The 274,611-nt window shown below is 44.7% G+C and overlaps 3 protein-coding genes and 3 long non-coding RNA genes across 14 annotated transcripts; 3 read left to right on the top strand and 3 right to left on the bottom strand.

Moving 5' to 3' along the window:
• Positions 1 to 43,612: 43,612 nt before the first annotated feature.
• On the bottom strand, positions 43,613 to 151,105 carry CAPN15 (calpain 15). Of its 6 annotated transcripts, none has more exons than XM_078381501.1 (13): positions 150,647 to 150,806; positions 113,113 to 113,432; positions 67,402 to 68,860; positions 64,474 to 64,682; positions 62,227 to 62,410; positions 59,832 to 60,055; positions 56,842 to 56,967; positions 56,579 to 56,731; positions 54,583 to 54,744; positions 53,246 to 53,487; positions 51,976 to 52,142; positions 50,518 to 50,696; positions 43,613 to 48,783 (listed from the first exon to the last, which is right to left on the bottom strand). In XM_078381501.1, exons 2-13 carry the CDS (start codon positions 113,286 to 113,288, stop codon positions 48,606 to 48,608), a joined length of 3,459 nt encoding a protein of 1,152 aa, XP_078237627.1. In that variant the 5' UTR covers positions 113,289 to 113,432; positions 150,647 to 150,806; the 3' UTR covers positions 43,613 to 48,605. The 6 variants fall into 6 exon arrangements, with proteins under 6 accessions (XP_078237627.1, XP_078237628.1, XP_078237630.1 ...); XM_078381502.1 differs by lacking the exon at positions 150,647 to 150,806 and adding an exon at positions 122,174 to 123,374; XM_078381504.1 differs by lacking the exons at positions 113,113 to 113,432; positions 150,647 to 150,806 and adding an exon at positions 150,992 to 151,105.
• On the top strand, positions 62,271 to 64,712 carry LOC140702535 (uncharacterized). Its single transcript, XR_012081739.2, has 2 exons — positions 62,271 to 63,479; positions 64,477 to 64,712. It is a non-coding gene; the product is annotated as an uncharacterized LOC140702535 (long non-coding RNA).
• LOC110089484 (uncharacterized) lies at positions 150,986 to 170,159 on the top strand. Of its 2 annotated transcripts, XR_002302232.3 has the most exons (5): positions 150,986 to 151,114; positions 153,077 to 153,154; positions 155,545 to 155,647; positions 157,469 to 157,578; positions 169,512 to 170,159. It is a non-coding gene; the product is annotated as an uncharacterized LOC110089484 (long non-coding RNA). The 2 variants fall into 2 exon arrangements; XR_002302233.3 differs by lacking the exon at positions 155,545 to 155,647.
• On the bottom strand, positions 169,675 to 264,740 carry RAB11FIP3 (RAB11 family interacting protein 3). 3 transcript variants are annotated; one of them, XM_072982608.2, is made up of 16 exons: positions 264,613 to 264,740; positions 262,874 to 264,316; positions 234,607 to 234,700; positions 223,343 to 223,437; positions 205,043 to 205,230; positions 197,186 to 197,362; positions 195,225 to 195,359; positions 190,219 to 190,254; positions 187,516 to 187,609; positions 184,618 to 184,721; positions 183,690 to 183,830; positions 181,261 to 181,342; positions 178,654 to 178,791; positions 177,921 to 178,076; positions 176,540 to 176,680; positions 169,675 to 172,736 (listed from the first exon to the last, which is right to left on the bottom strand). In XM_072982608.2, exons 2-16 carry the CDS (start codon positions 263,888 to 263,890, stop codon positions 172,623 to 172,625), a joined length of 2,712 nt encoding a protein of 903 aa, XP_072838709.2. In that variant the 5' UTR covers positions 263,891 to 264,316; positions 264,613 to 264,740; the 3' UTR covers positions 169,675 to 172,622. The 3 variants fall into 3 exon arrangements, with proteins under 3 accessions (XP_072838709.2, XP_072838711.2, XP_072838712.2); XM_072982610.2 differs by lacking the exon at positions 195,225 to 195,359 and having other exon boundaries at positions 264,613 to 264,738; XM_072982611.2 differs by lacking the exons at positions 190,219 to 190,254; positions 195,225 to 195,359 and having other exon boundaries at positions 264,613 to 264,738.
• On the top strand, positions 174,242 to 176,254 carry LOC144584724 (uncharacterized). The gene is given in 4 exon segments (XM_078381552.1): positions 174,242 to 174,267; positions 174,362 to 174,434; positions 174,804 to 175,948; positions 176,046 to 176,254. Coding segments are annotated over 4 exon segments (1,383 nt in total). The 3' UTR covers positions 176,185 to 176,254.
• A 2,319-nt stretch (positions 264,741 to 267,059) lies between the features above and the next one.
• Positions 267,060 to 270,101, bottom strand: LOC144584718 (uncharacterized). Its single transcript, XR_013539146.1, has 2 exons — positions 269,044 to 270,101; positions 267,060 to 268,160 (listed from the first exon to the last, which is right to left on the bottom strand). It is a non-coding gene; the product is annotated as an uncharacterized LOC144584718 (long non-coding RNA).
• Positions 270,102 to 274,611: the final 4,510 nt, after the last annotated feature.

The following is a 274,611-nucleotide window of genomic DNA, read 5'->3' as shown; positions in this document are numbered from 1 at the left end:
TCAGTGGATAATTATATCTGCGTGGGCTCAAAGCCTTCGCTCACAGTTAAACCTACAGGTCGTGAGAAAAAAAGAGCAAGACTGTCAGGCCCAATCACCCATCCCGAATCCGACAACCTTCTTTTGCTGGTGGGACCGTGTGTGCGGGTCTCTCTGTCTGTGCGATGTATCCGTTGGTGAGATACAGGAGAGTCTGAAGAAGTCGCCAAAAATGATCCCACAGTCAAATCCCTTCTTCCTTGGGAGCGTCTAGGCCCAGTCTTTGACCCAACTCTGCGAGGCACCGGAAGACAGGAGGGCCTGGCGTGCTCTGGTCCACGGGGTCACAGAGAGTCGGACACGACTGAACGACTAAACAATAACGAGGCCCAGTTTCCTTGGCTTGGCATCTTCCAGATATAAAAGGACAACCATTCCAGTCTTCCCCAGTCAGGGTGGCCAGCTGGCTGTGGAGGATAAGTCTTGTTGTCTAAACATATCTGGATGGTGTCAAGGTGAGGAAGGGGTATCACGGACTATTTCCAGATTTTAAAAAATGTGTTTTGTTTAAGATGAACTGATGGATTTTCGTTGCCTGGGTTCATCCAGGGCTCTTTAAGGCCTCTTTCCCCTCTCCTGTTTTAGCTCCCTCCATGGATCAGGGAGGTACCATTTTAGAACATATCGTTTATAGCAAAAAAAAAAAAAAAAAAAAAAGTCCCCAGGGTTTCCTTACCATGCTAAGTTTCCACTAACTTAACACACTAAGTTTCAGGTGGCTAGGTTTCATGATCGAGATGAAATGGTTTCATGATCTTAAAGATCATGGGTGGGTGGGAACGTGGTGTGGTGCTTGTCTCCAGGGATGCTCGCAAGTTCTTTGATCCAAGTCCCAAGTCTGAGTCTTTGGTACCAAGTCCCAAGTCCCTATTAAAAATAAGCTTTCTTCCCCAGTCAAGAGTCAAGTCTGAGTCACTGAAAAAAAAAACCTCTTAAGTCTGATTTGACAGCGAATCTTGCAACTTGAGAACTCATCCCTGGTCGTCTCCTTCCCAACTTGAAAAGCGAGGCAGGGGACATTATTAAATCTTGCCATCCTTCTTATTAATACCAGCCTGGAGTTAGCAGTAGGGTGGCTATGTACACGCTTGCCCAGATGAATGCATTTGTTCCCAACCTTGGGTGCCTAGATACTCTTGGACTGCAACTCCCAGAAGACCTTGCCAGAACTACTAGTGGTGAAGGCTTCTGGGAGTTTTAATTCAAGAACATCTAGGCACCCAAGTTTGGGAACTGTTGCTCTAAGGCATAAGCCACCACCTGAATTTTTAAGGCACGTATAACCCCATCCATTGACCCAACTCAACTTAACGAGTAAACAACATAACCCCATCCAGCGGAGGCTGACTCCCTCTTCCCTGATCTGCTATTTGACGGACCAAGAAACACCTGCATCTTGTCTGGATTAAGATTGGTTTCTTTTCCTTTTTAAAAAAATCCCCCTTTCCGCCTTGCCCAGTCCACACCTACCATTGGTTTAGAACCAGAACACTTCTCTTGGATGTAGATGGAAAGGAAAAATTGGGTGCCATCAGCCTACTAGGGGAACTGAACTCCAAATCACTGGACGAACGTTGAGCAATTTCCTATGGATGTTGAGCAGCTTGGGGGATGACACCGGTCTCTGAAGGAACCCACTGGCCAGTGGCCACTTTCTGACTTGGTCTCTTCAGAAGACAAGACCCCGAGAAGGAGACACTTCCCCGCCCAGTTCCTATTATAGCTCATCCGCCAAGATGTACAAAATATTTCTATTAACCAGCCGTCCCTGGCTGCTACTCTTTTTATTTCTCCCGGGACCCTTTTTGTAACCTGGGTACTTTGCCAAGGGAGGGACCTCGAGACTTAACAAGGAATGTCTATTCCTAAAGACGTTACCCTCAAAAGTTCTGTGTTAGAAGCTTCTTAAATCTTAGAAATAAAAGAGAGGCTGGGCTCAGCCCTGGTTAGGAAGGATTTACAGTAAACAGAACAGCAAATTTGCTCATTCTAAATGTGGAGGCATCGCTGTTGTATAGGAGCTTCCCCCCGCTTTGTATGATTTTTGTATCTGCTCCCAGACTATCACTAACGCTCTGCTTCCTGAGTGACAAGACCCAGCCAAAGTAAGAGCAGTGAACTTTCCGCAATTAAGCAATCTCGTTCTTGAAACTAACTGCTTCGGGGCAGATTGCAAATGCACCCGTGGCATCCCATAATGCTCATAAAGATCCTTCCCCTTCTCCCTCCTGTCCTCCAGGAAAAGCGCTGGTGCTCATCCATTGTCTTGGCCACGCATGATGATTAAAAAAGCATCAAAGTCAGTAAATATATGGTGGAGAAAGAAAAAAAAAAACAGAGTGGCTTGTGAATCTCTATAGGGAATTGGGAATCAGCAAGTGAGCCCAAGGGGTCACAACACAGATTGAAATGAAGCTGACTCGTGCCCGGATGCATTTATAGACAGCTCTCTGTAGAGTAGGATGCATGGCCGTTGTAAGGGAATCATAGAAATCATAGAAAAGTGAAGTTGGAAGGGGCCGACAAGGTCATCAAGTCCAACCCCCTGCTCAGTGCAGGAATACCATCAAAGCATATCTGCCGGGTGATGATCTAAGTTTTTCTTGCATGCCTCCAGTCTTGGAGCACTCACCAACTCCGGAGGCAACTGGTTCCCCTGGGAAAGGGGATTTGAAGGTAGACTATGTGGCAATATAGTCTACCAGGTGGTAAAGATGGAGACTTTTGCTTCTTTCTTCATTGCACAACAAAGTTCAGTCCTAATAACTATGGTTTGGTAGCCTTCTGTGGTTGCTGTTGTTCCATTCATAGCCACCGGCCATATTCTTATGGCCATGCTAAGCAAGGCCCTATATTAGGTGTGGTTTTGAAGCTTTGGGCATTAATTTGTGGTTCCAGAGAACTCCACGAAACAGAGTTTTGTTGCTCCCATTTCTGATCTGTTTCTTTCCTGTCCCATTTGTCTGCTCCTGTTTCAGGATGGGCAGAAGGGGGTAAAACACCAGGTTTAGGTATAATGACATTATACGAGTTGCAGCCATTCCTAAAGGAATTTGCAAAACCTCAGCCCATAATTTCTGGAAATTCTCGGAGAACAGAGTGAGTCCTTGAAGTCGGAAGAAATGTCATCCTCACCTTCAAAAAGAAGAGGGGGGGGAAATTCTGAGCAATTTTAAAGAATGTATTCCTATAGATGAGGTGTTTTTCAATGGGACTGGCTCTCTCATTAGGCAGAGTGAGGCAGTTGCCTAAGGCAGCAGTTGCCGAGAAAGAAACTAGGGATTTGAAAGTCGCTTACTCTCAATTTTGTCCTGTTTCACCAAATTGCATCCACATTTTCTTCTTGTTCGTGTTCTTATCCATTTGAGAGATTTTGTTTTTGTTTCCTGCAACGAAACATGTATGCCCTTTTTCTAATGTGTGTATTTGAATCAAACACACACATTTATTTTTTGCATTTTATCCCATGCACACATTCTCTTAAGTAAAGTGTGTGTTTGTGCAATTTTTCTTCAATTTTAGCCATTTGCATTTAAAATGTGTGCATCATTTTGTATGCACATTGTTTTTTTTCTGAAATGCTTTGCAAATGTGCAAGATCTCAAAGTGTGGGGTGGGGTGCAGTCACTACCATTAAGACAGCCAAGTCCTTTCCATCCCTTGAAGAAACCGATAGAAGCAGGGTCTGCAGCCGGTTCTTAAATCAGATCTTGCCCTTAGTGCACTGGAAGACGTTAATAAACTTCCAGATGGCAAATGTATTTGTTTAAATGTGTCTTGGTTATTGCATCCTGAAGTGATCCTACTACAACATCACAATCCCGAAATTCAACCAGGTAGTTAACAATGTAACTCTTAGCAGTTTATAATTAACGAGTCACTGCTTGGATTATTATACTCCACTTAAATTAAATCCCATCAGGAACAGTTTCAACTCCACATGTTGAGCAGTGTTCAAGAAGATAGGCATACGTGGTGGAATGGACGCAAACTCTTGAAACTACGGCTATCGTTTTTGTGTTAACTTTTTTTGGTTTGATTCATTGGTTCCTGCGTTGGTAAAGAAGGGAAAGTTAAGAACATGAGGATACTAGTTTCGCCAGTGCTGGTCATATTAATATGACTTACGGAGGCTGGTTCCTCTCTGTGGAGGAAAGGTCTCATAGCATATTTATCTGCAACGTCCAGATTGGCCTTTGGTACAAACAGAAAGGCAGGCTCTCCCAAGCTGGAATAATGAACTTAGTTCATCACAATCATGGAGAAGCACATTGCACACACACAAGACATAAGCAGCAATAACAGCTCGCCCAATTTGACAGCTGCAGAACCACAGGTTGGGAGTTTAATTCCACACTGGGCCTCCTTGAGAGGGGCTGGACTCAGTGATCCATAGGTGTCCCTTCCAGCTCTATAGCTCTAAGATGATGATGATTCGGGACTCAGTAGTCCTTTACAGAATTTTGAAATCAAGAAAGATCCTCATTCCTTTCTATGAATGTTGAGAGTCCTACTAACTTGTTACAAGTGAAACTTTTATCCTCCACAGCTCAAACATGATCAAACAGAACTATAAGTGTACAGTAGTGCTTCGCTAGACGATGATAATCCGTTCCACTGAAATCGCTGTCTAGCGAAAACATTGTCTAGCGAAAAGCAAATTGTCATCTAGCGAAAATCGGTTTGCGAAGCAGGGACCAAACATTGTCCAGAGAAATTCCCCCATAGGAATCACTGTTTTGCAAATCGCTATAGCGATCGCAAAAAGTCAATGTCTAGCGAAAAACTGTCATGCAGGGTAACTGTCTAGTGAGGCACCACTGTATGTTGGATTGATTAATCTCAGAACAATCTCCATGCAAAGAGGGTTTGGCTCTTGCTGCTTTAAAAAAATGTATTTATTCGCTAATAAAAATGATGTTGAACAAGATCCTTTGGATCGGCAGTTTCCTGTCCCTGTAAACTGATCTGTCTGAAGTTCTGCACCTTTTGGAATGACTGCGACATCCACACAGTATAGTAAGTACTCAGCACATGCCATGTGCTGGTCTTCAAATCCCGTCCCTCCGCCACATGCCAAGTTGTTAGAAGAAACGGGTAGAAGACTTACCTACTGGATGTCATTTCCCTTGATGAGTCATTGGGAAGGACAGAGCAGATAAGCAGGGAAGAGCAATATCGAACGTCCATTTTTAAACCCCGCAGTCATCCAGGCACCGTGTGGGTGGCGTGAAGGAAACAATTGGTTATTTGTGAGTTTCCCTAAAACCTTGCTTCAGGCATTTTGTGCTGTCACCAGTTGTAAACACCAAGCCTTTGCCCAGGCCAACAGAGGCGCGATCTCTGGCCAACGGACAATCTATGACAGCTACAGCTCAAATTGCAAGTACAAGACAAAAAGATTTCACCCGGGATAGAAACTGGGTGTACTTGTAACTTTGTGAAAGTGCTCTACTGGCAGGATCAGGGAAATGACAAATCAAGTGAATGCTGGTCTCTGAAAGTTTATGCCAGAAGAAATTGGCTAGTAAGATATTAAAAAGACATCTAGTTACGTATCTTAGAAGTGCAGAGCTGGGTGGGACCTTCTGAATCATCAAGTCCAACCTCTATCAAGGAGGCCCCATGGGGGGAATCAAATTCCCAAACACTGGCCCTGCGTCCAGAGGCCTTACACCTCTGAGCCTTGCAGGGAAGCGAATCTGAACTTCTTGTAAATGATTAGTTTCGATGGTTGTTGTGGGTTTTTCGGGCTCTTTGGCCGTGTTCTGAAGGTTGTTCTTCCTAACGTTCTGCTAGTCTCTGTGGCCAGCATCTTCAGAGGGCAGCACTTTGTGCTCTGGTGCAGTTTGTTTGGGAGTGGAGTATTTATGGCTGTGGGATCAGCTTTTGTCCTTTTCAGGAGATGGGTGATTATGGTGATCAGTATGTTTTTGTTGTGGGTGTATTGTTGTGATAAGGAGGAGAGATGATCTGTCACTGTGATTGATGAGTGTCATTGGCTGGTCTTTTGTGTGTAGTGATCACTGGTCCTTGTGGCTGGGTAGAGTTCATTGACCTTTTGCACGCTGTATTTTTCAGTGCTGGGAGCGAAGTTTTGTTTTTTAAACTTTCTTCTTTTTTGTTGAAGTTCTGCTGGTGTTTGTGGATTTCAATGGCTTCCCTGTGCAGTCTAACGTAATGATTACTTTTGACCTTGGGGCTAATTCCTATAGAAGAAGCTTAGAAAAAGCTCTCCGAGATGTTGATCCTCTAAAAATTAGGAAACATCCAGAAAAGAATTCATGGTTGTGGAAACAATATGAACAGGTGATACCTTCAATTTGTCATTCAGAATATAAAACAAAAACAAAACAAAAAAACCAGGGGGCTTTCAATGATGAATCATCTTCTTCAAAGCTGTTCATCAAGTTCTTGTGGGTAGTTCCAATTTATATGCAATCGGGCCCTCTCCCACTGTCACTTACTTGGCTTTAATTTGGTTTAAATTGACTGGTTTAAAAGGAATCCTTTGAGTTTCAAAAGCAGAGAAGGGGGCTTGGCTGTCCTCTGTATTAAGAGATGGGCCATAAATTCCAAACAGCTAGGTGAAGAGGGGCTAGAAAACAAGTTGCACACTGCACTGTCTCCATCTAAGAGATGAACCTGGGTTCAACATCATCAGCCCTGTGAATCTGCGACATTAATAACAGCATCTAAGTTGGAACGACCCGCAAGAACTTGATGCACAGCCTTGATGATCCATTGGCCAAAGCCTCCCTGTTTGTTTGTTTTTTAAATTTTTTGTTTTATATTCTTAATGGTCAATTAAAGGTGTCGCCTGTTCCTGTATTTCTAAAAATTAGGGGAGGCTTTTAAAAGTAACTTTCAAACGTTACCAGGAAATGTTGCACAAATACAGTGAAGGTGTAGCCACTTGTTGAATTACCTTTGAGATGCTACTTCGTTGCTCTCTCATTAATTCCATGACGTTATGTTGTTTCTGAGTTACGACAACCCTTTCCAGTATGGGGTACTCGGACATGGTTTCCCGTTCTCTTCTTCCGGGGGTGTCCTGGGACTTTGCAGCTTGCCCAAGGCTACACAGGCTCATTAGCTTTTTCCCCACCCGAAAAGCAGAATGGACTACACTATTTTTACATGATTTGTACCTAGTTGATGGGCCAACAAATATTCGCCAATGATCCTTCTTCATTCCAGAGAGAAGTGACAAGGGGGATGCCGCAAGGTTTTGCCCTAGGCCTGATGTTGTTCAGCATCTTTAGACATGGCTTGGATGAAGGAATAAGGTGGATTTGTAGCTAGCTGATAGGTCAAATTGAACGAGTGCTCACCAGTGGCTCCTCATCATTTTGAAGGTAAAAGATTACAAGGGTGTCAAAGTGTTCTCTCCTGAGTCTGGTGTTGGAGGGGGGTGTTCATCAAATTTGCAGATGGTACCCGACTGGAAGGAACAAGCTAATACAGTGGTGCCCCGCATAACGAGCGCTTCGTTTAACGACGAATCCGCATAGCAACGATTTTTTTGCGATCGTTTTTTTAAATAGTAAAAAATCGCTTTACGATGATCGGTAAGCTGTTTGGCTTACTGATTTTCACATAGCGATGTTTTTAGAACAGCTGACTGGCAGTTCCAAAATGGCCGCCGGGTTAAAAAAATAGCCACCCACTGTGTTTTCGCTGCCTGGTAAGCGAGGAAAGGGCGTGAAAACACTGTGGGTGGCCATTTTTTCCGGCGGCCATTTTGGAGCCGCTGATCAGCTGTTTTTAAAACATCGCTATGCAAAAATCGGTAAGCGAAACACCGATCATCGCAAAGTGATTTTTGGCCATCTTAAACATCGCAATGCGATCGCTTTTGCGATCGCAAAACCTCATCGCTATGCAGATTCGTTAAACGGGGCACTCGTTAAGCGAGGCACCACTGTACCAAGTCCGAGTCTTTGATACTAAGTCCCAAGTCCGAGTCTTTGGTACCAAGTCCCAAGTCCAAGTCTTTGATACTAAGTCCCAAGTCTGAGTCTTTGGTACCAAGTCCCAAGTCCGAGTCTTTGGTACCAATTAAAAACAAGCTTTTTTCATAGAAAAAATTAAAGGAGGGATGGGTGGGTTCCGAGTCACGAGTGAAGTCTGAGTCAAGTCACCAATGTGACTTAAGTCTGACTTGACAGTGAGTCCCATGACTCAATTCCCATCCCTGGTACCTGGACAGCAAAACTAAACAGCAGGCGTACAGCGTTCGACTACTCCAGAGGACAAGACCTAAAGGAATGGATTTAAATGACAAGAAAGGAGGCCCTTCTAGCTCTACAAGTCTATGGTAATTAAAGCTAATTCCTTCTCATTTCCAAGCGATGGTCTGGTTGCCTTTTAAATCCCCCACTGCCAGGGATATTGTGTGAAAGCCAAACAGCAGCGAAGGGACCTCCCTCCGTGGAGAGCCGCGTGGCTGCCGCCCCTCCCACCTCCCGGGAAGCCCTTGAGTGGGAGGGGGCTCTGCCCACTGCCTGCCTCCCCCACCTACCTGGAGGCAGCACTGCCCCAGCCCCTTTGCTAGGAAAGCTGCCGGATTTCAGCTATGGGGCATCCAGATGCCCTCCCCTAATCAAAGTGGCAAGGAAAACGCACAAGATCTCGAGGACCTCGGCCTCTTGGTCCTTTCGAACTCATTATCTCTCCTGCACCTGTGTAGCCTGGAGATGGATCTCCATTTTGCTCCTCCTGGCACTGGGCAGGCCATCTGGGGCCCTGGCAGGACTGTTCCTCATTAATGCTGTTTTCCCCCTGCGTTCTTCCCCTCCGCCACTAAATACCTATTTTCTTCCCCTACAATACACACACATGCACACACAGAGATCACTTTTCTCCATGACTGGCTTGGTGGACACCTCATTAGAAGGCTTCCCTGGCCACTTGTCTAGGTCCTCTCGGCCAGAGAGTGGCCTCGGGCTCTTAAATAACAAACGAGGCTCGCAGGATTCCTTGGGTTTCCACCACCTTAATTACAGCGTGTGGCACATTTTGTAAGGGACTCATGGATTGTTGTCTTGGCAGCACGCAAATGAAGGTACTCAGGGAAGCATCCTTAAAAGCATCCTCTTATGGGCAGGGTGCATGTATGTCAAATCATATAGGCAAGGGAGAGATTTAAAGATATCTCCCTGCCTCCCTCCTTCCCTCCCTTTTTCTTGGATAAGTCTTACGAGGAAACCAGCCCTGTAGCTGAACCCAACAGAAGATCCATGGCTTCGTTTGAAGACTAATTCTTCTCTCTTCAAGTCTTCATCAACTTTTGGGGATTCCTGTCCTGTAGGGTGGGGAATCTCACAGAGGCAGAAATTAACTCAACCAGCGTCCAAATTCTGTTCTCCGAGCTGCCTGGTATAGAATCACAGAACAACGGAGCTGGAAGGGGCCGATAAGGCCATCGAGTCCAACCGCTTGCTCAAGACAGGAATCCAAATCAAAAGATATTTGATACATACAGGGCTGTCTAAGATTTTAAAGTCTCCAACCCCGGAGCGCTCACCACTTCCTGAGCACATTGGTTCTGTTGTCGTACTGCTCTAACGGTCAGGAAGTTTTCTTGATATTCAACCCAAATCTGGCTTCCAGTAACTGTCCTTGAAGTCCACATGAGCAGCCTTGACTTCAACTCAATATCAGAGCAGAGTCCTGCCCCATAAGATGCGAATGCCGAGACAGAAAGGGGAATGAGTTTCGCAGGGCTTGCTCTCCCCCCCCGCCCCAAGATGATAGCATCTCTTGAAGATGCTGCTGCCAGGGTCTTGTCAGGGACCTGCGTTCCGGCTGGCCCTGCTTAGCCACGGAGTGACTCACTGACTCCTCACACGGGTTCTCCGGCTAAGGACTTAATCGAGTCATCCGCACCAGGGCCAGGATGCTGATGCGTTGTGACAGCTGCTCCACACACCTCCCTGAACGCAGCCGGCCCGCTCAGGGCGACGACCGGCCGGCCGGCCGGCGTGCTTGCTCCACATCCCAGAGAGCAGGGCGGGGGCTGGCGGAGGCATGCCGCCATTCCAGTCAGCTTTGAGCCGTTCCCCACCACCCTAAATGGGAAGGGGAACCATGAGCGCCGCCCTCTTTCTCCCACCTACGCCTCACGGCTGGGGACGGGCGATTGCTGGAGCCCTCAGCTGGTGCCGAGGTGACCTTTTGGCGTCCGCGGGGAAGCCATTTAATGGCTGTCGATTAAATTGGCCCCCTCAGCCTTCCCTCGCCCACCGCTTCCCTTGTCCTTTTTGAAGGCCTCACTTAAATGGCATTAATGAAAATGACAATCTGACAGGGAATGGTATTTTGGATTATTAGAGGCAATCCTGATCTTCCACTGAGCACTCAGGCTTGATTTCTTTCAAAATGGATTGATTTGTTCTCTTTGCAGTCCAGGGGACTCTCAAGAGCCTCCTCCAGCACCACAATTCAAAAGCATCAATTCTTCGGCGGTCTGCTTTCTTTATGGTCCAGCTCTCACTTCCGTACATCACTAGAGGAAAAACCATAGCTTTGACTATGCGGACCTTTGTCGGCAAGGTGATGTCTCTGCTTTTTAAGATGCTGTTGAGGTTTGTCATCGCTTTCCTCCCAAGAAGTAGGCGTCTTTTAATTTCGTGGCTGCTGTCACCATCTGCAGTGATCATGGAGCTCAAGAAAGTGAAATCTGCCACTGCCTCCATATCTTCCCCTTCTATTTGCCAGGAGGTGAGAGACCTGGGTGAACCCAAAGCCAAGGGGAGGTCCTCTGGGTCGCATGGAAGAAGGGAAGACCTCTGTGTCACATTAGTCTTGAAGACACCAACTCAACCCAGCGAAGCGGGGAGCCTGAGTGCTCTCCCTCACCGATACACCAAGTGACCTGGGAGGGTCGAAGCTCCTGTCTCACGAAGCGGAAAGCTTATCTAGAGGGCACAGCGCAGCTCCAGGAAAAAGATGTGCCCCAAGACCTTGAAGAGGTTCATGCTTTGCCTTTTCCACCTTGCACATCTCCTGGGTGGTTTAAATAGGAGGGTAAAGCAACAAACTCTACAGAAATTCAAAAGCAGTTGGGTTGGGGGGAAAAAAACATGCCCACCCACTATGGGAAGTCACAGAGTCCAGGATCAGCCATGGCATGCGAGATAAGCACGTAGAGAGGCCAAGGGTAACCATGCCCCATTCTCTTGGGCCTCTGTGGGCTTGCCAGGTCCCACATCACCATGCGGCGCTTCCTTCCCTGAGCGCTAGACCGTGTCCGGCTGTCTCTCGAAGGGGCCACTCCCGAGAAGGCCCTGCTTTTCAGGCTCGCCCGAAGATTGCTCGAGATCACACTTTGGAAAAGTGACTCAAGTTACTTTTCAAAATGACGTTTCTCAGAGCCCGGCCAACCTACTTGGGAGGGGGGCGAGTTTCCCCAAGCTTTGCCCAGGGCTGTGTGGGAAACTTTACATGACAGGGCTGTATCTCTCCACTGCTTCCATCAGGTAGACTCATGGCTGAGGCGCCAGCGGTATAAAAAGATGGACATGTCTTGTATGGGCAGAAGAGCACCTCTGAAAGGCATTGCTTGTGCAGTGGAGTCCATGTTCCCAGGACTCAACGGGCAGATCTTCTTCCCCGGCAGGACCAAGGTGCTCTTCTGCCGTCCCTTTGAGATCTCCCACGTCCCTGATCCCCAGAATAGCTGGTGGTGAGAAGGAAGGGTTTTTCTAGCAACAATGCATGGCTGTGAGCTCACCCTGCTGCAAGGCAAAATGGCTTGGTCTTGAATGGGGAGGTAAGGCTGTTAGCTTTACAAAAGACCTGTTCCTGGTGGAGATGAAAATGGCTAGGAAGGGTTTGCTGATACGGACCAGCCCAGGTACCTCCGTCTGTGGGGCTGATAGGATGAGAGTGGCTGCAACCCATCGTTGCATCTGTGATCCTATTTGAAAAAAAAAAAGGCCCAGAGGATCGGACAGCGCCATATCACCAGTTTGTCTCCTCCTCCTCTCTCTATTTCTCTTCTCTTCCCTTCCCTTCCCGCTGAACAGGATCTCCAGCTAGTCGGCTTGCCTGCCTGCCAATCCAAAGTGGCCGAGCAGTTAGTAATAATGATCACAACACAGAGATGAAAGGGACCATATGGCGAGAGGGAGGGAAAGAACTTGTATTTTTTCTGCCCCCTCCGGGCTCAGCCTTTATTGGGCTTGTCACAGTTGATTTGTGCTGCCTGACTGGTACGGCTGTATTCTCTGCAGAAAGAGCTGCTCCGTGAATCGTACTGCGCTTCAGACACATTCAAGAGGAAAATGCTGAGCACCTACTTCAGCACTGGCAGTTATCCCTGTGCCTCCGTCGTCGTGATGTGTGTGCACATGTGTACCGACTAAGTGGGTGTTAGATCAAATCAAGCCTGAAGTCTTTCTAGAACTAAGAAGGACTGAACTGAAGCTATTGTACTTTGAGTGTGTCATGAGAAGACAAAACTCACTGCGAAAGACAGTAAGGCTAGCAAAAGAGGAAGAACTAGAATGAGAGGAATTGACTCAATAAAGGAAACCACAGCCTTGAGTTTGCAAGGCTGTGAATGTCGGGACCTTTTGGAAGTCACTCATTCACAGCACATAACCACAACAGCGGAAACCCACACCCCATTTCCCCCATGATTTTCCAAGCAGCACCCACCAATAGCTATGCAATACAATAAAACCAAATATAGAAAATGCAACAGACATGCAGGTGAAAAGAGCAGAGCAGTACCATGAAAATAGACCCTGTTTGGGGACAAAATCCCCATTTTGCCACAAAAGTGAGAACATAGAAGAAAGAATTCAATTATAACAAGGGCAAAATAAAAGACCTTTTTCTAAACAAGATGAGTTTTGTTTAAACACAAAGAAGGGAGATTCTTTCCATATGGGAGCTGAGTTCCGGTGGTGAGCCAGAAGCAAAAATGGGCGATGCTGCAGACCTGACTTTTGTAACTCTGCTCAGCACACAACAAAGATATTTCTGTCCGGCGTTCTCTTATGCTGTTCATTAGCTTTGTGGCGGTGAGAAGATGCGGTGGATCAGGGAACAGGGATGTGGCCTCAGGAATGAATATATGAAGGAAAGACACGTTTTGCTGATCCTCCAGGATGAAAGAAAAGGGGTTTATAAACTCATTGTGGAGTTCACAATTGGGGTGTTGTTCTGAACTGCAGTGACATAAGTACTGAAAGTTTATTCAATGTATTCTTTCCTTATTCTTTCCTCGTTGTCCCATCCGGGAGACCGGAATGTAACACACTACAATGAGTGTGTACAAGAGGAAGGACAGATCCTGAAGCTGAGGCTCCAATACTTTGGCCACCTCATGAGAAGAGAAGACTCCCTGGGAAAGACCTTGATGTTGGGAAAATGTGAAGGCAAGAAGAGAAGAGGACAGCAGAGGATGAGATGGATGGACAATGTCATCGAAGCGACCAACATGAATTTGACCCAACTCCGGGAGGCCGTGGAAGACAGGAGGGCCTGGCGTGCTCTGGTCCATGGGGTCACGAAGAGTCGGAGATGACTTAACAACTAAACAACAAACAAGAATACAGGTCCTCTGGTATTTTAAGGGGTTTGGAGTTTTCAGTTCTTTAACTTGAAAACCAACAGAAATTGGTTTTGATGCTAAATGGTTCAACACGGATCTGTATACAGCTGGCTAGACTGAGGCATTGGATTGCCCGATTACCTGCATTTTCATAGATTCCATGTGTTATACTTTGATGGTTTATTGATTCTTCTTTATCCTGATCAGCTTTGGGGGGGATATGGAAGGAGCCTCCCTGAAGAATGCAAGGACTATGAACACATTTGGGTGTCCCCTGAGCAATGACCGCACCCCACAGGCTGGTCCTTTGAAATGGGAAACACCACCAAACTGCTTCCACCGCACATGGATGGATGATGGGGTGTGGAGACGGAGGCTGGAATGAACCTCAAAGCTTTTGCTTGAGAACAGCTCACATGGCCTCCCCATTTTGTTTCCATCTCAGATCCTCTTTGGTGCAAAACCTGCTTCGCTTCGAGCCTGTTGCCCTTGATCGGGCGCCCTCGAACGACCCTCCGTGCTTCTGGATTGCACAGGGCCAGGCTTCAAACACCACAGAGCAATGCATATTTTTTTTTCCAAAGAGGAAGGGAAAACAATCCAACAGGATCATCTCTTAAACTAAGCTGGGGAAATAAAAGAATCCATAAACAGCTTTGTCGGTGAGGCTATGGATGTGCGTTTCCTGCAGCCTGCACACACTCAGGAGACCGCTGCGCACGGCGCAACGCCAAGCCGATCAGTTCTCCATGCACTTTCCTCTTACTCAGATGCAGGGCCAACCCCTGGCTACAATCCCTCCCTTTCTTCTGCTTCTTGGCTTCACTCCTCTCTGGATGCCTGCCCGCCATGTAGGGAGCACAGGAAAACCTGCGGTGCTGGATAAAAGAGACAGGTAAAAGGCAGAAAGAGGGGAGCGACCAAAACTCCTAAAGCTTCCACCTCTATGCAGCTTGCTCAGGAGTGAGATCAGCCTCCTTCTGCTTGAATACGACTGGCTAAACAGCAAACAGCTGCCTAGCGCTACTGGGCTCCATCATTACGAGTAACAATTGGGCATTCAACGGGCCTCTTCAGTGTGACAATTTGCTTGCAATATCACATGCAAACACTGGGAGGAACTCACAAGCAGGCCCTTGTTTTTTGAGTCCTGCAGGATGGACTCTTCATCAGGGTGGGAGACAGTAGAGTTGGAGAGGTGCAGAACAACAATGCCAAGGACCTCTAAAGGTGGGTCCTTGCATTTCATGGAAGTTTCAAAATACAGCATGGTCGAGTTCTGAAGTTCTAGGTTTCAGCTCAGGTGATGTAGATCTCATTGTTCCGTAAGATCACCCACAAGGACTGCATGCATCAAATGAGGACTACCTTTTCTTCTAACCCACTGAGTCATTATTGCTGCACAAGAGTAAAGCAATAGATATTGTGTGAAAGAACAAATCAGCATTCCATAAGGCAACTGTAAAAATGGGGGTACCCCAAACAATAATTTATCACTTTGATACAGGACCTTGGATCAGTACCAGATTTGGCACAGATGTAACAAACAGACGGATCTTGCTCTGTACCAATTGTGAGAACATTTGAGCCAACAGTTTTCAAGTTATGATTTTTTTTTAAAGCAAAGCTGTTCATACTTGTTGAAACACACAGCTGCCACAGTGGATTTGTTGTTTAGGGGAGAAGTGGTTAACTGATGAAAAAAGGAGTCAGCTTCTCGGATTTTCCCTTGTGTGGTGTCCCTTTGTGATTGGTAGTGAGCCCAAGAGGGGATCCCATAAACCATCTTGACGGCTATCATTCAGGCAGCGTTCAAGGCTCCTATGTAAAGCGTTGACATCCTTTTCCTGCTGGCAATGCGGGCACAATATTGTACATGCAATATCAGACCATTCCCTGACTTTTTGAATCATGGGTCCAGAAGCACAATACCCCACATTCATAAACCTGAGGTCTTTTGAAGAATGGAATACCCTTAATTTGGCTGCAATTGACTGCATCTTCCTTGTAGGATTGTCTGGCAGTCATTCAAACAGAGGAATGACTCTGAAAAAGTCCACATGGCCATCGTAATGCATTTGGCTTAGGGCCTCAAGTTCCCCGTCAATATTGCACCCCTTAATATTATCCCGCCTTTATCTTCTAGAGCACAGTAGTTCTCAACCCTCTTGCCCTGGCATCCTGTCTAACCATACAACTGCAGCCAAACATCTAGTGTGTAAATGTAGTGCACAGCGTTTGCACATATCTGAATGTATTCCAGTATTGCATATTTAACTAGTGCAAAATGTAGACGTGCCTCTGTTTGGGAGCTTGTTCACCCCACTCTTCTCCCATGAGCCTCTGCAAAGCAAACATTTAGATCAGGGAAGGCGTAGATGGTTGCAAAAGTCTGGATCCTGCCATTTTCAGCAAATGGCCCAGAGCTCCAGATTTGCCTCCCCCTCCCCTACCCGTGGTCTAATAGCCAAAATCTGTCACCCTCAGGGGCATGATGCATTCCCCATCTGTCCAACCAGGCTTCTGCCTCGAGTCAACATTGTGGGTTATTACGGTTCTGATCGGAGTTTTAACTCCAGGGCTGAGTTTACTTGGTTGGACACTGGTCATCGGATTGTCAGTTTTCAAATATCATGAGCATGTGGCTGAAAATGGTTGTGATGGGTGCATTGAACTAAATGACGGATTCATTATGCAAAAACAAATCAAACCGAAGACGGCATTGGACCGATTCTACCCAGACGGATATATTTTACCTAATTGCAACAGTGAGTTTTAAACCGGCAAACTCCATTGCGGTGCCTTCTTCTTTATGAAGTGGCAGCGTTTGTCATTTTGAAGGGACCTCCCAGGACTGAATCCATTTGACATGGATCCAATATGGATCCATTGAATGAATGTCATTCACATAAATATTGACCAGCGGGAGAAGGATAAACTTGGAAAAGCAGGTGCCCATTTTGATTGCCTCTGTAACCAGCTTCCCCTTCTAAGGAGAGGCTAATAATGCAGGCAGCTTGGTAGGTCTATTTCAACAAACAAGGAGCAGGTCTTTTGCAAAGCTAATGGCTCTTAATTGCCCATTTGAGACCAAATCGCCCTCAAATATTTTGCATTAGTGCAGGGATAGCTTGTAATGATATACTGCTCCTGAAAAAAACACCGTTTCCTCTTCCCAGTAACTAGTCAGGATTGCCACTAGACTCAAGGCACAGAGGGAAGCCTGAGGCAGGAAACAGATGATGTCACAATCCATGTGACTGAAGTCATTCCAGGTCTGTGAGTCTTCACTCCATCATAACGCTAGTATTGGCTCATCATTCCGCAACTGATTCCGTGACAAAGGAGTCTTAGGCTGGACAAGAAACTCTTTGTGTCTTTCAGCTGACAGCCTCCAGGTTGGATTTGGCCAACAGCCTTTTAGCCTGGCTGAATTCTGGGATTTGTAGTCTTCGAAAAAAGCCTCTGAACTTTATGGAGGGCAGTCCAAAGTCAGACAAGCTCTCCTCTGTTGTCTAGTTGAAGCCTTGTTTAAAGAGGAAACACACTCTTCCCTTGAATTGCACAGATGTGAACAGCAGGAGTTTGGTTAGACATCGATTTTTTAAACCCCCCCCCCAATCAATCAATCAATAATCCAAGAAACAATTATGCAATGAACACAGTGCCTCTGGTCCACCCAGAACCCCAGAAGCTCAAAACTGGAGGCATCGAAGTGGCTTCTTGCTCCCAAACACAACATCTCTAATCCAGCCTCTGGATTAAGGGGGGTCATCATAACCTTTAAGGCTTATTACACACGGTACTGTACAGAAAGGATTGTCAACGAACCTCTGTTCTGGATGTCTGTGCTTCAATCAACTGTTAATGCTTTGTAGTTCCGGGGGGGGGGGGACATAAGAGTTACACATGGATTTTGAACTACTCGGGGGGGGGGTATCCGGCACCCCTAACTCTAGTGGTGTTGAAGGGAGACGTGTCTTGCGTGTCTCAGAGGCCTTGATGCTCCCCACCTGGACTGAGCACCTGGTGACAGCACACAAAGTGAACACACAGGTCAGCTGCTTGCACAGTCCTCCCCAGTTAGATGTATTCTACTTAAATTTCAGCAGTTATTTCCAAACACGAGTCTATACATGTACATTAGCACATGCAAATTACGTGCAAAACTTAAAGGTAAAGGTTCCCCTTGGCAATTTGTCCAGTCATGTCTGACTCTCGGGCACGGTGCTCATCCCCGTCTCCAAGTCGTAGAGCCAGCGTTTGTCCGTAGACAGTTTCCGTGGTCATGTGGCCAGTGTGACTAGACATGGAATGCTGTGACCTTCCCACTGAGGTGGTCCCTATTTATCCACTCGCATTTACATGCTTTCAAACTGCTAGATTGGCAGGAGCTGGGACAAGCGACGGGAGGGCACTCACTCCGTCGCGTGGATTCGATCTTACGACTGCAGGTCTTCTGATCTTGCAGCACAGAGGCTTCTGCGGTTTAACCCACAGTGCCACCACATCCCTTGTGCAAAACTTAGGTCCATCCATGCTAGTGAACGATCAGTGCCACCAGCGTGGAGGAAAGGGTTTCATCTTGGACCCAGTGTTTCTTTCTCCGACCCTGGAGGAATTAGCACTGCCGTGAAGAAGACCTACTTTTTTATTCAGTTTCATTCCAGGTTTATTTCTCAGCTTGCCCCTTGCATCCTCTGGCTGGTCACGCAGGGACCCGTTTCAAAAACTCAGCTGTGAATGCTCAACAAACTATACATATCTGATCAGTCTCTCTTTATACTAAGGCACAGACGACGGGCAAAGTTGCTCTCCCTCATTGTTTCGGTTATCAACCTACATGTACAGGAGAGAGATGATAATAATGCGGTCAAGTTGATTCTGGCTGATAGAGATGCTTTCTAGGTTTCCTTGGTACAGAATCCTCAGCAGTGGTTTGACCATCCCTTTGAGTGTCTGCAGCGTGCCCACACCTACACGGGCTAGCTCTACACGTTGGCCTCACTGTGGCGGATCAAACTCCTGATTTCTGGCTTTGCTGCCAGGTACTCCAGCTTGCTAAGTTTTCCAGCCAGGTATTGGGGAGATAAGATGGCCTTTGCAGGTACAGGGTGGGGAAGTTCTCTCTGGCATGTTCCTGGCTTACCAACGTCTGCAGGGAGCAGGGAAGAGACCCCCCCACAGGCCTCGGTCTCTACCGTCAGCAGAGGCTGAACCAGGATCTGTCGCCCTTGCAGGCAGAGCAACAGACAAATGAGGCAGAAAACCCCTTCAGGCAGCTCATCTCCTCTATGCCAGTAAATAATGTCACTAGCAACCTCTTTGTTGCCTTGCTATAACACTCCGACTCTGCTACCTAAGGCAGCTGGATCCCTTTGTCTAAGGATAGGGCCGGGCTGCCAGCAGCAGCCTGATTGGGCGGGCAGGGGGGGAGACCTTCACTAAATGGTAAGGAACGGGCTTTATATACAGGGCTGCAATATTGTGGGCCCGAAGACGGTTCTTCCCACATTAGAGCAGTATTGTGAGAAGGGGGCAAATAGCATGGAAAAGTTACTATTTTTTTGGAATACGGCTTCCAGAATGTACCAGTCCCTTGAAGGCCATTCCTGCTGGGAGATGCTGTGTGTCGTGCTCCAAAAATAGTTTTAGAAAAGGCAGCCGTGTTAGTCTGTGCTAGCATATCAGGCCAAAACCAATAGAAAAAAAAATAAAAAGAGAAAAACATTGTGGCACCTTAAAGATTAACTGCTATATTTTAATGTGAGCTTTCGTGGACAAGCCTGAGGAGGTGGACTTGTCCGCGAAAGCTTGCATTAAATTATAGCCATCATTAAGGTGCAACAACATTGTTGTCTTCTTCCTTTTTAATTTTTCTTTTGTTTGTGGCCAAAAAAATATTAACTTTGAGCAACAGCAGGTGATCCGGGAAGGTTAAGCACCCCGTTCTTGTTACCGATTTCTACCTTCCCAAAGATGGGGCTCTCTAGACTGAGTGGCCATCAACATTTAGCTTTCCAAGCCACGTTGGTTTTTAATCCCTGATTTGCCCCTCTTGTGTCTAAAAAGAGGGGTGGGTGGGGAGAACGCGGGCGTCGGGAAAGGCAGCGATAACGAGGCTGTGGGGAAGGCTGACATTCTTCCTTTTCGCCTCGCCTGCATGGAAGAGTTGAGCAGAAGCCAGTGGTATGGATGCCACACATTTTCTTGCGGCGCATTCTCTGTTTTTTCACTTGTGAAATATTTCTGTCAGAACCAGTTAATGTACAAATTAGCAGCGGTGGTCTCTCTCTTACGTCTTCTGACTCACTAATTTGACAGGGGCGGCGGGAGGGGAGGGCGCCTCGTTCTGTCCGTGGAGCAAAAAAAAACAAAACGAAAAACGAAAAACTCAACGATGGGCAAATTGTAGGTCAGGCAGCCCAAGCTTCTCCGTGAAGGACCCCCCTCAGGTCAATACTCCTGGAGAGGCCGGAAGGCAAGATGGGGAAGGGAGACGTTTTGTCAAGGTACAGGTGCCGGCATAAGGAAGAAGCAGCAGGACAGGCTTCGGAAGGAAAGGACCCCGTGCCCCGGAGGTGAGAGAGAAGTCCATTATAAGAGTGGAAAAGGAATTGCGGTTCCCCTTACCTTCCTAGCTGCTTCTTGGGTCAGCCTTGATTGAGCAGATTCAGCCCATCAGTGGTTGAAGAACTGAGTTAAAACATGCACCCCTTCATGGAATCGTGGCCGGCTCTACCATTGGGTATAGTGTGGTAGCCTCCACAGGCAACAGATCTGGAATATCATAAAGGAGCCGAGCAGGAAATTGTTCTTTGTTTGCTTTATTCAGGTAGGTAGGTAGGTAGGTAGGTAGGTAGGTAGGTAGGTAGGTAGGTAGGTAGGTAGGTAGGTAGGTAGGTAGGTAGGTAGGTAGGTAGGTAGGTAGGTAGGTAGGTAGGTAGGTGGTTGGGTTGGGTTGGGTTGGGTTGGGTTGGGTTGGGTTGGGTTGGGTTGGGTTATGGGTGGGTGGGTGAGTGGGTGGTTGGTTGGTTTGGTTGGTTGGTTGGTTGGTTTTATTATTCAAGAAATCAAATTCTCTCTCCCTGCCTGAACTATTAGACAGGCAAAGGACACCCGCCTTTTCCTTCCAGGGACCGGTTGCAAAAGGAAGGGCACGAAATGCCGCACAAGGAGGTAAGGACAATCGTGCAGCAAGCAGAAGTCATTGTGGAAACGATGACCCAACAAGCCTTATGCCTTGGGGGGGGGTATGTTTGTAAGAATTAAGCAATAATGCAGTTTCTGGAAAACAAGCTTTAGATGGGTTATTTGTGTCTTTTTGCTTAATCGTCGGAGCCTGTGTTTTGCTTCCCAAACTGAGACGGTACAAGTTTTGTGCAGAGTTATTTTGTGAAAATTGCAGAGATCCTAACGGGCAAGGGGGCGGGGAAGTCCTTCTTCTTTCACTCTCACGCTAGAGGCAAAAATAATAATCTTAGGGAGCTTAAAAATCCCTCACCAAAGTGTTTCAATTGTGTCGACGCCTAAAAGGATGAGTACCAAAAAAATTCACAATTCTTCTTGACATCTCTAGTCTCCAGTATATTTCGCCTCCGTAAAAGACTGGAGGGTGGAAACAGACATTAATAGATAGCCTAAAATTAAAATTAACATCTCGTTCATGTTAGACAACGGTGATTCAGACAGCCTTTCATGGTTGGGGGCGGAAATCAGCCTTCAAAGGAATTTTGGGCTGAAGTCCTTAAGCCATAAAACAAAGACAGGTGGGAGAGAGAACACGTCTTGTGACGCTTCCATGCCAATAGCCCTTAAGGATCTTCCTTTTCTGATCACAGGCTATCTATAACATCTGTTTCTGTTATAAATGTGGAAGAAGGCTGGAACGAAAGCCAGGAGGAAAAAGGGGAAATCTGCTCAGAGGTGAGATTGCTAAACATTAGGCAAAATGAAGCAAAGAAGGTATATCAAAGGAAATGGGAACAAGGTGGCCACTTACGTATTATAACAACAACAAAATACAACAAAAGGGAGTTTTGCACCCAATCTCCCTTATTTTGTATATTCAGTAGGATCCCTGTAGTTGTGGGGGATCGGTTCAAAGCTTCCACCTCCGTGGAAGCTGAAAAACGTGGATTATAGCAAACACTAGAATACAGTACAGTAATAGCAAACACTGTACAGAGCCTAGTCTCTGTCTCCATCTAGTGGCCAGTTCTGGTAACATCACCATTAGAAATATATACAGTATTTTGGGGATTTTTCTTTTAATATTTTTAATATTTTCAGACCGTGGATAACTGAATTATGCTAAGCCATGAAACTGGTGTGATGTGATAAATATCAGCTCCTACTTCTTAACTAAGGGCAATTGGTTACTGAGACTGGCGCTGTTGGAGGTACGCTGGCAGGCAAAATTAATAGAACTCGGGCCAGTGAAATCCATATGAGTAGAATAATAATATGTATCGCCATAGTGCAGAGGACCAGGATGAAGTGAGTTGTGTACCTACACAGTCTGTATCGGGAGATACCCTTCACACTCCTGGGTTCCCCCAACGGCTTCAGTTCATTGCCTTCCAACCGTACGTGGACCATAGATAGCTCTTCAAATTGAGCGATATGAAGCAATCTTAGCAGTTACTGTTGTTGTTGTTGTTGTTATGTGCCATCAAATCCCCCTTGTCCTATGGTGACCCCATGAATGAGCAATCCCCCAAAACGACCTGTCTTCAACAGCCTTTCTCAGCTCTTGCAAACCCAAGCTTGTGGATTTAGGAAGTCAGTCCATTTCACATTTGATCTTCCTCTTTTCCTGCTGCCTTCCACTTTTCCCAGCATTATTGTCTCTTTTCCGGAGAATCCTGCCTTCTCATGATGTGCCCAAAGTAGGACAGCCTCAGTTTCCACATTTTAGCCTCCGGAGCAGCAGCGAAGCATTAGACGCCAGCCCCATACACCCTGTTGCCACCTTGAAGGTGGACTCCTGGAGCCCACCTGAGCAGCTTATGGATGCGGAGAGGCGAGGCGATGCGTCTTGCTCTTCGCTTCACGCAGCCGACGTGGCAGGTTCCAGCACCAAGCCTGAAAAGCAAGGCTTCCAAGCTTGAAATCCTTCTGCAGGCAGGCAAAGAAGAACGATTATATCTGGAAAACCTTCATGTCTGTTCAAAGCCCCCAAGGTGGTTTAGCCTCCACTTAGCAACCCTGGGATTGCCAAGGAAGACCCAGGGGACGCTGGAGGCAGGAGCCGCTCGGAGAGTGTACGCGAAGCTCAAAAGACCAAGTGTCAGAAGGACGAGTCTCATTCAGAAGCAGCAACTCGGCCCCTGCCTCCTCTTCCTCCTTCCGTTTGATTCCCCCCATCGCAGTTGAAATGATCAGCCGTCCCCAGGCTGGCACATTTGGGCTTCCTAAGATGTTTTTTTCCCCGCACAAGCAGTTCAAACAAGAAGGGAACCCTGGGGAGTTCCGGCTGGCCTCCGTTGCCGGAATGCTTCCTTTGCTGGCCGGGATGAAGAATCCTCATATTAACAGAAGCCCAATCAGGGTAGACCAGACCTGAAGGAAATGGGGGTTGTGGAAACGGGAGCCCAATCTTGCGTTCTGGATTGGACTTCTTTATAGAGCCACTACTGGAAGATTTCCTAGGCTTTCCATCTGTCCCCCCCCCCCTCACCTTTTCCCTGGAATGGTGAAAAGTTGGACTACCTCAATTTTCTTTGTAGGCACTGAAAGCCATAAACGGGGCATTTTTTGTTGATTACGAATACGCCCTTTTTGCCTTGGGCTTCAGACACAAGCATAAGGTGACCCAGAGATCCTCCCTGAGACAGAGTCTGGTCAGCGGGATGGAGCCCGTTGTCCACCCCTTGAGCCCATGGGTCCCTTGTTGGCCTGAAAAAGTTCCTTTTTTTGCAGGCAACTTCTGAGGATTGCATTACCATTGGCCGTGGTGTGAGAAGAAATCTGTAAGACATTATTCCCCACCCCACAAGGAATTTTCCAAGCTCTGTTTAAAACTAGTATTATAAATATATTGATAAATCATCATCATTCGCCTTAGAACTGCAGAGCTGGAAGGGACCCTCTGGATCCTTGAGTCCAGGAGGCACCACGGGGGGATCGAACTCCCAACATCTGGTTCCGCAGCCAGAGGCCTAAACCACTGAGCTATCCAGGTCTAAGCAATATTGAGTGAGACGGAGCAGCCATCTGATTTGGGCTAAGACCGCTTGAGAGGCTTTGGAGCAGGGCTTGGGTGGCAGAGCACATCTTTTTCCATGCAGGAGATTCCCAACTTCCGGGAAGATGCAACCGTATAACTGTGTACCATCCAGTCAATATTGATTTAGGATGATTTTTCTCCAGGATGTTCTAGGCAAAGACTATGCCGCGGTGACTTATTGTCGTCGTATCTGAGAACTGCAGAGCTAGAAGGGACCCTATAGATCATCAAGTCTAGTTTTCAAGGAGGCCCCCATGGGGGAATTGAACTCCCAACCTCTGGCTCCACAGCGCAGATGATTAAACCACTGAGCTCTCCAGCACATATTCGGCTCATACAGTTTTTATCAGCTCTGTCACCTGGGCAGTGATGAGGCACGAGGGGCGTGCTCTTTTATCCCATCTGGCAAGTCTATGGTTCACCAGCCTGCATTTTTGCAGCCCTCGAAAGCCACCCTAACCCCCCACCCCAGTGAAAAATAACCCCTTCGCCTCAAGGAGTGGCTGTTTTCTGCTTAGTGTCTGGGGAGGTCCCCTCTTGGCCACCTACCCCACCTCAGGAAAATACCTTGGCATAGAAATGAGAAGGGCAGCCTGCAGGGAGATTCAGGGGTTAAGAATTTGGCCTCCAACCCACTGAGATTGCACCCGTGTGGTCGAGACAGGAATAGCCGTGACATGGTGCTGTCCTGGAGCCGGGAACTGAGAGGGCAAAGCAGAAATGGATTAGCAGAAATGGATTAGCATTCTCAAGAGTCCATGCCTCTGTGAATTTGGATCCTGTCCTGATTGGAGCTGGTTGTTACGTTGCTGTGAGTTATTCCTGCTGTGCTGCAAAGTGCTTTTGAGGCGGCCTGATCTTGAAAGGGCAATTAAGACCCATAAAGATTGCAAAAGGCCCGCTCCTGGAGGCAATGGAAAAAAATATCTAGGACCAGTTCGATGGCCATCAACACAGTTGCATGCAGGTGGGGGGTCCTCAGGTGGTATGGCTACGGGGGACTGTCATGATCGGGTGATGCATTTCAAAACCTGATGATACAGCTCCACCAAGAAACGTTTTGTGTCTGAAGGAGGATGCATATACACACAGACACATCCTCTAGAGACAATACCTCTTTAGAGGATGCTGAAAGGTCTTGCTAATCTCTCATTCCTCAGCCAAGGCAAGCTGTCAATGGAATTCCTCAGCCCACTTGAGGGTTTTCACCTCCAGTCCAAGAGTGAGACAACAGCTCTTACCACGTAATTTAAAGCGTTCGGGAGCAATAGATTTCCATGATGTTATTACCTGAACTGGCCACTAGATGGGGACAGAGACCATGCAATATATAGCGCTGGCTATTAAAACTGCGACCCGCGGTTGCCAGCATCCGCGGGAGGGCGTGAGACCCGATCCCCCGCGGATACGGGGGTCCTGCTGTATATCAATCGCGCACCGGGCTTCTTAGAAGAAAGATCTGAGGGCCGAAGCCGAACAAAACACTTTGCCAGGTTATGGGGAGGATTTCTGGCTCTTCCCGTCCCATATGTGGGGCAGGAGACCGAGACAGGCAGGAATTGCTGCCCTTCATTGGGGCATCCCTTCGCGGGAACCCCCCCTCGCCCTCCACCCTCCCCCCCTCGCAGCGGCACCCGAGTTCCTTGGCTTACCCCCACCGATCTCGGTTCCTTTTTTTTTGGACGACAACCCTCAGAAACCTGGGGCCAAGCTGCCTGGGGATTCTGGGAGTTGTAGTTCCAAAAAACAGGATGGAAAAAGACGACGGATGCGGTGTTTCGCAGAAAGCTTTGCCACGGTGCAGATTCTCCGGGCCAGGTAACCAGATCCCCCCCCCTCCCTGCTTTGGTCCCGCCTATGCCATCCATCCCAAGGCGGTCCTTTCCCATCGGGGCTCCTGGGGCGCGGCTCAGCCTGGATCCCGGCCACTGGATCCGGCCATCCCTGCTTTGCGCCCCTGGCCGGCCCTGCGCGCCCCCCAACCCCGGGACTGATCCTCTCCGGGGCAGGGACCCAGAGGTGCTGAGCGTTTAGCCGGCGCAACGAAGAGGCCGGCCAGGGAGCGAGCCGTCGAGCCCGCGCGTGCACGCGGGGTGTGCGTGTGCGCGCGCCCGGCCGCGTCGGCGGCGGCGGCCGCCTGGAGGTCCTGAGCCCGGCAGCCGCCCGCGCGTGATCCGTTGTGGCAGCTTCCCCGCCGCCCGGAGCCTGCCCGGAGCGAGCACCGCGGATGCCTTTAATTGCTTTCAGATTCGATAACCCGCCTCTTGACAGCCCCGGCCCCGCGCAGCTGCAGCCGCAGCAGCCCCAGCACCGCGGCCGGATTGGGCCCCTGGAAGAGGCCGAGGCGAGGCTCCCTTCTTCTCCCGGCTGCCACGATCGCACGTACCTCGGTGCCCCCCTTCCCGCTCCAAACGGCTCTAGTTCTTCATCGTCATCCTCTTAGAACTGCTGCACTAGAAGGGACCTTATAGATCATCCAGTCCAGCCCCTGTGCAAGAGACACAAGTGGGGAATCGAACTCCCAACCTCCGGCTCCGCAGCCAAGAGATTTCAACCCCTCAGCTATCCAGCAGCTGCCGGTCTCCTTTGAGAGTAAGATACCCTTCACTGGCCGGGAAAGTTTTCCCAGGCTTCTGGCCATGGAAAGGCTCTCCTTTTCACCATATTGCAGAGGAGCATAAAAGGGGAACCCTCTCCAAAGCCGCTGACCCTGGTTCCCATTGCTTTGACGGGGAGACCGACGGTGCTCAGAGGGCCAGAAAGGTATGCATCTGATCACAGTGGAAAGGGTCACCCTGCAGGGAGCGATCGCTCGTCAGTTGACCCTGCGGTCTGTACAGAAATCTCTCCGGCCTTATTTCTGGGCCAAAATGGTCCGGCTCCGACACAAACGATGGGCAGACTGGAGCAGTATTGTCCACGGGTCTTCTGACGGCTGGGAAAGAGCTCACACCAGAGCAGGCCCCACATGCAAGCCGTGGGGCTCAGACAGGAGCCACGGAACGCTCGGTTGTTCTCCCACTTTGGCCACCAAGATCTTTTTCTGTTTCATTTCCCAGAATCCTTCGTCATTGGTCATGCTTCAAGGGCCTTCTGGGAGTTGTAGTCTAAATATTGGGAGGCCCCAAACTTGGGGAAACAGAAACGCTGAGAAATCCGATTGCCAGACGGTGTTGTGGTTGCTTCGCCTTTGGCGGGCTTTCCAGAATATGCCTCGGCTCACACAGAATTTGTGAGATGAGTCATGCCACTGGACTTACAACAGGAAGCCTGGTGGCGCATAAGGGGTTGATGCTTGTGCCGTTCCTGCCCATTGGTGTGAAGTCACACCTGGCAAAGGGGCTGGATTGTTTTGGCTCCCTTTCTAGGAAAGTCAACCAAAAGCCTAGAGAGGCCTCAAGCTGTCCCTCTCCCAAGATGTTTGAGTATTGCCTTCCCTTTAAACTTAGCAGGTGGCCTGAAAGAAGGTATTCTCCCTTCCTCTTCCCACCCTCTCCCACACCTGTGACGTGGAGATGAGCAGGCAGGCTTGCCTTCCAAGCCAGGTCGCAAGAGTCACAGTGCAACTGCGTGCTTAAACCAGCCACTTTAAAGATGTGAACAGTGCCATCCTGCCCATTGTCCGTGGAGAGGTTGGTGCCATTGAATTCACTGGGATTTCCCCATGAGCAGATCCTGCAGGAGAGCAAAGCCAGACACAAATTAGAACACCACACATCTTATGGATTGCGTCCATTGCCTTCTGTGAAGAATCTATAAAGAATCATACACTCTGCAGAAGCTTACACCAAATAAAACAAGCTAGGGCCACAAAGGTCTTGGTGGGTTTCTTGCTACAGACTAAGGATGAAGAGTCAAGTTGTGGGACTCGCTGTCACGTTGGAAACAATTTGTCACTCAGTACCCACCCACCCCCTCCCTGTTTTTCAGGAGGTTTTTTTAAAAATAGGGACTTGGGACTTAGACTCAGACTTAGACTTGGGACTTGGACCCAAAGACGTGCCAACAGTGCTGCTCCAGACTGAACCCAAGCAGGGTAGTTGCCCGCAAGGAAATTCTTTTAAAATGCATGTCAATACATATAAATCAGGAAATGCAAATCAGGGCCATCCACTTTGATGCTGCCTCTTCGCTCTTGGAGGGGTAGGGGAACGCACCAGCGGCCGGTCCCCGTTCGATGAGCTCCCAACCAAGGGGGCCGAGAGAAGCATCCGAGGAGCTAGCCTTTAAGTGAAAAGGCTTGGAAGAGGCTCCAGAACCTTTCAAGAGCAGCTCAGCGGGGTTCTCTCCGAAGCACATACCCTGAAGGCCCATTAGCCGCTGCCTGCATTATTGACGAGAGAGTTGCCTCGTTGCAACCACCAGCGCCAGGTGGGCCTCGGGCAAAGCACTCGGCTGACTCCGCAAAGCCGTTACGACGGCAGCCTCCTGGCCAAAGTGGATGGCGGAGGTCTTCCAAGCCGGTCGAGCCTCGGAAGTGGGTGCAGAGCAGCCAAAGGCCCAGCTGGGGCCCAGTTCAGGAAAGAAAATCTCTTAACCAGGAACTACTGGAGAGCTCAATAGTGGAGGTCTCCGGCTGCAGAGCCAGAGGTTGGCAGTTCGATTCTCCCACTGGGCCTTCTTGACGGGAGCTGCTGGTGATGACTCCTAAGGGTCCCTTCTGTAGTCCTACAATTATGACACAACTCCCATCAACACCTGAAGGCCTTTTGTTCAGCTGGTCCCCCACCCCACCCCTCGCACAATGGATCCTGTTTCCTAGGGAGCGATGCTACACCAGTAGTCCTGAGTCCAATGTATTCGCAAAGGCTTTCACGGCCAGGATCTAATGGTTGTTGTGGGTTTTTCAGGCTCTTAGGCCGTGTTCAGTTTGAAACTCAACAAAACTTGGCTCACAGCTCTGAAAAATACAGTGTGCAAAAGGTCAACGAACTCTACCCAGCCACAAGGACCGGGGATCACTACGCACAAAAGACCAGCTAATGACACCCATCAATCACAGTGACACATAATCTCTCCTCCTTACCACAACAATACACCCACAACAAGACACACTAATCACCCATCTCCTGAAAAGGACAAAAGCCTATCTCACAGCCATAAATACTCCACTCCCAAGCCAACTACACCAGAGCACAGAGTGCTGTCCTCTGAAGATGCCGGCCACAGAGACTGGCGAGACGTTAGGAAGAACAACCTTCAGAAGACGGCCAAAGAGTCCAAAAAACCCACAACAACCATTAGTCCTGAGTCCATTTTGGATAAGTGCAGAGTTTTCCCCAGGTTAAAAGCACAAGTCAGAAGGTGAAGGAAAAATGTTGGATTTGCTAGTCTTCAAATTGGGAGCTTCCTGGATAGCTCAGTGAATTAGGCCTCTGGCTGCAGAGCTAGAGGTTGGGGGTTCAAATCCCAAATGTGCCTCGAGAGAGAAGAGCCAGCCTGGGCAGCCTTGGGCCAGCTCTATACAGCCCCAGGGTGTCCCCAGAAGAAAGGAATGGTGAACGATTTCTGAGTTTTCACTACCTGGAAAACCCTGAAAAGGGTCGCTGTAAGTCCAAATGGACTTGATAGTGTATGATTATTATTAGTCTTCAGATCACAAAGTGGAAGCGTTACGGTGCTTTTAGGATTTTTTTTTACCATTTTAAACATAATATTTGTCTGATTCTTTTAAAACATGCGTATACTTATTGTTTTTAGCATTTAAATATTGTCTTTTTTAATGACGTAAGCCGCCTTGGGCCCTTTTAAGGAGAAAGGAAGAGAGTAAAAATATTTTAAATAAATAAATTGTATGGCTATTTTATAGCAAACGTCTCTATTTTTTCAACAACTACTTTGCTTTCAAAATTATTACCAGGAAGGAAGTACGGTATTTGCTGGGGGAACAACGCGGGGAAAGTGATCAATAAACTGAGTGCTTTCTTTCTGGTGTCCCAGACAGAGCTTCAAAAAGAGGCTGATTTTTTTGTGTTGCTTTGAGAAGCTGGGATTTTTTAGAGTCATAACATATAAAAATGTCTTTTCCCAAGCCATGCTTTCAGGTAATTCTTAGCCCCGTTTTCTGAAAGTTGTCATATTGTCCAAGGGAACAACGTTGCCTCATTTTATTTTAAATTTTTTTTTGTGGGGAGTGGGTGGGTTGCAGAATGCCACAATTCAATCAAGCTGCTGATGGTGCTAAGTTTTGCTCCTGTTTGTCTGTCACAACAGAAACTTCCCTGACTTGGGAAGGATCAGACCATCAGCCAGTTCTGCGCAGGTATAGGTAGCTATAGTGCTAAGATCTGATAAAAGGTAAAGGTTCCCCTTGACAATTTTTGTCCAGTCGTGTCCGACTCTAGGGGGCGGTGCTCATCCCGCTCTTCAAGCCATAGAGCCAGCGTTTTGTCCGAAGACAATCTTTCCGTGGTCACATGGCCAGTGTGACTTAGACACGGAACGCCGTTTACCTTCCCACTGAGGTGGTCCCTGTTTATCTACTCGCATTTGCATGCTTTCGAACTGCTAGGTTGGCGGGAGCTGGGACAAGCAACGGGTGCTCATTCCGTTGCGTGGATTCGATCTTACGACTGCCAGATCTTCTGACCCTGCAGCACAGGCTTCTGCAGTTTAGCCCACAGCGCCACCACGTCCCCTAAGATCTGATAGCATTTTGCAAATACTTGAAAGGTTGTTATACAGAGGAAGGGACAGGATCTGTTCTCAATCACCCCAGAGTCCGGGACACGTCATCATGGGCTCAAACTACAGGAAACAAAAGTTAGGCTGAATATCAGGAAAAACTTCTTAACGGTTAGAGCAGTACGACAATGGAAACATGACTTCAGCAGGTGGTGAGCGCTCTAATGCTGGAGGCATTCAAGAGGAAATTGGACAACCCTCTGTCCGACCTGCTTTGATTTGGATTCCTGCCTTGGACTCAATTCCAACTCAATTATTCGATGATTCTGTGACTTCTGAGAGATTTCAAATGTATGACATGAAATATAAGGCAGAAGAAATGGTTGTCATTTAGTGCGGCAGAGTGGGGAGATTTTTGTGGCCATACTGGTTGAACGATTGTGCAACCATGTGACGCCATGACAATTTTTTTAAAGAAAGGAAACGTAGTACCCAGTTGCATCAATAGATCCACAGCGTCTAGACCAAGGAACATTATAGTACTACTCTATTCTGCTTTTCAAGATCTTACCTTGAAGGAATACTGTGTCGGATTCTGATGACTATAGGTTAAGAAGGACGTCAACGAGCTGGAATATCTCCAGGGAAAGGCGACTGGGCTGGTAAGAATTTCTGGAAACAAACCCATTTCATAAGGCAAAACACGAAGGTAAAATGCAGAAAGGAACAGGGTTATTTCTTATTCAGTTAAAACTGCAATATTTTAATTATTGCAAGAATGAATTGTTTATTCATAACCCACAACGTGTAGCAAGCCGCTTCTGGGCTTGGACTCTTTGACCTTGCCAACCTTTGTGAAGGTACACCGCCTCTGGATGTGGAGGCTCTATTTTCGGCCGTTTCTGTTCACTGTGAGCCCTTTGCACTTATATAATCCTGTTAAAAGGCCATCTCTGAGCTACTGGCTGTCGCCGCATCTGATGGCAGTTTGTTCCCATAAGTTAAGCAATTATGTGGCAGAGGCAGAACTGGGCGGAAGAAGGGAAACACACCAGGGCCAGTTCTGTGGGCAAAAGGGATAATTTATCTCCTCTTGAAGCCCGCGTCTCTCCCCCCCCCCACAGCCCCCGCCAGTCCAAAACCTGCCGGCTCCTCCTTCGCCCTCTGCCTCGGAGAAAGTGTCTGCCTGGTTCTTTCCCAGCCTCGGCTCTGTGTCTCTAGGCGCAGATTTGTGCTGTAAAATGCACAATATGTTCTATCTGCCCTTTGGGAGACATCAAATATTCACCAGCAGCTCCCATTTTAGTCAAAGCGAATCAGGCAGACCAAGCAAGCGAGCGGACGAGCGAGCGAGCGAATGAATGAACGGCCTGTTACACCCCGTACTCTCTCTCTTCTCCACCCCTCGCACTTTTCATACCGGGGCAAACGGTACCGACATCCTAGCTGTGGCCCCAAGAAAGGAGCCAGGAGGTGGAAGATGGGACCAGGGCTAAGCCCTTTGCCAGCCTCCGTGGGCTAAGGCATCACCCCAGGGCAGACACTGAAAGACCATCAGAACGCGCTTCTCTGTGCGTGTGGAAATTGGCAGACTCGCTTGTAAATAAGAGAATGCAAATTGGAATCATAAATTATTTGGAAGATCTAGGGGCGTTCGTAAAGATGAAACAATAACATTTTAAGAAGGCAAGCCTCTCATTCAGGAGTCAGGAATCTTTGGTCCTGGGGTCTGGGTGCGAATTGGATCCTCTGGAGTTCCAGGATGGCTACTCCCTCCTTCCTCATGGCACCATTTTTAATAGTTTCCTGACTTTTTAATACTCTCCCCAAACCATGCTCAGAGATTGAAATTCTCCTTCCGTTTCTTCACTAATATTATAATCATCACCACCACATGCCATCAAGTCAAGTCTGTCTTATGGTTATCCACTTCAGGGTTTTCTAGGTTGAGAATACACAGAAGCGCTTCACCTTTCCCTTCCACTAGGGGGCGCGGTGGGACTGTGCAGCTTGCCCAAGGCTACCCAGGCTGGCTCTATTCGAAGGCGACACAGTGGAGGAATCGAACTCTCAACCTCCAGCCTCCACAGCCAGATACAGTATGTAACTCACTAACTTATCCAGCCAATTCTGCTTCATGATATAAGCAAATAAACTTGTCCATGAAAACTTAACAAGTGAGCTGGGGAAATCCCGGGGCTGTGCAGCTGTCCCAGCGCCGCCCAGGCTGGCTCTTCTCCCAGGAGACACAGTGAACTCCCAACCTCTGGCTCTGTAGCCAGGTACCCAACTCACTAAGCTATCCAGCCGGTATACTCATTTCTAGTAAGAACTTTCACATAAGACACGGTGATATTTTGAGTCTTTGCTTCTTGTCTTTGGCGAGCTTTCTGGAACTTCCAGGCGTGGTGCGGAGCCTGAAAAAAGGCTCCCGATGCGTTTGGGATCTCACCTCCTTAACAGAAAAAGGCACCACGCAAGAAGGACAGGAGAAGCGTTGTAAGAAACGCTCCTTCTGCAGAGCAGCCCCCCCCTCTCAAATTCCCCGAGCCTTCTTTCTCTCCCCCTCCCGCCCCCGAAATTAACTCTCCATCTGTTCCTCTGAGGCTGAGGCTGATGGCTTCTGACAGGGCCTCCTGAACGCAAAGCTGTTTTGCCCAGAAAATCTATTACAAGTTGCTCTAAGACAGACAGAATTCGGCTCCTTCTGTCTCGCCGAGCTGGTCTCTCTAGGTGTCCACCCTAGGCAAAGCAGGGGAACGAGGCCCAGCATGGGCGAACATGCGTGGCTGCCTTTATTCAGCTGGAAAACTCAGCTGGGAGGGAGCCTAAGCTTGGCTGCCCTCCCTTGCAATTAGAGCATCTCTTCCCCCCCCCCATGAGTGGCTCAGGGCTCAACCCTGCAAAGGGTGCAAAGCACCCATCATTCAGCACTCTTCAAACCTCTCACGTTCTCTGGGGTGAACCTAACACACACTCGGCTCCTTTGAATGCCAAAATGAAGCTGATATTAATGGGCGCTCACTTTTTCTCTGGGTCTGTCCAGGGCAAACTCTGTAAAGTTACTTTTTGAATCTTCACTTCCAGACGTTGGCGTTGTTGCAAACGGTGCATGTCGCCCGTAGTAGGTGTGGCTAAGAATGACCTTTCAGGGTTGGGGTGATGGTCGATCTACCCAACACTAACTACTCCTTCCTTTCCTGCCACTGAGTTCAAAGACAGCCCCACCTCTCTGCTCTGAGCCTCTTTCCCTCTCTTTTGGCCTGTTAGAAGCAATGAGTCTGTTGAGCGTTTTGTGGTAAGTCAATCAGTCAGTCGCTCATGTTTTTAGTTTGCTGTCAACTTTTCAGTGTAAGTCAATGAAACGTCTTTATTCTTTCTCTTACCAGTGTCTCAGAGTGAGTTATTGAGACTGTAAGTGCCAGTTGATGAGAAAAAGAGATGTGCCCTCTGGGGAGTTTGAAGCTATTCTGCTCTATGAATTCCTACACTTCTGCTGTAAAGTTAATAGAATTTAATCAAAATTCAAAACTGTGCAACACCAGAATCCCTCAGCCCACCATGGCTGTTCTGGGGGTTGCAGTCCATCAAAGTAACTTCACCATGTTCTGCCTCGGCTTCTCTTATCCATCCTTCTGATTACTTTTGAAGATTCATATTCTGTGCTTCCATCCAAATTAAGATTTGGCTTAGAACATTTCAAATTTTCAAAAAGTTTTTTTTTAAAAAAAAAATTACAGATATAAAGAGTTACAGTGGTGCCTCGCAAGACGAACATCTCACGGGATGAAAAACCCACAAGACGATTGGTTTTTTTGTGATCACTATGGTGCCTCGCAAGACGGCTTCTGTTTTGGAGTGTAGGGAAGACCATATTTAGAAAATATAGGGAACGGGTGTGCCATCCCACTTACCTGTAATCTGGACTTTTCCAGTCCAGGAGGTGTGAGGACTTTTCAAGGAACAGCTGCCAGGTAGAGAGAGAGCACTAAATGCAAAAGCAAGTTTGGGCTCAGAGCTTAGAAAAGTTACTTTGGAGGAATACGACACTCAGAATCACTCAATCAAGGTTGGAGAAATCTAGAAATGGCTATCCAGTTTCCAGGCTCTGTATAGTAACAGCTCATTTCCTTTCCAGTGTCAAAATGGGGGGGGGCAGTAATGAGCCAGCCATACCATTAGGCAACATGAGACGATCACCACCACCCCCACCCGAGATAGCAGAGTTTGGACGTCATGGAACAGCAGCAAAGTGTCAATTATTTAGTGTCTTGAGAAAAGAAGACCGAGGGGAGAGAGGATATCTCTTTTCAAATGCTTGAAAGGCAGTCATCCAGAGGAGGGGCAGGATGTGTTCTCGATCCTCCCAGAGAGTAGGACATGTCATAATGGGGTCAAGTAACAGGAAGCCAGATTTAGGCGGAACATCATGAAAAACTTCCTAACTGTTAGAGCAGTACAAGAATGGAAACCATGACCTCAAAGGGAGGTGGTGAGCGCTTCAATGCTGGGGGCCTTCAGGAGAAAATTGGACCACCCTTCATCAGATCTACTTTGATTTGGATTCCTGCGCTGAGCCGGGGGGGGGGCCTTGGACTCCATGGTCCTATAGGCCCCTTCCAGTTCAATTATTCTACGATTCTACATTGCATGTCTACTCTACTAAGGCTAGAAGAGGGGAGCCTCAGGGATTTTCTGGCTCCTGTACCAAAGCAACGTAGCAAGCTTGGTGCCTCGCTCCGACAGCAAAACGTCTTGGGCAGCAGAGTTTGGAAAAGGTACTTTTTGGGACTACAGATCCAATCATCCCCCAGCCGGCAAGGCCAGCGGGCCCATCTATGGCAGCTCAGCAATTGTGAGAGCCGTAGTCCAAAACAAGTACCTTTTCCACGTATAAAACGCCCCCCCCACTTTTCTAATCCAAAATTAAGAAAAATAATTGGGACTTAGCAAGTGTAGGGGGAAAGGGATCAAAGCGCTGCAAGATCGCTTTGATCCCTGCTTTCCCCTCAACTTGTTTTTGCTCTCTCCTCAGCTTACTTCTGTGTATAAGATGAGCCTCAATTTTTAGTCTAAAGATTTTAGACAAACGTATAGTCTTATACACAGAAAAATATGGTAACTTTTCCAAGGGTTGCTTTGGAGACTTGCTACAGAGAGCAGCCATGCCATCTCATAGGACATGCTGAGCAAAGACTCTCCCTCCCGCCTTCCCTCTCTGCTCCCTGCACTCAGCACCAGATGGCCGGCAGAGGCACCCTCGGGCTTTGGTCAACAGGCTGCTAAACGGGACCCAGCACCGAGCAAGGAGGCGGGGCCTCTTTGCCTGGCCTGCTGTCGCCTCCACCCCGAGGACACCTCGGGCTTTCTTGGGCGACACTCTGTGCAAGCCGCCTGGAGGTGCAGGACAGGAGGTGAAAAACTCTTCCCATTTGCTACCAGCATCCCAGTCCTTCTCTATAAACCAAGTGGGCCAGCTGAGGTCTGCCAGCCTTTGACGAAGTCATATCTCGGCTTCTTGTCTGGTAGTATGTAGGAATGGCAGTCGGGGGAAAAAAAACTTTCACAATCTCTGGAGAGCAGATTTAAGTGTCTCGGTAATGCCTACTGGGCCAGGCTTCCTGCATCTGTAGAGGGCCTCCATGAAAATTAGATTTTCTGGACTTCTAAATTTTTTGTGTGGAACTACCTGGATCGCTTAATCATTTGGATGCCTCACCGGAAAAGCCAGAGGTTGGGAGTTCAATTCCCCACTGTGCCTCCTGGAAGAATAGCTGGACTAGGTGGCCTTGGAATAAAGTAGTTATTGTTCATTTTTATGGAGAGCAAGGTTGTCTGGCTCAGGACACTGCTATGCTTCTTTAGCTTTCTAGAAAGGAAGATAACTCTTGGGATGAGCAAAGCTGGCAGAGGAGAAAGTTTGGTTGCGAGTTGCCTTTGAAGCCTGGAAGGACAACCCTCGGACAGGCAGAGGGATTTTTGTCCTACAAAAAAAAGGAACATTTCTGAACATTGCAGACACCAGGGAGCAACAAAGTGAGACCAGGTGGCCCAGTGGTCTGACCTGGGAGATTATTTTGACCTGTCTTTCAAACGGCTTTCTTTGAGCACTGCTGCCACCTGCTGGTAGTCCCTGCAGCTCAAACGATTCACACACTTAAAAGTTTTCGCAGTGTTAGTAGGCAGACCTGAATCCGCAACCCTAGCCCGGCCTTTCGATTTTTCCTACAAACTTCCTATTACATTCTAATGGCATTCTAAGCCAAAGTCCTGGAAATCAGTGGCGTTCACAAACCCTGCAACCCCAAAAACCTTTCTCCTCCTGATTATCCCTCAAGCGTTCCTCAAATAGTGGTGAACTTTAGGTTGGGAACCAGTGTTTTCTGCTGCTGTTATTCCTCACTATTGCCAATTTACGGCAAATTCCCCCAAGATCCAGCAGAATTGTTTCTCGCTCGTGCCAACTTACTGCTAATTTTCCTGGAGATCTCCTGATCTGCTTTCTGTTCACCGCCAGTATGTGCTCCTTCTTCTGGATCATGACCCCTTAGTGGCGTTGAGTGAGGCTCTGGTCACATTGGGAGTTTGAATCAATGGCTGTTTGGTTTTTTTTAAAAAAAAATCAGATGCAAATCGTGTGGTATTTAAACCGGTGCCCGCTTTCCACGTGCACTGAACAGAGATTGATTTATTTCTGGTGATTTAAACCAGTTTTGGCATCTGCATTGTTGAAATAGACTCATTTCTTTAGCGTTTTAGGAGCACACTGTTATTAAAGGGTTTGATTTGATTTTTTTTTTTAAATTGTGATACATTGATCATTCGAGTGTCTATGGGGAGCCACCTGATGTTGTCATAGTCGCTAGAAACCATGCGGGAAAGACCCGAGATGTAACCTAGCCGATCAATGATGACAAAAAGAGAAGCAAGGGAAGGCTTCCAGCAGCTCCTGATTTACAGACCATCCTCCATGTCTAAGGGCACCCACTCTGAGCCCCCCTGTTTTCTGCTGCTCCACCGGCTCCCTCGTCGGCCGAATGGAGAGGACAGCGAAGGTGGCTGTAATGCCATTGTAATATTGAGGACGTGATGCTGCAATAAACATTTTAAGAAAGAATGTAGTAAAAAAAAAAGAAAAAGAAAAACAGCAGTGCCCCTGTGTGGCCACCCACAGTCCGCACAGGCAACAATTAAAACGACAGCAGCATTCACATCCACAAAACGGGATTGAATGGAATTGATTTTAGAAATAAGGTATGTTAAAAAGCTCCTACTGGCCACTTGAAGAAGGGAAGAAGAAAAAAACACTCGCTTGGCAGCCAATATAAATCGATGTCAGCCTTTTGTTGTGTAGATGAGAAAATCTAAATTGATGTAAATGACACTTAAATCATTGAATTATGAAGTGTGAAGGGGCCTATAAGGCCATTGAGTCAAGTCCCTTGCTCAATGCAGGAATCCAAATCAAAGCACCTCCCTCTGAGGTCATGGGCTCCATTGTCGTACTGCTCTAACAGTTAGGAAGTTTTTCCTGATATTCTGCCTAAATCTGGCTTCCTGTCGCTTGAGCCCTTTATTATGTGTCCTGCATTCTAGGATCATTGAGAAATGATTTTTATTGCCCATGGGAGTGCAGCCGGAGTGCTTGGAAAGAAGGAAGAGTTTTGCGATACCTTTGAAGAGCAAGGGGGGGCCCCAGCAAAATGTGGCCCTCCAGATGTTTGGACGACAACTCCCTGCTTTACAAAATATTTCACTCTAGTTGAAGTCACATGGCATACAATGAGCACATCCTTCCTCTTACTAGTCTTGGTACCAACTCCGAATGGTCAAGCAGGCAACGAGGCACTCTGGGTGGTTTTCCTATTATGGAATTCCTTTTTTTAAAGGGTGCCGAAATAAGACACCTTGTAATTTTTGCAAGACTTGTGAGTGTTCCTCGGTTGGGTGAAATTTAACCGCCACAGGTAAGTAGCACTGCAGAACTGTTAATTCCCTCCCTCTTCCTTTGAAGACTAAACGAGGTCAGCTTTTACACTAGGGAAGAGAACCTTTGGTCCTCCGGATGTTTTGGAAAATCTCCACAGTCCCATAACGCTGGCCACGCTGGCTGGGATTTCTGCAGTGCAAGAAAAGTCTAGAAGGCAGAAGCTCTCCCCTCCACCTACTGCTCTACTTCAAAGGGGAAAAAACAGGCACAAGGTTGACATCAGACATTGGAAAAAAAAACACAGTTAAATTGACATCTCATACTGAGCAAACAGGGCGCAGGTTAAACACAGATCAGAAAATATTGCATTTTGGAATGGCAAGTTTCCGCACCGTATTTGCTCTTGCACTTTTTGTCCTCATCTGGAATGACTTTTGATTTACTTTACTCAATAATATCTTTTTAAAATGGCATGAGCGCTGTTGGAGGGAGTAAGGTCTGTGCATAATTCATCTCTTGGATCAGATGGATAGGAATATTTTGGTATTAAAAACCTGGCGACAGAAAGAGAAAACCAGTGAAATTACAGCCTTTGGGGGACTCTCTTCTGAGGTTGCTGCTATTCTGTTCCAAACCTCCCGGATTCCGATCTGTGTCCTCTGGCTTGAAAGATGTGAACGGTTTCCTAGCCCACTGCAAGGGTCAGATTAGAATCCTATATCCTAAACTTTTTTTTTTGACTCTCCGCTCCCCGATACGATACTTTGGGTAAACAGGGGTGGGGGGAAGGGGGGAAGGCCAGCCAGAGTAATATAGTAAGACCCCACAGAATCAGTATCCGCTGATTCACTCATCTGCTGTGTGAATATTCTAAATACCCCTCCGAAATAAATATTTACTGCATATGCATTTCCAGGGTGTGTTTACCAGAACCGGCCACCAGATGGAGGCAGATACGATGCAACGTATAGCGCTGTACTCCAAAGTGAGTCTCATCGAAAACAGTGCAACATCTGAGCAGACAGGCCTATAAGATTTCTCTTTTAGGCTATGGATGATTAGTAACCTGCTTTTGTTTCCATCAGCTACTACTGCTAAGTGTGCTTACTACACCTATATTTTGAGTTCATTTACGCTTCAAACATCTGGAAGTTGAATCATGGCAACTGGACTACTTATGAGGTTGAAACATTTTGCTACTCCTCCAATTAGCTTCTTCAGTCTGAGGAGAGTTGGTAGGAGACCCCTGACAGATCCTCCAAGTTGGTTTCACTCCCCCCCCCAGTCTGAATAGGCTCGTTAGATGGACAAGGGGGGGGGTGAGGAGAGTGAAAATCCCACCTCTGTAGTCCTTCTCCACGCATTGTCATGGGTCATTAACAGTCATTAACAGTGGTCTTTGCGGTGTATGGTCCTGATCTTTCCTCCACTCCCATAAAGGTCAGAACCACACACTAGAAAGACCACTGTTAAGGACCGATGAGGATGGGTGGAGAAAGACTGTAGAAGTGGGATTACCCCTCTACTAATGGAATTAATCCGTATTGGAACGGTGGCTGCAGGTCGAAAAGTCTATAGGTTGAGTCTCCATTGACCTACAATGCATTGTGTGTTTAGTCGTTTAGTCGTGTCCGACTCTTCGTGACCCCATGGACCAGAGCACGCCAGGCCCTCCTGTCTTCTACTGCCTCCCGGAGTTGTGTCAGGTTCATGTTGGTTGCTTCGCAGACACTGTCCAGCCATCTCATCCTCGGTCGTCCCCTTCTCCTCTTGCCTTCACACTTTCCCAACATCAAAGTCTTTTCCAGGGAGTCTTTTCTTCTCATTAGATGGCCAAAGTATTGGAGCCTCAGCTTCAGGATCTGTCCTTCCAGGGAGCACTCAGGGTTGATTTCTTTCAAAATGGATAAGTTTGTTCTCCTTGCAGTCCAGGGGATTCTCAAGAGCCTCCTCCAGCACCACAATTCAAAGGCATCAATTCTTCGGCGGTCTGCTTTCTTTATGGTCCAGCTCTCACTTCCATACATCACGACAGGAAAAACCATAGCTCTGACTATTCGGACTTTTGTTGGCAAGGTGATGTCTCTGCTTTTCAAGATGCTGTCCAGATTTGTCATCGCTTTCCTCCCAAGAAGAAGGCGCCTTTTAATTTCAGGGCTGCTGTCTCCATCTGCAGTGATCATGGAGCCCAGGAAGATAAAATTTGACACTGCCTCCATATCTTCCCCTTCTATTTCCCAGGAGGTGATGGGACCAGTGGCCATGATCTTAGTTTTTTTGATGTTGAGTTTCAGACCGTTTTTTGCACTCTCCTCTTTCACTCTCATTACAAGGTTCTTTAATTCCTCCTCACTTTCTGCCATCAGAGTGGTATCATCTGCATATCGGAGGTTGTTGATATTTCTTCCGGCAATCTTAATTCCGGCTTGGGTTTCTTCCAGTCCAGCCTTCCGCATGATGTATTCTGCATATAAGTTAAATAAGCTGGGGGACAATATACAGCCTTGCCGTACTCCTTTCCCAATTTTGAACCACTCAGTTGTTCCATGACCAGTTCTAACTGTTGCTTCCTGTCCCACATATAGGTTTCTCAGGAGACAGATAAAGTGGTCAGGCACTCCCATTTCTTTAAGAACTTGCCATAGTTTGCTGTGGTCCACACAGTCAAAGGCTTTCACATAGTCAATGAAGCAGAAGTAGATATTTTTCTGGAACTCTCTGGCTTTCTCCATAATCCAGCGCAAGTTAGCAATTTGGTCTCGAGTTCCTCTGCCTCTTCGGAATCCAGCTTGTACTTCTGGGAGTTCTCGGTCCACATACTGCTGAAGCCTACCTTGTAGGATTTTGAGCATAACCTTGCTAGCGTGCGAAATGAGTGCAATTGTACGGTAGTTGGAGCATTCTTTGGCACTGCCTTTCTTTGGGATTGGGATGTAGACTGATCTTTTCCAATCCTCTGGCCACTGTTGAGTTTTCCAAACTTGCTGGCATATTGAATGTAGCACCTTAACAGCATCATCTTTCAAGATTTTAAATAGTTCAACTGGAATGCCATCACCTCCACTGGCCTTGTTGTTAGCCAGGCTTTCTAAGGCCCACTTGACTTCGCTCTCCAGGATGTCTGGCTCAAGGTCAGCAACTACCTTGTCTGGGTTGTCCAGGATATCCAAATCTTTCTGATATAATTCCTCTGTGTATTCTTGCCACCTCTTCTTGACGTCTTCTGCTTCTGTTAGGTCCCTCCCATTTTTGTCTTTTATCATGTTCATCTTTGCGCAAAATGTTCCTCTGATATGTCCAATTTTCCTGAACAGATCTCTGGTCTTTCCTTTTCTGTTATCTTCCTCTATTTCTTTGCATTGTTCATTTAAGAAGGCCCTCTTGTCTCTCCTTGCTATTCTTTGGAAGTCTGCATTCAATTTTCTGTAACTTTCCCTATCTCCCTTGCATTTTGCTTCCCTTCTCCTCTCTGCTATTTCTAAGGCCTCGTTGGACAGCCACTTTGCTTTCTTGCATTTCCTTTTCTTTGGGATGGTTTTCGTTGCTGCCTCCTGGACAATGTTACGAGCCTCTATCCAAAGTTCTTCAGGCACTCTGTCCACCAAATCTAGTTCCTTAAATCTGTTCTTTACTTCCACTGTGTATTCATAAGGGATTTGGTTTAGATTATACCTGAGTGGCCCAGTGGTTTTTCCTAATCTCTTCAGTCTAATGCATTGGAAACCAATTAATCCCATAATCGGCCGTTTTTGTTCCATTTTTGTTCCATCTTGGCTTTTTTCTGGTCTGTAGGTCGATTCTCCGGCTGCAAGTCGAACCTAAATTTTGCGGCCAGAGAAGTCTGTAACTCAAAAACTCTGTAAGTGGAGCCATCTGTAAGTTGAGGGTCCACTGTACTTGGATGGGTAGTAAAATGTTTCAACCTGATAAGGAATCCAGTTGCCATGACTTAACTTTGAGATAACCTCACCGGAAGGACTGAGAATCTTCACAGATATATTTACACTTTAAAGTAACAATCACAGGCTCTTTCCATGACATAGTCCATATGTAAGTCACCTTATAAAAATAATGTGTTGTCAAGTCAATTCCATCTTATGGTGACTTTTTCCAGGATTTCCTAGGTAATGAATACTCAGACGTGGATGAGCCAATCATTTTCTTAGCCTGACCCACTTCACAAGGTTATCAGGCAGTTAAAGTGGGGAGAAGAGACATTTCCACAGGAAAAACGACAAGCTATAATGCTATTAATGTGACTAATGAGTAAATAAACAACCCCACCAATTGGTAAAGTTGGCTTTTGCTACAAAACTGGGGAAAAAAATACAAATGCAAGAACAGAGGAGACCTTTGCAGGCCTCTAAAAATTGTCCTACAATCAAGCAAGCTTTTGTGAATGAACACCACTTCTTCAGGCTTGTAGCAGCAAGGAGAAGTGCAGGAAGCAGGATGGCTGCTATTTTAAATTTACACCTGAAGCAGCTGTGGATTGGGTATCACACTCCAGTTCTTCAGGCCATGCTTGTGTGCACACACATCCCCACCCCTTTGGCCTTTCTTTGAAATGGACATGTTCCTGTTTCACCAGTGACACACAGAAAGCCCAAGTTGTCCATCTTAGAACTGGGGTGATAATTTCGCAAACTCACTAGGTTTAGCCAACTGGGATCAGAGGAAAGTCAAAATAATATTATCTTGTGGTTGAAGTCCTGCTCCTCTGATGTTGGGAGTCCCTGTGTCTTCTCTTGTCGGTACGGGGTGGCAGCTACTTCTTGGTATCCTTGTAATTCCATTGAAATAAAGGCTCCCCTTTATTTCAACGGAATTACAAAGATATAATCTGAAAAGTTACATTAACGGAAATAGCAACGGGAGGATTCCATCTGTTATTAAGGATCCAGTTTATACTCTGTGCCGGATTTTGAACAAGGAATGAAAATACATGGTGGAAAATAGTTGAGGACAGTGTTTTGCAAGTCCTGTCCCCAGGGGGATGGGCGGGCAGATGGACAGGAAATGTAAAGTATCATTCCCACGCCCAACATGTTTTGGACTAGGATGGACTACAGTGCCCATTATCCTTCACTCAGAGGGCCATGCTGAGGATGGAATTGTAGTCATATCTGTAGGCCAGCACAGGGAGCGTATGAGGTCTTGTAGGCTGCCCGCCCTTCTTTCCAGCTGGATGTGGCAATAAATTATCAAGCTGAGCAAACAATTAAAAAACAAAACTTTTTTTAATTATTATTTGGTCCTTTGGAACCTGAGTTTGAAAACCGCCCAAGGGATAATTCTTATTTATACAGGGGTTTGATTACAGGTTTGATTTACAATTGATAAAATAACTTTTTTTTTTAAAGAGCTGGACAGTATTTACAGTGTTAAAAATTATTCACAGCTCAGCGAGAGAAAACAAAAAGACATGTTCCCCGCCCCCTACACACACACACATACCAAAAACAAACTGCAAAGGATAAAAATGATAGAAGACATAGTGGACAAAGTAAAAAATGAGCACAGAGGAAGAAATAGGTTCAGCGGCTGCCTCGCCCAGGGTGGCAGCACGGAAGGATGTAGACATGATTTTGGGGGGTAGTGGGGGGGGGTGGAGCGTTGATGAGATAAACCAGGAACGGAGAGAAACTCAGATTCCTGCCCATTGCTTCAGATGGAGTGGGATCAGATGGAACCTACACAAGGCGCAAGGGGGAGACAGGGTTGATTTATACTAGCATGACACAATGTTGGCACTGCTATCTCATCCCTGAAAGGTCTTGGCAATGCCACGTTAGCCCTCAGTTCAGGAGACTGTGCCTTTCTCCAGGGTCCCAATGCCAGCTTGGTCCCATTGCAAGTACCCAAGCCCACCAGCGCCTGCGTTTTGAGAGCAAGGGCTCGCCTGCACTATGGCTGTATTGGGTTTCACACCCATGTAAACTGCCATGGCTGTCACCTGCCCCAAACGTCCTCCAGCTTTTGAGTTCAGTGAGGGTGAGGCTCAGTTTCCCTTAGGAAGAAGGAACTGGATATGAAACCAGGCTTTGCTGAATCTAAAAAAAGTTCCTTTTTTTTGCATTACAACTCTCAGTTGACTGCCCTAGCCCATGGGTGACAAAACCTGGGATGTAGGAAGAGAAAGGAATCTTAAAACCAGTTCAAAAGTCCTCTAGTGAAGATACTCCCTGCAAGGCAGTCACTTGAAATGATACGACCGTGGCGCATTCAAATGACTCCCCTCACACTATGCACAATGAAAGGGCTGTGGAAACCTGTAGGACTAAGCTGTTGACAGCGCTTGATCCTTAATCATCACGCAAATGCACCCATCTAATGAAAAGATTCCCAGAAACTCTACTTCATCCCCAGACACTTGTCTACCGTAGAATTCCAGCACATTTCCCAGACATTGCAGCAGGAGGAAATTAGTGCAAATGGCTTGAGAGTTGGGCTGCCACCCGCCACTTTTTAGCCGGTCCCCTGTGCCTTCACTGGCAGAAATAAGTGAAACGGCTGTCTATCGCTGCCATCCTTGGGTTAAGGATCGCTTGCTGCAGAACTATGCAAGTACAGTAGGGCCCCCTTAACTGCAGGATCAGTATCCACTGATTCACTTATCCATGATCTCAAAATATTAAAAGAAAAATCTCCAAAATGTGTATTTCCAACAATGGTCACAGAACTGGCCACTAGAGGAAGCCAGAGGCTATGCTATGAATAGCGTTCACTGGAAAAAATACATTTCTACAATTATCAGAATTGGCCACTAGAAGAAGGCAGAGATCATGGTACAGTATGTATAGTGTTGGCTCTTAGAATTGATTTAGGCATTCCTTCAGTCCCGAGGGACTAGGGTAATGGCTCTGTATGGAGGACTTGGAACAGCGTCTAGTGTGGCCGAGAAGGCCAATTCGAGAGTGACCATCCCTTCCACACTGAAGACAAATACAATCTGCTCTTAGAACAGTGTTTGCTATTTGCGGTGTTCAGCATGCAGTGTTGGTAGGGCTTGGAAAACAATCTCCTGCAGATATGGGGGTCCTACTGTATTTATTTATTTATTTAACTTATATGCCGCCCACACTACCCGAAGGTCTCTAGGCGGCTTGCAACATATTGGGATTCCTCCGCCAGATGCATCGACAACTGAGCAGCTTCGCTCTTGCTTCACTCTTGCTTGACCCTTTGGGGGGGGGGGACACACATCAAAACTTGGCTTAAGGAAGAGAGAAAACAGTTCCTTTTGCCGATGCCATAAAGATAGCAACTGCAGATCTGAACCCTACAACTCTTTATATCCTTAAAAGTAAAGGAAGAAGCCCGGGCACAGTTATTCATAGTGTGCCGTTTGCATTTTTTTGGACTTCAGCTCCCAAGTTTCCATTCTGACAGATCTACGTCTACAGACACCTTAATGTGGCCCACCTGGAGAAAGGCCCAGGAAGGAAACCTTATGGTTCAGCTTCCTGTTGCAAGAAGACTTCCCAGCGATCAAGTAATGTAACTCTGAACCAGAATGAAAACAGAAACCTAGTGACACACAGTCCAGTTCCTAGTTCCCGAGGGAAACCTGCAGGATATTTTTATGGGCATCTAGGTACACTCCTCATTCACTGGCTCTATCCTATATATGGCAAACTTCCTTTAGAGAGCAGTCTGTAACCACAGAAGCTTAGTGAAAGGAGACTCAAATTTTCTACTCTGATGTTCGAAGCTACAATGGGCCCAAAAACATCTGCTCTGGGACATGCCACCAGTCAAGGCAGGCTACAGTTATTATGCTGTTTGTCCCTGAATACGGAAGGGAAGGGGTGAGTATAGGATACCACTTGGAAATTACAGTTTTGGACTATAACTCCCAGAATCTTCCTCCTGCCAACAAGGCCAATTGGAAGGTCCAATTAATAGTACAGTCCCTACAAAGCCCCACCTCAAGATGCTCCACATCACTATATGTAGTGGTCCACTCCTCTGTGGAGGCACTGGATGTACTGGTATGTACTGGTCCAGTCCTCCACTTGCCCCCAGGCACACAACATGAGCAGGTCACCCTGGAATGGATGGGAGTTCAAGCAAGTGATCCTCTGGACGGCCTGCTTGCCCCCTTTTTTTTTCTTAATGCCAGACTCTGACAGCCCCTTTGGAGCAACACAACGAAGGAAAGGAAGGGAGGAGGGACTATGGAAAGACTCCTCAGGTTTTCCAAGATACCTCCCTCTGACTCAAGAAGACCGGAGGAAGACACCATCCCTGATCCCCTGTGCCTGAGCCCACCATGTGGACTGAACACCCTGTCCTTGAATACCCTGTTAAATGGAGTCCTCGCTCCAGAGACGCTACCTTCAGCAGCCCTATATCTGGGCTGTGCGGTGGGGAGGACAAGAGCTGTGTCTTCCCAAAAGTTTGGCTAATCCCTTTTTAATGCTAGCTCACACAATCAGAGTCCTTTCTGTGGCTCTTCTGAGGGTGACAGTGAAAAAAAAAATACCCCCGCTTCCTACAGAGAGTCCAGGTGAGCCTCAAGGACTCCCTGTAACTCTACCCCCCCCCAACACACACACACCCTTCCCAGGATTGAAGCTCTTTTCCTGGCAGAAGATATACAGGTAGTTTTCAACCACAGCTTTGGGGAAAAAAACAACAACCTTTAACTACAATTCCCAGAATCCCCCTGACAGCACGTTTGTCCTCCCTGAGGAATACTGGGAGTTCCATTGTTGTTGTTTTTTTAAAAAGACCTTTTCCAAGCTCGGATGCCCACAAGACCTTTCCGGAGGCTGAGCATCACAGCGCAGAGCAGTTTGGTGGAGAACCAAAATGCCCTGACCATTGAAAGCCTGCAGGTTTGCCCAGCGGGTGGCTTTCCAGACGACATTCTGCTGGGGAAACGGAAGGCACAACGGGAGGTCAGCTGGCAGAAGGCACGCCTTCCTCCTGCAGCTTCACTCTTGCTTGACCCGACTATTTTGCTTCCAGGCCGTGGATGTCCAGGAAGAGCAAGGGGAAGGGTGGCAGCATCTCCAGGGTGACAGGGCTGCAGGAGGCACGGCTGGGACCAAACGCCCTGGCCCTTCCAAAAGATCCAGGCAGCCGCCATGCCTCCTCCTCCTCCTCCCATACCGCCAATCTCATCCTTGCAGACCTGCATTCTTCCCTGCACATCTCTTCTTACTGAATGTCCTTAACAATATACAGACTAACAGCTCCCTGTACGAAGTAAAGACATGACAGTGATCAATTTAAAGCCTTGGAGGGACAGAGAGAATGCCTTCAAGAAGAAGGCTCGGGGGGGGGGGAGTGCTCTTCTGATTTCTGCTGCTACACCGATTTCCCCTCCCGCTCCAAGCAAGCTGAGGCAACTGTTTCCTAGGGGGGCCCCCACGCCCCAACAAGAACCCAAGCATAGAAGGCAAGTCAAGGCTCTTGTCTTCTAATGCTACACATACATATACAACAGCAGATCCCACCGCTCATGCTCAGATCTGCCTTGCCAAAGAGTACAAAATGACATCAATAAAGGACCAACCCACATAACAATTTTCCCAGTTGGGGCCTCCCACTATCCGTCCGTGTTGCAAACTAGCTTGCGCACAGAGTCTTGGCCGGCTTCCCTGCCCGACAAGAACTCCTGGTCGCTTCACACGAGTAGTTCACTCCAAACCACTCCATTCAGTCGACTTCCCCCACTCCCCACCCCCACTACCCAGCCAGCCCCAAGTGCCAGGAGAAAGAGGAAGTCAGCACCCCTCCATCTGCCAATGGTGATATTGGAGGAAAGGGGGGTGGGTGGGTGTTTACCGATCCCTCAAGGGCACCAACTGCAGCACCCAGCCAACACAACAAAGGATATGGTGAGGCAGAGACACACACAGACACGTTGGCCAGAGGTATATTGGAGCCTTAGGATTTTTGGTGGCTGTGTCCCTCTCCAGGCTATGGAATTCCCTTGTTATCCTGACAGCAGCTCTGGATAAAGTGCATCATCTGTGGAGGGGGAGAATATGTGAGAGAGGACTGCAAGGGAGGGGGGAACCTGAGCAGCTCCCTGCTTGACCCCAGGGGACAGGAGGAAAGGCGCTTGATTTCAGACAGTCCATCCCTCCTCTTCAATCCTAACGGCTCAGTAACAAGGGCTTGGAAAGTGCCCGAGATAGATCGATGGGGCCAGAAAGAAGGCAGAAGCAGAAGAGCGGCAGCACAGGTGAGGCCCGTCGTCATAGTGGCCGAGGTCCATGAAGCCCTGCCACGTCCGGGGTCAGCTGTGGGTTATGGGTCCCCTTGGTCGGCATCCAGTCGTTTAGAAAGGCTTGCGTGGCTTTGCGGTGCGCCAGGCGGTGCGTGATGGAGAATCCGGCGTTGCCTTCCAACTGAGACAAAATGACCAGGACCTGCCTGGAGAAGGAAGGGTTAAAATCAAGGTGTTAGAAAGAGAGCACAAAAGAGAGAGAGAGACCCAAGAGGAAAAGCACCGCAGGGCTTTCTTGGTGGTGGCCCCCCAGCTGTAAAATCCATCTCCCTTGGTTAAGAGGCCCAGCTGTCCCCCAGAGTCTTGTCTTCCAGTGGCCAATTTAAAACATTTTTGTTTGTACAAGGCTTTGGAGAAGAAACAAGTTTTTGGTTTTGATTTTGCTGCTGCTTCTCTGTGCTTTTAAATTCCTCTGCTAATTAAGGATTTAAACAGTGTGTATATACACCCACTTCCCCTAAATGGCAGGGTTCTAAGCAACACGGTTTTGGATACGCATGGAATTGCTAGGATTCCTCTCCAGGAAGTGGCCCGAGAAAGGTAGGTTTGGGGCTCCTGCTGTGAGTGGCGTGGCGGCGCCCAGCCCAAGGATGGCGGCCCTGCCGGCCCCCCTCTCCTGGTATGATAGCTCCATGGGGTCGCGGGGGACAGTGGCGGGGCAGGCCGGGAGGCTGATGCGGATCGGGGAGATGTGAGTGTGTGCAATAGGTGTGTGAGAGAGGACTGTGCATGCTGTGTAGTTAAGGTTCTGGGGTGGGCATAAGAGTTATAGATGGATGTTGAACGACATGGAGGGGGGTGTCTGGTGCCCCTAACACCAGTGTTGCTGAAGGGAGATATGCACATGGACTCTTAGCTACCCTGAGCCCTTCTGAGGAAAAGGAGGGCAATCAATCAAAACAACGACGACAGGAAGAGGAGGAAGACAAGGGGGAGCTGCCTAGTTCCAACTGGACAACTGCCACTGCTGGCAGCTGGATGACCAAATAGCCCCTTGTATCCACAGACAGTGTCCTGGTTTTTCCACAGCCTTCTGAAGAGTGACCGTTCAGAAGGGATGGTGTAGTAGCAGGTTCCCCATATCTGCGTAGGTTGGATTAGAGGACTTCTGTGGTCCGTTCCAACTCTATGAGTCTCATGTCCAAACGACCATGATTCCAGTCCAGGAGAGAGTTGAGATTCCTGGTTTCTTCACTGTGATTAACAGAGTGGGAACGTTATACTTGAACAGCTTCATTTTGGGCAAACCAGGCTCCTGAGTCTCCTCTGAACAACAGCGCTGGCTGTGGAATCCTTCACCTTCATGATACTTCCTAGTATTCCAGTTTAGAAACTGTCCACACAGTTACCACACCAATATTCTGTGCCCTCAAAAGCGACTGACGCATCTGGATAAAAGCACAAGCATTTATCAAGGGGCGATTGACCAGCCGGCTCTAGGCAGTCTCCTCACAAGGAGGAGAACAGAGAGGCACAAACCCATTGACTGGCTACACCACAGAATGGTTATGTCAGCACTTGGAAGAAGATGGGTAAGCAGCCCCCTTTTTAAAAAAAGAACTCTGTAAGGAAAGTTAAACACAAAGTTAAGTAAGCCATACGCTCACCTGCATATGTTATCATTACGACGTCTCCATCTCCTTTCCCTGATCCTTTTTTTTTGGGGGGGGGGAGAGGGAAGAAGGACTTTCGACGTGCCAAGAGAGGAAAGGGGCCCTTCACCCTGCATATTACTGGACGGCTGGCAAAACCAGAGCCAGAGCCTTGGATTTGTCCATTCCCACGACGCATAGCATTTCCACAGCTCAAGCACATACTGGGAAATTAAACCACCCTGCCCCTGTTTGTCCTGCACGGCGAGGCCAGTCCCTACCCCTCACCTGTGCAGTGGTGGCACGCTGTCCTGTGTTTTCAAGCTGCCCCGCGTCGACACCACGTTGAAGCTGTCTGTACAATCACACTGGACATGCAGGTAAGATTTAGGATGCCGATTCTCCACCACTACAATGAGACCCGCCCAGCCATGGGTCAGGTAGTAACACGTCATTCCTTCACGCCCCTGCAGGAATAAACCAGGCCATCAGTCTTCTTTCTGAGTTAGTTAGGCCTCTGTGAACTCACAGCTTGTAAAAAATTATTTTGGGGAAGCATAGCTCCCAGTATTCCTCAACTAGCATGACCAGTGGTTCTACTGGTTGCAAGATTCTGGAGCTCTACTCCAAGAAAGGAACATCACCAAACTCTGAGAGAACTGTGTCCACTGTGGCCCTTATAGCAACAGAGGTAAAAAAAAGAAGGCCCTTCTAGACATCACAGGAGGAAGAAGGAAAGATGTTTGGAGAAGGCAAAGCCTTGCCCGCAATGAATAAGTCCTGTCCCACCAACGTTTTACAGTTTATACACACAAGAATCGAGGTGTTCTGGTAAGACAGGGATTGCCTAGGTTTTCAATAATCTCTTAAATAAAGCCCCTTCCTAAATGCTCCTGAGCAAACTTGGCAATCACAGGGTAACTCAATGGATTTTTTTATAGATCTGGAACTCATTAAAGAGTCAGAGATAAAGAGGTGGAGTAAATGGATGGTCCTCATCAGGAAGGATTCCCCCAAGGATCAATATTGGGACTGGTGCTTTACATGTTGGACAATGGATCATATTATTTATACAGACCCAACAGGGAGAGCAGTTTAATGGCTGCAAGTTGCTCCGGGTGAGATACAGAAGGTTGGAGCAGCCTGGAGTGCCAGGTCCCCTGTGCCAAGGGCTTGGTGCAGTGGGGTCTCCACTTAAGAACTTAATCCGTATTGGAAGGTGGTTCTCAAGTGGAAAAGTTCTTATGTAGAATCTGCATTTCCCATAGGAATGCACTGAAAACCATTTAATCCGTATCTGCTCTTTTCCGTCCATAGAAACTAATGGGAAGCTGCTATTCCGCCTTCTACCACTAGAGGGGGATTTTTTTCTTTTTTCCCCCGTAGGTCAGGGAACAGTGTTAAAAGCACTTCTGACGAAGCTAATTTTGAAGCAATGGACTGAAAACCAATTAATCCGTTCTGGCTGTTTTTTTTATGTAGAGGTGCGTTCGTACATTGAAGCATTAGTTCCCATAGGAACTAATGCACAGCTGGTTAATACGTACTCTACCACTAGGGGGAGAACTTTTTTTTAACCTAAGATGACCTCAGGTTAAAAAAAGAGCAGGAAAGTTTTTTTTTTCCTGTTCTTATCTGGATTTTTGTTCTCAAGTAGAAGCAAAATTTAGCAAATGGAGCTGTTCTTAAGTGGAATTGTTCTTAAGTAGGGACGTTCTTAAGTAGAGACCCCACTGTACTACTCACCTCATGCCGCTCACCCTTATTCTCCGTGAGGAGAATGATGGCATCAGCTAGCGTGGTTGACTGGGCCTCAATTTGTTCTACCATCACCAGACGAGAACTATAGATGGCTAAGATGTAGCTGGAGATGTCGGCAGCTTGGCACCCACTGCCAGTAGTAGGACTGGAGACTGGGAGAGATGAAATAGGCAAGGAAGGCAATGTCAGACCACAAGGCTCTGCTGGCAAGAAGTCCCTGCTCCGTCCCACCTTACTCATCCTGCCACCTAGTCTCTCCTTCTCTCACACACACTCAAAAACCCCACAACCCAGCACACAAACGGGTTCTCACTTATTGCAATACAGGCCCAAGATTCTGTGCAGGAAGGGCAACATTCAGAAGAACTATGCAAGGACCAAGTTTTGAAAAGTACTCAAAGGCCATTGAGACAAGCTCCCAGCTCCCTTTAGGCAAAAAAAAAAAAGGGGGGGGCATGAAAAACGTTCAAACTAGAAGCTTCAATAAATGAATTCAGTTCATTATCTAGTGCAGTGGTTCTTAACGTGGGCGATAATGCCCCCCAGGGGGTGATTTCATTTTTCAGGGGGGCGGTAAAAAGAAAAGGGGCGGCGTGGGGGCGCTGGAGCAAAAGGGGGCGGTAGGGGGGCGCTGGAGCAAGCCAAACCTGTGCAGATGGCTGCAGCCTTTTTACAGTGTGCATGAATATATATTTTCCTCCAATTTTAATTTAGTTTCAGACTTTTTGTCTTGAAATTTTTAGTTCCTGCATTTGTTTTTATGCCCTTTTTATATTGCTTTTTGCGTCTTAAAATTCACTTGCAACTAAATCATTAAATGTTACTTTTTGGGGGGCATTTCATTTTCTTGGAATTTAATTTTGTTTTCAGGGGTCATCGGATTTAAGTGTCTTAAATAAATAAATAAATAAATAAATAAATAAATAAATAAATAAATAAATAAATAAATAAATAAATAAATAAATAAATAAATAAATAAGATATCATCACCGTGGGGAGGGGGGCGATGATAACTTCCTCAATGGCTCAAGGGGGCGTTTCTTTCAAAAAGGTTAAGAACCACTGATCTAGTGGACAGTTTAGAAGGCCTTTTTATCTAATGAGAACAAGCTTAATTGAAAATTAAGGCCAAGCTTAAAGTGTATTCCGACAACACAGAAGATAGCTTTCTGTCATCTTTTTAACTTTTTTCCCCTCTTTTAAAATACAAGCTGTAAGCAAACAACAGCAGCATCTCCCCCTGAATTGCTGTTACCTTGGCCGGTGGAAGAGGAGGAGGTGGTGCCTGTCACCAAGGAGGTCCAGTGGTTGAAGGCACAGCACACCACAGCGTACTCGCCCGGCTCCAGCATCACATCACAGTTTACAAACTTCTTCACCGCTCGCTTGCTGTGGGCCATCAGGCGCCCCAGGCTCAGTTTGCTGCCATTGATGAAGGTGGCTCGGAAGACCATGATGCAAAGATCCAGCAGGTGGCTGTCCACGGTGTCTGAGCGCCTGCCAAGGTAGAGAAGGGGATGACTTTTTTCAGAGCTAGAGCATCAGCTCGGTGTGCAGAAGGGCCCAGGGTCCAGCTGGGGTTGTGGGGAAAACATGGGGAGCCGTGGCCAGTGAGTGCAGACCAAAGAGAGGCAATGGGGGGTGGTGGTACATAGGTATTTTGGATTCCAGCTCCCACAGTCTGAACATCAAGGATTATGGGAATTGTAGTCTAAACCAGGACGGATACAAATCAATGACATTGTTAAAACAAATTGATTTAAGTCACGATGTAAGTATTATTTTTATTTAAATTGTAAAAATAATCCAATATTTTTTATTTAAATTGCAATTTAAATCAAATCCACCCTGGTCCAAAATATCCACAGGACACCACATTGCCTAGCTCTGCTGCAGACAAAACAGAGACAGAGGAACCCATGGGTGGGTATCATGGCATTAAGCAGCTTCGTGTGTTCTTAAGCAGAGCTGGTCCAAGACACGTTGTTTAAAGCTTAAAAAAACCCCACACTGTGTCTCAGCCACCCAAGTGAAGCTGAACATGACCCAAAGAATCAAGCTATTTCGGCTCATGAGACAGAACATCTCAAAAGTACCTTTCCCCTTGGTCTGGTAAGGAAAAAACACACACAAAAAACAACAAATTAATTAGCTAACCAGTAATTTGTCACACAGGAATACATTAAAAAATGACACCCTAAATCTGGCTAAGGCAGACCGGAAAGTGGCTTTAATACGGAGGGAAGTCAACATACCCGGGCTCATCCACAGATTCTCTGTATTACAGTTCCCATCAGCCACACCAACAGGCCAAGGGTCAGGAATTACAGGAGTCACACTCCAAGACCTATTGTGGGCAGAGTGTCACCCACCCACTTGTGGAGACCGATTCTAGTAGTGCTGTCACAGCCATGGTGCGAAAGTGCTTGCCCCAATGGTGTATCTCGAACGTACGCAGCTGCCGCACAGGGTGTGGGGAGCCGGGTGAAAAAGAAGTCCTGAAGCAATGATGGCAACACCGTGCCCACGTGCAGGGCAAGGACGTTTGGGCGCCTTGGCACATACTCCACGGGACCTGACCAGAAACCTCACCTGCTGCCCTCTTGGAAAAGGGCAAACTCCAAGGTCGCACGCTCCAGCACGGTCAGCGAAGTGACGGTTATGGGGCCACTGGCCTTGTTTGGAAAGGCGCCCTGCACACGGACCTCGTGCCAGTCTGAATGGAGCTTGCAGATGTCCACTGAATCGAAATACCTGGCAAAGGAACAGACGGCCATCAGCCCCCAGAAGCAGCTGCGGCCGCGGTCACTGCAGTCCTGAGATTACACAGCAGCAGGGGACCCGAACAGAGCGGGGGCCCCACTGCTTCCTTCTGGGTTTGCAAAGAATCCCCTAAAATAAAAAAATCCCTTCTGACAGCAACTGTGCCAGATCCTGAGGAGGGAGAGCAGCTTTCTTGTGACCAAGATAAGGAGGGCTGCCATTCCTGGTGCTTAAAAAAACTATGCTGGCTATCTGTACAGTCTGACAGATCGGAAAGAGACGCACAGCCTGTGGAATATTAGACGGAAGTTAAAATTAACAGTTCCCATAAAGGTCAGGGGCTTGGGAGCACAGCTATTTTTACCAGCGTTTTTTTTTTTAAATTGAGAGAACAATGGCTCCTATGCCTGAATGGCACGTTGGCCAAAACACGGTATCTGAAGCGACGCTGCTTGTCACTAGTTACATCACCAGAAATGGACAACACCTGAGAAACCATATTGTCTATGTGAGCCTGAACAAGGACCCATGAGTACGGAAAAAAGAAAGAAATACAGAGGTAAAAGCACAGCAGGACCCCCTGTATCCACGGGGGATCAGTTCCAAAACTCCCACAGATGCTTGAAAATACAAATTATAGCAAACTCTATTCATAGCACCGTCTCTGGCTCTCTTTTGTGTCCAGTTCCGGTAACTCCATTTTTAGAAATATTTATTTCTAAGATATTTCTTTTAATATTTTCTGACCATGGATAAATGAATCAGTGGATACTGATCCCATGGAGAAACTAATGTGTTAATTGCTTGGCCCTTCAAAGCATCATGGCCTTGGAAGAAACAACCAGCAGGCTGTACTTCAAGACCCATCGCCGGGACTGCCTGCAAACCATGCTTAAAAACAACTCAGCAACATGCACATCTTCCCCATCTATTTTTCCCCTTCCTAGTACGAATCATAGTTTACTTGCATGTCTTGCATTAACTTAAACAATGGTTAATATTATGAGGTTCGCTGATAAAACATGGTTTACTGACAAACCAGAGACTGAAGACATTGCCTAAAATGGGCTTGCACCTTACCATTTGATACTGTGTTTGGCACTACAGTTATCAAACAGAGAATGTAAAAGTACGGTTGAAGACAGGAAGGGACTGACAACATATATTATTCAGGGTGGCACCCATTTTCATTTTAAGATATTTGACTGATTAATTTTGGACAAGCAGCAGCCTTTCTTTGTTTGGAATCAGGGGCTCTCAACTTTTGGTCCTCTGAATACTTAGGGTCTCAGTTCCCAAAAGCCCTAGCCAGCATATTCAAAGACAAAGGGCTTTGGGCCAAAGATTGAAAACCGCTGCTTGAAGTGCTACACATACATATTTAGATGCACACACTCCTTGTTTAAAATGGTATTTGCCTCCTGCAGGTCTACGCATTTATCTCCTTCCTACCTCTCTAGGCAAACCATTAGCTAACTAGCAATATCAATTGCTTAATAAAGCAGATCAGTCAAATAGCTGTTGCAGCCTTAGTCAAAAGAGATCTCAAAATATTCCAAAATGATAGTCACCGGAAATAAGCAAAATCATCATCATCATCATCAAAATTTCAAAAGCAGCAACATGATATTTGAAATTTGGACAAATTAGTCCTAGCCCAGTGCTTAAACACTAAATTATTATCTCAGCATCAGACCCAAGAGATGTTTTCAACCATCTGATCTTTCATTCGATATACTGTACACATCTAAATCCAAACCACTGAGGGGAGCAGCAAACTCAGAGATAAAGGGTGCCTCTGGCTTTATGCAACACATGCAGATACCTGATGAAGTCACTGTATTCCATCCAGAAGACACCTTCACTGCTCCCATGGGGCATTAATTCATGCCGCAGGTGTGTTGGCCAATGCGGCCATTCATCAGACCAGCCGCCGTTCCAAGAGAAGCGGCCCCAGGGGTTGCGAAGTCTCAACAGCCTGGAGGACAGAAGAACGAAGGAAGTCAGACCTGCTCTCAGAAGGGATTTAAGATTCTTACATGTTCCCTCCTCTTTTTTTTTAAGATGCAGATTGCTTGATATCCTTACCTGCATCCTTGAACATCGCGTACGTCCAAGATGGAGTACGCGTGTCGCGGACGAAGGCCCATGCTTTCATAAGCAGCATCGTCCACTTTCATGTTGCCGCCTCCGCAGGATGCGCCCATTAAAAAACTGAAGAGAGAAGGATGGGGAAGAAAGAAAAAAGAAGGATGGGAAGAGAGAAAGAGAAAAAAAGACAAAGATTTATATAGCATGGCTCAGCATCTGGAATCAACTGGAGGGAAGCAGTCTTGGGAGCTATGTATCTTATCTGAAGTATGTATTATGCCATTTTCCCCATGAGGTAAGGTGGATATTGACAAGAGAAATATAAAGGATACCAGGTACCAGTTTAATTAAGACATGTCTTTCCCTGAAACGCCAGTGTTGCAGAAGCAGGAGCCGTTTTGTGCTTCTTAGGACTGATCTATTATTACAGCAAAACAAGACAGCAAAATCCTGAAGTGAATGAGTGGAGTGTGCCACTTCCACCTTCTGCAGGAAAGGAATTGTGCCGTTTCCAAATGATCCCTTACTTGGTAAAACCCTTTACAATTAAAACACACGCGTAGGCAAATGAGTATCTCTGGGAGAAGGGTTCAAGTCCACTCCACTTCTTGACTGTGCTAGTTGTCTAGCTGCAGAAAGGACATACCTGTAACTATAATCCTGTGAGTTCACACAGGCGTCTTTGCAAAACTCATCAGAATGTCCCCAACCTTTGGTTCCCGGATGTTATTGAACTAAAACTCCCAGACGTCTTCACCACTAGCTGTGCTGGCCAGGATTCCTGGGAGTTGCAGTCTAAAAGCATGCTGCTTATATACTTCCTTGTCATGCTTAAAGTAGTCTCTGGGCGGCTTACCACCAAGGAATAATTTTGTGGTCTTGGCTCCTGCTAGTGCACAATTGGCTTGGGTGGTTGTGGCAGGTTCTGAGTGAGAGGTTCTAAGATGGACTGCTTTGGAAGCTGTTTTGAGAGCAGATATCGCTGGAATTGAGAACTGCTGAGATAGTGAACTGGGTGCTAGAGGTGATTTCGTCCACATTTTAAACAAGATTGCCAGTTCTTTAGCACAACGTTCATGAACTTGCAGCAATACTGGCAAGTCTGTGTTTGGGCTGCCCCTCATCAAGACGGTATAAGCACTTCAGATGTCCATCGGTGAGGGAGCTTTTATTGCCTCAGAAAACAAAATTTTTGACCATAAAAGGCAGGAAGAACTCATCACAACAAAGGCAGGAAAACCTCAAAACAAACAAGGGGTTGAACATGACAAAAAATAACAAGACGACAATGTCAGGTAAGAGTTTTGAAGACAATGAGAGAAATTTGTTCTAGCCAACATCCCTAGGGGTTTCCGCAGCAGCTGCTAAAGGGAACGGAGGGAGAACTGGTAGGCACACAGAGATGATACACGCTGGAGAAGCTAGCTGAATAGTCCTCTTTTCAGAGGACTGGAAACCAAGATCTAGGGGGAAAGACTTAAGAACTAGGCACGTTTAGCCTTGAGAAAAGAAGACTGAGGGGAGATATAAAATTTTTCATATCCTTGAAAAGTTGTCATACAAAGGAGGCACAAGATCTGTTCTCAATCATCCTAGAGTGCAGGACATGTAATAAAGGGACCAAGCGACAGGAAACCAGATTTAGGCTCAATATCAGAAAAACAACTTAACTGTTAGATCAGTACGACAATGGAATCAATGACCTTGGGAGAGGGTGGGTGCTCCAACACTGGAAACATTAAAGGGAAAACTAGACAACCATCTTTCCAATCTGCTTTGATTTGGATTCCGGCATTGAGCGGGTGTTGGACTTGATAGCCATATAGGCCCTTTCCAACTCAGTGATTCTATGATTCCTTCTCTCGTGAGCCATTTCAGTGCCACTGGGCCAACCAGGTATAATACATAGACATGGACAGACTACCTGAGTGGTAAGGCTTGCAGGATGAAAAAAAAAAGAGTGATGTTCATAACACTAAGAACTTGGGCCTGAGTTTTCTCATTTTTGCTTTCCCTACCCAACCCTCTTCTCCTTTTGTTTTCCGTCAATAATAAATGAATTAACAAGGGAAATTTACTGATCTGTTAAACAGACCTCAAAAATCTTTTACAAGTTAAGCTATTATTTCCTTTTTAGATTAGGGAGGGTACGGATTGTTCTGCCTTTTGTATTAGAATGTAAGCTGCTCTGAAAGCATCTCCAGCTGTTGAGCTCTGTATGTGTGTGTGTTATAAATACAGTAATTGGGGCTTTTTAGGTGAAAAAACTATAGTGGGGAGGCCATTATAAAACTGCAAATATGGTGTGGAAATAGCAGAGAGACATTTTTGTCCGCCTTTGATAATCCTGCAACCTTGCGTCACCAAATGTAAGTGACTGGCAGAAGATTCAGGATAAGCTAAAATCGTACATAACCAGAGACTGGAAAAATTACTTTGGATCACAACTCACAGTATTCCCCAACCAACAAAGCCAATGGGGAATTCTGCAAGTCCCGACAATGTGCAGATAACCCACAATTAATTTGTGGAGCTGACTGCCAGAAGATGCACTGACAGCCACGTGTTTGAGTAACTTTCCAATGGATCCAACAGACAGACGGAATGGATTGTTCTATCAGCAGCTCTTAGCAACAGACAGGTAGAGGGATCTTCTGAATCCCGGGTGCCTGAGCTACTCAAGAAGAAAGCCTTTTTCTCAGTTCCATGCTGCATCAAAACCAGTGCTGGGGAAAAACTGGGGGACAGGGAGAGACTACAACTCCTAAATCTCCTGGCTAGTTGATTCTGAGTGTTATGGACCCCCCAAAACAATACTTCCATGCTCAGGCCGGAATGCAAAGTGCCCAAGGGACATGCCATGTTGTGGACCGGCCCTCTAGCCTGCCCTCAGACGGAAGGGGAAAGCCGGCCCTTTCAAAACTCATGCTACGACTTTATGCTCCTCAAGGCTCAAGGGGGAAACCCTCCCTCCTGCCTCCTCTTACCCAGCCTCCTTAGAACTCAGCATTTTGGCCCAGATGAGGTCAGTGTCAATGGGCTCCTCGCGAGGGTTAGTGGAGCTGACCTGCAGCATCAGGCTCTCGCAGGGGGCGCCGGTTAGTGTGGCAAGGCCTTCTATAGCGCGCCCGGCCTGGAGGGCAAAGTACGAACCGTGGAGTTTGGCCAGGGCCTTCTCAATGAGAGCCACCCACAGCTGCTTCCTCTGAGCCTGGAAGAAAGGAAAGGAAGGAACACAAGACACAGTTTCAGAACAAGCCTTGTCAAGAGATGTCGTCATTTCTAATTGACTTCTTGCTTGTGTACTTGCATCTTATAGGGCACCGACAACTTAGCTTGCTGGCCACAGTTTAACAGAGCTTCAGAAGATCAAGGAGTGGCTTTTAGGCTCCCCCAGACAGCATAGCCAGGAGCTACGTAAGGCTGGAGAATTCCGGGAATTATATTCCAAAACATGCATTTTTTAAACTCTGCCTTTTTACAGCCAAGGCGTGTACCCCATCTGCAGTTAAAACCACATTTGGAAAAGTTACTTGTTTGGACTGCAACGAGTTGTACTGGCTGAGGGATTCTATGAGCTGTAGTCCAGAAAAAGCAACTTTCCTAAACTTCTGAGAATTGAGCACAGGTAATGTTCTTAGAAAAACTGGATTATGCAAGTGTATACATTGTGCAGCTCGAACCCATCTTCATGATATGTTCTCCCATGCTCATCAATTTTGTCCAGATTTGCTAGTCCAAAGAAGAATAGGGAAACTTAAGCCTTGTACCAGAACCCCTAAAAATCGTACTTGTCCATCACTCTGAAAATTCAGGAGACATTCACCCACACATTTACAAGCACATCTTCAAAGCTGTACAGATTATACTTTTTAAAAACAAAAACTGAAGTTACCATGAAATTGACTTATTTCCATAAGGGCATTCCATAAGGTTTTTCAGGCTCCTGTGGATTGGCAGCATAAAAATAGTTCTGTCCATGCTTTAAATCAGATAAGAGGAAGCACCGGCATGCCACATGTTTTGGACTTCATCTCCCAGAAATCCAAGCCAGAACAGCCAAAGGTTGTGAGAGCTCTAATCCAAAGCATCTTGAGACCCAAAGATTCTCCACTTCTGTTCTACACCAGCTACTAAGCTGGAGGTTGGACAGTTTTGTTTATAGGACACAGAGAAGAACATCTAGAAGAACCTGGGTGTGACTGCATTGGAGAGCCAAATCAAAACAATTCAGCTTTGCTGCAGTTTGATTCATACCCTGTATTACATCTGAAATTGCAAACAGTGCTCTCACAAAGGAGCTAAGGATTGATTCTGCAGTTCACCCTTCATAGTGGGTGCGATATCAGTTGCCCACAGTCCCTCCTTTTCTTTCCCAGCTTCCTCTGGTCCCACTTATGCTCATTCTTTTATAGTTCACTGTGAAGCAGCTTTCTCATTTAAAGTTTCACACTCTACTACATTTCTCAAAACTTTTCTATAGAAAAAGGTAACATGGAAAGGTACTTAACAGTCTTAACCGTACAGAACATCAAAAATTAGAACAGTGGTTTTGCAAAATACATCATAGTTCACACATCAGAATGATTTCCTAACAGGGATCACCACCACCTTCCTCTTCCCTCATTACTCTTTCCCCTTACTTTCAAGAGAAAAGAGTAACTAATAACTAACTAGTTTAAAAGCAGATGTGAAAAGGAATGAGGCAATTCCTGCATGCATTATTTGAAAGTAAGGGAAAAGAGTACGAGGTGGGAAGGTGAGAAGTGGTGATGATCCCAATTACGGAAACATTCTGACCTGTGAATTATGATGTATCCTGCAAAATTATTGTTCAAACTTTTGATGTTCTGTACTATTAGACTGTTAAGTTCTTTTCCATGCTATTTTTCTATAGAAAAGTTCTTGAATAATTTATTGGTCTGAGGCTTTAAATAAGAAAGTGACTTTACTGCAAACTGTAAAACGATTGGCAGAGGTGGGAACATCACGCCTCAACTACCTACATCACTGAAACATCACCTACAGACACACTCCCTATCTTACAAGAGTGTATCACAACCAAATCTACAGGAAAAAAACCTGTTCAAATCATTATGGCTTGAAAAAGTAGAAGCCCCCCCCCCCCGTAGCATGGGGGGGGGGGAAGCTGCTTTAGCAGCAAAAAGGGCTGTACCAATATGAATTAAGTCTTCATATCATGTGGTCAGTAGAAAATACCTTGAGTTCACCCATTTTATAAGTGGAAGAAACCCCTTAGTATTTAACCATCTAGCAGCACTCTCAGTTTGGTAGACATCTTCCTGTTTCTTGCATAACCCTCCTTCTGTAGTTTGCCCTGCTAGCATGGCAATTAATGGCCAAATCAAACTCTGTGCTAACCTGAGAGAAGAGGAGGTAGCCACATTCATCACAGGGCAGCATGTCATCTACCAGCACAGTGGTCCATGTGCCATCTTTGCAAAGCCGGACTTGGTAGGCTCCTTCAGAACATATGCTCCGTGTGATCATGACTCTTTCCACCAACTCAGGCCTTTCTGCCAACACAGCCAGAGCACTTAAGAACCTAAAAAGATGTGACATAAAACCAATTAATCCTGACAGGTTTCAGAAGAAGCCCCGAACTGTGAGACACTCAAGAAACTGGAGGGAGAAGGGCATTTAAGGCACGCTGGAAAATAGAGACAAATTTCTCACTGGTTTAGGGCAGTGGTGGGAACCGACCATCTTGGGTGGACAGCCTTTGTTTGCACCAACTTCACGCTGCCCTCTTCCAAATCTCCACACATGTTTCTGGAAGGGTGACCTATCTTTCCTATCCTTCCCCTCCAGGTGGGGGAGCAAGGAGCGACAGTGATGAAAGAAAGCAAGGAACGGCAGATAATGGAGAAAGAAAGAAAAATGGGTGCCATAGATGTAGAGACAGAGGTGTTGTCGGGCAGGTGGGAAGTGTCAGAAAGACACACACACACCCCGTATGTTGTTTTGGTGTTAAAAAAAATATTGAGAAATATTTTGAGCAGTATTTTAGACAACTGTTCTTTCTGCAGGCATGATTTTTCTCGGGTTTAGGAAACGGGAGCTCAGTTAGGGCATAAAAACGGCCTTGGTGGGAACTTGCAGATCATGGCTTGCATCACTGGGCTACAGAGACCCCCATGTAGTATGTGTAGAGGCATCGCTGCAGCCTCTCCTATTGAAGGCTTTTCTGTTTGGTCTTGCCTTCGCAGCTATCTCAGGTAGGAAAAAAAAATCTACATGTCATTTCAAATAGAACAAAACTCCTTCTTTCCTTTTTTTTCTGCTGGCAGGAAAAAAAAAAGGATAGGCTTTTCATGCCTAGCTGAAACCATATCCTATGGATGCCACCAGGCGGCAGCCTACGTCCATCCGTCAGCAGGAGGAAGAAAAGCTGAGCTGAGCAAGGCCTGGGAAAGGGGGACCAGGCAAAGCCAGGTGTGGAGGTGGTGGGAGAGCAGCTGGGAAGGAGGGCTCCACAGAACACAACAAAAGGCATCTGGAAATAAAAAAAAAATTACGGATATGGAACCAGCAAAATACCATTTGGAGAACGTGGGGAATGTCCTGGAAAAAAAGACATCTGGCTGACATTGAAACACGAGCAGGAAGGGAAGGTGAGCTGACCTCAGGTGAACTTTATCATCAATATTGGCCACATAGATCAAGGATAGACATGAACTATGCAGCATTCCAAACTCTGCCTGGAAACTGCCTGGAATTTCAGATCTTCAACTGAAGCCTTATTTTGGAAGTCCCGCCACCGTGAAGGAGCTAGTCAGGTAAATACATGAGAGCTTTCTCTTTAACAGCATCTTGATGGTGGAACTTTCTCCTGATTAAGCTGGCTCCAAGCCTGATGAATTTCTGCTGGGCAGAACAGACTGTATTGTTTTGTATGGCCTTTGGTATCCAGAACTGGTTTTTAAAGCTGAGTTTTAAAGTGTTTCTCATCTGCATTTTTAAAATGCTGGCTTCTAAAATTGGGTTTCAACATTGTCTTTTATCTGTTTTTAGAAGAATGGTTTAATATATTTTTTATGAATCATTGGGGGGGCTCTCAATTATTATTTTTAAGAAATACAGTGGTGCCTCGCTTACCAATGTTAATCGGTGCAGCAAAAATCGCTGCTAACCAAAAACATAGCTAAGCGATTTTTAAAAGCCCATAGGAATGCATTGAAACCCCTTCAATGCGTTCCTATGGGCAAAAAAACTCACCTTTAAGCGAAAATCCTCCATACGGTGGCCATTTCCGCTGCCCGGTATGCGAGGAATCCGTCCCTAAACACAGGGGGCAGCCATGTTTTTTTTCGGCGGCCATTTTGGAACCGCCGATCAGCTGTAGGAAAAAGATCGCTATGCGATAATCAGTAAGCGAAACAGCTTACTGATCATCGCAAAGCGATTTTTTACTATTTAAAACATCGCAATGTGATCGCTTTTTCGATCACAAATTCTTTGTCGCTAAGTGGTTTCATCGTTAAACGGGGTGCTCGTTAAGCAAGGCACCACTGTAAATGATGATACAATCTATTCTCCATCTGTTGAGAACAGGTATTAGTTCCGGCGAAAGCCACCAGGGGAAACCTGACTGCCATTGTTTCTTACCAGCAATTTCCTAGAAGCCCCTGTAGGATGTCCGAAGGCCGGGGGGTCCGGAAGACAGACCACTTGACTGAACGGTCCTTGAAGATGTTACAGTTGATTTCATGAGGCCTCAGCCACTGCTTCACTCGCTGCTGGACGCTATCTCCTTCAGGGAAGCCAACCGACTTGGGCCCAGGTGGGAAACTGTCATCTACAAAGTTGACCTTATTCTGCGGAGATAAAATTTTGTAAAAATTAAAGACTTCTGTGTTACTGTTTGCTTTCACTCCAAAATCAAGGTAACTGCTGCAGTCCTCAGACCTCTCTGTCTGGCAGGTCTTGTTACAGAGATGCTCACAAGGCCAACTCCTTAGAAAGTAGGTGTGGGAGGAAAGGTAGGCAAGACGTGATCTATGGGTCATATATGACCCCCCCCCCGGCTGTTTCCCCTGAAACCTGCAATCTTATTTGTTGTGATGCTTTCTTTGCTTTGAAAAAAAGCTCTCCTTTTAAAGACATCAGGTAGGGAACACAATTAACTCTCCAAATGGGCACTCCTAGCATGCCTTTTTTTGAAAGAGTAAGTACAACAAGGTGCCTCATGCTGAATCAGACCTTTGGTCCTTATTGTCCATTGTTATCAGCACTGATTGCTAGTAACAACTCTCTAGGATTTCCGGCTGGAGCATTCTTTCAACCCGACCAGAAGTTGCCTACTATTCCCCAGTCTTTTCCCATTTAAGTACTAGCCAGGCTCAGACCTGGATAGCTTCCAACACTAGATGACACTGGCTATATGGAGGGCAACACTACAGAAGATCTTCTACTGTGGACTAGTGGATAGAGGTTGGATTACAACTCAGAAGACCCCACCCCCACCCCCTCTGACCATAGAAATGCCAACATTTGGAAAGAAGGAACTATGCTTGCATAAAATGGGATCTGAAGAACAGTCATGTGAAAAAGGAAGCACAGCCTCCAGATCTAAGAGGATGCCAGGCTATATGTATGCACTATAGAAAACTTGGAAAACTCAAAAATACTGCCTGCCCATGTATCTACATGCGCGCGCACACATGCACAGAGCAGGCCTTTGACACTTGTCTTAGCGGTATGAGAACCACCTGCTATTTCTGTACCTCACTCCCTCTGAAGTCCAGCTCGATTAAATTTTATTCCGGAAGACTGGCTTGATGTGGCTTCAATCACCCACAGACTACTGGGAAATAAAACGGTGCTTGATCATTAAAGCCATGGTGTGGTTAGTTATTAATGAATGTTGGGAGGAGTCTTTTCCCAAGGCTGCCAAAAAGCGCCCTGGGAGGTGCCAGGCCCCAACTAATGATGTCAAGCTGAATTCCTGAGAGGTTTACCGATGCTGAGCACCTTTTCCTGCTGACTCCTTTATAAAGAGAGTCTAGAGCTTCTGCTGCTTCCCCTTCACCTGATACCTTCCTGCTGCTTTGTACAGCAACTCGCTTTAAACCCAGCCAGCGTGGCCAGTGAGCGAGACCAAGAGAAAGGGAGATCAAGACTGAAATACCTGCACAACGGTAATAGCAAAAACCTGACAAACTATCCTAGTAGGAAATGCTCCCTCAAAACATATTAATGATAATAAGAGTTGCAAGGTTTAATTGATGTATGAGTTAGCTTAAGCAATTAAATACTTTTTGATCCATTAAAAAGGAGTACTCCCAAATAATCAGTTAGCAATTTTAAAAGAACATAGAATATTAAGTACTTATCAAAACAACAAAGGGAAATCTTGAAAGTTGCATTCTCCCACGCTTGTAAAAGGAGGAAAGCTTCTCCCCAGAAAATGCCTGATGAGCTATCCCGACAATACCAAAACACAAAACAAGTCCTTTTCCCATTAATACCAAATGTTCGATGTGTTTTATGCACACTGTCAGCAACCACGTCTATGATGATCTTCCTTAAGATCACCTAATCATTTGGTAGCTAAGGTGTGGTGTAGAATATTGATTTATTGATTCATTCATTCAAGCTTATACCCCACCCATTTAGAAGACCATCCATTACACTGAGCAGCTTCCAAGAAAAGAATATTACTATACAACATAAATTAAGATAATGAGCATAAAAACAAAAACCGCTCATAAAACCAGTTGTGATTCATTGCTCTACATTGTTGTCACTATGCTGAGCCCAGGCTCAGTTCTAGCAGATAAAGCCACACCCTACAACCCAAAAAGCAGGAAAGCTAAGCATATTTGCTTTTCTTGAAGGATAGCCATGAAACAAGCACATATGCATTACATTAAAGTCATGCTCCCTTGGCCAGGGAGCGTTTCAAGTTTCCCTCTACAGTCTGTAAGTTTTCAAAGAGCTACCTTTTTGGACTAAAGGTAAAGGTAAAAGTTCCCCTTGACAATTTTTGTCCAGTCGTGTTCGACTTTGGGGGGCGGTGCTTATCCCCGTTTCCAAGCCACAGAGCCAGCGTTTTTGTCCGAAAACAATCTTCTGTGGTCACATGGCCAGTGTGACTTAGACATGGAACGCTGTTACCTTCCCACCGAGGTGGTCCCTATTTATCTACTTGCATTTGCATGCTTTCGAACCGCTAGGTTGTCGGGAGCTGGGACAAGTGACAGGCGCTCACTCCGTCACGTGGATTCGATCTTATGACTGCTTGGTCTTCTGACCCTGCAGCATAGGCTTCTGCGGTTTAGCCCATAGTGCCACCACGTCCCTTCCACCTTTTTGGACTACAACTCCCAAAATCCTCCGGCAGGGGGATTCTAGAAGCTACAGTTCAAAGAGTAGCTTTTCTAAGCTCTGGATGTCAGCAAGCAGGGCCACATATCTTTCTGTTCTCTTAGGGAACCGCAAGAAACTTGCTTCATGAAAATTAGAAGGACTCTTCGCCAGGTCTCAGGACTTCTTTGCAAAATGTGACGGCAGGCAGGCAACGCAAGAACTCACCTCTTGACAGAAGGAGACAATGTTTTCCCAGAGGGCCTTGGCTTCCCCCTCGTCGGTCTGACGGCGCTTCTCTGCGTGCATGCTCTCCCGGCGTCGGAGAGGTTTGGCGCCCTTGAGTTGCGACATGTACCCCTGAGGGGTGTGACAAGCTACACAGTGCTTGGCCTTGAGCTCATTGAGTAACGTACAAGCCGGGCAGGCCCACTGGCTGGGCCTCTCTGGCGTGGCTGGCGGCTGCGAGGGGAAAAGGCGGGCCACTTTGCGAGCGGAGGGGGCCTTGCACCCACAGGCTGCGCCCTTATCCGAGCCGCACTCGGAGCATTTGGAGGCTGACTCGCCGGGCAAGCCGTGTTCCTGGAAGCCGTGCAGCTTGGAGGAGCCGCAGGCCTTGCACTTTTGAGAGGCCGTGGGGTTCTTCAGCGTGCACTTGGAGCAGGACCAGGTGGTGAAGTCAGGGCTGGACGGGCCGCAGGGCGTGAACCGCACTGAGTCCCCTGTCAAGTCAATGGTGTCACTGCTTTTCTGGCTGTTGCAGGCCTCACACGGACCTGAACCTGAGGTGGTGAGGAGGGAGCAGGTGCTGCACTTCCACGGGGATGGGCTCACCTCCATCTCTTCCTCCAGGACGCTCAACCGCTTGGTGGCCATGAGTTCTTGGAAGCGAATGGCCTTCTGCACAGGGGTCGATGGAGAGGCAGGCAGGGAGGCCTCCAGAGCGGGCGGCTGAAGCTGTGGGGGCACCTCCCGGCGGCTGCGGGGAACCGGGTTGTTTTGGAGGCCCGGGGAGAAAAGGCTAAAACTTGGCATCTTCTGGTTGTCTTGCTCGACCGCCGTAGTGGTCCCTGGGTTGGCAGCCACGTGGCTCTCTGGGGTCTCTGTGGCCACAGTGGGCTGAGGGGTGGAGGGGGCTACGTGGAAGCCAGCAGGAGCAATAACTTCAGGGACGACCAGCGCCTCTGGGGGGATCTTGGGCAGGGAGAGCTTACGGGGCCCCCCGCAGGCAGAACAGGAGTTGGCCACAGGGGTGTTGTGGAGGGTGCAACGCTGGCAGGCCCAACCTTCTTCCAACCTGGCCTCTTCGGGACTTTTCCCCCCAGACTCCTCGCCAGAGCTCTCGGCCTTGGGCACCTCCTCCTTGCAGGTTCCTTTGGGCTCAATCAAGATGGCGGGCTTGGGCAACACCCCATTGATGATTGGCAGCGGGGAGCCTCCTGGCCCCGGCTCCGGGGTGAAGCCACACACCTCACAGGCCTCCTTGCCTAAGAAGTTCCGGAAGGTGCAGCGAGCGCAGGCCCATTTCTGTTCCTCAACGCTGAGGCGCAGGATGTGGTTGAGGTCAGGCTTCTGGCGGGGAGCTTCACAGATGGAGCATTGGCGCTGTCCCACTGGGTTCAGGAACGTGCAGCGGGTGCAGGACCACTCCCGCACAGCAGCCATAGAACTAGAAGAGTGGATGTGGCTGAAAGAGAGAAGAAAGGAAGAGGGGCTGTGACTTATATATAAGATAAAAAATTGGTTTGTGTGTGTGTGTGTGTGTGTGTGTGTATATACAGTGGTGCCTCGCATAGCGAACGCTTCGCTATGCGATGAAACCGCACAACGAGGGGTCCCGGGCCATCCCTGGAGCGTTCGCTCAGCGATGGCCCCTATGGGCTTTTTTCTCTATGCGATGATTGCGCGGACGCGATCAAAGCATAGCGAACAGCTGATCGGCGGTTCCAAAATGGCCACCACTAAAACAAAATGGCGACCACTGTTTTGCCTCGCTAACGAGGCATCCAAAATGGCCACCGCAATGGAGGAAACTCGCAGAACGGTGAGTTTTAAGTCCATAGGAATGTATTAAATCAGTTTTAATATGTTCCTATGGCCTTTTTTGTTTCACTTAACGATGGATTCGCTGAGCGAGGGTTAATCCGGAACGGATTAACCTCGCTAAGCGAGGCACCACTCTCTCTATATATATAAATATATATAAAATTGAAAACTACTAGCAGCAATTTTAACACTAAGCTACTGTAAGACAAGTGTTAATAACATTTTGCTAGGAACAGTTCCAGTAATTTATTCAGGTTTTTAAAAATGTATTAAAAGTGCCTGGCAATTGCTTTTCTACACACCATGGCTCCCCAAATGATGTATATACAACAGTTTGAAAACATTACTTAAAACAGATGGGACAGAAATTCTGTTGGTATCACACAGCATCAACCAGAAATCGCACAAGTGGCACACGCAAGCTCCCCAGCTGTCCTTCTGTATGCTTTGACATGCCTAGATTGTACAATTAGTTGTGCATTTGGTCACGCATCACAGCAAGTGAAAGATGGCCAGCAAAATGCAAAAAACCACTTGGGCCATTGCCCTTACATAGATGGTATTTTGCAGCAGAATTTTGGCCCCTGAAACCCATTTCTAACATAGACAGGGCATACAGAATTGCATGTTTCTGACAGCCAGCTAAAAGCTCACCGAGTTAATCAGATGCTCCATTAAAAGAGAAGTGAAGAAGTCCTATCCACTCACCTCCTCCCTTTTTTTATTTCCCTCAGCCATTCCTGATTTGTACATTGAAAGCAAGGCTATTAGATTACACACTGAAAGCTTTTCATATCACACCTGGCAAGTCTTAGATACAACAGTAATATTACCAATTATCTAAGTCAAGTTTTTCTCTTTGTTTCCCTAAACTTGGGCTCTTCTCTGTGTCCTGTGTGATGAAGTGCAACTAAGAAGAAACAACAAAAGGTTACAGAGACACTGTGCTCTCCTGGTCGTTTGAGAACCTTTCCTGTGTTCACTCCACGTTCTTTGATGCACTCAACAGATGAACACAGCAACAGCAGCTGGTCCAATTACATTCATCTAATTAAACTTTAATCATTAAAATATATCTAAACTCTAATCACAGTCAAACTGAAGGACCAGAGTCCACAACCTATACAACTGTAGTCTCCTGTGGCTTTTTTCCATCTAAGGGAAAGAGAGAGGGAGATGGAAAAACATACAATGAAGATAAGCTTCCTCCTCTAGCTTCTTCCCCTAGCTTGCTCCTCCAACTGCTTCACAATGCATAGAGTGAAGAGTACCAAGTAAAGAGCCAAGCAGCTTTCCTTAGGGATGCAGATTTTTAAAAGAGATTGGGGTGTGTGTGCGCACACACATTTTGTATCAGCAGAGAGCACCCTGGAGGCTTTGAAGGCTTGATTCTATTGGAATTCTCTATCCCGATGGTTCTCAGACTTGGGTCCCCAGATGCTCTTGGACTGCATTTCCCAGAAATCCTGGGTGGCACAGCAAGTGGTGAAGGATTCTGGGAATTGCAGTCCAAGAACATCTGGGGACCCCAGTTTGAGAACCATTGCTCTAAGCAAACCTCTGTGGAGGAAGCAGGGGGCAAGAGCAGACTTAACACGCTGCATGCTGACTCTGGACTGCATCATTCCCATCACTGACCTAGACAGTATTATATAGGTCAGGAGTTAACAACATACAGACCCTGAGGAACTCGCATGCAAATCTCAGTATTCCTGGACCACCACAGAATCCCATTAAAAAAAGGTTTTGGGGAAAAATACTTTAAAATTCCCTCATGTTCCCTAGAGAGTGTGGATCAATTTTTTCATGTTTTGAGGGAAGCCAAAGAATGCTTGGCTCCTCTTAGCTGCCACCCCACCTCCCAATTTTTTACTTTTTAAAAACCATTTGATCATTAAAAGGGCACAAGGAGGCTTTTTATGTTTTTTTTTAAATGTGTAAGAATGTTTGGGGGGATTCCAAAGGCCGTGCTCCAAAATCCAGGGACGGGCACAGATCCCTGAAGGCAGCCCTCCCTCCTCCCAACACACAAGAACGCCTGGCAAATTTAAATGCAGATTTCCTTACTGGAGCTTGGAAACAGTGGAAGCGGCTGATACAGAAACAGATCACTGAGTATAACAATCTCAGAACTGCCGGCACTGACTGACAGTAGCTCTCCAGGTTTTCATGCAAGTGTTTTTTAGCTGGTCATGGCTGCGATTGAACCCAAGACTTCCTATATGCATAGGATGAAATTTGCGACTGAGCCACAGCCTGGATGTTAAACAAGGAGGCGACACCAGTAACCACGCATCATTCCAGCTTTCTTATCAGGGTTCTTTCTACATCTAAACACACAGAAAACAAGTGAAGCAACCAAACAATACCAGAGAAGTCCCTCAAAGCAATGCAAACCCAGTCAGGACGAATGGCCGAATTGCTGCAACAAATGCACTATTGTAAGATGCAGTGGGTGACTGCGCCAGGGGGGGAACGACTCTTACACCACTCACTGCAGCCATGAACTAGAGATTTCAAAGACGCAGCAAACTAAGAGCCTCAGGGTGGAGATGGAATGGGGATCCCACAGCAGCCGAATGAATGTTTTGATTAGACTTGCTGAATGGAGGGGGTAGAAAAGAAATGGAAATTCTGGTTTTATCAGAGCTTGCAAAGCTTCTCCCTAGTGCAGAAGCACATGGGGTGGGTGGGTGGGGTGGAGCCAGCCGTGTTCTTGCATCACCTTACAAAGTCTCCTACTCCTTTCTTGGCATTGTTTACCTACCCCTCAATTTGTTTCACAATTCCCATTGACACTGTCCTCCTCTTCTCCTCCCTCAGCTGTTTCCTGGGGATTTCTCTCGCCTCCCCTCTCATCTCCAGCTGCCCAATTATTTCCAAGCCCTGGGATGCTGCAGTCCTAGTTACGATGACATTGCTGCACAGCCTGCCATGAGCACCCTGCCTGATGTTTGGTTAACAGCAGGGAAGGAAAATCAAGGGCCTCCCTCTGGCGAGGCACATTTTCTCACTGCCTGGGTTGCGAAAGGACAAACACTGCAGGCACTTCGCTTCCTTCCATCTGGGGCTGGCTAGCGTGCGGCCAGCAGGGCCAACGGATCAGCGAAGCCACAGAAGGCCGCTCAACGTAAGGATCATCAGCCACGTGGAAGACCTTCTCTCTACGTCTGCCTGCTGCTCTGGCATCAATTCACATGGCCAGCAGCAGCAGCAGAAAGGTATGTAAACTGTTTGTGGTGGTGGTGATGATGATGATGATACAAAATCTAGGACGGGAAGCCGGGAAGCACGTGCTACAAAATCCCAAATAGATCCTTCTTCAGGGGCCATCTACAAAATTGAAAACCTAACCCATACGACTGCTGCTCCTTCACACCTGTATTTACGTTCAGATTCACAACAACAAAAGAGCCCCTCGTCTGCCAGAATTATTGCAGGAAAATGTATCCTGCCAATTCTAATTGGCAACAGGCAATGGACATCAAATGATTTTTGTGAGTCACCTAATATTATACAACTGTTGTGACCAAAAGCATAAGGGATATTCTCAGAGTATACAAACAGACGGGCCTGTCTCAAGACAACTCTTGCAAATCTCCCAATTCTAATCATATATCCTTCCAATTCCTAGACTGTGCCCTATTAAAGTTATTCAGCATTATCCGGAACATTATATATTGAAAAGCAGAGCTTGGAAAATTAACTTTTCCAAGCGTTGGCAAGGGTCACGCCACTGATACTCCATTTCCATTTGGCAATTAGTGTTTGGCTTTGATTGCTGTGCTAATGATTGGTTTTAGGGCCAAACTGTCATTTAGCGAATGAAGCTGCCATCTGGTAAATGAGCAAATTATTGAAATCAGTAAGTCAGGATTACTCCTGGTTTGGTGAGATAACCAGGACATAATAACAATTACAACCTGATATGAAAGAAGAAAGTGCAAAAGCAGGACTAGAGTAAGATGAAAAATATCACGTCTACAGAAGAACTGTGCGACCGTGTTTTGACATAAAAGCTGAAGTTGTTGAAGATTTTTATACCATGATTTAATCATCAATATTTTAAATAAATTAATTAAATATATGGGGACTGCAGCCAAGAAATCAGAAGACTGACATTAGGAAGGGTAGTAATGAAGGAATCAGGAAATACTGTACCATCAAATGTAAGGATGTATAATTGGGGAACAAGGTCAAGATAGTCCACACTACAGTATTCCCAATTACCTCATACAGATTAAAGTCAGCCACTGAAGCATATCTAGCATATTTTCTGATTATTGCTGCATCCTTTGAAATCCCACATAAGGAAAAAAGGCAAAGTTATTTTGGGGGACTACAATTCCTAGAATTCACTAGTGAACAAGGCCACCGTCCAGTCTGGCTAAGGTATTCTAGGATCTATAGTCTCTAATTTATGCAAATACTTAGACCAGACAGCAAATCATAGACATACAAGATATTTATGTGTGCATGTTACCTGATGTTACCTTTTTTCAGACTTGCCAATTAGTCTAACCATTCATGACCCATTTGCAGTTTTTAGCCACAAAAGCAACTGCCACTATCTTTATGACCCTAATGGCCTGGCCCTTTTGATCTAATTCGTATAGGTAAGTATCCTGAATTGCTGTGTAACTGTCCTACTAAAAAATTAAGACAAATTTTACCCGTCAAAAGATATGGCATTCAGACTCTCCCAAGGTGGTCCTGATGTCAAGCTGGTGGCGAACCTCAGCAAATTAGAACTTGCAATTTCTCAGTCCACCAAAGAGTTAATGCGGGATCCTGACTCCATCTTATGCTGTTCACCAGTATAAGTAGATCACCCTCAGAAGCAGTTTATTTTTAGCCAGTTGTCTGCCAGCTTTTCCCAGAACTGACTCTTGGATGCAACAGATGAAGCAACCACCAAAACAGATGGCTTTAAGTAAGGTGTAGTTTAATTGCCTCCGAAGTCTCCACAGATCCCACACATTCAAAGGGCCCTCCTGGAGCTCACGTTTGCTGAATTTCCTAGAAAGCCAGATTCATGCTACCTTGTGCTGTGCTATACGTTTTCTTTATCACCAAGAATTTTCATAAGCAACTAAAGCTCTTTCTGCAGCCCTCAAAACCAATCCCCACACATCCAAGGTGAAGAGCACATTTTCTAGACGAAACACGAGTCCTTCTAACACCCTCGTTTAAGCTGAAGCCTGGCCTCCTGTGACCACCCTGCTAACTTCCTTGCACAGGAACTCAGAAAAACCAGTGTCTAAAAATATTGGACACAAAGGCAGCCAAACATTGCTGCTGAAAGATTTCCTGGAATTTGCGGGTTTCCAAATTTTCCTCCACTCTACCAAAGCTGTCGAGGTGACATTTCCTTCCATTTCAGAAATTGAACCTTAGCCTCTCCTACACCTCCCTGTTGGACTACTGTGAAGGAAAAGTCCTAATAGGCAAAAGGCACAGAACGGGGAATAAAAACACATGGCCACACATGGACTAAAATGACTCAGTACCAAAGAGCATCAATTTCATATTACAGAAATAGAGAGGAAGGATATTTTTGCTAAGATATGGGCCACTCAGACCTCTCCTCCCTCTTACTGAAGCTTCACTTTGCTTAAAATTTGACTAAACAAATGCTGTGAACCACAAGAGCTAAACAAACCTACCACTTTCACTGGCACTATACTTGTGTAACTCAGAGGATGGGGATAAACAACACAACAGTTTTTGTCCAACTACGGATACCTGACAGCCTCGTAATGCCAAGATGTTTGAATTATTATCAATTCTGCGCTGTGAATGATCATGTATACATTCACCTATTAAACCTAACTGCCATAATCTGTACCTGACGCAAAGCCCTCTTTATTTCTACCACTGCCCACTGAGCAGGAGTATTCACTTGCCCATTTCTAAATGGGACAGTCTCCAGCTTGCAAATCTACAAGTCAGAATATGCACAAAGCACACAGTATGCATAGCCCATGAACCACTGCATTCCATGATTCCAAACCGGATTCTACACGATATGTTTATATACCTGCCATTTTAAGGAATTACCTTTCATATATATACAGGACAGTTTGTCCCAACGGAGTGCCTTCCAGATGTTTTGGACATGATTTCCTATCAACCCCAGCCAGCATGGGCATTTCTCAAGATATCCTGAAGGCATCAGGTTTAGGGAAAGCGAAGACAGGCTTTGTGATTAAAAAAAAAAAAAAAACAAACACATGCTAGCTATGGGATTTTGAAAGTTGTAGGAGAAAAGACAAGTATTTCCCACATCTCATTTACTGGGTACCACAGCAGGGAACAGCAAAGTGGAGCCCAATGTGTTGCATACATCCACACACAACTCCTTCCCAATAAACAAGGCATCCAGATGTTGGGTGGACATAGTGGACTACTCTTTGGCTCTAATTCTTACCCTGAAAGATGGAGAGGCAGTCTTAGAAATCAACATGACAAATATCTCCAGTCTTTCAGGACAAGTTTTATTTCCTATTCTGTACTAACAACGGTACATCAGACTTACTGCTATAGAGATTTACCAGGTTAGGATTAGTTTAGCACTTGAGACCAACTAAGAAAACACACCAGCCAAGCTTATTTGTCTGTTTTGGATGCATGTGACAAACATAATTTGAATAGAAATTGGAATGGCTGACATCCACCAACAATGGGTAAATGTGTTGCATTTATTCCATAACATTTATATTCAGAGATGCTCGTCTACTGCTAATGTGAAAATTATGAGTCATTCCTTGATAAATTGCAAAGCCTAAAGAGATGCTATGAATTTGGGCTTATACGCATTTGCTCCATTTTTTCACATTACAGTACATTTTAATATTTATCCGAGGAAGCATGAGAGCTGGAGATCTGTCCTTTAATCCAAGTGTGAAAGAGAACGGAAATTCTAAACAGGAGAACACATACTGACAGCTACCCAGTCTAGCTCATTTGAATTATGGAAAAGATTTATTTATCTCCCAATACTTTCTAGCCTGCTTTTCTGCCTATGTCAGAGCTGGGCAGCTTTTGGTTTTCCAGCTGTCACTGGCATTTAATTCTAGTTACCACTGCCAATGTTGAGAGCAGGTCAGAATTACAAACCAACAACATCTGCAGGACCCCTAGTTGTCCATTCCTAAAAATGAAAGTGTGTAAAAAAAGAGTCCTAAAGAAATAAATTAAAACAGTACAAATAGCTAAAACAAATCTGAAAATGGAGTTGTGGCTTGGAGAGATTGGAACGAGACCACAAATGTAATGTATTTTATACACAAAACAACCAGCAGATTAGTAGTTCACAAACAGATGCTCTGGGACTACAAAGCCCAGAAAACTAAGATACCACAGTCAATGGTCCAGAACTTTGGGGAGCTGTAGAATAGGAACATCTGATGCTCCTACTCTGGCTCTCAGTAAGGGAACCATTTCAATAGGCCATTTCTTGAGTTCCTTGCAGAAAAAGTGCAATATAAATGTAACAAGCAAAACATTTTTTTAAAAAAACCAAAACAGAACTGGACCGAAAAAACTAAAGGGCCCAGGTTGAGAAAAAGTGGCCTATAAACAAGCCAAAATCCCAGTTACTCTTCTTCTTTAAGTGTGTTGATGGGAAAGTTTAACAAGTTAAAAACTGCAGTCCTAGGTCTATCATATGATAAGAATAGATGAATGATTGTTCAGTTTACTAGAGCAGGAGGGAATGTGACAGACAGATTGGGTAAGATAGCAAGTACTGTATCTACTACTTCAAAATTAAAAGCATTCATTCCTTGATAAGGTTCGCCATTGTCCCTTTGAATCTTTCTGATTTGGGCCATTTTAAACAAAAGGCAATTAAGTGAAAACAATCGACTGAGATCATGTGACATGGAGCTAAGACCATAAATACTAAAAAGCCATCTTAGGAGGAACCTCTTCAAAAGTACTCCTGCTGAGCTGGGAATTACTTACTGGATGATAACATAAAGGCCAATACAAAATCTAACATGTTATGGACTAAAATAGAAGCACTGGAAGGAGCAGGAGAATAGCCTAGAAAAAAGAACAAAGGAAGAGTGCAAGGAAGGAGACAGTGGCAGGATTGTACGAGAGCCTGAAGTGATAAACAGACTTAAGGACCAAGTTACCAGATAGGAAATGTCTGTCTTCCACCAAGCCCCAACCTCCCAAATTCACTGTGAAAGAAACTATTATTGCTTCCTCGAAAGCCAGATTTGAAAATTCCCTAAATAATCAATAAGAATTATAGAAAAAGAAGAAAGAAAAACATTTCCTGATAATATGGGCAGCCAACTTGCAGTATGGGTACTGCATGTAGCAAAAACAGCATGATTCTGTGGCCCTTCTGAAGATCAGTAGGTCCTCTGTGTTTGTCTATGGGACCATCAAACCCGCATTGTAGTACATTTCCTGGCTTAGCAGCGACAAAGGGGGCTGGAGTGGACTGGGTATAAGAACCTGCATACAAACAGCAACATGCATTTGACAGGTAGATGCATATGATTGGGTGTGGTGTGGAATTGGAAGCAAAAAAAAAAAACTATGGGTGGTGGCAATTACATGGAAGCAGAAATTCAGGCAAAATTATTATAAGTCATCATTCACAATTTTTTTTTACTATAACATCTACCATCTCTGATGGGTGGCCAGGCTGACTGGGGATGATGAGCGCTGTAATCTGAAACATGTGGAGTGCTCTACCTTGGGACAGACTTTCTTAACTTAAAGAATCATAATGTAGTGTGTGTACATATGCATGCACACATAAAAGTGTGTACCTATACATAGAATACAGCAACGTACAGCTGCTGTGGTATTTCTGGGCAACTAGCCAATTTATGTGAATACAGGCATTCATTACCCCCCCCCATTCCCCAGCTTCAGCATATTTTATTAAATGAAATGAATAAACAAAATTATGCTGACAAAATAATTACAAATGTCAGACTCAGAGAACATAATACCCATGGATCACCCTTGTCGTCCTCAAGCAAATACAGTCCAATCCTCAATGAATTCTCTACGCTACTCCTGCTGCTTTATCTTTGGAGATCTAGAAATTACGGAAATCTCCAGCCTCGTGTGTACATAAATTATTAGAAATTTGGAATACTGAAAAAAGATACAAGTTGATTCATTTTATTTATGGAAAAAACAATGAGAATCAATGGGTAGAATCCAAAGGCACCCTTCTACTCACGGAATGGCTGCATTACATTACACTTCGTGAGAAAAAAAAGTGAAAAGGAGGTAGGGGTGGGGAAGAGAACCACACTGATTTTCTGCCACAAACAACAGCTGGTGCAACATCCTGCACAAACCGGTCAATGAGAAGTATGATAAAAAATAACTACTGGACAACATGAACAGCGTTTAGCAGTTGAAAATAATTTATTTTTAAAGACACCATAGCCCTTGCTCCTTTGTGGAGGGCAAAAACTTCAGACTAACAACAGTGGAGAATGAAGGGTGTCATTTCAGTGTCCTCAGATTTCCCTAGCTCTCAAATCAATCTGGGCACATGTTGACTTCAAGGGAAGATGTAAGAATTAAGCCCCATGGGGCTTCGATGAGAGCAAATGTACTTAGGTATAAGCAGGGTGAGTTCATATTTCCTCTTATCCCCAAGCAACTTGATTTATACACCACAGCATGAGAGATTCTCCCTCTTGCAATAGTAAAAACACAAATAAAAATAAACAAAAAAGCCCCCAAACTTCAAAACACACAAAGCCCTTAAAGCCTATTGTCTAGCTTTGCTCTAGTGCAAAAAAATAAAAATCAATAGTTCTTGTTAACAAGGTATAAAGCTGGAATTCTCCGACTGACAATACATCCTAGGCAAATCCTCTTGCTTGGACAGAGGCTTCGAATGAAATCTCAGCATGCTTTGCCTTCAACAAGCAACTAAATCCTTCAGGCGGCCTCTATATTCTCAAGGCCTCTACCTATCTCACAAATGCAATTGGGATCAATGTTACTTAACTACAACAGCACAGCCCTAGACCGAGCATTTCAGGCGATGGTCTGCCCTATCTACTTACTGTGGGCTCTCTTGTTTAACCCGTTTTTTCGCTTCTCATGGGCTCAAGCATTCACAATTCCACTTGATTAACGCACCAGAGGTGAGCATCTCCTGCCCTCCTGGTAAAATGGACTCCCAGTTGTCAATGCTCACATTTTTTTCACAATTCTGAGCTCTGTCCATTATCTGTATCCCCACCTGATCATGGAGCCATCATACAATCTCATGCCTGAGGAAGTGGGCCTGATACATGAAAACTCACATTAAAATACAGCAATTACTCTTTAAGGTGCCACAAAGTCTTTGTCTCTTGTTTTTGTCTGATGTGCATGCACAGCTATTGTTTTGAAAACTACCACTTCATGTAACAATTTGTTTCTGATTTAGATAAAGATAAAGGTTCCCCTTGACAATTTGTCCAGTCGTGTCCAAGTCATCTCCTTTCCAACCCATAGAGCCAGCGTTTGTCCGAAGACAATCTTCCATGGTCACGTGGCCAACACAACTAGATATGAAATGCCATTACCTTCCCACCATGGTGGTACCTATTTATCTACTCGCATTTTGCATGCTTTCAATCCGCTAGGTTGGCGGGAGCTGAGACAAGCGACGGGGGCTCACTCCGTCACGTGGATTCGATCTTACGACTACTTGGTCTTCTGACCTTGCAGCACAGAGGCTTCTGCAGGTTAACCCGCAGTGCCACCACGTCCCCTACTGATTTAGATAGCAAGTCCTAATCATGCTTTGCCGATCTAGTTGTCACTACACACTATGGTTCACATTAAACAAGAACAATGAAAAGGACTTGAGTACAAGAAAAGATGTAGGATCGTGCTTTTGAGCTATGAAACCAAGAAATTGAGAATCTGAATCTCACCGCTGCCATGACCTCACTTAATCACTCCCAAACTCAGTCTCCCATCTTTAATATGGGAAACGAATACAGTATAACAGTACTGTAGTATACTTTACATCTAACTCATGCATATGAAGCATTTTCAATTATTTGAAGTACTAAACAATAGTGAAACACTTTTCACAATTATTTGAAGTACTAAACAATAGTGACACCTGAAGCAACTACTCATCAGCAGAATACCTACTTTTCATGCAACATCCAAGTACAGTTTTCAGATTGCGTTGGCATAAGCTCCTACCCAGAACACGAGACAACTGCTACCAGTCAGAGCAGATCTAACACGTTAGATGGACCACTGATTCTGGTTCAGTATAAGGTCAATTTCTGGTCTATGTGCCTATGATAATGGACTCAAGAGACTCACAGAACCATAGAACTGCAGAACTGGAAGCAACCTGGAAGTCAATGAATCAAATTCCTGTTAAACTATGGAGCAAAAAAACCCACAGGTTTTTGGAATGCTGATGGTTGTTGTGGGTTTTCCGGGCTGTTTGACCGCGTTCTTAAGGTTTTTCTTCCTAACCTTTTGCCAGTCTCTGTGGCCGGCATCTTTAGAGGACAGGAGTCAGAATTCTGTGCTTTTTGGAACACTATTTGAACTTAACTGATCCAGTATACACACATTTAGAAAAACTTATTGTATCTCCCACAAATTGAGATAGCCTCCCCTATAGAGTTTTAAGATATAGATTTTAACGGATTTCATTAACCAAACTTCACATAATAGGTTTTACAAGATGATAAGTCTGTTTTCTAACAATTGAGGGAAAACATATTTAAAAACTTCTCTCTGGAGAGGAAAACAAAGCTAATACAAATATGCTGCCTAAATGAAAGGAATTTCCAAAGTCATCTCTCTCAGGAACAACATATGTTTCTTTTAATCTAACCAAGTACATAATGGATCTCTTGCAGGGACTATGAACAACATTTACTACGGTTATTCACAAAAAGAATGTCAGGATGACTCCTGAACAGAAATTAGAAACATTTCTATTTCTTTCTTTCTTTCTTTGGATTACAGAAATGCTATGCTGGGATTAGGATTCTGAGGTTGTGGTGGAGGGGGAGCATTTCCAAGATGGGCTCCAACACCTCAACTATACAGCTGTACCTAAAGTGGGGCTACATTGAGCAAGAAACTATTGCAACACCTTTTAACAAGACTGAATCTTAGAGTGCTGCTGCTGATGTGAGACAGTACGAATTATGTGTAATTTGGAGACTGCAGAATACAGTGTCATCCTGGTGCAGGACTTTGATAGATACGTTCTTTTGAAGTGCAGAACTGATAACAGCCCTGACCTTATGTTCTTCTGACTGCAAGATGTAGGCTCTCCAAAATCATCACCAACCAAGATCAGGGATGCTCAGAAGATCCTCAAAACCTTGCTCTCCCCTCCACATTTTGGCTTCCCTCCCAGGACACTCAAATCACCTCTCTGCTCGCTAGCCCTGGTCAGCTTGTGATCGATCACTAACCTCCACACAACCTGTGGATCCTAGATCTTCACGGTGGTTCAGTTGAGGATCCCAGGAGATGTTTTCTTAAGTGGACCTCTCATGCTGGTACAGGAGCTGAGCTAGGCCACTTTTAAAAAGCTGTATTATGATGTCATCGGTCTGCTGTGACTGCCCTTAAAATCTGGGGTTTGCCTGTCTAAACCTTCTTCCTAGGGTTTTTCTTTGAAGTTAAAGCAAGAGGACATGAAACCAAGCTGCTCTTGGGATCCATCTTCACACATAGGGTCATGAATTCTCATCAAGTTTAAATACCAACATTCTCTCCTTGCCCTCCCCTTTTCATATTAAGATTGCCTAGTCATAACATCTTTGCTTGTTTCTCACTGTCTCCAGGGCAAGCAGAGAAGCTAAAAAGACTACACTACATTTTTCTGGTGCCCAACAACAGGCACACTAGTAATCAAAAGTTAGATCCATGCAGCACCATGACCAGCGAAAATTCAAGACATGTGCAACAAAAATCCACAGTAACCACAATATACTAGGCAGGAACGCCAACACAATACTGGAGAGTTGCAGTATTTCTATCTTTCTCTGCAAAGAAAGTAATCTACAAATAGCTGATTCTATAAGCTTGGTTGAGGCTAATTAGAGTTGGCAACAGTAATGTTCCCGGATCCGATGTTGTGCAACGGACAATTTAAAATACCTGGGATACAAACCCATCGGAACGACAATTCAAAATATTTTGAGCATATCAGGGAAGAGGAAGAAAGAAGTATAACAGCTTGGGATCAGGAACGTAGGTTCACATGCTCTTTCTTTGCACTCCAATTCCCATCTCCTTTTCCTGCTAACTAAGCTTAGTGGTAAGCCTTCTGAAACTATGATTTGCAAGGCAGTATTAGGAGGCAAAATATGGCTTGAGATAAGCTTAGTTTGCCCAGACTGACCATCATAACTTATGAGAGAGGCAAGCCGGAAGATGTGAGACTACTGTTAATATGATGGCTGAATAGTGCTCGTGAGCAAAGGAGAGCCATGCCTCCAACATGCACTTGTACTTCTTCCGAAGCTCGTTTCCTCTTTGGCTTTATTCCACATTTTATCAGCTGAACTGTCACAGCAGCCAAGAAACATTAAGAGATCACCAGCTTCAAGTCATGCTTTGATTTCTCACCCTTCCACATCCAAAAATGATTTCCATTGTTATCCAATATTAAAATGACAGCAAACAGACGGAAGGATCCAAGGTAGGATATGCCTGTAAGGCAAGTATTATTAGCGTACTCCAACAAGCAAAGGTGACCCAATCAGAAAAATCTAAACCACACAATACAGTTACCTACACCAATTCATTTAGAGTAAATGGAACGATATACAGAATAAAATCAAAACCCAAATGCAAGACTCTAACAAAGAAAAATTCGTATAAATTGTCTCAAATAAGGAGAGAAATCACAAGGGTATGTTCACTTGCCCGAATTTTCAACAACCTTTACAGTGGTAAGACACTGAGCTGTAGTCTACTGTTAGCTGTAGATGGTGAATTATGGAGTGTTTACTGGAGCATGGCAAAGGCATGTTTATGCTAAAAATTGACCTTTTACTTAGCAGCGATGAATGAGACAGTGCACAAGGCCTCTGTTCAAAGTTAGATGTGAAGGGTGGTGTGACTGGGCATGTGCTCAAGCTTTAAGATTAGAAAAAGGTCCTTGATGTTAAAATCATACCCTCTTTACCACAGGATTCAAGGAAGTCCTATAAAACACTCTATTCCAGATTAAGGAGCTCCCACTAAGGAGTTTGGCAAATTTTTGGCATTGTCTGAATGGGTAAATTTTTAAGGACAAATTTTAAGGAGGCAAATATGTTGAAACTGAGTTTGTCCCACTTTGGGCACATCATAAGAAGTCAGTATTCTCTGGAAAAGACAATAATGTTAGGAAAAGTGAAAGGCAGCAGGAAAAAGAGCAAGACCAAATCTGAGATCGATTGATTCCCTAAAGAAAGCCATGGCCATGAGTTTGCAAGAGCTGGGCAAGGGCAGTTGAGGACAGGACATTTTGGAGGTCACTCATGCATAGGGTTGCCATGAATCGGAAGTTGCCCATAGCAGCACATAACAGCAACATAACAAGGGATAGGAAGGCTGTGTTTCTCACATCGAAGAATAATGTTGTAACAACTGCAGGTGGGGTACTATGCTCTGCATGGAGGGCAATCTCTGCGCAAAAGCTGTTTTCCAGAGCTTAAATGGCGAATTCTGCAAGTTGCGGTGAAAACCGAAACCTCAAGATCAGGCTATTCAATGTGCATGCACAAAACAAATCCGCATGTGTTTTTCATGTGGTTTCCTGATAAAAGCAGAAATCTAGCAGCAACTAAACATCCGTCTCCAATTCTCACTCCTTTCTTGTGTTGGTTTTTCAATAAATGACCGGCCGGATTGGTGTTTGTTCCACCGTGGTGACATGGCAGCCCCACTGGTTTAACCTTTCTGACTATTCCTAAACTACCTTTAGAGCTGCAGATGCCTTGTTACAAATGGTTGCCTCAGCCCATTTCCAACCCTGACAAATCTGGCAGATGGTTTTCCTGGAGGGTTTGCTATGAGTTTGTTTTCTAGATTTTCTTTTAAATAATCTTTAGTGCAATGAATTGACATGCTTTTCATGCAAATGCCCCCAAGGCCGATCCTTGGCATTTCCAGATTAGGAAAGATGCTTTCCTGAGACTCTAGAATATGGCTACCACTCAGGAGATCAGCAGTGGGATACTATAGCCTTTCAGGTATTTTTTTCAGCTGCAATTTTATCATCTTTAGCTAATATGAGGGATTATGGGATGCGTAATTTAAAAATACCAAGAAAACGACAGTTGTCTTCTCCTGGTGCAGACTGTACTGAGCTAGATTTAAAGACTTCCTATACTCTCCTGTTTATTCTTATCACCACAGTATCCCAGATGGAACAGGCTGAAACAGGCAACTGACAAAAGCAGCTTATCTAAGGTTGATTACTGAGTCTGTGATGGAAGGCAGATCTGTACTATGGACTTCCTGGTTCACTGTTTGCCTCTCAGCTACCATACTCTCAGTAATAAACTGGCTTAGTCAATGTCAAATAAATCTGCAGCAGGAGGGAAAGCATAGTCTGCTATGTGTGCCCAGTGACACTTCTGTTTTCTTGCAGCCTCCAGTGGCATGTGATAAGCCCCCAAAGTGGTCTGCAGCACATGCGCAACGTATGGCTGTGATCTTTGCTGGGAGGCTGCTGGTGTTGTGTTGCCAATAGCTTGCTGGGCCATTACAAACAGAACATCTGCCACTGTTTGAAACCGCTCCAGTGCAAAATGAGCAGACTGCCTACCAATGGCTGCTCATCTTTAGATCAAGTGAAGCAGGGACAAAATAGCAGTTCTCAAAAGAATGTATGCAGGAAATTTTTCCAATAAGGGAACTAAAACATCGGGCAGATGGCTGTCCTTGCATTTATACAATATAGCAAGTGCTCAGCTAACTTGCTGCTTTAGTAATGATAGAAAACCAAGGTTCTGTACTGGAGAGATGGTCAGGTGAGAAACTATGCAAGCTGATTTGTAAGCACTGTCACACCAGAGCTTGCAGCAGGAAAAGAGGACTCTGAAAGGGAATGCAGCCGCCCCACGAGGATGCAAACATGTCTTCCTGTGACAAAAAAAAGCCAAACACCAAAGCAGACTGGTGAAATACTTTGCAAAGTGGCTGTATATAAAGCTCAGACAAAGCAATGCAGGCCAAGGGTAGTTGACTGGCCACAGCTACTAGAACCCTGTCCTTGCACTGTTTATACAAGTGCCTATTATTCTGATTTGATCTCAAAATAGTGCTGGAAAATAAGCCACCCTGGCATCAGCAGAAGATAAAATGAGCTAAGAGAAGCACTCCTGAGTATATGGCTTCTAACTACAGATGGCTCCCATACCTCTGGGGAAATATTATGGATCAGAAGCAGAGGCCATGCTTCGTATGCAGAAAGCCTCCAGTTCAACATTTGTCATCTAAACACGGCCATACGTAGTGAAGCCAGGAAGCTGCAGTGGGAAAAAATAGCTTAAAGCCTTGGAGAGGCACTTCCCCCTTGGTAGACACTATAGTCTCATGTTCTGCCTCTGTGGTCCCCACAGCATATAAAATAAAAACACCAAAAGTACGTAAAACTTTACCCACAAAGCTTGCAAGCGCTACATTTCTGACTACAATTTCTTCTAGCCAGCAGGATCGCTGGCACTGCTGGCTAGAGAGTCCTGGGGGTTATAGTCCAACAAGTAACTTTTCCAAGTCTGGTCTTTCTTTAAGGCACTGTCCAATTGCTCAGCTAAGCACTGTGGCACAAAACCAAGACTTACAAGTATTTGTCTACACTTCAGTGTCATGCAAAACTAGTACAGGTCACAGAATTTGGCTTCCTAAGTACTTCAGTTTTCACTAGCAAAACCTCCCATGTTTCTAGTCCTGATCGTTACAGAGATAAGCCTAGAATGTATGAAAACATTCAGCTGACCAAAATACTGAATTAGATTTCCAGTGACAGCTAACAAACTCCAGTGCACATTTGCTTAATTTGCATAATGAACCAGATGTTGTTGGAATACCGTGTCAGCATTCTTCATGATTTGCCATGCTGGCTATGGCTAATGAGAGGCAGAATTCATAAACCTTTGCTGCTCCTCATGGCAACCTTTACAAAGCTGCAAGGATGGAGAAACCCAGCAGAGTGAATAGCTGAACTTGGAAAAACTATTTCTTGGTAATTATTGGCAACACGAATCCCCCAGCCGGCATGGTGCTTCAGCACATGGAGCGGACTCATATCTACAGTTTCCTGTTTATGGATCCACCCTCAGCAGCTCCTCACATGAAGAAAAGCTGCACAAATCATATAAAATTGGCGAGAGGGGATGCAAAATTATGCAAGCCAGGAGAATTTATGCACATTTGCTTAATTCACATAATGAACCAAATGTGTATGAAAATGAGCGCTGGAACATAGGAAGGAGCCCTATGAGTATCTCAGTAGTGTTAACTTCCTCCTCTGCTTGCTTTAATGACAATCAAAATATTGTTGATTATTTTGAAGTGTGTGCGGGTGATTCTGCCCATCCTAGAGACAGGAAGTCACAATCCTTATCGGCTTTTGAGGGCTGAGGAAAAGAAAAAACAAAGAAAGGGAAAGACAATATCTGAGGGAATGAATAGCATCCAATCACCTTCAACAGCAGAATCCTGCTGAGCGCAACTACCTTCCAGGGAAAGTGGGAAACTTTAATACACCTAAGGCAGAATAAATGCTAATTAACGTCTCACTTTCTTCTTGATCCCATCTGGACACAATTAAAAAACAACAATAGAAACAAGCCATCCGGCTCCTTGCACCTACCAATTTTCTACCCTTGCATTTTCTCAAGTTCCAACAATTTAAGTATCCATACACACAAAAATCCCGGTTCACACAATTGTCCTCAAATTGCAATAAAAATAAGTTGCCAAATCAAGTCTCAGAGAGAAACAGCGATTCAGAGGTGGAAGTCCCGTACGACACAGCGATATGAGTGACTGAATTTTTGGCACAGAGACATAAGGGATCAGGCTGAAGAATGATCCACTCTCCGATGACCTGGAAAAACTAGAAAGGCTTCAAGATCAGGCTGTAATTTTATCTGAGGGCAGTGGTTATCATGTTGCACTAGAACCTGGGAAAGCCAGGTTCTTATCCCCACTCAGTCCTGAAACTCAATGGGTAACCTTGGGTGAACCAAACTATCTCTCAGAATAACACACCTCACAGAATTGTTGTGATGACAAAGCAGGAAAGAAAGAGAGCTACATGCACCATTTTGAGCTCCACTGGGGGCCATGTAGGATATAAATGTACGTAGGTTAAAAATAAACAGTCACCACTGTGTCCAATTCCTGACTCCATGTCCACCTACAGTTCTGCACTGAGACCATATTCTGATCTCACCTTCTGCATGTAAGTGCTTCGTGGTTCCCTTGAACTCTTTGCACTGTTGTCTAGAAAATTAACTTTCCAAGCTCAGTTCTGAACAAGTAGGATGTTTTTGCAGTCATAGCAAGAGATAATTCTTGTCTTCTTGAGGGTGGTGAGGTACAAAAAAAAGTGAGACCTCCATTACATAGGGCTTGAACTATGCAGTAATAGCTATTGAACTATGCAGCAGTAACTATGCAGTAATAACAGAAAAATACTTTTGTTTGAATCAATGGAAATTTCACAATCAACTGAAAAAGAGTTCCCATTCATCAGAACTCTCTGTCAGATCAGATATTAAAGAAAAATATGTTAAACATAAAACAGTGGGCTAACTTAGCTTATGGAAGACACACACACACACCGTTCCTTTAAATTATTACAAAATGTAGATGAAGGCTTATATTTTTACCCAACACATCTTTTTCTTTCTTCCCACCTCTCATGTTTTGACTTCTTGTTCATTTCTAGCCTCATGAAGGGTTTTGAAGAACTCAACAGGCTGTTCGTTTCTTCATAACTTTTAAAATTGGCCCCCCTACTGTTACTTTTGGACTGGCTTTTTTCTCCATGGGAAATGCACACCTTCCAGACTCTCCTTTTTCATCATGCCTCCTTCTGTAATACATTACCACCCCATCTTTATGAATGAAATTGCAATACCTGTTGACATGATGTGCTGCTTTTCCTCCCACACTCACCAGTCCCAAAGCTACGACTTCCCTCGGAGGACACTGGCAAAGAAAATTATCTCTCCTTTTCCCACCGCTCCGACCACTCAGATGTTTCTCACCCTGCAGTGTGCAGTCTGGGTGCAGCTAATGTCCTGGATAGATAGAACTGCTGGATAACTCAGTCGTTTAGTTATCTGGATGCAGGCTGGGAGTTTAATTCCCCACTGTGCCTCTTTGACAAGGGTTTGGCTTGATGAGCCATAGGGTCCCATCCAGTTCTGCAGTTCTAAGATGCTGATGCTGATTTTCTTAATAACTCCCCACCCTCCACATCTTCATTTGATTGAATTATGAAATAAATTAAATGGGTGTGAAAGCATGCATGCTGACCTGGGTCAGATGATGCTCATTCTTTTAATCTATTATAACACTGAAATATTGTAAAGTTTTAAAAAAGGGCATTACATTGACCCACACTGGCCACCAACCACATTGGAAGAGGCACCAATACAAACTGGAAGTAGGAATAGAGATGTTCCAACAAGGAAGGAAGGAAGAAAGGAAAAGGGAACACGGACTAATTTAAATAATTGATGATAGCCACAACCATGCCCAATTGCACTTCCTCTTACTGGCAAAAGCTTAGCAACACACAGTGGAAGAACTAGAAGTGCAATTTCAAAATGGATTCACTTGTTACACATTTTCCTGCTCCTTCAACTTCACTTTGAAAAGTGACAGAAGAACTACACACAGCTTCCACTCCTGTGAATAATGATGGCTCATGATAGCAAATGTCATGTGGCTCTTGTTAACATCACCATTCAACAGAGGGAATTGGTGTAAACCCTCTGTGTGGAGTCCCACTCTAATGTGCTTAAAAGGGTTTATTTGTGTGTTTTTTTCTGTTTTTGTTTTGTTTTGTTTTGTTTTGCAATGCAGTTCTCATTAAAACTATTTGCATCCATGGTAGAAATCCTGGCTACGAATTGTGAGTCAAAAAAATAATCCTTCTGGCCTCTTCACTGGTGCAAAACTAGCTGCTGTAGGCAATATGAGGCAGGGGTATGAGAACCTCTCCTATTATTTATTTTATTTAATACTTGTTTATTTGTTATATGAATATCTCATCTTTTCACCAATAAGTGAATAAGTATACGGTTTTCCTCCTGACTATTTTATACTCATTACAGTCTTGTGAAGTGAAGAGATTGAAAATGAGTGATCAAAGATTACTGAGTGGTCCAGTATCCAGATGAGATGGGGAGGAAAGACCGATGTACAAGGTGCACTTTCTCCCTTGGTGGGTTCTGTTCCAAGGAAAGAACCACACATTCCCCAGCTGCTCTCAGAGCTCCTTGGAAGATAGCTCCTATTTCACAAAACTAATATGGAAAAGCAAATGAAATTTAAAGTAACTGAACAGGTCAAGAGCTGTGCCTTCATTCCCCATCCAACTAATATCTCCAGGCAGCAGCACCCAAAACGAGTCCCAGATCATGAAAGACGGAAGCCAATTTTGCAAATCCAACATTAAAAGTGGCTAGAGATTGACGTGCAGTGAATATTGATGTGCAGTGCTGAATACTGAACACTTACCCTCCTTGATTCACAGATCTATTGTAATTTGTCCTGACTTCCACCACAATCTCCACAACACACTTTTAGTTCCCCTTTGTCTCAAATGGCAGTAAAGTCCCATGCACCAACCTCTACAATTCTTACTTTTTTTAAAAAAGCAACCTTACCATATATTTTAGTACTGTAATTAACGGAAGAGCATTTTCAAAGAGTGGAATGCTGAGCTGCTTCAGTGACTCCATGTGTTCAATTGGTCTATATTACCTCCTAGGAGCATGTTTTAGCCCTGTGGGCAATGGCTGAAGGCCGGGGGGGGGGGCTTTGATCTGTAAATGTCCCGCTGGAGGGTTTGGAGACCTTCCAATTCTCCAAACAAGTCAATCAGACATCATTTAGAAGAAATAGTTTTAAAATAGTTTAAAAGTAATCATTTTATTAGGGTGGAAACACACACACACAGTCGTAGTGGTGGTGGCGGCAGCAGAAACAAAAAAAATCTGACTTCATCAGAATCTTCCTTCAGACTGAAAGTTAAAAATGGTTTGGAAACTGAAAAGTTCGCTCAAATTTTTGCAACATTTTATTTGAACCTCATAAAGATAATAAGCTACTATTTGCTTTTCAAAATGAACAAAATGTGGCAGCACATGGGTGGCCAACCAGCAGTATCTTCAATGGCAGAAATTCTAACTATTGTAATGGTTAAATAAATGTCTAGAAAAAATAAGCTGTCTTTATCTGAAAATCATAGTTCTCTACCACCAAAGGGATCAGCTGCTGTTCCCCAGCAATATTCTATGTAGGCCTGGAGACTGAAAATTGGTTCTCAAGCCATGTCTTCAAGATCATCCGCTCAGCAGGAGTAGAATTAAGAGAAGAAAAAAGTAAGAAAGCAGGGAATGAATGAATGAATGAATGAATGAATGAATGGATGGATGGATGGATGGATGGATGGATGGATGGATGGATGGATGGATTAAAATATAAGATACTCTACAATTCTTCAAATCCCATCCACATTCAGCTCCAGCTTTGGCCAGCTGAACTCTCCAGCTGATTTTCTGCAGAAGTGAAAAACAGTTCTGTTTTACCCATGAAGGGCAAAGAAACTCCATGAACTCCACGGTTTTAAAAAAACACACGATTATTCTGCCTGGAAATGTGTTTAAACTACAATGCTCATACTGATGGGGGCAGGCTGTAGTTCAACACACATGGGGGGCACAAGTTTGGGAAAGAGTCCTATTAAATTTGGAAGTAAACTATTCCTGTTTTGTGTCATTTGCATATCTTAAATTACTGATTTTTTTTCGCCAATTTTCTCTCCTCCTTCATCTGAATCTAATCTGCCTTTCCATATGATGTGTTCTGCACAGAGACTGATCTGAAACATATTTTATGAAAGAAGAAAGCAACAAAGCACGACTGCAGTTGAACATTAAGATGACCAAAATCATGAGTACTGTACAGGAGAACTACACAGTTTTAATGCTGACAATGAGGAAATGAAATAGAGACTTTGTGTACCTTGGATTAATTATCAATCCAAACGGAAACTGCAGCCAAGAAATCAGAGGAAGATTGAGACTCAGAAAGGCAGTAATGAAGGAACTAGAAAAGTTAAGAATGTGTCACAGGAGATGAAGACCAAGATAATCAACATTCTTGTATTTCCAGTCACCATACATATATGGTTGTGAAAGCTGGACAGTAATGAAAGATGACGGGGGGAATGATTCATTCAAAATATGCTTGTGGATAACTTTGAGGATATGCTGGATGACCAGAAAGATGAACAAGTAAGTCCTAGAGCAAATCAAGCTGAAAGTTTCTCTACAGGCAAAAACGTCGAGTCTGAGGCTATCCTACTTTGGGCACATCATGAGAAGACAGGATTCTCTGGAAAAGACAATAATGCTGGGAAAATTGGAAGGCAGCAGGAAAAGAGGAAGACCAAATATGAGATGGACTGACAGAATTCAGTTTACAAGAGCTGATCAGGGCAGTTGAGGACAGGAGATTTTATAGATCACTGATTTATAGGGTCGCCATATGTCAGAGGCCACTCAACAACAACAACGATGTAAGGTAAATTAGGTGGAGAGACGATAACTGCCTCAAGATTATCCAGCAAGTTGCACAGCTGAGTGGGAATGTGAATTTGGACCCTCCATCTGGCAAAGAAGCCCAGTATAATGTAGTGGATAAAGGGACAGAAGAGGATTCTGGGGACCAGGGTTCAAATCCTTGCTCAGCTATGGAAACTCACTGGGGGAACAGAACTGGTAAAAGCATTCTTTAAATACCTCACTTATCTTGAAAGTCTTTTAAGTTGGGTTTCAATTTTAAGGCACACACCAACCAACCAATCTGGCAAGGAATTGTACTGCTAAAGGTAGAAGAGAGGCTCAAACACTTAAACTCTAGAGGTATGCTGGCAAGCAGAGACATTCCAGGAAACTTCTACTTAAGGTTTCAAGGTCAGAAATGTAACTAAGCAATTTTGTCTGGAGAACAGGAGCCACTACAAGTAGTCCACTACTGTCCCACACAGGTTATTTACACCAATCCACTGGGTTGGGCACTTTTCCACTCTCCTCTCTGCAGAATTCTTCCTCCCTTCCTCGGAAGATTTATGGATAGCCCTGAGAACTGCAGTTTATATCCTCCCTATTGCCAACAAAATGTCAGTTCCTAGCAGCTCCAGGAATGCCAAAGATATCAACAGTCAGTACTAAGAAGATGGACACACCCTCCACCCATTTGATTGAGGGATGCTAAAACCAAGAATCAAGCAAAGAGAAATGGAAATGCCACTTGGAAAAACTTGTTTTGGTCATCCTGGGCAGGAGGCCAGAAGTGCTGAAAAAGGAAGGCAGGTAAGTCCAATCTCTCCCACTGTTCACTAACTCATGAAATTTCATAAGTTATTCCTCAATGGAATGCAGCTTTATAGACAACAGTCATCCACTGCTCCCTTTCACCAGATTCGAAAACAGCATTTCTTCACCTCTTCAGACTCCAATAAGAGAAAAAAAATGCACCTCATCTCAAAAATTCACACAGTCACAAAGTCTTACAAGAGGAGTTCTCAGTTGTTCGCCTCTGGATGTTTTGGACATCCAGCTCCCACAACAACCAACAACTGGGCATTCTTTAAGTCCAAAACATCTAGACGGCTAGAAGTTGAGAAGAACCGCTGGACAAGGTGTTTTCAAAAACTGAAGCGGACATAAAGCAGTGTAACCACTTAAGAAATTATCCCCATAGAGGTTCAGAGACATGACTGACCAATTTTTTGTGTGTGATATGTTGTCAAGTCAATTCTCACCTATGGCAATCCTAGAAGGGTTTCTGAAGTATGTGGGATGGATATTTCGGGGTTCGTTTCATCAACACCATCTGCTTGAAAGTTTCTACGGCCAAGCATGGACATGAGCCTAGGTCTCCTTAACTCTAGTCCTAGACGACATTGACGTCAAAAAGGAGAGCAAAGGGCAGAGAACCACAGACCTTGGGTGCAGGCATGGCCCGCTGAGGCAAAAGCTATGTAACTAAGCTAAAAGACTCAAAAAATGAATCCACTAGGAAAACCTGGTTAAAATATACACAGATTTTTCTTCAAGAACGCTATAGCAAGAAAGGCAGCATATAAATATTTTAAATAAAAGCATGTATGCTTGCTTTTTCCCCACCCCCCTTGATCTGCTCGTTTTCTCATCACTATATTCCCAACCATTAGGAGACAGAACACATTGGAACCGCCTTGATTACTCAGCCTACTTTAATTCACCCTCACACCAGCTATTAACTACACATTTTTCTTCACTCTCTCCCCATTTGCTGGCTGCAGACAAGGCCAGCAATAAGGATTAAATGCAGTTCAAAACTTCTTGCAAACAAATCCTCCTCCTCTGTAATCTTGGCACAAGGCAGCACATGTGCGTGGTGTGAGAGGACGCTTGGAGCGAGGTGCTACAGGCCTACAGGTCACAGAAGAGGCAGTGAGGAGTTTAACACTATTCTAGACAGATCGGGTGCCGTCACTCACTGTGACCTTTCTGCCCCCAGTCCGTGTGCAAACAAAGGGTGTTGTTGCCAGCCTACAGGCAAACAAACTTGATTGCTGTGAACCAACTGTGTTTCCGAAACAGAGAAAGAGGAGTGAAAAGCAACCAAAACAGGTATTAAAATCACAATACTTAGGAATGGGAATAAACACCCTACTGAACATCTTGGTTCACAAATTATGCAGTCGATTTCACGCAGTTGGGGAAATCCCAGGAGTCAACAAACGTGGAGACCAATGGACGAGCCTTACCTTGGGAAGACCACCTTCATGATCATAGTTAGTCCCACACCTGAAACATTCCCAACTTATATTTTGCTTGCCCACGGCCAAAATCTAACTGGTTATTTATGCTGGTGTTAAGTGCGATTGAATAAATTGCAGCAGTGAATTGCCACTGGTTAAAGAATGATCACTTGTATTCCTTACTGTTTGCCAACAAACTATGTAAGTCACAACACATTTCTGCCAGTATCACTGTCATGCTGGATGAAGAATTCTGCGAGTTATGTAACTTTCCTGAGCTCTGAACCTATGTGTAATTTAAACCCCAATCTTTGCTTGTTACAGTTTTCCTGGACGTGGGAAAACCAATGTTTTCTTGCTTGCTGCCGTTTTTTTAAAGAGAATATTAAAATATCAAGAGAATGCCATTAAACTTCTACATACAGTGGTGCCTCACTTGACGGGGATAATCCATGCCGCTGAAATCGCTGTTAAGCGAAATCCTCGTCAAGCAAAATTAAAAAGCCCATTAGAATGCATTAGAAACTGGCTAATGCATTCTAATGGACGAAATACTTCATCGTAAAGCGAAGATCCTCCATAGGGCAGCCATTTTCCGGTGCCTGTCTTGCGAAAAATGCCTCCTAAAACAGCGGGGGGACATTTTGACAGCCGGCGCACGTTTTGAAAACCACCAATCAGCTGTTGAAAAAACATTGTTTAGCAAAAAATCGGTTCCCGAAGCAGGGAACCGATCATCGCTAAGCGAAAAAAAACCCATTCAAACATCGTTTTGTGATCGCTTTTGCGATCACAAAAACATCGTGAAGTGGATTCATCGTTAAATGGGGTAATCGTCAAGCGGGACACGACAGTACTATGCCATCTGCACCATTTCTGATAATTTGTATCTACAGGTGCTTCTATCACCTGTTTCTCAGCCATCAAATTTTCTCTTGGCAAAGCAGCACTCAAAAAAGAGCAAAGTGAACAGGAGCTTTATTCTGGATGAGACTATGTCAATATTTGAGGGAAAATAGTACTATCTCTACAGCTCTTGATAAATTCTTCTGTTCAAATAATCTTTAAAAAATTTGAGTAACGCCTCTATAATGGCATCATGCAACTGATTCAGTCTATTGTCTGTTATAGCCTCAAAACGTCACACAAGACTGCTGTGTCTCAGTAATTATTCTCCATTCTCTATTTTTTCACCTGAGAACAAATCAACAGTGATGGAACACTGTATATCTACCTTCAAATTCATTTTGTTCTCATCCAGTGAGTCAGGGTGGAATGGGGTGGTTGGAACAACTAAGTGCAGGGTGGCAGACAAACAATAGCTTAGTGAGTATGTGACAGAGAAGACAATTAAAGCTAAGATACACAAATTTTATGCTAGATTTTTAAAGCTTGGCTTTTAAAAAACAGGACAGTATATCAATTAAGGAGGCTTTTTATTAAATGTAAAATAGAGCTCTTGGGTATAGCATAGGCATCCTTCAGTCTCGAGAGACTATGGTAACATGCTCTGCATCGAGGAGTGTCCTCTCCAGAGCATGAAGCCCGGGTAAGGTAATATGGAGGATAGGCTGTTACCCAAGTAGCAGATCCCCCCTCTCCACATTACTGAAATGGTCCAATGGAAAGGCAAGAGCCAATACAACTGGTTCTGGCAATGTCGCAGGAGTTGGCAGAACGACACATGCTGCCTTCGGGACTCCAGCTCCGGATTTTGCCTTGAGGTTAACTCCTGAAGCCTTTTCCATGAGTGGATATAGCCACAAGGCAGTGGAGGTTTGAAATTGGAGTTTTCCTTCTCCTAGATGGGCTGCCTTCCATGGCTGACGAGCCCCACCTACCCGGCTCTTGGGTATAAAAAACAATAAAATAGGATTATACAAGACCGAGTTAATTCTCTGTTACAAGAACCATTATACACACATACAAGCCTCCATCCAGGACACAATGGCAGATGTGTGCTGCATCCTGCTGTTCTCTCCAGAAATGCAAACCCCCTGCTTTCCCATGTTAAAAATTTGTTCCAGAGGGCTAGAGCAGTGTTTTGGCACCATAAAGAGCTGCAGTGGTACAGCAAATGGAAGTCCCAATTATATGGTATTGGAATATCTGTGAAATCTCAGCCTGAGTTTGTTTTACATATAGACCTTCAGTTTGGATGGATGCTTCATTCTGAATTCTCAGATGAAATTCATTCCAAAATGCAGTTACTGTATTACATGTTCAAGTACGGTACCTTGGCAAGAGGAGAAACAGAAGAAGCTGCTGTGCATGTATACATGGCATCAGGCAGTAAGCCCCATCTAGCTGTTCACAGCATTGATTCTCAGTCAGTGGGGCAAACTTCCTGGAGTGTGCTATCTGGACTGTAGGTAAGCATTGCAGTTATAAATCATACTCAATATTATTCTTTTTAATTTGGAAAAAATGATGGGAGAACAATTACACCTATTCTATTTTTCTATATGAACGTGTTGCATCACCCTATGGCATACCTTATTGATCACATATAACAGTCTTTATCTCAGAGTTGCACTGTAATTAATGAAAACAAAAATAAAGATTAAAATATTTTTCCCCTAATATGCTTTGATTTGCTTTCAAATGCAACATTTTAATACAAAATAAAAATTATTGATGGAAGCACGTTTTGAGGGAAGGCATCAGATTTTCATGTTTCTCACAAGGGGGCATGGATCTTAAAAGGCTGAAAAACATTGGTCTACAGCCTGGCATCAGGTCTCCTGGATTTAACACTGAAACCTTCCTAAACCCTGCCTGGAGATACATGGGATTGGGCCTGGAATGTTTTGCATGCAAAGCAGGTACTTTACTACTGAATGACGGCCTTTCCTCTAGGAGAAGAAATTATGGAAAACAGCCAAACCTATATGAGAGTAGGTAGTAATGCAGGGCGGCAGCTGCTTTTATACTCTGAATCTTTCACAAACAACATCTACACATACGGCACTAACTAGGCCTTTGTTTTTGTATATGTACAATCTTTTATTACATTTTTACAGAGTGATTGTGAATCTTTGGGTCATTTGCCAGTTGTTAGAGTCTGCCAGTTCTGCACACAGGAAGAGTAGCAATGGGTGCAACACTCCATACTCTATTTAGAAGGAATTTCAATTTATTCATGGTCTTTTAGATATAATTTTTTACATACATTTGTAAATGTAGAACTCTATTCCCCATTTGAAAGGTCTGCATGCACTGTCTTTCCATTTTCAGACACCTCACAAAATTTCATCTACATTTTGATGAAGTCCTAGATGCTAACCATAACTCAGCCAGTTGTACGCTTCAGTCTCATTTCCCACTCTTGTGCAATTTGCTTAGCTGTTCGATATAAGATTCTCCCTTGGCAAGGAGCATTTCTGCAGACAGGCCTATGGAGTAGTCCACTGCTCAATATGAAAGCTTGCATGCATCAAAATTGCATTTTACATCCTGAACAAGAGGACTTCTGAGAGGAAATACTTTGCTCCCCAGTACCTCCAAGCAAATTCATATTCTGAGCCAATCATTCACAACCACTGGCAAAATAAGTGGGAGGTGGAAAAAAAGTATTTCATTGACCATAGTTTCATTTAAGTCTAGAGCTCTTAAGCCTGGGCTGTCTTTTTACCCCTTCAAACAGAATAGGGTAGGCAAAGTACAAAGGTGTTTTCGTATTTCCAAGCATCCCCTAATCCCCCACCTGCAACACAAGATTAAACTGCAACTCCTAAAAGCTGTCCCTGTATCCTTTAATATACCAGAATGTCCATTTTTAAAAACTGGAGTTCAGCTTCAAGCCACTTTTGGTCCCTCCCTTTTTTTTCTTAAATTCTAAAATACTTTTACAGTCTGGGCAGCTCCAGTGGGTCCCACAACAGAAAACTGACTCTTGTTTTGCCAAGCTGCACATTGCTGCTTTAGAGGCACACAAGCTTAGCCATTTGTGTGGTTTCACCTCTGTAGAAAACAATCAATAAAGGTTAGCTTTACAAGTCCGACCAAAGTTCCCAGGGAAGACGCAGTGAAAAAAATGCCACTGATTATTTTGTTGGCCACAGCTTAAGACTGTTTATGAAGCAGATGGCCTGCTTATTCAGACTTAATACAATATTACACTTTTTCAATTGATTTGTTATTCTGGCAGTAGCGAAGGGTTAGGCTGTCCACTCCTAGTCAGAACACAGTAGGCAGGCAACTAACTGCATAGCGCTCTGTGCCAAAGATAAATACACTAAAGCGACAGCAGCTGCCCTTCTGTTTTGGATCAGACAGTTGCTAGCAAACGTTGTCCTTCAATTTCAGGTAAACTGTCACCTTTTCCTTTGCTCTATGACACCTGAGAGCTTGTCTGGAACACCAGGACAGGTTGCCTGTTGTGTTCCCTTGGAACACGAAACGCCTAGCATGGAAAAAGGAAGAGGTTCAGATTTCCAGAGTGGTTAATAATGACTTCCATTCACTTGCTGATTTCAGCGCCTGCTGAATGAGAAACATTAATTTCTTTGGCAGAGGGCCAGCAGCATGCTGCTGTTATGGGTTACAGCTGGCATCTATAGTGAGGGGCCACAGATCAGTGGAAGAGAACACACTATGCATGCAAAAGGTCCCAGGTTCAACCCCCACAGCATCCCTACCAAGTAGGTTTGGAAAAACACCTACAGAAAACCCTAGAGAGCCACAGACCACGAGTGCAGACACCACTAAGTTTGAGGGAGCAATAGTATTGCTTGGTGTAATGCAGTTTTCTACATAGTAACTGCATGTAGCCACTTATGGAGAACTACAATAGAGAAGCTGCTAGCATGTTTTTTAAAGAACGCGCAGGTCCCCTGGGGCACCTCCGCAAGCATATTTTATAATTTAAAGGATCAGAAACAGTACAAAGTGGGGGAAAAGCTAACAAAAATCCCAGTCTGGAGGAGGAATGTAATAGTAATAATATCTGCTGCTGGCGTCCAGGACTTTCTTGTTCTGAAGGAATTTATGCAAACTGAATATAGAATCCAAGAAAGCTTATGTTAAGCAATGTAACAGCACTATTGTTAATTTCACTTTTCATTCCTTTCTCCTACTCTCTGTAGAAACCATCAGGATTCAGAAAGCTACTGCCAATGAGGTTCTCCCTCCTATTTGCCTCCACTATCCCGCAGGTCACGCTGTATGGAAAGCACACCCTCAGGCAAGACTGAAGATGTTCCCTGTGGAACCCACTCTCGTCTTGCCAGAAGGAGGGAAGAATATCAGCACTACCCTGTTTTTTTCCCATTCATCAGGAGTGTGGGAGTTGCATACATGGGGAGGGGGGGTGTCCACTAAGGGTGCATACTCAGACCTCAGAGAATGGTAATCATCCCACACAGGAACAACTGGTCACTGAGCCCTGTTCAAACCTAAGAGCTACTTCACAATAAATTTTGATGCCACATGCCACTGGTTTCCCAAAGCCCAAGAGGGAGATTCTCATTCACAAATCACACTATAGGAACACACAAGAAAGGCACTAGCACTACTTTACTCATAATGATGAGTAAAGTAACAGTCAAGTATATGTAAAATAATATTGCAGGGGACATACTGTGTTAAAATAACAACAGCCTTCTGGCACACTGCAGATCAATGCACTTTACTGGACATTTAAGCGTTGCAGATTATAGCCCTTTGTATTTGATGAAGTTGCTGTGCACAAGTTTCTGCCAACTTAACTGTGCTCTGCAGGCATAAAAGCTGCTACTCCTGGGTACACACATCTGTACCGACCTACTTTACTTTAGTCCTTCAAACACATCTCCGTCTAATGAATGCCTTTTTAATACTGACCATCTGTGTCCTTGGACCCACCCCATGAAGGAGGTCAGCCTTCTGCTTCTCTTCCTAAATTAGAATTGAGTCTCTGGACAAAAAATAAAATTATTTCACTACTGATTTACCTAGTATCTACTGAGGCCTTTACCACTGATGACTACATATAAGAGTTTCTCTCTGAGTGACAACGGCAGTTCAAGCAAGGGGCTATATGCAGAGGTTTAGCTACATTTCTTTGCATCCCCTTGTCTCTGACAGCCTACGGGACAAGCTACTCTCACATCTGCCCTTATTTAAAAAAAAACAGCATGAATACAGGAAAATTTGCTATGTGTATAGTGATGCTTTTGGAATGTTTGACAATATTGTACTAAGCCAAACAACTATTGGTTGACCAGACTCTTACAGATTTTTGCCCATGCTCATTATATGGCACCTATATTAGTGACTTGTGCTTGCTTTTCATAGCCTTTTGCAGCAGAGGTGGATAACGGTGGCAGCTCATGGACCTCTCCTTTCCTCCTGGCTATGTGTGCCATGCAAAACCATAAGTCATTGCAGGTCAACCTCCAATTTTAGAAAGATGTAATTTTTACTTAAAACAAGCCACACAAGGCCTATTTTTATCTATTTTTAAAAGGATAAATGAGTTCTCTTAAGGTTTCTGAGAGTGTGCTTCTTCTTTCTGACCATTTTACTTCATTTGGGATAGGGTGATCGTTGGAGCTTTGGAGAACATACAAACCAGCAAAGGGGTCATGTGGCCTGCATGTGGCCCACCACTACAGCTGTTCTGAAGAAAACACTGCTGCTATGCTGGTGCAGTCCCAGACTTCAACAAAACTGGTTTGACCTGAGCAAGAAACGGAAGGATGCAGTTACCTCCCCTGTTTCCCTGGAATGGGTAGAGCTCAGAGAAACCGTCCATGTAATTCTCTTATCAATATCCAGAAAAAGGGTGCACGCCAGCAAGACAGAAGGAAATTAAGCAGCCTTGGGATGGTCTTCAGCAAACCATTGGGCCACACACTTCACAAGCTTGTTTCCAGAGGTGTTACTGATCCACTATGTGTCAATTCAGCTTCTTTTTTAGAAAGCTTCCCTCTGGCGCACAATCAGTTTATTTTGTCCTGGTGCTGAAACAAGGAAGAGATAGGAAAGAGAGGGAACAGAGAGATGGCGGCAAGCAAAACGAAATCCCTGACCATTCATTTTAGCAAAGGCAGAATTTTAACTCCTTTCAAGGGATCACAACGGCTACGATGGCATGCTTATTCTCAAGATCAGCAGTTTTCAAATGGCTGGCCTTCAGGGCACCCTTTTCACAACTGCTGAACATTGATCACAGAGGAACACTTTCTCTGAAAGTATGTTAGGGTTTAGGAACCACCTTTAATTCACAGAAGACCCTGGTTAGGGTTATTGGGAGCCACCACTGCTTTGCCTGAACTGAGAATGTGCCTTTAAATATAGCTAATATTCCTATACAGCTGCACTATGGATGTCCTAAATGTACAGGTGGAGAGAGGGGCATGGTGAAAAATAAGGATTGTGAGGTCCTTCAGATTTTGCTGAAACATAACTCGTCTCTTCCTTCATCAACAGCTATCTGGTTAGAGCTGAAATGGATGCAGTCCAATGTGGGATTCATCCAGTCCTGCCTTTTGCAGGACTAAAATAATTACCCACTAATTGGAAAAGGTTTTTTTTTTTGGAAAATGACTTCCTGACACCCTGGGTTTGTGTTGACTGGGGAATTCTGGGACTTGTAGCCTCAAAAATGAACTTTTCTAAGTGATCTAAAGAAACAATCTGACCTCTCTGGTGAGAACAGGAGCCTGTAGACCTTTTCCTCCTCTTTGGATAAAGGGTCTTATAAAAAGTAGCAGGTACACTGCCAGGCAAGGATTTACAATATCACAGAGAAACTGCAGTGACCTGTGGCCAATTCGAGATACTTCAGTGGCTGTGATGTATACAGCTGGTGCCTCGCAGAATGAATAATAAGCAAATCTCGATTAAGTACACGAGCTCATGGTCTCAACTAAGCACTTGTTACATGGATAATATTATGCATGCAAAGCTTCTGAATGAGGGTGGGATAGAAATCTAAAGAAATCATTACAGAAGCCAACTGGAAAGCTTTGCAAGGTGCAGGAAAGATAAAAGATTGAATCATTCACTAGGCCAAATTAGCCTGTTTGCAATCCAATTAACTACCTTGGCCAGGGACCTCATGGAGCCTCAGAGCAATCAGGCCACCCAAGCCTGTATATTTAAGAAGCAAAAATTAATTTTGTTTTAATATTGTGCTGAATTGCCCATGCTCCAGAGAACTTTGTATGGTCTGTATGCCTGCAGAAATAAAAAGCACAACCAGCTCTATATCAGAAAGGATACTGCTTTTACAGAGGCTGTCGTTTCTGATTGATCAAGTCTGTTATTCCTTACAAATCATGAAGAATTTAGCAAGTGTAATGCACTTGAGTTGAGCATGCTGATACTCTTCAAAATTTCAATACAAAAGAGGGTCTTTTAAAAAACTTGTAATGAGAATTTTGCAAGGAAGCCTTGACCTTCTTGTACAATGTGTTGTGTGTGTGTGTGTGTGTGTTTGTTCAGCATTAAATATACAGAAGCTTGGAGGCCTGTTAAAAAGATGCATCACTGTGTGTAAAAAAGCATGAAAAAACAGAGAAGACTAAGCTGTTTCTTCAACTATCAGAAAAATCAACACTGCTTCTTTAAAGCTCACTCTCCAAGGTGCTCAGAACAACTGTTAGCTCTTCCACCACTAAGAAAAATAATTATGTGTCATTGATTCTGATTATGGCAGAATCAATTGATTATAATTTATGGCCTCCAAGAGTTTACAAGTCACTACTTCTGGTGGTGCTCTGGCAACATACAGCTCACCCTAGGGTGGACAGGTAGCAAGGTAGGTAACCCTATCAGCCATACCTGCTCCAGCTGACTTGGCTGGCCCTACTTTAGAAGAGACAGTGGTGATCCAAACTCCCAGTCCCTGGTTCCACAGCTAGATGCTCCAGTCCACTGAGATGCACCAGCTTCTACCTTTACCTCTGTCATATTCAGGCCTTGAAAAATGCACTTGTTCACTCATCTGTGATGAGTGAAAAATGCTGCTGGACAAGTCACAGCTCCCTCCCTGCCTGCCTCCTTCCCCTCTGCTTATCTCTCTCTCTGATCCTGCAGTCCTCCCCTCCCCCTCCCATTGCAAAAGGAAAACTGCCATCTTCTCGCAAGAAGAGAGTTTGAGTGGTACATAGAGATATAGCTCTGCAGGATAATGTAGAGTAGTCCCATGCTTCAGAATATGGAGATTCCCTGCTCCCAATTTCAACCGAACGAGGACACATCCTGGAGTGGGAGGGCACCGTGGCTCCTTAAGAGGCCAGGCGCTTTTGCATTCAGTTTTATTTTTGCTGGAGATGTTCAAAAGTAAGGCATTCAAAATACAAGCTTCATGACCCCACAGGCATGCAGGTAATAAAGCAACCCAAGTCTGAGGGTATAAATCAGTGATTCCCAATCCCAATAAATTGCAAGGTCTTGCTGACTGGTGAAATTTTTGACTGACTGGTGAGACATTCTAAAAATTTTCAAGCCCTGGTCATATTCCTACACAAGCACTATTGCTGTGATTGAGAAATCTACCATGGTTATGGCACTTCAGTCTGAAGTCATATGATACATTGAAATGGCAACTTCCTATACTCTTGGTCTAGTGCCACAGTCCAGGAATAGAAAGAAAGTACATATGGATCTACTCGTAAATCTCTTGAGTGGTCTTTAAGACATCAGCAAGGATGCCCAGCTTCCAATAACTGCAGCAGCAACAAAATGATCCCAATCAGTCCCACAAACAACAATGCTGAAATTAAGACTGCTCAGAATAATCAGCAGCTGGTTTTTGTCTGGGCAGAATGTGAGCTTCATCCAGTTCTGGTTCTCAAAATAAATTCTTGATTTCTTTAATGCTAAGCTGAACTAATTTTCTAACTGTACCAAGCTCTGAACACTGAGGATCTAGTAGCAAACCACTCTCAATATCCACCAACAATATATAGTTTAGCCATCAGGAAGACATGGTAAGGACTACATTATATTAATCATACGGTATTTCACTGCAGCTTTCTATACTCATGGACAAATGCTGAACAGAATAAAGAATAAATGGAGGCTTACTGGGAGAGGAATCAACACTGTTGTTACCTTTAATTGTTCAGAAATCTTCAAAGCAATGGTTTTCAGAATGATTTCCAGACAATATGGAGCTTTATTAGAAAGGATAGGTTGTGGCCCTCCAGTGATTGTTGGACTAAAGCTCTCACTATCCTTCTACACTTATTATGGCTTCTGAAGCTGATGGGATTTGTAGTCCAATAACATCTGGAAGATGGAAAGCTAGAAAACACACACACCTCCTTAGAAACATCTCAGGGATTTCTCACCAGAAAGGCAAGGAGCACTGAGGAAGCTTTTTATAAAAACAACATCCACAGATCACCTGTTATCTAGCTGGTTGTGTAACACACAGCTGGAGGGGATGGGATGCAGATACTTTGCAAGGTACGCTCACAGTTCATGGTGGACAACAAGCATTTCATTTGATGTTAAGAGCACCTTGACATCTACATTCCTGACACTGGTGCAGGCTGTTTTGTGATAGAAAATCTGAGTGGAATGAGTTCCCTCAAGACAGGGAAACTGAAAAACATGGCCATAGGACATTAAATGACCGGTTACTGACCCAAACCTGTCACCTAGGAGGTTAGGCTAAACAGTCTGTTTCTGCAGACATTACTACAGGGCAATAGCTCCGAGACACAATCATCTGTCTTTCCCGATAGTGATGAGGCCACAGGGAGCTCACCTTCACTCTAGTGTAAAAAGAACAATGTTCCCACTTCTGGCATTATTAGGGGTCAAGAAGGTGAAGCTGCCTGGCTGTTTGTTCCACATTTGAAACGTCAAACTACCAGTATTACTCATCACAGCCTGGATATATACTGTCAAACTTGATTCAGATCATCCTCCCTCCCCTTCATTTCTGTAACTATCTGCAGGAAGATACAAAAGCCATTTGCCAATTACCATGTATCTCAAGGGATTTGCAAGGATCTTCCCCCTGTACACTTTGCATCTTGGTCGGTTTTTCCCATCTGCAAACAGATTCACTTTAGCATTCAAAAGCTGGGTGGAAAACGTTCTTGACAGGCTCAACAACAGCACTTCCAGACTTGAAGCATGTACTGAGCTTCGTGCCATTTAAAACAAACGGATTAAAAACCGGATTGAGGGTGTAATACAATTTGCTCAAGGGAATAAGGCTACAGGCAAAGCACCTTTACCAAAGCCACACATTTACCAATCTGTGAAGAAAACTGGAAATAAGGTGACTGTTAAAAACCTAACAATAGAAAAGAAAGGCATGTATATCATTTCTTCTTCACACAAAACCACTCTTACTATCTGAAATGCTATTTTAAAAAGAACACAGGAAATCTTAAATTTGCAGTTTTAAAAAAAGAGGTTTCTAACTGTTACAGTCACAGTAACTTGAAAAGTGCAATTACTGAAGTTCAAAGACTGAGAAGATAAGAGATGTTCAGGTTCATTGCATTTGAGCCCCACTGTTCCCCCCCCTCCCAACATCCATTTATTTTGAATTTTTGTTGAGTTGCTAACCACAATGTTTTGCATCTGAGCATATCTATCACAAAACAAGACTAGAATAAAAGTATGGCTTCTTTTTCATCAAGAAAAATATTCTATATAATCTGTTACTTGAGGCACAGATTTTCAGCTTGTTTCTAGATTAGAACCAGACACATCACTGCATGCTCCAAGAAACAAGCAAGCAAGTAAACAAGCAAGTAAGCAAACCGCTAACTTTGGGGTTGTGCAGGTGTAAAACAGATAGTACTATCTTTCAGCTTTGAAACAACAGAGCGTCTTCTTTATAATCACAAATAGCCTACTTGAGAGATAGGCAACTTCTGTGGGCTCAACAACCCTTTTGTTCAGGTCTGATGAACAAGATGACTCTTCTATTGCAAATTAAGTTAAATGGGAACTAAGAAGACTTTTAAAAAAAATCTTCAAACAAGCAATTCTAGTCTCATGCCATGGGATGAGCTTCTAGCCTTATGGGATGAGCAGTTATCAGATCAGCAACACAATGTACCAACAGCAGGGACCTAAAACAATGACACATCCACGGTGCAGCAATAAGTATGCAAATTAGCTATTGCCCTTTAGCTCCCACATGGTTTCCAGTAAGGTCTCTCGGCTATAGCAAGATGACTCCACACAGATGGAAAAAGTATTCTTTCTTATCAATCTTTGTCTGGGAATCTCAGCACAACACTGGTCTAATGAATACTTGGGGAAACAATGGTTAGAAGTGCCTATTCCAGATTTACAGATTAACTCATAGGCTGGCATGAATGATAACGGATTCATTAGAATAGCTTTCTCCAGCCTCACATTGACTGCACAGTGATAAAACTTGCTTTCTATCACATAGAGATCTTTGAAAATCACATTCAAAGTCAGGTTAACAAAAGTAGGCAGAAGAAAAACACCTCTTGTTTATTTATTCCCCATTTAAAAGTAATCAAGAGTTTGTTGTATAACCTTTACATATGTGTACACAGATCAAGTAGTAGTATTTTCCGTCATCCTCGTAGTCTTGAAACACAGACTTAAATCATGCCTGGGGAATTATCTTCTTTCTCTTGCTTTAAACTGATGCTGTGTTTTAGAAAACACTAAATTTTGTTCAGAACGTGTGATGTTTTAGATAGTGCTACTGGAAAAACACCATTTTGCAGCTTTTGGGTTACTAGTTCTACTTTTGGAGAAGCACTCAACGAAGCTCACTGTTTAAACAGATACCACCAGATGCAAACTCTTTATCACCTGCAACTTTAAAAGGAAATTCTCTGCCTGACACAGTTTTCTGGTAAATCTCATACCACTCCCCTTGAGTTCTGTCATACACATCTCTATCCAACATGTATTTGGCTTTGCACATTCTAAAAATTACTCAACCTATACAATTTGAATTATATTTTTCATTTATCACTTGCTCCTATTTGTATGTGTGACATATTTTCTTTCCTTCTTTCAGAAAAAGAGGCTCTTGCAGTGCACGGAGAAACCATGACCAATCTCAAAATCCACAGTAAGTCTGTGTACTCTTGGGCAGGCTGCACCGCGTTACAACACACTCAGAAGAGAATGGTAAACCACTTCTGAATATTCTATACCTAGAAACCCCAGGAAAGGATCACCATATATCCAAATTGACTTGACAACATCTATGATGACGATGATAATGAATCTGCTCAGTGTACTTTTATGATAATGAATCTGCTCAGTGTACTTTTATGATAATGAATCTGCTCAGTGTACTTTTATGAAGCAGGGGGGGAAACTGTTCAGAAGTGTGAACCATAGGCAAACAGGTCTTTCTAACTACCTAAAACAGAGGAAAAACTGAAGAGTCACACAAGGATATGGCCAATTCAACTCACTGCCATATGATCTGATGAACTGAGTGCCAGGTACACAATGAAGTTTTGCTCACTGAGAAGCTGGATCTGAAAGTGCAAACTTCCAATGAGGTTATTGTATTTTTTTTATCTCCAGATGTTGATGGCTGAAGCAATACCAACCATTTTTGTGGCATCCTAAAGACTAACAGATTTTATTTGACATACACTTTTGTGGACTCACGTCATCATGTACCTGCAGCTGAAGACGTAGGGTAGGATACAGTCCACAGAAGGTTATGAGTCATGACAAAGAAAACGGACTACCTTTTAAGGTGCCAATTTTTTTTCAATTACATGTTTAGCTTGCCTTTCCACTAAAGGTATCAAAAGGATATTTACTAAATTCCTCTCATGCCTATTTCATCCTCACAACCAGCCTATCAGATAGGCTACAAAACTGTGGGGGGGGGGGAGGGTCCAACAACTTAGAACAAGTTTTTCTGTGCTCTCAGCTCAACCCTCTAAACGTCCACTGGTTTCTGCTTCCACCATTGCAGAACTGTTGTACAGATGCAGTATTCACTGCAGGTTTTTAAACAGAGCTTAGAGGGCCAGCTGTCAGGGACGCTTGAACTATGGATTTCCGGCTTTGGCAGGAGGGTGGACTTGACAGCCCTCGGGCTTTCCTCCAGCTCCATAATTCTACTATTCTATAAAAAGCTATAATTCAGAAACATTAAATTTCCTTGTGATTACCTGGTCTTGTCTTATGCAAATCAGATGCATCTAAAATTCAAATTCTATGAATAGTCATGTTTTAATAAGGTATCAACTAATAGTTTATGTTATTTTCACTCTCAGCACTCTATAACAATTGTCTACACTTTCTCCCAACCTTACCACTAGAAAACTATAAAACTATGATAGCTGCAAGATTATATAAAAAATTATTGCTACTCTCAAAGGCAAGCAGGTGACAATTTCAGTTGTAAACTGTAGCATCTCACAATGCATCACCTCACTAGGAAAGCTCTTTAAATGCACAATGCCAGATATATGGAACTGTTAACTAACAATATCAGTAAAATCAGACAGAATACATATACGTGGAATTGATCTTTTCTGACCTTGTGGACTTATATTATTCCTCAATCTCTCATGTACCAGAAGTTTAAAAATCTCAGATGAAGGGGGGGGAGGCATGGCAATCATAATAAAAGCTGTATAAACACAGAACCAGCAGTTCGGGGAAAACAACCAGCAAAGAAGAGAAAGGCAGGCACAAAAAAAGGCACGAAAACCCGTAAGCTCTAAGAACATCACTAGCTTCCACATCAGCAGCTAAAAGGGAACGTAGAGGGTCGGTCTCTTGCATGCCAATACATGCACACTGAGAGGGGGAGAAGGCTAACGGTCTTTCTTTTTAAGCTCTAGAATGTTCAAAACTTTCACACATGCACACTACAAAACCAATATGTATGATTCACAGAGGCCACAAAGAAGAACTAGCAGCTATATAAAATTCCTAGAGATTATGAAAAGTTTCTTTTAGTATTATAAACATCCCGTCACACAATGTTATTTAACTGCCCATGCTGCAATCATTGGAAAAAAAAAAGATGGAAAATTCAAACAAGATACGGTGACCATCAATTTATCATCTGAGTTTAAAAAAATTATATAAAATACTTAAAAGACTGTATACAAAATATTTAAAACATTAAAATATATCCTAGAATATAAACATATTAAACATTCTTTGAACATTAAAAATATGAGACCTTTTGGTGCCATATGACAACTTGGGGTACAAGCACAGTAGTACAAAGCCAGAGTTGTGACTGAAGTTGATGTGTCATGCCAAAACATCTCATTTCTAACATTTTAAGTATTTTTAATATGTTAAAATATTTTTAATCTGATGCCTCATTTGTTTCTTGCTTGGAGTATTGTTAAGTATACACATGACATTGCTGACATAGGAAATTCAAGGCCAAGCTGGAAAAGGCACATTGAATTAATCCATAGGATTAGTTCGCGGAAAGACTCCCCCAAGCCCATGGGCCCAAGAGGATGCAAGCAAGCGGCAAGTTCCCTGGGGTTTGCAGCAACAGGCAAGAGGAAAATCAAGGGATGCACACAAGCACACTCACAAAGCAAATGTTTTCCAAACCAAAGGCTTGGGGACAGCAGCAAGCTGCTCTTTTTCTAAAACAAAGATGGGCAGCAGCTTCCATTCAAGATAAAGATACAAAGGCATCCTGCAAGCAAAATATCTGTGAAAAGCAAGCATTAATCAAAGGCTCTAATATTTTTAGCACGTCACATGCCAGTTTTTAATAGCCAAGCCCCCCCCCCCCGCCAACACCTTAGGCAGTCCGTAAGTAAATGCTTTGACATACCTCTCAACCTGAAAAAAGACTAAATGTAGGACAGCAGCCCCCAAATGAGAAGGAAAATCTTAATTGCAGGGAAAAGTTATGGGATGAACAAGTATCTGTATTAATCAGCAGTTTGATTGGTAGGCTTCACAAAGGGCAAAATTATACATAAAAAACAAGAAATTGCTCTCTGGCCTATTTTTTGTCATAATTGCCCGTGAATCTGCTTTGCCAGGGACATTTTTCATAGGACGAGCACTTTAGAATTACTCAGATCCTGTGATCACCTTTAATTTAGGCCTGAGAGGAGGATCTATATCCTGGGAGTGGGTGGGTCTGCAGGATGTTCCCCTCCCTGATATTCTGACCCTTCCTAAGCATAATTTCCTATGTATCTCCCCTGAGAAGGCATGTTGCAGCCAGGGGATGCCACTGTTATCTCCAAACTAAGATAAAGCATGGGATTCTGTTGAGAAAATAGCAATCTTGAATGCATTAACACTGGATATCAGTGGAAGGGGGCTTTTACAGCCTAATGTGATTGTCCTTTGCCACTAACTTGATTGCTAAAGTTCAAATCCCCCATCTTCCTGTTTGCTTGCTTGCCTCCACTGTCTTTGTTGTTGACTGCCATCTTTTTTCCTCTGACCTCTTACCAAGCAACAAGCATGGAGGTCTCCCCATGTGCCAGAGATTCCATTCCTCCACTTTTTTTCCTTTTGACTGTAACTACAATTGTAAACTGTAAGTAAAGATACCCTTTTCTACTTTAAATGCTTCTAGAGTGATTTTATCATGCAAAGTACTCATTTGTGTGGAAATGAAACCAGGGGGCAGGTGGTGATGAAACGGAGATGACCTCTCCACATTTCTGAATCGTTGTTTCTTTTAACATCATACTCTGCCAGCTAAAAAGGTATAATAGATTCCACAATAGATCCCACTCTCAACATCCCACTCACAATCCTGGTGGAGAATATGAATGGAGCAGGGAGTAAGCTCTACGCTATCTCCGATCTCAGACAGCATCATCTAGCCTGCTGGCTTGGTCCAAGAGGCCGTTCAGCCCTCAGGACCAATCTATTTTACCATACTAATCTAAGCCTGTTCTCTAATCTGACATTACAACTGCCGTTTCTGGCTAAATCAGGGCTGTTAAGTGTCCATATCTGAATGTACAAGGAGAAGAGTGTTCTCCAGCACAAAGTCATTGAAGCCAAAATCTGGAGTTGGGCAGTAAGCTGAAGAATAAGATTGGAAATACAGGAGGCCAAAAAGGCTGCTCTGCCAACCGTACAAGAGGAGAGGGCTATAAATGGGAAGATTGACTTCATCAAAATGAATGAATTTCGTATTAGGAAAGCCATTAGTAAGGTGAGATTTTTCAAAGCATTCCATACAATGTGAAAGTTTAGGTTCTTGAAACAATTTAGTCACTAATACAATATTATTAACTCAATTGCCATCTTCACATTCAAGGGACTGGTTTTGGTTTAGTTGGAAATATAAAATGTTATGGATATGGGCCACTTCACAAAATATAGAATTTCCTTCCTCTCAATAGAAATACGGTGAATTTTCTTTTTAAGAGAAGGCATCTATTTTGGTCAGAGCCTGTGGAGACCTTGTTAAATGGATTGTTCATCAGAGCAATGTATATCATGGTATGCAAACTGTGTGAAGTACTGTACACAGCGGATATAGACTCTGTTATGGCTAATGGCTGAAATAAATAGACTGAAGCAAATCTAAACTAGCATTTATACAAGGCCTGACCAATTCAGAGACATGATGTTGGCTGCCAATCACTGTGGTTATTGTCGCATGTCCAGATTCTCTTATGCATCTGCTCAGAAATATTAACAGACACAATCTATAACAGCTCTTGAAGAAGAAGGAACTCTCATTCTCACAAAGGGAGGTTCACATATTTGAGTTTCTGACAGTCTTCCACTGGTGATATTACTATTCTTTTATAGTACTGCTCCACAGGAGATCACCAAGGAAGAAATGGGCCCCCAAAACAGCGCAACTAAAATGTACAGATAAGGGGTGGGAATTGAACTGTTCATTGGCTCCCTATGCTATTTCTGTGGCCCTGATAGTATAGTTGTAGTAGCAATTACAATCATTGCTATCATTAAAAATGGGAGAATCATCCTTCCAGGAGCATGGTTCTCCTTCAAACAAAAAAATATCTCATTTTAGCCCACCTCAAAACATTTTTGTGTTGGGGGGGCAGTAATCTGGAAATGACCGTCTGTTTACTTGTAGTACTGCTGGGAGGGAGGGATTTTTTCCCAACAAAATGGTTCCCAACCCTCCACAGTTGATAATCTCTAGTGTAGAGGCACAGGTAAAGTCTTGGCTGCATGGCTTTAGATCTTTATGCCTAGGCAGGGCATGTCTGAAACACATACCCTGTTTCCCCCCAAATAAGACCTAACATGAAAATAAGCCCTAGTATGATTTTTCAGGTGCTCATAATATAAGCCCTACTCCCAAAAATAAGCCCCAGTTAAGTGAAACCCCGCCTTCCATCATTGTGCAGCATTGTGCACCAACAAGAAGAAGATTACATGACTGTAAAACAAAACATCCCCTGAAAATATGCCCTAATGCGTTTTTTGGAGCAAAAATTAATATAAGACCCTGTCTTATTTTCGGGGAAACACAGTATTACATTGTATCCCCTTGAAAATTTGATACCAGCTCCTCAAAACAGCTGCTGGTGTCTAAGATTTCAAAATATTGTTCTGGCTTGAGAACTCACATTGAACTGCCAATCTTAATACTACATATATCAGAATGTATATGGGGCAGAATAAATTCAAATGTATATAACTAGGTATTATTGTTACTGTACTTTAATAGAGACAGAAATAGCTGTAAGGAAGTCTGGAAATATTTGTGCCATCTCTAATGTAGTATGGGGCAGAAGAAATTCAAATGTATACAACTGGGTATTATTGTTACTGTACTTTAATAAAGAGACAGAAGGAAGCTATAAGGAAGTCTGGAAATATTTGTGCCATCTTTAATGGAAGCATAGCTATATCCCAAAAGATCACAAAGTACAGTAATGCAGTTCTACATTTTGAGCAGAGCTGAGCGGTATACGATCAAATTCCTTCCCTTGCTTTCTTACCTTCGTGCCCGGTGATTCACGTGCTGATGCTGCCGTGTTATAAGGGCACTTTCCCAAACAGGGCCACTGTGGCTACTCCTATACCAACTTGCAGCCAGGTGCCCTGGATAGGTTGGGCCAGTGAAACCATGGTCCGACTCCGTCTCGGCGGCCAGCGATGAGGCTGAGCTGCCCATGGCTCGCCCCCCAACCCTCGCTGGGCCAAGATTTATCCTAGGTTAGGTCCAAGCCAGCGGCATGAGTAGTCGACCCGAAAGGGTGAAGAGTTGTAGCATGGATTGGTGTAAAAGTTCCCAACACCGGTGGAAAGGAGTCTGGTGCTGATTGTAAAAGAAAAGAAAAATACAAAACAAAAGGAAAGAGAGAGAGAAGAGGAGAGAAAAAAAGAAAGAAAGAAATAAGGAATGATGTATTTAAACCAATGAAGTGACATTTCCAAGAGCTTGTTTAAAAAAACAGAGATGGTGCCTGAGATTATGACCAACATATGCTTCATTCAGGATAAACCAGTCTATTCAAACTTCAATGTGTGGAATGAGGTAAGTAAAATGGAAGATGCTCTTTTGGATGTACAATGTAAATGGCCGATTCCTAAGTTCACGGGGCATCTTAATTAGTGCTTTCTTCAAGTTCAGCACTTCTACTTTGCGAAGAGCTTCATGTGGAAACAATGGAGCCCAACTGTTTTCAAAATGTGCTCTGGCAGCCCACTGATTTCTTAGAAATCTTATCAGAAGGTAACCCAGTGAGAAAACTAGTAACAGCAGACAGGTTGTCAATTGTTTTTAAACTGCCCTGAAATTCACAGCAGCAGGGAAGCAGCAGGTAAACTCAGGAAGCTTAAAAAGTTCCGCTTTTGGACCTACATGCCCCTGAATCCTCCACTCAGCACAATCTGCCGAGATTTGTGACTTCCTCCCCAAAAACTAATGGTCCCAAGCTCTGGGCAAGCTCCCGTTGGCCTGCCCATGTTCTGTGTAAACTGAATAAGCTTCCTATAACACCCAGGAGCACCCACGGCCAATGTATTGGGGTTTCTCAGCAGAAGTCAATAGGGAAAGAGCTACCATCTGAGGAGAAGAGAATAATTTGCAACCTTCAGTGGTCACTGTTCAGCTTAGGGTTACCAACCTTCCACAGCCACTTGGAAATATGCTAATGGCAAAGGGATTTAATATTCTCCCCAGGTGCCCTTCTACCTCCTCAAAACTGCAGTGCCATGCTGCAAAGTATCTGTACCATGACAAGGGGGAGGATTCCTCAAAGCAAAAGACTATCCTCTCCCTCTCATCCCCCGTTCTTCAGGAATTGATCTTTTCCTTCCCCACAATCACATTTTGCAGCAGCATTTCAAATACCCATGTCCGTATGTGCTGTTAGCTGTCTTGCTCAGCCATACAGTAAGCATGCTAAGCAGTACTACTGTAGCTCATCATTGTCTGAATCCTTAAAACAACATTGGAAATTGGACAGGTATGTGAAAATTGACACTTTTTTAAAAAAGCAGGAGTGGAAGCCTTTACTTGTCTGGATTTGTGTTGGAAAGAAAAAGATCAAGTGAGCAATTAGCACAGTAAAAGTAATGGGGGGTTTACCACTGTTGAGCTTATTCAAATTCCCATCAGGATTTACAAAAAGACAGAAATGATTGTGGGAAGAAATAAACTAGAGGGAGGAGAGAAAAGCATTCAAATACCACCTACTTCATATAGTAAAGGAGATGATATGGAGTGGACCATTTGATTGCCAGCTTTTAGTCAGTAATTTGTTTAATGTCACATGAGGATATGGCAGCAGCTAGTGCTTTAGTATGTTTGTGTACAATGAAACCAAAGGAAGACCCCTATGGTTTTTTTGCAGGGTTTATTTCTCTGGTTTGCTGGGTGAGCAAAAGTGACCTACTAGAGAGCATCAGCTACTACCAAGGTTTCCATGTCACAGTAACCAAAGGTGAACTGTGGCCTTCAGATGTTTTCAGAGCACAACTTTCATTACTGCCTAGGTTGGCTAAAAGTTATGAAATTGTAGGCCAAGAACATCTGAAGGACTACAGAAGCCCATCTCTGTGCTCAACAAACCGCAGACAAAAGCAGGAGTAATTAGGCAATATAGAGTACGCTAAAGTGCTCACATACACATTATGCCAGGACATATTCAGAACCTTGGCCTTCAATGACATGTAAACCAGGCCACTCAATCTTTTCCATACTAAGGCCACCCTCCAGATGTTCCCAAAAGACCTAAATAGATGGCAATCTCCAGAACTTCAGTTCCATACAACAAATGTCATTCCAATAGACAGGTACCACCACAATAAGCTGCATTAGCTGGACTTTCATATTGTTCTCCATAGCCTCTTTACAAAACAGGCAAAATCGATTACAGTGGTGCCCCGTATTATGATGACCTCACATGACAACGAAATCGCTTGACGACGACTTTTTTGTGATCACTATAGCAATCGCAAAATGATGGTTCCTATGGGGTTTTTTTTTTCGCTTAACGATGATTAGGTCCCTGCTTCGGGAACTGTTTTTTTTGCTGGACAACCATTTTCCCAGCTGATCGTCAGGTTTCTAAAATGGCCTCCCACTGTTTTCCGACCCTTGTTTCTGAAGACAGGCATTAAAAACAGGTGATTGGTGCTCACAAAATGGCTGACCTATGAATGATCTTCGCTGGATGAGCAGGTATTTTCCCCATTGGAATGCATTAACCGGTTTTCAATGCATTCCAATGTGTTTTTTCCACATGACAACGATTTCGCTGTACAGCGATTTTGACAGAATGGATTATCGTCGTCATGTGGGGCACCACTGTATTTCCTTTGAGGCTACTTTCCTTGCCCTCAGCCTTATGGACATGAGTACTACCTGCTCTCCACATGTTTAGAGGTGGAGGAGAGAATTAATGGAACTATGATGACTGGGGAATTCTGGGAGCTGTAATCCAAAATAGAAATCTATATCTCTCTAGTGTGGAGAGCATGTGATGACCAGCTTGTTCTCTTGACAAAACTCTATTAGCCTTTGTCCTGCTTCGTTCTGAACTCCAAGGCCAAACTTCCCTGTTGTTCCTTTTATCTCTTGGCTCCCTACTTTAGCATTCTAGTCCCCTAGAATGAGAAGAACATCTTTCTTTGGTGTCAGTTCTAGAAGGTGTTGTAAATCTTCATAAAATTTTTCAATTTCAGTCTCCTCAGCAATGGTGGTTGGTGCATAAACTTGGATTATTGTGATGTTGAAAGGTCTGCCTTGGATTCGCATTGACATCATTCTATCATTTTTGAGATTGTATCCCATTACAGCTTTTCCCACTCTTTTGTTGACTATGAAGGCTACTCCATTCCTTCTACGGGATTCTTGCCCACAATAGCAGATATGATAATCATCTGAGCTGAATTCGCCCGTTCCTGTCCATTTTAGTTCACTGATGCCCAGGATGTCAATGTTTATTCTTGCCATCTCCTGTTTGACCACCTCCAGTTTCCCAATGTTCATAGAGCACATCCTAGCTATTCTTGCTTATGTCCTCCCCCACCAATCATAGTACAAATTATGTGCTCATCTTCCGGGATACCAGGTAACTCTACATGAGGGAAATATATATTAAAATGTGTGTACAGTATATGTATACAGTACTTCCATTTTTAAAAGCCAGGAAATTCAATTCTTCAAAAAAGCCTCCATTTTACAAATGTGGGATATTGTGCTTCTGTGTTCGCAGTATCATGCCTGTGTTGCCAGCAGGAAAAGGATGCCAAGTGTTACACAGCAAAGGGCAGTATGAATGTTGACGCCACAAATAGCAGCAGACAAGACGGTCCACAGGATATCCTCTTGTGTTCACCACCCTTTTTCACCTTTGTCAAATAAACAACCATTGCTTTCTGTTTGGGCGAGAAGTGTTTAATTGATGAGAAAAAGAGGCAGCTTCTGGGATTTTCCCTTGTGAATGGTAGTGAGCACAAGAGGGTGTCCTGTAGTGTAGACCATCTTGACTGCTGCCATTGGTGTTGTCAACTATAAAAGTACAAAACATGCTACTACAGACATCTTCCAAGAAAGGAAATCAGAATCATTTGCTGCGCATGGAAATGTTCTGCAGGAGGAGGGAAAGCAAGCTTGCTTTAATGTTGCCCTGAAAAGCTTTAACGAAAGGAGAGCTGAGTGTAGGCGGAAAAGCTCTATAAATAGATGCAGGATAACCCAAGCTAAGCTGATACTCTCAAATACTGTTCAGTAACACAGAGCTGTTCAGTAATACAGGGTCACGTGTCTTAGGAAATGTGCTCTGTATGAACCTTTTTAAAGAAGTGTACAATCTCCAGGGTTGAAAACTGCATAGTCCAGAAGCTCACTAAATGTTTATCAGGCGTACCTCTCCGTCTAGAACTCATGGTATCCAAATGTCCCTAAACAGACAAGTAAAAATCAAAGGCACTATTGTAATAAAATCTATCCATTTTACATAGACATCCTTCAGTCTCGAGAGACTATGGTAACGTGCTCTGTATGGAGGACTTTGACGCTGTATGAAAAGCTGGCGTGTCCTCTCCAGAGCACGAAGCCTGGGTAAAATAATATGCAGGATAGGCTGTTACCCAAGCAGCAAATCCCCCCTCCCCACATCACTGAAATAGTCCAATCCATATTGATGCAATATCAACTAAAAGACCACAAAAACGGCCAGGTTTCCAAGATTATCTTATCTCTTCATGAGGCTTGCTGTTAAAAACAGTTGGGGAGAACTGATGAAAAGGCTGATCACACTAAATCACAATCCCTGCATATTCAGACTCTTAATGAAAAGGAGAAATTTGTGGCACAACTTGGAAACGTTTCCGGTATTCCTTATGCATTAACCTGAAATCAGGAAGATTAGCCAATTCATCTATTTTAAAATATTAAGGAAGCAAATTCATTGGCTACTAAATCATTAAATATCAAAATACTGCTTAGAACTACTGTATTGAAGTACAGCAATGAGAAATTCATACGTTTCACCCAAAAGTGGCCTAAAATAACTTACCCATCCGAAGACAAAAATTAAAATCCCAATAGAGTACAGTACTAAATTATTAAATATAATTATACATACAGTACCAATATTAGCTACAAATTAAGTACAGTTAAAAGCAAAATAAAAGCACAACAAAACAATAATTTTACTGCACTTCTCACTAATACTCATTTCTCAAAGGACATTCAGTTTGCAAACGTCTGCTTAAAACACAAGATTGCTGCCTGCTAGCAATAGGAAACTATTGATACATTGCTTTTTTAAAATTAACAAATTAGATTAAATAATTATTTCTTTAATCATTCAAAGCAGGCTCTAGCAAGCAACCAGATGTGAGATTTTCAGATAGCTTGATAAGCCTCCTAGGGGTGCTAGAAACAAGCAGGAAAAATGTTTGGTCATCTATTTTTGAAAAAAATATAAAGTCCTCCTGTTAAATACCTTGCTCCCTCTTTTGACTCATGCCCAAGAGGCAGATGTAGGTTAATACAGGGGGAAAAATTAAGATCCACGTTGACTCACAGCATGACTCAGTAAGCCCATGAGAAAGAAAAAGGCAAGAAAATTCCATTTTGCTTCACCGAGGGTAAATAAAAACAGTTGGGAATCATCTGCTTTTCTTGATTAGTGATTATTTCTCACAATCATGATCTGCCCATTCACCAAACAGCTCAGAAAGGCAAACGGGGGGGGGGGGGGTTGATTATCACACCTATCCTATGGGGTAGGCTTGGATGAGATTAAGTAGACCTTTGGTCTAGATGTGCGGGGTATAAATCTAATAAAATAAATAAATAAATGAGAAGGTGGGACAAAATTATCTGGTGAGTTTCATGGCAGAGGAGGATATGAACTCTGGTTCCCTTACTCCAAGTTTAACGATTTAATCAGTTCACCATATGGTTTCGCTCTATGCAGAAAGAAATGGAGAAAAAGTGAGGATTTGCTGCTGAAAATTCACTTAAACAGATGTAACTTGTCATGAAACTAGCAAGGAGAGGGTTAATTCATTCCCTGATGTTTTGAAAACCTGAACTTGGAAATTGCAATGCGCCGGATAGGAGCAGAGGGACATCTAGTTAGACAGACTTGCTGTGTCTGTGTACGGTTTCACAAATAACTGAAACAATGTTATGGGAATCAGTTTGTCTTGGACTGTCATGGTACTGAAATTAGGGACACCTATGATATCTGATTAAGTGTTCTTGCAAAGGTTGCCAATTAGCTCATTTGGAAAAGAGCACACTTTGATTGGTGCAAAGATTTTAACCATCCAGAGTGGATGAGGAGATATAAGAAGAGGCAGAAGAATGGTTCACTTAAGCAGCAACCCTGTACAGTTTCTGCTTGTCGCACTTGCTTCACCTTTCAGTATATAATCTAAGCCTGTTTTTCTACTGAACTCTGCACATGCGTTGGAAACATGCTGCTCATTAAGTATAGAACTAGATAGCTGTTATTGTTTTCTGTGGATCTAGCGCTTAACTGCCCAAGTTTCTGAATGAGTTTTGTTTGGGTTTTTACCACAGAACTGCTTTGCATCATTATTCTTTTAGAAGCTTAAAACCTACTTTAATCATCATCATCATCATCTGAGAACTGCAGAGCTGGAAGGAACCCTATGGATCATTGAGTCCAGCCCCTGTGAAGGAAGCACAGTGGGGAATTGAACTCCCAACCACAGCTTCACAACAAGATGCCTGAACCATTGAGCTATCCAGCAGTTTAAAACATGTATGCCTTTTTGTAATATCATTAATAAAAATAATAAAATTTTACAGCTGTTTTCACTCAGACAGATCAAGGAGTTGGTGGTACTAAGAAAAGTGCCTCGCACTCGGAAGTTTTGAGAACTTTGTGGATTTTTGCTATTTTCTATCTTACAAGGCTGGCTCACAGCCAGAAGTAAGTACCTGAAAGTTTCTGTCACTTCCTGGAGCACTGAAGGAGGAATTTGGCTCAATCAAGAGTGCTGGCAGAAGGCACTCACAAGAAGCTTCTCCCAATCACTAACAAACTAGACCCTCTTGGCAAATATCCACACCAGTTTAAGCAAAAGTAGAGTGGCTCAGTGGTCCCCCTGTATTGGCCCATAACCATCACAACTAATTTACTTTTCCTAACAACAGCTGTATTTGAATGACAGAAATGCAGAGCTGGAAGGAACCTCAAGGATCAAGTGCAGCCACTTCTCAGAGTAGGAAATCCACAGTGAAAGCAACTATAGAAACAATTACATAAGCATATCTTTTGCTTCCTTTTGTTGTTTTAATTGGTGGTTTTTATATGATATGTTTGTGACATATATACTTTACATTTTTAGCAGCATGTGTACATATATCTAAAAGCTACTGGTAATTCATTAGAAGATACATATTAAGAAACAGTCAGTATTTAATGCATTCGCGAAGGCTTTCACGGCCGGGATCTAATGGTTGTCAGTATTTAGTCTAGCATTTTTGCTGTTCTGTTTAGTTATACAGGAAATTTAAAAGCTCACTGGGGAATTATGATTATTAACACTTTGGGATACTCATGGTCCTTGAAAATGGCATATACCGTATTTTTCGCTCCATAAGACGCACCTTTCCATAAGAAGCACCCATTTTTTAGGAGAAGAAAACAGGAAAATATAATGTTTTCTTCGCTCCATAAGACGCACAGACTTTCTACCCCCCTGTTTTGTGGGAAAAAGTGCGTCTTATGGTGCGAAAAATACGGTATATAAAGATTTCCCTATGTTGAATAAATTGGGTAATGCATGTAACCGTATTATAAGGCTTAGCACACAAAGAATGCTGATGAACTGCAGGACCCCTTTTTTAAAAAAAATCAGTACAGAATATGTATTCACTGTTAGTCTCAGGATAAATCAGAACCAAGGGCTTGCTCAGGCAAAGAACCATTGATTACTAATAGTCAATCATTACTGTTTGTTCTTATTGGGACAACCAACTTCAAACCCTGGTTTTTATTAAGAGCGAATCCATGGTTGAAAGTGGTGTTATATTTAACCATGACTAAGGTTGTTGAAGAAAGCTTGCCCATGTCAATTGGAGATTAAGAGAGCTGTGCTGGATCTTCACCTACCCGGTAATCCAAACACCAGTTTCATGTAATCTTTAGCTACTTAGAAGGGAAAGGAGAGGTGCAAATGAGTAAATCCAACATCCTGAGATCTCAGCCACTGTTAACAGCCAGCCATATTATGGTCTGCATCAGTTCACATTCTTTCCATGTCTTTTCCCCAGCTATAAAACAGGAACAACTATGCCTTTGGTATAATACATACTTAAATAAGTAACAGCTAGAAAGATCTTTGGATAGTAAAGGAATAATAAAAACTGGCCACTCCCATCTTTTCCAAAGTACAGGGAACCTGTACCTTCTTGGCTATATAAGCTTAGGGGTGTGTTCATTTCAATGATGTTTTAATCACATTCCACTTTGTTCTAAAAGGAAAACCAACAGGTGAAGTGACGTGGGCTGTAAGTAATTATATGCCTGCCTCACTGCAGTATTTTGTGCTGATTTATTATTTGCACAGGGCTGTAAAGACAAAAAGCCCTCTAACAATGCTGCACATTATTCAGAGTCCTAGGTCCAGTGGTTTGTGAAATTTGTGGGGAACTGAGGAGAGGCCAAACAAAGCAAATAAGATTTGCTAAATAGGTACAAGCAGTAATGAGAATCACAGAAAACCCGTTCTCTCATTTTAATGGCATTAGAAAGTGTATGATGGGGGAAAGAATTAGCCTCCCCATGGAAATAAATAAATCACTACTTGAGTTAATCTAATTTAGGAGACCCAGTGCTACAGCAATAACAATGCAGAAAAAAAGGCAAATTGGAGATTTAACTAATAGAAACAAATAGTTAAGCACCTATTTTGCTTCCTTTTGTGATATTAATGCATAATTACTACATTTCAAGTGTTACAGTTAATTACGCCTGCAAGAGTGTTTCTAGAACAAACAATCTGAACTATTATGAAACAACTTACTCCCACTCTTCCTTTTTCTCCCACACAACTACTTACAACGGCAAGCAGACAGACAAGGATGTTCTCCAGTCCCATGCAAGGGGTTCTTCTTAATCTCAAAGAGCATCCACAAGGGGAAAGTCCCTTATCTCTGCAAAGAGTCCCTCTTCAGATCCACGCAGCAGCAGCTTCGTGACCACACAGACACACAATTAACTGTGAATAAATGTGCTGAAGAAAAAAAATGGAGCACACAGCAGATCTTATTCTTGCCCTTCTCTGTACTAGATCAGATTAAGAACACCCATGGGATAAAGAGGCTACTGAGGGTTTGCTTATCCCTGTAGCTTGCTAGACAAGATGTTCCCAAGTAAATCTAGAAGCATCTGCTTTTGACAATATGACACGGAGGCGGGGCATTCCACTGGTCTGAGGCAGTCCCAGTACAGTCCCATAAGCCTATAAGCCAGTCTTGACTGGCTCTCCTAGGGCAGAAGGTAGCCAGACCCAGAAGCCTACAACTGCATAGCAGAAACAGCAGAATTAGAGGACTAAGGTCTCCCATTTGAAGAGGGACAGACCAGGGTGGTTAAAAATCAATGATTTTTTTTAAAATCATCCCAAAAAATTGATGCATGATTGATGGTGCATCTCTGACGGTCTAAAGGCACCGTACATCTTCCGTAGGGCTGAGAGAGATTACAAGAGCTCGGCTCAGCTAGACAGTGTGTACTCAGCACCGGCGTTAATTCTTGGCACAGAGATCAAGGTGCATGTGCAGATCAACTTCCCTTCACTTGAAGCCACCACAGTGGAGCGCCTTATATTGCAAAGCAATGAAGTAGAAAACCATGTATTCGTATAAAATTAAAAAAATAATCAAAACAAATATATTAAAAACAGTAAAAACACTAAAAACACATTTAAAAGCAGCAAAGTACAAAAAAAGTCCATTAAAAAATCCTCTCAGACAGCCAGTTAATAAGGGAAAGCCAATCACTAAGTGCTGAACCCATCTTTGCTGTCCTTCTGCAAGCAAGAAAGATTTTATCTCCAGGCAGGCTTTCCTTAATGACTACCTGTCTGAGAGGGGCTTTTAAATGGATCATTGTGCCTTGTTGGTTTTAAATGTGTTTTTAGTGTTGTTGACTTTGTTTACTGTTTTAGTGTGGTGCTTGTTTGATTCTTTTGTAATACCCGTCTACTTAGTGTTTTTAGCTTTTAGCTTTAACTTCTATTCATGTAAACTGCCTTGGGTTCCTTTACGTGTACAAATAGTCTGACCTGGAAAAAGGCACCTCAGCTTCAAAAACGAGTCTGAGCTCTGGGACACATCCTGCTCCCTGTGGCTGTCAGAATGCAGAACACTGCAAGATTTGATAGAGAGAGGTCACAACTCTCACCAGCATCCCAAATAAATAATAACATATGTCCCTGATGGTAACATCTACATCAGACTGCACATTGAATATTTAAGGACAACCCCCATAAAAGGCTGCTGCAGCAGTCAATTTTCAAAATTACAGGACAATTTATTTCTGTAATTATTCACTTGGAATACTTAAATCCCAGTTTGTTACCCAGAAGATCTGCACAATATATAAACTCAGATTCGACATCAAGGGCACAAATTACATTGTGCCCCTATGATCAAGATCATTCAGGCAGCATTTCCTCTCATCATCTTTGGTCTTCACCAGCATCACCCTGTGCCCAATGCCTACTAGATAACAAAACTGCTAAGGGCCCTGGATGCAAGGCTGTGAATCCCATTACATCAAACTCATTCAGGACAGACAGGTCTTCCTTTATGGGTAATCGGTAATTTAGAGTTGACAGCTCTCACTGAGGTCCTCTGAGGCAAAAGCATAGGACCGAGATTTTGCTAAAACCATGACAGAAGCAGTTTTACTTTCCCATTCATAATAGCTATCTAGCAAAGTTGAGAAGTACCCCTTTCCCCTTTTCTATCTTTCCAAAGTTGAGGCTGACCTGAACCATTAGCAATGATCATGAAGAGGGTGGCTCAGGCACTGACTGCTCTGATGCCTTCTCCTTGTTCTTAGCTTCAGTTTTTTCGGTCTTGCAATCGGATTGAAGCAAATCCTGTAGTCTTCCAACCTACTGAAAAATGCTGCCTTGGTTGTTTCCCCTCAAAGCCTTTCCTCAGCACTAGAGGCATCTCAGTGACTGTTACTCATTCACCCCTGTTGGTCTCAGCAAGACACAAAGCAATGAGCTAATTTAGACGATACAGTATTGTAGTTTTCTCACCAGAAAGTACAACAGAACCAGAAGCCTAATTATCATCAGAGTGAGCCATCTATAAGTTGATGTTATGTGCCACCAAATATTTCCAACTTATGGCAACCCTACTAGGCTTTCCAAAGCATGTAAGATATTTAATGAGTGTTTTATTAGTGCTGTTCCTTCCCTGTCCCTCCCCCTCAGGTTTCCATGGCCCGGTGGCAATTTGGACCAAGGTCCCTTGAATCCCAGTCTGACACTTAATCCACTACGCTACACTAGGTGCTTGTCTCCTGTACTAGCTATGTCAATAATTTTAAATAAAACTGGATTGGGCTACCATATTTCAGAACAAGCAGGAAAAATCAATCATTTGTTGTACATGGATGACCTAAAACTATATCCAACACGTTCCAGAGATAGAATCATTGCTAAACACAGTGCAAATATTTAGTGAAGCTATCCAAGTGGAATTTGGAATTGACAAATGTGCAGCTCTGTCTAAACACCATGGCAAGATCCAAAAACTAGATGGAATAGAGGTTTTAAAATGGCGATATTATAAATCACTATCAAGTAATAAAAATTATAAATACCTTGGAATATTAGAAGCAGAAAACACAATGCACAGAAAAGTTAAAGAACTAACAGAACGGGAATATATTAAAAGACTGTGGAAAATCTTAAAATCAAAATTAAATGGGGGAAATACAATCAAAGCCATAACTCTATGGACAGTTCCAGTAATTAGATACCTAGCTAGAATAACAGATTGGACTCAAAACAAATTAGAACAATTGGATCAAGAAACACAGAAACTAATGAACATGTATCACACATTACATCCCAAAAGTGATGTGGACAGAATATATTTACCACAAAAATTGGAGGCTGTGGCTTACTGCAAATATAGCAGGTAGGAGAGGAAAAAAAATAAACCTAAATGATTATATCAGTACAAGCACAGAAATATGACTTAAGGTATTAAAAATGGATAATATTTTGAAAACAACTGAAAGAAAGGCTGAAAGAAACAACAATTTGAAAATAAATTAAACAGTTGGAAAAATAAACAACACCTGAAAAATACTGATGAAAAGCACGCTCATAACAGCAAATGTTGACTCTGCACAGAAAAAGATAAGACTGTGTCACACCTCATCTGTGAATGTGCAAAGACTGCACAAAAAGATTAGAAAGTTAGACATGATAGAGTGGCAAAATTAGTACCCTGGTCATTATGCAAAAAATATAACTTGCCAGCCTCCAAAAACCCATGGAAACATCAGGTAGAGAAGGTGTCAGAAAATAACGATGTCAAGATATTGTGGGATTTCCAGATCCAAACAGACAGACACCTTGAACATAACACATCAGATATTGTAGTAATAGAACAAAGAAATGTCTTCATCATTGACATTGCAATTCCAGGGGATGCCTGAGCTGAAAATAAAGAATTGGGAAAACTAACAAAGTACAGAGACCTGGCAATTGAAACAATTCGCTTCTGGAAGAAACACACTTCAGTAGTCCCCGTAGTTGTTGGGACTTTGGGAACAATATCAAGAAATTTCACCCAGTACTATAAGCAGTTACAGATCTCAAAAATCACACCATCAGTGCTGCAAAAAATTTGGCAACGTTAGGAAAAGCATACATATTGTGCCTATATTTAACAGATACCTAGGGTTTTGGTTGGAACTTGTATCTGTTATATAAAACCAGTCAATGTTTTTATAATTCTGACTGTGACTGGTATATTATAATAATAATAATAATAATAATAATAATAATAATAATAATAATAATAATAATAATAATAATAATAATAATAATAATAATAATAATAATAATAATAATAATAATAAGAATAAGAATAAGAATAAGAATAAGAATAAGAATAAGAATAAGAATAAGAATAAGAATAAGAATAAGAATAAGAATAAGAATAAGAATAAGAATAAGAATAAGAATAGAATTACAGGTCTGGAAGGGATTCTATGGATCATCAAGTCCAGTCCCTGTCAAAGTGACACAGTGGGGAATCGAACTCCAAATCACTAGATCCACAGACAAATAAGCACTGAAAGTCCAGATGTTACCCCAGATCTTGCCACTTAAGTATTTGTCAGAGGCTTGTCTCCAGGTGCCGGAGGGTAGCAGAATTACACCTACCAGGTAGCAACATGAAGGCACAGGGGAAAAAATATAGTTTTCTGATTTTGGTCATGGAATAATTAAATGGGATTGTTTCCCTCTATTTTTCCAGGCATCCACATCTCTCGGGAGAAGAATGCTGTTGATTTAAAAGCAAACTACAACCTGCTCAATGACTTTTAGGAGCCAAGTATTTTCCTGGACACCAAATGGCCATTTAATTTATGCTGCTATTTTTAATTCTATTAGCATTGCTTTTATTGTTATTTTTGTTGTTCATTCTTTTGCATGATGGTGTTATCTGTAATATACAACACTACTCTAATTAGGCTGCAAGGCAAACAGAAAAATATAGGGAGTATTTTTGAAAATAAAAATACAACTGCAATTGCTACATTAATTTCCAGGTGATATACTGAGAAAAGAGAAGGGAGCTAAACTTGCAATCTTAGCACACACAAAAATTCTAGATGCCCTGCCAATTGCTGGTAGCACTTAAGATTCTCTGAAGATCTGAACACTATAATCTCAAAAACAAGAGAGAAAATCCTTGAGATTGCCAGTTCCACATTAATACCACTAGCACTTTACAAACAATTCAGGAAAAGTGGAAATCATCTTCTATACAGAAAGAGTCACAAAAGAGAAGCACTTTGTATTCAAAACCCCAAGGTCAGTTAACATGTTTGTTGAAAAAGTAAGAGAAGTAGAGGTTTCAAGCACGTTGTAGGCAAATAAAAGGCACCCGTCACACAGAAGCTAAACTTCAGTTTCTACAAATTTGCTGAAACCAATACAAGGCACCACAATTAGAAGTTGCCAAGGATCCAGATATAAATTCTGCTCCCGCCACTCTGTCAAAACATGGATGGATACACAACCCTTGGAAGACTACAATACAGTACTCTCAAATGAGAAAAAGTGCCAGTAAAGTAACCCAGTTCCTCTGGACTGTACCAGGGCACACACAATGGTAATAAATATTACCCTTTGTTGCCATCAGCACACACAAAAAGCCACAATATGTAATACAATCTATCAGCCTCATAGGACAAATTAAAATCATTCCCAGTTGCACCTCTATCTGCAGAATTCCGGGACCCCTGAGACTCTGGCCTTCACTAGACAATAACCTAAGAGGGGAATCACTCTTTACTGCCGATACAATCTATACCAGAGACATGATTCCATAAAACACAACGGACACTAGAATCAAAGCTAAGTTATGCTGCACAACAGAATATATTAAATCACCATTCAAATTTTCAACCTTAAGAGGCAAAATTGGTTACTCTTGAATTTAAATTTAGTTTTAAAAGGAAGGATTATATAGGAGTCTCTCCTAATCTATCACCCTTCAAATGTGTCAGATTACAATTGCCTTCTCCCCACAACCCATCCAACCAGCTAATAAAATTGGTGACAGGTGCTGGCTAACTTAGCTAGGGAGATTGCCCTATAGATGTGGTATCTTTACAGAGCAACTCCTCCCCCATGCAGTATCAGAATTTATTTCCCTAAAAGGATGACCACGGAAGAGATCATAGTTCCTCATTTTTAGAACTGCCGAGAGAAGGCATTCCTTAGGCATTCTGTTCAATTTCTTAAGGACTACTGGGACATTAAAAGATCCTCTCGGTCCCACTGCCATTGCAGATGCATTTGACATAAAGAGGGTCTGATCTGAGGGCTGAGAGTTCACTAGCCCTTCTAGCTGATGTTATTGCAACTAGAAAGAGGGTTTTTAGAGAGAGGAGCTTTTTGGTTGTGGCCATGGGTTCAAACGGACGTTTGGTGAGTGCATTTAGGATGACTTGCAGAGACCATTGTGGGAGAATGGGTCGCTGAGGGGGGTCACGTATTGCAAAGACCCTTGAGGAACTTTTAAAGCATCGGTTGTGAGAACAGGCGAGCTGATTCAGAATTTGGAGGCCGGTGTGCAACAATTGCAGAAATAAAGACTTTTAGTGTGGAGTAGGATAAACCACGTTGAGAAAGATGTAAAAGAAAGGTGAGAAGGGTCTTCAAAGAGACTGGTACTGATATTAAGTTTTCGGAGGTGGCAAAGGAAGAGAATGATTTCCATTTTTGATTATAGAGAATCTGAGTTAAGGCTTCCTGGCTGTATCGAGGATAGCCTGTCTGGCGGGAGAATCCTCCACTTCGTAAGTTTGAGAGACATTAGATCCGGATGGTGGATTGTCCCTTTGTCTTGAGTCAGTAAGTGAGGCATGGTTGGGAGATTAAGATGGTCCGAGGAGATTTTCATTAGTTGGGTGGACCATGGTTGTCAGGGCCACTACGGAGTGATTAGAATGGCATTGGCGTGGGACTGACTGAATCTTATGATGGTCCGCTGAATAAGAGGGATTGGGAGGAAGAGATACAGGATGCTCTGATCATAAAGGCATATCTGAGTGAATGAGTGCCGGTTCCTGCTCTGGAGCAGTATAGGTGGCACTTTGAGTTGTGGGAAGTAGCAAAAACATCTATTGCTGGGGCTTCCCATCAGCTGCATAGCTGGTTGTAGATGGTGTCGTCTAGAGACCATTTGTGCATGGATCTGGTCATCCGGCTGAGGTGATCTACTAGTGAGTTGTCTTGGGTCGCTAGGTAAATTGCCACGAGAAAAACGTGGTGGGAGTGCACCACTCCCAGAGTCTTATTGCCAAATACAGGAGGGGGAGAGAATGGGTAACCCCATTTGTTGACGTAAAAATGTGCAGTCTGTGCCCAGTTGAATCGCCTGTCCAGAGATCAATGGTCGGAATGCTCAAAAGGCTTTGATTATTGCTAAAAGCTCTAAATGATTTGTGTGCAGTAGCTTTCCTTTTGAACTCCACAGGCCGTGAATCTTGCGACCCTGACAGTGTGCTCTCCATTCCGAAGGGCTGGCATCTGTTGTGACCTAAGCCGTTAGCTGAAGTGGAGCAAATGGTCGACCAACGAGAAGGTTCAAGTGGTAAATCCACCACGTAAGCTGATGGGAGACTTCTCTTGACATAACTAAGGGTTTGGAAGGGTGGTTCTCTATGGGGTCGAATAGAGAGAGGAACCATGATTGAAGAGAGTGCATTCTGAGATGTGCGTGCTGAATAACTGCCGTGGTGGATGCAATGAGCCTGAGGAGGTGTCGGACATGACGAGCTGAGACAGAGTGTAGAGGCTGAAATGGTCGGATGGCTTGTTTTAGTTTGTCTATCCTTTCTTGAGGCAGAAAGGCTCGTGACTGAGAGGAGTCTAACTGGGCTCCTATATATGTAGCAATTTGTGCTGGTTCAAGGCGCAATTTTGAAAAATTGACCTTGAGCCCAAGATCTGCTAAGAGGTTTAGTGTAAAGCGAGTATCTTTCAGTGTACTTTGGTAAGAATCTGAAATGAGCCAGTCGTTGATGTACAGGAAGACTGTGCTGCTGTGTAGAAGAAGGAAGGTGGCAACTGGGAGGAGACGCTTGGTAAAAGTTCTCGGTGCGGTAGAGAGTCCAAAAGGGAGAGCACAGAATTGGTAGGCAGTGTCATTGAAATGGACGTGTAGAAATTTGTGATGTCGGGGATGGATAGAGATATGGAATTATGCATCTTGTAAGTCTATGATGACGAACCAGTCTCCTTGAGAAAGAAGAGGGATAACGGATTCAAGGGTAGTCATTCTGAACCATCTGGGATGAATGTAATTGTTGAGTTTTCGGAGGTCGAGTATTGGGTGAAAAAAGTCTCCGTCTTTTTTCGGTACAGTGAAGTAACAGGAATAAAAGCCGTTGTGGATATTTGAGTGTGGAACTGGAAGGATGGCACCTTTCTGGAGGAGGAGAACTACGTCTTCATGTAGGACTGTGGAGAACGGTGTGGTCTTTATAAGAGTGAAAGGTGGCAGTTGATCAAACTCAATAAGGTATCCTTGATCGCTGATGTAGAGCACTCAATAGTCAGTGGTGATACTGGACCAAGAATCAAGAAACAGAGAAAGACGGGTCTGGAAGGTGCGGATCTCAGGCTCGAAGAAGTCAGGCATATGGCTTGTTCTTTTCCTGATGACGAAATGGCTGGTGTCGTTGTTGCTGTTGAGGTTGGGACCGAAAGTTAGGGCCCGAAGAGATGGATGGTGCAGAGTATGGCTGGTCGGAAGATTGCAATCCGTAGGGCTTATATTGTGGTTGGAAGGGCTGGTGGACAAATGGTTGTTTCCTCCATTGAGGGCGTTGATATCTGTAAGTTTGTTGAGTCGAGTAAGACTTCCCCGTTTTGCGAATCTTATGTAAGTTGTCCATGACTTCGTCCCTTTTGTAGTTAAAAAGACCAGCATCGTCAAAGGGTAGGTCTTCAATATGGGATATGGTGTCATCTGAGATTCCTGCAGATCGTAGCCAATCGTGTCAACGTAAGGCAATGGAAGGAGCCACTGCTTTGGATGCTACGTCCCCTGTTTGTCTGGAAGCTACACGTTGTTGTTTAGCTAAGTTGGAGGCTTCGAGATGGATATTTAAAGCATCTGATTTGGATTCTTCAGGGGCTGCCTGGAGAAAGGGGAGTGCACGGTTCCAAAGTTGGAGCTGATAAGCCCCCATGGCAGCTTGGTAATTCGCCACCGTCATGAGAAACAAGGTGAGCAAGTAAAGCCGTCTCTCTAAATTGTCAAGTTTTCACTGCTCTCTACTAGTCAGTGCCATGGAGCATTTGTTCCGGGCGTGGGATTGGTTTAACTCCACTACAATAGAGTTCGGAGTGGACGAGGTGTCAGTGCCGTGCGTCTTATAGTGGTTTTCTACTCTCCGAGAAATTTGGAGAGAGGATGGCGGCTTATCCCATGACTCCTTTACAAGATCTAGCATTGCAGGTATGAAAGCGAGACTTAAAGGGGGTACCTTATCTTGATTAATATCAAAAACTAGATATTGTTCTTGAGGTGGAGGCTCCTCTACTGCAAGCTCAAGGGACTTGGCCATTCTTAACATCAACTGACTGTAGGAGGTGAACTCCTCTGAAGGTGATGGTGGGTGATTTTCGGCCACATCTGAATTTGGTTGGAAGGTGACTCCTGCCCTGGGGGAGGGCATAAAAGAAACAGGAAGAAGGGGAAGGGGAAAGGAAGGGGGGAAGGGGAAGGAGTTGGAAAGAGGCAAAAACTTGGGAGAGTATAATAGGAAGATAAATGTATTGAATTCTAAAGTAGGATCAGCGCAAACTGAAAATGTGAAAAAAGAAAAAGCATGGAGGAAAAAAGCATCACTACCTAAATCCAATTAATTACTGGTCCCAACAGCCACAGTAGACTCAATAAACCAATGGGAATACTTACAGTATGTTAGTTTCACTGATTCAGTGGGTCTTCTCTAACAAAGATAACAATTTGATTTAGTCCTTTTTTCCCCAGGGAGAGGATTCAGAGAAACAGAAAGGGTAAGGCAGAAAAATATGCCTACATCCTGTAGCTGACACTACTATCCATAAAACTACATACAGATCTTTTGCTTAGAGCAGTGGTACTTAACCTTTTTGAAAGAAACGCCCCCTTGAGGCATTGAGGAAGTTATCATCACCCCCCCTCGCCATGGTGATGATATCTTATTAATATTAATTAATTAATTAATTAATTAATTAATTACACTTAAATCCAATGACCCCTGGAAAAAAATTCAATTCCAAGAAAATGAAATGCCCCCAAAAAGTAACATTTAATGATTTAGTTGCAAGCGAATTTTAAGACGCAAAAAGAAATATAAAAAGGGCATAAAAACAAACCGCAATGGAGGAACTAAAAATTTGAAGACAAAAACTCTGAAACTAAATTAAGGTTGGAGGAAAATATATATTCATGCACACTGTAAAAAGGCTGCAGCCATCTTCACAGGTTTGGCTTGTTCCAGCACCCCCTACCGCCCCCCTTCTGCTCCAGTGCCCCCATGCCGCCCCTTTTCGTTCTACTGCCCCCCTGAAAAATGAAATCGCCCCCTGGGGGGGCATTATCGCCCACGTTAAGAACCACTGGCTTAGAGGATGGTAACAACATCATTTTTTTCCCTGAATAACAAACATTTTTTTCTGACACTTAACAGGATCTCTGTCATTGGTAAAGGTCCTGGATGGCTCTAGCCAGTCATCATTCTAATAGCTTCCTTGGCTATTCACATACATAGCAAAGGTTGTTACACAAAATATGTGCTCAAGTGTCATCATGATATGTCACAACTCTTTTTTTTCTTGAGAGGCATTTATTTTATAATGACATTTTAAAAGGGGCCAAAACAAGGGGAAATTTTTTTAAAAGCATGACATTTTATTGTCAGTTCCAATACACTTTATTAAGCAGTTAACACTGTCTCTGTTCTTTAGAACACAGTTTCAGCTACTAAAATGCTTTTGCTGACATTTCTTTCCGTGGCACTGAAAAGTATTGCAACCTGTGTTTGTCTTTGATCTGTAAACATTAAGTGTAGGACTGTTTTTGTTTGCATAATAATATTCTACTCAAACTGACAAGCCCAAAACCAAGCAAGTATGCTCTGTGTTGTGATGCAGCTTAGCCTTGCCATGCTCCCTTCTGCAATAACAGCATGGTCTCCCTTCTCTACTACAACTGTGTGTTGATTGGGCAAGGCACAGACTTTTCCATCGGAGGCTGCGCCAGTCTGTTCAGAGCAACATTGTTGTTACTGCACATTCACGGCCAAGAGATAAACATGACTAAGAGCCAGGCACTGTCTCACTACAAGATTTGTTATATTGGCTGCTCATGATTCAGCATATAAGAATGGTTTCCAAGACTCTGTATACTGCAAGCACAGTCTGGGCAATAACATAAGCCATAGGGCTACCAAGTATCTGCACCTTCTATTTTTAATGTAATCTTATAATATCAGGGAGATATATATGTTTAATTGCCCTAAGTTTTTAATGTGGGAATTCCAAATAGATGTGGTAAGAGGGTAAGAATCCTCTGCCTTAGATAGGTGGCAAGAAGCACACCTTCGCATGTAATATGTACAGCTTCTGTTAAAAGTAGGGGTAGGCAATATCAGCAGCTCTGCTAACTGGGCCATTCTGAGAGTTGTAGTAAGAAGTAATTTATATAGAATCGAAGCATTGTCAAAAATCCCTGGTGATGTAATTCAAAACCAGAGACATTCCCCATTGATCTACTTTGTTATCACTCCTGGTCTAAATAAAGGAGACAGCTGGGACAGTAAAGTAGTTAAAAGTTGCTTCTTCTCACTAAGTGGGCAATCCTGTGATCAGTCTTTAGCACATTAGATTGCAGGTCAGGCACAAGTCACATGGCCAAACATCCCTGAATAGAGAAAATGGTTTGGGCTCCTAGGAAGCTAGCATGCATGGATAAAGCTAGAGTAGACCTTTTCACCCTGGCATGCCAGCATTCTACATGCAAGAAACATTTCTGAAAGTGTAAGAATTCAAGAGTCAGACTCTTGCAATTGGAAGTACTCCTGTCTCCAAAACAGAATTAATACCTCAGTAAGTAAAAGAAGACACAGATTAGGGATCAAAACTCTACTTAACCATGACATGGGTAGCTACAGGTCATCTACTATTTCTCAGCTTTGCCTACTTTACAGTTTGCTTGTAGGATGACAGTAGCATCTCACCTTTTGCTTCTTGAAGAAAGGGTAGGTTAAACTGTGATAAGCCTTGCAGAATGTTGTTTTAAAATTCAAATTGTTCTTGATTTTTATTTTGCTCTTTCACTAACTCTTTCACAAGAATAGAAGCTGAAGGTTGAGCTCACTAAATGCACTATTTTTACTCCCCACCAAAACTTGATAAATAAATGCTGTATCTATATAATAAGAGATGCAGAAACATTTCCAACAAAAAAGAATGAAATTTTAATTTTCACATACAGATTAGATTTGGGTTCCACTCTCTGCTCACATTCAGGTCAGGTGTATCGCTGATCACTATCCAGGGTATTAAACAGATTAGCAGCACAGTGTTGCTCTAAAGGGCAAACATGCTAATAAAAAGTACTGTATGTGTTAATAAAGCAGCTAATATTCAAATAGATAAGAGAAACCAATGTAAAAACATAACATGTGCCTTGTTCTATAGCGCAATGTTGCCAAACATTTTCTGTTTAAGAAGCTAATGTTGTTAACATGGAGGAAATAGCCTGAGGCATCAGCTATACAAACGGAGTCTGAATAGGAAAAAGCAGTCATCTTGTTCATAATATTAGTGAATTTATGGAACAGCAGCATAGCAAATGCATTTGAAAAAAATCAGACACACTACATGGAAAGTAACAATGTTGTTGAGATATAACGTAGCAGGATATAACAGTGAAAGGGGCTACAGTATATCGATTCAGATTATAGATGGCAGTTGACATTTTGGATGCCCTGTTTGTTTTTAAAAAGAGGCAAACAACCAACAACTTGCCTTTGCAAGTAATAAAGGAGTATTGCAAGGAGAAAACCATGGCCTTTGCCTTCTTTGCTTGTTTTCTTGTTCCGAGGACTTTTTAACGCAGAAAAGCATTCAAACATATAAGGTCCTACTCCTATAGTCTGAAGTGGTGCACTCCAAGCAAGAATACATCTGCTTTTCTTGTCTCACTGATGTATCTGAAGTATTTTAATGCTCCTTTTTAGGGCTATAACAGAAAATCTGGAATCTTTGGTTAAAAAAGAGGAGTAGAACTGTTAAGTCTAGGGGATATACGTACAAGGCAATCATAGCATGCTACATGAGATTCAAGGACTTCATCATCATCATAGAAATGCAGAGCTGGAAGGGACCCTATGGATCACTGAGTCCAGCTCATGTCAAAAAAGCAAACATAGTGGGGAGTCAAACTCTTAACCTCTGGCTCCGCAGCCAGATTCCTAAATTACTGAGCTATGCAGCAGCGGAAAATGAATAATTTTGTCATGTCTCCATTATAGCTTGAGCATCTAAACACTCTCTACATTCAGTGGTGAAGGCAGTCCGTCCATAAATGTGGATCAAAGCTACTTTGTTGTTGTTTAGTCATTTAGTTGCATCCGACTCTTTGTGATCCCACGGACCAGAGCATGCCAGGCCCTCCTCTCTTCCACTGCCTCCCGGAGTTGGGTCAGATTCAGGTTGGTAGCTTCAATGACACTGTCCAACCATCTCATCCTCTGACTACTCACTATTACTACTGCCAACTTTTTGGTGATAAGCCTCTCTGCTCTTAGAGCTAGACTAGTGCTTCAATGACAAACCTGCAGTTTGCTGCTAGGGCCGTATTTAGAGCTTTACTACTTAGAATCTGCCACAGTCTGGACGCTGCTGGCACAGCCTTTGAGAATCCAAGGTCATCTCTATCCTATAATGAGGTGATATAGCAGGACTCAATAAAGGCTGTATCTATTACTATTACTAATAGTGTCCTCTCGGGATTATAATTCACATATGTTCATGTATTTATGACAGTATATCCCACTCTTCCTTCAGGCTAACAGCAACACATAGAAATATGACCTGTTCCTGAACCAAGGGTCACTCATTCACTGATAGCATTGTTAGCAAAATGTTATTAGACTCCACTTTGGTATTCAGGGTTTTACTTTGGCTGCTGTGCTAACTTCTGAATTTGAGGGCAAATTTGTAATTTGACAAATAGCTAATGAAATCAAAGCCAAGGTAACCCTGGCACAAAGAACTCTTTAGCCTTCAAAGTTTATCAAGCCCTGCCATCTTCCAGAAATAATCCAGGATATTTTCATTTGGGATTTCCTGCTATTATATTTTTGTGTCCTTAAGACTATATTTGCTTTTTTCATCCACTATTGTTTACACCTGGATAAGTTTTTAAATGCTTTGTCATTCACAAGCTTAAGTCAAAATTCTGTGCAGATTTTTTTTAAGTTTGGGAAATGTAGTCAGGAAAAAAAATAAGTGAATAAATCTCAAGACTATAACACAGGTGCCGAGATTCCTCCAAAGCATTTTGCCCAGTAAAATATCACAAATAACAGTTATATCCTGAAAGACACGCATGTCTTACAATTACCTTAATAAACATATCAAGTTTGTGTGTAGCGTATTATTCACATTTTATAGCCAGAGAAGTGAAACTGGTTATATCTGAGCAGGAATTAGAAACCAGACCTTTCAGAGGTACCTACCAAACTACACCAGTTCAAAACCACATTAATATGCATTTCCACATTTTATATATAACGGTTTGACAGCATGTGATAAATTATTACTATTGCAAATAGGTCCTGTTTCTAGTTCCAGCATTTCAGTATTATTTGTCATATCTCTGCTCAAATCATTCACTGTGTCCTAATTTCCTATCCGTTGTCCTAGATTTGAGAGGGCTGGTGTCTCTGATGTGGCCTCAGGCTGACAGAGGTAGCATGAACATTGGGGGAAAGAAGCCGACGCTTTCAACAGAAACTAATACTGTATGTATTAGTTTACCATATGGGAGGAGCAAAAAGTGGTTTCTCCTCTGCCTCCTTTTCTCCCAACCACAAAGAAAACACTTGCCACTGATACGGTGAATATGTTAATAATTCTTCCCTACTTCCCCCAAAAGACAATGAAAGACAAGTTATGTTCTATGAACTGATACGATGACTCAAATGTCACTGTGGCAGCCAATATGAGTGTTGGGCCAGCCAATCCGTGCAAAGAGCTTTGATTTACCAGTTTTAAGCAGCTGGCTGTACAGAGGAAATAAATGTGATGTTGAGTTCTACTTGCAACCTGACTTCTCATTGGTTTCCACAGCTTGGGAGAAAGATTATTTGAGTGGTCTAATGCAAAGGAGCTCAGTAAACACTGAGGTGGCATTTACTGTTCCTAGCTAACTTTGCCTCTCCACTGCCATTATTGGATAAACAAATATTCCCACCCTTCGAAACTCCAAAATCTAAGTGGAAAAGATTGAGTGCTTGTTCATTTTGATCTTGTATGATTTTGAATAGGCTTGAACTCAAGGCTAGTCCTGGGAAAATGTGGGAACAAAGAAAAACAAAAGTGGGGAAAGCAGAGAATGATAATTTTTTTCAGTTATTGAAGGCAGACAGATAAAGAAAAAATGTTCCTTATTTTCCCTTGGCTTCAAAATTAACAGAAATGTTACATTTCTCCTTTAGGGAAACTTACTTTACACTGGTTTTACTTTCCAGAGCAGCAGGTGTCATTTTGCTCAGGATAATATTTATCTTCCACTGTAGCACATTTTCATACCTAGAGGCCTATGGTTGGAAGCTGGAAGCCTTTGCTCTTCATGCTACTATCTATTTGTGTCTTGCCTGCTTATCTCGGCTGTCATGGAAGCAAGCAGAGTCTTTCTGATATAACCTAGAGTTTTCTGAGAATAAGTCACAAGTGAATGGTGAACTAATGGAGTATGAGGGGGCCTGTTTCGTTTCATTTGCTGGAAAGGTAACTTGCTGCCTGTGAAGAGGAGCTGAAGAATCCATGTGACTTTGGCTTCTAGTATCAGGTTGCAGCTGTATGAAAATCCAGGACAGAAAATGAGATGTCTGTATCCAGATTCCTAGTTGGAAACCCATGTAGCTTATTTATAGTGCCACATATATAATCTATATAGTGTGTTAATTCCAGGGAACTGGTTAGTCAGTTCCCTTGCTGTTGTGGTCTGCCTTCCTACAAATAGGAGGTGACTTGTATAGCTTCATGGTTGCTCAAACCTCACTTGTTATTGGTGTTACTGTTTAATCTGTTTTAAGTATTTGTTATCTTTAATTGCCTTAGAACTTTACTTTCATGTTGCTACTTGTTGCAAGGAAACCTGATTTGGCAAGAAGAACCTATTACAACCTTTAACTGTTACTGGATGAAATGCCCTCCTGGAGACCTTATATGACCCCCTCCATTTTGTGATTATAAAAGTGATCATCATTCCAGAACGAAGCATGATATACCGGTAGCAACCAAGGAATGGGGAGAGCTGAGTTCAAATCCACTTGTGATTCTGAAGCTCACTGGCTGCCATTCAACAAATTATTCACTTGCCACTTAATTTACTTCACAGGTATAAGTATAAAATGGAGTGGAATTGGGAACAGTGCCTCCCTGAGCATCTTCTACGGAGGTTATGTAATAAATAAAAATATAATAAATGTAAATAAAAATTTAATAAATAAAAAATTACAGATGTAGTGGTTGTCTACTTGAGAGGTTTGACTAAACTTTGTTGCCCTACTATCTTTATACACTGATTCACAGTCAGATCATAGGTCATCTGCCTTGTGCTTTAGGATCCATAGTTACCAAACAGTGAACTCTTAAAGAAATGTAAGCTCAATAGCACGAGCAAACAAAGGAGGAAAAAAACAGAAAGATACCATGGAAGCACTCATTATCTCAAAGCGTGCAAGTATGTCCTATAATAAAATATCTTATTTATAACCACAGTTCTGAAATGCTCACTCACTTTTCATTCTTTGGGGCAGATTTCAATATTAAATTTGCTCTGACTGACCTAAGATCACTGGATAAACTTCATAATGCACCAGGGATCCAGAACTTGGTACTTCCTCTTCGTAGTTAAAGAAGCTAATCACTGCTTCAGACCATTTTTTTAGCCTTATTGGATTTCATTCTATAAAATCATCCCAACTTTTAAATAGTAGTCATGGTTCTGCTGCTACACATTGTATAAATGTGAAAAAGAACATGAGTTGTACAATACTAAAATCAATGTACAATGGCAGAGAGCAAATTTTGAAGTCCTGAAGCATTCTAAAACAGAGACAAAAAAGGCAGACTATGTTATACCAAAAACAGCTTTGTCTTTAATCACTAGTTTTGATAGCCACTGATGGCAAAGAACAGTATGAAGGTGTCTGAGCTGGCTTGTGAAGGATAAGACAAGTGTTCTGTCCTGCCTCTCTGGCAACCACTGAAACTAAGGAACCTACCAGCAAAGAGAAAGCCTCCTCTTTTGTGCCTATTACAGGAATGTGCCATAGAGTTCTCAAGCTAGTAAAATTTTCTCAGGATTTTGAAAAGCTTGTCAGTGGTAGGTATCAAGGTATCCTTCCATCCCAAGTAGCATCTTACACAGCTAAGGCTAAGGCACAGCCATTTCACATGGAACCATGTCTCAAAAGAACCAAATTTTAACAAAATGAGGCAGAGCAGAAGGCAAAGGGAGAGCATGTGCATACCAAACCTAGCAAGAGCAACAGCTCTTTCCTTCATCAATGGCCCACTAGATAGTTGGTTCTTTACTACACTGAGCAAGTCACTGTGCCACATTTTATACGAGACATGCCTTCTGTCTCACATAAGAATTCAGAAGGATAATGCATGACAGTAACATGGTTGGATTTTGATAAACACTTCTTTCCTTGAACAGCTAAAGGAGGAGGAGAGGTGCTAGAAGGAATTCACTGGTTCCCAAGGTGTGATATTAGTCTCGAATATATCTATAACCCTCCTGAAAAAGCCCATTTTTAGACATTTGCAGATACCGTACCACCTTTATTTCTCAATTTTTGATGCACTGGACTAGAGATGTAATATTTATACAAGAGAAGTGACAATTAAGAGTATCTAGATATAAGGTTTCAATTGTAAATTATCAAACATTATAATATGTTATCTCAATAAGGTGATGTGACCATATATTCTGGTTATAGAGCTGTTTTTAAATTTATTCTGCATTCATAACTTAGTTGAAAATTATACTGTACCTAGAAAAAAGGAATAAAAATAGTAAGAACTTTAAGTCCAGTCACAGATAGCTGTAATAAAATGACGCACCTAAAAAGTTGCAGAATTAGTCTGCCTCAAGTTAGAAAGAACTATTTTCAGCTTCCCCAACCAGTGTTTCCTTAATAAATACTGCTATACAATTTCAACTACAAATATCCGATTTCTTCCATGACTCGGCAAACTACATGTATTACAGGTCTGAACACACTCTCTGTCAGTGATATGTGTTTTTTCAACCTTATTTGCAATTAGCAAGTGGCAGACATTGTGAAGAACCCACACAAACAAGATACCTATCAATTCAGTTGTGCTATTGTTCTGGAGATGTGGGCAGACAAAAAGTGAAGAGATTGTTTTTTCCAAACTGTCTCTCCCTTCCTTAACTTCTGTCATTTTTATTTTGTAATTAACAATACTTAGCAGTTACATATGGATTCCTATCTTAACAGTTGTATGTACAGATTAGCTAGTTAATGTGTCACATAGCAGAGTATTTCTCAAGATTTACCTTTCTTATAAATTTTCTTTTATGAGGATGGCTAAATTCCATGGTAAAGCCTGTTATCTTTTGGAAAGAGAAGGTCAAGGCTAGCCTGATAATCAGATGGCAAAATTCTTGAGGGGGAAAAAGCAGTGTACCCCACAGACTTTATCTAGGATACTGCTCTTTAGACAAGGAGAAGCTTCAGAAAGTGTGCTTTCTAGAAACATGAGCTAAAGAGTGCATTAAACACCAACATTTCAAATTTCCAGTCAATCCCAGGTATAAATTCTCTAGGAGATTCTAAGCAAAGCATATGCATCATCTCTTAAGCCCTTAGCTCTCTATCTTCAGTGTAAAGTTAATACTCTACTTCACCAGGTTCTAAAAAGAAAAACACAAAAGAAAAATAATAAAAATGAAAGCATTAAAACACCAATGTCATTAAGATATTTAGTTAATCACCATCAGATATACTGTACTGACACACACACATTAATGCATTAAAAGGTCACTGGGCAATTTAAGCTATTTCATTTTTCTTCAAAGGAACTCAGAACATCACACATGAGGTTATGAAGCAATCATTCATTCATCAAGATCATTGCAGATTTCATTTTAGAGGCCAGGAGCTTTTAGAACATTTCCCAGGCCTAAATGTGTGGCATAAACAGAATTATACTCTGCAAGCAAGTTCATATGAGGGAAGTCTAAATTTGTCTGTAATTATCTCTGGATACTGTACACTGAGTTATGGCCTCACAAACCCACAGAATGTTACAGGTTCAGTCCCCTGCATCTTATGCTAAAGGACTACATGAAGAATGAAGAAGGTGTGCCTCAAAACTGTAAAAACTGCTTATTTTGTGACAGACTAGATGGAGCAGTGAGTGGTCTGTCCTTATATAAGCCAGCTTCATAGATTTAAAAATTTATAATTAGGTTAAATAATTATAAAGCACAAATAAAATTATTTCCATAAAATGATTCAGAACCATTTCAACATATGTGCAAAATAATTTGAAGATAATTTTTCAGATTCAAAAATGAATCATGGCCCCTCCACTTCTCTGTACTATGTCAAAAATAGAATAACCTTTTAACTCAGCTTAAAGTCATAAACCAAAACTGATAAAAATCAAGTAGCAGGGAGAAAAAACTGAGGGAACATTATTAAAAATATGTGATGTTTAAGAACTGGTAAAATCACAGTACGGCTTTGGCCAAATAAGACCGATTTCCAATCCCAGGACTATGGGTCGGTCACTGGATTTAAAGCAGACTGATAACCACCACCGAACTAGACATTGCCTTGTCTGTCCTTCTGATTACATCAACATGGATGTATTATGTTTGGCATTAAAGCTTGGCTTCTCTTTGAAACAGCAACCGCTTTGGACAAGATAAAACTCAAAGGCAGGGACTGAAATCCAGAGATTCCTTCTTACTACCCTGGATCCAACTCCACGCTACTCTTCCATTGATTTCAGAGGGTAGGAACTATGCTGCTCTAACAGTCCAACACCCAACAAGACAACTTAGCTATTCCTTGCAGTTACTCTCATGGGACAGGAAAGAACATCTCTGCATGTAGTGCCATTTCAATCAACCCAATGTTAAAATGAAAATAAACACTAATATTCCTGTTATTTGATTGTGTGTCATAATATCATTTCCAATTTATGGCATCCTTCTCAGGGTTTTCTAGGTACTGTATAAAGTATTGAGAAGGGCTTTACAAGTACCTTTTTCTGGGTGCTCTGTAAGACTGGGTAGCTTTCCCAAGGTCACACAGTGTGACTCTCCTCTCTAGAAATATAGTGCAGAAACAAACTCCCAGCTCCTGATTCCACAGCTAGGTGTTCCATCCCATTGATTGGGCCATAATATCCAGGAACCAGCCTCTCTGCGAGCCTAGTATGTGTAGTTAGTTTTCAAATACTTAACCTAAGCCAAGCACCACACACCACTGGGCAACACAGTGAAACATTGTTGAATTTCATTCAGAAAGCCAACCAAGAAGGCCAACACAACAAATGAAACTGCCCATTCCCAGACAAGCTGCTTTTTATTGCTGCTTGCATTCAAACTAGATGAAAAATGGCTCTCCAATAGTTAACAGCAGTAAATGAAAGACAAAATGTTGTTCACCAAAGGATCTCTCAGTAGGGCTAGATCCACTTCTGAAAGAGGACTATCCAGTGCTCCCCCACCAACCCCCATGGCAGCATCAGTAATGGCAGCTGGTAACTGGAAGATAACAAGAAAAAGGAGTACTGAGCTGGAGTACTGAGATACCATGCCAGCACATCACTGGAAGTCAAGTAGCATTAAAGAATTGGCCCAAGACTGAGGCAACACAGGTTCAAATCTCCACTCCGCTGTGTATCTCACTGAGTAAATTTAGGCAAATTATGATTTCTTTTAGACTAATCTCAGAGGTTTGTTGTGTTTATCAAAAGGGGGGTGGGGGTAACCATGTATCCAATCCTGAGTTCTTTGAAGGAAAGCTAAGATACATATGATGTAAAAGAGAGGAAGACACCTTCTTCCAATGCCATTTAGAAGACCACGCCGACCACAATACTGTATAACATTTCCATACTTTGGAATATATCTCAAGTTATGTATGACTTCCATTTACACGGAAGAGCATTTGTAACAGGAAAGGTACAGTACAACTAATGTAGGTCTTACATTCACATCAGGAGTCTGTTTAATCTTACATGGGAAAATGCCCTTTGATACTTGAGTCAAGCTCACATGGCTCTGGATGTATTCAATGACTCACTTGCTTGTTGATCAAAAACAATCTACAAAGGAAGTTGGGGAGAGTTGCTAAAAATCCTTTACCTCTAAAGGCCCAGTGGCCACTTCAAGCCCAATTCACTCTTCTTTGTGCTAAGTATTTAACTTACCTCCAAACAAATATTAGATCAGAATCCCTACTGTGTTCATTGGAGCTTGATCCCCAGTTAGGGCGACTGTTAAAGCAGGTCTTGTATAAGTGAGTTAACAGCACAAATGCAGGTTAAGATAATGATTTTTCATTATCTGAAATATTTTCTGCCTATTCAAAAACTATAGTTTTTGTACTTATATGTACATGTAAAGAAATCTGAGCAAAAAATAAAAGAAAAATGAATAACTTTGAGAACATTCTTCCTGTATTACTCCACAGGAAGACAGTGGTGTTTAAAGTATTAGTACAGCATCTGAAAAAAGATACTGGACTACTGACAGCAGCCAAGGCCAAAGCAGCAAGATAACATGAAAGAAAGAAAAATCCAGGTATACTATGTGTAGAGGGGTCAGAAAAGGAAACAGGTAGAATGACATAATAAACCATCTTCAAATCCTTTTAAGGCAAAATATAAAAGCATTTCACGTGCATCAGAACCCACTATACAAAATGCAAGCAAAGGTGCAAATAAGCAAAGCTTAAGGTCAGGTTTAAGATTCCCAAAGCAAACAAAACGACAGATAAAGAGGAGGTATGTTACTATAGCTTCTTCTGCATTCAACTGACACAAGTTCTTACGCCAATTAAGACCAGCACCAGCTCAACAGCACCCAGAGAATGTCTCAGTGCTACAGAAACCTTGTAACATTCTTTTAAAAGTTTAAAAGATGTGACTGACAGATGCCTTCACAGAGATCAAGGCAAATGGATTGGCTCATTTCGCCTTCACAACGTAAGAGATCATGCTTTGAACTGAGAACTTCACTCTGAACTTCAGGGGTGAGGCAACATCCATACATGGACCACATGTCAACCTGTCTCATAACAGTCCTGTGAAGCTGGATATGCAGCCATTCTCAACAGGAGACATATGGTTCCCTGGTGGGCCCTGGGACCTTTGAAGTGGGCAACAGACTGCAAGCAATTCTTCAGACATCACCTTATATGGTTTGGTATGCGACTTACACAATCCTGGTTTGGCCTATATTTATTTCATATTGTGCTTATGGCCATAGCCAAAACAAAACAAAACAAAAAAAGCTTGAGAATGGCTGTGCTAAATGACCAAGTGTCTACTGCCACTTAGCAGGCAACATCAGTGAGTGCAGACTTGAAAACATGTCAGTGTATTCAGCTATCAAGGACTGTCTACTACAGAACTCTGGCGTGAAATATATATATATATATTTTCTCTCTCGCTCTCTGCCCCTTTAGTGAATATACTACTATACTACTATAGGTGGTTTACAAATAAGACTCAGAAACCTCCACACCCCATAAAATAATACAATCAAGGGGAGAGAGGGAGGGAGAAAGGGAGGGAGGGAGGGAGGGAGGGAGGAAAGTAATGGTATCCAGGGATAAGTTATTAAAGGCAGTATTGTATAATTCCAACTTCACTAATTTCCTGAATAGCAAAAGGGAAGGAACCAGACATTCATGAACTGGAACCTTTTTCCAAAGACTGTACCTCAGTTGGAAGCTTATTCCAAATACATAAAGTTAGCCCTTTGGCACACTTACCAACAAAGGCAATGGAAACACCTCAAAATACACCGTTTTTAAGTGGATGGCAATACTGTACAATAACTCTGAGCACTCTGAATTCTTTTCTAACAGAAGCTCATATCAATATGCAACACAAAGACTTTATGTAGTTCTCAGAGCCATGTCCATAGTACTTCTAGCCTAAGAGAATCATATTCAGATCTCCTGGCATAATTTATAGAAAGCCATTATATGGAGCACAAGAGATACTTTAGTAGAGTGTGGCATGATTTTGGAAACTGGCTGACTGGGTTATGTCCCACACAGCTACATCATAGGCAGTTGACATTCAACCTTCATGTAGCAATAATCTGCAAAAATCAACCTTCACAATATTAACCAACGTTCCTTCTAATTTTCAACCAGCACTGAGCAGAAACTCCACCCAATGCGTGCAAATTTCCAACTGTAACTAGAACTAAATGAGTAGCAACACTAACTGTGAGTGTGTAGCATTAATACAACACTCTGCAGGCGCACATTTGTGGAGTTTAGAGGGAATGTTGTTAACAACAATCCAAAAGCAGAAATATATCTTTATGAGGAACAAAGGAATAACACAGAATATTGAGCAAAGTTTGAAGTTCATTGTTACTTGTCTTCTAATAAACCTAAGCAGGGTGGACTTGATTAAAATCAAGTCAATTTTAATCACAATTTAAAACATTATTTAAATCACTAGTTATTAAGACCCAATTTAAATTATGATTTTAAATGTAAAGACTCATTTTTGCTGGTAGTTATAATTTTTAATATTTGCAACCAGAAGATTTCCTATATAGAATAAATAACCTGTCAGATTAGCCAAATAGCTATATCAGAACTAATTTTAGTTTAATAGGTTAATCACTCATATTTGGAAAACTACTTAAATTGTTTTATTTAACTAAACCAATAACATTATATAGCTTATATATTCTTGTATTTGCTTAGACATCAATATTTATTAACTGAAGTAGTTAAACAAAATATATATTAGAAAAAACAAACAACTTCAAGCTATGTGCACAAAGACCCCAAGGTTTGTAAAGCTGCTCAGGTTTCACTTTCATTTTCACTGCTTGCCCCTCCCTCCTCCCACTTAGAGCCTGGTACACTGTACATGTATTTCACTCCAAACAATCTTCATACATAGTGTTTAAGGTAATATGTTCATTGTTCGTAGATAGATTTGCAAAACAACAATGGAATTAAAGTAATTTCCTGAACTTTTGTTTATTTTATACTATTTTTACTGTGAAAAAGTGCATGTTAGCTTGGATAACTTGGATTATTTGAATTAGTATACCAAAAATGTAAATACTGTACTGCATGAATATATAGCATGCTGCTACATAGTTAAGCTGTATTTCACACTGAATAATATTTGAACTACAATGTATCTTAAATAGAAACTATCTTTTGATAGAATGCTTCCTACAAAAACATTTCATTAAAATAAATTTGACTAAAATAAAAACATCCGATTTAAATTTTTAAAAATCTGATTTAAATAAAAAACTAATTAAAAATAATCTATTTGAATCCATCCTGAACCTAACACGCTATGGCTGCTTTTGGAGATTTCCTTCTGCTTTAAGGAACCATCAAGACTACCTGCCATTTCCCCTCAATAATGCAAAGAAATTAAGTGCTGTATTTTATTACAGCAAAGCCTCCCTCATCAAGCACTGGAGGAAAACATTTGAATATACACATGGCATGTCTCACTCAGTGCAAAGAAATAGCAATGCACATGCCTTTATGTTGAAAGAACTATACCAACGGTTTACATTAGTTGGAACCCTTGTTACACTAGAACAGCCTAACTCTGGTGAATGTTTAAATACACTATTATTGGACAGATAATCATGTTCAACAGTTTTAGTTATAAAAGAACTAAGCCATAATTTCTGTTTAAATGAATTGTAAAGATTTTAGGAAAGATAAGCAGCTTTCTGATGCAAGTCTGTTATTTGTGTACTGAGATTAGCATGTGAGACTATCAGTACAGACACTATAAACAAGCATAACATCCATCCACTAAAGAAGGCTCAGGCAGTCCCCTGTTCTTGAGACATTATGGACTATAATTCCCATAATCTTGACAAAGCTGTTTGGGTTTCTTGTCTAAAGGGCACCAGGTTCCCTCTCCCTGTTCCAAAACTGAAGCATAAAAAACAGGACAACAAGCAATCCACTTATTGTAGATGCTGAACTGGAAAACTAAGCCTCCATCATGCAACTAAAAACAATCAGCAGGATTTAGGACAGGGAACAAAGAAACCATATGTTTCATTTCTACTACTGTCTCTGAATCATTATTTGACCTTAGAGCAGTTCCCTTTGCTTCAAACCATTTCCTTAGTTTGTTTCCCTATCATACTGGCACCAATAATACTTCCTTGTTTCAAAACAAGATTTAGGAAGCTAAGTCCGTTCCTGTTTGAGAACTGCATAGCTTTTCAGAGGAAATGGAGCTTAGCTTTGCTATACTATAATTAAATGGCATTAAAAACTGGCACAGGAATTCACTGAAATGCTAACAGGCACATGATTTCCAATTTTAAATCATTCAGAAAGCACAAATATACAGTCACTAATTCCAACAGTCTTAAACAAGCAGACTTTTTTTAAAAAAAATCCCACATTGCTACAACCTGATTACACAGAAATATACTAACATTAGCCACAGACATCTTAGGCACAGGGAATTTTTAGATGAATAGTACTATGCTTGTAGCTTACTGCTTCCAAGTACATTTAATTAAGGGTTTTTCGTATCATTAAGAGATTCTGTTTTCCTGAAGAAACCTTTTTTCCTTTTTGGCTTTCATTCATATTTTCCTAGAACATATTCCACTCAGCATTATTTAGATGCAGCAAAGTACTGTATTTCTGAGGCAAGTGCTTCCTTCTCCTACTTTTCATCCATTCACCATTATAAACATCTCTAAAATCAATACTGTACAAGAAATTCAAGCTAAATGTGTTCAACAACAAAACACACTGCTACATATTCTTGCATCTCAAAATCTCTCTTTCTTCAGTTTGTCTGTTTGCAAGGTAGCCATATTAAAGTGAGAATATATGGAAGGTTACTCCAATATATGGCTGAATAACTCAGCGTGATGCTCTCAGCTGGTTTGGGCTACAGTGCCCATCTTCCTTGATTGCATCCACAATGGCTGGAACTGACTGGGATTGTAGTCCAAATGTCTGGAGGCCACCAACTCAAGGAAAGGGCACTGGATCTCTATCTGCTCTATCTGCTACTAAGAGATCCAATGAGCCAAGGGCATCAATACTCTCACTTCCTACAGATGCTTAGAAAAGCAATAAACAGTACGAAACTCTCTCATGGCATCTCAAAATCTCTCTGATACCACAAAGGAAGTCGCAGGCAGAGGAGTCAGAGGAACACATCCTCACCTCACATGTAACGTCAGGAAGGCTGGAAGCAGCTTGAGACAGTCCCTGCAAAGTACTTTTGCAGAGAAAATTGAGAACTAGGTATATAACAAGACTGAACTAGAAAGGACGCTGGATCTCTTGCGAGGTTAAAATCTTGTTCCGTAAAGCTCTGGATCAGCTCCTTCGAACTGACCCACACATGCTTCTCTTGTGGAGCTCACTGGTTAAGGGGCACTGGTGACGGATCTTTGGCTTGGCCTAAGATTTTACCCTGATCCCCAGTGCTGCCTGAACCATGGAAGAGGAATCCCAGAGAAGTTTGGCTGGTTTTCTCTTTGCTCGTTTTATACGGGCTCTCAAGACTATTCTAGGAGCCTCATGGCACAGTGGTAAAACTGCTGCACTGCAGCCAAAACTGTGCTCACGACCTAAGGTTCAATCCCAGGTAGCCAGCTCAAGGCTGACTCAGCCTTCTATCCTTCCGAGGTTGGTAAAATGAGTACCAAGCTTGCTGGGGGAGGGGGGCAATGTGTAGCCTGCATAATTAACTTGTAAACTGCCCAGAGAATGCTTTAAGTTCTGTGGGGCGGTATATAAGCAGCACGCTTTTCTTTTTGGCCAAGGGTGTTTTTCTGTAGTCTCAACTTTCAGCTGTGTGTCAATAGTTGGCAATATGTTATTATGATCTTTAAACTGCTATTTAATTTGTTTTAATGTATCCCAATCACCCTGCTACTGTTTCTGTTCTCCTTTGTAACCTGCCATGAACATGATTTTACCACTGAAAAGTATGATATATAAACACTCTCTAGGACCCACAAAGTAAACAGAAAAAAACAGTACTATCATGGCCACACCTACCTCTGAAAGTAATGCAGAGCACTGAGGCTCAGCTGCAGTAGTGGTGGTGTGATCAGCCCCAAATAGGAAAGTATAGTACATAAGGAGCAAAATCTGGGGTACAAGGGAGGTGTCTAAGGTGTTTCTATGTACTGTAAGAAAGAGTGAGAGATGGCTATTGTTCTTAAAATTACTTTTCCTCTTCCAAATGCCCTTCAAATATGTTGGACTACATCTCCCATGTTTCCTAACCAGACACTGTCATTCAGGACACTGATCTGGAAATAAATTGTTTTAAAATTTAAAAAAAATTGCCAGTCTTTCTTGTGTGAACATCTCTCTACATAATGGTGGTGTGGGGTATGCCCCTTTTGATGTTCTCTACTGTAATTTAGATAATCCCTCGCTGCTGCCTAGGACTCATTGGAGCTGCAAGCCAAAAACATCTGGAGGGCCACAATTACCCTCCACGGATATACATATTTCAGATCTCTGGTTGCAAAGTTAGAGGTTGGGAGTTCGATTCCCCTCTGTGCCTCCGTGACAGGGACTGGACTCAATGATCCACAAGGTCCCTTTCCAGCTCTGCCATTCTAAGTTTATTATTCTTATTATGTACAGATATATACAAGTACTGCTTCCAACCAGAGATGGCCTCCTCAACGCAAAGCGGAGTACACATACACACCAACACACCCTATATGTACCTATTGACAGACACACATCTTTCTACGCTCTGAGGGCTCTTCCAAGTTTGGGGGAGAGAAGTGACAGAGGTGACCATCACGCCTCGAAATACATCTTCAAGGGGGGGGGGTAGAAGTCACGGGTGGCAGCTCCCCCCCATCTCCTTCCCCCTCACGGATCCCTGAGCTCAGAGTTGACCCAACGGGTTAAGACTGAAGAGGAAGCAGCCGCTTTCCTCACGGACACCCCACCCTCACTAAAGAAGTAGGAAGGCTTATTTTCCACACACACACACAAAAGGGGCACTCGCGGCCTCCCCACATCATCCTTCCTCCCGGCAAGGCTCCCTTCCTCCCCTCAGAAGGGGCAGCACGAGCGCTCCTTCCCTTCCTTTCCCCACCCCCACCCCTCACCCGAGTCTGCCTTCCCTCAGCCCTTCCCGCGCGACGCCTCAGTACCAGTCCCTCACACACACACCGCACCGACCCCACCCCCACCCCCACCGCGAGGGGGTCGCGCGCCCGACACTGACCGTTGCTGAGGGACGCCCTGGCGGCGGCGGCGGCGGCGGTTGCCTGACTGACCGACCCGACCGGCTCGCGGTTGTGTCTCGCGCCTCAGCGCCGCCTCAGTACTTCTCTTCCCTCAGCTACACACACACACACACACACACACAGCCCGCCTTGGGCGGCCGAGTAACTTTGACCCCCCATCCACCCCGCCCGCCTCCCTCCCTCCCTCCCCGCCCCGGCTCCTCAGAAAAAAAGGTGTCCTTTCTCCTTCCTCTTTTATTTTTATTTATTTATTTTATTAACCTCAACCCCAGGCAGAACGCCGCTGCCGCCGCCCCCCCCTCACCTCACACACACACACACACCTCGCTCCTCCTCACAGAGTCCAGGAACCGGCCCCTTACGCCGCTTCCGTAGCGTAGCGGCCCATCCGAAGGCGAGGAGCGGACGCGGAGGTAAAAACGCCGGCGCCGTCGTGAATACCGGGGGTAAGACTACAAGCCCCAGAGGGCCTTGCGGAAGGGGGAAGGCGGGGTGAGGAAAGCGGATGTGGCGCTCCAGAAGCTTTAGTTTATTAGAGGGAGTTGTGGTCTTGCCGCGGGGGAAGTGTGTGTGTGGAGGGGGCGGAACGGCCCTCCCTCGGCCTCGGTGAAGCGGCTGATAAGAAGAGCCTGCGGGGACTGATTAGAGGAGGGGATGACGGAGATCACGTACCCTCCGGAGGAACAGCAGGCTTCGGACTACAATTCCCAGGGTCCCTTGCGCGCGCGCCCCATCTGGCCGGCAGCTGTGCGGCGGCTCACCTGGGACTCTATGGTGCGCCGCCTGGAGGAGCACGCGAGGCGGGATTCGGTGCGCTGATGCCCCATCAGCAGATTTATTTTTTTCCCCCTTGCAGGAGGAAGTCGAGCATTGATCCTTGGGGATCGCGTCTCGAATTACAGAAAAAGAGGGCGATCCCACAGAGGGGATCCCCAAGGATCAATGCTCGACTTCCTCCTGCAAGGGGGAAAAAAAATAAAATATATAATTTTATTTTTTGGGGAAAACTCATTTGCAAGCTTTCCCTTTGGTCTAACGAAGACCATGCAGTGTTTTCGTCTGGTGGTGTACTTGTACGTCTTGTTCCTGTTGCACCACCGTTTTCAAGTCCTGGCCCTTATTTGCCAGTACATCCAATCAAGGCTGTGGGAAGCTCGTGGACTGGGATAGATTCGTGTAACTCACCCCAGAATTTTAGGGACACTTCTGTGCCCCAGTCATGAGCTAGCACTGATAGAGGCTGAAGACACCACCTCTGTGACTCCACTTTCCTGTGTAGACAACGTTAATTACCTATATTTAACACTAGACACTAAAGTCTGTCTCTAGGGCTGCAATCATGTCCCATTTTACTGTATGAGCTACACATAAGTGTCCAGGGGAGTAGCTGCCTTAGCCTAGAGAGATAGCTGCAGGAGCTCTCTGCTTAATTGGAAGGAAAGCCTTTTTTTTCCCAAAGCCAGAATAACTGATCCGGAGGTTAAAAAGTAGTTGCAATGGCTCCAAGTCCAAGCGTGTTTACTTGAGAGTTAACACTATTATAGGCAAAACAAATATAGGTTGGGAATGTAGTGTAAAAATACACTTCTTTCAGAATTTGGATGTGTTGGACAAACCTGTGAAGTACATTGACATTCTGCATAACACCACATACATGCATAGAAATACAGTACTTGCTTTTCTGCCTCACCCCATTTCTGCCAACGACATATAGCCCAACTATCCCTAGAGGTGTAGCCATGTGCAGTCCGTCCCATGAGCAGCTTGTCAATTAGCAGCAATTAGCCGCATCAGGTAACCCAAGACGACTACAGACACCAATAGGATTCCAGCCAGTAAAATTTAAACTGAGTTACCCTCTTGTTACTCAAAACCTAACTCTTCGTGACCCCATGGACCAGAGAATGCCAGGCCCTCCTGTCTTCCACAGCCTCCCGGAGTTGGGTCAAATTCATGTTGGTCGCTTCAATGACACTGTCCAACCATCTCATCCTCTGTCATCCCCTTCTCCTCTTGCCTTCACACTTTCCCAACATCAGGGTCTTTTCCAGGGAGTCTTCTCCAAGGAGTCTTTTCTCTTCTCATGAGAGTAGGGTTTACACTTGAGTAAATCTGCATTGGTTTACAGTGTTGGCCAACTGCAGTCCTATGAACACTTTCCCTAGGAATCTTTTGTACCAATCATCAAAGATGCTGCCTTGGTGCATGTGCAGAGTGTAGACCTTAAATGCATGAGTGCAAACCTGGTAGCTTTGATTATTTGTCTTGTAGAACGAAGTAAAAATGGTTAAACCCACAGGTGATAAGGATGCCCTGGAAAAGATTTTTAGAACAGCTTTTGTATTAAGAGTGTGGCCCTCTTCTGTCCCATACAAGAAACCACATGAGAGGTTCCTTTTCTGTCCTAGGAAACAGAGTTTTGAGTGCCTAGAACTTTGGCTGGTCTCCATCTATAATGAAAAAGTAAGGACGGCCAATTATAAAAGGTAAGGGAAAGCAAATGAAGCATTTTTTTTTCTGGCAACATTTTGTTGTCCCCTAACTTTAACCACAATTTATTAACAACATAACTGGATTAGATTTGAGAGCTAACAGGTCCTTAAACTGTTAACCCTTTTTAAATAGCTTTGTCATCTTTCTGCGTATCTATGACTCCAGTTTAAAGACATGGAGCAGTTGTGTGTGAGACTCCAGAAAAAGCACAAGGCATCTTTCTTGCCAATCAGCCATACCACTGGTTCCTACTTCCTTAATTCTCAAGCAGCCAGGCAGTGCCCTTTCTGTGTCACATTCCAGGGAAGGGACAGGTTCATGAAAACAGACACCGCCAAATTTAGTGACCCCGAATGACAGATCTTCACTTTGGATCTATATTAATGAATGTTTTCTCACTATCCCGTCAAACTAAACTAATTGGAGGAAAACGTAGGTCTGCTCTATTGTCCCCAGTAAGTTTCCTGTGTGCAGTTCTAGGAGGAAATCATCTACACCTTGCTGTCTTCTCCTTTTAGTGTAAAAGGCTGCCTTTGTACCGGAGTTAACAAATGGGCATGGATGCAGCCTTGCCTGAGACTGACAGTGCGCATGAAATGATGTATTAATTTTTGATTAGGAAGGGACATGACGTAAAAGAAGCTCAGCAGGGGGAGCCTGAGAAAAAAATATTTGAGAAAGACTGGGCTCCCAAGCAAACCTGAATGCTGGCATTTCCCATCTTTAAAACCAAGCGGCAATTCTAGTTCCCTTGACAACATGTTGAGAAAACAAGTCAAACTTATTTCTGAAATCTTAAAATGTACAGCTTGTGAGAGAACGTTATTATCCTACGACTGCACAGCTTTATGCTGGTCCTCCGTGTTTGCAGGGAGCAGTTGGGTGTCATTAATTTTGGTTTTGCAATATCTAGCATTATGTGGCACCCAGTTTCTTCTTTTCACTCCAGGCAGTCCTTTGGTGCTCCTTAACCCAGAGGTAATTACAGCATCACAGCAATGAAGCATGAGTCTTATCCATGTGGTTTGGGCTGAAATAATCCAGCAGCGCTTGTACTTCAGAAAAATTTAATGAATAATCTTTTTAGCAGCAGAACTGCACCTTTAAGGGGTACAGATCTTCTCCGTAAACCTATTCTCCTGTCTGAAAAAAATTTGAAAAAGATAATATTTACTAGAATCCCACCCAACTTGGGCTATCTATCAACTGATGTCTTACAACTGCAGTCTGATCCAATATTAATTAGAATTATTGGGGGGGGGCAGAGTTTACCATCTACTTATTAAAGAAGATATGTTCTCCATATATTTCATACCATGTTGTTATTGTTGTATTCGATGTATGTAACACATTACAGAGTACTGAAGGACAGGTGCCTGCCCCAAGAAGCATACAATCTTAAATCTGAGGCAGGGGAAACAGGAAACAAAGTGAGGTTGACTGGGAAGGATTGTAACAGTGTTTCAATTAGACTGGTTATTTATGGCTTTGTCTGTCTAAGTTCTATGTTAAGAAAGGGAGAGCATGGAAGCTTCTAAGGCCAGCTGGTTTTGGGTTTCACAAAGCCAGGCCCTATCTATGCCTCATTTTGCTGCCTAAACCTCAAATACAGAAAGTAGGTTTCCAGACGCTCCCTGTTTGGCTTACCCTCACCTTTTGCTTAGGTGTTCAAGTCTGGTGCCGCCTGACATAGGTCCAGAGAAGGAGCAGCATGCAGCTGTTTGCTCAGCAGTGAATTAAGTATCAAGAGATTGATTATTCTACCTATCAGCTAAAGTGGCAAAACTGACTTGCCTTAATTAGACCAGGAGTCCCCCTTGTGTGAAATTAGAGAGGGAGGATGATCTGGACCTGGAAAATACGTTCTGTAACCTGGGGTCTGGTCCCTGCAATCAGAAACCTGATGGCTGCATCACCAGCTCAGCTGCAGTAGAGGTCCTACAGAGAAAAGGACATGCAATGTCTGCAGCATACCCAGCCACGGGCACACCTCTGGGAGACGTTCCTGCACATACACACACAGAGAGAGCCCATTACAACAGTGGCTGTGCTATTAAAGTCTCTACATCAATCATCTTCTCATTCTGTCAAACCATCCGACAGTTCAATAATCTAATTTTCTGAAGGGTCCTTAAAAAAAGAGTGAGAAGGAAGGAAATGCCCCATGTCTTCTCCTGTCTAGCATTACTGTATGTTCAGCCTGGGCATGACGCAGTGCTCCAAGGAACCCCTATTGAGAAGACCATGTTTTGCACGCACGCACACTAACACATACCCTTTCATCATATTCCAGTGGGAGCTTTGCGCATATCTAGGTTGACATTTGAGAAAAGGCATGTCTGTGTTACAGGACATCGAGTGGCTATTCTTATTTATTTTTCAGCCACCTGTCCCCAATTTCTGTCATCAGGAACAAACAAGAAAATGAAGTCATTTGCTGTTTGGGGGTTTGAAATAGTAAATGCCCTTACCTGAAAGTGCACAAGGTAAATGACTTTGCGAGGTTATTTGCTCAGCAGCGAAGCCAAAAGCAAAAGAAAATGACAAGCCAGACAGAAAAGAGGACTCCAGAATCACAACTGCGGAAGGCCATGGGATCCAGGCCACTGAGAAGTGCCGCATTGTTTGTAAACACCTGGGAAAGCAAGGCTGGGATATAGCCCATTTGATTCTCTTCCATGAAAACTGGTTGGGTCTAGCGGTGGCTGCAGCAGTTTTGCATCAACTGAACGGACACAAGAGGGAAATGTAGCGTGACCCTAGCATATGGCTGGGGATCTTTGAATTGGAATTTCATTAATTTGAATTTAATGAATTGTGATTTAAACTGACCTGGTCCCGACTAATGTGCAGATCAGAAGTCTGTTATCCTCTGGCTTTTGCAACTCTACATCGTTTTTTGGCTTGAAAAAAAATGTTTATTTTCTGGAATGTGTACTTCTAAGAAACCCGAGTTAGAAATATATTATTTTCAGGGAAACACAGGTATGTAGCAGTGTGGTTTCAATTGTAGGTGGGAATTGTGTGGCTTCCCTTTTTGCTGCGGAACCCGCCCTGCCCCACATTGTTTTGTTCCATACCAGGAGAATCACACCTCCACAATCCTGTAGGCACACAAATCTCTTCTAACTCTCTCTCTCTCTCTCTCTTATCCTCAACTAGAGAGAGAAAGAGAGTTTGGGAAAACAGAAAATGACCTTCCGGAAGCGACCTGAGGTTTGAGGCCGATTGTGAGTCCGGGTAGAAAATGGCCCCCAATTCCTCTGAGTTTGGTCTCTGCTTGGATGGATTCTACCACTTCATAAAAACAAAATCTACCCACTGTCTCTCATGAATGATATGATCAGCAGGTAAAAAAGAGCATCGGATGGAAGAAATCAAATTAGCAACCCATTTCTATTACCTGTTTTTTTTTTTTACAAAGTAGCATCTGATTCTACTTTAAAAACAAGGGTTGCTTCATTTATTAAACCACTAAAATCTCTCAAACGGGGAAGCATCTGAGTCTTGCAGGACTCTTCACCACGCTAGACATAAGAAAAGGGGGTAGGTACCCAGAAACATCCTAGAAATCATCATAGTCAGGTCTTGATGCCAGGCTTTCTTGCAAAACCCACCTGAGGCAACAGACCTGTTTCAGGGCCGACCCCAGGCAATGCGGATCTCATCACTCTCCTTCCCAGCCTTGGTGGTCAAAGGGCTGCCAGGCACATAACACTCCTGATTCTACCAATTATTCGGTAGCTTTTGGCAAGCACATTTAGGGTGTGGAATCTGCACACATGTAGAAAAATGAGTTGCACACTCTGTGGAAAGAACCATCCCTGCCTTTCCTGTGCCCTCACTGCATCGTCACACCTCTTCGTTGCCACACACAACCCCAGAACTCTTCAGTGACTGAAATATCGGGTCAAGCCAGAATCCTCCTCCTTTAGCAACGCGGGCGACAAACTCCTTCCCCTGTGAGATTTATAGACAGGACCGTATATTTTCGCCACAGAATGGAAATTTATCTGGTGTGCAATATAATCTTTATGATTAAAGTAGCCTGAAACCTGCCCCCTCCTTCTCTTGGACTTTGTGCCATCCTAGCCGCTGAAACTGGTTGTTAATACTTCTCTTGCTTACTCACCCAGAAACTCCTCAGTTTTGTAACACATGCTTTTGACCTGATTGGAGCAGAAACATGCAGGGATAAGGTGATGAATCAGAACAATCCTTCCCTTAGGTCTGCTGACTGTAGTTGAGATGTTGCCTTGCCCTATAACCGACATTTCTCAATTGTGCACTTATTATTTCCTCTCCAGAACGATGGCTGCCTTATTCTGGTCTGCAGTGAAAAACAAGCCTAAATCTGAAACTTCCAACAAGAACCAGGAATAGAATCCACTCCATCACATTACATGACCTGTAACAGGTATTTACACACACTAGGGGTAATAGAGGTGGTGGGGTGAGAAACTATAAATAGGGAGGTAAGGAAGGGGAATTAAAAGCACAAAGTATAGATGGTGACAATCAAATTAAAGCTTGAATATATGGAGAGGGGTGGACAGAGCTTAGCAAAGTTACTTTGGGGGCTTTTGGAGGGAGGATTCTGAAGACTGTAGCCCCAAGAACTATTTTTTCCAGGCCCTGAAAATAGACACAGTGTCCCTTCACCATGGCAGTGAGAAACAATAAAACAACCAACTTAGCAATGCTTTGTTGTTGTTTAGTTGTGTCTGACTCTTCATGACTCCATGGTCCAGAGCACGCCAGGCCCTCCTGTCTTCCACGGCCTCCCAGAGTTTGGTCAAATTGATGTTGGTCGCTTCAATGACATTGTCCAACCATCTCATCCTCTGTCGTCCCCTTCTCCTCCTGCCTTCACACTTTCCCAACATCAGGATCTTTTCCAGGGAGTCTTCTCTTCTCATGAGATGGCCAAAGTCTTGGAGCCTCAGTTCAGGATCTGTACTTCCAGTCAGGGTTGATTTCCTTCAGAATGGATTGGTTCTCTTTGCAGTCCAGGGGACTCTCAAGAGTCTCCTCCAGCACCACAGTTTAAAAGTTCATCTATTCTTCAGCAGTCATCCTTCTTTATGGTCCAGCTCTCACTTCTATACATCGCTATAGGAAAAACCATAGCTTTGACTATGCGTACCTTTGTCGGCAAGGTGATGTCTCTGCTTTTTAAGATGCTGTCTAGGTTTGTCATTGCTTTCCTCCCAAGAAGCAGGCGTCTTTTAATTTTGTGGTTGCTGTCACCATCTGCAGTGATCATGGAGCCTAAGAAACTAAAATCTGTCACTGTCTCCATATCTTCCCCTTCTATTTGCCAGGAAGTGACAGGACCAATGGCCATGATCTTAATTTGTTAGCAGTGCTGGGTTAATTTATATATATGTGCTGTGGGACACAAAACCATTGTCTCCATTCAGGCTCAGATGAACAGAAGTGAACTTTTGATGAACTGTAATTCAGTTGTTTCTCATTGCAGTCTCCCTCTGAAATTCCTTTTCATGCTCTCCTTTCTGCCCTTCCAAAGAAATTTCAGAGACCAATCCTTACATGGTCTAATTCTGAAACACAACTGAGTCTGTTCGCAAAGGGGTCGGCCAATGAGAAGCGGAGGAGTCACCAAAGACTCCTACCCTTTAAAGCTGAGAGCAGGAGAGAAGAGGAGATGCCATGGTTAATGGGGAAGGCATGCTCTACAGGTCTGACTGGCTTCAGTGTGGGATACAGGAGGAAAAGTGTTTTTGGAAGCATTTATGGCCCAAGTTGCTTAGGGCTTTCATACCGAAGCATTTCAAAATTATGCATTTCGGAAGAAATTGCTTTCCTGTCAATACCCTTGGAGAGTCTCCATTTCTATTCTGCATTTGTAATGAATGTTTAAAAGCATGACCATTTTAAGTCACGAGGGGAATTTCAAATTTCTATCAAGTAGCAGATTTTTAAGAAAATGGGAGCAAGCAGGGTGTGGGTGTGGGGAAGGAGATCTCCATTTAGATACTTTACTGTCAAATTCTACAAGGGGTGCTAATTACTGGTGCCATGATTGCAGGGGAAGGGAAGAGAGAGTAGAAGACTTGAGAGCAGAGAAGTTGAAAGAAAAAAAGAAGCAGACAAACTGGGACCAGAAATTACAAAGTACCAGACAGGCCCGGTGGCCTAACTACCATAACTCTTCCACCCCCCCGATATGGAAAAGACCAGTAACCAAGCAGTTCTCCGCATGTCTGTGTAACCAGTTCCATCACTTTCATCTCATCTCCCTCTGTCCTGTGAAGTCAGTGGCTTGGCTGCAATACCCCTCGGTCCCTTTCGTGCGCAATGGGCTGCAAACCATAGACAGAACTCAGAGGAGTTACCTATCCAGTCTCTGGCCATAGACGCAGCGTGGCTCTTGCCATCTTGTATGTACAGCATGCAGGGGCACAGTTGGCGCTATATGGATAAATCTGGACATGCAGGTGCTAATTATGAGAATTCCCATAGCCAGCCCCCCCCCCCGGTGAGTCCAAAAATGCAGGTAGCTGAATCAGTCCATATTAACAAACCAACAGCAGGACTTGTGTAAAGCTAATGGCTCTTAATGGCCCATATGAGACAAAACCACGCTCCAGTACTTTGCTTTACACCAAGAAAAGACTGCATACCGCTCCCGTGGAAGTCCATTCCCCTCCCCATAAATGTGAGGATAGCAGCTGAGAGGGGACAGGGAAGCCTGCGGAGCAGCATTGGATGATGTTATTGTCGCTGCTGCTTCAAAAGTCCTGGAGCTTTAACCCTATGAACCCTGACTCCACTACACCTGTATTTCTGGAGTTCTTGGCAATTCCGGGCAGAGAGTAAATGCAGTTTATAGGACAGGAGAGCTTCGGCTGAGCTTGGACTCAGCCCCAGTCTCCATCCTCTGCCAAAATAAATATTTAAAATGGGTGTGGAGCATTTTGGACCAACACTTCAACTTCCATCCCGTTAAGTTTCCCTGCGCTCATGCATTGCTCTGACAAAGTACCCCTCATGTTGCCGAACAGCGAGGCAGCAGCTGTAGAAAACGGATCTTTTTCACACCACATTGCCTTTCCCTGTCGTTGTGCAAAATGCGGATCCATTTGGCTTGCCTGCTGTCACAACAAAGTCCAATTAAGTAACAGCCAGAGCTGGAAGAAGACACTGAAGTGTAACTAGTTGCTTTTGAGGGGGTGTATCAATGGTGAAATGAGGTTGCATTTCAAAAGTAATTGGCAAGTACCAAAGTTCCTTTGTTGGTGAAATGAGCGGCATTTCATATTTCCACAGCTTCAAAAGTTACTTTTAAAGGGCTCTTTCAGAGACATTTTGCCAATAGGTTTTCCAGTTGGATGCTGCTCTCTTTCCAGTCCTAAATGATAGGGGAGGGGGTTGCTTTGTTTTTTCCTTTGCATTTTTGTAAATGTTTTCTAGAACAAATCTTAAAATTGATCATCCCCCCCGGGGGGGGGGGGGGTTGGCCTGCAGCATGAAGCACTAATAAAACAGAACACAGTGAAATTACTTTTGTGATCTGAGATGGCTTCTTCCAAAGCAATGACGGATGCAACCACTTCTTTCCCAAAAATTAGGTGCCAAACTCTGTGATAACAGCACAGCATGTGCTGCAGAAGTAGCTTCATCAAGAAAGAGCATTAGGAAGAGTCACAAACAATTAGGCAACCACCCCAGTTGTTATTAGATGCCACCAAGTGGTTTTACCATTGACACACATCCCCCGTGAGTTTCCATGGCAGAAACCCTACTATACAATCACCATGCAATTTACATGTTATCCAGTCTCCAAATCCATCGGCTGACTTATAAAGCCAGAAATGCCAACATTACAAACTTTGCATTTCCATATGAAAATTAAGCATTCCAATTAAATGAGAGATGATAGAAAACCAAGCCCTGTGAGGAAAGATACTGAAAGAACTGGCCATGCTTAGCCTTGAGGAAAGAAGACTGAAGGATGATATGATAGCGCTTTTCAAAGACTTGAAAGGCTGTCATCCCGTGGAGGGGCAGGATCTCTTCTCGATCGTCCCAGAGTGCAGGACATCCAATAATGGGCTCAAGTTACAGGAAGTTAGATGAATATCAGGAAAAACTTTCTAACTGTTGGAGAATGGAACCAATTATCTCGAGAGGTGGTGAGCGCTCCAACTCTGGAGGCATTCAAGAGAAAGTTAGACAACCACTTGGCAGATATCCTTTGATCTGGATTTCTGCCTTGAGCACAGGGTTGGACTTGATGGCCTTTTAGTCCCCTTCCAACTTAATTAGTCTATGGTTCTATGATTTCATTACAATAATTTTGAAAATCATAACCAATACCAAAGGGATATCTTTAAAAAGAGAAAAACAAAGCCTTTTCTAAAAACCTACATCACTCTACTTTTCCCTCTGCGACAAAGATGTTAAATTGCTAGGTTTCCCACCCATCTCCCGTTTAACTGGAAGGTTTCGCTTATGGAGATCCAGTTGGATTAGAAAGGACTGCCAAGCCATCTTGTCGCTAAGGACTCCACCTCCAACTTTCATCTCTGTGCATGTCCTGTGAGCAGGGCAGGCATCAGTGTTTGGGTAGTGGGATTCAGCCCCAGTGGCTCTGAACCCATGATCCCCTGAGCGGGAGAAAGGACAAGAAGATTCCTTTGTCTGCAGAGCAATAACACTAGTGCTGAATTCCAGAGCTATGAGGTACATAACCCAGTTTTGATATATCACTCAAATAGTCACATCTGGAACTTTTTCAAAATGATTTTCTGACTACACACAGAGTACCTTCTCTCTCAAACTCTGAGAAAAAGCCCAAGTTGAAGAAGACTCTTTTCAGGGGGAGCTTCATGGCATGTCCACATCAGTTGTATTCAAGACGACAAAGGAAAGTTTGGCAAAGTTACTTCTTGGGACTACAACAGCTTCAGTCCCACAGCCAGTGGAGATCAGAGAAAGCCCATACTGGCAGCGTGATGATGGGAACGGTACCCCCAAAAAAGATGTATTTTCAATTTCTAATTTAAGTGCACTGTTTTTGTTAATCAACTACATTGATAGGCAAAAGAGTCAAGGCCAGATTCCCTGTGAGGGGAAGATTTGAATATGTAAATGTAAAACCTGTACATTTTGACCTCTTGATTTCAAAGTCAATACAGATGTAATAGTCATCATTCACAAGGCAAAACCTCCATAAAGCCTTAAGCCCTTGCACTGTCCTTTATTTTGTCTTATTTTTAATGAATCATCATTAGGCAAAAGGGAGGGAGGAAACTTTTCTCCCACTGGCCCAAATTAATAAGGCAGTCCCTGCACCCCGGACCTTGTCACAGATGTGTCCCCCTGTCAGCCCTTATTCTGAAGACAGCCTCTTACATCTCAATTTTGTTATAAACACCACTTTGCAAAGCCGCAAGGGAAATTTGAGCAGTAATGAAGAGCTGCGGCTGGCACCAGGTGGATCCTGGAAAGCAGACAGGAGTTGGAAAGGGCTTGGGGAAAGGACTCGAGCGAAGCTGGCCAGAGAAAATGATGTCCTCGCATCATTTCTCCATCTAGCCCAGTTAGGAGCAGTGGGGTTCATCAAGGCCATGCGTGATGCAGGCATTATTATCAAACTATATCACCCCTGTGTTCACAGCAGAGCAGGCCCAGGGTTCGAGAAGTCGCACAGAGCTGAGGGCAGGCAGGCCTGTGGTCCATGGGGTGTTGCTGCAGGCATACCTTTAACAGCGCAGCGAAAGACAGACTCCTGGGGCACCTTTGATGATTAACTGTGGCAATAGCGAGGGATGTGTTCTAAGGGGAATGAGATACAAAGTGAGGGTAGGACGTAAGTGTGAGACAGACAGCTTTCTTTCATTCCTATCTGGGCACTCACAGTTTAAAACTATGGATGTATACGAAACACAGGTTAAACTAATAACAATTTAAAATGCGAAGATAATTAGACTACTTTTGACCAAAAGCAGGCCAGTTCAACAGCGTTATCTTGGCCATTTGTTAAATCATCTTTTGTATGTGTGGTGGGCATAAATTTGCATGCACATAAATGCTGCACTGATTGAAATCCTCCACAGTCACAGAAAATGTGTCCTGTATCCAAGTTGCGAGTATAATAAAAACACTGGGTTTGGCTAGGTGGTCAGATGGAATGGATTCATATTCAATATACATATTTAAAAGTCAGTCCCCAGTAGCCCTTGACACTATAACATAAAGCAGGAATCTGCCCGGGGGGGGGAGGGCTATGCCATCAAGAGCAGGGTTGGTTTTTCCGGGTCGTGAGCAGCTGACGTCCAGAAGCCCAGCCACTTTATTTTCTCCCAGGCAGAAGAAGGGTTGCCGGTTGTCCTACCTCTTCTAACTGGCAGGACGGCCGTATCCTGCACTTTCTAGCAATTCAGCAATGCCACCTACTGCCAGAACAGGAGAAGTGCTGGAAGCCTTTTCAGGTGAGAAAAGCAGGCACTTTGAATTCAGAGCAAATTTTGGAAAGTTTCTTTTTTTTTAAATCAACATCATCATCATCTTAGAACTGGAAGGAACCCTACGGTTCATTGAGTTCAGTCATTGTCAAAGAGGCACAGTGGGGGGATCGAACTCCCAGCCTCTAAGCTCTTGGGCTCTCCAGCAGTTCCAGTAATAATCTTAGAACAGCAGAGTTGGAAGGACCCCAAATGGATCATCAAATCCAGTGTTTATTCTCCTACATTATTTCTGTGCTACAAAACCTCAGATATACTCCTCCAAATATCAGCCAAATTTGCATCCTCCCTAATCTAAATTGAGACGGATTGATTCAATCAAGGAAGCCACATCCTTGAGTCTGCAGGGGCTGCGAACGAGGAGATTGGTTTTCACCCACTTTGTTTCCTGGTGAATGCCCAGCTCTGGCAGTGGGAGGGAGGCAGGGAGAGAAAGAAAACAGGAGAATGAATCCTGATGCATGAGTAGGAGCAAATAAGCCAATTTTGAGGCCAGGCAGAAAGAGAAGGCGCAGCAGGGCAAAGGCACTTGTGATTTGGGAGCAGGGGGTATTTTTCTGTCCTTCGACTGAGTTCGTAATGGAATTGGGTGGCTCGAGGGCACGTCTGAGTGAACACCCACCTGCCTCTGTATAAATATAAATGCTTGTCCATCTGTCTTGCCCCCCCCTCCCCGGCCCATCACTTCCTCTTACTGTACCTATCAAGCCGCTGGATCTGCTCATCTTCCTCTTCGTCTTCCGGACCAAAGGCCCTAATTGATGACATCTAACAAAGAGAGAGAAAGGGGAAAGGAGGGCCTTATTATAAATTACCTACAAAATTACAAGACCATAAAAATGTATTACAAGTATTTTGCCCTTTATTTCTATGATCATTAAACTGTAATATATAATGAAACTATAATACCGCTCACCATGATGCAGAATCAGTGGGATCCCCTGTGCTTGTTTTCCTGCAACTAGACGGTCCCATCTGGGGGGAAATGGGAGACAATGACACCCGAAGTGGGGTTTTTTGTGTGTCCAATCTACTGCGTAATCTTGTTTTGGTTGCTATCATAGTAGAAAACCCCACTTCACAAAGATAGGATGTTGGAAATTGAAGCAGGCTGCTTCAATATCTTGGGATATTCTGACTTTAGTTTAATCCAGAATGTATGGAGATTTGAAGTTGTCTCAAATATACTTTTAAGGCCACCGTCATTTGCAATCTCAAGCAGATGATCCTCTTCTAGCACGGATAAAGTTGATTCACCTGGCTTATTCTCAAATGGGTCATGGATCCATTCCTTCCCAGTTCTGGGGTCTTTTGCTGTTGGGAAGTAATTCTCAAACTCTTTCGAAAGCTGAGATTGATGCTCATGCGCCAGTTGGGAGACAGCAAGCCCTGGCTCACTCCCTTTCAAAATATCTGCTAATATTTGAAACATGTAAAAAAATAGTTCTGTAGCTGTTGTGTTGGTTGGTAACAAAAGTGCACATAACATATCCTCATGCACATCCTCCTGAAAAATATATTGCACAAAACAAGCATCGCTGCCTTGTTGTCATCATTGGTGAATTCATCCACCTGGAGTGCGTGTACCATGGTGACTCTTTAATTCTCTCTGACAACTGTGCCTGATTATCCTCTGCTCTTTCATCGGTTCATCTAGTTATGGTGCTGGCTGAAAGAGGAACACGTGCCACCTTTCGAACTTCAGCCTCTCCTAAAAGTTCACGGCCAGTGTCTTCGGCAGCGGGCAGGATCAACTCTTCGCCAATAGTGAAGGGCTTCTTCACTTTAGCAATGTGGTTAGTGACTAAGAATGATGTTTTCGGTGCAGACACATTTGATGAAGTAAATGGTGGCCATGAATAATTGCTTCTGTTCTTCGCATTCATGTTTGTTTTTTCTTTTCTTTTGAAAAACTCCAAAGGCTTGTCTTTTAATGGAGGGTGCCTGGGCTGTTTATCTCTAGCATGTAAGATCTCCTCCTAGATCAGCCTGTCTCAATCAGAGTTCCTCCAAAGCTTCCCAGGGGTTCCTTGTGCAAGGAACATTTCCGCCTCTCAGATGAGGTTTCCACACCAGTAACAAAGGAAATGGCGAGCAGGAGGTGAGCTGCAATGGAAGCTCCACCACCTGCTAGATCAGCCGCGGCATCAGAAGCTAATAGGAGGGCGCTGGCAGGAGGCGGAGCTTTGCTCACCTGCTCACCTGCTCATCTGTCCCAGCGGTCCGGTCTTTCCAAAGCCATGGACCGGCCCTGATCTGCAGCCTGGGGGTTGGGGACCCCTGCTATAATATACTCCCCAAACAACTAGCGTTAATGTCTTTACCTTTTCCTCACAAGATCCCATCTGGTTTCTCTTGAACTCCATACAGATCAAATCAGAATCGATTTACCCAATACTAAAAAGATTGCTCCGCATGGCACAGCTCTGCAGACAGTACCTGAAAAGGGGCAGATCCAGCATGCATGGCCTTCCTTTGGAGGATCTGGGAATCTTGCAGAGTAGGACGAGGATTGCAGGGCGGACTTCTCTGCTAGTGTTACCTAACTCCCACTGTTTCCACCACTCACATCTTCCTTCCAGTGCAGCTTGCTTTTATTTATTTATTTATTTATTGGACTTATATACCGCCCCATAGCGCTACAAGCACTCTCTGGGCGGTTTACAATTTTAATTATGCAGGCTACACATTGCCCCCCCAGCAAGCTGGGTACTCATTTTACCGACCTCGGAAGGATGGAAGGCTGAGTCAACCTTGAGCCGGCTACCTGGGATTTGAACCCCAGGTCGCGAGCACAGTTTTAGCTGCAGTACAGCGTTTTAACCACTGCGCCACGAGGCTCTTTTGTCACACTTGAGTCGGCCGGATCATCTCCCTTCATCCCAACAGGAGCTGGTATCCAGCAAAAACAGACCCCCGATTCCCTGAAGCTGGAATTCAGGATTCAACAACTATATTTCACGGATCACTCCACTAGTACAAGCCATCCCTCCTGCCTGAATGGCTAAACAACTTGAAAGGGAATCTCTCTGCCTGATGCCCCAGCTCCGCCAACAGCGGGCAGCTCCCACTTCTCCCTGCCCTTCCAGCTGCCATGGGCAGCATCTGCCCGTGGGAAGGAAAGAGCCTGGTTCCAGCCAAGGTGCGTGAAGATGGGGATGCTGAATGGGACAAAGTGGTCCTGGGAGGGAGACCCTGGCGGGATGCTGTGGCTCAATACAGCCAAGTCTACCTTGCATGGCGGACCTCCTCTCTGTCCTCCCAGGGATCTCCACCCCCTTTCCTTTTAACGTTTTGTGGTTCTGCTTCCGTCCATCCACTTGACCATCCTTTTTCTTCCTTTTACTGTCCTCTCTTTTTACCACCTTCTGGGTCGCATGTTTCACCACACTGGGATTTTAAAAAATACAATCAAAGCCATAAACACATGGGCGGTTCCAGTAATTAGATACCCAGCTGAAATAATAGATTGGACTCAAAATGAATTAGAAGAACTGGATGAAAAAACAAGGAAACTACTGAACATGCATCACACACTACATCCAAAAAGTGATGTGGACAGATTATATTTACCATGAAAAAAAATTGGAGGTGGTGGATTACTGGAAATACAGCAGATAGTAGAGGAGGGGGGGAGAAGCCTAAATGATTATATCAGAACAAGTAGAGAACAATTACTTAAGGCAGTGAAAATGGGGAAAATTTTGAAAAAAAGAAACAGAGACTCAACAGAAGAGACAACCATTTAAAAATAAATTATAGACAGCTCAAAAATAAACCAATACGTGGACAACATCTGAGAAATATTGATAGAAAGCATTATAATAATAAAACTTAAGCATGGCTGAAACTGGGGACCGCTGAAAAAGAAACCAAAGGCTTGATTTTTGCTGCATAAGAAAAGCACTCCAAACCAATGTGATGGAAGCGAAGATCCAAGGAATTAGGGCTAACAGCAAATGTCGACTCTGCCAAGAAAATAAAGAATTGGAAAAACTAACAAAGTACAGAGACCTGGCAATCAAAACATCTCGCCTCTGGAAGAAACACGCTTCAGTGGTCCCCGTAGTCATTGGGGGCTTTGGGAACAGTATCAAGAAACTTCACAGACCACTATAAGCAGCTGCAGATCTCAGAAATCACATCATCAGAGCTACAAAAAAAAATGGCAATATTAGGAACAGCATACATACTGTGCCGATATTTGAACAGACACTTAGCTTTTTGCTAAAAACTTGTATCTTGTTATATAATACCAGTCAATGTTTTTATAAGAGTGATTGACTGCGCCTGGTATTTTTGAATGCTGATGATGCTGATGCCTAATTGTTAAGCTTAGTAACATATTAACCCTTTCCCACAAACTTTCCCATCCCTGAACTGGGCAGCCCAACATCCACCATTCCCAGCTGAAAGAACACAATTTGCTAGCTCAGGAGGATCAGCTCCAGGTCTTCCTTTCAGGATCAGTCTCCACCGGGAAACAAGAGCTTGGAAATGTTACTTTTTTGGACTTCAACTCCCAGCAGATGACAATGGCTTCATAAGATGGATTCAGCCAATCGGAGCCTGTGTAGTGGAAACCACCATGACTGTGGGTGCAGGGAAAAGCGTATACAGTGGACCCTCTACTTACGGAATTAATCCGTATTGGAACGGTGGCTGCAGGTCGAAAAGTCTGTAGGTTGAATCTCCTTTGACCCACAATGCATTGAAAACCGATTAATCCCGCAACCGGCCGTTTTTGTTCCATTTTTTGTTCCATTTTGGCTTTTTTCTGGTCTGTAGGTCGATTCTCCGGCTGCAAGTCGAACCTAAATTTTGCGGCCAGAGAAGTCTGTAACTCGAAAAGTCCGTAGCTCGAAAAGTCTGTAAGTCAAGGGTCCACTGTATCTCTGCCTTGATTTCATGTGGATTCCCCAGATCCCATCTGTATTCTCCTCCACATTTCATCCTTGGCTATTAACTTTTTTTCCCTCTTGCCATACTGACCTTTATATACTTTTAAAAAGCATTTTTTAATTGGTGCATTTGCTTAGGCATGTTAGACACGCACCCGTATTTACATATTTTACTTAATGTGTTTTACCCCCTGATCAATACGTATCTGCAGTTCAATATTAACCTATTGAATAGAGACAGTGTGTTAATGTGTCATCAGTGTCACTGGAAAAATGTAAACTCAATACACGAAAAAGCACAATGTTCCATCATATACATGGACTCTGCATTTTCTCTGCTCTAAGCAAATAAAGTCTGTGATCATGTTCCTTTCTGTCCTGAGCCAAGGACATTCCTGATCCTGCGAACAGAAGATAAAGCTCATCACCATCCAGGCTAATGGCTAAGAAATGTATCATTCTAAGTAACACCTTGAGCTATGCTTCCTTGAAAGAGCCATGCCCTTATACTTTTGTTACTGGTCTTTGGTTTTCTATAAAAGCCTACCTGTACGTTATCACTTTGGATTCCATACTTCCACACTCATGCGTGGGTATGTTTTCTCTGATAGTGGAATAAACAGTCACTCTTATAAAGCATGCTGCTTATATATCGCCCCACAGTGCCTAAAACTCTCTTTGGGTGCTTGACGATGTAATTATACACACTCCCATGCCCCCAGTGAGCTAAGTAATTTAGCATCCTCGGAAGGATGGAAGGCTGAGTGAACCTCAAGCTGGCTGCCTGGGATTGAACCCCAGGTCATGAGCAGACTATTGACTGCAGTACTGCACTTTAACCACCGTGCCACCAGGCTCCTCAACCACCTCTTTATACCTCCAAAGTTAATTTTTCTAAAGTTAAAGGTCCCGACCACTGTCAAATTCAACATACCTCTTTTTTTCCCCCTTTCTAGGCAGGAACAAAGACTCGCGCCCCCAGCAAAGTCCCATTCCTGGTGGACTGCTGCTCACGGGCCCACAACAGCCTTGGTGGCCCTTTTTTCTTTAAAGACGCGCCATCCCTATTTCGAGAGGAGAGAACCCAGCACGCCCCAGCAAAGAACACAGAGGAGCCAGTTCTCCAGCAAAGAGACAGGAACAGGCTTTAATCAGACGAAGAATCAGTACACCCGTTAAGACAAATTCTGTTTGCCTCTTTTTTTTTGGAAATTCCTTCACATACCAGCAGGGAAGAACAGTTTTCCTCAGGAAATTAAAGCCGTGTGCAAGCCAGTGCTTCACTTTTTTGTTCTCGACGCACCCCCCCAACTCCTGTGACTATTTACATTACAGTACCTCTTTGTGATCAAACGGGGAGGCCAGGAGAGCAGTGCGCGTTTGTATCACAGACGTGTGTGCCCAAGTTGAGAAAGGCAGATCTGATTATTTATAGATTTGTACATTATACATACATATACTGTACATACATACATATATATATAGATTTGTTTTTGTGTGTGTGTATACACAGATACATTGCTCTCTTCTTTGAAGTATTAAAAAATTGATCAAGCCTTCAATCTATAAAAAATACCTAACTCTACAAGGTAGAAAACGAAAAACTTTCCCTCACCCAGTGTACACTGATTTACACCCCCCCGATTCCTCTTGAAAATGTACAGTACATGGATCCTTTCTCCAAGCTGGAGGGGCAGGGGAGAGGCAGGCAGAAGTGCTGAATTTAGAAGGATGTTATGGGTTTTGCCCAGTGAAAGAGCAGTTCCTTGCACGGGAATCCCTCTGTTTCTATTCCCTGCACTGGAAACCAACTTAGAAACGGCAAAAGCAGAAACCGATAAATTACAATTTAAAAAAATATATGTATTTCCAACCTAACTCTGGCCCCGGTGTTGCCCAACCCTCTTTTGTAAGATCAGACAAATGCCACCCATCTTAACCATCACTTCGGATCAGAGGTGTTCCATTTTGTGCATTTTCAATTTTTTAAAAAAGCTTGCCGAGGCTTCACGGTATATGAGGGGTCTTGGAACTCAACCACCTGGTGCTGCCAAGGAAGAGGGGAGGCGATCCTGCTTCTCTTTAATGACGAGGTGCACTGGCGCTTCCTGAAGGCATGAGAGAAGCTGTCATATTTCTTATGCTTAGATGTAGTGTGGTTGTTTCATAGGAGCTTCGAAAGGAAGGAAGGGAAAAGAGGTCCTTTCCTCACTTTAAGAGATAGAAGAGGCAGCCACAAGCAGCTCAGACGGCCTGCTCCCTGCCAGAATCAAAGCTTTCTTTGGAGTTCCAGTTACACCCTTTGGAGCTTCCTCCTCCTCATATAGCAGCAGGCGCCATCCAATATAGGTCTCCATGCCACTTTCCCTTTACCTAGTTGTGCCGTTAAGAAGAGAAGCCCCAGAAAAAGGGAGGGCTTACAACCAATCCTCAAGGCCAAGAAAAATCCCTCCAGTGGAAAAAGGGCACCTTTTAGTAAGGCGGAAAACAATATTTTCCCAAAAAATGTGGGATGGATGGGTGAGAAAACAGAAAAAAGAACCTAGTGATCTGGTTCTTTTTAGCCTGGTGATAGGGGGAGAAAAGCAGGAACAAGAAGCGTTGCTCACTTCCTTCTTAAACACATACAAATTCAGTGAGTGGTCCAATTATGCTAAGTACAGTATAATTCACCTTCCCCCCTTTTTTATGGTAGAGAGAAGCTTGACATTTAATTCTGACATTAATAGCACATAGTCAAGAGGGCCTTCTTCTACCATGTCAGCATCAATTCTGTCTTTAATTTCTCCCCTTGAGATCTACGGTCTCCAGTTGTCGTTGTTTTTTAATTAGGTCAGTATATTCGTCATTCCCACCCCAAAGTGACCCAAACAGGTGAGAAAATAAAAGACGTGCATTCAAGTAAGAAAAGGTGTGCAATGAAGGTGGAAGGAGTGGGTGGGCGGCTTTATCCAGTGGAGAGCAGCAGCGACGGGAACGGGGCACCGCTCGGCCTCCAGCACGAGAGTATCATTAGCTGAGCATCCCCACTCCCAAGCCGGGCCAGGCTGCCTTCCGCTCACACACCAGGGTGGACCAACTCCCACGGCCAGGCTGGGAAGGCTGCCACCGGCCACCATTGGCACCTCAACCCAATGATGTGTCACTGGTCCAATCCTTGGTCGTGTCGCCAAGAAGCTGCTTCTCCAGGAGCTGCTCACCCTCAGACCGCAACCCTAGTCGTGGCTTAATGGACAACACACAGATCAATTATTTCCTTTTTTTCCCCTTAAGGCAGCTGGCCAAACTAAAAAAGGGCTTAGGAAACACACAGCGCTGCAGGCACCAGAGGCCTCCAAACTGTCCTGCTGGGTGCAGACAAAATAAAATAAAAAAGTTTCCGCAAGCGCAAAGCTTCCAAACCAGGTAAGGACCAAAAGCTCCCATGGACAGAATAAGGGAGAAGTCCCAGCTCCCCCTTTCCTGCTTCTTTTGACACCTCTGAGAAAACGTGGAGAGCTTTAAGGAGGACAACCCACCTGGATTTTGGGGGAGAACTTTCAGAGAGAGAAGATAAAGCAAGGATGCATGAGCCAAGTGAGGCAGGGAACCCTTGCATAGATCTCTCTTCCCTTTATTACCCCATGGTGAGATCCAGATTCCCCTTTCCAGCCCGTTTCTGTATCGGTTCTGGGTGGGAAAGACCCTAAAGCTTATGGCAAGGAAATGGGTATCAAGAGGCCGCTCCGTCCCTGCCCCGGGCTGAGCTTTCACATCCACCCACCTATTCTTTCACACCTTGTCCTGTAGCTGGCATCCTTTTTTTTCCCTCCAGGCCCCCTTTACCCCAAACAAGCCAGGAATGCTCCAAAACCCATTGGAGAGAGAGAGCAGCCAGATTTGATGCCTGGTCCTTTCTTCCCTCCGGTCCAAGCAGGATCTGTCCCCCACCATCCAAGCCCAACGTGAGGCTTCCGGTGCCACCTTCTCCGTGGAGCGAAGACTTTGCCAGTGTCCTCCTCTGAGCAGCAAATCCATCACCCCCAGGTGGTGCCCTTAGGATTGCCAAGTCCGCAGCTCCCAGCCTCCTACTTGACTTCCAGGATGGACGGGTTGGTTTCCATGATGGCCACAATGATCCGGTCAATGTAGTCTTGGAGTCGGTAGTTGATTTCTTCTTGTTTCTGAATTGCCTCCATGAGCTGTTGGGTGAGGGAGAGAAGAGGGACGTTTTGAGACTAGAAGGCGACTCTTCTATGGCTAACTTTGCTCAAACACATGGAGACGATCAGTGATGGATTCTCAAATGTAGGAGCAAATGAGAGTCAAAGCTGGTACAGTGGTGCCTCGCACAACGAGTGCCTCACACAACGATAAATTCACACAACGATGGCTTTTCCTGTTTGAAACCTGTTTTAAATGCTTGGCATCGATAGTCCAGCTTGTGAAACGTATGCAAACTTAATTTGGTGTTGTTCTGAGGCGTCGTTAATTTTTGGTGAATTTTTTTTATTCTCCATTGAAAGCCACTGACTGTGGCTTTCAATGGAGAAAACAAAAAATCACCAAAAATTAACGAGGACTCAGAACAACACCAAATTAAGTTTGCATAGGTTTCAGGAGGTGGGCTAACAGTTGCAAGCATTTAAAACAGGTTTCAAACAGTTTAAGGCACTTTTACAGGAGCGAAAAGGGACTTCGCAAACCCATTCAAATGCATTGAGTCGGCTTTCATGGATTTCAATTGGGGAACCGCGTTTCCCTCAATGATGTTTCCTATGGGGATTTTCGCTTAAGGACGACAATCCGTTTCAATTGGAACAGATTAACCGGTTTTCAATGCATTCCTATGGGAAATGGTGTTTCACAGAACAATGTTTCACAGAACGGGTTTTTTTTTGGAACCAATTAACATTGTTGTGCGAGGCACCACTGTATTAAAGAAAACATACACTCCTCCCAGCAGAGGGATTTCCTCAAAGATCCAAGGCATTCATATACTAAGAGAGAGGCGAGGAATCAGAAATCAACCTCGTTAACTGAGCCTGTGTTTACCTCTCTCAGACCAATCTCTGAAACAAAGCATGCTAAATGCAAAACACGTAGCCAAAGACAATTACATGTGAGGACAGAGAGATGCCTTTCACCATGCAAGGAAAACATCCCAGTAAAAAGCATAATAAAAAACATGACAGGGTTCCATCCTCCAGTCATCTTAATTCCTTCTTAATGAAATAATAAAGCAATCATTCTAGAAACTGATGTTGTAACGCCAGGTGCCCGATAAAACTTAGCATGCATTTAAGTAACAGTGGTTAATATTTAAACAGATTAATCATCATAATAAGCACCTAGATATTTATCACTGATGAACAATGTTTTATATACATTTGGGGTTTAAAACAATGTAATGGAAGGCCTTACAGTTGTTGTTTTTTTTCCTAACAGCAGATCTATAACAACATAGGCCTCTGGCTCTTCAACCATAAACTGCTTCAATAAGAGCACTGCTGGGGGTAATGGGCTAAAAGTATCAAAATGAACGAATTTCACAAAAAGATCAGTGAGTCTGCAATTTCAACTGTGAAATGCTGGTTTGATGACAGAACAGAAAAACACAGATTGCCTGAGGAGAAATTTACTATAAGGGTTTCATTTTCTTTTATGCTAATCATAAGAGCAGTGTTTTTTTTCTACCCAAGATAGTATGCTAGGTTATAAAACGCCAATAAAGTAGGTCACACAAACCGAAAAGCTAGCTGGGTCATTTTTAAACACTTAGTATCCCTTGAACAGAGGAGAACTGTTTTGTTGCATAAAACCACAGCACTGTCCACTTAAATTGGGACCCTATGGGTCATCTAGTCTGGCCCTCTGCCAGTGCAGAAATACACAGCTTCTCCTTCTAACAGGCTCCCTCCTTCAGATGGTTCGGAGGAAGAAGAAAGAGATGCAGAGCTGGGTTCCCTCAGCATCCAGATCTCTCACTTTCTAACTGTGGATAGCACCTCTCAGTGTTAAGTGTTAACCATGCCTGAGGGACAGAAACAGGATCCCTGGGAGATCCCTTTGGGTGACTTTCCTGCGAGGTAGGAATAGCAGAAGCTCTCCCAAGAAATTTCTTCTAGAAACTCTCTGAAAAACGGTGCCTCTGATCTTCAACGTCACCAAGAAGCCCAGAAGGGGATACCCTTATGAAATGCTGGGAAAGGTCTCTGGAAAAAATCGCAGCCTTTTGCTCCCCACACCCTCCTCCAAGATGCCAACTGTTCTATCGTTCTATCGTTCTATCTATCTATCTATCTATCTATCTATCTATCTATCTATCTATCTATCTATCTATCTATCTATCTATCTATCTATCTATCTATCTATCTATCTATCGTTCTATCGTTCTATCGTTCTATCGTTCTATCGTTCTATCGTTCTATCTATCTATCTATCTATCTATCTATCTATCTATCTATCTATCTATCTATCTATCTATCTATCTATCTATCTATCTATCTATCTATCTATCTATCGTTCTATCGTTCTATCGTTCTATCGTTCTATCTATCTATCTATCGTTCTATCGTTCTATCGATCTATCGATCTATCGTTCTATCTATCGTTCTATCTATCTATCGTTCTATCGTTCTATCGTTCTATCTATCTATCGTTCTATCTATCTATCGTTCTATCGTTCTATCTATCTATCTATCTATCTATCTATCTATCTATCTATCTATCTATCTATCTATCTATCTATCTATCGTTCTATCGTTCTATCGTTCTATCGTTCTATCGTTCTATCGTTCTATCTATCGTTCTATCTATCGTTCTATCTATCGTTCTATCTATCTATCGTTCTATCTATCGTTCTATCGTTCTATCTATCTATCTATCTATCTATCTATCTATCTATCTATCTATCTATCTATCTATCTATCTATCTATCTATCTATCTATCTATCTATCTATCTATCTATCTATCTATCTATCTATCTATCTATAACTAATCCCTTTATCTCTCTCTCTCTCTCTCTATCGTTCTATCTATCGTTCTATCTATCGTTCTATCGTTCTATCTATCTATCTATCTATCTATCTATCTATCTGTCTATCTATCTATCTATCTATCTATCTATCTGTCTGTCTGTCTGTCTGTCTGTCTGTCTATCGTTCTATCGTTCTATCTATCGTTCTATCGTTCTATCTATCTATCGTTCTATCTATCTATCGTTCTATCTATCTATCGTTCTATCTATCGTTCTATCTATCGTTCTATCTATCTATCGTTCTATCTATCGTTCTATCTATCTATCTATCGTTCTATCTATCTATCGTTCTATCTATCTATCGTTCTATCTATCTATCGTTCTATCTATCTATCGTTCTATCTATCTATCTATCTATCTATCTATCTATCTATCTATCTGTCTGTCTGTCTGTCTGTCTGTCTGTCTGTCTGTCTGTCTGTCTGTCTGTCTGTCTGTCTGTCTGTCTGTCTGTCTATCTATCTATCTATCTATCTATCTATCTATCTATCTATCTATCTATCTATCTATCTATCTATCTATCTATTTATTTATTTATTTATTTAACTTATATGCCACCCACTCTACCCAAAGGTCTCTGGGCAGCTTACAACAATTAAAATACAACTAAAATAGATACTCTAAAAATTGCCATTAGGACCCACATTTGATATTATTTCAATTAAAAGCCTTCTGCTCTACCACAGTGACTCCTTCAATGGTCTAAACGCATGATCTCCAAGTTCTTCATACAAATCACATGACCTGGATCTGACAAGTTGAAATCTAATTTGCGTTAGTGGCAAGAGGCAAAAACTAACATTTCTCCAGAATCAAAATCAACACATTTTTAATATGAAAGCATTTCAGATTTCAGTTGTGCAACCTTCTCATTGCCCTCTGATTTCTTGTCCTAATCAGTTTAATTTCACTCTCCCAGTGGCTGAAAACAAAAGAACTTCCCGCAGGCTGTCCCACAACAGTACCTCATCTCTGGAAACCGAGCTGATTTCCGCTGCCAGCGATTCAGAGAAGGACGTGGAGAAGAGGTTTTTGGCACCTTGAATGCTGAGATTTATGATCTGTCCGTTCAGCTCATCGTTCTGCTCCTTCAGGTTTCGGTTGTCCTGTTTGAAAACGACACCCCCCAAACGTCAAGCCTGCCGTGGCCTCCGTCTCTTTCTACAAGGGCTTAAGAACCCAAGAAGCCACCTGACATTGAGTCCACCCTTCCGGCCTAGGATGCACCATCTGTTGTCTTAGCCGGAGGTCTTTTCACTGCCTTGCTGTTCAGGCTTTTTCCCCACTGGAGATCCAAAGGCTGAACCCAAACATGAAGCAAGGCTTCAAAAAGACATCATCCTTCTGAGACACACAGGACAAAGGAAAGCTTCCTTATACCAACTCCCCTGCTTGGTGCATTGAGCCTAGAGATAAGGAATCTCAGACTCTGGGACAGGATGTGGCCCTTCTGGGGTCCCATTCTGGGATTCCCCAGATAGCTAGGCCACCCCTTCCCTACAATGCCGTCATGCGGCGACTTCCCAGATAGTGTGTGGCTGTTTTCCCCCTTCCAAAACCTTTAAGCGGCTGTCCTCAGACAGTAAGGGCATTACACCAAGAAAGGCACTGGTATATTTGATCCCACCCTCCTGTCTTGCCCTGCCTGCGCCTGGGATATGACGTGCAAAAATTCGCCAGAGATTGAAATTGCCCAGATCTTGGGCCACAATTGGTTTCCACCCATTCCAACTGGGAGCAGCGCTCTCGGCTCCCGGGCAGAGATTACACCTTTCTCACTACTGGCTAGAAAAAAAAAAGACGAAAAAGAAGACGTGGCCAGAGATTAGGCCAGGGACCACCTACATGCAGGGCATAAGCCCTGCCCCTCAGTGACAGCCCTCTTCCTTAACCTCTGCCCCCAATCCGGACAGCAAGACTGGAAAGGTAGACCCCCCCTGTGTCCCCAAATCTCCCAAACACCACCGGCAGCAGAGTGGCTGTTCAGCCCGTGGTCAAGTTTGTTCTGCAGAGGCTTGCCTGCAATTGTTTGTCTCTCCTTCTGGTCCTTCAAGGTGGGACCGTCCCACCCCTTGCCCTATGACCTCCGCCTTTACTGATCCCGCCGCTGCCACCACCTCCCGGGTCTTGAAAGGGCCAGGAAGGAAAGAGAAAGGATCCCAAACAAGCCACAGGCTGGGCCTCCGAGGAAGGCTTGGCGTCCGGACCGACGGGGACTGCAGACAGCATTGCTGCAAGCCGAGAGTGGCCCCAGGCGCACCCTTCAGTCCAGGGATTCTTTAAGGAAGCTTTCCGTTCCCTGGCCCCTGCTCGAGGCACCGTTTTGGGCTGCCTGTTCCCACAGACCTGCTTGAGCCGCCTGATCTCCTGCTCCAGCTCCGTCTCCCGCGTCCGGCTGTTGTATTCCTGGAGGCCGACGCTGCTGCTCCGGCCCCGACGCTGCTCCGCCTCAAGCTTGAAGAGCTGCAGGTGTTCCAGCTGTTTCCGGAGATCCTCGATCAGCTACAAGGCAGGCAGGCAAGCAAACAAGCAGGATCACTGGAGGACCGGAAGACCACACGCTGCCCACCCGAGTCCCACCCGGCGGATCGGCCGCCACAAGCAAACGGACTTGGCCCTCGTGCATGTGGGGCGAAAGGCAGCCCCAGTGGGCCAAGAACCAGGTGGGAAGCATGATCCTGCCCCAGTCCCAGAGGATGTCAGAAATGGCCCCCTCGGTGGCAACACACAACCGTGCCCCCCCGGTGCCATTTAAACATTTTCCTAAAAAATCATTCTGTGGACTTTTCACGAAAGTCAGCTTTTTCTCTAATATGCATGTGTAAAATCTGAAATATAAACACCCCAATGAAATTAACTGCATCGTCAGAACACAGTAAGGAAACAGGCCCACAAGTGGTTTGCAGAAGTATTCCACTGGCTTGTTAAAATACGCTGAATTTTCTCTGGATAACGTCCACTTCTACACTGCCCACTAACCCAAGTCGTCTGGCCACACCCAGCCTATTCAAGTCAGCAGAGCGGTGGGACATTTGGGTGGCGCAGAAGGCTTTGGGGGGGGGCCCTGAAAGCCACTCACCTCCTGCGTGGATTCTTTGTCCTTCTGGAACTGATGTCTCTCCTGGTTCAGTTTGTCCCTCAGCTTCCTCTTGTTCTCCAGCTCCTCGTTGAGCTGCACCGTGAGATCTTCTATTTCATCCTGTAACTTGCGCTTCTCCTGAAAGGAAAGGGAGGAAAAGGATGAAAAGGGAGACTTTTCCTTCAGGCCCCCTGAGAGAGAAAGACAGCAGGAGGCTCCGTGGTGAAGCTGAGCGTGCTTTGCGTGGCAGGAGGCCCTGGCTCCCCAGCGCCGCTGCTTGCGTTGACAGGCGGGATCATCATGCTCCAAGCAGCTTCCGAGGGTGCTTTCTATACAGATGGCTCCTAGCCTTGCTGGTCAAAAGACGGTGCATGCAGCTCAACCACCTTTCCTATTACCCAGATTGCCGGGGGGGCGGGGGGGAGACAATAGAAGCAAGAAGCAGTTGGAAAACCACGTCAGTTGGGCCCCCTTCAAAATTCTGCAAACGACTGTTGTGCCACAGAAGCTTCCAAGCCCTCTTGACTCTGAGCCTTGGGAGCAGCACACAAGCCGAACGGCCAGATTGTCACAAGATGTCCCCTACTGTGATGTCCCCTACTCTGCTGTCAAGTCCCTTCCTATCTACGGTGGCCCCACACTGGCTTTCCCAGCATGTTAGGTGTCCAAAGAGCCGTTTCTCATTGCGCTCCCCCATTCCCAGTGAATTTCTACAGCCAACAGGGATCGGACCCCTGGTCTCCCGAGTCCGGGTCTGACCCTCTATCCACGAGGCCCCACGCTGTCTCTAAACCAAGCAATGGCAATAGGGTCCCTCAGATGGGACACAGATGCAAGATTCAAGATGGGGAGAGAGGAGCAAGAGCGGGGGGAGCTCATTTCTCTCGTGTTTTGTGCGTCCAGTCAGAGCCACAGTTGACACAAACCAGCCGGCATCAGGAACGGAGGGGCTGAGTTAGCTGCTCAGGACTTAAGAGGGAACACAGCACCTTAAACCTCTGAGGATGGAACAATTATGCACCCCATCTGCCATTTTCCACCCCCCACATGCATCCTTGTTGAACAGAGAGAGAGAGAGAGACCTCTTTCCAGGATGCTCCCTCTCCCACAAACCCCTTGTTTTAGCAAAGGCGGAAGGTTTCTTGCCCCACCTAAAGTGGATTCCCCCCCCATTGGAAATGTCACTCAGGAGGCCTTAGGTGGCTCCCTGGAGCTTCCTGGGCCTGGGAAAATATCCCCCCCCCCTCAATGGTCGCACCTCACCCACCAGGGCTCTGACTGACATCAGCCTCCAAAAACCTCTTCCGATCTTTCCACAGTTTCAGATAAATTTTAGATAGGATACTTTAAAAAAAAAATTTAAAAAAATATGCTATCAATCATTTCTCCCAAAATAAAGGGATAAAATTCTGTTCCAGGCACTAAAATACTCCTTTTTGTACAAAATCAAAATCTACAGATGGCATTGGTTCCCAATTATATTCTTAGCTATACGTGAAGTCCTCAAACATCATAAGGAAAGCACCCATACTAAAATAAGTATTTATGCTGTTTTTAAAGCCTTCTTCTTTTTTTTTCTTATCCACCCAGCCCAAGGCAGAGTCCCGAAGCAAAATTTGGCATCTTACATTTTACATGCCAGGCATCCCGCATCAAAAGGCCCCTCCATGGCATCTTGTTTTATAACCTTTGCCACTGCCATCGCTGTGAAACCAAACTCAGATCTCAAATCTCTTATTATTCACTCTTTACATTTGTACCTCGCCTTTCCTCTCAAGGCAACACACCTGGCCACCTTCCCCCGCCTTTATCTTCACAACAACCCTACAGGGTGAGAGACAGTGACTAGCCCAAGTCTCCGGTGCCCTAGCCCAACATTTTAACACCCTACTTTCTCTAATAACCCCCAGGAAGTTCACACTTCTACCTTAGCTTTCTGTTTGATCGCATGCATTAGAAATGGAAGAGACGGGGTTGGTCGTCATCATAGGACCAGAGTGAGAAATTCTTGACCTTCCAGGTGTTTTGCACTACAATTACCATCATCCCTTACCAATGGCCATTAAAGGGGGGAGGTTAATCAACCTTGTATGCCAGACATGTCGGCCGGGGTAGGGGAGGCTCCCGAGCCTTATCTTAAGGTAACCAAAAAGAGAAGACAACATTCCAGAGGCAGAGCAGAAGCGTGAAGTCTGCTCCATTCAATGGGGCTTCCTCTAGGAGGTAAATCAACTTTTGGCCAACAGCACAAAAAGAACAGGCAGGCCAGGTAAGCACACAGAGATGTTCAGCCTTGGGGACTGGAACGAGCCGGCAAGGAAAAGTATCACAGGCAGTGGTGGAGGACCACCTATAATGCTCAAGCAGGTGGGAGGCATGTCTGAAAAACACCAACAGGGACCCCGTCACATCTTTTAAAGGGCACGCTGGAAGAACAGAAAGGGATGGTGCTGAGTCACCATCAGATAATGAGCGCTGTGTCACTTGTAGGGCAGAACAGCGCCCTCTAGGGGCAGAGGGAATGTGTGCCGATGCTTCTGTTTTTAGACATGCCCGTGAATGTCACTGAGAAGCCGCTCTCTCCCGAAAAGAGGAGACGCCCCTCACCTCTTCCAGCCTCTCAATGTTGGCCTTCAGGCAAGGGACGCAGGAGCGGAGCTCACCGTTCTCATCATCCACTTGCTGCAACCTGCAGTTGGGAGAAACACAGGGGAGCATTTAGAAAGGCTGGGTTCTCATCCTCCCGCTCCCCCCACCAAAGGTGTTGCCAGGATGGTGCCCGCTTTAGGTGAACGGAAGCATAAGACAAGCTATAGGAAGATGTTGTCTACAGTGATGCAAACTGAGGAAGCCCTTTTGTAATGTACTGTAGCCGTTTGGTCTGTCTCTAAATCCCCAGTAATTTGTGCACCGTTTTTTTTTTTTTTGACACCACGACCCCCAACCCTGGGGATCTGTTAGGGTCCTAGGAACACATCCTTTGGGAAGAGAAGATTCTATGCCGTAGAATAGCTACCATCTCACCATGAGGACGCCATGAAAGGATGCAAGATGGCGCAGGTATACACCCCATAACACACACTCTCCTCGTGCTTATTGCACATACAAATATTTGCGGAATGATCATCCACTCAAGAAAGCATCCAAGACCCTGCTGGCAAATCTTGCATCATCACTCAGGAAGTGCCAATTTCTGCTATTCCATCTAAGTGTCTGTCTCGCCCCTTCCCTAAGGGCTCAGAAGGGACAAGGGTCAGAGAATCGCAGAGGGCCAACCGAAAGCAGGATCAGAGACGCTTTGGATTCCACAATCTATTTCAGCTCCTTGCACACAAGGGCATTCAAAGCTTGGCCCCTTAAGGATCAAAATCTGAAAGACACAATCTGAAGTGTTTCTGCAGCATTGGACTTGGAACCAAAAATGTATGTAAAATATCTGCCAACACCCAAGACAGAGAGTATGCAATTCTAAAAGCTGCACTGCCATATTCGGGTTTATAATGCCAGTTGCTGGGGAAGACTATATACTATGCAAATGACATGTGCCATACACCCCCTCAGGTGCTGGACTTTGCATTTATCTCTGTCAGGTTTCATTCTGTTGTTTTCAGCCCAGTACTCGAACTTAGCAAAATCTTTTCGAAATTTGTTTCATTCTTCCTGGGCATTAGCTATTCCACCCAATTTTGTGTCACCCATAAATGTTATAAGTATTTCCTGCACCTCCCCATCCAAGTTATTAATAAAAATGTCGAAGAGCACCAGGCACAGGACTGAGACTTGGGGTACCCCACTTGTTACCTCCTCCCCATTTGAGAAGAAGCCATTGATAATCACTCTATGAGTCCAATTTTGGAACCAACCAGTAGATATTTTACACACCCAGTTAGCTTCCAAATCAGAATATCAAGAGGCACTTGTCAAAAAGCTTTGCTGAAGTCAAGATATATTATGTCTATGGTATTCCCACTATCTACCAGGAAAGTTATCCTATCAAAAAAATGAAATAAGATTAGTCTGGCAGGATTTCTTCTTGTGTTGGCAACTGCATTGTTTTCAAGGTCCTTGCAGAGTGACTGCTTTATAATCTGGTCGAGAATTGTCCCTGGGATTTATGTCAGTCTGACTGGTCTGCAATACCGAGGTATCTCCTTTTTGCCTTTTCTGAAGACATGGAAACCGAGGAAGTGTTTAATTCACCAATATCCTAAAGTGCCTCTCTTCTTAAGCTGTTTCATGATAATGCCATTGTTCACAACAATGGCATGCCTTCGAAACAGACTAAAATGAAGTGATCCTGCCCACACACAAAGGTGCACCCCAAAGGTGCAGATAGTTCTCTTAGGGTGGGCTAGTTTGCTCCAGCAAAGACATCATCTGATCCCCATCTTTAGGAGCGAGCCAGCCCATCCCTGCAGTGGACCAAGCTGTGGGATAAACACCTGTGTACTCTCATCCATCCCTCTAATTCAGTGGTGTCGAACTGTGGCCCTCCAGATGTTCTTGGACTTCAACTCCCAGAAGCCTTCACCACCACCTCTGCTGGCCAGGATTTCTGGGAGTTGAAGGCCAAGAACATCTGGAGGGCCACAGTTCAACACCACTGCTTAATTCTTCAACTTTTAGCATGAACATTGGCAAAGAGTAAAGACGTTCCTCTTCTCTTGAGCCAAAAAATCCTCCATCTTAATGGCACAAGGCCAGAATTTTAATCCAGACTCTGTGTCTCCACCCCGTTGTTCCCATCTTCACAACGCCTGGTCTCTCCCTGCAGAACACCTTCAGCCTTGCAGGCACCACACCAAGGCTCACACCCCCCGCCTCGCGAACACGAGGAGGGTGTGCAGAAAAGTTTTGACTCAAGGCCTGAACCAAACCTTACGACGGCACTTCTTTGCACCCGGCCTGCGGTGGCCCAAGACATCCTGCGGCCTGGAGCAGCGGCCCTCCGAGGGGGCGCCCCCTTTCTGCCCGTTCCACCCCGTTTCCGAAGAGGTGCGAAGGGGGCCATCCAGCACGCGCTTCCCCACCCTTACCGGGCTTGCAGGTTCTCAATCTCTATGCTCTTTTCCCTCTCTATTTTGCCGAGCAGCTCCCTCTGCCTCCGGATTTCGTCCATGAGGATCTCGTCCGATTTCAGCTCCTGCTCTTTCAGCTGCTCCTCCAAGGCGTTTGCTCTGAGGAGACAAGGGCGAGGCAGAGGAGAGTGAGGAGACACGAAGGCCTCTCCCAGAAGGTGCAGCCCTTCGGAGGACAAAACTTTCCCCAAAGGAACAAAACCAACTCTGTCTCGGGGGGAGGGTGTTTATTTGGAACCACCGACTCTACGTTCATACAATGGAAACCAAGCTGTTGGGCCCTTCGTGAGCTCGACGCCCAGCCCCTTTTGGCCAACGCTGTGCAACAACCGTCTCGCCTGATGTCTTCTATGCCGAAGCATCTCCTGCGCTGAAATCCCACTTCCCCATCTTGGGCGGGCCATGTTCAGTGCTGCAAGAGAGACACCCTGGAATCTTCCCCTCTGCCTCTCTACGGGGCACCAAGGGAGAGGCTGGGTAGCCCTTCACTGGCAAGCAGTAATAGGGGCAGGGAAGGAATGCAATTCCTACCGCCGGAGGTTTGATGCACTTGCTCTCTTCCCCGCTTCTCCTTGCGCAAGGCCATGCCCAAGGTGCTTGATGTGCAAGGCATCAAAGGCAGACCGCACTCCCTTTCCCTAAGGGACGTGAAGTATAATTCACCAGGAAATCCAAATGAGGAAGCCAGCATCAGAAAGAGGGAGAAAGCGCGTGGGAGGAATCCCAGCCCGTTTCTCACCTGGCCGGTCTCCCTGACCCGCCAGCATTTCACCCGGGCCACGCAGCAGACCCAGTGGGCCACATTCTCCTTCGAATCCACAAGACCGGCTCTTAAAACCCTCCCCTTGTCCCGTGAAAGACTTCCACCCCCTCTTTCCCACTCTACCTGTGCACCAGCTGAAGGTTTTCTTGTTTCAACCGGCTGTGCTGCTCCCCGTTGGCGGCGGTGTCTTTTTCCAGCTCGATCACTCTTTTCTCGAGGAAGATCACCTACAGAAGTGGGAAACGACCACGACATTTAAGCACCAAAATACCCATCCTTCACACTGTTACGAGTGAGACACAAAGCTATCCGAGTGCTCAAATATCATATTATCTCCATTTTGTCACATCAAACGCACGTCTGATTCACCGATACATCTGCATCAGTGGCTCAGTCCTGACTGAGATATAAAAATAGATCTCTCCTTCTAGGTAATCCATTTAAGTCAACGCTCGGGATCTTAAATTAAAAATGCTGAAGACTCCAGATACTTGCAGATCTTTCATCTTTGCATGCTTCAGACTGAAAGGTTAGCTGCTTCTCTTTAAATTATTTCTTATTGTTTCTCATTTGCACACATTTAAGGTCCTGCTACACCCGTGCCAGAAAATGTATCTGGCAGAGCTTAGGAAAGCTACATGTTTGGGGCAGAGCTGGAATTTTTGGACTACAAACTTTGGAATTCTGGAACTTATAACTTTAAAAAGTGATTTTTCCAATCTCTCTACACACTTCTGAATATCTGGAAGTGGTGGGGGGGAAGAAGACTTATTATGGGAACGGACGCTTCGGAAAGGGTCCTCTTTTTGCCTACTGCCAAGCCTAGGACTGCTCAGGCCATCAGTCCTGCTGGTGAAACTGGTATAGAAAAGCAGGTGTTAAAAAACGAAAATACCTATTAAAGGATACTGGCTCATGCAACCCATGATGTAAGACAGGATGTTCTACAACTGAAAAATGCAAAAATTCGATGCACTTAAGCGAGCTGCCTTTAACAATGGCCAGTGTCCTCTCGATCTGTGTTTGCCCATGGCGGGAGACAGGAGTGTGCGCTTCTGCTCCCATCTAACTCTAAGGAGGTAAAATCCAAAAGTCTCTCGGGTGAACGTGCAGGGGGGGAAAGTCCGCCTCTAGTTCAACTTCTCCTGCGTGCAGACATCAGTACAGTTTGGACTTTCCCCGCTCACAGGAGCGGCAAACCACAAACGGCAGAAAAATGCAAACTGAAGCGAACCACGAGGAGAATCCTCTGAGCAAGGCGAACCTTTGTGGGTGCCGTCAACCTCATGACTTTTCCAAGCTCTGATTTGAACACGGGGGGGGGAGCCCTTAGGGGATGGACGGAGTGCAGTGGCGTGGGGCAAGGCATTTTATCTCCGCAGCAGTGGATTGTGAGTCTTGTGGCACCTTTAAAATCAACACATCAATACAAGGCAAGATGCAGTCCACAGATTTTGTGGACTGCATCTCGCTTCATTAGATGCAACAGCATTCTCTGAAATGCATGGTTCTCTCCTGAATCGTACGGCAGCCTCAGCCGGTGCCCTCAGGAGGTGTTAAGACAGCCGTTCCAATCACCTCCCCCCCCCCCACAAGACCCTTTTAGGGCCCATGTTAGCATTTTTCGGCTAAGAGGTGAGATTCTCTCCCCCAAAACTGGAAATATCAAGGAGGAAAAGCAAGGAAAAGCTCAGGAAAAGCAAGGAGGAGGAGGTAAAGAGTTTTTTTTTGGTCTCAGCAGCCACTAGAGGGCGGAAGGGGGCTTTTTCAGAAACATTAAGGATAATTGAAAACCAGGCTACGATCCGCAAGGCAGGCGTCGCCTCTAGTCTAGAAGTTGCCAACCAAGATCTCAAAGACGAAAGGATTCCTCACATTTACTAGTATTACTGCTGCCTAATTACAGCAAATTAGGTTGCTCAGACAAGTTCAAGCATTTGAGCCTTGGCATATTTGAAGAAGAGAAAAAGACTGTCACTCCCCAAAAGGGGTGTGTGTGCAGATTTGTGGGTTTTTTTTCATGGTACCCCCCGTTTGAGAATCCCAACATACTGCAGATGAAATGTGTTACAGAAGAACTGGGGTTCTTCAAGGGGTCATCTGTGGACTGGCACCAAGGTGTTCTCCTGCCTATTGTGTTCTGCGCAGGTAAGGGAAACCCCCTTGAGTTTGGGCTCACGGGAGACCACGATGCAGAATGCTGGATGCATGGATCCCTTAAAGGAACCCTTAAAGGCGACCGCTTTAATCAGTGACACGGCAGAAAACATCAGAGGAGGCTTTTCCTTTGCCCGCCATCCTCAGCCCCATTCACTGGTTAAAACGCAGCGTTTACATCTTGTGCTCTAGGCTTTGTCTCACTTTTGGACCAAGGAAGGAGGGGGAGGAAACCCTTTACGTTTTGGGATGGAAGTGTTCGAAGTGACACAATCCCCAAGTGAACACGCAGCCCCTCAACCGCCAGGGCGAGAAGGGTCCTTTCCCCCCCTTCAAAGTCAAGGGAAGGAGTGCTCGGGGATTCTAAACCAGACCCATCCAGAGGATCTTCTAACATGGGATGTTAGCTACAGGCTGAGACAACAGGATGGGCGTCACCCCTTTTTTTGGGGGGGGGGGGGAGAGAAAGAGCCTCAGAGTCTCTCCCTGCAGCCTCACAAAGTGGGTTTTGGAAAGGGTGTGTGTGTGATACTCTGAGAAAAAACCTCCAGGAGTCCAGTTTTCTGCAGGAGATTCCACTTGGATCAGGATCACGATTCCAGGAAAGAGGCACAGATGCATTATTGTGAAAGAAAACAAAGCAGCAGCGGCGGCAGATTTAAGAGCGGCTGTGTAAACAGATGACTTTGGTCATGTACAGAACTGGGAAAATGGCTTTTTGTGGGTAACAACTCCCAGGATCCACACCACGGCTACCCTGGGGATTCTGGACATTGTGGTCCAAACAGGGGACTTTTTCGAAGCTCTGCGTGTGTGCACTCTGGCCCGCGGGCATTCCCCCTCCCTTTAAAAAAAGGCCGCTACCTTATCCGTGATGTCCTCTTCCAGGCACTGGGTGCTGTTCCTGTAGGGCTCCTCCATGGCATCCATAGTCAGGGCGCTTGTCTGGTGGAGGTGCCTGCAATGGAGACAGAGCCACCCAATGCAAAGCAAGACCAGCATCAGAGAGAACATCGTGCAGGAGAAGAACCACACGCGTCAAGCGTCATGCTCGGCTCAGCCCTTCCGTAGACGATCCCATAACTGCACTCCTTTCCAGGCAGAAGCATCACTTAAAACCCTACTTTAGACCCTAAACTTTGTTTTTTTAAAAAAAGAAAGATACGTTGGCTGGACTGCGAAGTGGGCTCCCAGTAGACGTTGGTTCTCACCCGCCACCTTATTCCATGTCCCTTTAAGCCGGGCATCCGACCTGGCACCCTCGCCCAGTGGCAGACAGAGAACGTAGTACCAGGCATTTCACACCTGGATAATCACTTCTTTTGCTCTTTGGAACAGAGAAAGATAACAATCTGGCTTTTCTGCCACTTACTTTCTATTTGATCTTTGTGACGGGAAGAGATAACACACACTCCAGAGCGGAGGAAAAGAAGTGTGTGTCGGCGGGGCGGGGGGGGGGGAGAGGCAGGCTGGGAGGGGGAGAGAGCGAAATTGGGACTTGTGGCGTCTTTATTTCTCCCCTCCTCACCTCTCCGTCGTAGTCCAAAGGCCACCCATTTATGGCACAATGATCAAGACAGACAGTTATCAGCTGTTAACCAGTAATGATTTTAGCAGGGAGATGAGGAGGGGCATGATTCCACCCAAGGGGAAAAGTCACTGTTTTGTTTTTTTTTATTACCGCAAACATTTACAAATGAATGCATTGTAATGAGTGAATTGTAGCCTTTCGTCTAGAGCAATTTCTGGACCATCGTCTTCAGCCAGCGCATCCACTGGATGGCACAAACTATTCCAACAAAAGCTGGATTCGATGGTCAAAATTGTTCTATTGTTTGATATCAGGATTATACCGGTCATTATACCGGGATTACTGCTGGTGCTGAGGTTGCTTGCAAAGGTCTTACACCGAGTAAAGCTAGTTTAGGTGTAAATCTGCTGCAGTAGGTCATTCAAAAGGGTGAAGCATCATAATTTTGGGGGGGGGGACGGTGTGCCAATTCCTAGATGCCATCCCCTTCAGCCAGCATGGCCATTCATGATGGATGGGGGATGCTGGGAGTTGTAGTCTGCAAAAGTAACTTCCCCCAACTCTGCACAGAACTATGCTCTACCTTGGGGCTTTCTGGGTGACATCATCTCATTGCCCTTTAGGCTGTGTAGAAGAATGCACCTCCCAAAGAACTACAACTCCCAGAAAGCACCACGACAGTTTCCATTTTTGTACATTAACCACAGGGGCCCTGCTCTAGATGAGCAAAACAGAGGTATCTGTGGCAGTCCCTCTAGGTGTGGGTCTGTGGGCTGTAGGGGATTCTGGGAGTTGTAACTGAAAAAAAATGTACCTCGTCCAAGCTTTGTGGTTGGAGATATAAGGAGACCAATCGCACAGAGAACAAACTCTGGGAAACCTCCCCGAAGCTTTCCTACAGCCCAACCAGTGGACTCTGTGATTGCCGTCCATGGACAGCCTGGATGGTCACCAGGACTAGGAACTTAAGAGACAGAGTGAAAATGGGTGACTTGGGGGAAATATTGCACAGACAGAATGGCTAGCGCAGTACCACACTCATCTGCCAGCAGCCTTTGCTGCTGTACCCAAGGAAGTGGGATCTTTGCTTGGAAAGCAAACCTATGCAACGAAATTCCGGGCAGCCCCCAGCCCAGTGGGGGAGGGGAGTGTGCAAAGCCTGAAGTCATGTTATAGCTACAGCGTGACTATTTGTGCTGCCTGGCGTTAGCATGTGGTTGCCGCATTTCAGCAGCTGCCTGATTCTAGGGGAGCAGGGATGTTCCCCCTGCTTAAACGGATCCCTTCCCACGACACCCACTTGCGAGGGCCAGCCTGGAGGTCCACAAGAGGCAGGGCAAAAATAACAGAATAAATGGGTCTCCAACTCAATGGGTTGGCCAGGCGTCCTCCCGCCCGGCCTCCACCCACCCCTTGCAACCTAAGCAGGGCTTGGCTGCGTGTCATTCCAGTGCCCATGCTGATTCTGGCAGTCATCTCCAAAAAAAAGTAACTTTCCTGAACTCAGATCTTGAACCCCAACAGCCAGCCCGATTTGAGATCACCAGATGGTCCGAAGGTGGGGAGACATCACCAAGGACACCTTTTTGCTGCGCAACTTGTGCTTCGAATTGAGATGCAAAGCCACCCCACCCTGGACCTCCAAGGTCGAAACAGGAGACGCGGAAGGAAACCATCTCCCAGGTGAGGAGGACAGAAACGTCTGCCGTTGGAGAGAAGGCGGCCTTCAAGGCACAGAAACGGAAATAAAATCCCTCTTTAGAGGAATCGTCCCCTTCGATCCCGGACAAGGAGAAGACCATCAGACAAAAAGAACCCATTCGCTGGGTCCTAAAAGCGCTTAAGCTGAAAAAAACCAAAGAGTTGAACGCCTCCGCTTTTTGGAGTAAGGAAAAGAAGCAGCCACGGAAAAGACTGCGGTGGTTTTCCCCGCTGGGAAGCGCTCCCCAGCCCCAGACAGAGAGAGAACCCAAGCCAGGAAGAGGAGAAGGGCTTCCGAAAGCGAGAGGAGGGAAGTAAAAGAAGCGTCTGCATACCTGGCCACCTTCTTGCTGGAAAGCCTCTTGTTTGGACTGTAGAATGAACAACAGGAAAATTAAAGTCAGGAAAGATGACCCCGGGGGAGAGCAACAAGCCACACAGGAAGCAAGCCAAGGCAGAGCAACAAGGTCGTATCCTTTACAGTTAACAGCACAGCACAGAGCACACACACACAAAGAGAGAGAGAGAGAGAGAATACGGTACACTGCACCCCCTGCACATGCATGACGCTCCCTCCCGGTGTCAAAAGCCAGACAGAGACCACATTTTGCACAAGTCTGAATCACATCTGCCTGCCAGAACCGAGCGGATCAGAGATCCAGAGACTTCTAACGCTCCACAGGAGGTTCTTCTCTCGGCCTCCGCTCACCAGCTCTCTCCTGAAAGGAGATCCCTCGGCTAAGAATAGAACACGCGTCTGATGAGACTTTGGCCCGGGGCCGGGCCGTGCTCAACCCGACCGCGCAGCTTCTACCCAGAACGTTACCCCTCGAACGGAGAGGGCGTTATAAAAGTTACCGAGCCGGCCGGGCCGCTGGCGGAAAGGACCGGAGCAGGAAAGCGTGGCCGTTCTAACGGTCGAAGAGGCCGCGTGCCCCTGCAGACAACGCGGTGGCCTTTGCCTAAGCGCACCTGCAGGCCAGGGATTCTCGACCCATGAGATGCGCCCTGGGGCTCCTCGGGAGATTTCAGAGCAGGTGTCTGCAGCCGGAAAAACCATATTTCTTTTTATTCGGAAAAGGATCGTCTAAGTTCTTGGTTTCTTAGCAATGCAGCTCATTGCATCACGCCGAAAGGCACAGGAGTGGAACGCCTTTCTAAACGTACAGATGCTTACAGACATGGCTATAGCCACCCCAGGTCAAACTTCAAATAAAATCACTGAAGGGAGGCACGGGATTTTAACGTTTATCCAAAAGAAGGCCCGGGTTTTGGAGCTTCTATGGAGCATCTACATCCTCACACTCATATCCTGTTGCTGGTTTTGATTTGGGTTTAGATGCTGAAATGACGCTTCGTTCTGTGCTGCTAGTTTTATTTTCTCCTGTGTTTTGTTATATTGCCCCACTTACCTTGTTAACACCAACCAGAGGACCCTGGCTGGCGGGAGATTTAAAAGGGCAATCAACCCATCGAGAAGGCAAGAGAAAAGAGCCAAGGAGACAAGGGCGAAGGGTGGGCCACAATGCTCTGAACACACCTGATAGGGTGATTTTAATTATTTTTTTAAAAAAGAAAGAGGGGTTAGAAGTCTAGGTTTCTTTGGATGAGAGAAACTGCTAGAAAGTACCATTGGATCTCCAGGTAGGGCTAGGAAAGAATCATACCGGCAATCTCAAAAAAGTCAGGGCCAGTTGGAGTGGATAATACTGGGACAGAAGGAATAAAGGTCTGATCCAGTGAAAGGCAGCTTCATCAAATCCCTTTCAGGCTGGTACCTGAGACCAAGATTCCCCAGGTAACACCTGTTTCAACCTGTAAAGGCCAGCCCAGCAGACCTCCCCTACACATTATGTTTTAACACATAATTCTGGCCACTGTGTACAGGACTTTTATTGTTCTGCCAAGCCAGAAGTGACTTATAGCAGCTCTAATGGGGCTTTCAAGGCAAGTGAGATATTTAAGGAGTGGTTTTACCAACTCCACTCCCCCAGTGCATTTCCATGGCTCAGCGGAGATTCAAACCCAGATCTCCTCCCAGTTCGTGGGACTACACCCGCTATCCCACACCAGGTGCCCACACAGAGCTTTATAGAGAACCCCAAACGAAACAGGCAGATCCTTCCTTAGAATTTAAGATCTAAACGTCTGCTGGGGCAGAAGAAAGACTGGTGCACACCAAAAATTCAGTGTCAATACACAGGCTGTGTCATAGGCACACGGCCGGGACTGGCCACAGCTCCGTTAGGTCACCTTAGCAAGAAAACATTGTTTGCTGGTATGGGTGTGTGTGTTTTTAAAAGGCCACATTGGAGGTTGAGGGAAGGACACGTCTACCAGTGATAAGTGGGGGGAAAATAGCCGGTTCTAACTCAGGTCTAGTTTCTTCAAATGCCATCCATGTGGATTCTTCACCGAGGACTGCCTGGGCACACAATGGCAAGGCTCGGCTAACCTTGGGGAACCGCCTTTGTGAAGGTGATGATCATCTCTCTCTCTTTTTCAGGTCTGGGAATCCCAGCGCCTTTACTTCTATTCCAAAGTTTCTCCACCCTGGCTTTCAGTGGATCTCTCCGCAGATCACTTCCCAACCAAGCTTGCTCCTTACTCTTGGCTTCGGCTACGGACACTCTTCTCCAGTACAAGACGAGTGGAGGCAGAGCGTCAGGAATTTAAAAGGATGCTGTTCTTGCCGAGCCCCGACGGGCAGAGACCAGGTTTTGCCCTAGCGAGGCTGGTGATAAAGCATCTGGCCTCTGAAATTCTGCAGGCCTCTGGCTTTCTCCTTCGCTTCTTTCAGCTTGACTGCTTCTGTTCCTTCCGAGCCCACCAAGGCCATAATTAAATAAATAAATTTTAAAGACTCCAAATAGGCTCGGGGAGTGGGGAGGCACACAAGCTTCCTGGGGCTAGGCCACTATAGAAGGCAGGTCTAAGGGTCCCTGTCGGCCATAAAAAAAAGCTCATTGCACAAAAAGGAAGCCGTGTCACACAGAAGGGTTCTACTCTCATTTCCTTTCCAGTTTTCCGCTGCCATGCGCTTTCTTTTCAATGGTGACGATGCATTTCCCCCGAGCTGATCTTCATCACGGTCAGTCCACCTGGAGGACTATACCATGTCCCCCACCCCACCCCACCCGCTCCTCTTTCAATTATAAGTTTAAGAGGGCCTTCAAGATTATTTTTGAAGCTGGCCGGGTTTTCCTGTAACACTTTCCCTTTTGCAGCCGTGCGTTTTAACAATTTCAGAACCAGCTTATCAGGTTTTTAAGCATTCCCAGCTGAACTCACAGTGCAACTGGGGGGGTGTGTGTGTGTCTGAAAAGAATATTTGCACCGCCTGGATTCTTCCCCTCTGTAATTGTGATTTCCGCTTGCAAAGATTGACCAAAGTATGTTATGGGTTTGGGTTATCATGGAACCAAAATTGGCGGAAATACAGTACATCCCATGCTGAGAAAACGGAATTCTTGCGTTTATACCTCTTAGAGGAGGGCAGGGGCGGAGATGGGCTTCAGGCAACTTCCACCCACTTTAGTGGCTCCTGGACCCTCCAAAATGCTTCTCCCCCCCCCCCCCCACGCACACGCACCGCTAAACCTGAAAGCCTCTGGCACCGAGTGACGATATCTTCTCCGGTTTAATGACTGTGCGACCCATTCCGAGTGTTGTAATTAGCCTTTCAACTCACTTTATTGATCTCCTACGATCAGGACTTGCTTTATTTACCAAGAATCCGGTGCTCCGTTCCTGGTGGAAAAAGACACCAACAGCACCCCACCACCCCCCCCAACCCAACGTAGGGAGAGCCCCTGTCACTCCATACAGACAAGGTGGCAAGAATGAGGGGAATGGCCTCGGCCAAAGGCAAGACTACCGCTCAGCACCGGCATACGCAGGACAGTATGTGTGGAACTTCGAGAAGCTTCTGACTGAACAGACACGCACGAGGTTGCCCGAGAAAAGAGATCTGGAATGCTTCGCCTCCCGTTCTCCTCTCTTTCTTTGCAAAAGCTCCTCCACTCCTCCCTTCACCCTCCCCACCAGCATCCCGTTGGCTGTGCTAGCAAAGGGGTTGGGAGATGTGGGGGTCCTTCCAGGCGATGGAGGGGTGCGATTCCCACCAGCCCTCACCACTGGCTACGCGAGCAAGGGCTAATAGAAAGGGCAGCCCCACAGCATCTCCCTTGCCCCCTTTGCTGCGCTTATACCTCACCGTGAATGTTACTTCCTCTGAATTTCTCCTCCCAGCACTCAGATTCTGACCACTAGGGACTCTCGCTGGACCTCCCCGGGACACACACACACAACACAGTCTTTTAGCAGGTAACCCCCACCCAATCTCAGCAGCCCCAACATGGATCCTACGATACAGTGTGGGAACCAAGCAGCAAGAGGTGGTGCTTTCGCTTCGCACCGCCAAAGAACATGCAAAGGGGGGGGGCTTCTCAAAAAAACAGAGAGACGACATGCAAGCTAAAAAGGAAGGATTCTCACTTCCACTGTCCTTATAACCCCAGCCATGTAGTCCAGGAGAATTTCCAGTTTCGAAGAGTTTGAGAGTGTTTTCATCACAAGCAATGTTAAACACCCTTTGCTCTTCCCCAGCCGTCAAAAAAAAGTTCATAGTAATAGATTAATAGGATTTTGCCTGATATACAGTAATAGTAATCAGATTCTCTCTTAATGACCGGGCGTGCTCCTCCATCATCCAGGCAGAGGAATGTCATGGCACATCCAGGTCTTGAGCAACTCTTGAGAGCTGTAGCCCCCCAAAAAGTTACTTTTCCAAATGCTGGCGATCTTCCAGGCGAAATGCTCGTGGCTGTGATGCAGCCACTACCGTGGTGGGCGGCTGCCACTGGGCTGCGGCTGTCGTTCGTCCTAGCCAGCACCGTCAAAGGTGAGGGACGATGGGACCTGCCGTTGAACATCATCCGGAGGCCCACAACGGCTGGCCCCTGGAGAGAAAGGAACCACCGCGGCAGAGGTCCAATTCAACTGAGTTCAGAGACGAGGTGATCTGGCTTCATCCATGTCCCCAATATTAAATGGTTCAAGCACAGCATGTTGAGGTTAGCCCCAGGCCAAAGAGGCCATAAAGGCAGGCCCTAGATTCGAACTCAGAATCTGGCTAAACCTGGACTGCAAAGAACAACGGGCATGGACCCATCAGCAGCCTGAGGCCTTTCTCTTTTTTTGATCGGAACGCAAACCTGGGCTTTAACAAAAGTCAAAGAAAGTGCACCGACACGTGAAGGGCAGGCGTGAGGAATGAGAATCCTTCCTTTGCTAGGCGTCATGCGCTTCAACCAGAGGGGCCACGCCTCGAACCCGTTACCTATTCATTTCAAGATCGCTTAGCCGCGCAGAAAGGTCCTCGAGGCGGTTGACTTGTTTGTGGCACTGGGTGCAGTAAAACTCAAACGCCTCGTCAGTGATAATGCTGTGCAGTTTTGCGGCCAGTGGGTTGGCGCTAGAAAAATCAGAAGGGTCATTGGAGGAAGGGAAACGGGAGAGAAAACAGAACATGACGGGTTGAGCCCCGTTGCCCTTTGGGGCTTCCAGAAGTGAACGCAACGCCTCTGCCCCGTCGAGCAGTCAGTCTCCGAAGCAGGATCAGAACCGTCTGTAGAATCATCAGCTTCAATCATCTGTTTGGGATTTTCAGGAGGCCTTTTTAAAGAGTTCAATAATATCAAAGTGACATCACCACTCCGTGCCAATAAAACTGATTATGATTTGATGACCGATTAGACTATGATAGCTGGAGGGGGTGCCTGGAAAGTTTAATTTGGGGGGGGTTATAAATTCCCCTAGTCACTAAAGCCTTTGCTGGCTGGGATGTTCCAGGACTTACAGCCCCAACAGGATAAATTTTCCCAAGATGTAGACTGCAGAGACTCCTAGCTGCCTTTTTAAAAATGCTGATAAACTGGCAGCAAAAAAAGGGCGACGTTTGTTAGAGACGGGCGAGCGTTCTGCATTCGCTTTCACTGAAAGTGACTTCTGGAAGCCACAAAGTTTAATCACAGAAAAAAGGTTAATGGTGGAAAATCAGGAGTTTTAATTTAAAAAGGCATCCACAGAGAGGTAGACACAGGCGTGCACACAGAGGTGAGCTGGCAGGAAAGAGGGTAAGTGCAAACATCTGGAAGAAAAGTCAGTTAGACATCCTTAGTGCAATCCGGTCTCAAAAGAAGGGGATGCAGGCGCCCCGTGAAATACATGGAAGGGAACAACACGAGCCGGTGTATAAATAAAAGGTGTTTTTCCCTTTGGTGTCTAGCCAGCCCTTGGGATGTTGACCATTATGATACCAAACCAAACCAAAATAGTACCAAATTCCCCTTGCCCGCCCCAGGAAATTAAAGAGCTCCCCATATAAGTCTACAAAGATCTGCTTCATGATATAGGTTTCCAGCCTAACGATCCAAATATACAGTCCGGCTATTCTCTCCCCCCCCCCCCCCAAGTTCTTCTGTGGTTAGTTAAAAAGAGACGGAAGCAGTGGGAGAGAAAACCTCTGAGGCTTACAAACGAAAAGCGACGAAGACTTCACGAAAGCTTGGACATAATTTGCAAAGCATTAACTTGGTACACCTAATTTGTTAACATTTTTAGGCAAGGAAGGGTGTTTTTTTTTTTAAAAAATCAAATATCCAAATTATTGTTTTGGATTAATGATTCATATTCTCATTCCTTAAATTTGTTGCTGGTCATTTTTGGTCCCATGAATCTTTTCTTCTAAAATGTATCATTTTAACAAATTAATTAAATTGATCTCCCCCCCCCCCCGAGTGGGGCAGCAGTGTTTCGTCTGTTGCAGCAAAAATTAGAGGCCAAGAAGCTTCACTTGGGCACACGCTTCTGTGAAAGGCTGCTCACGTCCCAGGACGATGTATCTGAACCTTTGCTCATTTAATCAGTCAATGAATTTTACAATGTTTCTTAATTGTTTGCTAAATAATCCATCTTAAAAAAAAAAAACTAATGTTAAGCTGTTAATACTACTGTTTCCAAGCTGTGGTCTGGAACTCTTGATGTATGCCATGAATAAGGCAAGCCAATCACACAAGGAAGGCCCTGTGTCAATGGAATACAATCGAAGCGCCTGTCACAGACCATCTTCTACCTAATTTTTAGGAATCGGCTTGCAGACGTCCACAGTTACATGTGACAGATCCCTCCCGTACAGGAACGCAGGGCAGAGAAAAAGACAGGACATGCAAGAAGCCCACGCAGGTACAATCTACTTGTAGGGAGGCTCAAAGTTCAACGACACACATTTCATCCATTTACCTGGGAGAGAGGAAGGAGGAGCTGCTAAAGCCACTTTCTCCGTTGTACAAGCTGTCCGAGAAGAGGTCCCCCTCGTTCCCTTCGCCGTAGTCCTCAAAGTGCTCCTCCCCGCTAATGACTGTGACGATGGAGTGACCATTGACGTCCGAGGCCAAGGGCAGGTCGTGCGGGTGAGAGCTAGGGAAAGAAAGGAAGAGTCAGAAAATCAAAGAGATGGAGAAGGCCAGCACTCCAAACTCCCAAACCCAAACGATGGTCGTGACATCATCGTTAACGCGGCACGATTCCACCGCCTAACCGTTCTAGTGTCATGGATCGTCCGGTGCGGCAGGAGGCAATACATAGACGGGCTTGGTGCTTACAACTCAAGCTTGGAAAACCGCTTCTACAAAGGGCACACTCCTGCTTTTTTGGTTTCAGTAATTCATGGTGACTACTTGAAAACAAAAAAAAACAGTTGTTTGTCATGTCGTTGGTTAGGTTTCTGTTTACCGTCTGATGATAAGGAAGCAGCACAAAACCTGAGCACTTCCTTTCAACACGCCTCCAAAAACTCTCTTTGAAATCAACTGAGAACCAACTAACTACAAATGTTATTTGTTGTTACTGATAAAATAATTTTGTTCCCAGACATTTGCAAGGCTTCTGAAATGCAACTTTGTTACACCGTTTTTACCAAAACTGGAATGTGAGTAACTTCTTACAAGTACAATACAGTGGTGCCTCGCAAGACGATTGCCTCGGGGGACGAAAAACCCGCAAGACGATTGGTTTTAGCGATCCCTATGGTGCCTCGCAAGACGGTTTTTTTCTATGACCATGCTTCGCAAGACGAATAAATTTCATTCATCTTGCGAGGTTCCCTGGGTTTGATGATCCATAGGTTCCCTCGTCTTTGCAAACTTTGTATACTAGTATTATCACAAAAATGCAGTGCGGCGTTAAATAATGTAACTCGTTCAACTTCCACGCAAGGTTTCAGCAGCTCTTGAGCTTACATAATTTTTGGTTAAGTGGCTACTGATGTTGTTGCTGGTGAAGGATGTTCTCATAGAAGGCTGGAGGGTTTCCATTCACAAAGCGTACGTACGGCATGCAGGAGGCATCTCCCGTTTGGAAAGAGCCAGGGAGCAGCTGATGGCAGAAGCCTTTGCCAGAGACGCCCATCAAAAAAGTCAAAACCAGGCAGATGGACAAATAGGGTGTTCTTGTAGGAGCCAGTTTCCCATGGCCCAACCTTGGAAACCTCTTCAGACATGGCGAAGGCTTTGGGATTCCTCTCAGAGATGGTTCCAAAAGCCTTTTTTAAATTATTATTATTATTATTATTATTATTATTATTATTATTATTATTATTATTATTATTATTATTATTATTATTATTATTATTATTATTATTATTATTATTATTATTATTATTATTGAGATTTGCCTCCTTCTATCAAATCAGAACTCTCAGAATCTCAGTGGCCATGAGGACTAGGAAAATTCTGGGACTTTCCAACCCAAAAAAGGAACTTTTCCAAACTCCGGTGTGCTTTGCTAGTAGGCCCAAGCTTTTCCTGCTCCTTCTTCCAATTCAATGACAGCACCAGTCACAACTCCACTGTAAGGTCCTGAACTTGCAACTCAACTGGACCTTATTACATGGCTGGCAATAGAAGGGACCCAAGTTGTACTATGAATGGCAGAGATTAAACAAGACGTGGGTCACTTCTGGAGATCCAGGGCCTGCAGACATCTATCTCTGTCTACATTGACTCCGGAAGCCCCATCCAACTGCTTTCAAGCTGAAAAGCCCCCTTGCTCCCTCTAGTGGCCCAAAAAAAGTTTTTAAAAATTAATTTTTGGGGTGATGAGGCACAGAGTTAGCCCCTTGTTTCCTACAGAGGAGAAGGGGGATTTCTTCCAACAATTAATTTATTTGTTTTAATTGGCAAGGGGAACAGGGTGATGGAAGTGGACCCAAAAATGTTCCTGGGAGGCTGCATGCAGCCCTCATCTTGTTCTCCTTGCTGTAAAGGAAATAGGAATATATTCTACATGTTGGGCAGACCCTACTTTAGAGGAATGGTTCTGAAACTGGGCTCCCCAGATGTTCTTGGACTCCCAGAATCCTCCACCCCTTGCTGCGCTGGCCGGGATTTCTGGGAGTTGTAGTCCAAGAACGTCTGGGGACCCACGTTGGAGAACCGCTGGCTTTAGAGCAGTTGCCCTAGCACCAGACAACCATCAACGATCAAGTGTCACAGCAAAACCTCCAATCACTGGCTAAGCACCAGAAGAAAATATAGATAGTTAAAGAAGCCATGTAAGAGACAGTAAAGCCCAGTAAATATGAAGCAACAGTAAATATGGTCAGCCGTGCAATTCAACCCCCATATTAAACTGCTACTGCACTCAAGGTTACATAATCCTATTAAGGGCTCAGGCTGTTAAAGCACCGTAACCTGTCAGTGGCCTGGGCTCCTGGCTAATCCATAAACGCAAGCGTTTCGTTACAAGAGGCAAGCTTTGCTTCCAGGAGCAACCCAGTGATAAACATTTCACGTTGGGATTGCTTGTCTGCCATCTCAGCCTAGCTGAGAAGTTACTGGAAAGGTCTTGAATCCGTCGTATTTCCTTGCTTCCCTATCTGGCAAAATGGGGCCGAAGCTCACCCATTCGGTAGGGGCGCTTCCTGTACGTGCAAGGCAGAATCTTGAATGAGCTCCAAGACATGGTTGTTGTGGGTTTTTTGGGCTCTTTGGCTGTGTTCTGGAGGTTGTTCTTCCTAACGTTTTGCCAGTCTCTGTGGCCGGCATCTTCAGAGGACAGCACTCTGTGCTCTGGTGTAGTTGGCTTGGGAGTGGAGTATTTATGGCTGTGAGATGGGCTTTTGTCTTTTTCTGTAGATGGGTGATTAGTGTGTCTTGTTGTGGGTGTATTGTTGTGACAGACAACTCCAAGACAGTTCCAATCACGACACCAATGGCGCAGGGCTAGAGGAGATGCGGTGGCTTCGGATCTGTTTTTGGTGTTGATTTTATTTACCTTTTTTAGTGTGGCATTTGTGTCCTTATTTAAATATTTGTACAAATATGGTCTTTTAATGAGGTCAGCTGCGCTTGGTCCTTTTTAAGGAGAACGGTACGGTAAAATAGTTTTAAATAAGATTTTTCTGAAACAGAATAGACACGGACCACAAGCTGCACCACAAATTGAACATAATTTGTGGCACCGAGCTCTCAGTAATTCAAAAACAGGAAACTTAGAGCTATCGGCAATTCTAGGGGGGGTGAAAACGCCTGTGTTATTTTTGCTTAGACAGAACAAATTTGCTATCCTGGAAATCTGAGGAGTGAATCTGTGTTTCCAGTATTTTCCTGTCCTCTAAGTGCTGATTAAAGAAAAAAAATCCAATTAGCACGGAAATATAAAAGATAGCCACAGGCCAACAGGAAAAAGAAAAAAAGAAGAATACGAAACACAAACCCCCACAAATACTAATGAAAATCTTTTTTTACTGTGTATATTTTTTAGGAATTTCAAGGCTGCTTTCCAGGTATAGCAATAGTACCTAATTTTAATTTTTTAAAAATATTACAACAATTTGTGCAGTTGAACAACTGTTTCCTTTGAATCCAGCTGTTGTTGCAGAAAATTTTAGGGAAGAATTTTTATTGGATTGAATAAAGAGATCAGCTGTGAAACTGACAGACAACTGTAAATAATTTACCTCTTCATTTTTTCTTTTTGATCTAGAAAGGTGGTTGGAAAGACCTTTTGAGTTTAGCAAGGATCCTTCATTCTATACAAACAAGCTGGCCGCCTAAGTAGAATCAGAGAATAGTGGAGCTGAAATGGACCTCTAAGGCCATCAAAATCCTCCTGAAAGTTATCTGGAATCCATCTTTGGACATCAAAGAGAGGAAATGGGCAAAGGAAATATTGGAGGAGAGGGAATAGATGTTAAAAAACTAGCAAGTCTGAGAGAGGGAAGGAGGGAGGGAGGGAGAGGGAGACAAAGGTTCAAGCTCACAACAGAGAAAGTAAATCCCCGTCAAGGTCGAAGCACAGGGCATTATGAAAGGCGCACCGTTTCTATTTCTAAGTCCGATCCTTTTTGTCTGTGTGCAGAACCTCTGGGGCAAAACTGCATCCTCTATCAACAAACCCCATTTTCGAAATCTGAACTTGTCACTTAGCAAAAATGCAGGGGTGCCTTGGTCGAGGGAGTGGACGCATGTGTCCGAGAATGGCAAAGCGTGGAAATACTGGAGATTTTTTTTGGCCTGCCAGATGTTTTAAGACTCCCGGGAGCCTCAGCCAGCCTGACTAACGGCGAAGGGTTTCTGGGAGCCTGAAATCCCAACATCTGGAGGGTCACAGCTGGAGAGCCACTGCAGTAAATTAAAAGACTGACTTAGTCAGCCGGGCAAATCAATCCAGAAAAGCCACTCGCCTCCCAAATGTTTTTAACAAACTTGCAGGGAGAGGAAAGACAGAAAGTTTTCTCCCTCTTTCGACAGCTCCTGTTTCCCCAAAAATAAGACAGGGTCTTATATTAATTTTTGCTCCAAATAAAGCATTAGGGCTTATTTTTAGGGGATGTTTTTTTTCCATGTACAACAATCTACACTTATTCAAATACAGTCATCTCATCTTCTGATTGATGCACAAGGGTGGAGGGCAGGATTTTACTTAACTAGGGCTTATTTTTGGGGTAGGGCTTCTATTACGAGCATCCTGAAAAATCCTACTAGGGTTTAGGTCTTATTTTCAGGGAAACAGGGCATCTATATTCCCTGAAATATGCCTCCTGCAATATACTGGTACATATTGTATGTTTTTAAGACCATCCTTTATTTGGACAATACGGGGGAGGAAAAAAATCAGTTCTGACAATAGTATACAATTTGTTGTGCGCACGATAGGATTCACAATGGTACACTGGTCACTCCTCCGTCTGAATTATGCTGCAGAGTTCATTGCGTGCAGATGATGCCACTCTGCACCTCTAAGTTTTAGGGAGCTTTCCCCACTCAAATCCAACCATCTCCAGCACAGTTTTGGTTTCTGGACTTAGTGGCAGTGCAAGATTAAATGTGGGGAAGGGCCCCTGCTCCCCTGCCCCCCTCAATCCGAAATAGACCACCCCCACCCAACACCACTGAAGGGGGAGGGTGTGAAACTGGTAGGTTTATCGAAAAATACTACTATAGAGGGCAGGGCATACCAAGTATTTCAAGTTGAATAATGCAAGATCAAAGCAGAAGCCCGGAAAGTGACAGTCTTTAGACATGATTGGGCTGTCGGTCCCAAGGGTGGGACCTCCTTCACGCCTGGGCCCCCCGAATTCCATTTCCTAAACGTCTTCCGACTGCTTTGCAGCGGTGGGCGGGCGGCAAAAGGTCAACGGTGGGGCCAAACCTTCTCTCGATACTTTGGGATGAAGCTCTGCAAATTTAGCCCGCGGAGAAGCATTTCGCTCGTTTAGAAAGGGGAAATGAACATTCCCAAAGTGTCACAAAGAAGGGGTTCATCTGCGGCAACCAACGCAGCCAGATTCAGACACCCCCCCAGTTTCAGACCCCATGGGTTAACGTTCTCCTTCATCCAAACTCACGTCGCTCTCGCTCCCTCCCCACAACCCCAACATCCTCTCCAGTGCGCATGAGCATGCGCGCGCATGAAGTTTTAAGGCTTATAGGGGTGGCACCGCCATCTCCCTCCCAACAAAGCCACACTGCCCACCCACTCCCTGGCTGTCTGCAGGGATCAGAGCCATCGGGGCAGCCTTCTGGCAGAGCAAACGCTCCCCTCCCATCCCGTGTTTCTTCAGGACCCATGCGCCTGCTCCCTACAAGAGGTACCCACTCCCCCCCCCAAGAGATGCGCTTGTACCTACAGGCAGGAGAGGCCAAGGCACCCGGCCATGCTCCCAGGAGGCCGGGCCGGGCGGACGCAGGCTGGCATCCTCGTCAATTCTCTCCAAGAAAAAGGGGCCTCCGGCGGCCTCCCGACTCCCAAGCCGATTACCGACTGAGGGTTAGCAACCGGCTCTTTTCAGCAAAGAAAGCAGCGGGCCGGCTAATCCGGTCTCCCTGCCCCCACCCGTAATCGGCAGGGCCTCCGGATGCCGAGCCGTCTTTCCTCCAGCCCCACTTTGTAATCACAGCCCTTTCCCACTCCTTGGGAGGGGGGGGGGAACGGCTTTCATAGAAAAGAAAGACACATTTGGAGAGAATCAGTTCTATGCGACCTCCGAGTCTGGAGGCAACAAAGAGTTAATTTTTATTTATTTATTTATATTTAAGGGATATCCAATGTGCAAATTCGGTGGAAGTGTGGAATGGGTCAAAACCGCTCCTTAAATATCTCATTCACCTTAAAAGCCCTGTTAGGGTCGCTGAGAGTCAGTTCCAACTTGATCGCACATAAGCTAACATGTATATTTAAATGTTTGTATTGCAGCCCATATCGAGAGATTTCAGAGCAGGATACTGACAATCAAACTGAGTAAAGGTAAAGGTTCCCCTTGACAATTTTTGTCCAGTCGTGTTCGACTCTAGGAGGTGGTGCTCATCCCCGTTTCCAAGCCATAGAGCCAGCGTTTTGTCCGAAGACAATCTTCCGTGGTCACATGGCCAGTGCGACTTAGACACGGAACGCTGTTACCTTCCCACCGAGGTGGTCCCTATTTATCTACTTGCATTTGCATGCTTTCGAACCGCTAGGGACAAGCGACGGGCGCTCACTCCGTCACGTGGATTCGATCTTACAGCTGAAGATCTACAGCTCCTACAGCACAGAGGCTTCTGCGGTTTAACCCACAGCACCACCACGTCCCATAAACTGAGTAAGGTTTACTTAAATAATTATAGAACAATCGAAGCCCACAAGACGCTTGGTAAAAGACAAACTCGATCCTACAACGAAGCCAGTGCTGGCATTAGCCAGGCCTTCAAAATTCAGTATTCGAATACCAGCTGTTGGAAAGCAACCAGTGAAGAAGACCTATAGAGCTGTCCTATGGGTGCTTGTAAGTTTCTCCCAGATACAGTGGTGCCCCGCATAGCGAGGTTAATCCGTTCCGGATTAACCCTCGCTATGCGGAATCGTCTCTAAACGGGTAGGGAAAATGTATTGAAACGCATTAAACTTAGTTTAATGCGTTCCAATACCTTGCTTACTTACCCGTTCAGCGAGGATTCCCCTTGCCGGCAGCCATTTTCGTGCCCTCGCTAAGCGAGGGCAGGGCGTGAAAACGGCTGCCGGCAGCCATTTCTGGGCTTCCGGCTGCCGGCAGCCATTTCTGGGCTTCTGGCGGCCATTTTGGAGCCGCCAAACAGCTATTCGGCGGCTCTAAAATGGCCGCCGCAATACCCGATCTTCGCAATGCGGGTTTTCCCCATTGCGAAGATCGGGTATGTTTCCATATAGCGATCCCGAAAAAGGGATCGCTATACGGAAATATCGCTATACGGTGCACTCACTAAGCGAGGCACCACTGTATATCGGACTGGATAATGGAAAGGGGGGATTCAAGGCTAGACAGTATAGCAGGCGTACTCCACCCGCAGGCACGGCATCTGAAGAAGGACGCTTGGAAAAATAAAAACTCATTGGTCTTAAGACGGTTTGACTTTTCCTGGGTTCTCTTCCACTTAGACGGGCCCCTGGTCTGATCCAGTGGGATCCCTATGACCTCTGGGTGGAGAAGACCAACTGCTGGCCTCCTGTGATTCGGGATCCCAAGAGATAACATACCAAGGACCGTCATGATGCTCCAGTCCCTGCTTCAGTTCCAGCCCCGCGCTTCTCCCCTCCCCGGCCTTTCCACGCACCCGTCAGCAAGCGGGCCAAGGCACCTACCCGTGCTCCGGCTCCTCCATGGGGTCTGTGACCTCCGAATGTACCGTCGAGTCAATGGCGCTGTCCGTCTCCACGTCATCGTGCATCTCCTGGTGGACCAGGGTGCTGGTGTCCTCGTCGGTGAACGTTTCACACTCGCTGTAGGTGCTTTCCGAGCCCATGTACGCGCTGTCTGTCACCTCATTGGCCTGGTCCAAACAAGGGAAGAAAGAACTGTTTTAAGAGGTACGTCTACGATGTACAGTTTAGAAGCCTTGTGGCACGGTGGTTAAACTGCAGTATTGCAGTCAAGACCCTGCTCAGGACCTGAGTTCCAATCCTGGCTGACTCAGGGAACCATCTCAAGCCTGACTCAGCCTTCCATCCTTCAAAGGTCAGCAAGCAGATTAGCCGGTTCACTGTGGGTCGGGCAATGAGTAGCCTGCATAATTAAACTGTAAACCACCCAGAGAGTGCTACGGGGCGGTATAGAAGCAGCACAATTTACTTTGCTATTGTTTTGCTTTTAGAGGTTGCCAGCACGGCAAGCAGCACCGGTAGCGGCGAAGATGACGATCGTGTAATCATACTTCGGCCAATGCTGCACCTCCAATAGCATTAGAAAAACAGCATTTACGGGACCAAAGGTTGGTAACCACTGAAGCAGGAACCTGCTTGGTGAACTTAAACCCTGCTACCAGAGATGATTCACACTGTCATTTTATGAGTGCTGGCATATTTATATTTATGATTATTCCAGATGACTATGGATATTAACTGGTTCCCTACCTAGGTCTCAGCCCCCAAATTAAACATTCAAACACAATCCAGGCAGTGCAAGAGGAAGGCGGGTTCACAAAGCATCACAAGGAATTTAATTTTGTAGAATAAAGAGAGGAAGAAGGAGAGAGATGGACGGAGAGAGTATTGGTTTTCAACATGCACGAATGTCCAGCAATGGAGAAAAAGAATTCAAAGACTCTGGATACGAATCTATTCCTTCAATATTCATATCCTAAATAAAACCTCTGCATGGGGTTCTTCCAAAATCCCCATACTGATTCCAGGGATCAGTACAGTATTAGAAACTGCCACGTGTTTGAGCTGCAAAATGTGGGAGGGTTTTACAGATGTTCCCTTCCCGACTCGCACGGGAATAACGTCTAGGATGAGAAACTAACCACTTCAGCCTTCCTTTCCAAAGGGTGTTACAGAAGCAGGTGTGTGACTCCTGAAGGACACACCACTTTCTTCACCTCAGAAAATCAAGCCAATGACACATATGCTTCCTTATCACATACAGAGAAGCCAGTTATACAAACAGGATGGAGTTCTGCATTGCAAACAAAGCCAGGCGTAAGCATTTAGTGAAGGAGCCAACTTTTACAAGGTTGAGGCAACCTCCTAGAAGTGCTGGAACAAAAACAGGCAACGGGTGACTGATAACGTGACGCAAACAAACACAGAGGTTGGTTTTGAGTTCGAAATTCCAAAATCTATAGTAGGGCAAGATCCCATATTCATTCGGCCCACCACGAAGGTAGAAACAAGAGTCTAGGCTTTTGGAAAGGTGCTGGAAAAGGATGTGGCATTGGGGTGGGGGGGGGAGAAAACATTCTGATCTTGAGGTCTAGCGTCTTGAAATATAATGGAAGAAGGTTTGGTAGCCCTTCCTTTCTATTTTTTTTTCCTATCCCATTCCACTTATTTTTGTAATACGCTACCGGACAAACAGGTCTGACAGCATAGAGGCTGGCACACGCGTTTATGCACTTTTGCTTACCTCAGTCTAGATTTTGATACCTGAAGGATCCCTCTAGATTTGTATTTCGTACATGGATAATCTTTCAGCCTCTGATTTAGAAGCAAAAGTGGGCTGGATTCCACTAACACTCAGTTGCCTTAAAGGGTGCCAACTCTGCTGCCAGCTTAACTACATATTTATATAAAAAATATTTCAGACAGCCTTTTAAGGGAATCAGATCAGATGCTTGACCTTCCCAGGAGTCCTACAGAATTGTATAGACCTCGGGGCGAGGGACCATGTTCATAGCAACTGGCACATATCTCAGTTAAGGGTTAATTCTAGAATAAAATAAAACAATCACAGGCTATGTGATTGAATATCACAGAATATTAACATTCATCTGAGGATCAAGATGTAAGTTTTTCCATTGTTGGAATAATTTCAGGCAACTTGTCTATTTTGACAAGCTTTATTTATCTACACTGCTTCCATAGCCACAAAATAAGTCGGAACTTAAGTCAGAATAAGGTCTTCAAGGGTAGTCTTGTGTAGGGAGCAAAGCAGCAGTCCAGCTCTCCGATGATGAAAACATATGAGATGGTTGTTTGGCCCCAAGTACAAGAGTAAGGGCCAAAAGAGGGGCATAAAGCCAGACAGGTAGAAAAGTACTCTTACGATGCCCATGGCCTCTTCTAAACCTCCACTGTTGTTGTTGTTTAGTCATTTAGTCATGTCTGATCCTTCGTGACCCCATGGACCAGGGCACGCCAGGCCCTCCTGTCTTCCACGGCCTCCCAGAGTTGGGTCAAATTCATGTTGGTCACTTCAGTGACCCTGTCCAACCATCTCATCCTCGGTCGTCCCCTTCTCCTCTTGCCTTCACACTTTCCCAACATCAGGGTCTTTTCCAGGGAGTCTTCTCTTCTCATGAGATGGCCAAAGTACTGGAGACTCAGCTTCTGAATCTGTCCTTCCAGTGAACACTCAGGGTTGATTTCCTTCAAAATGGATAGGTATGTTCTCTGCAGCCCAGGGGACTCTCAAGCATCTCCTCCAGCACCACAATTCAAAAGCATCAGTTCTTCGGCGATCAGTCTTCGTTATGGTCCAGCTCTCACAAACCTCCATACATACCTCATATTTCTTAACCAGGGCCTAATTCCTCAAACCATTAATTCTACAGAGGTAGAGGAAAGAGTTAAAAATGATATAGACTAAGGATGTGAGCTATTTTCTTATTTTCAGCTATTTTCCAAAGTCTTCCCATACCAAAGACGCTTTGGCAATATTTCCCTTCACGCCAGCAAGATTCCCCAGCTTCCTGCAAATAAAAAATAATAATAATTCCCCCATTTTCCAATTCTCTCTCACACACACACATTTTTCCCTACCAAGAATAATTGGTAACCAAGCTCAACATTTTTCCCAGAAGATCCCGCACAAGAAACCAGCCATCACATCTAAAAATTCCAGGTGTTCTCAAAAATAAAACAAAACAAAACAAATAAATAAATGGTGAAACTTTTGAGAAAATGTCCTATGAGACTACTCAGGAGGAGGGGAAAAAAGCCCAACCTCACACAGAGAAATCCTCACTTTAGTTCTGCCACAAAAACCAAGATTCTGTTAGATTTTCATCCATAATATGTACCACTTTGAGCTCTTTGAGAAGGGATGAGATAAATATTTCCTAAATTCCTGTTGCAGCGTTCACTTTAAAAAAAAAGTAAGGCATTGTAGGGGTGATTTCTAAGCATGTCCCGTAAGCACTTTAAAATGCCTGATTCTCACCTTTGCCCTGACCTCTCCTGACAGCCCCAGGAAGGACCCGATGGTTTCCACAGCGGCTGTTTGAAGCCCTTTCATAGATTCTTTTGCTACGGAAGTTTGTTTTTGTATTTCCAACAAGACTGACCTCAGCACATTTTCTCCTCTGCCGATAAATCCTTTTGTACAAGTTGCCCTGGGATGGTCAGCCAATGAATCCTGGATCGGGCAGAGGAAGGATGAAGCGGCGAGATTTCTGCAGAGGCCACTAAACCGGCGCGCCCAGCCAGAAAAGCGAGCGGCCGCCTCCATAAATAAGCAAAGAAAAGGCTCACAAACATAGGTGGTTGGCTTTTCTTCAAATAAAATAAAAATTTTAAAAAAATCAGCCCAGGTTTCTACAGTTTGTTTTACACACAGCTTTGGAAAAGTTCCTTTTTTTGGAGGGTCAGGGAACCACAGTTCCCAGAATCCTCTGGCCAAGTCATGTAAGAGAAAATCCAAAGAGCAGTCTTTGTAGAACATCTGGAAAAGTTACATTTCAGACCCGCCTTTCTCCTGATAAGGCAGCTTACGGTATTCAAAGGAACAGAACGAAAAACATAATAAGTTAAAACAAAACATTGAACGGCATGCTAATTAAAATGCAATCGAATAACTGATAGCAATTAAACATTAAAAACTCTACAAAGTTCTACTTCTTCGAAAACCATTTTTCCAACTCTTGCACAATCTAGCAAATACACCAAGGAGCCTCTTTAAGAGATGTAAAAATCTGCCTTGTTTTCATGACGTCCTACAAAATCCTAACAGCATTCTCATCCTGGCTTATTTTGATATTGTCAGAAATTTTCAATTCTCTCATGTAAATCTGAGCATCCCTCCCCACCAACATGCCTACATGATTTTAGAAAAGTTCACTTATTTTTCAATTGTGCATATATTTCTGTGAATTCTTTTTTTTCTCCCTTGCCAAGCTGCATTATAACCCACAGAAATGTACAGGTGTCGGGGGGGGGGGGAGATACACTGCATCCTACCACCAGTCCAAGGAGAAACAAAATGGATTATTTTCATTGGGAGACAGATGAACCCAATCATGTTCTTCCCTTGTCACTAGCCACTTCAAAACTCTTGAGTCACAGGTCTTCCAGAAAAGGCTTTTATCCTGTGACAGAATAAAGTCTACAACATTTCATTGGGTGGGTGTAATAGTTTCCAAGTAATGGTCACTTTTTTCAAAAACCTCTAAGGAGCAAAAGTCAAGAGTAGCCGGACAAGGTATTTTAATTTGTAGTGCTACTAGGAGAACTTGACTGGGTCCTCATCCTTATGGTACCGATCTGTGAACACATGAGTCAAAAAAATATGATAGAATCGTAGAATCATTGTAGGGTTGGAAGGGACCTTAGAGGTCTTCTAGTCCAACCCCCTGCCCAGGGTAGAAGACCTCACACTATCCCGGACCTCATACCATCTTGGGTGGATGGCTGTCCAATCTTTTCTTGAAAACCTCCAGTGATGGGGCACCCACAACATCGGGAGGCAAGCTGTTCCACTGCTTAATGGTTCTCACCATCAGGAAATTCCTCATTTCCAGGGTGGGTCTCCCTCTGAGGAGTTTCCACCCCTTGGTTCTTGTCCTACCCTCAGGCGCAATGGAGAATAAATCGATGCCCTCTTCCCTGTGGCAGAAGATATTGGAAGGCTGCTATCATGTCTCCCCTCCATCTACTCTTCATTAAGTTAAACAGACCTAGTTCTTTTAGTCGTTCTTCATAGGATTTAGCCTCCGGTCCCCTTATCATCTCCGTTGCTCTTCTCTGCACCCCACACACAGTACTGTGTGTTTACAAATCCACCCGGAATTATATGCATTTAAAAGAGACATTTCCTTAAGGAAAACCTTCAGGGGAGGAAAAAGAATGTTAAACATGCTCATGATCGTATTTAAACACTAAAGGAGATTTTGATCACATGCCATCTATGTAATACCTAGTTTGACCTTGCCACGACATATGGCCGAAATCTCACCCACCCAATATCCGCGTAGAAATGTGTAGAAACTTGTTGATATATCAGACAAGAGTAGGCGAATACAGTATATAGATTCTACTACGTATACAAAACTGAATTTTATAGTATCTTCCTATTTATTTCTTCCTCTCTTGTGCCATTTTTCCAGATTGTAACCTCTTTGGGGCAGGAAATTATCTTCTCATTTTTTTTAATAAATCGCCATGTACAATGTACATAGATATTTCTGTAAAAAAATCAAAATGCTGAGGATTAAAGTTAATACACCTTTTTTAAAAAAAAATTGAAAGAATTGTATTATTCCTTCTTGGAACCATTGCTTGGCTTTTTCAAAGATGGGCCAAGAAAACACCAAGCCCCCAAACACAACATTTTTTCGGCCGATTAGTAAAAGTTACTCATTAAACTAAAAAGTAATTTTGTTACTAGGCACTGCATTGTTTTGCCAAAATAATGTCATTATGTCCTCTTTACTGCTCCCCCAAACAGTGTAGGTAACACTGGGTGGGTTACCTCTAAGCGCCAGCAAAACAACAAGTATTTAAAATATTTCTGTACTGCCTTTCTACAAAGAAGGAAAAGCCAACTTGACTTAATAAAGGACTAGAATAAGCAAATTTAGTGGGGAATGTGCAGTTTAGAATGGATGTTTTAAAAATTATCAACCTTCTTCCCTGATAATTCCCTAAATATTAACAGACGTCTATGATGAAGAAAAGGTGGAAACGCAGGCAGAAGGAAAAAAGAAATGTACAATTATTAAGCCAGAACTCAATGCTGTATATTTATTGGATTTATTATTATTTATTTTAAATATTTTTTTTACCTCGCCTTTTTTTCCTTAAAAGGACCCAAGGAGGTTTACATCATTAAAAAAAACTATATTTAATATTAAAAACAGTAAGTATACAGATAAGAATCTATGGCTGTCTGGCAATCTTCCCCTAAGCATTCGACACTGTAACATTTTGACGCAGTTCCACTTGTTCGTCCATGTTCCGAAAGGTGTATGTGGTGGCTGCGCCAGAATGTCGCTGTGGGGCAGTTGCTCACTGCTTTTGCAAAAATGCAATAAATCCAGGTCAACACACACACACACACAAACGGCTCCAGAAAAGGTTAGTGAACAGGACAATTTTGCAGGCATTTCCCAGGACAGAAGGTCAGATGAACATTCTGATGACATTCTTTCCAGACTACACCGGCTTAGAAAAGCAGAACAGAGAGAGTCCACATCTGAATCTGTGCAAAGGTATGAAGAAAGGGGGGAACGACACACACTTCTGGCTCAAGCCTGTGATGCTTCTTTGCCCAAATCACGCCAGCTCGTCGATGAAGGGGGAAAGAAGCAGATTTGGATCAACAGGAATTATTTTGGGTTTCTAGCCACCTTGCACCTCCCCACACGTTGGACTACAACTCCCATCAAGGTGAATCTCTTATAAGGTAGAGAAGAGCTTTTAATCACTGCATTTGTGTCAGCCTGCTTCTACACTAGGATGTACGTTACCACTAGAGATGGGGGTTACCGTATTTTTCGCACCATAAGACGCGCTTTTTTCCCCCAAAAGAACATTGGGGGAAAAGTATATGCGTCTTATGGAGAGAAATTTCCAGATTATTTTTTTCCAGTTTTCTTTGCTTAAAAATTTGGTGCATCTTATGGAGAGGTGCATCTTAGGGAGCGAAAAACACAGTATTTGTCTTTGTATACAAATATCCCCATCTGTAGTTACCACCCAAACTGCTGTTTGTTCAACAACCACTGTTAAAAAAAAACTAGGCTCAATGTTTGCATTTCTTGGGTTTCAGTTCTCCGCCCTCCCGAGCATGTGTACACATATCTGCCCCCATAGCAATCCTGCAGGCATCCTAATTAAGAAGGCTCATATCCACAAAAGCTTAAGACAACTATCTTTAAGGTGCCACTAGACTCTCTGGTGGTTATTTTTAGACAAAAGATGGAGCTTTGTGATGGGAGACTGCAGTTGAAACACTAGGGATGATACAAATTATTTCTCTATCTTATTTTTTCCATCATAGGAAGAGTGATTCCATTCCAGATGCTCTGGAGGTGAACTGTACAGCCTAAGGAAGTGGGAAATTAGCCCACGAGAGCTTGCAATTTGTGTGACTTTTTTTTTTTAGTGGTTCAATAAAGGGAATACTCGCCTCTTCGCATTTGTGTAATTCTGAACCGCACTGCCTTTTCCTAGTTCTCTATGCCCAGCCTTAAGTAGCCATCAGGAAGCCTTTTCTAGCCACACGGCAGAAACTGTTCGATTTTGGCATCTCGGTGTTCCAGCCTCATCAACCGCTCTGTCTCCTTGCACATCCTCAACAGGGTCACAGTTCAACCCTTCCTCCCTTCTCCTTGCTGCAGTGCCAACGCTGGGCATCTGCCCATCTGAAATCCCTTGTTTACGCATAAACTGGAAGATCCTTTTCAAACACAAATCAACCCAGGAACTCACACTGGAAAAAAAAAGCTCAAGGTCCCCCTTGCACACCATTCAAAAGCAAAGGATGGGTGACGCCTTGATTAGATCACTCAAATCTCACAAACAGACCAGCTTTTGAGTTTTGGGGATTTTACTTTAAATAACAAAGTCTGGCCTGAAGATCTAGCTGTGATGATGAGGGTGCCTTTTCTGATTTTTCTCCCCCCCCCCCGAACACCTGTTCTGTAATGCCAGGTAAAAACTCTTGCAAGACTCAAAAGCTTTCTGGTGTGCAAGATTTTAGTGGTCTAACGAACATCCACCTTTTTTTTTTAAATTATTAGTTATATTTCCATCATGGCCCCTTTAAAATCAGCTCAAGGCAGTGATCACGTGTTCCTCCTCTGTTAATCTTACTACAGTGGTGCCTTGCTAGACGATGATAATCTGTTCCACTGAAATCATTGTTTAGCGAAATCATTGTCTAGCGAAAAGCATTTCCCCATTGGAATGCATTGAAACCTGTTTAATGCGTTCCAATGGGGAAGAATCGTTGTTGTCTAGCGAAGATCGGCCATAGGAAAGCCACTTTGCGAACCGCCGGTCAGCTGTTTAAATCACTGTCTTGCGAAGCTTAGGTCCCAAAAACATCTGTTTTGCTAGCGCGGAGGGAGCTGTCAAAATCGTCGTCTAGCGAAAATCAGTTTGCGAAGCAGGGACCAAACATTGTCCAGTGAAATTCCCCCATAGGAATCACTGTTTTGCGAATCGCTATAGTGATCACAAAAAGTCAATGTCTAGTGAAAAAACTGTCATGCGGGGTAACTGTCTAGCGAGGCACCATTGTACTTTGCAACCGATATAAAGACCTGGCTTGAATGGGCGGGAGGAAGACACTCGTATTGAGTGGTCTGAGACCACCCAGAGAGTTTCGTGGCTCAGGGCAGCTCCCAAATTATAGTCCAATACTCTAAACCAGTGGTCCCCAATCTTGGGCCTCCAGATGTTCTTGGACTTCAACTCCCAGAAATCCTGGCCAGCACAGCTAATGGCAAAGGCTTTGAAGATCCTTGTACTGTGGTGGTTAAACTGCAGTATTGCAGCCAAAACTCTGCTCAAGACCTGGATTCAACTCCAGGTCACTGGCTCAAGGTTCACTCAGCCTTCCAAGGTCAGTAAACCTAGGACCCAGCACACTGGGGGGGACATTATGTAGCCTGCACCATAAAATTATAAACCACCCAAGGAGCGCTCCAAGAATGTTATCTGAGGCCCATAGTTGAGAGCCACTGCCTAATGGAAAAGGGACCAGGTTTGCTCAGTGCAACAGATGGCAGCTTCCAAAGTCTGTCGGTGGGGAGGGAGTATTTTTCGGAAAACTGGACCACCCTTTGTCTGATCTGCTTTGATTTGGGGCTCCTGCCTTGAGCAGGCGGTTGGATCTGATGGCCTTAGAGCCCCCCCCCTTCCAACTTCATGATTCTAGGATTCTTCTGTATAACTACAACTCCCCAAATCCCCTAAAACAGCATAGAATCCACAAAGTCTAAAAGAGGAAGCGTCTCAACGCTCGAGAAAGCAGAAGCAATATAAAATTCCAGGGGATTCCCGTTGATGAATTCAAAAGAGCTGTGTAAACTGCGTGTACAGGAAGAAGAAGGAGGAGGAGGAGGAGGAGGAGAAGGAGGAGGAGGAGGAGGAGGAGGAGGAGGAGGAGGAGGAGGAGAAGAAGAAGAAGAAGAAGAAGAAGAAGAAGAAGAAGAAGAAGAAGAAGAAGAAGAAGAAGAAGAAGAAGAAGAAGAAGAAGACGACGACGACAGGCTGGCAACGTTCAGGTTATAACATTTTTTTAAAGGAAGCCAAACTGTGACTTGCTACTCACGCTCATCATTACAATTCAGAGAACGTGGTCCCGGCTTTTCCCAATAAAAAAGGCAAATTTTGAGTTATGTCAAAAGTGCAGGGAACGTCCCTCCCTAGGGCACTTACGGAACATCCAGAGTGAAAGAACGAAACATTTAGAGTAACTCCAGGGAGCAGCAAACAGATCCGTCAGCTTGGGCAGGGGCTGAATATTTCCAAAGCACACAGCCATTATAGCACTCAACTCGACAGGATCCACAATGCACCCATCCTGCAGCCCCTGAAAGCCTACGATTCACATTCCCACACCTGTCCAACCCACCTTTCCCCCCCCGAACTGCCAGACCCGATTTTTAACTTCGCAGGCGTTGTACCTGGGGCAAGAGAAACCTATTACCATGATACACACACACGCGCACACACCCGGGAATGCGCCAATCCAAATATTAGCAAGTGGACGGATATGACTCCGAGGCTGGTTTCGAGACTTGGAAGGTGGGACTCGGAGACAGGTAAGCACCCATCACCAATGCAACCAAATGTCCACCAAAAAAACACAAACAAACCCTTACCGGTTGCACGAGAGAGTTGCAAGGCAGACAGGAACTGGATCCGTCCCACTGGGCTCCAGCGGGTGCTTTAAGCCAGGAGAGGAGGCAAATTAGAAAGGAAAGTCCATCTCCGGATAGGCTAGTTAAAGAAATACACACTCGCACGCACCCAGCCTTCTTATGGGACGGGAGAGGAGGAAGGGACGGATCAGGAAGTGCAACTGAGCAAACCAACCTCAGCTCTCACAACAAGAGTGCCTTTTGTTCTTGACAACAGGCTGCAAGCTGTACCTCCTCACATTTCCCTGTCATTTCACCGGCATGGCTGAGTTCCCGAACCTAAACAGAAGCATTTGACACTTTTTTTTGGGGGGGGAGCAAAAGCTGAAAGGGAGAAAACCTCTCTGCCACTCGAGAACTTCTGCGATGTCGGGTGCCACCCTCTCTGTTTTCTAAAGAAATGATTTATTAGCGAGGCACAATAAGATTCTACAGAGTCTGGAAGTAACTCAGCAGAAAAAATGAGCTGCTTCCTATTCATTTATTTTTCCAATGGCTGCTCGAACAAAGTTATATCACAATTGGAATGTAATAAGGCATAATCTTTCCTTTTGCATTGAAGCTTCATTTCAGGCTGTAACATTCGGATGTTTTTTTTTTAACTAACCAAAACATAACTACCATGTTTCCCTCAAAATAAGACAGGGTCTTATATTAATTTATTACTCCAAAAATGCATGAGGGCTTATTTTCAGGGGATGTTTTAATTTTTTCCCCCCATGGACAACAATCTACATTTATTCAAATACAGTCATGTCATCTTCTTCTGGTTCCTGCACAAGGGTGGAGAGCGGGGTTTCACTTCACTGGGGCTTATTTTGGGGGTAGGGCTTATATTATGAGCATCCTGAAAAAATCGTAGTAGGGCTTATTTTCAGATTGGGTCTTATTTTGGGGGGAAATAGGGTAAAAAACACAAATAAAAACTGAAGTATTGCGATGGAACGCAAAAAACCAACAGGTTTATTGCAGCGTGAGTTTTTGCTGCTTACGGCCCACTGTCTGAGGAAGTGGATAATAATCCATAAAAGCTCTGACTGAAATTATCCTTTGGAAATCAGTTACTTTTAAGATGGGGGGAAAAAAGTTACTTTCTAAAAACAGCATCTATGATGGTAACTAGTTACTTGGAGGTGGTGGCCTTTGAACTACAACTATAAATCGTTGTTTTTAAGAAGCAACTTTCAGCTTCATCGCAATATTATTAGCTTCTGGAATTGATCTGCCTTTTTCATTTCAACCATCCACTTCCTTGACGCAAAGCTAGTCAAGTCATTTTGATGCTCGTGGCAGAAAATTGCATCAGCATCGGTCCTCACTCCCAGCAAAGAAAAAAAAAACAGTAACTAATTAAAGTACTAGCAGTTTGCTGCCTTTTGATAAGACAGAAGACCTGCCAGCCGAGGTGACCCACTTCAGTCCAATGAATGGTAGGGCCGGCTCCATAACAATTCCCATGCATGACGATTGCACCAAGAAGCCTCAGCTCACAACATGCTTTGCACACAGCATAGACCAGGATCAATCCCGTGCCGTCTTTGGTTAGAAAGGTGCCTGACAGACCAATGATCAGAGCCACTGTATGGCATAGAAAGACACTCCACACCTGAAGGAACTCACAAGCTAGCCCTGACAAACTGTAACGCAAGGGGATGACCTTCTGCCCAGTCAAGAGCTTGACTATTATGGGTTACCTGTGTCTACAACTCCACCCTATCCTAAAGAGCTCAGCTCTCTGTACAGGCATCTCTCAGAAACCCAGAATTATTTTTGAACTACAACTTCCAGAATTCCCTAGTCTGCATGAAAGGCATTCTGGGGAAACGAATCTCAATATAACTCCTCTCCAAATTCTGGCTTCTCCCATCCCGTTTTATCCACACAAGGGCCCTGGGCAAGTCTGATCATCCACACGTGGTCCAAGGTTAGCTGAAAAGATTCGTCCTGTTTTGTTGACTGTTCGTTGCTCCCAACAACCCCTAGCCTGCCGGATGCAACGCTAGCCAAGGTTTTACGGTGAACGGTTGTTTGTGCTTCTTTAAAGTGGGAGGGAAAGTTGCAGAGTGTTGGCAGGGGGGATCCTAGATTAAGGATTGGACACAACAGCCCCTTTGGGTGAAAACCCAAGCAGATCAAGATTTTAAAACAATGTGTGATAAAAGGTGTTTTACAGCAACACCTGACGCCAGGATTCACCCAAGTTTCGTAAATACAGGAAACAACTGGGGTCTGGGGAGGGCGAAACAACCCAAATAGCTTTGTGTTCTCCTTGGAGCCCCCAAGCTATATGTTTCTTTTCTTTGCTTAAAAAAATCAAGTGCCAAAGGATGAGATTCCCCACTACTCTATGCAGTGTTCTGGCTGATCATATGCCCAACCTGTGGTGGAAACCTTTTCAGAAAAGGCTCCACATGCTTTAAAGGGCAAAAGGACAACGTCTGGACTTTGCTTGCTTTCTAGAACACTTCAGCTCTTGTGACTTATTCAAAAACAAATGTTTGACTTCGTAAACTCTGCTCCCAAACATACGCCATGCATACTACCTGGTTAAGTAAAACCAAAAACTCCTTGAACAGATAAGGACAGGCTGAACAAGGGGCAAGTGGGGGGGGGCGCCTCTTACTACAAGGATCCTCAGGGTTGGAATGTTAGGGGAAAACAATATCCCAGCTGGAATTCTTTGACAGACAGCACGCATGTCGAGTTTGCTGTTCCGTACCTGGCATGCAAAGCGTCACCATCCATGTATGTTACATGGGCTGGTCAGCAGAGGGCAGCATTGGCAGCTCAAATAATAGACAAACCTGGTTGCTCCCCCCCAAAAAAAACCCAGTATAAACCCAAGAGAACGGAGCTTTCTTGCGCGCATGGAGCGCATACGGGAAGGCCAGGCCTCAGAGCCATCAACAAGGTGTGGCCTCCCCAGCAAAGTTGGCCATTTAGGGCCTGGCACTTGCTTTCTGCTAAGCTCCGTCCACCTGGCTCAAGCATCGGGATGCTCAGCATTTAAGGCGCCATGCGCCACCTTCACCCACCCAGTCACCTTGATTTCTTGATTTCCTCTTGCAAGAGGCTCTCCAGCTTCCTCCCTCCCTTTGGGGAACACCGGCACCCACTATAAGGAATATTCTTCCCCCTAATACGAGACACGATCCTGTCCATCATGTTTTCATCTTACGAGATCTGGTACAGTTTGATGCACCAGGCATTATGTTCTTATCATGCAGGAAGATACAGAACGTTGATTTTATGTGCTGCTTCCCACTGCCTGTTGCCGTTCTTACTATCCATTATGTTAAAAAAAAATTCCATTTACAAAAGCCCTTTGTAAATAACCAAGGTCAATACAATTGACATTTGCATTTAGTTCCGGTTAGTACTGTTTACAAACAGAAGGAATGTTTTTTTTAAACATTTTTAGCCTTTTAATTGGCGTAAATGAGAATCTCTGAGAGGACTGGCTTTCTTACAAAGCACAACCAGCAGCCTTCACCACCAAGATTTTGCTCCCCAAAGCAGAACGGAGAATTTAAGGGTGCTACCAACCCCCCCTAGGGACCACCAAGCCAGCCAGATTATTTTGATACAATAAAATCCTTGGAGCGTCCCTCAACCACATCTCCAGTAGTAAAATTATCACAGTGAATTTTTTTAAAAAACAACACCTAAGCATTTGCTTTCAATTCACGACAAGGCAGATCCGTTGCCCAAGGCCTTACTGAGTGGACACACCTTCCATCTGAGAAGCAAGCAGGCTTCTCGGAAACGTTGTGGTACCCGAAGAAGGAGAGTCTTCCAAAGTTATTTGGGAACCCGTTGGGGCACAACCATAAACATTGAGCACTACAACTCTTGTGCAACTCTTCAAGCCAATATGCCAACTTAGGGTGGTGCAGTTTATTCCATGCAAAACAGGCAGGCGTAGCACTCCACAAAGGAATCTGACCTAGAAGATAACTTCCTCTCCATCCCATAAAATATGACAGCTTTTAATTCCTGATTGGATCCTGCTTTCTATTTTTATCCAAGCCAACATTCTATGCCTCGCAGCAGGTACGTATAACAACAACTCAACCCAAACCCAACGTCAATCTTAGATAGCCCCAGTTAGATTTCTCCTTCCTACGCCGCTCTTAAACTCACATAAGACAGAACGGACCTATAATGCACAGATATGCCAGTTTGGACAGGTCTAAATCCTGGGGGATTCTGGAAACTGTCGCTTAAAGATGTATTCAGATTTCTCTGCTGTTATCAGCCAGGATGCTGTAGGAGAGGAATTCTTAAGCTCCTTTGTTGTTGTTGTTTAGTCGTTAAGTCCTGTCCGACTCTTCGTGACCCTATGGCCCAGAGCACGCCAGGCCATCCTGTCTTCCACTGCTTCCCGGAGTTGGGTCAAACTATAAATCCCAAGATTACATGCGGCACAGCCATGACAGGTAAAGTGGGATCACACGGTGACAACAGCACAGCACAAAAACAGTCAGAATTTTAAAAACGGTTTGTATCAGTTTTTAAAAGCACATTTTATAAAGCCACTTGGAGAAGGGAAATCTTCACCAGCAACTCTCCTCAAAGAGCAACGGAGTGGCCGTACGCCTTATTTAACCAAGGGCAGTCCTTCCCCCTTTTATTTCGAGCTGGGCTGCCTCTGACTTCAGCACCACAGATTTAATGTCACGCCACACCACCAGCTTACATCAGGCATGTTACCAACATGAGCGTTACATCATTGGAGCACAGCTGAAAGGCTTTGAGACATTCATTCTGTTGTGGAAACACAATTATTAATACGTGCCCACAAGAAAAGGGCGGAAAGTCTCTGCACCGCAGGCAGGACCAAAACTGACACTAGAGCAAAAGTTCAGAAAAGTTTTTTTTTTCAACTCACAGCTCCCCAAACTACCTATCATCCATTCTGCAAACTGAATCCGAACTCTCTCCCCCCCCTCCAAGATAGCTAGCTTTGGTATTTTCCTTTCGTGTTTTTCTAAATCTATGGGTTGGATTGGTATTTTCAGGCCCCCTTCCCTTTTTCTCTGAGATTCCATTCTTTGTCTTTCTCCTCTTCTGTTCTGATTAGAGATAGGTAGATAGATAGATGCTTCTATATCAAAGTTCAGGAGTCTTTCCCTCTGCACGACTCGTAAATGGGTTTCCCTAACCAAGAAAGAATAATTTTCTTCCCTCCTGACTTAATAGAAAAGTCCAGAGAATTTATTTCCTTTAGTAGGTGAAAACCAGCCAGCAGACCTTTGCATTTTGCCAATACAGCCATCAAATGTCTACTTTATTCAGAAACATGAAGAATTCGCTTTGGTGCACCAATGTTATAAAACACATATACATAGTCTTAGAGTGGTCACAGTCCACAATGTTTTTCAACTCCAGTATCCCAGAGGACCCACTTCTATACCACTCCTGCTCAAATGCATGCAGGGAGCTATTTCTCAGTCCGTTTTCAGTCTGAGAATATTCCAAAGACACTGTTGACCATCTGTTTGATATTTGGCTGCCAAGTTCAAAAGCAGGTCAAAAGATTATTTACAAACAATTCAATTTCCCCCACCCACCCACCCCCATCTGGTAGTCCAGGCCACTCAGTCTAAGCCTTCAGAGTCTATAGAGTCTCTTAAGAAAAATTTAACAAATCAATGTTTACTAAGAAAGAAAGAGAGAAAGAAAGAGAGAGAGAAAATGAATGAACGAAGAATGAAAGAATGAATGAATGAAAGAAAGAAAGAAAGAAAGAAAGAAAGAAAGAAAGAAAGAAAAGAAAATTAAGTACCGTATTTTTCGCACTATAAGACACACTTTTTCCCCCACAAAACAGGGAGATGGAAAGTCTGTGTGTCTTATGGAGCGAAGAAAACAGATTATTTTTTTCTGTTTTCTTCTCCTAAAAATTTGGTGCGTCTTATGGAGAGGTGCGTCTTATGAAGCGAAAAATACGGTAAGTAAGTAAGTAAGTAAGTAAGTAAGTAAGTAAGTAAGTAAGTAAGTAAGTAAGTAAGTAAGTAAGTAAGCAAGCAAGCAAGTAAGTAAGTAAGTAAGTAAAGGCAACCAGACCCCAATTCTGTATCAAGTAAAAGCAGAATGGATCCAGCTGGTCAATTCTGAGCAGTGGAAATAAATAAATAAATATATATGTCTCTGCCCAGTCCAGCACAGATGCACGACTCTTTGTGAAATCAAGCATTCTTAAGAAATTTAATGTGGCGGCAAACACAGCGGGAGAGAGGAAGAAACGCCTCCACAGAACGGCAGAGCATGGCACGGCCCCTGGGCAACCGTGCCAAAAATATCCCCACACAAATTAAGAATATAGTTGTTGTTTTTTTAAAATGTGAGTAAGTCCCACCCCATTGTTTCTTGCTGCTGAGCCTGCTTTGTGGATACAGCCAGTTCATTCTTCGTACTAGGGCTTCGCTTCCCTCTCTTTTTCAGGAGCTCTGCTTTTGTGACATTCATAGCCTTAAACAACACCACACTGATGCTTCAGAAAGCAAAAAAGAAGGCTTGGCAGCATCTGGACGACCAGGTCTAAGCAGGGTGGATAAAAACCAACGATTTTCTAAGAAAATCAATGATTTTTTTAAAAAAAAATTAAATTGATTTAAATTGTGATTTAAATCATGATTTAATTTTTTTAAAATTGATTTTTTAAAGTTTGAATTGTTTTTTAAAAAAATCAATTTAAAAAAAATATTAAATTGTGATTTGAACCAAATCCACCCGGGATCTAAACTTCATAATACGGGGCATGCATGACCTTTAGCCACTTGCCCCAAACTGCTTTCATACCTTTAGACCAGTCGGAAGACAAACCCAGACAATTGAAATTCCCTAACGATTCCCATCATGTCTGAACCACGAAAAACAGTCAATGGTTGCCGAACAAGCCAGGACTCAACAAACTGTGATTTTAAACTATGGCTTCCAAATCTTGGCTTGTTCAGAAAATACTAACCGTCCTTTGCAACCTGGCCACAAGAAGAAATGATGATTAACTGCATCCTTCTGGCTTGATTTGCCCTTTTCACAAAGGGGGAAGCGCAGCGGAAGCCAAAGGACCGCATGGGGATGGGTTCAGCTTGCACCTATCCTGGCTTACTCAGAGCCAGCAGCTCTTCTAAGGAAGCACGGAGAGCTTCAGGGTTTGGCCCCCGATGGCACGATTCTCCTTCTGGGAGTTACAGGCCGTATATCTGCAGCTTCGAAGCTCTGACTCAGAGCTACAGAAAGTCAATCCTTCCTGGAGTACTGAGCTGGGAAATGGTAATACAGTGGTGCCTCGCACAGCGAGGTTAATCCGTTCCGGATTAACCCTCGCTGTGTGAAACATCGCTGTACGGAAAGAAAAAAGCCATTGGAATGCATTAAACTTAGTTTAATGCGTTCCAATCGGCTGATTTACTCACCGTACAGCGATGTTCCTCTATGGCCGGCAGCCATTTTCGCGCCCTCCCCTCGCTTAACGAGGGCGCAAAAACGCTGCGCGCGGCCATTTTGGGGCTTCTGACGGCCATTTTGAAGCCGCGGAACAGCTGATCGGCGGGTCGCAAAGCGAAGGTCGGTAAGCGAACCACTTACCGACCTTCGCTCTGCGATTTTCGCCCATTGGGGCCGTCGCTCTGCGATCGCATTAGCGATCGAAAAAAACGTCCCCGTAGAGCGAATTCATCGCTCTACGGGGCGCTCGTTGTGCGAGGCACCACTGTATTAAGACTGGGGGTTGGGGGAAGGAACAGACCTTAAGGTGGGAGAGGACCACAATCAGGTGAAATCAAGCCTGGAAGGGGCAAACCAGTTGGCCACCTCTGCTTTCTCTGGCCATTGTCCTGCTCACACTTACCTCAAAGGCAACGAAGTCATCAAACTCATCAGGACAGGCAGAAGGCGGCTCCTCGTGGGCATACGTCATAGCACAGAGCTGATGTTCAGGATCGGCTGCAAAAACATGAAAAATGGAAACGCTGTATTACAGAGGGGAATGCCACAGGTCCAGCTCTGCACATCACTGAGTCCCAAGCAAGGGGGCAGGAGATTGGCCAGGAGAAAGACACGGAAGCCTGCATTCACCGGACGTTCTGCAGAAGGTTTCCTGTCCTCAAGGTCAGTCAGATACTTGGGCTTTCACGAAAACTCCAATATATAAGGAGTGGTTTTACCCATGCCACCCCCACCTCACAGGGGGGTTCTATGGCCAGGTGGGGATTCAAACCCAGGTCTCCTGAGTCTTGGTCCATCACTCAACCCACCACACCACACTGGGCATCTTGCCCGTAATCCAGGATGTTGGAAATAACCGGCCATTAATCTTTGTGCCCGGCGTCACTTTGTGCTGGCATTGTATCTCTACGCATCGGCGGGAGGAAGTCTGGGTCTGGTATAACTTGGCTCTCTCCTGCCTCATTTTTAGACTCTGCACAGAGCTGAGCGACAGAGAAGTTCTGCTGGCAGATTCCGCCGCTGGCAGATTTCCAAGATCAACCAGCGGAAGTGGGTTCTGCCAGCGGACGGGAAGATCGGTTGCCACCAGCCTCTGCCAGCAAAAGAAGGATCCGCCTTTTGAAACCCTGTTCCCACCGGCTGATCTTGGGAGTTAAGACCACACCGTCTTGTGGCGAGATGCTCTTAAGTCCCCGTTTTAGAAAAAGGAAGGCCGTAACATGAAAGACAAACACACATCAGATTTGCACCGTGTACTGAAAGCTGAAAATGTGCTTGACTTATTGACCCAGCGTTGCTTTACTAGCGAGTGAGATTTTATTTGGCTGTACTGTATTTCTTTTTCATTCATAATTTTCTGAATAAAGCTAGCATTAAAAAAATTAATAAATTCAAATGCCGGGAAAAGCAAAATGGATAGATTTGCATGATGGCTACTAGTAGTGATGCTTTGAAAATTGTGCATTTAACCATGCTGTGCTGAATTAGTCGCCACTGCTTTTTCTTGAAAGGCTCCTCATCTTTAACAGCTGTAAGGCCAGCACAGATAACAGCCAAATTTTTGAAATGTACCTAGTACTGAAAGTGGCGAATCTCGAATATATCAACATTCACAAGTGTCTCCATACTTTTTCAGGAAAGACTGGAATGTAGGAGCAGAACTGCTGGATAACCTCAGTGGTTTAAGTGTTTGGCTGTGAAGCCAGAATTTGGGAGTTTGATTCCTCCACGGTGCCTCCTGGACAGAGGCTAGACTGGATGATCTCATGGGGTCCCTTCCAGTTCTGCAGTTCTAAGATGATGATTATTATATAAACTGTGTGATTCATCCATTTATAGCTGTCGCTTACACCTCACCCACATGCTCCCAAACATACCCAATTAGTTATTTTGATGCTTTTGGATTCTCAAGACAGTAAAATATTCTAGCTCTCCCACCCACATGCTGCCCACTTGAGGTTTGGGACCCTCTCCATTCACCACTGATGAGATTTGGTGTCCAAAACATCTGGACGGCATCAAGTAGGGAAGGCTAAAAATCCACACAGGCACCTTTGGAAATGAATATCCCAGCAGTTGCAACAAAAAGAATTTAAAGCCTAAGTGCCAAGAAATATTGAAGCTTTGCATTTTGAAAAATGCTTGGATTCAAAAAAACCCAAGCATGGGTCCCCTACCTTTTTCTAAAGCTTTGTTGGGTATTTTAAAAAACAGAAAGAAGAATCTTAAAGTCTTAAAGCCTTGCTCTTGAATTTTAAGACCGTAACTCGTTACTGAAACTCAATGACATTGCATCGTTTTCCCTCCAGAAATCCAATAGTAGCTTTAGATGGAAGTAGTAAGTAGGGAAGTGGATTCAAATTAAAGAAATCGTTTTCACTTGCAGTATATTCTTTGAACATTTTGTCTACTTCCCACCCTGCAATACTCACACTCTCTCATCAAATTCATTTTAATTCTGCCCAGATCTGGCCTCCCCGGCCGCAAGAATATAAATCAATTCATTGCACAGTTTTCCAGCTAAAAAAAGCAACACAAGGGCAGAAAAGGTCACGGTGAGAAAAAAAAATCAAACCCTGCCTTTTTGAAGGTTGTGCTTTTCACCTGAGCCACTCACTGCCTCCCTCCCTTGCAAAGAGGCGAAACGATTCTATCAGAATCGGTCCTCTGCAGGTGACGTCGAACACATGGGCATCTTGACAAATTAGATCTCTTAACCAGGATGCATGACGGCTGAGGGTAATATCGTAAGTCATCCTGAAAAATGAGCCTGGATCCGCTCTTCAGCTGGTAGCGCAGCATCATCGTAAGGCTGGCCGGCCCTTTTCACACACCTCAGTGGTATTCTCCCTGGTAGATTCAGAGCTGCTAATTCTGCATCCTGCAGCCGTACAGGATGGCAACAGTTCCCCTACAGGGGGGATTTGCCATTGTCTGCTGTGAATCATGACAACACATCCCCACATGCTCCTTTTAAACAGGAATACATTGAGGTTCTGCATTTCTGATGTACATTTTGCCCCAGGAACGGGATAAAAAAAAAAATCTGTTGCAATTTTTAGTAGGGACTATAGATGTGTGTGTGTGTGTGTGTGTGTGTGTGTGTGTGTGTGTGTGTGTGTGTGTGTGTGTGTGTGTGTGTGTGTGAGAGAGAGAGAGAGAGAGAGAGAGAGAGAGAGAGACTCTATTGCTTCCACTTTTTTCTTGCATTTACAGTGGTGCCTCGCTAGACAGTTACCCTGCATGACAGTTTTTTCGCTAGACATTGACTTTTTGCGATCGCTATAGCGATTTGCAAAACAATGATTCCTATGGGGGAATTTCGCTGGACAATGTTTGGTCCCTGCTTTGCAAAGCGATTTTCGCTAGATGACAATTTGCTTTTCACTAGACAATGATTTCACTAAACAGCGATTTCAGTGGAACGGATTACCATCGTCTAGCGAGGCACCACTGTAATCTTTTTTTTTTCTGTCCCTGAATAAAAACAACCTTCTTCGCCATTGGCACTTGCCAAATTCAACATAAACAGTTATTTCCACCTTGTGGTATCTTCATGCCATACAGGTATTATAGAAGAGAAATTTCCCAGGGGAATAAAGGCAGCCTCCAGCCTCATTTAGTTGGTACCACAAGCCTGGCTGAATTTACAGGCATTCAGACCCTGTATTTGAAGTTTTCATCCAGGCTGGACTGGAGGGAACCCAAACCGGAATTAAGATTGCTGGAAGGAATATCAACAACCTCAGATATGCAAACAATACCACTCTGATGGCAGAAAGTGAGGAGGAATTAAAGAGCCTCTTAATGAGGGTCAAAGAGGAGAGTGCAAAAAACGGTCTGAAGCTTAACATAAAAAAAAGCTAAGATCATGGCCACTGGTCCCATCACCCCCTGGCAAATAGAAGGGGAAGATATGGAGGCAGTGCCAGATTTTACTTTCTTGGGCTCCATGATCACTGCAGATGGTGACAGCAGCCACGAAATTAAAAGACGCCTGCTTCTTGGGAGGAAAGCGATGACAAACCTAGACAGCATCTTAAAAACCAGAGACCTCAGCTTGCCGACAAAAGTCTGCACTGTCAAAGCTATGGTTCTTCCAGTAGCAATGTGGGGAAGGGAGAGCTGGACCATAAATAAGGACGACGGTGGAAGAATTGATGCTTTCCCCCCCACTGTTCCTCTTTGACAGAGGTTGGACTTGATGATCTGTAGGGTCGCAGATGAGGTGTGGTACAGTTTCATCTTCTTTCTTGGCAGAGTTGAAATCTGCTCTTAGCACTGATTCCTTGGATCTTAGCTTTCTTTACGTTGGTTTGGAGTGCTTGTTCTCGTGCAGCAAAAATCAAGCCTTCGGTTTCTTTTCTTAAGGGTCCCCAGTTCTAACCACACTGATGATGAATCATTGTCATGCCTTCCATCAATGTTTCACTGCCTTAAGTAATTTTTCTCTACTTGTACTAATATAATCATTTAGGGTTTGTTTTTCCTCCTCTACTACCTGTTAATCCACAGCCTCTGATTCTTCATGGTAAATATAATCTGTCCACGTCACTTTTCGGATGCGGTACGTGATCCATGCTCATCAGTTTCTGTGTTTTTCAATCCAATTCTTCCAATTCATTTGAGTCCAATCTATTATTCCAGCTGGGTATCTAATTGCTCGAACTGCCCAAGTGTTTATGGCTTTGATTGTATTTCCCCCATTTAATGTTGATTGTAAGATTTACCGCAGTGTTTTGATATATTCCCTTCCTGTCCATTCTTTAACTTTTGAGTGCACAATACACGACGTTATCTGGTTCTAATATTCCAAGGTATTTATAATTTTCATCACTTGAGAGTGATTTTAGAATATTGCCATTTAAAAAAAAATTCTATTCTATCTAGTTTTTGGACCTTGCCACGATGTATAGACAGAGTTGCACATTTGTCAATTCCAACTTTCATTTGGAGATCTTCACTAAATATTTGCACTGTGTTTAGCCATGATTCTATCTCTGTGGAACTTTTTGCATATCATCATCATCATCATCATCATCATCATCATCATCATCATCATCATCTTCTTCTTCTTCTTCTTCTTCTTCTTCTTCTTATTATTATTATTATTATTATTATTATTATTATTTCTTATTATTATTATTATTATTATTATTATTATTATTATTATTATTATTATTATTATTATTATTATTATTATTATTATTATTATTGATGATGATGATAATGATGACGACGATGTCATCATCATCATCACTGAAACAGACACACACCCCTCCCAATTCTCATGGCATCCTTGGAGCTATTACAAAGAGACAGCAGGGATCCGGGCGCCCTGCCAAACCCCTCGGTTCTCCAGCATGATTAACAGCAAACGGCAGACAAGCTCAACGTGGGTCGCATTACCCCCCCAACTCATTATCGCACCCCTCTCTTGGCCCAAACGGGGACAGCGCATTGTGTACACTTGATGTTGCCATGGAGACCTCGCCAGCTCGTCCCTCCAATACAATAGGTGGCGTTAAGCTCTTCTGAATTCCTGTCCATAAAAGCATGAAGCTCCCCCTTTTCCCTTCAAAACGAATCTTTGCCGCTCATTAGTGATACAAACCCATAAAAGTCTCCCGTTTTCGCACAATGAGCCACATGTTCTGTCAAACCAGGTCAAGGGAGATCTTGCTGCGCCCAGGAATGAGAGCAGAAGCATCCTATTGCCACTGATGCATGACATGCGTGAGGTGCTTTGAGACCCAGCCCTACATTTTCAGCCCAATCAACCTCACAGGTTTGTTGTGAGAATGGAGCAGGGGAGAAGAGATCCATAGAAGACAGATATAAATGTGAACCATGATCATAAGGATTCCCAGACACTTCTGGAAAAACACAACGACCGAAAGCCAATGACAGGAGTACCCCACTTAGCACTTTTGCATGCGTTCCAAGAAACTGAACAAGCACTAAAAACATTGTGGCTTATGCAAGGAGTTCCAGAGGCACAGTCACCCCTGTTGTGGTGGAAGGAATTCATGCCACATCTCCCAGAGCCCCAGTCTACCTCCGTTAGATAGACTGGGCCCCAAGTCAGGTGCCACAAAATGGCCACCCAAGCATGTGCGCTAGAGTGAAACAGCGCTATACAGAGCCACCTTATGCAAGCTATTTAAAGCACTTAAACGTCTGCCGCGGGAAACCGCTCTTATCAGGGCATGCCAGGGCTTGGGAATCCTAGATGCACTTCCGCCGTTTTGCTCTGTTTTGTATCAGAAAATAAATTCCACATCCCTTTTCTTCTAAGCGGGTGGGCGAGGGAATATACTTTATGAGAAGTTATTATAAAGAGACGAGGCAAGCGAACCAAGCGCTGATCAGCCTCTTCGCCCAGTCCGGCTTCTTTCATATCATAATGGTCTACGACAATAGATGCTTTCAGGGGCATTAAATTGTCTGGAGCGCATTACTACCCATGGCGCCTGGAAGCCACCCAACCCAAGCAGGTTTGTACAAGGCGCTCACGAGTCTGGGCAGGAAGGCCAGTTGTTATTCCAACAGACCACAGGGCTGAAGAGGAAAGCCTTGTGCTGTCACCATATGGCACCAAATGGCACCTGCCTTACCACCGCCCTATAGATCAGGGATGGGTCATGTGTTCCCCATAGGCTGCATGCAGCCCCAATAACCCCTCGTAAGAAAGGAGGGCAAAATAACTTATACAGGCCAATCACATCCATCACATGCTTTTGGGGGGAGGCACAAGAACATGGGTGGGTGTTCTAAAGAGGGGGGTAGATGGATGAATTGTGGTCTCCAGACACCCAGCAGCTACCTGCCCTGCTACAGGAAAAAAATAATAAGCAGCCATTAGAGAGTGGATGAATTTTTCTCTCCCTTGCAAATTTAATTGTTTCCTTCAGTTCTTTTTGGTTAAAGCTTAGAAGTATCCGAATTAGTATGAATGCATTTAATGCTAAGTTGTTGTTTCAAAATTAATTTGCTGGCACAAAATCTTTAGGAGGCTTTATTAGCATATAATATTTCTTAATTTGCTGTTTAATTTGCTACATCATTAAATCAAAAGGGGTCATGTAAAAGAAGTAAAAAAATCGCCCAGTAACAAATTGAAAACAGAAGATACAACGCCAAAATAAGGTCACTGGCATTTCATTATCATTTTTTTAAAAAAATCGTTACTGAAAAATGCAATGAACTGGGAAAACCAACGTGTTTTAATTAATTCTTTCCAAATGTAAGAGCTTGGGAGGAGGTAAAAACTGAAGCAGCACCCCTAGCAAGAACACAGAGCAGCCATTATAGCTGCGATTAGATTAGCGGAGGCTGGTCTTTGATAAGCACGTCTCTTTGCAGGGAGACATAGATATTTAAAAAATTAAAATTAAAAATTAAAAAATGCCAAACTAGTAGAAAAGTGTGCAAGCGTCCGTTCAGCATTGGTTCCCAACCTTGGGGTCACCCAGATGTTCTCGGACTGCAATTCCCAGAAACCTACCACTACCACAGCTGGTGTGAAGGGTTCTGGGAAATGAAGTCTAAGAACACTTGGGTGACCCAAGGGGAGGGGTGGAAACGAGGGCCAGTCATCATATCTTCCTGCCTCAATCAAGGTGCAAGGTGGGGATTATCAGGGCTGCTGTAGGAACAGCTGAGCTAACGGGAAACCCCCTGAGATACGTGTATATATCTGCCTACGTGTGTATGTGTATACGTGTGTGTGTGTGTGTGTGTGTGTGTGTGTAAGAGTATACAAAGTCAGGTGGACAAAACGTGGTCCTCCAGATGTTGTGCGACTACGTCTCCCATCATGCTTCACCCTTTGCCATGCTGGCTAAGGCTCATGGGAACGGCAGTCCAGCAATATCGGGGAACGGCACTGTCCCCATTCCATGACCAAGCATTACGGGGGAAGGCAAACGTAGGAATTACGTCCTTGGAACTGAACACGTTCAGATGCCTAAGCTGCCTTGTGCTCTTAAGAGCAGGATACGTCTCAGTAAATTATTATCGTCATATAGCATCACCCAGAAACCATCAAACTTAGCTTTTCTCCCATAAATATGTCAAGTTAATGTAAGCAGAGTAGCAGAGAGAAAAGAGGGGATGATAAAAAAGTGGAAGGAAAAAGATATCCCCCCCCCCCGCCCGCCACGTTTCACCCTGAAGGCTTTGGTGTCAAAGGAACAACCTCCCAGCTGCACATCCGAGTAGTTTTCTGCCATCCTCGTGTTGGGATTCTAAAGATTAAGAAGAGCTGACAGCTCTGTTACAAACTTCCTTCCCGCTTCTCCCTTCACAAAAACTAGGTCAACATGCTGGACGATCCGCCTGGTTGGTTTGGGCCAGGCATGTATTCCGCTAAACTAGCAGAAATTAGACTACAGTGGTGCCTCGCTTAACGATGTTAATTCGTTTCAGCAAAATCGCTGTAGAGCGAAAACATCATAAAGCGAAAATTAAAAACCCACTGAAACGCATTAAAACCCGGTTAATGCATTCCAATGGGCTAAAAACTCACTGTCCAGCGAAGATGCTCCACACGGGGTCCATTTTCTGTGCCTGTCTAGCAAGGAATCCGTCCTGAAAAACAGTGGGGGGGCATTTTCTTCAGCTGGAGGCCATTTTGGAACCCGACAATCAGCTGTTCGCTGATCGTCATAATGCGAAAAATCGGTTCCTGAAGCAGGGAACTGATCATCGCACAGCGGATTTTGCCCATAGGAAGCATCATTTTGCGATCGCTTTTGCAATCACAAAAAAGGCATCGTTAAGCGGATTCGACGTTATATGGGGCGATCATAAAGCGAGGCACGACTGTACTAGTGAAAGCAGGCATAAACTGAACATAACATGAAATATACCAGCAAGATCAGAGCTCTGGAAAAGTTATTTTTGGGGGGGACATAAATCCCTATTACCAGCAAAAGATACGAGTCTACTTTCACAGTCAAAGGGATCCTCATTAGAGATGGGCACATACCGGAAAACCGGTGGTTCGTGATGGTGCATGGTTAACCATGGACCCCCGGAAAAACTAATGGTTCTTTTTTCTGATTTGTGTCCACCTTCTGCTGCCTTCTCTGCCTCCTCTGCCGCCTGCCCAACCACAGGTCCCATCGCCTCCCTACCTGGTCTCATTGCTGCCCCCTCCCCACACTCCAGAGTGGGGGATGACAGTGCTAGATTCTTTTTTGCTTTTCTAAAGCTTCCTTCCCAAGACAGATCCCTCTGCAAATATTTAGACACCGATTGCACACCAAATCCTGATCTGCACATGGCTGGTGGCAGAAGACTGCAAATAATCTCATCCTGTTGAACTGCCTTCCAAAGCTTCAAGTCCTGTATTGCTAAAACGCTCACCAAGCTGAAGCAGCCTCCTGTCTTTAAAGCAGGATAGTCCAGAGTCACAGCAAGACGTGAAAAATGGGTGCATTCCACAGTTCTATACAACACGGAACATAACGCATTACTGGGAATAAATTCAGCTTCCTTCGAATCTCAGATATACTTTTTCAAAACACAATTCAAGTTTCTAGTCCTCAACAGCTGCAAGGATCTGCTTGAAAGTGCATAATTGCTATGTGTTTTAGTTACTTTTCTAGGTTTTGAGTTTTCCTGGTGAGTCTTCAGGCTCTGACACCCTTCAATCTCTCCGTATATTCAGCAAAAACGGGAACTATGCAAATCCATAAAAACAGCACAATTTGATTTTCAACAGAAAGTGACATTATGCAAGCCAAGGGAACTTTCATAACCTATCTACTACCCAGAATTTGAAAGTCTGTTGTACAGATTGTATGGTTTTTAGAATGAGAGGGTTCTATTCCCTGAATGTACCCTCTTGATTGTCTGGGGTTATTTATTCATTTTATTGTTGTTTACCCTACCCCCCCTTCCTTAAAAAGGAACCAAGGCAGCCTACATCATTAAAATATAATATTAAAGCTAACCACAGTGAGTATGCAAATATTTAAAAGGATCAAACAAATACCAGATTTAAAAAAAAACATGACACTAAAACTCACACAGGGCTACAGAAGATGTGCAAACTGAAATTATATCTCGCCATGAGAAGGCTAAGCCATGTTTAATAACCAAGATTCACTTTCAGAGGAGAGAGAACATCATCCTCTTTGTTGTTAAAGGTGCTGCAGCAAAGCACAGAGACGTGCATGCACACAGTGTCTTGAAAAAGAATAATTTCAGCTCATTTGTACTCTCAATTTTACTGTTACTGCATTTTTCCTGGGTTTCTCTGGCTCCAGCCCAGTAAACAATTCAACGCGTCTGCTCTACTTACAGTCACTTACAGGCAAGGCGAATTTTCTTAACTGGCACAGGTTTTAAGCTAATTCAAAGAGAGAGGCAGAACTCAAAGCAAAGCATCCATAGAATTCTCATCCTCATCACCACCAAAAAGAAATCGTAGAAGTATTAGCTATCCAGACTATTTCATACAAACTCTATCAGCCTTGTAAAGTGATTACCGCCAGAGCACAACTTGGAAATAACTAGTTACAACAAACATAATTCACCTATAACTAGTTACTTTGGGGACTCGCAAGCAAAATAACTCGTAGGTACAAAGTTACTTCCTTGGTATAACAAGTAACGCCAAAGTTACATCAGTGTGATGGTATTTAAACATGATACTTCCAAAAGCTGCTTTCCAAAGGCATTCTGATGTCTTTCTAGAAGTTTCTGACACATTTTTTTTTCAGATTTTATGCCACTCCCTTTATCAATTGTAACTGATGTACAAAATATATTGTAGGTTCGGGCTTTGGCATATTTACAAACATGCAAAGGTGCAATATCAAATGTCATCACCAGAGGAAACCTTGTATATTTCTAGCCAGCTGGTAATAACAAGGCAATGGAAATATAATACACAACACGCTACGTCACTTGTGCACTCTAAGCAATCTGGCGGCCAGGAAGTAATAAGTAGTTCAATAAGTTCCCTTGCGCAGAGGAGCAAACAGATCCGTAATTCCATTTGGGGTGCTTGCTAAGTAACACCAGGGTGAGTGACTGTCTTCTACCTAAGCAACTGAGATGGAAGAAACGCGCAAATATTCTTCTGTCTCCAATTCAAAAGCAGTAGAGCCCATCCATTGTTAGAATACGTCATTTCCCCCCCACACACAGCTGCATGGGAAAAGGGGGTGAAGGAAGTTCAGCGCTACGGCACTTCCCAGCACTAATAATACGCTAATGCACTTCAGCGCTAATGCAGCAGAAGAACGCAGAAACAACAGTGAAGAAAGCAATTGCAAGTATAGAGAAAGAAAGAGAAGAAGAAGAAGAAGAAGAAGCAGAAGCAGAAGCAGAAGCAGAAGCAGAAGCAGAAGCAGAAGAAGAAGAAGAAGAAGAAGAAGAAGAAGAAGAAGAAGAAGAAGAAGAAGAAGAAGAAGAAGAAGAAGAAGAAGAAGAAGAAGAAGAAATGCTCCATCTGGAAAGCCTCCTTATCTCTATTCATCTGTTTTTAAAAAAGACATCAAGGAAGGGACCTGGAATATCTCTAGGGTAGAAATCACACAAGGCAGGAGACGCCTCCGTGTAAAAGGTTCAGAAAGAACTGGAAGAACTCTTCTCAAAGTTTTTGGCTCATTGGTTCTCTTTTTGATCAAGATGCATAAAAAATAAACCAACCTCCATTTCTGATAGCCGAGATTCCTCGATAGAAGTCTTCAAAGCTGATGACACCGAGGCCAGCAGGATCCAGGAACTTGGTCAGATCTTTCACCTGCAAGCACAAAGCAGATCATTTTTAACGTTTATACAGCTAGAATGAGAGCTCGGAAAGGGTGCGCTTTTTTTGGACTACAACTCCCAAAATCCCCTAGCTGGGGCAGCCAGAAATTCCTTTGAGCTCTGGCTGGAATAGAGTCTTTTACATCATACTTTTGAAAGGCCAAGCCAACATATTTTGCTGATTGAGAACATCCTCCCCCAAAAATAAAGATATATAGCACACAAGGTCAGCCAACAGATTTTGACACCCAAGGCAGAAAATCCCACACAAGCTCCTACTAAAGAAAATTAAATTAAAAGGCAATTCCTGCTCCTACTGCAACAGCTCAAAGCAGCTGTTTCACTTTGCCCAAAGATAGGGCCATCCCTGAAAGTGAACTCTGGACAAAGGCGGATCACAATAGATTTTCTTTTAGTTATCACTCTTCTCTGCTTTGCTCTGACTTCACCTGAAACAGTGTCCAGTTCTCGCCACCTCATCCTGCAACAGTTTGTTGCAGTGCGTTTCTATAAACCTCCAAAAATCCACCTCTGTCTCTTCAGGAAAGTTCACTGAAAACCTCGGGATTCTCAAAAGTTAAGACGACTGATTACAAGCTTCAGCAGATTCTAAGTGTTGAAACCACCTAGAGAGAGGGGTTTCTTGTCTGTCACTCAAGGATCGTCCGCAACATCCTATCAAGACCGGCTATAGCAGTGGTCCCCAACCTTGGGCCTCCAGATGTTCTTGGACTTCAACTCCCAGAAATCCTGGCCAGCAGAGGTGGGGGTGAAGGCTTCTGGGAGATGTAGTCCAAGAACATCTGGAGGCCCAAAGTTGGGGACCACTGATCTATAGAGTCCCTTCCAGCATTGAAGTTCTGATCATGATGATGATTCCCAGAAGGTGTCCATCACTGGAAGGTTATCAACTGGACGGTGGTGGACACAGAACTCACATTTCCGGAAATCTGCAACCAAGTCTTTGTATTCCCGCTTCATCCCATTCAGATTCGGTCCGAGATTTCCTACCCTCGTAACGTATCATCTTCCATTTCGCAACTACAGTCTCTCTGCGCTCAAAGTCACATGGTCAAGTAACACTGGATTACAACTCCCATCATCCAACCCTGATCAACTGGCATCTGAGGATTATGGGAGTTGTAATCCACCATCTAGGGATCTAACCTGCGAAAAGCCACTTTAAACCATTTTCTTCACCTCAGCAGCCTCCACGCTCACAAAGGCCTCAAAACATCAGGACCTTAAGAGCCAGGATGCTGGAAAATGTGCTTCAAAAATATATATGTGTGTGGGGGGGGGTCTCCATTCCCCCCTCCCCTCCTCCCAGCGATTGTCTAAAAACCATGCCTTTATTTCTGGGTGGTCTGTTTCCATTTCCCTGTTGTTATTAGATGGAATTATCTGTTTCAAATCCTTATTCCAGGAATTCTCCATGGAGGCAGCTTAAAAAATGTTGATTTTTCTTTTAAGTGGCCTCCATGGATGCTACAGCCCAGATCTCACCTCCTGATCAGAGTTTTGGCTCAGCTCGAAATAAACGTAAGGAGTGGGGCTGATCTATATTTACAGACCACAAAAACCTCACTTGCACCAGCTCAGCATGTTATTCATCAGTTCAGTGACGGTGAGCAAATGTCTCCAGCGCTCACAGAAGGTGACTAATTTTAACCCAAAGCTGTCAGTTGTCACTTCCTTTGTATGGCTTTTAGAACATGTGGAATTTGAAATGTCAACAGGTAATGTAAACCACAGAACTCATTAAGCTGATGCCGAGAGACCTTCTGCTGCTCTGGCATTCTACGATGGAAAGTTTTGATTGAAAAACACACAGCACCAAAAAACAGGAAATTGATTTCGGGTTTCCAGAACACAACGCTATATAAGCAACAACAAAAATACCACATTATGCTCATTTGTCCTCAAAACGGTTAAAAGCCAAAGGTGCTAAGGTGTTAGAATCCATGAGATGCCATTATCTCCATGACACATGCACTGTTGCAGAGTTTTCAATTTTTGGTAAAATTCCTCTGGCTATGCAATCCAAATACAGAGACTCAAGAGAAGAATAGCTTCAAGTGCCCCCAGATACTCCACCCCTTTCTCGTTAACTGGCACTTAAAGTCTCAATAACTCACTCTGAGACATTTGTAGGAGAAAGAATTTTTGTTTTAATTCTTTACTTAGAGGTGCTTGAGATTACAGATTTATGCAAGCGGCTTTCTTTACTGAACATATACCTAGCAAACAACTGGTCAGATCAACAGCAAACAAACAACGGCCACCAACAAATTAAAGAGAGGGAAAAAGCACTCAGCAGACAGATGGGGATCTCTTTGATATCAAAGTCTGGAAGGAATGGTTGATGAGTGCTGGACAGACAGACAATCAATCTAAGCCAGATAGTTCTGAAAACGAGGACAGGCCAGAAAAAAATGAATGAATGAATGAATGAATGAATGAATGAATGAATGAATGAATGAGATACATCCTAAGGGGCCTCCTTTAACAATACACATTGTATACAATGAAAACCATTTCCCAAAGGGGAGGCAAATCCATGCCAGCCCTTCTGTGCCAGATTTTAAATGAGATTTTATTTAGATAATGTACTTATGCACTCAAAAAGCAGGCCAACTAGCAAGCTTAATATCTTGCAGGTACGCTGCCGGCGCCCATATGGCAGCACATCCCATAATCGGATCGCGTAAAGCTTATACAGGCTTGATACTAAATCGTTTTTCCCTTAGGAAGGAAAATTCACTGCTTTGGCATCACCAGTTGCCTAAGACAGCAGGCGTCATCATAATCCAAAAAAAGACTATAAGACAAAGACAGGAGAAAGTCTATGAAAGGGACCCTTATCCTACAGATGGGCCGGCCCTACCTTTGGGCAAGGGGAGGCTTAATCCTCTTCCTCTTTTTAAACTCCTTAGGCAAAAAGGTTTTCTTTCACTGTCATCTTCTCCATGTGCCACAGCTGCTTGACAGCACATCCCTCTCCTCGGCTCAAGATTTCTTGCAGGCATCTTCTCATAGCCCCACAGGCATAGGAAGGGCAATAGCTCATGGGTCCAGTTATGGGGGGACCCCCCCAAAAATGGTCCCCAACCTGAAAGCAAAGCGCTGGACCTTGTATGGGACAACGGACATCCCTGGAACTGGCCAGGAGTAACTATTTTCCCTTCTAACTGGAGATGGGCACGACCCGAATCACCAACCAGAAAAACCGACGAATCGGGCTGGTCTGTGGTTCGGTTAGCAGCCTTGTTTGGGGATCCAAAGAGCCAAACTTTCCCCCCCCCCTCAGCGTTTTGTTTTGCTTGGGCAAAATGGATGCCCACCTCCTTCCCACTGCACTCATCGCCTCCTCCACCATTGCTGCTGCCATCTTGTGGGCCTGGGTACCCATTTTACCGACCTCGGAAGGACAGAAGGCTGAGTCAACCTTGAGCCGGCGACCTGGGATTTGAACCCCGGGTCGTGAGCACAGTTTTGGCTGTAGAACAGCGGTTTAACCACTGCACCACAAGGGAATGGCTGGTTTAGACTGTCTTGCAGCGTATTCCAAAACCCGATAGGTGGGTTACCTGCACCAGGTGTGGGGAAACTTGTTCTCCCTGAGCTTGGGAAATCCTGGGCTGACTAGGGGATTCTGGGAGGTGTAGTCTAGACCCTCCAGACACAGGACAATGTCCATCGTCCCTGGTCACGCTGCCTCCTCTGATGAAAGCTGATATCAGGTACGCCTCTTGGGGGGGACGTCACATGTTCCCCTCTTCCAGCCTACACCAGCTCCCTGCACCTTCAGCCAGGTAAGTCTTCCCCATCACTTACTGACCCGAGGCGCCCGGGACCAAAGCTGCCATCGTCCGCTTGCTCAACTGAGGCTCTGCGTTCAAGTTTCCTTTCCTCCCCGTGTCCCTACCGCTCACCAAGCAGCTTGCCAACAATGAATCATAAGAGTTCGTAATCTGAAAAGCAAAAGAGATTCTGTTTGCACATCATCTTACTCATTTTGGCTCCACTGGAGGGTTTTTTCCCCATGACATCAAAACGACAGAATCTCCCCACAAATTCAGGCGTGTGCACATCTGGAATCTTTGAGCCACTAATGAAACCGCGCCAGGGGTGCGTCCGCAAAGATGTAAGAAGCCAAAATCCGTGGGAACGCTGGCTCGGCATGCGCGAGCCGCCCGCTGGATTGCTCCCGCTTGCAGCAGAAGCTACTAGACAAAACAACAGGGTTGCACTCCGAGGTTGGCCTCCTGTGTCACCCGGCGGCTGGCGCTTTTGCTGTTTTCTCCTTTGTTCGTTTCAAAAACAAAACCCAGAGGAACTTGTTCTTCCCCTGACAGCAAACAGACCATGGAAGCCAAACTCTGCTTGCTTCAAAAGGAGGCCTCGTGCAAACGCGCCCATTAAAATGAGGATCACAATTGCTTCCTTGATTTCAAACAATTTCGCACGGAAGCCTGTTCTGAATTTTAAAATTCAGCACAGCTGGCGTCAAAGACGCAGAACAACTGGCTCAGTTCTCCAAGCTTCAAAGGCAAACCCTTACTGCCTTCCTGCAAGATTAATATCATCAAGCGGCTAGCTCAGGATCCATTATTTCTCGGTAGTTAGATTAGAATACAGACCTTACTGTTGAAAAAGAGATCAGTCTGCTTATGAAATCTGTCAAGCCATAAGTACAGAGATATCACCCACCCTTTACATGCTTGCTATTGTCAGAATGTGCTGTCAAGTCACCTTCGATTCACAGAGACCCTATGAAGGAGTGATCTTCCAAATATCCTGTCCTCAGCAGCCCTGCTCAGCTGTTGTAGACTCAAACTTGTGGCTTCCTTAGGCAGTCAGTCCATCTCATATTGGGTCTTCCTCTTTTCCTGCTGCTTTCAACCTTTCCCAGCACGATGGTCATTTCCAGAGATGGTCATTTCCACGAGATGGTCATTTCTCGTGATGCGCCCAAAGTAGAACAGCCTCACTTTCAACATTTTTCCCCCAGATGTTGTTCAGGCTTGATTTGCTCTAGGACCCATCTGCTTGTCTTTCTAGCACCCAAGGGCATCCCCAAAGCTCTCTCCCAGCACCATATTTCAAATGAGTCATTTCCCCCTTGCCAGCTTTCTTTGCATGCTTATAGTACATCTATTACTCTTTATGATACAACACACCTTTATTGTTCTTGTTATAAAAGACTAAACCCAGCTCTCTGTCCAGAAACTTATTGTAAGATTCCAAATAATACAGAAATGACCAACCAGTTGAATATTCTAATCCACAAAGAGGTTAAGCTCCTATTGACTCGTCATCAGTTTTAAATGTAAACAATATGCCTTTAACGTAGGTATCTTAGAGGAGATATTTTAATCCTCACAAGGATGAAATAACATCATTGGATAGTCTTTGTTTATTCGCACCGCACCATCCCAAAACGAGAAATTTAGTTGGCCCATTTCTGAGCTGTTGTATTCTTATAGGGTGGGTGGGTGGGGGGAAATGCATCTGCTCACCCAGGACGTATTTTATAGGAACTGACAGAATGAGATGATAATAAACTGAAACACCAAGGCTAGGAAAGTGCATTCTGATTCAGCAAATAACGGGTTTGCAATCGCTCCCTCCATGAGGAGAAAGGATGGCCGTTGAATATTTTGTTGTTGAATATATTGTTTCCGTTCCAGACCAACAAACCGTTCGGGACCGACTTCGGTGAAAGGGATGGTTCGGCAGCACCGCTCGAGAAGCGACCGATCCAGGAGGAGGGATTTCTTACCACGAGCCCTCCTCCTCCTCATGAGGAAGGCGCCATAGCAACCACAGCTTAAGTCATCCTGTACATTGAGAAGCCAGACCACCCACTCTCCATTAACCAGCCTAATGAGGACACACGTCAATTCACACACCACCACACTGCTTCCCGCCCAGAGCGCATTTCTGATCTATTGCATTTATAGCCAATTAATCAATCGTTAAAAATGCCCTCCAGAGGCCCTATCCGTTTACAGCAGTCGGCCAAGGAGGCGAAGGGCAGTGGCAGAGCCCCAGATTCCAAAAACAGGCTCGTTGTCTTGCCGTTGGGTAGCGGAAGAGTAGAGCAACGCAGGTTTTCAGGAGAAAATGTGCATTCCAGAGAGGTTTGCTTTACTCGGTCGAAGCTTTGCCCAGCACTGCAAGCGAAGCTGCCGCATGCTGGCTGAAATCCCTGGTGCTTAGCAGAGCCATGTCGGCCCATTGAACCAACGGGGATTTTGGGGAAGTCAACTCCTCGGTCAGTTCCACTGATGGAGCCTACTCTAAACGTGACTTACCATGCTAAAGCAAGCCACAACTAGAGTAGGCCCACTTGAATCAAAGCAACGTACACAGGAGCTGACTCACCAAATCCCCACGGATTCGGTGGGGAGGATCCGATACTCTAGTTGCAACTTGCGACTCTAAGCAGGGAGAGATCTCTTAAAGAAGGAGTGCCGGAACCAAGGAAATTAGCAAGAAGAGGTGGCTGGTGATGGTTTGAGGTTTGGTTGTGGGGTGAGGTGAGGAGGTAGTGCTCTGCTTGGGAGACGTCCCTGCGTGCCACAGGTGGCACGCGTGCCATAGGTTCGCCATCACTGGCACAGAGGGTCTACGTTAAGCATAGATGGGTCACAGCACTGGTTCTCACTGTACCCCAGGATTATGAGCAGGTGGTACTGTGACAAAGTGCTTCTTTTAAGTCAGTGGTCCCCAACCTTGGGCCTCCAGATGTTCTTGGACTTCAACTCTCAGAAATTGGGGGGAGCAATTGGGAAGACACTGAGATGTAAAAAAAACAAATAACTGTAAGCAGATCATGTAACACGATGTTTGACAAGCACAAATTAAATGCAGATAGAGTGAAAAAGTAATAAAATGTATTTTTAAGAGAGAGAGAGAGAAACCTGACCCGAGAGAGGGAAGAAAGGCAGACCGGTGGCATACATCTGAAAGCCGAAGCCTTGGAAATAGAGCAAACATCCTCTTTTCCTGAAATCCTGAGTTTCACCGCAGGGATTTGGCTTCACACTTGAGAAAGCTACGATGCGGTTTCTTGTCAGGGCCCCCGTCCTTCTCGAACAGGAAGGAAAGGCTGGAACGTGAGCCAGAGTACATAAGAGATGGTGGCCACCGCCTCTCATGAAAACAGACTCCGCTATACAGGACTTGCACTGTGAGAGCTTCAGATGGGCTTCTTTATCACCAGGTCCAGAGCCAGGAACGGACTACCATTTTGGACTCCGCTCCCCAGAATTGTCCACCAGCGGGGCCAATCTTTTCGCTAGACAATGATTTCGCTAAACAGCGATTTCAGTGGAAGGGATTATCATCGTCTAGCGAGGCACCACTGTACATTCTTCTGTTCTGACATAAGATCAAGAGCTAAGGGGTGGTTTTGGACAACAACTGCGAGAATTCCCCAGGGAGCACAGTTTTCTGGGAGTTTTAGCCAAAAAAACCCATAAAAATCCGCACACCTTTAATACCAAGATTCCTGGAACCGTCATCCAGAAAAAGGCCACTTTTCTAAGCTCCAGCTGTGCCTTCGAAAAGGCAGAGGGAGGCCAAAGTCTGCCTTGAGTCGTTAAGTACTGTTTAACTCAGCTCAGTTGCATTCATAATAAGCAAATTCTTGAAGAGGCAAACTCTGGAATTCACACTGCCTGACTGCTCCTAATTGCAACTGCTGGAGCTAAACAAACCAGGTTTGTTAAACGCCAATCTCTGGTTTGCTTCTCTCCAACTAACGATCCAGAGAAAGAAGCTGGGGTTTGTTTAATCCTCAAGCAGGTCAGGATGGAAAGAAGTCAGACACGTGTCGCTCTAATTGCCGGTCTCCCTAATTCCTAAACGGGTCTAATGGGAGGTCCTCCAAACTTACTATGTTGTCATTATGTGCCATTAAATTGTCTCCAACTTATGGTGATCTTATGAATAAACGATCTCCAAAAATCTCCTGTCCTCAACCAACCTGCTAGACTCTTGCAAACTCAAGCCTGTGGCTTCTTTTAGGGAATCAATCCATCTCACATTTGATCTCCCTCTTTTCCTACTGCCTTCCTCTTTTCCCAGCATTATTGGCTTTTCCAGAGACTTTGGTTTAGGGATTTAATGAATCCCTGGGTTTAGGGATTTAAAGATAAGCACTTACCCACAAACAGGAGAGAAAACTTCAGGAGACACACGCAACAAAATCAGTGCTTCAGATTAAAACAACAGAAAGTCCAAGGCCACTTTCTAAGATCAACAAAATTAGTCTTAAAGGTGTTCAAAAGGCAGGGTTTGGATTTCACAGAAACAATGCCTGCTTTACACAGGGAGCATTTCATCCCGCCCAAAACCCAGGTGGGCTCAGAGGAGCTGAAGTCTGATACGACACATAAACTGCTCTGCATCACAGCTCGTTTGGCAGTGGGGGGAGCTGAGAAAGGCGTCTATTCTTTATAGAAATCACCAGAAATCTTGCAAGCTGAGTGGAATCTTTGGAGAGGTCGTGGGGACAAAATCCAGAGGGTTTGCTGAGGTTCAGATCTCAAATATTACACTGAAAGAGAGGAAGGTGTGTTCGCTTACCACGCTAAACGAAAAACATTCTGGGTCCCTTAACCTCAAAAGCCACAAATGCCAAAACAAGGCGCTCGGAATGAATGGGTGCGCCCTGACACGAAATATATTAATCTTCCAGAGAGCTGGAAAGTTGAACCGTGATCAACCTTTCCATCGCATAAGACTCCCCTTGTCCGCCCGTTTCCTGCAAGGAAAGGAACAAGATGAAAATAGCAGTGGGGGGGGGGAATCCAATGATGCTTAAGGTTGGCTGAAGGATATATACATTGACTGACTTTGTGGAGCTGAACGTATGAATGGAGTCCACTGAAAAACACTACATGTCAGGGAATAGGAAAAGATAAATAAATTCTACAATATTTGTTCTTAAAAAAAAAACACGAGAAATTAGGATCCATTTGTATGGATAAGTCATTGCTTGATGCTGCAAACTGTTTTAAATATACCACAGGCTACATATAGATTAATACAAATACCAGGAGGACATGAACACAGGTCCCTCGATTCATAATCCTAAATTTCACACAACACGGACGCTGCTCATCCTGTCACGTGACGTTTGGCACTGAATGAAGAAGCCAGGATTGGAAATTTTACAGTTCTGGACTACAACTCCCAGAATCCACACACACACACACACACACACACACCTGGCATAGCCACGGGCCTGCTGGGGGCTGATAAATTGTTGAAGCAAGGGTCTTAACTCTTCCGAGTTATGTCTAAGATGCCTCCCTCGGACCACAGAGCAGGATGGATCCATGGGCTGACCTGAATCCTAACATTCCTGTCGTTCCTCTCAGTGAGGCCTCGGTAGGTAAGCCTATGACGAAGCGACTCGAGACATGATCTACCTGAAGAGCAATCACAAGGAAGAGCCCAATGCAACCACCTCAAGATGCGGCCAGCCACTCTGAGGATAAGCAGAGAGACTTGATGTATTCGCAAAGGCTTTCACGGCCGGGATCTAATGGTTGTTGTGGGTTTTTCGAGCTCTTTGGCCGCGTTCTGAAGGTTGTTCTTCCTAACGTTTCGCCAGTCTCTGTGGCCGGCACCTTCAGAGGACAGCACTCTGTGCTCTGGTGTAGTTGGCTTGGGAGTGGAGTATTCATGGCTGTGAGATGGGCTTTGTCCTTTGAAGGTGCTGGCCACAGAGACTGGCGAAACGTTAGGAAGAACAACCTTCAGAACACGGCCAAAGAGCCCGAAAAACCCACAACAATCAGAGAGACTTGAGTATTCCATATTAAGGAAACAGCTGTCATGTAATCACTACCGCTGAGAAAAGGTATTTTATGAGCTGTCTAATACCAATGGGAAAATCAGCCAGGGCTGCTCATCAGCAGGAGAGGTGGAAAGCGCCTGGGGTGTGTTGGGCCCAAGTGGATGGAAGAATTTTTTTAAAAAAAACAACTCTGTTCTCTGGAGATCTACGCCTGCCGAAGCTGTGCAAGCTACTTTCTCCAGCCTCGTACAGTAGCAGACAGCCAAACTGTTCCCGGCCCAAGGAGGACAAGAAGGAACTGCATCTCTCACATTTCACATCCACATTATGACCGTCTGGTCTTACAGAACACTTGGCAAGAGAGCGGCAGTGAGTCAGACAAAAGCCACGGTTGCGCTTCTTCTTCCTCCCTCTTTTCGGTCTTCTGACTGATCTTCCCACACTACTACGGCAAGACATTTGCTAAATTTAAACCATCTTTATAGCAAGGGAAAGCAGGCCGATAGGGTTTTCCCCTCCTCTAAGCCACTGAGGCTGAAATCCAATAATAAGTGGCAACTAGACCCACTGAATCAATAGAACTTACGATGGGGCTGACTCACCAAATACCTACTGATCCAATGGGCCTACTCTGGTTGCAACTAACTGCTGGATTTCATCCAGTGACTTCAGAGAGGAAGGAAGGAAGGAAGGAAGGAAGGAAGGAAGGAAGGAAGGAAGGAAGGAAGGAAGGAAGGAAGGAAGGAAGGAAGGAAGGAAGAGATGAGATCAAGAGAAGCTAAACTACCCTCTCCTTTTCCCCCCTCAAAAAATATTCAGATAGGCTTTTGCTGTTGAAGGTATGCAACTTTTTCATAAACAGATGTTATCTTTCATCTAAGTTTATGTTTTCATCAATTGATTCAGCCTTCGTGAATACATTGATTCAATCTCATTTGCCTCTTGTTAGGGCTACCCATCATTCCTTGTGGACAGAATGATGGACTAAGACTCTGGAGAACAGGGTTCAAATCCCCACTCAGCCATTGGGGGGGGGGGTAGGGAGCTGGTCAAACCACTCTACTCTAAGTCGGTTCCGATTTGACAACACGTAACACAGAGAATACATACATTTAATAACCAAAATTTGGAAGGCAAAATTTGTGATAGGCTTTCAGCTAAAATGGCCAGAATCTTTATCGACTAATTACCCTTGCAGAGGTGCAATGGCATAAATCACAGTGACAAACTGCTACTAGTTGGATCTTGTGCCAACTCTTGTAAGTGGTGCACAGTGAGCAACATAAATTCCCCAATGTCGCTTACATCACTGCACTTATGCCTGCATAGCTAATCAATAGGATTCTATCCTGTAGGTGTACCTATCATATGCTAATAATAACACGTAACATCAAAGACTTTAAAAAAAGGAAACCTTATTTTTGAATCTGGTTTCCCCAGCTCAAGTACACCCACCGACGGAATGGGACCTTCACAATGAATCAACCCTAATATAAGCCCGCTTGTCCGATGGTTCTACTTCAGTTGCAATCAACCATTGGGGCCAACCCTTTGTCTTGGTTTTTATAAAACAGGATTTACAGAACTTAACATTTCCATTTTTGGAGTGAACAGATCCAAAAGTAGACCAAGGGAAAAAAAAACATCAAACAAGGAACAGAGAAAATTACGGAGTAAAAGGAACAAAGATGTTAGGTTATGCAAGGCAGGAGTTTTGCCAAAATTATCAGCCCCCTTCCGTAGCCAAGTTTCTTTTCAGTGATGACATCTTCCCCTCCTCTACCCACCGCCCATAATTCCTCTGAAAGGAAAATAGGCACACACACACACAAGAACACACAGACAAAAAGCCAAACAGCCAAAGGTGATAATTTGCCTACAGGGAACATAAAAGCAGAGATAACGGTAGACACAACGTACAGGGACTGAGATTAGACATTAACAAAGAAAGCTATGTTCAGGATTTCTTGGCGAGCAAACTATCTTTTTGTGTGTGTGCGGCGCAAGAGTTTCAAAAGCCACTACCATTCACTGCAATCCATCACATCAACATTGCTCTAGGAGATTGCTCATTGGCCTGGATCCAATGTGTAACCCACCCACCCCCAGTTCAGTAGACCCACCAAAGCAATGCAATTTACTCAAGTGTCCATCTAACTTTCAGCAACAGATGGTCCGGGGCTGGTTAAGATGGCAGAGCCAATAGGATTGAGAATGGCTATTTGTGTGTTCATTTTTCATCACACAACCCTGCAAACTTCAGGTATTCTCAGCTACTGTTCTGTTCTTAAGGGAAACGGGCAGGCTGGGCTGAGGCTGAACATCACGGATGGTTGTGTCCGGGCAAATCAAGCCATTTAAGAAAGCCAACGCTGGCATAAGCAAATGTATGTGTTCCCTGACCTTAAAAAAATCAGATTGTTTTCAGAAAGTTGTCAAGGAAAGTGGAGAGAGAGAGACAGCTTGATTTCCTCGCCCACCGACTCGGCTGCAGTCGGCGTGGAAGCCCCACCATCTGATTTGCGAGCGAGCCCTCCTGCTTAGGAGAAACAACCTTGATCGCTTGGGATATTCTATAGATGGTCCAGCCAGGTGGCACAGCACAGAATGGCTTCAGGGGGAGGAATAAGAAGAGTTGGGGGTCCAGGACCAGTTTCATTTATTATTTTTTATTAGCGTTTTTATCACCTTTTCCTAAGGAGGTCGTAGAAGAGTAAGCGCTTTCTCCTTCCAATGTCCTGCCTCTTCGAAGTAGGCCAGGCAGATGGCAAATGACTAGCTCAAGGTCATCCAGGGAATTCCATGCTTCATGGACCGGGAAAATCCTGAAAAGTCAGAATTGATCTGACAGCAAATGATGATGATGATGATACCGCTCTAGTGTTTTCATTGGCTGCTTTGATCAGTGTCACCTCCTTCCACATCGGGTGCCAAGACATTAATACCAAGAATCGCAAAACGCTTTCGTCTTGTGAGTTTTTCGTTGCGCGAGGCATTCGTCTTGCGAGGCATCATTAGTACGCAAACTCCTCTGCCTTCTCTAATGTCAAACAACTGGTTTCATGCATAGCAGGTCCACCCCTCAAAAAAGGGAAGGAGAAAGACAAAGCTGTTGGGTGCGCCCAATGGCAATCCATCTGCTGGTGTGTTAGAACCACACAAAGGACGTTTGTGTTCTCTGTCACTGCCTGACATTGCTTAAAGGTAAACAAAATGCAGGATTGTGTGGTGTGCTACAATGCGCACCAGCTGGTATCCTGTGTTGCCTGTTAACAGTGCCCATGCCAAGGGATTCACCAAGCAAATTCCAAGACTGGTTAACGAGCACCGAGCTTCACCTGCTTGCCTTCAAGATTCTAGTCCTCAAGGTTTCAACAAAACAGCTCAGAAGAACACAGGCAGTGTCTGGTGTGAGTTCACTAGCAATGGGCAGGCTTTTCAGAGAAGACTAATCATCTTGCATCCCTTCCATTTCTTACCCTTTGGGGGAATCTTCCTTTTCTTACACTTCTGCTACTCCGTGAGTGTATGCGTTGCACGGGGAACCAAGAGTGCCCATTTTCAGAGGCACGCACCCCTGCTCTCTTCTTGTAAATATCCCCCCCGGAGTGCAGAAGCAACGCCGCCCATCGGTTCCCCCAGGCTGAGCCGCTCGAGGCCCCCACCAGCCCCGAACAGAAGTCATCTTTGTTCTAAAAAGCCAGGCCGAGCTGCGCTGGAAAGTTTCATTAACTTTGCTGCCCTTTCAAGCCAAGGTTTTCACTGCCTCGGATAACACAATGGGGCTGTTGACTTTACAGAAGGAAGGGCGGGGGGGGGGTGTAAAGGGGGCAGGAGGAAATCAGTTCCAGCTCTCCCGACTGAAACTGGGCGAACGACTGTTCTGGCTGAACGACAACCACTTGCTTGGGTTTCGGCACGGTGTCCTCCTGAGCCCCCGCAGAGAGAAATTCTTGGGAGTCATCCGCTCTGTTTTGCAATGCATGCATAAGAAACAAAATCTCGCAGGTAGGATGGTTAACAGTGAAGCGAGATCAGCAGAGATCCAGGTCTGTTCCTTGTCAGCCGAGTGACGAGTAACCACCCATCTCATGCACTCGGGCGAAAAACAAACCTGGAAGCTGTTGGGGCAGAGCAAAAGAGGACCCCATGCAAGCTCTTGGCCCCCCCTGCCCCCTCTTTCCCCATAAACACATGTGATTTCGGGCTGTTTCCCCCCTTACTGCCACCCCCACCCCATTGGAGGGAGGTCAGGCTGAAAGAAAAGGACCAACTGGGTGCAAAAGCTGTGTGAATTTGAGCCGGGCACTCTCTGCCTGCCTGGCCTACCTCGTAAGGTGGCTGTTAAGAGTAGGAGCGATGTCATGGAGGGAAGAAATCCGTGCACCGTCTGAATTCCTCGGAAGACAGGCAAAAGGTAAATGAAATAAATAAAATATAGAAGAACCCGTGGGCAGAAGAGGGGAAGAGGGACATTATAAGGAAAAGGAAAACACAAACAGTCTTGCAAAGATACTGAGCTGGACCGACTATATTAAAATCTCCGGTGCATAAACCACTGCTTATTTTATTTATTTACAGTGGTGCCTCGCTTAACGAGCGCCTCGCTGAGCGATGAAATCGCTTAACGAGGCGCTCTGGGCCATCGCTGGAGCATTCGCTCAGCGATGGCCCCTATGGCAATTTTTCGCTTTGTGATATTCTCTAAGTGATTCGCTTAGCGAATATCGCATAACGAAGCCGGGGAGAACAGCTGATCGGCGGTTCCAAAATGGCCGCCGGAAGGTCCGCGCCGCATTTTCGCGCCCTGCCCTCGCTTACCAAGGGCGCGAAAATGGCGGCGCTATGGACGAGCCTCGCACAGCGGTGAGTTTTCAAGCCATAGGAACGCATTGAACAAAGTTCAATGCGTTTCTATGGCTTTTTTTATTCCCGCACAGCAATGTTTCGCTATAGCGAAGGTTAATCCGGAACGGATTAACCTCGCTATGCGAGGCACCACTGTATTTAGAATATTTTGACCCTGACTTTTTCCTTTAAAAGGACCCAAGGTGGGACTAACTACGTCCAAGTTCTTTAAAAACCAAGATCTTAACTGGGGTGGGCAACACACAACCTCTAGCCCCCCCCCACATGCAGCCCCCAGCCATTTTTAAACTAATGTTGACCCAACCCAGTAAGTACCCTTCTGCCCGTTAAGGAGTGTGAGGGGCAATTTTGCCATTTTTTAACAGGCTCCATACCCCAAGGTGTGTTTTTTTTAAAATTTCTCACTAGAAGGCGCAAGACGGAAGTCAGTTTAAAATAAATCACAGAAAGAAAATACGGAGCGCCATGATGGGAATGGGCCTCCACGATCCAGGGAACGATGTAACTGAAAAAGATGCCTCTTACAAGAACATCTTATAAACCTCTTAAGTCTGTGCGAGGCCAGTGTCCTTTGGCCCTACAGATATTTGGCCCTAAAAGCAGGGGCCACCCTGGCTTTTTAAAAGTAATTCGTCCCATGAAAAACTTCTCATCACATCAGCTGCACAATGACCAAATATCTAGTTAAGAGTTACCCTGTATTTTTCCGTGTATAAGACGCCCCCCCCCCCACTTTTCTAATCCAAAATTAAGAAATCTAAGTGGGGCTTAGCAAGTGCAGGGGGAAAGGGATCAAAGCGCTGCAGGATCGCTTTGATCCCTGCTTTCCCCTCCACTTGTCTTTGTTCTCTCCACAGCTTACTTCCATGTATATGGCGACCCTCAATTTTTACTTTAAAGATTTTAGACAAAAGTATAGTCTTATACACAGAAAAATACGGTAATTCATCTCGTAAATCAGGCTTACCAACCATTAAACACGTTTACTTACTGTTCAATAAGGACTGTTTTGTTTATGCAAAATTTATACAATAGCAACAAGGCCGGTGACGAGGCTGGGGGGGGGGGGAATTGACCATCCCACAGAATGCAGTTCAGAAGAATTCTACTCACAAAAAAAAAGAAGTATAATTCTTTTAAGCAACCCAAAGTGCTCCAAAGTTAGAAATAAATACCAACAAAAGTAATAATTCAACTAGCAGTTTGAAAACTCTAGCTTCAAATTCACCTTAGGACTGATTGCCTAGCAAACTTTTGCCACGACATTTTGGGATATACATTTATCGTTTTTTCTGCCCTGCTCACAAGTTACTGGTGTGCGCCTAAAGAAGGGATTTTTAAATCCAAGAAAGCTTGCATTAAATGTTTGATTATTTTTTTAGCCGTCTAACACAGGTCTATTGCTTTTTTTTTCACGTTTGCATTGTGTAATAAAAGCGCGGTTATTACACAATGCAAATCTGAAAAAAATGCAATAGACCTGTGTTAGACCGCTAAAAAAAAAAAATCAAACGTTGAATGCAAGCTTTCATGGATTAAAAATCCCTTCTTCAGGGATATATATACAATTTTATTTACTCCAGAGTAAAATCACAGTAAGATCCTGGCCAATAAATTCTTGGTAACTTTTCTCGAAACTGTGTATCCCACTCAGCCATCCACTAGCAGGTGAAAAGTACTGTAGGAAGAAGAGGAACGCCTGCCTCCCTTAAGTTTGGTCTGTGTCTTTTTTTCCTCTCCTGCTGCCAGCGGGGTAGGGCATTTGGCAGGCGCCAGCTACATTCTTTTGAAGCACACAGAGCTCAGGGAATTTCCTGAGAGACGCAGTGGAATCAGCCAAACAGCTCACTTGGTGCCACGCCGAAACTGCGTGCCTCGGCCTCCCTGGGGCCAACAGACCGAAACCAAGGGGGGGGGGGCGCGAGGTCTCTCTGCTGGGCCCAGCAAGCTGCTTGGGTGACGCTCTGTTGATCCGCAAGATGTTCTCCAAGCCAAGAATCAAAGGATACAAACCCATTCCTTGGCAAGACCATTAAGCACAAAAATCTTATACACCAGCACTTTCCAACCCTACACCTCCAAAATGGGTCAGACTGCAACTCTCCTCCTCTAGAACTGTGGTCCCCAACCTTATTTATTTATTTGATCTGATTTGATTTGCATCCCACCAATCTGGTCTACACGACCACTCTAGGTGGCTCCAGATGTTCTCCAGATGTTCTTCGACTACATCTCCCAGAAGCCTTCAACCACCACCTCTTTTGGCCAGGATTTCTGGAAGCTGAAGTCCAAGAACATCTGGAGGCCCGAGGCTGGGGACCACTGCTCTAGAGGATGCTGGCTGGGGATGATGGGAGTTTGGGGGCCACCACATCTAGAAGGCATTGGGCTCCAGAAGGCATCACCTTGCCTGACTCCCACGATCGTCTCTTTCCCAGAGGGCTGAAGGTTCTTTCACTGACATAAGGCAGTCAAGATGTCCTTGGCCAACTGGAACGCTGAGACGGGAAATGGAGACTCAAGTGTCCAAGGATTTGAGGACTAAATCTAATCTAACGAACTTGGACTCACAACATTACCGTCATTGTTGCTACCAAATAGCAGCAGGCAGCCAACTTAAACTAACTGGAAGGCAGTACTGAGCCCTAAATGAACCTCACTAGATAGAATGTTGGACTGGAACTCAGAAGACCTGGATTCGAATCCCTGCTTGGCCATGCAAACTCAGCAGAGGTGGAATTAGTAAAACCACTCCTTAAATATCTCACTGGAAAGCTCTATTAGGGTTACTATAAGTTGCTCCTAATGACAGCACGCAAGACCCAACAGAACATAAAGGCAAGGAATGGACAAATAAAATAAACATTTGGTAAGACTTTTTTTAACAACAATTCATATTAAACTCTGCAGGGATCTACAGATCTGTCTATGTAGCTGGAAGTCCACTGTCTTATAATTTCATTTTTGTGGGTTTGGAGGTTGGGATTCCTGCCTCTTGTTCTCAGCAGACTTAAAAGCCTAAGTCAAACAACTAATGCAGACTGTCACGGAAGCAGGTTTTAAGTCAGAACTGAAAAGGGAGGGGTGTGGGTTGGGGAGGGAGGGGGGGAAGAGAAAGATAAGATCTCTTCTGCATGAGACAAGCTGGTAAGGGAGTGGGCAGCGAAGTGTGAAAAAGCTTGTGTTCCTAAGAACAGCATTATCTGGCCAAAACCACTATCACAAAATCAGAGAAGCCAACCTAGAGAAACCAAACCAGACCAGACGAGGGAGGGGGGGAAATCCATAACATACGCTTTAAAATCCAGTGGAGGATAGGTCGGGAGGGGAGAGGAAAAGGCAAAGCCATGGAGAGACTGAACAAGGGAGAAGCACATAAATATTTGAAGGATTTCTTTTTCTCCAGGTAGACTATAGGAAAGATGATACACCATTGAGAACAGGAGCATGCAATATAAGGAGAGCAATGGAGGAGGGCCAGCAATGATACAGAGAAATCAAGGAGGGAGTCCAGTTAGGAGGCACACTATGGTAAGTGCGTAGCGACATTACAGTTTCTACTATTAATGTTTTGGCATGAAGGATTGAGACTGTAAGTGCCAGTTGCTGAAGGAAAGAGGTGGTCTTCTCTGGGGGAAACTTGACGCTACAGTGGTGCCTCGCAAGACGAGCGCCCCGTTTAACGACAAAATCGCATCACGACGAACTTTTTGCGATCGCAAAAGCGATTGCTTTACGATGGTTTCAATGGGGGAATTTCGCTTTCAATGGGGGAGTCTCACAAAATGGCTATTTTCGGCCAGCTGATCGGCGGTTTCAAAATGGCAGCCGGGTAAAAAAAATGGCTCCCCGCTCTTTTCTGGGATGGATTCCTTGCTGCACGGGCAGCGAAAATGGCAGCGCTATGGAGGATCTTCGCTGGACGGTGAGTTTCAAGCCCATAGGAATGCATTAATCGGGTTTTAATGCGTTTCTATGGGCTTTTTTATTTCGCATTATGACGTTTTGGTTCTACAGCGATTTTGCTGGAACAAATTAACGTCGTAATGCAAGGCACCATTGTATTCTGCTCTGTGAATCCCTGCATTTCTCCCACAGAGCTAAATGGATTTAACCAGAAATCCAAACCTCTGGCAAGAGGTTTAAGGGAGATTGCTCCCACCAAAGCAAACCTCTCCAGCTGGATCAGACACAACCCCTCCGTGCTGTCTGATGTTAATCTCATGAAAGGTATGGCATTCAGAACACAGTCTTAGCGAGTGGTCTCTTTTTACCTGTGTCTATCGGCTGGAAATAGCATTGCATTAAGCCACCTTTAGCTCTTTGACCTTCCATCCACCTCTAACACAGGCTTATAGGGCTGACTGTATTATTGTGTGGCTTTGGAAAATACCCGTTGTGTTAAGTATGTTGGACAACACGCATCTGTGCATCCTCTGTAGTAAACAAGAGGTAAATTGTTTCCCAAGCGATAATTCTTAGGCTGCTGAAAAGTGTACCAGTGAGGAGACGAGGGAAAACCCTTGCCGTTGACAGAAGTTAGAACAAATCTTGAGAAACCCCTTCGTGTGCGAGGGCAGGAGGATATTTAAAGCAGTCCGATTAAGGGCCACAGAAAACTCTTCATCAAGGCAAGGGAACAGAATATTTTAGAAAAGGGTGTAACTGGCAGGATAACAACTTGAAAAGGAGCACTTTGTGCTGAAAATAGGTGTCACCTGTACCACACGCCATGCAATCAAGGGCCTAATTCTTTCAATCACGACTGATTTTCAGGTGGGAAATTGAGAATTCTGGGGATCGTAGTCCGGAAAACCCCGATCGGCACACCTCTTGTGTTAAATGACAGGAAGTTTAACCGGATAACGGCAGATTTATCCCGCACAGAAGGATTAGCACAATCTGCAGTGCGCTGGATAGTTTTGGAGAGCTGAGAGAAAATAATTCCTTGTTTCTCTCGCTTTGAAACTGAGAGGAGCCAGCAGAAGAAACTGAGAGCTGAAAACCCAATTTTGCCGGGCTTTCAAACGTCACCGCCTGTTTTCCCGAGGTGATAGAGCTGCAGAGCCGTGGCTGCCTATACAAAAGTTCAGTCACTAGGTTTTCTTTTCCATTTTCCATTTACAGATTTCTAGATGGACTTTAAAAGGAATCGCTCATCCCTACCAGAAGCCCCAATACATTTTCCTCCTGTATTTTGAATACATAGCATTTCATAGAACAAATCTTTAAGCAGCTTATGTTAAAATAAAACTCCGCAAGGCAGCCAGTTGAGACGTCCTGGGAGGGGTCGTTCCAAAAAGGAACTTTATCAACATCTGTAACGAAATGCACATGGAGCCACTATATTTAAAGCCATTTAAAACATTTCAGAATCATAATAAATAATTTAAGCACGGCAACAGCCCATTAAAAAACACACACACACAAATTGTTCCCATCATTATCATCCAGAAAAAGGCATTCTGCTGAAATACAGTACGCTACCAAATACAGTATCCGCAATTCACTTATCTGCCGCCTGAATATGTTGTATACAGTATTTCCCAGAAATATGCATTTTCAGGGTGTATTTACCCAAATTGGCCACTAGAGAGAGGCAGAGACCTTGCAATGGACAGCGTTTGATACTTCTGCATTTTTTGGTATCCACAGGGGTGGGCTTGGATACCGACCTCCCCCCATGGATGCTGCAGTCCTACTGCACACTTTCTGCTTCCCAAATCACATGGGGGGAAGTATTCTGGATGCCAGATGGCACTTCCAGGAAGGCTCACCTTGGTCATGTCACCTATACACAGTCTAGTCCTGGAGGAACAACTAGTGAATGCCACACTGAAGCTCTCGGAAAGCTTCTTGTGTAGAAGTTGTAGGCTGCTAGTTACCAAGGTCCCAGATTGGACGGTGTACCAACTGCTTTTTCCACTGCCTCTGGCGGATTTTTTATTTTCCTAAACAATCCTCTGATTCGGTGATTCTACTTCCTCCTGATCTATTTTTAAATTACTGTCCTCTTAGCCGTCCTTCAAGCGATGCAAAGTTAAAAGTGGGCCAGGGTGCCTGCCGTTTTTTTGACTGGGGAGTGTCAACAAAATACAGCGACCGGGGGGGGGGGGGGATGTCGTTTGGCAACTGACTTTTCCATTAAGTAAACAGAGTTTTAAATAAAACAAGGCAAGCCTTTGTTTTAGATTCACAACAACAAAAAGCAGCGCAGAAAAGCAGATACAGTTCTTTTAGAAGAGGTGCGACGTGTGCCTATCGGACGGCATTCCACTTGAGCACTCCAGCTGCTATTTCTGATGCAAGGGCAGGCCCATGCAGACTCTGTAACAGTAGTCTAATTATAAGGAATCTCAAAGGCACGACCATCGGGTCCTGTCCCCAGGTTCAAACCTGCCGCATGGGAAAAACTCAGGCTCCAACTTGGAAGTGGATGAGCCAAATGTTCCAATCCTACCCACAAATTCCTCAGTACATCATGAAGGATATAATCTAACGTTCTCTCCTTAATACTAATTCTCCGTGTGCAGAGTTTTAAAATACAGTAGTACCTCGCAAGACAATTACCCCTCAAAACGATTAATCCGCATGACGACGACATTTTGCAACCGCCATTTTGCTTCGCAAAACAGTGATTTCTATGGGGGAATTTCGCTGAACAACGATTTGGTCCGTGTTTCGGGGACCATTTATTCGCAAGACGACGATTTAAAACAGCTAATTGGCAGCTTGATCTTTGCAAAACGGGTGATTTCGGACCCGTTTTTCGCAAGACAGTGATTAAAAACAGCTGATTGGCACTCGCAAAATGGCTGCCCTATAGGCGATCTTCACAAAACGACAAGGTATTTTCCCCAATGGAACGCATTAAACGGGTTTCAATGCATTCCAATGGGGAAATGGTTTTTGCATGGCGATGATTTCGCTAAGCAGCGATTTTCACGGAACTGATTATCATCGTCATGCGGGGCACCACTGTACAGTATAGGAAGACACACCCCTGCACTCTAAAATGGCTCATTCCAGGCAGGCCTATACCGTGAGAGAACTCATGCATATGTGTTCAGCATTCAAATATCCCAACAGAATATTTGAATGCTGAACAGCTTCCAATATTCACCCCGCGAGCGGCCCCATTGAAGGTGTTCATTCCCCTTATTAACGAAAGTGGGACTTGTCACAAGGAGCAGCTCTTGCTGGCCAGCTGCATCCTCTCCAGTCCATTCTGATCCAACCACAACAGACACTCGCCATCCCAAATCATCAACGCGCCGCTCTGGGAAGTCCTTCATCTAAAGGTGTCTGGGCGGTGCTTCTGAAAACGGCGGGGTTCTCCCTAAACCTACTCATTCCTGGGGCATGGTTCGTACGGTTTGGCTACGTCTGTAATGGAAATCCCTCTCTGAGGACTGGGAGTAAATGGAATGAGGACATGATGAGCATTCTGCATATACACAGAGCAAACATGAAGCCAGATGTAAGCCTGGTGCATACATTCTGCTGCTTTCCTGGAGCATTTTCAACCCCCCTGTGTTCACCTGTGTTACACCTGGCATAAAGTATGGAAGGGCGTCGTTGGTTTGAAAGTCTCCACCACAGCCCTACTTAGTGGCCCTGGCCAAGTCACCCTAAAACCTCTCCTCTTCTCCTCTCCATCATCTGCAATGTTATTGACCGCATGATGTGGCTGATGCCAAGATGACCAAGACCATGTAGGTACAGCCCCCAAAAATGCCCTGTATGAACACCAAGTACGGTTCTTAATAGTTCAGATAATGCCATCCCTGCAATAGGGGTGACATTTAATGATGTAAAAAGGGTCTCTCTCTCTCTGTGAAAGAACAAGAACTGCCATAAGATTTTAATCCATGCAAAGCAATTCCATCTAAGCCAATGTTTACGCTGAACCACTCCGTACGCTGTGTGTAATAGCGCTATGTATATACACTCGCATGTGACTTAAGGCAAAAGGCCTTTGACACCTTGCCTTTGAGACATCACTCTCGTTTTGTTACATCACATCAGTACACACACATCCTCTTTATTCGGATCGGAATCCCATTTCCGACATCTAACTAGAGAGATGGGTCTACTGCTAGGATGCTGAAGGTGCAGGACATCGGATTCTGCTTTTAAAAAGACCAATTCTCAAAACCCGAAGCCACCCCAGTAGAGTTTGCGCTTCTAGCAAAACTCAATGGAGAGCAAAGGAGAGAAGGCACAGGGGCGTGCAGGGAAGCCGCTAACGTTGGCGGGCCCCAAGACTGCTCCAGAGAGACACAGATATGATCCACAGGATCCCTTCTAGCTCTGCAGCTATAGGATGATTATTATTGTTATTATTAATAGTCTCAAAGAGAAGAGGTCAAAGACCGTTCGGCTCAAGTCATGTGTTATTATTATTATTATCTTACATTGCTGCTCCTCTGTTTGACTCCTCTTCTGCCTGTAATTTATACAAGCCTGTTTGGGTACCTGGAGAATAGATTACATAATCAGGCACACAGCCAGAAATGTGATCGCCTTCCTCCTTTTATCCCCACGAAAAGCTTCAAGATGGCCTTCTGGAGGCTCCTGGGTTTCTTGTTTCATCTCACCACAGCCCGGTGAAGGAGGTCACATGAGAAGCCAGAGATGGGTGGAGGTCATCAAGGGAGCGTCACCTCCTGAGTAAAGATACTGCTGTCAAGAGGCTAAACCACAGGATGATGTGAGCTGTAGCCCAACAACACAACACAAGGGCACAAGGCTTCTGGAACTGGCAATGGTGTGCCATAAAAACCTTTTGAGAGGAATGTATGGATTTTGAAAATATCATCAGGCTGACAGGATGGCTTGAGGTCGCGACACGCATGGCCATCATCAGAAGGTCAAACAAGATCCTATCTCAAAAGCATGGGATCAACTCTGCTCTTTTCCCAGACCGAGCAGGAACGGGATGAGGGTGCTGGTTACAGGGGAAAATTGCTAGCGGGCCAGAGGGGCTAACCTGACCAGCAGCCCCGTGACCTTCCCTTCTTGCCTCTCTCTAGTCTGTTTTTCATCATCCTGACTCTGTGTGCAGTTTAAAGAGTGGGGATGGGCAGCGTCAGAAAACCAGGGGCCAAGAGTCTACTGCCAGAACCCACCGAGGCCACATTAACCATGCAAAGCATCATCATCATCATCTTAGAACTGCAGTGCTGGAAGAGACCCTATGGATCATCAAATCCTGCTCCATCAAGGAAGCACCCGGGGGGGGGGATCGAACTCCCAACCGCTGGCTCCACAGCCAGAGACTTAAACCACTGAGCTATCCACCAGCAAGTGCAGAAAGAAAGAAAGAAAGAAAGAAAGAAAGAAAGAAAGAAAGAAAGAAAGAAAGAAAGAAAGAAAGACAGAAAGACAGACAGACAGACAGACAGACAGACAGACAGACAGACAGACAGACAGACAGACAGACAGACAGAAAGAAAGAAAGAAAGAAAGAAAGAAAGAAAGAAAGAAAGAAAGAAAGAAAGAAAGAAAGAAAGAAAGAACGAACGAACGAACGAACGAACGACAGGCAGGCAGGCAGGCAGGCAGGCAGGCAGGCAGGCAGGCAGGCAGGCAGGCAGGCAGGCAGGCAGGCAGGCAAGGAAGGAAGGAAGGAAAGAAAGAAAGAAAGAAAGAAAGAAAGAAAGAAAGAAAGAAAGAAAGAAAGAAAGAAAGAACCCCAATGTAGCTACTGATAATTTCATTTTTGTGGGTTTGAGTTTAGGATTCCTACATCTTGTTCTACTGCAAAGCCACCTTACGTGCAGGCTTCCAGAACTGGAAAATGACTCTCTTTTTATGCCTCCCCCACCCACCCCCACCCCCTGAAGGGGCATCTAGGAGCTGCACGCCCACGCCTGTTTAGATGCGCTGGATGAAAAGGGCAGTGGGAGGTATTTGAAAGGGAGAGTCAATAAGCAGAGGAATGTTAAGCACCCTCTCCTACCTGCAAGGGAGTTTCTAAAAATACTTCCCATTAATGTGGGGAAAGAGAGGAGGAGAGAAAGAGAGAGAGAGAGATTGGAGGTTGGGAGCCCCCATACCATTGCGACCAGAACGAGGCGGGTTCAGACTCCAGGAGCATGTGATGAAATGTGAGTCTACGGGTCAACTATTTCCTTGGCTACCAGAGAAGGACAGTGATGGCCTCCATGAGCGACTCACTCTTAGATGGATTGTGTTTATGCTTTACTGCTCTGACTGGGACTTTAGTAATTACTGCTTGCGTTTACCATTTCTCCGAGTGGTATCGGTTTATTCCTCTTTAGGATTTGCATCCTTATTGGTTTTAGCTTTAATATTGTCTTTTAATGCAAGCAGCCTCTTCCTACTCACTGTTCTTGGCTTTAACTATTGTCTTTAACGGTGTAAATTACAGTTGTACGCTCATTATTTTCAGCTTTAAATATTGTCTTTTAAGGACGCAGGATGCCTCGGGTTCTTTTTAAGGAGAAAGGCAGGATAAAAAATGTTTTTAATAAAATAAATAAGTAGAAATTGCTACACCCTATGAGAGTTGCAGTTCCCAATTTTTGACTGCTGTTGGTGTTTTGAACAGAGCACCATGTAGCAAGCAGAGTGGTAGATCTTTTTTGCCTTGTCTTTTCTCGATCTACATGTAGTTTGATAATCTTAGGCCTCCTTCCACCTTCCTTTTCTGAGGTGACTTCCTGTTTCTTCTTGATCTCCTATTTTAGTTAAAGAGGCAGAACTGCAGATATGGAAGTCAAATCTATAGGATTTCTACAACCTTTTAGAAAGGATCATTTGAATTAATCAGCATCCATCTCTTGTTTTTTTTTAAACCTCCCGTCTCCAGAGGCCAGTATCCTACTGCTAGTCTCCACTGGAAAAAACCTGGTTGACTCAATGGGAATTATGTAAGTGAGGAGTTATTCAGAAGTTATTTCGCTGGGTCTGTTCTTTAAGTGAGAGGAGTAACAGGAGGGCCGGCCAAAGGAGCTACTTTGAGTAGCCACACGTTCAGCACTATGAGGCTGTCCCTGCAAGCGGAGATACCAAATTATCTCAACAAAAGGTGGGGAAACCAACAGCATCTCAAGTTCATAAAAAGGTAGTTCTTTGCTCTTCCCAAGGAAATGTGGAAGAGATGGCATTTCTTTGCTGATCATCTCCCCCAAGACACCTCCAGCATCAGCAAAAGATGGGATGAGGGCGAATAAACTGAAACTTCATCCCGTTGAGACAGAGATGCTCCCCGTCAGTGGAAAGGCAGAGCAGGGAACACGGATGCAAGCCTGTGCTGGATGGGGTTGCGCTCCCTCCGAAAACGCACGTGCGCAGCTTGCAGGCAGCTCCTGGATTCATCTCCGAGTCTGGATGCCCAGGTTTTGGGGGTGGCCAGGAGTGCAATTCCACAATTCAAAATTGTGTACCAGCTGCGCCCATTCCTGGAGAGGTCTAATTTGGCCACAGTGGCACATGCCTTCGTTACATCCTGATGGATTACCGTCATGCGCTAGATGTGGGGCTGCTGATGGAAAGTGTCATGAAACTTCCGCACGTCCAGATGGCTAACTGGGGCTGCTTACAGAGATCGTATAGGCCCTGTTACAGCAGCTCCACCAACGGCTGATGTGCTTCTGGGCTGAATTCAAGGTGTTGGTTCTAATCAATAAAGCCCTAAATGGCTCGGGGCCAAGCTATTTCATTGATCACCCTCTCCCTTCATGAGCCTGCTCAATTGTTAAGATCACCAGGAGAGGCCTTTCCCGCGATCCCACCACCCACACCGGGGTGTTTGGTGGGCACACGAGAGACGGCCTTCTCTGTGGCCGCTCCCAGACTCTGGAACTCCCTGCCACTAGAACCCAGATTGGCTTCATCTTTGCTGTCCTTTCACAAGTAGTCAACTATCTTTCTCTACAGGAGGCTCTCCCTGAGTGACTGGGCTGCCTGAGCGGGGGGGTGGGTGGGTTAAATGGATGGTTGTGCCTTCTTGCTTTGAATGTGTGTTGGTGTTGCTTACAGTTTTTAGTGTGGAATTTGTTTCATCTTTTTTTAGTATTTATATACTCTCTGCTGTTAGCTTTTATGTTGGCTTTTAAGCCGCCTTGGGTCCTTTCAAGGGGAAAAGGCGGGGTAAAAATATTTTAAATAAATAAATGCTTTATTTATAAACCATGGGGCAGGGCGTAAACCTGTCTTTTCCCTTTCTAACATCTTTCCCCAGCTACTCCCTGGGTAGGGGAAGAAAGAAAGAAGGAAGCAGATCAATCTCGCCAGAGGCACAAAACATATCCACAGTGTGGATCCTCACTCACTACATACTGTACGTTGTAGGAGCAAATCCCCATAATGTCTTGGAAATAGGCTTGTTGAGAGTGAAACACATCTGCATCAAAGCCGCCCCTAGGATGTGATTCTAAAGCAGCTACCACTGGCAGAAGGGTGAGCCCCAGAGAACAGCAAAAGGCTGGGACAATTTTTTTTTTTTAAGAAAGCAAACCTTCAGGCTCCTTAGGGAAACTTAAGCAGGCTCGTTTTTTTGCAACCGATCAATGGAGACAGAGTTAATTAGGGAAGCAAGCAAAGCAAATTCAACGCGATGTACCAAATGCCAAGCAGATGCTGCCTTATAAAATACAGCAGATCACGCACAGATTTAAGGTGAGGATTACACTGAAATACGGAATTAAAGCACTTAACGTTCAGCCTGCAGACGTAAACAAAGAAGAATCTGCCTCAAAGCCTTTCCTGGGCTCTACCACACCACTCTGCTGGTGTTAGTACGGCCTCCAAACAACAACAACCCAAACCATCCCACAACCCCTCGCATGTGGAAAGCTAGCAGGTCAGGAAGAAGGATTCCATCCAGCCTTGATCCGAGAGCACTTTCTAGAAGTGTGTGAATCACGAACCAAACTCAAATAAGCCGCCTTGGCAATTATGTTCGGATGCATTTTATTCCCACAGAAAGGCCTCCACCGATTTTCCCTCTCTCTCAGGCACCAGAATACCCTGAAGAGCTATATATCTTGCTTCAGGGACAGGGCACCCTTTGGCTCTTTGCATCTTGGACCAAGCTTGATTTGAGAATAAACCTCAAGAGGACTGATGCTGACTAAGGGGAATCGCTACCTGAGAAACCAGCCTACATTCTACAGGAGGTGCAACACATATCCATGTATAAATATTACAGTGACACACATCAAATAGTTGTTTATGTTTCTATACTTCTCCCTCTCTCACCAACCCCACAATCACCCTGTAGGGTAGGACACACAAGAGTTTCACGATTCCACGCAGGCTGGAGGAGGACCTCTGTCGTCTCAAACGCTCTAGGCCGCAGGATCACAACAGAATAGAGATGCTGCTCGCGCAAAAACACAAACATAAAAAGGGAATCTGGAGAAGGTAAGAAAAAGCAAGCCGTCTGCCTTCAAAAAGCAGAGTTTGCCTTCCAACCAGGCCGGGGGGGGGGGGGGGGGGAAGCCTTACCTGTTCTGCGCCATAGACGGTGGCAAACTGGACAAACTCCTCGATCCGCACAAAGCCGTCCCCGTCGCGGTCCAGGGCGTCGAAGACCGCTCTCAGCCGGGGTCCGTTTTCCGGGGAACCGGGGGGAGCCTCGTCCTCTCCAAGCATCTGCTCCGAGGGGCCAAACTCCAGGGGGTCGGAAGCAAGGGGGCAAGGAAAGCCGTCCCCCCCAGGGCCGACTTGGGGGTCCAGAGCCAAGTCCAAAGGCCTCAACACAGGGCTTGGGGGCCGGCAGCCCTCCACCTCTCTCGTCCAAGTGGGGCTGAGAAGGAGTCCGCTCAGGGGCTCTTCCCCTGCAGCAACTGCCTCCAGGCCCCGGTGGTCGTCGCTCTGGGGCTGCAGGGAGTCCTCCTGGGTGGAAGGATAGGGGCCCCGGCCTTGCCTCACCTCCTCTGCATCCTCCCCTACGACCAGGTGTAAATCCGGAGGATGTGGCGACTCGGCCAAGCTCAAGAAACCAGAAACTGGGGGCTCCTGGCTCCCTCCCTCTTCTCTCCAGGCTTGGGCGCTTTCTTCCTGCAAAGGGACCAGCCTCAAATCCAAACCCGCTTCCCCGAGATCGTCCACACCTGAATCGGTTTGCCCGTCGCTGATTGGCCCCTGGTCGAGGTCCCGATCCTCCAGGCCAGTGTTGCCTTCTTCTTCCTCCTCCTCCTCCTCTTCTTCCATGCGGTACAAAGACTCCACCGAGCCGTCCGGGCACCAGGGCTGGATCTGGGCCCCCTTCATCCCCCGGATCAGGACCTGCTCCAGCGCCAGCGGCGCTCCGGGGCTGCGGTTGCTGCTCCCGTTGTTCCCCGGGGGGCTTTCTCGGCCCAGGAGGACCAGATCCGGGCTGGGCAGGGCCAGGGGCGGCGGGGGCTCCAGCAGGATGTATCTCCCGCCCAGGAGATGCTGCTCCAGGGACCGCAGCGGGTCCCGATCCCCTTTGCTCCCCGGGTCGGAAAGAGTCAGGAGCAAATCCGGATCCATTGTCATGAGAGGCGGAGGACCGGGGTTGGAATGATTTTTTGGGGGGGGGAGAGATAGAAGAAAGCGGGGGAGGGGTCGCTTTAATGAGTTAATTAGCAAATAACCCCGGAGAGAAGGAAAAAACAGGCGCTGGCGGGTCCCCCCCTCTCCTCCTGCCCGCGGACAAAGCCGACGGCGCCGCGGTCACCAAACCGGAGTCGCTCCGGAGCTTCGAGGCGCAGCAAAGGAAGCGAGGCCGCCGCCGCCACCGCCGCCGCCTTCTTCCTCCCCCCCTGGCCGGCATCACCTCCGCCGCCTTGGCATCATCATCATCCTCCTCGCCGCCGCCGCCAGGAGGAGACGCCGCTCCGCGCGCGCCCCTCCAGGCCGGCCGGTCCTCCGGGCGCGCTCCCCAAAGCTGGGCTGAATGGAGGGGGAATTGGTGGGGGGGGGCTGCGGGGAGGGTGCGGGGGGGGGGGGAAGGAAAGGAGGAGGAAAAAGAGAGGGGGAGAAGACGGGGGTCAAGCTGGGAGCTCCGGAGTCACGTCGGTTTAGGGAGAGAGGCGACCGAGCGCCTCCAAATAATGGGAAGAGGAGGAGAGAAAATGATGCCCAAAGCGAGCCATGCAAGGCCGGGGGCGGGGGGGGCGGTTGGCCCAAAGGCAACCGGGGGGGGGCCTCTCCCGGCCTGGATCCTGCCTCCCCTCCCTCCCTCTTTCTGTCTCCCCCCCCCCCCTTTGGTCGCCTACCGGCAGGATGCGCTCCCGGGGCCGCTGGAGAGGCTGGCCTTTTTGCGCAAAGGCGCCGGGCGCGGAAGGGCGAGCCTCGGGCGCACAGCCGGCCGGCGATCCCTCTTTGCTGCTAGCCGGCAGAAAGAGAGGCAGAGGGAGGGAGGGAGGGAGGCTGGCTGGCTTCTCCTCCTCCTCCTCCTCTTCCTCCGCCCGATCGGGAGGAGGAGCAGGCCGGGAGGGAAGGATGGAAGATGGGGAGGGAGGCTGCTCGCCCGGCCGCCCGCCTGCCTGCCTTTGTGCGCTCGGGGTCCGGTTTCTGCCCTGCCCGCAAACCCAGGCGAAGGATGCTCGCTGGTGGGAGGAGGGGGGGGAGAGCCGAGGGGTGAGATCCAAATGGACTCAAGAGTCGACCCGTTGAAACCCTTTTAGGCCCCAGCGATGGTTAACCGGCTTTCATCACTCTCCCCCCCCCCGGATATGATGATATCTGGCTGCGTTGTTCGGATCCTGCTGGGCTTCAGCGTCAGAGCCGCGAAAACCCAGTTACACCCGTGTAGGGGTGACTGAGGGACGCTATGGGGTGGAAGTGCTGGATAGCTCAGGGAGTTAGGGAGAGGTTGGGAGTTCGATTCCCGGCCGTGCGTCCCAGAAGAGCCAGCCGGGGTGGCCTGGGGCAGGTGACACAGTCCTACCCCCCCCCCAAGAAGAAGTGCATGAGACCCACTTCTGGAGCCTCTGTACCTATAAACCCCAGGGAAGAGGTTTCCCGAAGTCCAAACTGACCTCGGGACACATTATTATTATTATTATGAGCGATCGATGGATCCCGGTTTATGCGCACTTAGATCCACCGAAAACAAGTTCAGTCAAGTTATCCATGTGTGTCTGTGAAGGTGGGTGGGTGATTACATTAATTTCTTCAGCTTTTATACCACCCAATACATGCAACGCCTTACTCTGGGCCTTGCCAGAAAATAGTAAACAAATACAAAGTACAACCAGGGAAAAAAGAGTAAAAAATTAGATGAAATAATAAAAACAAAAACAAACCCATAGACAGCAAGAAACAAGCACTCCAAGAGCGTCAAATAAAAGACAGGCCCCAAATCTGACAATCATCAGAGGATGCCAGGAAAAGCCTCTTCAAAAATAACCATTTTTAGCAGCCTCTTAAAAGTCAAAAGGGAAGGGGTGGACCATTGATCTACTATCTTTACATTCTTCCATTCCAGTTAAGATCCTCAGAGCCTTGTATATGAATTTTCCCACCGCTCACCCACCACCGCTGGCCCACTTCACAATAACCCTGGCAGGGTAGACCAAGTAGAGAGAGAGGAAAAAACTGAAAAAACAAGAAAAAACAAGAAACCGGGCCTTCTCGGTGGTGGCCCCTCGGCTGTGGAACCCTTTTCCTACTGAAATACGCCTGGCACCCTCGCTGGGTGTTTTTAAAAACCAGTTGAAAACTTGGTTATTTAAACAGGCCTTGCCTCCAGTCAATTAAGTGGTTTTTTTTTTCCTTTCCCTTTTCTTTTCTTCTCTTTTGTTGAGCAATGCCATCTTGGAAACGCGCTGTTTTTGAATTAATTGTTATTATTGTATTTTTATATGTGTCAATTTGAAGTGCGTTTATCTATGTAAGCCGCCCCGAGTAGACAATGTCTAGAGGGGCGGGGTAAAAATCGAATAAATAAAATAAAATAAATAAAATGAGTGTGCGAAGGTCACCCAGTGAGTTTCGTGGCTTAAGTGTGGACTAGAATCTGAACTCGAAAGGAAAGGAGCAACCACTTGCTCAAACAAAGGGATCAACATCATTGGCTACATCTGTTTTTAATGTGATCTTTTAAATCCACAGTGTGGGTAGGGGGGTGTTTATTAATTCAGTTTTGTTTTTTGGACGTTTGCTTTTCTAGCCAACAGCTTTCAGATTTTAATTTTTTAAAAAAAACAATATTCAATTAAATGCATTTTCTTGTTTATTTTGCTTTTACATTGATCCACAACCCAAACCCTCTAGGAAGTATACAATACAGTAACATATAAAACACAACAATAACAATGATGGCAGGCAGGAGACTATAAAGCCAAAAATAAAAACAAAGACATGAAAGGATACAAAGCTAAATGAAAACCAGCAGCAAGATGAAAAGGGCAGAGATCTAAAACTCTTAACGCCCTTTTTTTCAAAGGAAAATGTGAAAAACATCCGAATCAAACTTGGAAGTCTGGCTTTGGGGGACCATAGACTGCATTTTGTGTGGCCCTCCTCTGACATCTCCATTTGGGGGCCCCACTTGCTATCTTTCTATTTTTTTTGACACTGCCTTAAGCTAGGCATTTTCAAGAGGAGCTGAAGTGCTAGGTCAGCAATAAGCAGGCCGGGCCATGCTGACATGCGATTGCAGGAGACTAAAGAAATTTTGTCGGAAAGCACAGTGCCATCATCGCTCTGCAAGCCCAGAGATGGCCCGGAGCTGTTTCTTTAAGACGAAGAATGTCATATGCAACAAAAACTTAAAACCGGCTCTGGCAAGGTCCATGGGTATGGTGCCTTGTATTCTCTGTTCTAATGCATGGTCTGGAAATGCGGCTCTTAACAAGAGAGAGGAATTTGGAAGGTGGATTTTGCCTGGGATGCTAAGAATTTCCTGAACCAATAGTGGTTTGTCAAAAATGTGCTAGGGGGAATGAGTAAAGACCAAGGCCACGATCCTAGTCACTATTTACACCCAAGGGGCCACAGTGATCCATGCAGTCCTGTGTCTACTGTGTTTCCCCGAAAATAAGACAGGGTCTTATATTAATTTTTGCTCCAAAGAAAAAGCATTAGGGCTTATTTTCAAGGGATGTTTTATTTTTTTCATGTACAACCATCTGCATTTATTCAAATAGAGTCCTGTCATCTTCTGGTTGCTACACAATGGCGGAAGGTGGGGTTTCACTTAACTGCGGCTTATTTTGGGGGTAGGGCTTATATTACGAGCATCCTGAAAAAATCCTACAAGGGCTTATTTTCAGGGAAACGGTAATTATGTGACTTCGTCAAGCTGGCGGTGGCAGCTTCTGCAATACATGTTGAAGGAGGCTAGTGGCCCAAGAATTAAACCAACAATAAACACTGAATGCGGAGAGTTGGAATATTCCAGTCATTTAATTTTAAAAAAATGGAAGTACCGTTGGTTCCAGCTGATCATGCAGGGGTGGGGGAAATAAATGGGAAAAGAAGAAGAGAAATTTCTTGGTTGGAAAATCTAGTGATTGGATCCCCAAATGTTCTTGGACTTCATCTCCCAGAAACCCTGTCCAGTACACTAGTGGTAAAGGCTTCTGGGAGTTTATTTATTAATTAATTTAAAATATTTTTGCCCAGTCTTACATGATTGAAAGACACTATTTAAATTTGGAAACAATGAGTATGCAAGGGTGGTTGGCATCATTAAAAGACAGCACTGTACCTTCCTTCTCTGTAGCTGAATGCATTCAAATTATCTGGAAGTCTTTCTTATTGGGTTGAAATGTTTTAGGTGAAGAAGCTGCTTGGAGGAGTAGCGAAAGGTTTCAACCTAAAAAGAAAGAAATCCAGTTGCCATAACTCAACTTCCAGAGAACCTCACCTGGAGGACTCAGAATCTTTCCAGATTTAATGCATTCAAGGATAAAAACTGAGGATATTGACTGCCCCTGCCATTATTCTTCTGAAACAACGATCCGTGAACCAGAAAATTTATTGTCTTTTTAGCTTTGAGTTGCCGCCCCCGCCGCAGTTTGGACGATGATGTCACACCTGCCGACGCAGCAGACTGCGCATGTGCTGAGGGAAGCTTGCTTTTTAAAAGCTTCTACTTTATTTTTATTTTAAAAAAACATTTATTAACAAGGAGGGACCGTGCATTGGCCCCTGGGGATTGCCGAGGAACCTCTCCGTGGCTGTGCAAATCAAGGTTTCATGCCTGAGAGTGACAAACTCACGGGTTTACTCATGAGGAATTTACCTCTTAAGTGTAACTGCTGAAAAGTTACATTTTTTTTCCAATGCAACTCCTAGCCTCCCTCAATCATGCAGGATCAAGGCCGCACTCAGTCATGATGACTAGTCACTCTACCTCACAATGTGTTGGTGAGGGTCTGTTTTCATGAGCAATCTGGAGAAAATGAAAAAACTAATAAAAGCAATAAAGCGTGACACATTGGTGCAAAGCAAAAGTGCAATGTAAGGCCGGGTGCTTCACATAAAAATCCAGATTTATATAGTTATCATCACAGTACATATGGAATAAGGGGGAACCGGAGTGTCCACCTAGCAGATGGAATCCCTGTTAAGATTGCAACGGATTTTGTAACTGTAATACCGAAACATACTGTCTTGTTTCACCGATATAAAGCTATAAATACCTTTTTTTTTGCATTTTTATGCTAAAAGCCGACAGAAAGGTCTGTGAGCCTCACCTTAAGGCAATGCACTGAACTACAGGGGGGCCACGCCAGCATTTTATCTGCAGAGAAAGGACAGACTGTCAAATTGCAAATTTAGCACCTCATTACTACAGCGTTTTGCCTCTCCCCTTTTGGCCAAATTTGTCAACCATCAAATCTTCACTTATCCAGGCTAAACATTGCCCAACCTCCTCAGTTATTCCTCATGGGGCTTGGCTTCCAGCTCTTCTATCGCCCCACACCACTCCCCCATTTTCTTGACATCCTTATGAAACCGTGCCCCCCACCCACCCACTGCTACTCCCATCGTTTCCCACCATTGCCTACGCTGGAGAGGGATGATGTGAGGTGGTAGAGATGCCCGTCATTCTCAATAATTAGCATTCCCTATGTTTTGGACATGATCCCCCAGAAGCCTAAGCCAGCATGGCTGGAGTTATGGGGTGGCGGACGTCCCAAATCTCTGGAGGATCGACAGTCGAGAAACTCTGGTCTATGGGAAGTCCAAGTGGAATCATGGTTCAAAAAGCTGGAACCTGGTTTCAAATCCTGCTGACATTGGGCTCGCTCAGTTTAATCTACCTCACAAGGTTGTTGTAAGAGTGGAGGAGGAGGAAGAGAGCCATGCATCCGGCCTTGAGCTCAGTGGTGGAAAGGTGCGAGTTCGAGATGTCACCGTTCCATGGTCAAGCCCCCCCCCTCCTTGCAGCCAATCGGTCACACTGTTCCTGCTCCTTCCAGGGTGGGAAAACTCAGGGGAAGCCAAATGTGATGATGGCTGTGGAAGTGTGACTGGAACCGTATCACTCCCAAGACCAAGCTAGTCTCCCTCTTCCTGGGAGTTATCACAAATAAAAAAATTCCCCTTAGAACCAGGGTGCCAACCTTGCAAAGTACCGGCTGCCACTCCCACACAGAGACACCGCAAGCAACCCCATTAGCTGATTCTGTTTTCCTGTTTCGAAAAGGTTGTAAAGGGGCCTGGGAGTGCTTACTCAGCAGATATGGTTGGATCTACTATTGGAGTGGCGACTCGGCACCTTGAAACCTTTCTAGGCTACAACTCCTAAAATCCCGGGAGGGGGAGTTGTAATTAAAAAGTAAAAATTCCCCTCTGCCATGTGCTTGCCCGCATTCTTGGGGGATGAAGCTTTTTTCTTCTTCTTTCCTGGTGTTATGCAATTGATTCATCCCTTTTATATTTATTTCCAGTCACAGAGTTTGCTTCCCATATTTGGAGCTGAATCAGTTTTTTTGCTGCAGGCTAAATAAAGGCACAATAAATATCCCCGGTAGGTGACGACACCTCCTGTGAGGTTGTTTTATACCAGAACTGCTGTGTGATTCAGCGATAGAAGCTGCTTTCTCTCTTCTGTGCCCTTCATTTTGCTCAGCGGGTTAATTTCAACAGCTCCTGATTTCTAAAAATGAAAACAGGAGGCCGCGGCATGAGAAAACAAAGTTGTGTGTGTGTGTGTGTCTTCTCATCTTAAAACAGGGTTCTTAGAAAAGTATCCTCTTTTCGCCTTAGATCAGATTTCCCCAACCTAGCACCTCAACCGGAAAGGAACAGAAGCGAGCCCACCTTCCCTCTGGAGGTGACAAGTGGGTGGGGAGAGCAGATGAGATGCTCCACGGAGGGCTGAGCAGCTGCTGTGAGTCAGCACCAGCGTCGCTGTGAAGTTTGCCTTCCCTTTCTGCAAGCTGATGATGATGCAGCTTCTTGAGCCTGTTCTCAAGGCCTCTTCCTTCGTAACAGACCTAGTTTCCCATCTCTTCTCCTTCAAAGCAGAAGGCAGGACTCTGCAGCCACCGAGAGGACTCAGCCCTCACTGGGCTGTTCCCGGCTCCCTTTTTTTGGCAAAACGTTTTGCACTTCTGCGAAACCCAAGGTCTTCCAAACCTAGAGCTTTCTTTCTTGAGCGTGAATGGTCCAGTTTTGGCAACACAAGGATCCGCCGCGCTCAAGAGAACGCCGGACACCGTTGGGGATGCCAAGCCAGCTGGTTGCTGCCTTTCCCTTGAAATCAGGGGAGCACCACGGGATGTCCCTGGATGGTTTGGACTTTCACCCCAACGAGTAGCGGTGGCGATGGAGCAATGACAGTTGTTGTCCATAACATCTGGACGGCAAAAGGTTTCCTATCCCTTTTGCCTCGGAGAGATTTCGGTCCTGGATCAGATCTTTACATGGACAGCTGGCAGTAAATCTCAAAGGTGGTGGATCTCCCCTCTCCATGCAGCCTCCCACTCGTCCTAGATATTTGCTGGATTGTGTCCACTGTCAGTCACTCCAAACCCACCCTCCCTGGTCTTCTTTTCTATGGTTCACAATCAAGAAATATCTTTTGTTCAGTTTCCGCACTCAGCACAGCAATCATCAAAACGTATGGCAGGAGGAGGAACTGGAAGGAGAACGAAGAGGTTGAAATCTACAATTTGACATTGAGAATGTGCAAGAAAGGGAAGGAAGGGAAAATATGTCTTAATTTCACTATCAAGGTGCCTACAGCCTTTTATCAGTCGGTGGCTATCCATTGAGTCCACCATTATCTACGCCGGTTTCCCCTGACCTGGCACAAGGAACTGCTTGGGAAAAAGAGAGATTTCTTCAACTACAATTTCCAGAATCCTGTCGCCAGTTTTCCCACTTTCCGCTTGGCACCCTGCAGAGAGGTGTAGCCTTCGATTCCCATCATCCTCAGCCAACGTGGTCAATGCCCAGAGATGTCGGTGCTCACAGTCTAAAAACATTGCAATGCCAGAGCGAAGGAAGCACTTTTCAATTTTGGCTGGCAACCACTCTCCAAGTTTTGGAACAGGAGGAAGCCAAAGGCCAGGTCGGGGGATTCTGGGAGATGTAGTCCAAGAGAGACATCTTGCTCAGCACCCGTGGAGGAAAACATTCTTCCCAACCATGAAGTGTAAACTGATGGTGCAAGGGGTGATTTTGACGGAGAAAACCCGAACTTCTGCTCACACGCTAAGGCCCGGGATGCCGGCGTACGATGAGCACCAAAACTATCAATGCGTTAGTTCCAGAAATCGTTTTATATTCTAGGATTCTGGCCCAAGAAGGGCCTGGATAAGGCCTTGCTCCATCACCGAATATATAGCCCTTCTAACCAGGAATGCCTGAACGTCGGGCCCTCGGCATTTAAACATGTCATCTGATTAAGAGAAGATTCTTCCCTTAATACCAATTATCCTTTTAAGATCTATATCTTTTTAAAAATGATAGTGATTCGGCAAAACCACTGGCGCCCACGCCGCATGCTCCAAGGACTGATCGCACCCACACGGATCCCTTAAATCTGCATTTTCCTGAGATTTCCACACTGCCGAAACAGATGCTTAGGAAAGCTGTCCTCCCTGACAGGACCGGCTCTGTCATTCTACGAAAAGATCACGTTGCCCTCATCAGCCCTAAGGCGGGCACCTCCAAGCGATGATGCTCTCGGATCACCTGCTGGTTGCTATGGCGACGAGGAAGAGGCTCTCCATAGAGTTGTGGGGCTTGCAGGGGAGCAAGCGTCAGGAATCCCATTGGTTACAGAGGGGGAGGGAGGATTAATCGCCTAGCAACGGTTCACTTGACAACATTGCGGGCAGCGAGGATAAGGGAGGGAAGGGTAGAAACCCGCCTACAAGCAAGCGGGGCCTGGTCGAGTGATTGCAAGGCCTGCTGACAGACATGGCAGGGGTGGGCGCTGAAGCGCTTGTGACACATTTTGTAGGCTGGAGGGTAGAATCCCACGGCCTCCACCGGGCCCGTTTCAGAGTCCCTGGCACTCTCTAGAATCGGTGGTTCTAGAAGCTTCCAGGAACAGATTCTCGTTGAAAGCGAGGTGCACCCACTGCACCTGGTTTCGCCAGCAACCCCACCAAAAAGAAGCTGATGATACTACATAGTTATTTCATATACAGTGGTGCCTCGCTAGATGATTGCCTGGCGGGACGAAAAAACCCGCAAGACGATTGGTTTTTGCGATCACTACGCTTACTCCGTGAGCGAACAAATTACGATCAACTGCACAGAGCCACCCCATGTGCAGAGGGCCGGCCAAACCAGGAAGCAGGTAGGGAGTCCCAAGCTGCAGAACAGAGCCATACGTTAAATTCAACAACTACTAACTTTTCAATCGTCTCCATTTTAAAAGGAGCACGCCAGGTTTTTGTGCGGTCAGCCTAAAGAGATCAGCGCGTCCTGGCGCGTTTAATGAGGCGATGGATTCTCAATGGACACTCTGTGCTTTCCGCTCCTTCTCCCTTTACCAGCGCAGCAGCTGCAAAGTAGGGCTGGGAAACCCAAATGATTAGAAAACTTAGTTTATCCTTAAAACAGGGCAGCACCTCCTCTTCCACACACAGAGGCACAACTGTGAGTAAAGGGTAAAGAGATGGCACCAGGAAACCTGATTGTTGTTGTTTAGTCATGTCCGACTCTTTGTGACCCCATGGACCAGAGCACGCCAGGCCCTCCTGTCTTCCACTGCCTCCCGGAGTTGGGTCAAAATTCATGTTGGTCAGAAACCCAATACCTGACTCTTAAAGAAACTGAGCTGCCTTCACTGGATTTCTGGAGACAATTAACACAAGTAAGGCAACATGGTTTAGAATTATTCTGGTTCATCAGAGATGAGGCAATGTCAGCGCGTCATTTCCAGCTGCAGCCGCATCGCCAAAGCTAACGATGGGCAACCTGTCCATGATTCAGTTGACGCTCATCTACCAGGTGAGAGGAAGAAACCAAGGAAGATCCTGTCCTTGCATGCGTTCTTTGGCATGTTGTAGGCATGGGGCTGAAGAGGATACCGGACTTAATGGGTGATTAAAGGAGAGACTAGGTAGCGTGTTGCCTTTTCCTCCGTGAGCCAGACTTCTCCCCTTTTGCCTTCAAAGGCATCAAATATAGATGCCTATAGAAGGCAAATATAGAAGGTCAACAAATGGGCCTTCCCCATTTATTCAACTTATGAGCTGTAGTTACTCTCCTGTGGAGAGTAGAACAGAACCATGGTATCCGCGGCGGATCAGTTCCAAGCCCCACTCCTGAGGGTGCCGAAAAATAAAAACTAAAATCCAAGGGAATTCCCTCAGCAGAGAGCAGAGATCCCGACTATACAAGCTTGACCTTTTAGAAAACAGGATAAGAAGAACGTTTCGGCCTGGGCCAAAATCCAGTTTGGGGAAAATGTGTGAGGGCCACCTTCCAGCAGCAGATGAGGAGGTAAGGAAGGGTTAAAGGCCAAAGGGAGAGCCTGTGGAGTTTGAAGTAATTCTTACCTGGTTAGACATCCTCTTGTGAAATGCAATGCAGCGCTCAATTCTCTGCATGTTTATTGCCCACAACAGCTGTGCTCCATGCAATAACTTCCTCTGCTCATTCCAGGCAAGTTTCCTCTGCCTGCAAAGCACAGCTCATTCCAGGCAACAGCTTCCTCTGCCTGCAAAGCGCAGCTCATTCCAGGCAACAGCTTCCTCTGCCCGCAAAGCGCAGCTCATTCCAGGCAACAGCTTCCTCTGCCTGCAAAGCGCAGCTCATTCCAGGCAACAGCTTCCTCTGCCCGCAAAGCGCAG

Source organism: Pogona vitticeps, chromosome 13 (assembly GCF_051106095.1).
Source record: "Pogona vitticeps strain Pit_001003342236 chromosome 13, PviZW2.1, whole genome shotgun sequence".
Classification (NCBI taxonomy): domain Eukaryota; kingdom Metazoa; phylum Chordata; class Lepidosauria; order Squamata; family Agamidae; genus Pogona; species Pogona vitticeps.
This window is presented reverse-complemented; position numbering and strand designations above follow the sequence as displayed.

Excerpts from the sequence above, each read along its gene's own strand:
- RAB11FIP3 (XM_072982608.2), bottom strand. The coding sequence starts at position 263,890 with ATGACAATGGATCCGGATTTGCTCCTGACTCTTTCCGACCCGGGGAGC. Across the intron at positions 223,438-234,606 it reads CTCGGCTATCAGAAATGGAG|CCGATCCTGAACATCAGCTC; the intron begins GTTGGTTTATTT and ends ATGTTTTTGCAG. Across the intron at positions 172,737-176,539 it reads GCTCGGTTTCCAGAGATGAG|CTCATGGAGGCAATTCAGAA; the intron begins GTACTGTTGTGG and ends CTCACCCAACAG.
- CAPN15 (XM_078381501.1), bottom strand. The coding sequence starts at position 113,288 with ATGGGCAGCTCAGCCTCATCGCTGGCCGCCGAGACGGAGTCGGACCAT. Across the intron at positions 64,683-67,401 it reads TTGTCTCCTTCTGTCAAGAG|AATAAGGTCAACTTTGTAGA; the intron begins GTGAGTTCTTGC and ends TTATCTCCGCAG. Across the intron at positions 48,784-50,517 it reads AGCGTGCCACCACTGCACAG|GCAGGTCCTGGTCATTTTGT; the intron begins GTGAGGGGTAGG and ends TTCCTTCTCCAG.